General features: G+C 44.6%; 2 protein-coding genes and 3 pseudogenes across 4 annotated transcripts; 2 read left to right on the top strand and 3 right to left on the bottom strand.

Annotated features, from left to right (window-relative positions):
- Positions 1–46,253: 46,253 nt before the first annotated feature.
- Positions 46,254–226,506, bottom strand: LOC147464258 (Mitochondrial inner membrane translocase complex, subunit Tim44-related protein). 3 transcript variants are annotated; one of them, XM_086513784.1, is made up of 11 exons: positions 226,344–226,503; positions 185,765–185,835; positions 145,610–145,687; positions 145,439–145,521; positions 114,794–114,845; positions 72,372–72,464; positions 71,335–71,403; positions 71,121–71,219; positions 70,829–70,897; positions 70,644–70,700; positions 46,254–46,725 (listed from the first exon to the last, which is right to left on the bottom strand). In XM_086513784.1, exons 1-11 carry the CDS (start codon positions 226,432–226,434, stop codon positions 46,639–46,641), a joined length of 849 nt encoding a protein of 282 aa, XP_086369910.1. In that variant the 5' UTR covers positions 226,435–226,503; the 3' UTR covers positions 46,254–46,638. The 3 variants fall into 3 exon arrangements, with proteins under 3 accessions (XP_086369910.1, XP_086369913.1, XP_086369915.1); XM_086513787.1 differs by lacking the exon at positions 46,254–46,725 and adding an exon at positions 70,242–70,557 and having other exon boundaries at positions 226,344–226,506; XM_086513789.1 differs by lacking the exon at positions 46,254–46,725 and adding an exon at positions 70,243–70,515 and having other exon boundaries at positions 226,344–226,505.
- On the top strand, positions 89,434–93,468 carry LOC147464259 (uncharacterized; annotated as a pseudogene).
- LOC147464260 (uncharacterized) lies at positions 96,863–100,202 on the top strand (annotated as a pseudogene).
- Positions 167,701–169,154, bottom strand: LOC147464261 (uncharacterized). The gene has a single exon (XM_086508659.1). It carries the CDS (start codon positions 169,152–169,154, stop codon positions 167,976–167,978), a length of 1,179 nt encoding a protein of 392 aa, XP_086364785.1. The 3' UTR covers positions 167,701–167,975.
- Positions 169,267–171,429, bottom strand: LOC147464262 (uncharacterized; annotated as a pseudogene).
- Positions 226,507–288,358: the final 61,852 nt, after the last annotated feature.

A 288,358-nucleotide genomic window follows, 5' to 3' on the forward strand; every position in this document is an offset into this window, starting at 1 on the left:
CGCTCATAGGAGAAACTTACACAGAAAAACAGCAAAAAAAGAGTGAGGAATTTGGCAAAATGGACAGTGCCATCGCGTTCGGAACGGCCCAAAACCCCAGTCTACAATGTCAAAGTGCTCAAATCCGACCTCGGATGAGCAGTTTACGGCCAAAACAGGCTCCAAAATGAGCAAATACACACCTGCGGCTGTTCCTCCTCTCTTCTCCACGTTTTTTCTGGTTTTCTCTCAGTTTTTTCAGTTCCCACACTTAGCTTTATTACTTGGACACCCTTGGCTTTTTAGATGACCTCAAACGGACCCTGAACAGGCCAAAAACTGACCTCGCAGTGCATAGTTGTCACCTTTTTGCATCATTTGCACACCTGGCACTCAGCTTTTTTCCAATAATGCATCTCGCCACCACATGAAGTGGCCCCAAAAAGTGGTCCTAATGATGACCTTTCTGCATAACTCTCACAAGAAAACACCCACGTTGGGTCCGTACTCATCCGCGTGCAAATATTGACCTCGGTCGCCCTCCTGACGCCACAGATGCCATCTGACGCACCTGCTGACCTCACGTCGTCGGCCCGTGGATAGCTTCCTTGAGAAGTTTTACGCGCTACCAACTCCTCCTTATTGTAGAAAAAACACACTAGTATTGATAATAGTGAAAATCGATGCACTATGTACATGCTGTCCTACCTGTACACATGTGGGCCCCACGTAACCACCTGGCTATGGAAATTGGGTAATCCTTTATTCGATGCACCATGCATGTGTATGTACATATGCGCAATCCCTTGCTCAAAAAAACTCCTGACATAATTTTCCCATCCCCTAGCCTGCTAGATCATTCATGATCAGCAGCAGCAAAGAGAGATATGAGACTCGCCGCATCACAGGTCTCCTCATCCTTCACCAACATTGCTTGCTCCATAGACAGCTCGTATTTCTCCACCATCATAAATCTAGCATGATACAATTTAAGATGCAACCCATTTACCCTTGACTTATGTAGAACACCATCCAGGTTAGCCAGCTGATATGTGCCATTTGGAAAACACTCCACTACCTTGAAAGGGCCTTCCCACTTAATTTGAAACTTCTTTTGGAAGGTGTTGTCCAGCTTACTGTTGTAGCGCAAAACCAAGTCATGTTTCTTGATACCCTTACTTTTGACCTTTTCATTTATCTTTGCCAAAGCCTTATCCTGCATCTGCCCATAATGCTCCAATGCGCTCATCCTATCCAACTGGACCTCTTGTAACTGCAAGAGCCTCTCTTTGAATGCATCACTAGGCGGCCCAAGCAACTTCTCTAACATATTGACCGCAGGCAATTCTACCTCCACAGGCAATAGTGCTTCCTTTCCATACACCAAATGAAATGGAGTAAACCCTGTACCTGTCTTCACCGAAGTACGGTAAGCCCATAATGCACTAAGAAATTCCAAATCCCAATTCTTTCCTTGGTGCTCTGTCACTTTAGAAAGAATTTGTACCAACTCACCATTGAATCTTTCATTTAAGCCATTACACTGTGGGTAATAAGGAGTGGTATGCTGATGCTTAATCTTCATCTTTGTGCATAAGAAGTCTAGCAGTTTAGCTCTAAATCCTGGCCCCTTATCTGAAAGTAGCTCTAATGGCACCCCAAACTTGCAACATATTTCATCATACAAAATTTTTTCCACATCCTTTGCAGTGATCTGTTTTACTGCTATAGCCTCTGCCCATCTAGAAAGATAGTCCACTGCCGTCAAAATATAGCTTTTGCCCCTGCTTGTGATAGGTAACGGGCCTATTGCATCAATCCCCCACTTTTCAAACACATCAAACGCCATAATGGTTTTTCGTAGCTCTGGCTTCAACACTCTCTTCCCAAATGCTTGACACCTATTGCAAGACCTACACCAATGGTGAACATCCTTGTGCAAACTAGGCCATACATACCCCTCTTGCAAAATCTTATGCAAGGTGATCTTTAGAGCAAAATGGCCACCACATGCGCCTTCATGATTCTCTTCCAACACTCTGTAAAGCTCCTCCCGCCAAGGTACACGTCTCAACACGAGATCAGTCCCTTTCATGTATAAGACATCACCAATCAATTTGTACATGTATGCTCTACGCACAAAGCCATACTTCTTAGACTTCTGAATCTCCTTTGGAATGATTCCTGTTAGCAAAAACTCCTCTTCTTGAGCCAAACTTTCCCGGCCATGATAAAGAGGTAAAGTGGTCCTCAACACGAATAGCTCCCCAATCATGCCTTGAGCTGCTTCATGTGCCTCTCCATTTAGAGCACGTTCAATGTGTCTGATGCTCCATGCTTCAAACTTTTTTAACAGGCCTTTAATTCTGAAGCACATTTCCTTCAATGAGGTGTTCTTGCTCTTCCACACACCCAGCACTTGCTTCACCACTAACAAGGCATCACCTTTTATGCTCAACCTTCGAACCCCATGCTTCAAACAAATGTGTAATCCGGCTTCCAATGTAGCATATTCAGCCTCATTGTTACTATGCGCATCCAATTTGAACCCTCTCTTGCATACTAGCTTCCCCTCTGGATCATAAAGTGCTATACCCCCTGAAGCTGCATCGTGGCTCTTTCTGTATGAACCATCAAAGAACAACACATGTGCATTGCTGATCTGTGGCACTTCTTCAACTACCTTTCTCACCACCTCTTCCTTAACAATAAGGGGATTCTCCTTGTAGGTCAACAAATCAGCTAGGGTAGCCCTTGTACTATCTTCCACTAGAAAAGAGAACTCAAACTCTTGCAGCTCAATTACCCATTTCTTCACCACATTTGACATGTTAGTACCGTTAATTAACTGTGGCAAAAAGGCATAACTCGTCAAGAAAACAAAAGGCCGTGGTAGCAAGTAATGACGAAATCGTCAACAAGCAAATATTACACTGGCCATCACTAGCTCTACTTCCGATAACTTTCTCTCCGCTACCAACTTCACTCGGCTTGCACAATACACTGGCCTCATATAATGGCTGCCCTTCCCCTTTTGCAATAGCATGGCTCCAATGGAATCATCCCCTATTGATGGATTTACATAAAAAACTTTCTCCCAATCAGGAGCCTGCATGGCTGACAACCCCCCTAACACCTCTTTCACCTCTTGAAACACTTCTTCACACTTGTCATCCCATTGCAATGGATCATTCTTTGCCACTTGCTGTAATGGATAAAGAAGCTGCGAAGACAATGGAATAAACCGTGCCATGTACTTCACTTTGTGTATAAAGGTTGCCAATTGCTTCGTACTCGTAGGTGATGGAAGAAGAATAACAGACTTAACCTTGTCTGGATCAGCCTCAATGCCATTTTCTGACACCATGTGGCCCAATAACTTCACCCTTGGCTGTGCTAGATGACATTTCTTTGGATTTAGTTGTCCTCCACATTCATCATATCGAGCCAATACCATCTACAGCTTCTCATGGTGTTCAGCCCTACTGCTATAAACACAGAAGTCATCCATAAAAGCTTTAACACAACTACCAATGAATGGTTCCAACACCCAATTTGCTCTCTCTTGATAGAAGGAAGGTCCATTTGACAACCCAAATGGCAATACTGTGTAGCAATAGCAGCCCCATGGCGTAATAAAAGTGGTCTTTGTGCGGTCTGTAAGAGCAATCTTCAATTGAAAGTAGCCTGAAAAACCATCACACACACTGTACCTCTCATAACCTGCCACTGAATCCAAGATTTGATCGATGAATGGAAGAGGATATGGGTTCTTCTTAGTGGCTGCATTTAAGGGCTTAAAATCTACACAAATCCTCCACTTCCCATCCTTCTTTGGACTGACTACTACTGGACTCACCCATTCTGTGGTCTCCACAGGGACTATGAACCCCGCCTTCAACAACTTGTCCACCTCTTCTCGCAAGGCTTCCATTTGCTCTTGACCCATACTTCTTAGCCTTTGCCGCACTGGCTTAGCACCTTCTTTCAGCTCTATATGCATCTCTTCACCCTTGAACCCTCTGATCTCTTCATATGAAGTAATGAACAAATCAGGAAAACTAGCCAGCATATGCAAAAATATATCCTTCTCCATAGCTAAGAGGTCTCCACTAATCATTTGCGTCATTAATTCCTGCTTCTTTGACAACTCAACCTTGGTTTGCATCAGCCCTTCAATCACTTCATAAGGCCCTTCACTTTCATCTTCAAATTCATTCGCAAATGCGACTAAACCACACTCCTGGATTTCTTTATCCATCAAAAGAAATGCAACATAAGCATCCTCATCACTGCTGGTAGTGCTATCACTGTCCTCATCTGTCACCGTGGAAGAGTCTTCATCACTAGACTCATCCTCATCTTCATAAAGCTCCTCTAATCGTTTCCTTGTGTCCATATTATAAAGCTTCTCGGTACCTGTCTTTCCATAGAGGCTAATCGTACCATGTCGCCAATCTTGAACAGCTCCCACTGCACGTAACCATGGTCTACCCAGTATAATAGGATATGCTCCCAACCCTGCTGGCATCACATGAAAATCAACCACTGCCTTTGCATCATATGCCTCCACTTCTAAGCTCTTTACAACACCCAAGCATTTTACTTTTTGATGGTTTGCCAATCTGATCCGAAACCCTGACACCCCAGCCACTGTGAGACCCATCTTCTCAACGCATGAGTGTGTTATGATGCATATTTGGCTCTGCCATCCACATAACCTTGTCCCAAATTTTTCCTTTTATGCCACACATCTACTATTGGACAAATGTCTGGTAGCTCGTCCATTGCCAACACCTTCACTGAACCTCTCTCTGGCTCTTTCTCCATTGGGTTAACCATCCTCTTCCACTGTCGCTTTAGCTTAGGCACCATCTCTATAAGCTGCCCAAAAGTAACATCTGCCTTCCTGCTCGTCAGATCCTCCTTCAAGTCATAGCTTAATTGCCCATCCCCTAGTGGAAAATCTGAAACATGAAACTTTCGACGAGCTCTCCTTTTCCTCTTGGCCTTGACATCCTCGCCTTCATGGCTCTTTCCTTTCTTCTTACTAGGACCTGGGGAACTTCTTACTTCCTTATCCTCTGTGGTCCTCTTCCCAATAGGCATCACTAATGTATCCTCTAGCTTTGATGCCTTCTCCAAGGTGACTACACTTAGCACTTTTGTCTTTCCCTTTTCCTCCTGGGTCAGTCCATTGGTTCGTTCGTCTCCCTTAATTTCGATGCCATAATCATTTGACCTAGTTAGCACCTGTCTTGGCAATGGATACATGTCTCCCCCCCATCCTTGGTGGCTTATCACATTGCGGGTTGATGTGACCCAACTCTCCACAATTATAACATGTGGGCGTCTGCCTCCAAAACCTACCATTGCTTTGTCCAACACCATTTCTAGGCCTTTCTTCACCTCCTGGCTGATTTGCAAACCTCCCTCGACCTCGATTATTTCCCACTTGACCTAGCATGTTTAGGCTGAGATTCTTCATCAAATCTACCATTTGCCTCATGTCTTGCCTTAGCCCATCATCTTGCACTGCTGTAGTGACCACTGTTGGCATAACCTGAGTAGTAATAGGAACCACTGGTTCATGATGAACCCCTGACATGCGCCCTTGTAAAGACTCTATAGGTTGAAATTCAGACCTCATTGGCAAAGACTCCACCCCTAACTGGCTCATTTTCCTCAGCTTCCACTCTTTGTTCCTTGCTACCTCTAGTGCATCCTCATATGTCCTAGGCTTCTTCTTCATCATGTCAGGCGGGGGTACCTGTGGTGCTAAAGCCTTGCACATTCACTCCCATGCCAATGAAAAATTACGTATGTACGCATCTATTGGCTCACCTTCCTTTTGCACCAAAGCCTGTACTTCTTGCCACACTTTGTCAGGATCTTCTATCTTCACAAACTCCACTTCCAACCCATGTCGTAGATTGTCCCAACTCAACCTTACAGGTGGATCAGCCACACGCAACTCCTCTTCAAATGCTTTAGACCAAACTCGTGCATCACTCTTCAAACAAATTTGGAGAAGGCGTAACATTTGCGTAGGGTCATGAATCTGGTTGCTAATGTAGGCAACCTCCATCTTTTCCAAAAATTCTTCCACATCTTCATCACTTCTTCCATGAAACTCCGGATAAGAGAAAGCCATGGCTACAAAAATTATGATGCTTTGAGAACCCCTTCGAACACACGTGCAAGAACCCAAAACTTTTCACTACCCAATCCCCAGAAACTTCAATGGAGCTCAGCTTTAGATAAGGACAAACACATGCACATCAAATGAGTTTTCATAGTTAATCATCGGAATGACAACAGGCAAAGGACATTCCAGGATCTCTCTCAATCTTCTTGGCCCAAACATAAAGACTATGCGCTGCTAGAAAAAGATCTTCCTGGACACATGAACATTAATCTGGATTCTTTGAGTTAAATGAAAAGGAGTGAACTGAGGGCCATTTTGATCATCCATTAAAGCCAACCATGAAGCTCCCAAGAAAGCACACCTGTCTTACCCTCTGATTTGCCAAAATTTCAGCAGCATAACAGCATAAATGGCTCAAAAGACCAAAAAACCAGCCATCATAACTTGGAAAAATTTTGACAGAGTTTCCCCAGAAATAGAGCAGTAGGAACCCAAAATATAGACTGTATATGTATGCATAAACTGTCAACAATAGAACCCGAGCATCAAGTAGGACTCACTAGTACATAGCCTATGGCGAGGTCACAAAAAAGGGTGCTCCAGCTACCTGTATCACCGAAAGGATCTCTACATTTGAGAATCCCCCAGCTCAATAAAAACCTCACGCTATCGACCCTCACACGAAGGCTAATGCAAATCGCGTATAGTCAAGTCTCAAAAATGACTAACGTACAATCTAGCAGACAATGCACTCAAATAGGCGCCAAGTGATGCATACCCACAACAACTGCAAGTGACAACACTGCTAGTATATCACTGTACTCCAGATATCTGTACCTGTGTGAATCACCTGTACCTGTACCTGTACCTGTCCCTGTAACCTGTAATCGGCAACCTGTAATCCCGAATCTCGAAGCAGAAGGTACTCGAAGAAGATCCTCAGTGGGGGCACCAAAAGAATGTGAGCGGGATGAAAACACACACAGCGCCTCTATAATGACCCGACACACACTCCTGGGAAGATACACACACACACACTATGGGGCACCACTTGGCTTACACAACACACCTGGCCAAGACAGGGAACACACCTCTGGAGTGAGAGGAGAGAGACTATCCACTTGCCCACTCCACACAAACACACACACACACACACACACACACACACCCAAAAAAATCAGCTCAAAAGAGGAGAATTTATGATGTTTAGATACAAATGAGCTTGGGCCAACACCAATGGGGCAAATAGCTCACACAATCTGGGTAAAAGATACCAGATACAATCACAAACTGGAGCAGAAACTTCGCTCATAGGAGAAACTTACACAAAAAAACAGCTGAAAAAGAGTGAGGAATTTGGAAAAATGGACAACGCCATCGCGTCCGGAACGGCCCAAAACCCCAATCTACGATGTCAAAGTGCTCAAATCCGACCTCGGATGAGCAGTTTACGGCCAAAACAGGCTCGAAAATGAGCAAAAACACACCTGCGGCTGTTCCTCCTCTCTTCTCCACGTTTTTTCTGGTTTTCTCTCAGTTTTTTCAGTTCCCACACTTAGCTTTATTACTTGGGCACCCTTGGCCTTTTAGATGACCTCAAACGGATCCCGAACAGGCCAAAAACTGACCTCGCAGTGCATAGTTGTCACCTTTTTGCATCATTCGCACACCTGGCACTCAGCTTTTTTCCAATAATGCATCTCGCCACCACGTGAAGTGGCCCCAAAAATTGGTCCTAATGATGACCTTTCTGCATAACTCTCACAAGAAAACACCCACGTTGGGTCCATCCTCATCCGCGTGCAAATATTGACCTCATTCGCCCTCTTGACGCCACTAGATGCCATCTGACGCACCTGCTGACCTCACGTCGTCGGCCCGTGTATAGATTCCTCGAGAAGTTTTACGCGCTACCAACTCCTCCTTATTGTAGAAAAAACACACTAGTATTGATAATAGTGAAAATCGTTGCACTATGTACATGTTGTCCTACCTGTACACATGTGGACCCCACGTAACCACCTGGCTATGGAAATTGGGTAATCCTTTATTCGATGCACCATGCATGTGTATGTACATATGCGCAATCCCTTGCTCAAAAAAACTCATGACAACGTCATTCTAGAATGTATGACTAATCCATTTGGTGCTCGGGAGACTTAGCTACTGTAAGAATCTCTGCTCTTTAGTCTATATCATACTTCCAAAGTACTAAAGTAGAGTGATAAGTTCTACTTGGTGTTTGGGAGACGTCATCACCACAAACATGATCCTAAGCATGCATACTTCTTAAATTTTGTGCACAATAAAAGAAAGAGAATGCATCTTATAAGACAAAAACATTGTACATTTAAAATGCATTTTTATTTGCTTACTCTATTTTAGCATTGTAAGCATTGGCAAGGTTCATATTATCCTTAAGCTAGGTTCCTTGCATCCATCTAGCATCTTTAAAAGGACAATTCTTAAACTTAACAAGATATCATTGGATAATCTTACTGTTTCTTTGTACCTTGTCTTCATATCGAAGAATCGATTCCGGCTGCAACACCTCTTCTTGATCTTCGATCTCTGGCATGTCCTCTATTATTGGTTCTTTTGGTAGCTCTCCTTTGTAAGGCTTGAGTAGGCTCACATGGTTAGCATTGTGAATGAGCCAATGGTTGGGCAAATTTAACTAATAAGCCATCTCATTGATTAGGTTAATACTTTTAAAAGAAAGGACCATAGTATCTTTTTGCTAGTTTAGCATAATACTCTTGGTGGCTCGTAGGATTCTTGCCCATAGTATGCCTTAAACGAGCCTTGAGAAACTTTAGCAAGACCCAATAATGTTCCTTAAAGGCTAAGGCTCTTCTGTGCTTAGCATCCCTTTTTCCTTTGCTTTGAGATGGATATAACCTTTTTAATCTTTGGAAAAAATTCTTGTGAGTTTTCACAATATTCATCAGCATCAAAGATCTTCCCATATACTTTAAGTAGTAAGGGACTTTTGGATCTTCCCTCTTTAACCTTGAAAGATGCTTTCCCCATAGAAGTTTGTACAATGTCATTGTACGCATACTCTATAAGAGGTAGGTACTTCTCTCATTGAGAACGTTGATCTACTTCCATGACATAGATCGTTAGATTAGTTATTATGACATAGATTTTTAGATTAGTTATTTCACTTTGGTCATCCGTTTGTGGATGATAAGCCAAAAGAGAAATTTAATCTACTTCCTAGATTCTTAAAGAGACCCTTCTAGAAATTACTAGTCATTCTAGGATCTTTGTCTGGTGACACTATGGATGTTGGCAAGCTATGATACTTGAAAATTTGAGATCTAAAGAGGGTTGCCGTTTGATATGCCTTAATAGTCTATCTGACAAGCATAGAGTGTGTTTTCTTGCTAAACCTGTTGATGACTGAAAGAATCCAAGTTGCTTCCCTCTATCAAATTTCAATTTTTGGTATACCACGCATTTTGAAACATACTCTTGTATGTTTACTTTTCATGGTAGACCAAAAGAAATACATTTCTACTCCTCGAAGAGTAGATTATGGAATCCCTCTTTGCCCCGCATAAGGAGAAGCATGGGATTCATACATGACTTTCTTATTGTATGGGTGAGTAACACATAGCCTATTGCCATTTGGAAGATAACCATCCAAGGTGAATGATTCTTTTTTCTTCTCTAATTTAAAGGCTGTAATTACCTACTTAAAGTCTTGGTCAGTAGCATACTCATCTATCATAAAAGATAGATCATTGTGAGTTGCTATAGACACCACATTTACCCTTGGCTGTCGTGAAAGTGCATCGACTACTTGATTGTGCTTGCCAGCAATGCCAGCTATATGTAATGTAAATTGCAAAAGAAAATTTGCCCACCTCATTTGTTTGTCAAAAAGGTTGTTTTGCATCATGAAGTTCTTGAGGCTTTGTGATCCATTCGTAGGATGAATGGAGTCCCCAAGAGATAGTGCTTCCATGTGTCTAGGATATGTAGAATAGCTAAAAGCTCTTTTTTTGTATATTCCCAAGACCTGTTCATTGGCATTGAGCCTTAGGATCTCATATGCTATGGCATGCCCTTCTTGAAGCAAAACTGCTCAAGGTAATCACCACAAGCATCACTTTGGACCTCAAATAGCTTTGAGAGACCCGGAAGCATAAGGACTGGTTGGGAGGTAAGCTTCTCTTTGAGCTTGTCAAAAGCATTTTGTTCTTTAGTAGTCCATGATTACTTAATGTTATTTCTTGTTAAGTCATGCAATGGTCTTGCTAATTGAGAGAATCTTGCTATGTAAGCGTCTATAGTATGCACACATACCAATAAAGCTTCTTAGCTCATGCAAATTCCTTGGATTAGGCCATGCTTTTATTACCTCCAACTTTGATGGATTCATACATATACCATCTTGAGAGATAACGTGACCTAAATATTGAATCTCTTGTAGGAAAAATTTACTTTTCTTTTGATTAATGAAAAGCTTATTCTCCCTCACAACTTGAAAGATTACCTAGAGGTGTCACTTGTACTCCTTAAGAGAATTTGAGTGGCCTGAAGATTTTTGTCCATTGTGAGTTTGAATGCGGCTGGAGAATTTTCCAGGCCAAAACTTGTAACTTATCAAATAGATCTTCTACTCGTAGCACAGGAAATCTTTTTTTTTTTAGTGAGCCTATTTAGTGATCTATAGTCGACACACATGTGATATGTGCCATCTTTCTTTTGCACTAAAAATACTGGTGAATAGAATGGAGAGAAGCTAGGCCTCACCATCCCTTTTTCCACCAATTCATGCAATTTCCTCATGATCTCCTCTTGTTGAGCTTGTGAAACTCAATAAGGAGGTTTATGAGGTGGTGAGCTTCCTAGTAGAAGCTCTATTGCATGGTCATCATCCCCTTGTTTTGGAGGTAGCTCACTAGGGATGTCATTAATGAAAACATCTTGGAATCCATTTAGGGAATTAGAAAACTCTAATTCCTCTTGATTCCCTTTATAAACATTAGAATCATCTATAGATTCTCTAACAAAAATCATATACGCAAAAATAGAGCTTTTCATTGACTTATCAAAAGCAAGCGTATTTACCAAGGATATGGTGTTCCCCGCATCATTAGCATCTATGTACATGCTCTTTTCCCTGTAGGTGAAGTAGATTTTCCTTTGAAGGAACTTCATGTTGGTAGCCATGCGGTTGAACCATGATGCCCCTAGGATAACATCCTCATGTTGGAGAGATAAAAAGAAGTCTTCTTTGTTGACATAGCTTTGGACATGAAGCCTCAACTTCCCAATCAAGGGAGTAATGGAGGCTTGCTATCCCTTAAAAGTTGTGTCAGCAATTACAGTATCTCCCATCTCAAAAGCTTGAATGCCCAACTTGGTGGCCAACTTTGTTGATATGAAGTTGTGAGTAGAGCCAAGGTCAAACAAGATGAAGGCATCACGCTCCCTTACTTTTCCCAAGCATAGGAGAGGAATGAGCCTTCGCAATGAGTATCCTCTTTTGGAGCTTCAACCATGGAAGCTCTAGGAGTGTCATTGTGTACATTTCTTTGGGGCAAGAAGGATAACCATGTCCTTTCTCCCCACACTTAAAGCATTTATGGTCTTTATGAAAGGCCTCTAATTCTTTGGGAGAGAGCTTATTTTTACCTTTGTAAGCTCCTTTCTTCTTGGCCTTGTTGTTGTTGGTGTTGGTGTTGCCTTGGGAAGAGTTTTGAGCATTGCTCTTCCCTTTAGCTTTATTTTGATCCTTGTTTTCCATGGGCTTGAAATTTCTTATCGCCCCTTGTTGGAAATTGATTTTTGAAGCAACCAAAGTGTGGTGGATGACTTCGACGATAATGCTAATCCACCATTCTTCCCAATTAGATGCAAAGGATGAGCATACTGTATGCAAATCATCATGGCATCACACCAACTATGTCCTCTTTGTAGATGACTGTACTAGTGCATATGAAGCCTCAAAAATGTTTGAACAAAATTTTAGAGCTAAAACTCAAAAAAAAAGTAATTCTACAAATTATCCATCAAGGGTGATCAAAACATTGCTAGCCTTATCAATAGGCTCAAAAGCAGTGTCACTCAGCTTACTTACAAAAAAATGTGATGTAGCAAATGATGATATGTGTGTTGTACTTCTAAGAGCTCTAACTATTCAATATGATCACAAAGTCACTATACTTGAAGACAAAGAACATGCACCTGATTTGAAAAGTACATCAACTCACTACAAGAAAAAGAAAGAGAGCATAATCCACAAGAAAGGGACGGGTTTACCTAGCGTCATCATCCTCACATATGGTGGAACTAGAGTGCTTCATTAGCCGCATTTGTATTGGATTGAAGTGAGCCCAAGGGTAGGAGAAAACAAGAACCCAGAAGAGAGAAGCTTGTGTGTGTGTGTGTGTGTGTGTGTGTGTGTGTGTGTGTGTGTGTGTGTGTGTGTGTGTGTGTGTGTGTGTGTGTGTGTGTGTGTGTTTGTGTGTGAGAGAGAGAGATTGTGCTTTGTATTCCACAAATCCTATTATTTTAAGTTGACATAATCCTATGTTTGACCCAATAGTTATAAGATGCTCAATTTTGACCCAGAAAATTAATGTACAATGTGCAGCGGCCTGTCGCCGGTAAAAGCGCACACCCAGCACGCTTGTGCCTTATTCTGATTGGAGATGGTGGGAAGATAGCCCCTTAGAACGAGGAAAATCCAGTGGTTGACGTGCAAGTCTGCAGCCCACCAACCGGCACACCATCGTCTAGCATCTGATTCTCCAACCCACTGAGGAGAAAGCAAAGTCCTGACTATGCTTCCGTCCTTCAACTAAGTAAAGTTTGTCACTGCTCTCAAAGTGAAGCTGTTCTCTCTCCTCTTCCTCATCATATTTCTTTTTTGCCCTACTGTAAGTTTCCTTGCAACTCCCTAGTGTAAGTTTCTTTGCAACTCCCTGGTGTAAGGTTCTTTGCAACTCTAGCACCTGCGTAAACGAGTCCATTGGTTAAGGAGAGGAGAAGACCCCAGCGTTCTCTTTTTGAAGCCAACATGAACTAGCATTTGCCATCGCCACTATCGAGTTGTCGAAGCTTGAGATGGATGCACATGGCAAGTGGATATCACGCTTTTGGGTATGCTGCTTTGCCTGCAATGCTTCTGGAGTGAGATGACAGCCTAGAGAGGATACCCATCATAAAATTATCATGCTATCACAATGGCACTACATTTCGCATCTGCTGGAAATAGTCTAGAGATTTTTGGCTCTGTTCTCGTTGCGCACATCCCGCAATCAATGCATTTGAAGAGACGACATTCTAGATAAGAATCTCCTCAAGGACTTTTTGTGCTTTCTCAAGCGCACCACATTTGGCGTACATATCGACCAAGACTGTGCCAAGCACTACATCTTGTTCCAACAGCCTCTGACAACATTTGAAGGGACACTCCGAGATCGCATCCTATAGAAACAATTGAATGTATCCTCATCACCCTCATGTTGAGGGTACCCCACTAAAATAAGAGCATTCCATGCAACTACATTGCATTCTGAAAGCAAATCGAAATACTCTTGTGCCTTGTCAAGAAGGCCACACTTGCAATACATGTCCACCAATGCAGTTCCAACAATGATATTTTGATCGAGCGGTCCCTTATCTACAATCTGAGCATGCAGTTCTTGGCCCTTTTTTGAGTCTCCCAAGCTGCCACAAACTTTCAAAGCAAATACTACTGTGATTGCATTTGGAAAAAAGGCCTCCTAATTGCATCTCTTGAAAATGCATCAAAGCTTCTTGACAATACCCTTGTTCAACATATCCTGCAATTAGGGATGTCTATGAGACCACATATTGAACAGTGAGCTGGCCAAAGGATTCTTGAGCTTTTCCAATCATGTCGCACTTTTCATACATATCTAACAGTGCGGTACCAACAAAATTATCTTGTTTTAAAAGTTATTATTTGATAACTTATGCCTGAAGTTGTTGTCTTTGCCTACTGCTCCAAAGATGCCGCATGCTTTCAAAAGAAAGGTGAAGGTGAGCCCATCTAGAGAGATTCCCTGCCGTTGCATGCCTTCAAAGCAACCAATAGCTTCCTCTCCATGCCCATGTTGGACATAGTCTCCAATCATGGTATTCCATGTCACAAGATGGAATCTCACTACCAACAAAAATGTCCTTCACCAGCAAACTGTGAATTTTTGTGCCCATATCAGTATCTTGTGTAGAGCCACATGCCTTCAAAATGGGTGATTGCATCTTGCGAGAGGCCCTCGCTTCGCATCAGGATTCTGCGTGCGACATTAAAAAAAGCGTGACACAACCGCACGCCTTCAAGATGCCTGCGTAGGTGATTACATTTGGAGAGAGGCTCTCACTGAATTTTGTGCGACATAGCCGCATGCCTTAAAGTAGGTGATTGCATCAAGAGAGAGGCACGAACATCTTTTGGTTTGAGTACCACAGTGCTCAGCTTTTGGTTACATCCAAACTTGATTCCCTCGCATTTTTAGCCAACACACTTTCCTCTCCAAGCCACAATGTAAGCTCTCCATTGTGACTCTCATCACCACAATTCTGAAGCATCGAGAATAACTTATCAACCCCATACATACTACATCACATGTAACTTTGGTCCCATAGGGCATATTTGACCTCCAAGGACGATAATAAAATCAATCTCTCTCTCTCTCTCTCTCTCTCTCTCTCTCTCTCTCTCTCTCTCTCTCTCTCTCTCTCTCTCTCTCTCTCTCTCTCTCTCTCTCTCTCTCTCTCTCTCTCTCTCTCTCTCTCTCTCTCTCTCTCTCGCCACCCATGTTGGAGATGGGCTTGATTTTCTTTGATGAGCAAAAATTGATGAATGATGTTTTTGTCAAATTCGATGATGCAAAAGCGTAGAGCAATGGGCTTGATTTTCTTTGATGAGCAAAAATTGATGAATGATGTTTTTGTCAAATTCGATGATGCAAAAGCGTAGAGCAATGGGGGAATACGCTAGAGAGAGAGAGAGAGAGAGAGAGAGAGAGAGAGAGAGAGAGAGAGAGAGAGAGAGAGAGAGAGAGAGAGAGAGAGAGAGAGAGAGAGAGAGAGAGATTTTATGATCGTCCTCGGAGGTCAAATATGACCTATGGGACCAAAGTTACATGTGATGTAGTATGTGTATGGCTGATGAGTGACTCTCGATGCTCCAAAATTGTGGTGATGAGAGTCGCAATGGAGAACCCACACTTTGGCTGGGAGAGGAAAGTGTGTAGGTCTAAGTTATGGCTGAAAATGTGAGAGAAGCAAGTTTGGATGTGACCAAAAGCTGAGCACTGTAGTAGTGTGTGGTACTCAGACTCTCAAACTTGCAGTGATCATAATGTACACAATCGATTTGACTCTTCTCCATTGCCCCAACGTCCTATCTTGCATCAAAGGAAGTGGGAGCTAAGCCGAATGGCTGCGATAGTGCATATCACCGACAAGGGGATAGGCTCAAGCATGTAAGTGTGAGTACGGTTTCATCTTTCAGCGAAGAACATGGTTTTGTAGTTGGGGGCAATATGGGTGGTGTAATGTATGAAGCGTGACCCACCGGATTTCTCCCAAGCCATAATACATTGGCGTTGTAGAAAAGCTTCATTCACTTGGGAGTCAATTGAAGCATCATGTAGCAAGTGTAATGCATCCCATCTCCCAGACCACTTCTTTATGTCTTGCATCCATCCTGTGCTCAAGATCTTGCTTTTATGCGTCTTTTGAACTTTTTTGCGTGCTTCCCATGCAATTGTAGGAAGTTGATGTGAGGGGTTTTGATGCATCTTTATCATGTACTCCACAACCCTTTCCATGCTCATAACCTCAATTGGAAGACATCCTGACTCAGTAAGTAGGAGCATATATGGTGTTTGTGTCTTCACTTGGAGAAAGTTTGTAAGAAAACGCTTTTGGACATTCTCAAACTCTTTCCAAGTAGACTTTGAGATGCTCCCGCCCCACACTTCAACTCCATAAAGAAGAACCGGTGTCACCAATGCATCTAAAAGATACTTCTTGAGAACCCAACACTTAATGTTTCCCGTATTACACATGTTCTCAAATACATAAAATGCTCTCTTTCCCGCTTCCAAACGATGCATAGCACATTCATGCCACTTGTGATTGGACAGAACCTCAAGGCCAAGGTACTTAAAGCTCTCAACAACTTCAAGTGTCTCATTGTTATACACATGCATGGCTTCTCCTTATCGTTGGTTTTCACAAGCATAACCTTTGTCTTGGATTCGTTCACAATCAGCCCACTATGCAAGCAAAAGTTCTCAAGGACAACCATAAGCTTTTGTGCATCTTCTAAAGTGTGTGCTAGAAGCACTACATCATCCGCATACAACAAAATCATGATTACCACATTGCAAATAGTGACCTCTTCAATGATTTCTTCTTGCATAAAGTCAAGTACCATTTGTTTCAATTGATCGATGCATAGACAAAAGAGAGTTGGTGACAACCGACATCCTTGTTTAACCCCAATAGTGCTTACAATTTTTTTTAAAATTTCTATTGCCATGTGCAATTGACAAATCACCTTCTCATAGATTCGAAAAACCGCAAGCATAAACTCACTTGGCACTTTAAGTTCTTCCATCCTTCTCCACAAATTGTTACATGGAATCATATCAAAGGCTTTCTTAAAGTCCACAAAACAACAATACAAATCGCTTGCCTTTCAACCGACTTTACTCCATGAGAACACGAAGAGTGACAAGATGATCAATGGTGCTATGACATCGACAAAAACCCGCTTGTCCCTTTGCACGCTTGTCATTATCTTCAACCCAATCACTCAATTTCATCTCCATTATGCACCCAAACAACTTTTCCATAAGAGATCCAATCATTATAGTCCGGTAGTTGTTTACATTCTTTACATCCCCTCCTTTGTGCAAAGGCTTAACCCAATTAGTACTCCAATCATAGGGCATATCATGTTGAAGTGCAAGGTTGAACATATCACACATCCGCTCATGGGTAAAATCTCCCGTCCATTTGATCATCTCCGGCTTGATACCTTGAAGATCTCCCGCTTTGCGAGTGGCCAACTTTTCAAGCCCACCGTATACATCTTCAATAGTAAAAAAAGAGGGCATACATGGGAGTGAACCATAAAATGGCATTTTTTCAGCATTTGCTTGCTCATATAATTGCCTACAATGTGTGTACATATCCACAAGACTCAAGTTACCAAAATTCTCAACCCGCTTGCCCCTCAGTTTCTCCAAAATCTTCCACATGCATGTGCCTTTTCTTGGACTTGAAAAAGTTGTTGCTTTACTTACCATCTTCTTCTCTTCTTTTGAATCAATGCCTTGTATGTATGCAAATGACTTTGATAGTTGTCTTTGTCCATAGTTGCATCAAGCTTTATCAAGGACTTTCGAGTATCTTGACATTCTTTATCAAACCACCTTTTGCGTGATCTATCTTTGTTGATACCATGGAGATACTTTATAGCACAAGAACAAATAACTTTCTTGAAAGTTTCCCATTTAGTTTCCAATGGTGCATCATGTTGAAGCTTCTTCATCCATAACTTTTGCTCAACCATTTCAACGTACATTGGTGCCCGTTTAAAATCCATCCATAGTGATAATTTCTCTTTCCTTTGGCTGAGATTATCATGCTTAATTACTTCTCCACATGAAAAATCAATACATAAGGTGCGATGGTCGGATTCCGGGGTCCATTGGCCAAACATAAAACTCTTTATGTGATACATGATGGCTTCGGAGAGTAGCATATAGTCAATCACACTATCCCCATTATGTCTCCTACATGTAAATCCATTGGTTCCACTCCACAAAGATACACCATTGGCAATGAGCATACCCGTGCTATTACACATGTGTAAAAGTAACTTTCCATAGTGATCTGGGTCTTTCTCATCCATTGAAGAACGATCATACAAGTGAACTTCCTTCAAATCCTTTGAAATGTATGACATATCAAATTGTTGAGTATCATGTTGCAATGTTTTTGTGTGAGCATTCATATCCCCAAATACAATAACATCACCTTCACCTTTGAAATAAGCAATGTCCTCTTCTAAATAAAAAAATGACTGATCTCTATCCATGCAAGCATAAAAGGGAGAATCATAATGAGGAATGTAGCAACCGACTACAAAAATGGGTGCTCTTTTTGGTGTCATAAGTTTCAGCCATACATAACGTTTGTACTTGTCATCTTTCACAATTGATACAAAATCTTCCAATCCTTTCTTAACCATACATGCTACCCCTCCTTGTCCTCTTCGTTGCTTAAGATTCTTTGACCACATCAATGAATGTACATTGTAATTCTCTAAGCCGTTAATCCTTTGTGTATCATGCTCCCAAGTTTCAACAAGAAGTACAACATCGACTTTGTTTATTAGTTCATCAATACCAACCCCTGTTGGAATTAGGGTTGCAGAGAAACACACACAGCTTGGAGAAGATGAAGGAAGCTCAAGGCACACAATAGAGAGTGTGTTACTTAGTGTGCAATGAAAAGATAGATAGCCCTAGAGTGATGGGCGTATATACAATGCACAGGGGAAAAAACCTCCTAAAGAGGGAAAAAATGCCCCGGCGGTCCTAGTGTGTTCACACACATCACTACCACATGTATATGGTAACAAATCCCCCCTGGAGTGATGCGGTGAACGAGAGCTGGCACATGAGTAAAGGGAAGTTCCATGCCCTGAGGACACGATCAGTCCACAAAGGGGAGTAAGCCCAAAGCTTTGCGAAAAGCTTCAAGCTTCTCATGAGACAATGCCTTTCTGAAAAGATCTGCAAGGTTGTCTTGTGTTGGCACATAAGCCAAGCTGATCTCTCCTGCTGAGAGCCTCTCCCTGACATAGTGGTAATGCACCTCAATGTGCTTTGTGCGAGCATGAAAAACTGGGTTCCTCGCAACTACCAATGCGCTCTGACTATCAGTGTAGATAGTGTTGGTAGTGTCCTGTCCAACACCCAAATCAGCCATAAGGCGTCTGAGCCATACACACTCAGCCGTAGCTGTGAAGACTGCCCTGTACTCAGCCTCACAACTCGAAGTGGCCACAGTAGGTTGCTTCTTGCTCAACCATGATATACATGAACTGCCAAGCATGAAACAAAAACCACTTGTGGACACTCTCGTGTCAAAACAACCAGCCCAATCTGAGTCCGAAAAAGCATGTAAGTCTGGCGGCAATGATCCCCCCTTGGGAAAAAACAAGCCAAGATGTAAAGTGCCACTAAGGTAGCGGAAAATCCTCTTGACAGCCTGCCAATGCTTAGACCCTGGGCTATGCATAAATTTGCTGACCTGTGAGACTGCAAACTGCATATCCGGCCTCGTGTTGCATACATAAATGAGGCAGCCAACAGCAGTTTGGTAAAGCGTGACATCAACAGGATCGCCAGCATCATGTAGACTCAACTTCAAACCTGTTTCCATGGGAGTGGCAATAGGTTTGCAATCCTCAAGTCCAAACTTACATAGCAATGTCTCTATGTAACTTTTCTAACACAAGGCAATACCACCATCACACTGCTTAAACTGTATGCCCAAATAATGATGCAACAGCCCCAAATCTTTCATCTTGAAAGTAGCATTCAAATCAGCCTTAAATTCAGCAATATGTCTCTCATTTGGTCCAGTGATCAGCAAATCATCAACATAAAGAACCACGATGAGAAATACATCACGCTCACGGTTTACATACAATGTGCTTTCTGTTGGACTGTTACGAAAGCCTCGTTTCACCAAATGAGTGTCAGCTTTCTCATACCAAGCACGAGGAGATTGCTTCAACCCATACAAAGCCTTGTTACATTTGCACACTTTGTCCTCTTGTCCTTTTATGACAAAACCGCGAGGCTGCACTACATAAACTTCCTCAAATATGTCACCATTCAAGAAAGTAGTAACAATGTCTGATTGATGTACATCCCAACCAAAATGAGATGCCAATGCACATAGAAAACGCACAGTAGTCATACCACAAGTGGGAGCAAAAGTCTCTTCATAATCAATGCCTTTTTGTTGTGCATAACCCTTTGCAACAAGTCGAGCCTTACGACGATCAATCTCACCATCCGGCTTTCGTTTCGACTTGTAAACCCACTTCGTACCAATGGCCTTTTTGCCACGAGGAAAATCACATAAAATCCATGTGTCATTTTCTATAAGTGCATCATATTCTGATTGCAAGGCAGCCAACCAATTTTCTGAATTTTGTGCTTCATCAAAAGACAGAGGCTCCTCAACATCATGTAAGTTAGACACAGCCAAAGCATAACAATCTGATGCATAAGATGCATGGCGAGAGCCTGAACGAGTACGACTAGACAAAGGTGCATCCAATTTACTGTCACGCAAAGTGTGCACCAGCCATTTTGGCATACCTCTAGCCTGCTCATTTTCAGCCCTTTCCTCATCAAGTACATCATGTACATCTGCATCAGTAATAGGCTGATCTAAAACATTTTCAGAAACCCCCATAGGCTGTACATTTGCCTCATTGGAACTTACATTCGTATTTCCACCACTGAAAAGAGGCAACAAAGTGTCATAAATGTCATGTGAGCTTACATTACTGTCTCTAGTACATGACAGCAAGGGTTGAACAGAATCTTCCACAAACACTACATCCCGTGAAACCAGAATACGCTTTGTTTGCGGATGATATAACCTGTAACCTTTGCTTTCTGCACTATAACCAACAAAAATACATTTGACAGCCTTATCATCCAATTTTCTACGCTGCACTTGTGGCACCAAAGCATATGCCAAACAGCCAAAAACACGCATGTGCTCAAGAGAATTTTTTCGATCATGCCATGCTTCATATGGAGTAATAGACTACAAAGCTTTCGTAGGACACGTGTTAAGTACATAAGTGGCACACATGATGGCCTCAAGCCAAAAAGAATGCGGCAAAGCTTGACTTTTGACCATACATCGTGCCATTTCCGTCAGTGACCTGTTTTTCCTCTCATCAACACCATTTTCCTGAGGTTTATAAGGTACTGTACATTGGTGTTTTATCCCAAGACTAGCCAGAAATGCATTAAATTCATGAGACATATACTCCCCCCCTCGATCGGAATGGAGGGTGTCCATAGTACATGTCGAGACATTTTCAGCCATAGCCAGAAATTGTTTGAAGCACATAAAAACTTTGGACTTCGCTTTAAGCGGAAATACCCATGCATGCCTGGAGTAATCATCAATGAAAGTCACGAAGTACAGGTAATTACCCAAGGACGGTGTTTGCATGGGCCCACAAACATCACTATGCACAAGCTGCAACCTACATGTGGCCTGAACTGAACCATCCTTTGGAAACTTAGAACACTGTATCTTACCCAAAATACAGCCTTCACAAACATGTTTGACAGGTGCTTCAAGAGGTGGCAAAGAAGCAACCATATCAGATTTTTGCAAATGCAGCAAACTGGCAAAATTCAGATGACCAAAACGTGCATGCCAAAGTTTTGCATCTGAAATAGCCCTTGAATTTGCAACAGCATTTGAAAAAAATTTTCCACACTTGTCATACAAAGTGAGCTTATACAGCCCACGGCACAAAAGCCCAGATGCAACAATTTCATCACCAAAACTGAGATCATGAACTGTACATCTGTCATCCACAAATTTGACTACAAGTCCAAGTCTAGCAAGTGCGGATACAAATAAGAGATTCTTCTTGATCCCAGGTACATAAAGTGCATCAACAAGTGTAAAGGAACTGCCATTAGCAGTAATGAGCACAATCTTTCCAACTCCTTGAACTGGATAAGAGGCGTTGTTGGCACAAGTGACTGAATTCCCATGAGGGACAGACTCAAGAGAGGTAAACAATTCACGATGTGAGGTAATGTGCTTTGTAGCACCACTGTCGAAATACCACACATGTGAATCTACAGCAACTGACAAGCATGCATCATGGACAGCAAGATTTTAAGTGCACTCTGCGCTAAAAGCCCATTCTGCATCAACATCAGCAACACAGTCTCCTTTCACAGAAGACTCAACAATGGCTGCATTTGTAGTGGAACCAGCATTTGCAGTGGAACCACCCTCTTTCTTCTTAGCCTCTTTGGCATTCAACTTAGGACACGACTTGATCAAGTGATCATTAGCTTTACAATAATGGCAACGCATCTTCTTTTTGCCCTTATCACCAGAATTTTCAGACGAATTGCTGCCAGTAGAAGCATTAGGAACAGAATTTCTGCCACTCGCAGCAGAACCATAAGAAGTGACTGGATTCCTGTTACCACCCTTTCTTTGACAAGCAATAAAAGCCTGTTCAATTGCACGCTGCCTAGTCCTGTTTTTTCTAGAAAGTGACTCTTGCAACAGCAATGTGCATAATGCATCAAACTTGACAACTTCTGGATTTCCTTGGGTCATAAGTCTACAAGTACTAGCAAAAGTCTAGTAGGAATCTGGTAAGGCATCAGAACAGTCTGCACAAGGGAACTGTCTGAAATGACTTCACCTGCAGAAATAAGCTGCTCATTGATATCCTTGACACTAGCAAGGAAAGTGTCCCCATCATCCTCCTCATGCATAATCTTCGACTCCAGCTCTTTACGCAGCAAAGCAATTTTAGCCTCATTGCGGCTTGCATAAAGACCTGCTAGAATATCCCAAGCCAGTTTTACAGATTTTGTTGAACGGATGTGAGGAGCAATGGTACGCTTCACAGACAACGCAATCAATGCATGAGCCTGCGCATCCTTAACATCCCAACGAGCTTGTTCTACCGTAGGCAAAACAACTCTAACAGCTGCAATCCTTGCAGCAAGACCTGCAACATCCTCAACATCGCCTACATCCTCAGAACCAGGACGTACATCAATGCCTTGCACAATGTTCCAGACACCCTTTGACACAAGAACATGTTGCATCATATAAGTCCACATAGGGTAGTTGTCCCCATCCAACCTGTCCTCAGCAGCAAACATCTTGAACACATCTGTGTTGTTGTTGTCAGCCATGGTAAATGCTGCACCTGATGTGAAACTGCCCGAAAATAGGAGAAACGGAGCGGGAACAACCTGTGCTATATAGCACAAACCGTAGAAGACTATAAGGCACCTGTTATGCAGAAAACGGCACTGATAGAAATTATGCACAAAATGACGAAATAGCCTGTGCAGACTGCTTGTAGTGGAAACGAAGGCCGAACGCTCCGTAGTGGAAACGAAAACGGAAACCCAAAATTTTGTCGAAACAGAAACGAAAACGGAAACGGAAAATTTTTGTCGACCTACAAACGCTCGCCAAAGCTCACTGAAATCGAAGAAAATGAGCAGGCGTGTGCTGGAGCAGCTGGTGACTAAGCCCGGGAGGACGTGACCTGCTCTGATACCAATTGTTGGAATTAGGGTTGCAGAGAAACACACACAGCTTGGGGAAGACGAAGGAAGCTCAAGGCACACAATAGAGAGTGTGTTACTTAGTGTGCAATGAAAAGATAGATAGCCCTAGAGTGATGGGCGTATATACAATGCACGGGGGGAAAAACCTCCTAAAGAGGGAAAAAATGCCCCGACGGTCCTAGTTGAAGGGGATCGGGGAGCACCACAGATGAAGAGTGAGAGAGAGAGAGAGAAGGAGACACACACACGATGTGGGTGGGGAGACTTTGAAGTGGCAGCTCCCCCTATACAATATACTCACTATAAGTATAGGGTAACAGTGGGCGGGCGTCCATGACCTGGGTGACCAGTCAAGGCACATAGGCCTTAACCCCAACAACCTCCCACTTAAAGGCCAATGTGCCTTTAAGCAAGATCTACTAGTGTACAACTAATAGAAGGTGAGATATTCTCTCAACCTATGCCCACTGACTCTCGATGAGCTAGTGCATCCGGCTCTACTAATAGACAAATATCCCGCTACGAAAGCCACACAGAGCTAGCTCCAAGCTCTGCAAAGAGTCTACAAGAGCTCATGCACTCCTTCAAGTATCGGTCCAATACCTGCAAACCTCCCCTATGCTCTATGCCGAGATCAGTCATCGAACAACTAATCAACCCTGCTGCAAATGCTCTCACTGCAGCTGCTATGTCGGGCCTCGAGATCAGCATCTCGTACATGAGGACACCGAACGTTGATGCAACCCTGGCAACCTCTGCCACCTCCAACTCAGAACTCAACTCATGGCAATCATGTCCCCTATCATAGAGACCATGGCACTCTGACTCCGAGCTCTGGAGTGACTCCTCGTGCCCACCACATATCACATGTGTACCAAGAGTATCCATCTGTCCTGAATCTGCATCAAGCTCTGGCATAATCATATCAAGAAATGACTCCACAATAGCTGACATCTCAGCATCCATGTGAGTCATCTCTGTCATCACCTCTGATGACTTATCCTGTTGTGACTCACTAGAGCTGTCCCACTCTACCTGTGCATCCATAGACGCAACCTGCACAACAAGGTCACTGCACTCCATGCAAAGCATCCTGCAACCTGAAGGAGTACGAGCGGAAGTGCGACTCAAGAGAGAGTGCGAGAAGAAGAGCACAACGATATGGTGAACTCGCTCTTCTATAATGTGTAGAGCATAGTGAGTTCTTATTAGGTTTTTACAAAAGAATATGTGTATATACCTGGCGGCCCGCCCACTTACCTGGGCGACCACATTGGGCTTTATATCCCAACAACCTCCCACTTAAAGTCCAATGTGGTACTTTAATTGTGAGAGAAGCTACTATACAAGCTAATATACAAGAGATGTAGAAAAGTGATGTACTACCCTACACCTATCTGCTTGCAAAAATGCGCAAAGCTCTCTGAGGGAAGTCCTTTTGTAAGTAGATTAGCAGGATTTTCTGTGGTGTGAACTTTGACAAGCTGAAGTTGCTTATCCTCGAGCATTTCCCTAATGAAATGATACTTCACATCCACATGCTTTGTCTTTGAGTGATAAACTGGATTGCGAGCCAATTGTATAGCACTTTGACTATCACGATATAGCACAGGCATCTCTTCTTTGATTCCCAAATCTGTTACTAGTCGATTAAGCTAAATTGATTCTTTGCATGCCTCTGATGCTGCAACATATTCAGCCTCTGTAGTAGACTGAGTAACACAATCTTGTAATCTAGAACGCCATGATACTGCTCCACCAGCCAATGTAAAGACATACTCTGACGTACCCCTTCGGTTGTCCAAGTCACCTGCATAATCTGAGTCTGTAAAACCCTTTACACTTAGCTCCTGACTCCCATAGCATATACGCATACTCTTTGTAGCTTTCAGGTATCTCAATATTCCTTTCACTGCCTCCCAATGTTTCTTGCCTGGGTTTGACATGTATCGACTTACTACTCCCACTGCAAATGCAATGTCTGGGTGAGTAGCAATCATTGCATATATCAAACTACCCACTGCAGACGCACATGGAATCTTATCCATTTCAGCCTGTTCTTCCTCAGACACAGGACAATCTTGTTTGTTAAGTTTCACATATGGTGGCAATGGAACACTCAGTGCCTTTCCCTTCTCCATATTGAAACGTTGCAAAACCTTGTCAATATACTCTGTTTGAGATAACCAAATCAACTTCCTTGATTTGTCTCTCTCAATGCGCATACCAAGTATATGACTTGCCTCACCCATGTCTTTCATGTCAAACGATTTTGCCATCTTTGACTTCAAAGCTGAAATTTCTTCCAAGTGCTTGCCAGCAATCAACATGTCATCCACATACAAAATAAGGATCAGCCAACTGCCATCCTTAGCCTTCTTTGTATATAGACAGTGATCGAACTCACTACGTTTGTAGCCTTGAGAAAGCATAAACTTGTGGAATTTATGGTACCATGCCCTCGGTGATTGTTTTAAGCCATAAAGACTCTTTAACAACTGGCATACCCAATCTTCCTTGCCTTTCTCAACAAACCCTTCTGGCTGCTGCATGTAAATTTCCACATCTAAATCACCATGCAAGAACGCTGTCTTGACATCCATTTGGTGCAACACCAAATCTAATATGGCAACCAATGCAAGAAAGCATCTCAATGTAGTCATCTTGACCACCGGAGAGAAGACTTCATCAAAGTCAATGCCTTGTTCTTGCTTAAAGCCCTTGGCAACAAGCCTTGCTTTGTACTTTGGTTGACTATCATGAGCGGTGATCTTATACCTGTAAACCCATTTACAAGGTAGAGCCTTTTTGCCCCGTGGTAATTTAACTAGCTTCCATGTCTGGTTTTTATGCAGAGCTGTCATCTCTGACTGCATGGGCAATTGCCAATTCCCGGAGTCCTTCATTTGCACTGCTTCCTTGTAACATGAAGGCTCATTGTTGCAACATGACATAGTTCATAGATGGAACAAACCTATCAGGAGGTCGCGTGACACGTCCAGATCTACGCACAATAGGTGGCTCAGGCTCATCCACAACCTGTCGTTCCAATCTATCCTGTCCTTGCTCCTCTTGAGCCCTGACATTTTGTCTTGCACGTGCAGGTCCATCTTCTAGGAAGACAACTCTTCTAATCTCCTCAACCCTCTCTGGTTTAGTATGATATTTGGATTCATTAAAGTGAACATCATTGCTGCGGACAACCTTTCTGGATTCGGGATCCCAAAGTCTGTACCCCATCTCACCAGAATTACCATAGCCTAGAAAGATGCACTTTCTACTCTTTGGCTCAAGTTTGTTCCTAAATTCCTTTCGAACGTGAGTATATGCCTCACAACCAAAGACTCTGAGATGCTTGTATGAGGGCACCTTGCCTGACCATACCATCTCTGGCACTGAATCCTTCTGCAAAACCTTCCTAGGAGATCTATTTACAAGATGAACACCTGTTGATACAGCTTCACCCCAAAACCCATTTGGCAGTTGTGCATTAGACAACATACTTCTGACCTTCTCTTGTATGGTCCTATTCATCCTCTCAGCAACACCATTTTGAGGAGGATTGTAAGCAGCAGTAAGTTCACGTTTTATACCTTTTGACTCACAAAAGTCCTGAAAGGCCTTTGAAACGTACTCTCCACCATTGTCAGTACGTAAGCATTTAAGCTTCTTGCCACTCTGATTCTCCACAAGTGTCACAAACGTTTTGAAAACACTAAACGCTTCATCCTTGTGCTTGAGAAAGTAAACCCATACTTTCCTCGAGTAATCATCTATAAATGTCATAAAGTAAGAAGCTCCCCCTAGAGATAGGTTAGGCATAGGTCCACACAAATCACTATGAACAAGTGCCAACTGTGTATCTCTTCTACTGCTTCTATGCTTATGTGGCTGCTGTGTTTGCTTACCATACAGACAATGTTCACAGAATTCAAAATCATTAAATGAAAAGCCAGGCAAATAACCAGAACGAGACAAGATTTCCATTCCCTTCTTGGACATATGTCCTAACCGGCTATGCCACAAAGAAACGTTCGGCTGCTCGTTACATTGATTACATTTTTAGAGACATTTGATACATAAATCATGTAAAGTCCTCCAGACTTTACTCCATGTGCTACTGTCATAGAACCCTTGGATATCTTCCACATGTTCTGTCCAAAAGTGGTGACGTAGCCAGCATCATCAAGTAAACCTGTGCTGATCAAGCTCTTTGTAATTGCGGGAACATGTCTCACATTCTTCAGCGTGAAAGAAGAGCCATTCTGAAACTTGAATTGAACATCTCCAACACCTAAGATCTCACATGTCTGCCCATTGCCTAGCCGAACATGATCTTTAGTGATCACATAAGAGGTAAACCACTCCTTGTTTGGAGACACATGAAGTGATGCCCCTGAGTCTATAATCCAGTCACTCAGTGCATTTCCATCAGATGCTGTAAGAAGAGCTGAGTCCATTGTATTCTTCAAGAAGTAGATGTCTCCTGACACTAGACTGTCATCCTTTGCAACAGTGTTTGTCACATTTATTTCTTGAATCTTCACTGAGGACTTGTTCTTCTCACCATGGTCTTCAGCTTTCTCTTTTCCATTCTCTGCAGTCTCTTTTCATGTGACCCTTCTTGCCACAATGGTAGCTTTCTATGTCACTCTTGCCTTTAGCACTGCGGGACTTGCTACGAGACTGATCCCTCTTTCCACCTTTGTACTTTTCTTTGGTCCTTCCCCTGACAACTAAGGCTGTTCCTTTGCCTTTGTCCATTGTCTTTCTATTGGTTTCTTCAGTAAGCAGACTTCCTTCTACACCTGCTATGTTCAAACCATCTGGAGGTGCAGAATTACTCAAAGCTGTGCGAAAAGTGTCCCAACTTTTCGGCAATGTGATCAACAGGAACATAGCTCTAACAGGTTCATCAAACTTGACACCTTGAGCTGACAACTGACTGTAGATTGTGTTGAATTCATTCAGATGATTGGACATAGGTGTCCCTTCTTTCATCTTCAAATCAACAAGCTTCTTAAGCCAGTATACCTGTGAAGCTGCACTCTGCTTCTCATAAAGATCACTCAGCTTTAACCATGCTTGATAAGCCGACATCTCGTCTGCTACATTGAAGTAAACGCTTTCTGCCAAAGTTAGCATAATGGTAGAAAGTGCCAATTCATCCATTTCGCTCCATTCATCTTCGTCCATATCTTCTGGTTTTACCCCTTTGAGCTTTATAGGTTTTATCTGCTTCTTTTGTACCAACACGTGCCAAATATGCTTCTTCCACAATGGGAAATTGGTTACATCCAGCTTCTTGATATTGTAAAGAGCAGTGTCCTGTGATCCAGCCATAGCTACGCTTCACAGTGGTTTACTTTCCTGGGAAAAATTCGGCAGATTTTCCCCTGTAAACTGACCTCTGAACCAATATCAACCTGTCAAATGAACCAAAAAAGCTTCAGATTCTGCATAAATTTTGGCAGAGTCTCCTTTGTAAAATGGCTCCGGTGTACTCAAAAAACATACCAAAAACAGCTCAAAAACATTGTCTCTCTGACACTGTAAGTTGCGGGTAAACCTGTCCTGCACCTGCACTGTCTCTCACTGTCATGTCACTGTCCTATAAGCATAGACTGCGACAATGCCTCAACGGCAGTAAAGAAAAGGTGCAATCCCAACTGTCTAACTCACAGTCAATACATCCTAGCTACCTATCTAAGGGTGCTCGAGGGATCGCTCCAAGACCTGTATCACCGAAAGGATCTCAACATTCGAGAATCCCCCAGCTCAATAAAACCTCACTCGACCCTCAACAAAGGCTGCAGTAAATCTGACAGTACATAGACTTCCCACAAAGTCATACATCCACAAATTTCCCACTGTATGCTGTAACCGCTGCGGCGGTTGTTTGCTGCGTGACTCACAGCCAGCAAACCCTCAACAGACATACATCATCTCTGACAATACATCCCATGTGGAAGTACCTACAATGTCAGGATGAAATCTGGAATATCAAGCAGCAAACACAAGCTACCTGATGAACTAGTGGATGTTGCCTACAGTCTGTGTGTAGATGCGCCCGTGTCGTATGTGACACGCCTCCAAGAATTGTGAGCCGTCCTTCGATGTGTAGACAACCACAAATCAACACTTTGGGAGTGTCGATATTCTCAGCACCTGCAGTCGTAGGCCAAAAACCCCAAATTTGCAGAGTCGGACCTGCACCCGCCGAGACCACGTAGTCGAAAATGGCCTGCGGAGACCTTTGTCGAAGCCGAACGGTGACCGAGATGACCTCAGAATGAAATTCTGAGCACACCGAGTCCTTCGGGCTAGCCCACGAGATTTGGGGCCGTGTCTTCGCCTGTCGAATTTCACTCCAATCTGAGCTGGTGACTCTAGCCTCCTGCAGTGCTGCCCCGAGCCTCGATCTGAGCTCTGATACCAGTTGAAGGAGTACGAGCGGAAGTGCGACGCAAGAGAGAGTGCAAGAAGAAGAGCACAACGATATGGTGAACTCGCTCTACTATAATGTGTAGAGCATAGTGAGTTCTTATTAGGTTTTTACAAAAGAATATGTGTACATACCTGGCGGCCCGCCCACTTACCTGGGCGACCACATTGGGCTTTATATCCCAACACAACCCACAAGCAAAAGAGACTCGCCTGCTCTCTCGCTCTCTACCTGGATGCATGATCATAGAGACAACATCGTCTCTCCCGTGATCCACATGCAATGGGTAACTTGTACCACTAATGGCACCTCTCGCAATCACTAGCGAACCCAAATGCATCACAAAATCTCGCTCTTGTAGAAAAATCTGACATCCACAATCTCTAAGGTGACCAATCGAGATCAAACTCACTATCAAATATGGTACATAGCGCACATGTCGTAACAAGTAAGATGCACCACTCGGTAATGACAGTCTCACATCTCCTGCACCTGCTATCGCATGCACTGATCCATCGGTCAAACATACACTGCCAAGCATCCCGCTAGAATAGCTACAAAACCATTCACGATGCGGCGTGACATGAAACATAGCATCTGCGTCTAGCAACCACTGCGAAGGGAGTGCACTATCCACATGTATAGCATCTCGTGCATAGCTCGAGGTAAAAGTGACATCCCCGTCACTAGTATACTTTGACACTACATCTGCCTCAACTGTCAAAGCAACTGAGTCCATGGCATCACAACATACATCTCTGAGACTGCCATGTCTCCTACGATGTCGCATACGACGAAAACAGCGCCGTCTAACGTGTCCAAAATGACCACAATACCAACATAACACCTGTCCGCGTACTCGTGAATGTACATGTCTCACACAAGTCCTTGATGACTCAGATCTATCATACATATCATGTAATCTGCGCCAAAGTGCTCTCGAAGTAGTCTCATACATAACAAGAGCATATACAGATTCCGCAAGGTGCAAAGAGAGCGTAGATAGTGCCATCTCCTCTAGCTCCTGCCACTGATCATCAGACATGTTTGAAGGTCTACCTGCATCACCACTCAATGGTCGATGCAACCCTTGCTGTGTAAGTGCATCAAGCATACAATCTCTCCATGTCGCAAAGTCTGACCCATCAAACATGCGCATCTGTGAGAGGTCACAATCTGATCGATCACCTGTCTCTGCCATGAGCACAAGTAGCAAGCTAGATAGCAAAAACACCTCACCAAAAACACCTGGAAACTGTCTACAAATATGGCTAGAAACACAATGTAAAGCCTGTGAGACACACTCCAAAGTAGAGCGCCCGCAATGTCAATACAAGCCTCGCCTGCTCTAGTATCACACTGCAATCTGTGAGCTAATCACCAAGCCCACACTGTGCGGTATCGATGCATACACACGCACAACTCCCACCTGCAGAGAATACCGCACGTGACCCCTGAGTGCCACCTACAATCACAATCCCGATTCCATCAACTAATGCCTGCTCAAGACCATGTGCATATGTGCATCAAACTGCACTCAAATACATGCATAAAACCTCTGCGAATCTGTGTCCACACTGCACATCAACTTTATGCATAAGTTGCTCTCCTCGAGACAATGTAACCGGAAACCAAGCTCCCACCTGAGCTCAAATTACATGCACATAAACTATGCACAAAACCGATCACAAATAACTCCACACACTGACCGACAACGAGGCATCACATGCACAAATCCACATATGGCATACATAAGCCAAATCTATGGCAATGAAGCTCACTCCCACACGAGGAGCTCTCTCGACACAAAGTCGAAACCTGTATAGCTGTATCCGTAATCAATGCATACATAGCACGTTTGCAACTTGCAGAAGTCCTCTCGCGCATACAAATACATCGTCTTGTCAAGCAATCTCGTCACGGATTTGTTTCCCCTTGTCAACAATGACTTCGGGTGTGGGAATGCATGATCCTTGTGGAACCTTAGGAGGATAAGTTTTCCAATCCTGCAAACCTGCAAAAAGAACGAATGTGTGTGTGTATCTTCCTTGTGCTTATCCTGCAAACAGCACGCTCTGAGCTTGCTTCACATGATCATTTCCCTGCGCAATGTCAGTCTGCAGTAGTTCGCAAAATAGCCCCCTCACTTAGCATACATGCTAACTAGAGCATTGCCCTACGCAATTTCACAGCCCTGACTTGCAACCTTTGCACTCTAGCTGCAGAAGCCCATGAGTGAAATTCGTGCTCAGTAGAACCGCCACACAGTAGCATACATGCCTGTTTCCAGCTGCAACAGCCCGTGAGTGAAATTTGTGCTTCGTAGAACCACCACACAGTAGCATACATGCCTGTTAAAGCATTGCCATGCTCAATGTGTTGGGATTAAATCCCAAGTGGCCTCTTATGCGGATATGGCCGGCCGCCCGCCTAACTCACTTACCTCTAACTCTTTGTATATACTAACATTTTTTTTGTGAATACTAAGGATTTGGGAGATAACCCTTCTAACATCTCTCTGCGTACTGTACTGTGTAAGCTCACTGTGTGTGTGAGTGAGAGAGAGAGTCGACCCACGCTCCGCTCCGCGACTTCAATTGGTATCAGAGCTTTGGTTCAGTGCGGATTTGCGCAATCGCGCGCGCGCGCACTTTTCCGGCAGATTCTGGATCCGGAGTTCGAAAATTCACACTCGGCGTTCCGGGAGCGTTTCCAGTAGGTGACCTGGGGTTTTACCCCCCTTTCGAAGCCGTTTATGCCCTCAGAATTTCGTTCTGAGCACTACAGCAGAAGATAGATTTCAGCCGCAAAGAAATCCGTCTTGTGTAGATTGGCAAGCAGGAGGTGGTCGACATCAATATCGACATCGACATACATCACTTATTCGTCTTCAGAGCATCATCTATAGACCAGGTACACATATATATCATCAGATATATATATTGCAGTCTGCATTGCTACTTCTTGTGCTTGCCAGGTTCCAGGGGAGGTGTGGCCATACGACGGCTTGACACCACTGGCATGTATTGCAGATTGATGTACTGTGATTGTGGGTCTGCTAGTTGTGAGTCACGCTAGCAGACAGACCGCCGCAGCGGTCATAGGACAGTGATTGGTCTATTATAGGATGTATGCTAGTTCTGGGCAGTTTGCTGAGCCATCTGAGAGGGTCGTGTGTGAGGTTTTTTGAAGCCAAGCACTGGGGGCTGGGTTACCCAGTGTGAGGTGGATTAGGTTGCTGGAGTTCCCCTCTACACGCATCCTCTTCGGCGACTTTTATCCCTTAGGATGTATGACTTTGTGTAGACACTGGATTGCATCTTATGCGTCAGGCCGTTGAGGCATTGTTCAGGGTTCAGTCTTGAGACAGATACAGGTTCTGTCATCGCCCAGAGAGGAGACAGTGTATGCTTACAGGACAGCATATTACAGGGATTTTTTAGATTTGTCATTGGTCAGCTATTTATGATTGTTTCTTGAGCTATCTTTTGGTTCCCAGAGCTCAGTTTACAGGGGAGACTCTGTCAAAAATTTTCAAAAATACTGACAGTTCCTGAGGAGAGGTGTTCAGCTTGTTGATTATAGCTTGTTTACTGTGTACAGAGGCCAGTTTACAGGGGAAACTCTGCCGGATTTTTCTCAGGAGTAAACAGTTTGGCAGATATGGCATCTTCTCACAGTGAGACTCTTTACAACATAAAGAAGCTGGATGGCACAAACTTTCCATTCTGGAAGAAGCAGATTTGGCAGGTTTTGGTGCAGAAAAAACAAGTGAAGCCACTGAAGCTCAAAGGGGAGAGACCAGAATTTATGGCTCAAGATGAGTGGGAAGAGCTTGACGAGTTAGCTTGTTCCACAATCATGCTGACACTGGCAGAAAATGTTTACTTCAACGTAGCAGAAGAGACTACAGCGTATGGCGTATGGCAAAAGCTATGTGATATGTACGAGAAACAAAGTGCTGCTTCTCAGATTTACTGGCTCAAGAAATTGGTGGATTTGAAGATGAAGGAAGGGACAGCCATGTCAAATCATCTGAATGAATTTCACTCAATTTTCAGCCAGTTAACAGCACAAGAGATAGTCTTTCCAGATTCAGTGAAGGCTATGTTTCTCTTAATCACTTTGCCAGACAGTTGGGATACTTTTCGTACAGCGTTAAGTAATTCTGTCGCGCCAGAAGGTCTTACAAGTGCCAATGTAGAAGGCAGCTTGCTCACAGAGGAAGTGAACAGGAAGAACATTGACAAAGGCAAAGGCAATAGTGCTTTGGTCGTTCGAGGGAGACAACAGTTTAAAGAGAAGAAGGGTAAGAAGGCACAAAACCGAAGTAAGTCTCGTGATTCGAAGTCAAAGGATGACATAGAATGCTACCATTGTGGCAAGAAGGGTCACATGAAGCGAGACTGTACGAAGTGGAAACAAGAAAAAGGCAAAACAAAGAGTTTTGAGCAAGATGAAAAGAAGAGTTCAGTGAAGATTGAAGAGGTGAATGTCACAGGATCTGGTTCAGACAGTGATTCTGGTATAGCAGCTGGTGACATCTTCCTTACAAGCAATCTTGATTCTGTTTTCTTGACTGCAGAGGATGGACATGCTATGAGTGATTGGATTATCGACTCAGGGGCATCTTTACATGTTTCTCCGCACAAAGAGTGGTTTACATCATATGTGGCTACTAAAGACTATGTCAGACTTGGCAATGAGCAGGTTTGTGACATACTTGGAGTGGGAGATGTGCAGTTGAAGTTTCAGAATGGCTCTTCTTTATGGCTCAAGAATGTCAGACATGTTCCAGCAATCCGAAAGAGCTTGATTAGTACAGGGAAGTTGGATGATGCGGGTTATGTGACAGTTTTTGGGAACAGCGCTTGGAAGATCTCCAAAGGTTCGATGACTGTAGCACATGGCAGCAAGTCAGGAACTCTGTACACTTTACATGTTTCAGAGGTTAAAAACCATGTAATTAATGTGATTGAGCAGCCAAGTGTGTCACTGTGGCATCGTAGGTTGGGACATATGTCAAAAAGAGGAATGGAAATACTTTCTCATTATGGTTATTTGCCTGGCTTTTCATTTCAAGATTTCGAGTTTTGTGAGCATTGTGTTTATGGTAAGCAAACACAGGAACCGCACAGATCAAAGAGGAATCGTAGGGACGAACGGTTAGCTCTTGTACACAGTGACCTATGCGGACCAATGCCTAGTTTGTCACTAGGGGGAGCAACGTACTTTTGTACATTCATAGATGACTATTCTCGCAAAGTATGGGTTTACTTCTTGAAGCACAAGGATGAGGTGCTCAAGGTCTTTAAGAAATTCTTGCAGCTGGTGGAGAATCAGAGTGGTCAGAAGCTGAAGTGCTTGAGAACTGACAATGGTGGAGAGTACGTTTCCAAAGTTTTTCAAGACTTTTGTCAAGAAAAAGGGATTAAGCGGGAACTTACTGCACCATATAATCCTTCACAGAATGGGGTTGCAGAACGTATGAATAGGACCATACAAGAGAAGGTCAGAAGCATGTTGTCAAATGCTGAGTTGCCTGATGGATTTTGGGCGGAAGCAGTGGCTACAGCAGTCCATTTGATCAACAGGTCTCCTAGTAGGGTTCTGGATAAGAGTGCAGTGGCCGAGATGCTATGGACAGGCAAGGCACCTTCGTATAAGCATCTCAGAGTCTTTGGTTGTGAAGCTTATAGCCATATTCCTAAGGAGTTCAGAAATAAGTTAGAACCAAAGAGCAAGAAGTGTATATTTCTTGGCTACGGAGAATCGGGTGAGATGGGTTACCGGCTTTGGGATCCTGAGTCCAGAAAGCTTATTCGTAGCAATGATGTGCATTTCAATGAAGCCAAGTTTCACGCTAAGCCAGAGAAGACAGAGGAGATCAGAAGAGTTGTCTTCAGGGAAGATGGACCTAGTGCTAGCACATCAAGACAGCATGGTCAGGCTCAGGAACAGCCTATAGTGGCTAGAGAGGCAGAATCAGTTGTGGTGAGACGTTCTGAGCGTGTCTCCAAACCACCTGATCGTTATGTGCCATCTCTAAATTATGTCATGCTCACAGATTGCGAAGAACCATCTTGTTACAAGGAAGCATTACAAGTGGTTGACTCGAAAAAATGGCAGTTGGCCATGCAGTCAGAGATGACAGCTCTGCATAAAAACCAGACATGGAAGTTGGTTAAATTACCACAGGGCAAAAAGGCTCTACCTTGTAAATGGGTTTACAGGTATAAGATCACCGCTCATGATAGTCAGCCAAAGTACAAAGCAAGGCTTGTTGCCAAGGGCTTTAAGCAAGAACAAGGCATTGACTTTGATGAAGTCTTCTCTCCAGTGGTCAAGATGACTACATTGAGATGCTTTCTTGCATTGGTTGCTATATTGGATTTGGTGTTGCACCAAATGGATGTCAAGACAGCGTTCTTGCATGGTGATTTAGATGTGGAAATTTACATGCAGCAGCCAGAAGGGTTTGTTGAGAAAGGCATGGAACATTTGGTATGCCAGTTGTTAAAGAGTCTTTATGGCTTAAAACAATCACCGAGGGCATGGTACCATAAGTTCCACCAGTTTATGCTTTCTCAAGGCTACAAACGTAGCGAGTTCGATCACTGTCTATATACAAAGAAGGCTAAGGATGGCAGTTGGCTGATCCTTATTTTGTATGTGGATGACATGTTGATTGCTGGCAAACACTTGGAAGAAATTTCAGCTTTGAAGTCAAAGATGGCAAAATCGTTTGACATGAAAGACATGGGTGAGGCAAGTCATATACTTGGTATGCGCATTGAGAGAGACAGATCAAAGAAGTTGATTTGGTTATCTCAAACAGAGTATATTGACAAGGTTTTGCAACGTTTCAATATGGAGAAGGGAAAGGCATTGAGTGTTCCATTGCCACCATATGTGAAACTTAGCAAACAAGATTGTCCTGTGTCTGAGGAAGAAAAGGCTGAAATGGATAAGATTCCATATGCGTCTGCAGTGGGTAGTTTGATGTATGCAATGATTGCTACACGTCCGGATATTGCATTTGCAGTGGGAGTGGTTAGCAGATATATGTCAAATCCCGGCAAGAAACATTGGGAGGCAGTGAAAGGTATCATGAGATACTTAAAACATACAAAGAGTATGCGCATATGCTATGGTAGTCAGGATTTGAGTGTCAGAGGATACACTGACTCAGATTATGCAGGAGACTTGGATAAGAGGAGATCTACATCAGGCTATGTCTTTACATTGGCTGGAGGTGCCATATCATGGCGATCTCGATTACAAGATTGTGTTACGCAGTCTACTACAGAAGCTGAGTATGTTGCAGCAAATGAGGCATGCAAAGAAGCTATTTGGCTTGGTAGATTGGTTGCAGACTTGGGAATCAATGCAGATATGCCAGAGTTATATTGTGATAGTCAAAGTGCTATACAATTGGCAAAGAATCTAGTGTTCCATTCGAAGACTAAGCATATTGATGTGAAGTATCACTTCATTAGGGAAGTACTTGAAGACAAGCAGATACAACTGCTGAAGATCCACACCAAGGACAATCCTGTTGATCTACTCACAAAGGGACTTCCAGGAGAGGGCTTTGTGCATTGTCGTGAGTTATTGGGCATTGGATAGATGGCAGCCATGTAAATCTTTGTACATTTATGTTCATAGATTTACAGTTACTTAAAGTGCCACATTGGACTTTAAGTGGGAGGTTGTTGGGATTAAAGCCCAAGTGGCCTCTTATGCGGATATGGCCGGCCGCCCGCCTAACTCACTTACCTCTAACTCTTTGTATATACTAACATTTTTTTTGTGAATACTAAGGATTTGGGAGATAACCCTTCTAACATCTCTCTGCGTACTGTACTGTGTAAGCTCACTGTGTGTGTGAGTGAGAGAGAGAGTCGACCCACGCTCCGCTCCGCGACTTCACAATGTCCACTACAACAGCTCAAGGCACACTCAAGCAGCCCGTTATGTAGCCTTGTAGCGCATTGGAGAGAGTGTATGCAGCCCGCCTGTCTTGCTTGCTAGCTGGCCGCTGTTGCTGGCCTCCTGAGAACCACTACTGAGGTTACCCACACCTGGATTCCCATACACCCATATGCGGCACCTGTGGGCTGCCTGTTGGTCACCGCCTTGGGCTGAGCAGGTTGCCGGGTTGTCCAGAGGATGAAGGCATAGTACCTTAGCCTTGCAAGCTCTTCTCACACAAGAGCACCGCCTTACTCTTGCACTCAGATCTGCAGCAAATCAGCAAGCTCATGAGCTCACAAGCTCCATAGCTCGCATCACCATAGCCCAAGCTCCGACGCCACTCCTGCTCTGATACCAATTGAAGGGGATCGGGGAGCACCCAGACGAAGAGTGTGTGAGAGAGAGAGAATGACACACACACACACGATGTGGGTCGGGAAACTTTGAAGTGGTAGCTCCCCCTATACAATATACTCACTATAAATATAGGGTAACAGTGGGCGGGCGTCCATGACCTGGGCGACCGGTCAAGGCACATAGGCCTTAACCCCAACACTAGTGTGTTCACACACATCGCAACCACATGTATATGGTAACAACCCCCGCATTCCATGTGTATTCATTATAAGTCCAAAAGCATATTTTCAATTGTAACTCAGTCTCATAGGTCACGCATCCCTATTTGCTCGAGGGACTTGCCTCCTCCTTGGGCACAATTTCTTCATGAGAGATCTCCTTATTTTTCTTATTCTTTTCCCCATATGCCTTGCGACGCATATTTTGTTGCTTAATAGTGCGATCTTCACATTCAACATTTTGTATCCCTCAAATAGATCGAACTATTATCAAGGATAATCTTTCGCTTGGTCTCATCCGGCATGGTGCATACAATTGGCCGTTCTCCCGAGCGAGGAGCTCCTTGCTTCCCCACTCTATGTGCTCCATAGACCATAACTCCGGACATGCCAAAGTAGGTTTTGAAGAAATCTTCAATAACAATGGCAAGAGAAGGAGATGTCTCTAACTTCTCTTCGGGAATTTCACGAATAACAATGTTCTTGGAACGTCGCTCCTGTTCCTTAAACTCCTCCACATCCACATTCTCAACATTCTTTGTTTGAGCCATATCTTGCATGAGTGAGGAATTAAAAACCACATTGCTACCACATAGATCAGTCCAAGACTTGTTTGTGCATACATTTTTCATGTCGCATACATCCCGGCTCATGGTGTCAAATTTCTCCTATTTCAATACATGGTCATGCTCTACTTTGCTCATCCGCTCCTTCAATGCATTCAAGTCCATAAGAGAGCGTTTACATTCCTTGACTTCCTCTTCAAGTTGCATCAAACGTGTTGTTTGCATCTCAAGTGTCCTCTTGAGATTCTCATTTCAACCACAAGTACCCTTAGTGTGCCATTTTCCATTGTAAGTGCTCGTAAGTCTTCGCCTTGTTTGTTTGCGGTCTCTTGCAATGATACCAAGTATGCTATGATCATGGTTTCCGATGTCGTTGGTTGGGTGATTGTGTTGCTATCTCCACACTTAGGAGATCTTGGATCATTTTCCACAATGGTTGTGGACCTTGTTGAACAAGAAGAATCCTTGCGAGTGCCGGAAGACATTGTATGTAAAATAAGAGATGAGAGTCAATTTTCTTAAACCTGTTCACTTCGAAAATGCTGTTGCATAAATGCCTTCCATAACTCTAACAAATTCTGTCTTTACATCAATGCGTAGAGGGCTTTGTGCTCTTCGATTGAGGCTATAGATCACCCAAATTGAAGTTCGGATAAGGAAGTTATGATCAAAAGAGTGACCTACGTAGAGCAATGGGGGAATACACTAGAGAGAGAGAGAGAGAGAGAGAGAGAGAGAGAGAGAGAGAGAGAGAGAGAGAGAGAGTCTATTAAATCAATCAACTGGCAATGAATTAGTGATTTACAATGGAGGCAAGGTGTAGCTTATATACTAGCTTGGGTGCCCTTAACATTACTCCCTTAGTAATTTTCCCTTTCAAGATCTTGAGCACGGGATGGATGCATAACATAAAGAAGTGGTTTGGGAGAGGGGATGCATTACACTTGCTACATGATGCCTCAATTGACTCCCAAGTGAATGAAGCTTTTCTACAACGCCAATGTATTACAAATAAAGAGAAATATGGTGGGTCACGCTTCATACATTACACCTTGCCCCCAACTACAAAACCATGTTCTTCGTTGAAAGAGGAAATCGTACTCACCCTTACATGCTTGAACCTATCCCCCTGTCATTGATACACACTATCGCAACCATTCTCCTTAGCTCCCACTCCCTTCAATGTGAGACATGGCATTGGGGCAACGGAGAAGAGTCAAATCGATTGTGCGCATTATGCTCACTGCAAGATAGAGAGTCTAAGTATCACACACTACTAGAGTGCTCAGCTTTTGATCACATCGGAACTTGCTTCCCTCACATTTTTAGGCATGATTTAGACCTACACACTTTCCTCTCCGAGTCACAGTGGGGGCTCTCCATTGTGACTCTCATCACCATAATTTTGGAGCATCGAGAGTCACTCATCAGCCATACACATACTACATCACATGTAACTTTGATCCCATAGGTCATATTTGACCTTCGAGAAAGATAAGAAAATCTCTCTCTCTCTCTCTCTCTCTCTCTCTCTCTCTCTCTCTGAGAAAAGGGGTTGTATTCTGTGTACAAAAGAGACGTTTGGAGATGCTCAAAGTCCTATTACACAAAGGAAGTACAAAGAGAGGTAATAATGTGTAGCTATGTAAACATCGAGGTGGTTTGTACGATGAGTGTAAAATGAACCGTTGGGGAGGTGCATAATGCCATGTGATGTGGGCATGATCCCAAGTAAAACAAAACAACGACCTCACCCCTTTCTTTTCTCTTACTTAAAAATTTGACAACAAAGCACAATTACATTGGATTACTATATCATTTTTACCTTTTAAGATGATATTTGTGCCATTCTATTGCGAGGTGTTAGACACTAACAATTGGAGACTCTCCAAATTTATTAAGACCACTCCATAGACACCATGGGAGCGAAAGACCTTGAAGTTTCAATGGCCAAGGCTTCCATACTTGGCAAACAAAAATGAGGGGGTGCTTAAGTTTAAAAAATATATTTGGCCCTTAGTGTAGACATTCCTAAGCAAGCAATGCAAGTTAGAATCTACCAAAAAAAAAAAGCATCTTTATCCACCAATTCTTCCCAATTAGCTGCATAGGATGAGCATACTTTATGCAAATCATCACGGCATCACACCAACTATGTCCTCTTTGTAGATGAGTGTACTAGTGCATATGAGACCTCAAAATTTTTTGAAAAAAATTTTAGAGCTAAAACTCAAAAGAGAAAAGTAATTCTGCAAATTATCCATCAAGGGTGATCGAAACATTGCTAGCCTTATCAATAGGCTCAAAAGCATTGTCACTCAACTTACTTACAAAAAATGTGATGTAGCAAAAGATGATATGTGTGTTGTACTTCTAAGAGCTCTAACTATTCAGTATGATCACAAAGTCACTATACTTGAAGACAAAGAACATGCACCTGATTTGAAAAGTACAGTCAACTCACTACAAGAAAAATAAAGAACATAATCCACAAGAAAGGGAGGGGTTTACCTATTGTCATCATCCAAAACAAAGTGTCACATCTGTGGAGAGCTGGTACATAACAAATGCACCCATTGTGGAATGACAGGTCGCCCACTTGCTAGATATTTCGACAAAAACCAACCAAAGAGAAAGACAATCATCAACAACAACAAACACACAAAGATTCAAGTGACTATTGCAAAAGGATAAGATTAAGAAGATCAAGGGATCACCTATTTTTCTTCCTTTTATATCAACTCTTACATTTTCTAGAGTACATTAATATCCTATATCTCTCTCTTTTGTATCATTTTGAAGATATCCCTCAAAGCGCTTAGTCTCAGCCATAACCATTGTTTTGAGAGGAGGGTTTTGTGAGTCCTCTACCTCTCTTTTGTATCAGTTTGGAGATAGCCTTAGGAGTGACTAGTCATGATTATCGATTTGAGGAAAGGGTTTCATGAGTCATTATAACAACTATAACTATGAGCCATTTTAAACACTTATGAGAAAATTTTAACATAGAAATTATATGTATGAGCCATCTTTGACATGACAACCTATAAGATGAGCCACTTTTGAAGTTTGAGTTTCTCTTTTACGCGTTGTCATAATATAAACCCTAAGGAATGATTTGTTGGGATGGGCTTTGGCTTATGAATATATTCTTACGATATTTTGTAAGATATATAGTAATCCAATGTAATTGTGCTTTGTTGGGATGGGCTTTGGCTTATGAATATATTCTTACAACATATAATCTTACATATAACTTATTTATTTTACGTATTTATTTTACTTATTTGACATGATTCTACGAAAAGCAACTCCCTAAGGAGGGTTATTTATGGAGCCCGAAGTAGTATATAAGAAGCACCCAACCCCCATTGTATTATCATCTAATTCATTTCCCAATTGGTTGGTTCAGCCGAATAGCTCTCTCTCTCTCTCTCTCTCTCTCTCTCTCTCTCTCTACGCTTACACATAGTCGAGTATCAGAGCGCACGGATCCTTTCTCCTGAGAGCAACTGCACACATTCAAGAAAAAAAGAGCATGAAGCAGATAAACTGGGGCATCCAAAGGTGGCAAGGACTGCTCCATCGCTGCCCTGAAGGAGAGGGGTTGTTCTTCCTTCTAGCGTTTCTGAGAGCGATGCTTAGCCTCCACCGACGGTATTTTGAAACGCTAAGAAGTGTTCCTTCCTACGTTTCTTGCCTTAGGCATTGCGTTTTGATATGCACTCAACAATGCTACTCGACTTCGTCGGCTACAGGCAGCATTTTGAAACGGCAGTGCAGCAAGGCAACTCGGTGGAGCTTGAACAGTATGCAACGATGCATCTTGAGATGCGGCTTGGAAGTGTTCACGCTATTGCATTTTGACATGCAGGGGACAGGACCTGCACTAACTAGCGATCACCTACAACCTTTTAGAATGCCAGGTGGCTGGTGGACCCCATTGGCAACCTTTCTTGCAATTAAGGGTGGATCTCTCTCAAGTAGCGTTTTGAAACGCTGGTTAATCCAATCTGTAAATCTAGCACCAACTCTTGGCTATGTAAGGCACTCATTTCATCAACACGGTTAATCCATTGAGCCATTGCGAGCAACAACTTGATTGTGATCACTACTGTGATCCGACTCATGGTATTGATGCATGTGATTCCACTTACGGTGGGCTTATGACAGTGCTAATGGTGGATTCATCAAAAAGGAAGGCGGCTTGTAGCTGGAAGCTATCTTAGTATCCCAAGTAAAGGTTCGAGTTTTAGAAAGTGAGAATGGCAAAGGCAAGCTTGACGAGGGCGGCAATGACAAAGATTTTACCCAGGAAACGAGTATGGCACACGTGGCTGCGCCCAGTGGCCTCGGAGGTAGATTTCTTAGCAGGTGGATGCTACCCCAACATGCTTTAGCCATAGAGAGGCTTGTGAGCGGTACAGAGGGGCAAAGGTAGCTCCCTATATATGATTTGGACCCATGTGTTGGAGTTTTCAAGTTATCGGTGTTTCAACACGTGAGTCAGATTTTAAGGCACATGCATCTAACGAGGAACCAACACATCATACACAAAACACTATGGAAGTCCGCAAAATCCATTGTTGGCTTGATTATGGACATAGTGTGTTCCAAAAGTTCATTGTCTACTAGGAAAGTTTGGACATGATGTGTTCATGATTCACGAATTGGGATTTTTGGACGTAGTGTTGTCTATACTTCAATTTTAAGTGAGGCAACCGATGCTCAAGATGGTAGGCAATCTTTTTAGGTGACAGGCTGGTGGTAGCAAATCCAAGGTCTATCGAGTAGACAGTTGTTGTTGGGGTGTCCAAGGTAGCTTCTTCATCAATTTGGTCCACTATGAACTGCAGCGAGGGTGCTAAAGTTATAGCATCTCAAGTGAATAGTCCATTTTATTTTACTTATTTGACATGATTCTAGGTAGAGCATTCCCAAAGAGGGGTACTTCTAAACCCTAGAGTAGTATATAAGAAGCACCCATCCCCCTTTGTATTATCATTCAATTCATTGCCCAGTTAGTTGGTTAGCAAAATTTGTCTCTCTTTCTTTGTCTAATGCATTCTCTTGGCTCTATGCTTCCGTATCGTCAACTTTGATAGATATGACATGAGATAAAGTAAGATAATCATTCCATGCAAGTACTAGAATCCAAAATCAACTCCTACTTTGAAGAGCCAACCTCACTTCTTAAGGAGGCTTGGAGGATGCATTTACCATCATCTTCATTTGTACTACACACGAGATGTCCACATCAGTGCTATGAAGAGAGCCCACGTACTCATCTTCTCTACTAGTTCAATAATCATCACATTGTCATTTTCATTGTATGTGGGATTATGCTCTGATAGTCATGAATGATCCTTTCCTTTTCCCTCTTTGACCTATCACGTGATGTAAGAAGTCAAGGTGACTTCCATTTTAGATGATAAGGACCAATTGAGCTCCAACTTGTGACCAGTAATCTTCTCAAAGTCATTAGAAGGAAATGATTTATGGCATCAAATTAAACCCTCTAGGAAAAATTGTCGTGACTTGAGGCTAGAATGTTTAATGAATATGCATGAAATACGAACACGTTTTTGTTGAATCAGTTACTAAATCTTCACTCAAGCGAGAGGTAAATCATCCTTTCAAATACTATGAATATGCTGATGTGAATGTCATAGTATCCAGACTTGAGATCGATCTTATCGCAATCTTTATTAGCAATCTTATAGTATTATTCTCCTTATTAGCAATCTTATATTTATTACATGTTTTATCCCCCACGATGAGGCCCTTATCTTTGCCTTGTGACTAATCATAGAAGCTAGTGTACCATATGGACATGAAGCTCTTTATTGCCATTGGAAATTTGCAAACACACAATAACCAACACATCAAATGTAAGCACGTTCAGGCTCCTACTCGTTTAAGGGGCGACTAAAAAAAATTCGGTGAGATTGAAGCATCAAGCTCTTATTTGGTCATGAAGCTCTTCTTGCAAACTTCAACAAGTCGATCAATATAAGCACATCAATATTTCCTCTTATTTATAAAGCAAGGTTGCCAACAAATTAAGCTGATGTCAAGCTAATCATCGCTAACTATGTCAATAATATAATTTCTTGGTTTCTGGAAAGAGACTCTGTGGGCTTGCATAAGTGGACCCATAATGGATAGTTTGTTTAATCCAAAGTAACTCAATAATGAAGATGCAATATTCATACTAACTATTATTGATTGCTGCAAACATCTAAGAGTGGCCTCTACAAAGGCATGCATGTGCAGAATTGCAAATTGGAAAAGGATAAACACAAACATCCACCAACTCGAAGTTCACCTCCCATAATAAACTTGTAAAGGTAGAATCTCCTTAAAATCGACCGCAAAGCAAAATTCCGTAAGATGACAAAGAGGACCATCAAGCAAAAAAATACAAGAAATAGAATTTGAAGAGAACACCATGGCACCAAACGCATCTACACTTAACTTGGTGTTAAAAATTGTCTTCACTACCAAATGAAAAGCACCTCTGAGTGGGTGTTTATAGCAACAAGCAGTCTTTCAAACACCATTTCTAATTGTTTTACTTCCATTGCAGAAGATGACACTCTTCCCTGTTAAAATTCCAAGTTTTCTGTCATAGCACGAGCCTATTCTACCTCTAGAAACCACAACCCATACAGGCTCAGTTCAACACACAGACATTGTTTGTTTTTGCCCTGTATGAATTCATGCTCACACTTATGTCATTGTTTGCTTTTTCACTAGCAATATCTCATGTTCAGTCTTTGCTCATGTGCAAGCTTTTATTTCATATCCAGCAATTTTACCTTTTACCTCTAAACGCTCACAATTCAAATTCAACATAGAAAACTGTTTGGTTTTCACCAGCCTTATCCATGTTCATGTTCAATCTATCCAGGTTGCAAACACTAATGAAAGCTTTATGGATGAACAAGGTTCCAACTCTTCCCTTTCACATGTTATGAAGAATAAATCAATTACTACTGGTGTAGAAAGCAGTTGGCTTCTTATTCTGGTAACCCTTGTTTTGCCATGCCCTTCAGTTTCATCTCATAGGCATAGTATGGCATCACTTTTTCTTTGTAAAAAGAGAGTTCTCGACTCACAAGTAGACATTAAGGCATTGGATACAGGCCTAACAATTCTTACGTCTATTCCCCAACATCCTTCTATTGATTGATCAAACACCCAGAGGGTTACAATCATGTCTGCACACAAGGCATTCTGAACAGCTTTTACTCTCTTAATGAAGCTCACAAAAAGCTAGAATACGCATATAAGGTTTTTACACTCCATTCCTAACAATCCCAGTGATCAGAAGTCTTGCAACATGCAATTACAGTCACCCATAAAATCTCAACTTCACTAACAAAAATTTCTGTACAATTTGATCTCCCCTTTGTCTCCAACTTAAAGATGGCATCAGCGAGCGCACTACCGAATTGCCATCCAGAACTCACAAAGGAGCAAGGCAAATCGCTCTTTAACTGGGATCCTGAGAGACCTTTAGGGCAATAGAGACCAGAGATTCAATGGCTTATAATGTGATGCGTCCACAGAGCCGAAATTTCTTTTGAGGTGAGCCAAGAAAAGTCTCAAAAACCCAGATGTCCTCCACTGAGATCTGAAATTGTGAACATTGAAAGGGTCAAAGATCTGGCTCATTACAACATCAAACCCAAAGGTCTATTAGACCAGCCTCTACAGTCATACATAGCCATAGCCAACCAAATATATCAAGATGAAATTCACAGTTGTACACATCATAGCACAGCTCCCTGTCACTTGTGTATATGTTGTTAAGGATTAGACCATGATGCATTATCTTGTTTTCAGGACCAAGACTTCTTGACTGGTGTTTAAAACTCCCCACTTCGACTTGTTTTTTATGCTTGTCACTCTCAAACAATCATGTTTAGTTAATTCATCAGTGAAGAGAGTTACATGGCAAGTATTCTTATTTTTCTCCGCAAATAAAATTATTCTAATGGTTTTTGAGTCTGCCCAATGGTGGGCTGCGTCACCCCTAGCATGAAGGACAACTGCACAAAGTTGGGAAACTCTCCCAGAATGAAAGACACCAGATTTACCATGGGTACATCAAATAATGGGAGGGGGGAAAGGCCAGAGGTTTAAATGGCCAATGGAGACCATGCCTTACTATAAAGAAAGGTCCTAGCCACCACAAACTAATGAAAGCCTGGCACCCACCCTCAGCCCTTTCAAAGCTGCCCTATATGCTGTCATACAGTCCTCTGAGTTATGTATAAGCAACTGAACCCATGTCACTATCACAAAGTGCACTGCTAAGGGGGCCTGCCTCAAGCTAATGGCTAGACTGTCCTGCTCCATCTTATAGCTAACTGCTGACCCTCAGCTATCTGACAAAGCTGCTGCCCCCCAAGTGAAGACCATGAATGGGAGGATGGAATCCATCACATGAAGAATCCTGAGCCAAATCTACTCTGCCTGAGGGCAGGCGGAATGAGGCTGAGCCTACACAGGATGCCCACACTAAACTGAGGAGCCACCGAAAACCTGTAATCTTGTGAGCCTTAAGACTAGCCTAGAGAGGTGACCAGATATCAGACAAACTACTGTGGTGTTGCCAGTGCTTCGACACTAGAGTGCCATCCCTTCCTAGATACCAATAACTGCAGCCAGGTGTAGCTGGGCTATTGTCACTTGCACTAGACAGCTAGTTACAGTTGGTCTTGGATTCAGGCTTGGGCAAACATTCGACTGATGGACCAGGGCCATCTGGATTGAAAGCGGGGCACAGAGGAGTGGTAGGGAAGTCGACACCGCTGCCAGCCTACCACCACAGTCCAAATAATTTTAGCAGTGACATATGTTATCTATCCTTTGTATATATGATCAGGCTGGAATGAGTTGGGAGAGGAGTTTTTGTCTGGAGTCTTGTCCTACACCCAACACTCTCCCTCATAGTAGCCATGAAGTTTCCAAACATTTCGAAACGGTTTCTCTAGACTATGAAATGCAACTACAGACCATAAACATATAATTGCAGAGCTTACACATAGTACCCATTGGCACACAAACCCACCATGAAAGTAAAAAGGAATTTTGAAGTTCAAAACTTGGACCAAAGTAATATATAAATCATAACATCCTTTGAAATGAAGTTGTCATAAACTGATGACGTGGTATGCCCAACAAATGAGTTGTGCCAACTTATGGACAACTGCCGAGGGGCCAAAGGGACAACTAGGCAGTAAAAACCGCGTAGAAGATTGCTGACGTGGCAGCTGTACGGACGCTGCAAATAGCGCTGACTGCCGATGTGGCTGTACAGATTTCCACAGATTGCACTGACAGCGCTGACATGGCACTATACGAATTTCCACAGGCCGCTCTGACTGCTTTTGGCTGCCGGCTTTTGCTTTTGAGATTACTTGCTTTTGGGTTCTGCTTTCAGCACCCCTTGTAATGTTTATAAGTGACCCAAGGGGGCTCACTTCTCAGAGCATCTGGACGTAGAGTCTGAGAGCGAGCACCCGCGGGAGTTGTACTTTGCTCAAAGGTTAATATAAAAGAAATACCGAAAGGGGCGCCAATCTTTGGGGCCAATCTCTCTCGGCACGGAACTACGCCGGGCCGTGTCGACTCTTGAATTGTGAATTGTTTTCAAGTGAATCTTTATTGTGTCGCGACCGAATCTAGACTTGGGGTGTCCAAGTTTGTTACAATGGTATCAAAGCACGGCCGATTTCTCTTCTATTGGGAATTCCGATCCCTTTTCTCGCGACACTTATGGATTCCCAAAAGAATCAATCGACCTCTTCTGCAACCGCTGAGGCGAGAGGAGGCAATACGGCAGATTCAAGCGACTTAGCAGAAGATAAGTACGGGCCACCTCGGCCCACACAGTATGAACTCTTGGACATGCAACATCGACAGCAGGTTGAAGAGTGCACAAAGCAGATGCTTCAGTTTGCTAAAGATCCCCAATTTGCAAAATTTTTGACCCAGCAATCGATGGCTAAAGTGCATACTCAGTGGCAAAAAGCCACCGTGGGTGTAATTCCAAATTGAGCCACCAAAAAGAGTTGCCCTTGGCTCCTTCGCCAAAGAAAAAGAGGGCTTCCTGATCTTTTACTTTGCCCTAAAAGCGGCAAAGTTTTGTACTTTTATTGAATTGGTTTCGTTCCGGCCCCACGCAATCTGGTACAAGTTCTGCTTTCATTTGCCTTTTCTGTCATGTTCCTTAGCTGCTTTCGAACTCTCTGACCTTTCATCATCCTGTTCATTTGGTGCCTTTTTAGGGCACTTCGCGGAGATGTGCCTAGTTTCCCCGCATCCAAAGCACTTCCCCTCTTTGATATAGTTGACCCTCTCTCGACGAGTTTTTGTTCTGCGCGTCAAAAAGCTGAGAAATCCGTGCATCAACCACCTCTTCTAATTCTTGCTCAGTTAACATCCTTGGAGTAGGAGGTTTCTTGAGTACTGGTTTGGGGCGTGGTTCTGTGGTTTGCTGCCACTGTGCATACACCTTGTCGAAGGAGGTCTGGGTCAGAAATTTTGCAAATTTCAGGTCCTTCGCAAAATTTAACATCATCTTTCCTGCATCGTCGTGTCACAAGACGTGCACTACGTGCCAATAGAAAAGAACAGACTGAACATACTTTTAGCACTTCAATAACAACTGAATTGAGAGAGAGAGATGACATGCGACACGAAGTGGCGGAATTCCACCCCAGAGAGTATTGGCCCCAAACCTTGGTGCCCCTTTCAGTATTTCTTTATATTGTATCAACACAATACAAGCCGGTACTCCTGACTCTGCACCTGCTCCAGGAAGCATGCCAAAGAATGAGCCCTTAGCACATATTTAAAGGCCCTTGGCCTATGAAAAGCAGTTTACATGAAAAGCCTTGAAACTCAAAAGCTCTTGGTCCAAAAGCAATGCCAAAACGCTGCCAGTGTAATTTACGAAAATCCGTACAGCTGCCACGTCATCTACCAATGCAAAACGCGGAAATCCATACAGCCTGCCACGTCATCATGACAGCGCAGTTGTCGAAAATCTGCCACGTCATCAGTAGCTACGAATTTTTGAAAATTTGTTGCTGCGTCTTCTTCCTCTAGGGTTTAGGCCCCTCCGTTGGTAGCTCCGTTCTTCAGTAGGTCGACACGTCAGCAGTTTGTTACACGTCGATCAATCGTCAACGCTCCATCTCTTCAGGCTCCGTCGGAGCAGGTTGAGGCGGGCCGTACTCCTCGTGTGAATCCTCTTTGTGATCTCTTCCCGCATGTCCATATGCATAGGAAGACGACTGATCTCTGTCTGAATCCATAAGTGCCGCGTAAAAAGGATCGGATTTCCCGGTAGGAGAGAAATCGGCCGCCCTCTGATACCACTGTAATAGACTTGACACTTCAAGTCGAGAATCTACCACGACACCACAAGAATTCACTTCAAAACACTTCACAATTCACAATTGACTCGAGACTGGTCCGCCGGCGGAGTCCGTGCCTAGAGATGTTGGCCCCAAAGACTGGCGCTCCTTTCGGTATTTCTTTGTTGTATTAATCTGCAACTCACTCTCATACTCTGCGTCCAGATGCTCTGAGAAGTGGGAAGCCTTCCCACTTATTTATTTATTACAAGGGATGCCAAAAGCAGAGCCCCTAAAAGCTGAAAACTCAAAAGCTTTCAAAAATAAAGCAATCTCCTCTCTCAACCCTCTTTGGAAATTAAAGCAACTCCCAAAAAGCCCAGCGTAAACATTCTTCAGCCCTTGCGTAGAATTAAAGCAAGAACTTCCGTACGTTGCTACCACGTCATCGTCCGTATATAGGCTCCGCATTTTGCGCCGCACAGTGCCAACCATGTCAGCATTCCAACGGGAGTCCGTACACTGCAATTTAGCGGGCTGTTTTCAGCAATAGGGCGGGTGTGTGTGTGTGTACAGGACAACCACATCACCAGTTTGTGACAGTATTTACAATAGAAGCATGAGGCACTATCATCAAGTGGTATTGCCCATGGGCACATCTGCCTCCATACTAGCAATCAATGAAGCGGACTCCATATGCGTTCCTTGGTGAGGATTTCGATGCAGAGGCAACGACCCAGTGTCGGTCCAAGAAGGGCATCTTTATATGAGTGTATCACTCTGTCCACGCTTCAAAGAGTGACTTATGATCATGTGATGTAGATGTGGAAGATCCACCACTTATGGCATCCAAAGCAGGCACATAATTTCTTGCAACAGGCGAAACACGGGGCTTAACTGGCTTCTTTGGAGTTTGCCAACCATCAATAGAATCTGTCATTTTAGCTTTACCCTTGGTATCTGTCTTTGCAGTAAGATGCACATTAGGCATGCATTTTTTTCTATCTTTTCGTTGTTTGGCCTGCATGCTTCCATTAGCATCCCCCATCTTTGGTCTCACAAATGAAGAGAAGGAGGAGGCAACATGGGTTCGAGATGCCGGAACAGTGGAAGGCGGTAGTTTCAACAAAGACTCCTAGCATTCAGATTGCATATGGCCAAATTTTCCACAACTTGAAACATGCACTTGCAAATTTTTCCCATTTGAGTTTAAACGGCCTTTTGCCTACCATCGGATCACTAGAGTCGAACGTTATTCTTGACGGCGTTGGTGTATCCGTATCCCACAACACAAAATCTATTGGAATTAGTATCCAAATTTGGGGGGCATATCACTTTGCCCAACTAAGCAGCTAGGAGAGGCAAAAAATGCTTCCAAGTTCGTGGAAATCCAACTATTTCCACCCAAACTGGGCACCTATGTCGTATCAAGCTCTGATAGTCTTTAGTAAGCGCCCAAGGCAATACATGTGTCATTTGCATATTGAAAAACAAGGGCGACATTTCCAATAATTGCTACCGAGCTTCCATGTCTGCCAGTAACACCTCATAAAAGCCACGGGCACCAAAATACACTCCTCGGACAGCTTGTCTTTTCAACAGGAAATCAACCCATTGACCTCCATCTTGTGCCGAGGGCATCTTTCCATGGAAGAACAAAATGACCGCAATGAACGCAAACTGTGCTACCGGATCCATAAGCTACTGAACCGGAATAACCACTTCAATAGCTGGCTGCAAACCTTCCCAAGCATTCCAAGCATCAACAAAATCCTTTGACAAACACTCTTTGATGATATTTGCAGCAGCCATCCTGGAAAGATCCACCTGTTTCCTACGCTTATATACAGCTTCTTCTGCCATATCTAATCAACACTTCACTTTCTAGAGCACACTCTGGACTAACACCCACTCAATATATTTCTATACTTAAAAATAAAATAAAAAACTTTCGTAGCAAGAACTCTGTTGAACACATCGACAAAAAGAACCTCCTGCTAAAGTAAATACACACACACCCACTGTCACTCACACGAGAATCTGACAGAAAGGCCGCGTGCAGGTGAAAATCATCTTCTACCACCGGCGCGCTGAAAAGGATCTACATAGTGTAGGGGTTGCGCAGGGCAAGGTCGCGCGACAAACAAATGGTAGAAGGATTCACTACACCCGAAACCAACCGTCATTGCTTTACACACACACACACACACACACACGAGATCAATAGAGCGGAGTTAGCAACCCCCCCATGGAGATAGAGGCCCTTATCAAATGAGTCTTCTTTATGCACAGCTTATGGGATACTACCAGAGAGAGATGCCAAATTGGCCCTTGAGTCCTCCAAATAGTTAGCTTTACAGGGGGACACATCATGCTATTATGCACAGATGTCATCATGGTTCTGGATATATGGCTTCAGTATGGACAACTTGCCTCCCTTCCAGTACTTCCTTGATGCACCATGCTGCTCTTACATGGGTGGAGATTACTAGACTCATTTGCGAGGACCTGAGCAAGTTGGACACCAGGAGGATGTGACACGTTAGTGACGTGGCCCAACTGGATGGACGTTCGCGTTTCACGCTGCTGCTAACACGTGGCACTGATGTACGGATATTTCTGCGAATTGCGTTGACATGACACGTGGTAGCTGTACAGATTTTCGCAAATTGCGCTAGCTGATTTTGGGCAGTTTAAGCGCTAGCGTTTTGGAGAAGATACTTTTAGGATTAAGTGCTTTTAAATCAAGTGTTTTTGGGGCTTTGCTTGTAGCATCCCTTGTACTCTTTTTAAGTGCCCAGAGGCCACTCTTTTGAGAGCATTTGGATGCAAAGTCTCGGAGAGAGTTGGACCCTTGGAAGTTGTACCTTCGCAAGTTAATAGTAAAGAAATACACAACTGAGACAGATGTTAGCCCACCGCGTTTGCTTTTCTGAAAACTGCTTTTGTGACAAGAAGTAGGATAGACTCTGATGATCAGTGAAAACACTGAAATCGGCTCCGAATAGATAATGTCGCCACTGAGTAAGAGCATGGATCACTGCCAATAGCTCTTTCTTATAAATCTGTGCTACCAATTCTGGCCTTGAAAACATTCTGCTTTCATAAGCAATCGCATGGCCTTCTTGCATCCAGACCGCTCCCAAACTACGACCACAACCATCACAATAAACTTCGAATGGCTTTGGCAAGTCTGGCAAAGCCAACACTGGTCCAATAGTCAATTTTTCCTTAAGTGTCTGAAAGGCAGTCACCTCCGTCGATCCCCACGAGAAAGGGACTCCTTTCTTAGTCAATAAGTGCAAAGGCGAAGCTCCCTCTTCAAACTTCCGGATGAACTGCCGGTAGTAAGAACACAAGCCCAAAAAGCTTCTAACTTCATGAATATTCTTCAAGCTGGCCAATCGCGATTGTCTCAATTTTGGCCGGGTCCATGTGTACTCTTACTACTGAGAGGATTTGTCCTAGGAAGTGTATCTCTGGCAAGAAAAACTCGCTCTTTTTGGCATTGATAACTAAATTGTGATCACGCAATGCTTGAAAGACCTATAGCAGATGGTGTCGATGCTTTGCTTCATCCTTGGAGAAAATAATAATATCATCAAAGAAAGTGCCCACAAAAGTTCGATGCTCTTGGAAATATTATCCGTCATTCAGTTGAAAGTAGTTGGAGCATTGGTGAGTCTAAAAGGCATCACCAAAGCTTGTCCGAAAGGCTGTCTTGTAGACATCTCTTGGAGCGATTCTGATATGATGATATCCGCTTTTCAAATCAATCCTGTTGAGGGATCCCTGAAGTCGGTCAAGAATATCATTGATCCTTGGAATCCGGAATCTGTTCTTGATAGTGATTTTATTGAGAGCCTATAATCAATGCACATCCTCCAAGATCCGTCTTTCTTTAGTACCAATAAAACCGGAGAATAGTAGGGTGAAGTACTATGCTGGATGAGACCCTTTTTAAGGTCTTTCACTTGGTTCATGATTTCTTCATTCTGGGCTCGGCTAACACGGTAAGGTGGCCGGTTTGGTGGTGTGGTTCCAAAAATCAGATCAATAGTAAGGTCCTCAAGACCAGATGGAGGTAACTCGCTTGGCAGGCCTTCTGAGAAACAATCAGCATATGTGTGCATAATTCTTGTCGTTCTTTACACGTTCATTTGTTGTTCATCATTTAATTCTTTCAAATAGATCGAGTAAACAAAGAGACTGGATTTCATTAATTTTGAAATGGCTGAAGCCGTGTCTTTTTGGGCACTTTGCGAAGATGTGCCCTTGCTCCCCGCAACCAAGACACTTTCCCTCTTTGAGATAGTTATCTCTCTCTCTAATAGTCAATCGGTGTTGTGCATTTTTCTTTCCATGGGGATTCTTTTTCTTTCTATTTTCATTGGTCGAGGTCTGTCTGGTCCTCTGAGTCAAAATTTCATCAGTGGGGTAGGTCAAATTCCCCGAATGTATCGAGAATCCCCGTTTCGCATGTCCCATTAATTGCTGTATAGACTCAGACTTTTGTTCAAGGTTGTAATCTCGGATCTGTGTAGGGAGTTCGCAGCAAAGCTGCTCAATCTGTTCTTTGAAAGTGACCTTAAACGAAGAGGTCGGTAGAAAAGAATCCCAGAACCTCTCATAATATGCATCCAAACTATCGCCCTTGGTCATCCGAAGACGGTTCCAAGCAGTTCTCACATCTTGTTATTGCTCCTGAGTCAAGCAAGAAGAAATAAAGAGTTGTTCCAACCTTAACCGAGGCTTCTTTCCTCGGAAGAAGAGTGGACCACCATGTTCGAGCATTTCCCTTTAAAAACATTACGCCCCTCCTGATCTTGGAGTGCTCCGAGTAATGCCCTCCAGAGAAGGCTATGTAAAACTGCTGAATGAAAGCCAAAGCCCTCGGAGCATCTCGGAATCCAGAAAGGGATTCAAATTTTATTGACTGTCCACCCTCTTTAAATTCCTTCGTCTTCTTGCTTATCCTCGAGGAAATCGTACTGGTTGGCTCTATAAAAGTGCTTCTTCTTCACATAAAACATGTGATCGTCGGAGTCCAAATTGTCAGAGGATGGCTCCTCCGTGGAACTATCAGAAACTGGTCGGAATCTGATCTTCTTTGCCTTTTTCTTGTTCTTGCCAAAGCTTTGCTTTTTGCTTCGCTTCTTGCCCTTTTTGTACTCCTCACTCGAGTCAAAAGAGGAAGAGCTTGAAGAACTATCGGAAGAAGAAGAGGAAAAACTGGGTAGACCTTCAAAAAGCACACGCTTCTTCTGCTTTCTTGCAGATGCAAAAGAGGATTGACGGCCCAAGTAACCGGGGTAGTTAGTCCCCTGCTTACGCTTTTTCAATTGCTTTTTTGATGGCTTCTTCGTGTCCCAAAGATGACGCCACAAGCAGAGGTAGTTTTACGCCGATCATTGGCAAACTTCCTTTGCAATGTCAGGGGTGTTCAGGGCATGAGGATTTCTACGTAATTCCCTTGGGAGGTTGTGACGTCCAACTCGAAATCCCTTGGTACTACAAGAACAACGTCGTGGTTGACTACCGGGCCAAGAAAGCGACTTTGACAAATGAAGGGCACGGACATTTTACGTCATGAAATTCAGTTTCTTTACTTTATAGAAAGGATTGAATCATGATTGAAGGTTGAATATGTTTTGACCTCGAAAAAGAACGCCAAGATTTTCTCCACACTCATGCCGATTGCTTTTCAGAGGGCCTGCCAAGCGAGTTGCCACCAGCTCGTCCTGAGGATCATACCATTGATTTGGTACCTGGAACCACACCGCGAATCGGCCACCTTACCGTGAGCCGAGCCCAGAGATACACTTTTTGGGACACATTGTCTCCGCAGCGCAGGAGTGCAAATGGACCCAGCCAAGATAGAGACTATCCGTGATTGGCCCGATTTGAAGAATGTCCATGAAGTTGGAAGCTTATTGGACTTATGTTCTTACTACTGGCAGTTCATTAGAAAGTTTGCAGAGGTTGCTTACCCCTTTGCATTTGTTGGCATAGAAAGGAGTTCTTTTCTCGTGGGGACCCACAGAGGTGACTGCCTTTCAGAGATTGAAACGGAATTTGACTACAGGACCAGTTTTGACTTTGCCTGATTTGCAGAAGTCGTTTGAAGTATAGTGTGATACTTGTGGTCGTAGTCTGGATGCGGTCTTAATGCATGAAGGCCATGTCATTGCCTATGACAAAATAGATATGTGAGAGAGAGCTTGTCGCGGTTATCCATGCTCTTACTCGGTGGCGCCTCGAGGCCGATTTTATGGTTTTCACAGATGGATGGAGTTACGCTACTTCTTGTCACAGAAACAGCTATCGGAAAAGCTGATGCAGTGGGCAAACATCTTGTCACAATTTTACTTCCAGATTGTCCATGTGCAAGGACAAAAGAAATTGGTGGTAGATACTTTGTCCTGGAAGCCGTTGGTTCTGGCTATTTCCGCGATACATCATAGAGGCTTGGAGGATATGGTCGATCAGTATGCCACATATACAGATTTTGCAGACGTATTTGGTTGAATACAGAATGGGGAGGTAGTTGCAATATTCCTTTTGGGATGGCTACTTGATGAAGAAAACGATGTTGTGCGTTACACAACTGCGACTGTCCACCTTTTACAGGTCACCGCGGCATTGTTACCACCTTGAAAGGGGTGGAGAGATACTTTTGTTTGGCCGAGACTCACGAAGGACGTGGACGATTTTATACACAGTTGCTTGGTATGCAAGAAGGTCAAGTTCTGACAGGCATAAAGCACAAGGATTGTTATAGCCTTTACCCATACCCACCCGCCCTTGGAAAAGTATTGCAATGGATTTCATTTTTATCTCCCGAAAACACAGTGTGGGCACGATTGTTTATTGCCTAGATCTTCAGATTACATGGCATGCCTAAGACAATTGTCTCCGACAGGGACCCCAGGTTCACGAGTTTGTTTTGGACGGTTATTTGGGAGAACATTGGCACGCGGTTGCAGTTCTCGTCATCATTCCACCCGCAGACTGACGGGCAATCAGAGATTGCTAATTCAATGGTACTGGATTTATTGAAGTCTTACATCTCGGGGGAAGGGGCCATTTGAGATTATTGAATTTGCTACGAAGGTTCCACTCTTCCTTGGCACGAAAGATACGATTTTTCTTTAAAGCCGACCAGTTCACGAAGGACTTGGACTTGGTCCGGAAGACTTTGGAGGAATCTCAGAAAAAGGCAACAGATCAACATCGTCGCGATTTGAAATTGAAGGAGAACGATTGGGTGTTCTTACATTTTGGGAAGGCACGCCTGAGAAAGAAAAAGCGAAAGCAGCGCCTTTCTCGAAAGCTTAGTATGAGATACTATGGACCTTTCTAGATTTTCCGAAAAGATAAATGATGTCTCCTTTGAACTGAAGTTGCCCGATACTTGGAGAATTCACAATGTTTTTCATGTGAGTCTCTTGAAGCCTTTTGAAGGCGATGTGCCCGAGGATGGGGAGCCAGATGAGCAACCCGAATTGGAAGAAAACGAGCAGATACTCGTTCCAGAACAAAGATTGGCACAAAAAGATAGAAAGATAAAAGGTAAAGCGATAAGACGGTTCTTGGTTCAATTCCAGATCTACTCCGCATTGGATGCGAAGTGAATGGAGGAGGAGACCTAGCAGATACTCCTCGGATTGTGAATATTTACCCTGAAGCATTTCCTTTAGCATAGTCTATTCTAAATGGAACCCCGAACTCAGCTTGGGCAGAAACTGGTGCAGCAGGTATGCACAAGAGGGGAGTCGCTCCACTCCTTTGTCAACAGATTGCCTCGATTTTTGATTCTAAAGTCACTGATATCTCTTTGAGTTTCACGGATACTGTGAGCTGACAGTATTTTGTTGTAATGACTTTATGAACTCCAATTCCCGAACATGATACTGACTTGTTCTTGACTTTTTTAAGTGCAGGAACTAATAGACGAAATGATTGCAGCATTTTGGTCTGAATAATCTCAATAGACATGGTTGCAATAGGGATTATACAATCGAGCATCTATGAGGTCCTGAGTATATCTAGATGCGATTGCTAATTACGTTGCCTATATATGATGGTCTGAGATCCAAATGAATGTTGAATGTGATCTGTCATGTGATGTCTTGTGATGTCCTGTGATGTGACTGTCGATTGGTACATGTGCTAGATGTGTGTTCCTAATGCGTCAGTACTAACCATCAGTGTCTGTTAAGACAGTTTATGGCTTCTGTCTGTTTTGCAGGCGTAATCGAGGGCAATTACAATGCTTTCAAGAGGGGGGTATGTCACAAATTGGTGACGTGGCTATCTAGTACACACACACACAGACACACACACAGACGTCCTACTGTTGAAAACAGTCCACTGAATTGCAATGTACAAACTCCCGCTAGAATGCTGACGTGGCAGGCAGTTTATGGACATTTCCGGATATTGGGGCGCAAAACGCGTAGCCTGTAGGGACGATGGCGTGGCAGCAGCGTACGAAAGTTCTTGCTTTAGTTCTACGCACACTGGGCTTTTTGAGAGTTGCTTTAATTTCCAAAGAGGGCTTGAGAGAGGAGATTGCTTTATTTTTGAAAGCTTTTGAGTTTTCAACTTTTAGGGGGCTCTGCTTTTGGCATCCCTTGTAATGAATAAATAAGTGGGTAGGCTTCCCACTTCTCAAAGCATCTGGACGCAGAGTCTGAGAGTGAGAGCCTCCCACTCCCTTTTACTTTGAGTTGCAGATTAATACAAAAAGAAATACCGAAAGGGGCGCCAGTCTATGGGGCCAACATCTCTAGGCACGGAACTCCGTCGGCGGGCCAGTGTTGAATCAATTGTGAACTGTGAACTGTTTTGAAGTGAATTCTTGTGGTATTGTGGTAGATTCTTGACTTGGAGTATCCAAGTCTGTTACAAATACTGTACAGATGCATTCCCCTCTTAGATGTTTTACGTATAATGTGCGTGGTTTGTGCAACCACGACAAGTGGAAGTTAATTTGGCATTATGTACATACAAAGAAAGCACATATAGTGGTGTTAGAGGAGAATAATCAGCATGATTTTGTAGGTCAATCTTCATATTATGCAGGATTTTGGATTGCTTATGTTGGTACTGGTTCTTTCTCGGGTGTTTTGATGATGGTGCGTCATGAACTGAAACCGGTTTTAGCCCATAATGATCCGGCAGGGCGTTGGATGGTAGTTCAATGTCTTGTCCAAGGAAACATTCTGGAATTTGCTGGTGTTTATGCTTATACTGCCTCAACACAACGAAGTCGTCTTTGGCAAGAGTCGGTCAAATACCCCTGGCGTTTGCATGCTTTTTGGGGAGGGGATTTTAATAATGCACCCACAAACACGGACAACACAACGGGTCATTCGCATATGTTGAGCTCTGAGTGAATGCTCTTCTTGGGATGCCATGGTCAGTAATACTGGTGTGCTTGATCTATGGGCCAACACGCACTCTTCAGAGCGGGGTTATACTTTCACATTCAACATTTCGAACTTTGATTGAAGCAACGATTCCTCCACTTGTCTCTCAGATGTTTATTGATGTGGATGTGGCCTAGTATCGCTTTGTCATGCGTATCCAGAAAGTCATAAAGGATTATGGTTCGTGGTTGTAGCGGGGCTATAGTCACTTTCACAGAACACACAGTTAGTACAGTTAGTCTGGTCTGGTTCACACTGGACGGACTCTCTGGCTGGACAGTGACACGTGGCAGGGATACGGACGGTGGTCTAGTGGACATCGTGGCCAGGTCACCACCACTCAGTTTCTGGATAGACTTAGATGGCTGACATTTATGAGCCGTTGGTGGCTCTTTATGGTTGTACATATCAGTAGTAGTTGTTGGGTCATCTGTATCATCTTCTTCACACCTAGTCCAGCGTGGTGGGCTAGAGCAGAGAGTCTATACACACAACACGTCTTCACCATCCCTGCACATCTGAGCCTCGACACCCCATTGTACCTGAGAGTCCTGGGCTGGAGCTAAGTGTGCTGCCACGCCAATGTCTGTATCAGTTCTTTGAGATAGTCGAGTCATTTGTTGTGGTCTGCTGCTGTTGTGTCGCTGTGAGCTCAGTTGTTGTCTGTTGTTTCTTGTTTCAGTCTATTTTGAGTGAGATTGTCACGCACATTGTACTCAGGAGCACCCACTGTAGAGAGCACGACACACTATCTACGCTACAGTGGTACATATACCACTTGAGAAATAAAGTGCAGGAAGATAAGGCGATCAATTTACTGGCTCAGAACAAGAGGAATTATGCATAGCTAAAACCTCGTTGATGCATAATGATAAGAGAAAACTTGAAAAATAGAAAATTAGACCTAGGCAATACGCTTTTATGGATAAAGGTTGTTCATCGAAACAATTCTTTAAGCATTTGCATCATTCGAGGACTTCTACCTCTATCAAAAGGGTTAAAGATGAAACTAGGCAATGGACGACCAAGAAAAGTCAATTGGCGGACTCAATGGTGGATCATTTTCAACGTGTTTTTGCCAAGCCCGAAACCTCCTTGACTGAGGTTTTGCAAGCTAGACAGTTACTATTGTCGTTTGTACATCCTATTTTGACAATGAATGATGTAGATACCCTTGAGGCGAGTTTTACTGAGGATAAATTGCACGACAGTTTGTTGCATCTTGGTCACTGGAAATCCCTTGGATGGGACGGGCTTACGGTGGAATTTTTCCTTCGCTTTTGGGAATCCCTTAAGCACCCTCTCCTTTTCATGATAAACCATGCATGAATGTCACGTGACACATCCCAACCCTATGTGTCCGTGGACAAGCTACACCACAGCAGGGTTCAGTCAGTCCGATCAATTTAGATTAGCAGTGATCTGGCACTTTTGTGAGTCTATTCATAGACCGTGCATGCCCAGTCACTTAGCATAGATGCATATCCTCCCGTTGCACACAGCATGATCATCGGAATTCCCATCAGAATCCATTAGCATCAGTTAGGGGAATTTTCCAGTGCATTTAGCCTATTTTTCTATTTATTGGGATTTTCACTTATTATTTTTAAGTGACTTTCCAACAAAAGTAGGTAGGGCAATTTTGTTAAGTTTCTATATAAGCAAACCCCAAGTTAGCACTAAATGGCAGAAGAGGCAGCAGGAGCTTCCCGCTCAACAGGCAACTTCTCAGCAGTACCCCCCCCGCCCCCCCCCCAGAACCCCCCAGCGTTTTTGGACCTCCTTCTTCGCGGGGATTCCCAGCAGAACCATCGCCATACCTCCCACTACCTTGGCGTTTTCACAGATTGCTTGAAGCTTTCCCCTTCTGGCGATAATCCCCCGGCAGATCAGCCCAAGACCTAGCGTTTTTGCTTGCAAAAACACTCCAGATTCAGCCAGCGTTTTCTTCACAAAAACGCCAGCCCACTTTGCAGACTCCAGCGTTTTTGCTTTGCACAGTTGGATCAGCCTCGCATGCACCAGATCCATCAGCGTTTTGTGTTTGCAGATACAATCAGCCTAGCCTTTTTGGTGAAAGCCAGATTCAGCCAGCGATTTGTGTTTTCAGCCCTAAACCGCTTCAAACCACAGGTTTTCAGCAGTTAGCAAAGTAGCCGATTCCCCCCAAGTTGGTTGCAGATGTTCCCCCATTTTCAGCCATAAAAACGCAGCCCAAACAGTCATTTTCAGCCACCAAAACAGTCCCGAAATTCAGCGATTAGAAGATCTCAGATTTCAGCGGTCAAGTCCCCGTCAAGTCGCCGTCGTCGTCATCGGCACTGTCCCATTGCATCAGTCCATTGCATACGCATTGTACACCTTTGTACAATCAAAGTAGACCACTCTCGCCGACGAGAGTGGGGCCTTCGGAGGAGGGTTTTACAACCTCTCGGTGTCGTATCTCTTCTCTCTCCTTCTCTCAGTCTCATTCACTTGCACGCACAATATCCACTCACTTTGTTCGTGATCATAGCACTCTCCATAAGACGGAAAGCTCTCTCTCTTTCCCTAAGAACTAAAAAGAACCTTGAGCAATAAAGATCACTAATATTAAGAAAATACAACATTCATTCCGCTGCACCTAACATTGGTATCAGAGCTTTGGAAGTGTTCTGCATAACTCAAGGGAAGAACCACAAGAATTTTTTTTGCTTGTTGCGGTCGCACGAACCCAAGTTCGCTTGGGCGTGTCGATTCCTAATCGTGTTTTGTTGAAGAGTGACAGGAATCCCAAGAAAGAAGACTTGTCCAGCCTCCCCTTGTGTCTCTTTTCACTCATTGAGAGCGGACCGTGCACTTAGCGGCCGGCCAATCAACGTGAGGTGGGAAAAAGCAACCTTGGTGTGAGCGCAAGGCCGCCAAGGGGTGCGCCCGCAGAAAAGAGTAGAACTCGGGTGAAGAGAAGATCCTTCTCAACGCGATTTGGAAGCGAAAGAAAACCTCAAGAACCCAAGACCCTCAAGACTCAAGAACCTTAAGAACCCTAGATTCTCACGAATCAAGGACCTCAAGAACCCAAGTTCCTCGTGAACTTCAGAACCCAAGACCCTCAAGAACCAAGTTCCTCGTGAACTTAAGAACCCACACGAACCCACGACTTCAGAATGGTCATCACTCGAAGCGAAATGGATACTTCGCTTGGAGGTGATGAGCATGAGAGAGGCGAAGAAGAATTTTCCCCACCAGGAGGTTTTTCTGCTGACCCTTCCCCATCTACGACAAAGATTGCACTAATTCCTATGGAGGAGTTGGACCAAGAAAGAGAAGCAGAAAGAAAAGCCTACGAAGAAGACATGGCAGCCATAGAGCACCGGTACCAAGAAAGAATGGCAGCCATAGCGCGTGAGAGCGAGCAAGCACGCTTGAAAGCCAAAGAAAGACGAGCAGAATTTGATCGTGAGAACAAAGCCCTCAAAGAACACAGCGACCGACAAAACAAAGAGATGTTGCGACTTTTTTCTCAAGTGCAGGCGTACTTTGCACAGAATCACGAAAAGGAGACTCTTTCCATCTCTCCTTCTCCAAAGCAAGATACACAGGATTTGCATGATTGTGTGAAGCATGATGATGATTTGATTGACAATGATTTGCATAATGATTTGGATGACAATGAAAAGCATGATGATTTGCATGATAAAGATGTGATTTCTCACGAGCATGATGAATTGCATGAGGAATATTTGATTGTTCACAAGGATGATGTGTTAGTTGATGCTCTCTCTAGCGAAGCTAACCTCGTTGTAGATCCGATCAATCACCAAGAATCGATCTTGGCTTTCGAGTCGAGGTCCACAGATCCCCCACAAGAAGATTCGATAGATCCCGCAGAAGCGATCTTGGCTCTTGAGCCTTGGTCCAAGGAACCCTCACAGTAAGTATTATGTGTTCGCATGATTGATACGCACGCATTGTTGGAGTGTTTCATTCGTGAAGGTTTCCTGTATTTTAGTCAGCATCGTTATGTAATCCCTTTTCCTAGGCATGACATACTGTATGTTGAGCACGTTTCTCTCATGGATGAGCACGAATGTATGCGGATTGTTCATGAAAAGCTGAAAAGTTTGTATGTCAAGAAGTCGCATTCCATGTCTCTTCCTTGCCATGACACAGTTTCCGAAAGAGCACATGATACTATGAGCACCAAGCATGGGCATTTCCATTGTGATTTGCCACAATTGATTGATTTCGATCAAATAGAAAAGATTCGATCGCATTGTTTGCATGTGTTTGATGAATGGGTTGTCACTCCGTCTCTATGTTCATCTACATTACATACACAGTCTTTAGAGAAGACAAGATTTTTTTCCTTCACTTTACATGGAATGGGTATGTTCATGGTTTTGTGTTGGAGATGGTTTCAGGAATTTTCAGCCATGGAGATTCTTGAAGACGAAAGAAGCAGGTCTCTAGACGAAGTTGAACCAACGAATGAGCCACAGAAGACTGTGTCGGTTTCGGCACGGCCCAAAGAAGCAAGCGTTGCAGACCTTGATGAAGTTCAAGTACCGCATGACTCACACATCCGAGTGGGCCGGCTAAGAGTCCCTTCCAGGATTCCGGATGCTGTTGGCGATCTCCCTCGACGCCATACAGTTCGGTACCAGTACCTCACTTTGAAAAGGAGGGGATGTCACGTGACACATCCCAACCCTATGTGTCCGTGGACAAGCTACACCACAGCAGGGTTCAGTCAGTTCGATCAGTTTAGATTAGCAGTGATCTGGTACTTTTGTGAGTCTATTCGTAGACCATGCATGCCCAGTCAATTAGCATAGATACATATCCTCCCGTTGCACACAGCATGATCATCGGAATTCCCATCAGAATCCATTAGCATCAATTAGGGGAATTTTCTAGTGCATTTAGCCTATTTTCCTATTTATTGGGATTTTCACTTATTATTTTTAAGTGACTTTCCAACAAGAGTAGGTAGAGCAATTTTGCTAAGTTTCTATATAAGCAAACCCAAGTTAGCACTAAATGGCAGAAGAGGCAGCAGGAGCTTCCCGCTCAACAGGCAACTTCTCAGCAGTACCCACCCCCCCCCCCCCCAAGCGTTTTTGGACCTCCTTCTTCGCGGGGATTCCCAGCAGAACCATCGCCATACCTCCCACTACCTTGGCGTTTTCACAGATCAGCCATTGCTTGAAGCTTTCCCCTTCTGGCGATAATCCCCCGGCAGATCAGCCCAAGACCTAGCGTTTTTGCTTGCAAAAACACTACAGATTCAGCCAGCATTTTCTTCACAAAAACGCCAGCCCACTTTGCAGACTCCAGCGTTTTTGCTTTGCAGAGTTGGATCAGCCTCGCATGCACCAAATCCATCAGCGTTTTGTGTTTGCAGATACAATCAGCCTAGCGTTTTTGGTGAAAGCCAGATTCAGCCAGCGTTTTGTGTTTTCAGCCCTAAAGCGCTTCAAACCACAGGTTTTCAGCAGTTAGCAAAGTAGCTGATCCCCCCCAAGTTGGTTGCAGATGTTCCCCCATTTTCAGCCATAAAAACGCAGCCCAAGCAGTCATTTTCAGCCACTGAAACAGTCCCGAAATTCAGCAATTAGAAGATCTCAGATTTCAGCCGTCAAGTTGCCGTCGTCGTCATCGGCACTGTCCCATTGCATCAGTCCATTGCATACGCATTGTACACCTTTGTGCAATCAAAGTAGACCACTCTCGCCGACGAGAGTGGGGCCTTCGGAGGAGGGTTTTACAACCTCTCGGTGTCGTATCTCTTCTCTCTCCTTCTCTCAGTCTCATTCACTTGCACGCACAATATCCACTCACTTTGTTCGTGATCATAGCACTCTCCATAAGACGGAAAGCTCTCTCTCTTTCCTAAGAACTAAAAGGAACCTTGAGCAATAAAGATCACTAATCTTGAGAAAATACAACATTCATTCCGCTGCACCTTACAATGAACCACGCAATCTTTGCTGCAATCGTGTAAAGGACTCGTGAAATTGTTGCTTAAGCAAGCATTGTGTGAATACTTTTCACATTGGCGACCAATAACGCTTATGCCAGTCGTTTACAAATTGTTGTCGAAAATGATAGCCACTCGGGTTGCTGACCATTTGTTTTCCGGCATACATCCGGCTCAGTTTGAATTTATTCCTCGCAGGCAAATTATGGATAATATTGCCAATGCTTTTATTGGAATTGAGTATGCAAAATATACTCGACAAGATGTGCTTATCATGAAGATTGATAAAGAGAAAGCATTTGACACTGTTCACTGGGGCTTCATTGCTCAGATCATGAAGGCTTTGGGCTTTGGGCCCAAGATGCACCAGGTAGTCTATTTTCTTTACGAAAACTGTCAATCTGCCGGAATTCTTAACGGCGAGCTGACTCGGTTAGGGAATCTTGGTCAATTGGTCGGGCAAGAATGCCCTTTGAGCGCTATGTTGTATGCTATTGCTACACATCCTTTGCTATTGTATCTGGACTCCTTAACAGCATCTGGTCGGCTACATGGACTGCAACTGCCAGCTCATAATCATTTTGTGGCACAAGCGTATGCGGATGACTCCATGTTCTGGCCTGGAAATCATCCTGAGGATGTTCGTTGTATAATGGAAGCACTGCATATTTATGGGCTGGCTGCAGGTCTGCAAGTAAATTTCCGAAAATCTAAATTGTTGCGTTGCAGCAAATGGATTGGCATGCTCTGTTATGGCTAGGTGAGATAGTGAAGCTTGATCAAATTGTGAGACATCTTGGTTATCCGTTGGCTTGGTCGGTTAACGATGCAAAATTGTGGCAATGGGTTGAGAATAAACTGAAGTCTACATTGCATTATTGGAAATTGTCTACCTGGCCGCTCCATGTAAGACTCATAATAGTGCAATCCATTTTGGTGCCATACATGCAATTTTTCCTACCACTGTTGGATTGGCCACCCCATCGTCTTCAAGATTTCATGTCTCGGATTCTGGAGCACTTTTGGTCCACTTTCTCTTACAAAAAAGGCTTGCGATTGCTTGCGATGGATAAGCTCTGTACTCCAAAACGTTGTGGTGGTCTGAATATCCTTCATTTGTGTTCTCATGTCACGGCAACGAAGGCTACTTTGTTGTTGGTGTTGGTTGAGCAAAAACAGCATTAGACGTAGATGCTTGCGTTTTTGTGCTCTCATGCGGTTGCTACGCCAGCCTTCGGCCATTGGCAACCATCGTATTGGGATTTGGTTTTTGGTAAGATTGAAGCTACAATTCCACTACGTCCCTTTGCTTCCACTCTAGTGGCGGATTGGAAGGTCGTCACGACAGAACTGTTGTGGAATGGTAGAGATGAGGTCTGTGGAAATTCACTTCGACTGGAGAGTTTGCATTGGAGTAGAGTTTTTGCTCAGACTCTTGTTCAACGCTCTCCTAGACAGGCCTACTTTCTCTCCCACAAAGGTATTGACAGGATAGCAAACGTCATAGACGCTGAAGGACGGGTGCTCTGGTTCAGACATGCTACTCTTACCTTTGGACTTGGGTTACACTACAAACGCATGTGGGACATTATTAAGGAGTTGGTCGATTTTGTATCTCCCATCCCGCCGCTAGTTGAAGACAATCGAATTTGTGATTGGCTCTATGTTGGTTCTTCGATTGGTTCGATATCAACAAAGAAAGTGTACTATCATTTGTAGTCGTCCTCTCCTGGGTCCAAGAACACTGTAACAAGGTATGGAATATGAATAAGAGTGTTACTTGGTGGCGGAGTAAATTTATGAAAGTGTGGCATGCTAAGCTACCTCTCAAGGAGCGATTGTATATGTGGAGATGTATTGTTGGGGTTCTCCCCATTGGCATATTACTACGCTCTAGGAGATTGGCCTCTTCGCGATGCGTTCGCTGTGGTGCAAGCATTGAGATTATATCACATCTTTTGTGGTCCTGTTCTCGTACGCGACAGTTTGTGGATAGCATCTCTTCAGCTCTTCCCTCGCGTTTCCCTGGATCACAATTTGGTAAATTCTTTTGGATCTTTGGAGTGCTTCCGTCTTTACTTCGGCCGTATGCATACTTTTTCCGCTGGGTTAGATTCTGGGACAATGTGGAAAGCACGGAATTCCCTCATGTTTCAACAGATTCAAGTGGAATATGTTTCTTTCTTAAAGATATCTCTTAGACAGTCTCTTCAAGTTGCCTATGACTTGGATGAGCTCCCTATTAGCCATTACCAACTCTACTTTGACTGTTTCTGAGTTACACCTTGTAATACTTTCTATGGGCTTTCTCACTTTGAGATTTCCCATTTGTAATTCAATCTGGCATTACAAAAAGAATGTGTGTGTGTGTGTGTGTGTGTGTGTGTGTGTGTGTGTGTGTGTGTGCACCCAAGATATGCACACTACAACTTTAGGCAAGCGGAAGGTATGTATTACGTCGCTAAAGGGAGAATATGTAATCCAAGAGTTTGCATAGGATTGCTATGAAATTGTGTACAAGAGGCTTGAGATAGAAGCTTCACTATGAGCTACAAGGCTTTACATGAGATAGAGGCTTTTACTTGAGATAGGAGCTCTAACATGAGATGGAATACTCAACTTGAGATACCCCTAAGATGGAAGCTTGAACATGAGATGATTTACAATGAGGCGTGGCCGCCCTTATATAGCGAGGCACGGTGGCTTGAGGAGCAAGCTAATGCCTCAAAGGCAAGGTAGTGGGTGTCACTTTAGAATAGTGGGTATTACTATTATCTTTACAAGGTTGAGAAGTCAAAAGATAATAGTAGGTGGAGAATCTTATCGTGCACTCTTTTTTCTAGTCACATAGCACTAGCACAATCGTGGCGTATGACATAACTGATTATGTGACTTTTAAGATTCCTCTTGCTAGGCTAAGCAATGATGACACTCGACCCCACAGCCGGAATGATACGACTTAAGATATCCGCAAAAACAGTGTTTGAACCGTTGATATGTTCAAATATGTTTTTTGCGCCTATGTCGTCCACCTCTAAAGGTAGGATCACCATTGTTATGCGTCCGAAGGTTGCTCTTTCCTGTTTGGATATTGTTTTTGGAGATTGGGCTACTTTGAGGCAGCTGGATCAACTTGGCTTTTGGGGTGTAGCTTCGTTTTGGATGGCCACATTGGTTGAGTTGAATCCCTTTACATATAATTTGGCCATTCATGTGAAGGAATGGTATACTAAATTTGATGCAAGATAGGGACAAATCTATTTGTTTCCTTCCATCTATGTCGGAAACAATCATAGGCAAATGTAATAGGCTGCAATCTACCTAGATCATTTTCAATGATTAAATCATCGCTTGATTGGGGACATAGGTAGGCGAAAGTAAGTATTCTGGTTTTTCCAAGTAGTAGTCACATTTTAGACCGATATTTTATTGGTTCATTTGTTTTGTTAGCACATTGCATGATAATAGGTTCATCTGGCTTTTCCCAAAAAAAACATTCAGGACACTGAGCATTGACAAGCTCGCTCCTGTATCCAATATGGCATTGAAGGAATTCTATAATTCTTCATTCAAGATTATTGAAATGGAGACTCCTTTTAATGGTGAAAGATGGTGTCTTCATTTATTGTTTCCTGAATTTCTGCAGGCTGTGACGAGATGAATTCCTCTAGACGACTTTCAATCTTCTTGAGGTTTTATGAATTTCTTGTTGTGACATACTCTGTTTCTGATGTCATCTACTTCTTCTAGAAGCCTCTTTATTTTGGCGAGGACCAGGCTTGTATCTTTTTGAATTCTTGATTGGGTATAGAACCTCTCTTCTTCTTGTTGCTTACCTTTCCTTTTGCTTTGTATACATTATCGTCTTTGAACTAGATTCTGGCTGTCACATTCATCTGCAGCTTGGGCAAAGGTTTAAAGGCTTAAGCTCTGTTTAGTCATCAATCTAGTGCTAAACCTCTCTATTGATAGGATTGATCCATGCTTTCTTTAGAGCTTTAAGGGTAATTGGCAGAACCTGTTTCGAATTTAATTGTTGAGGACGGTTTAATTCATCAGAGCTATCTGAGTCTTCATTGGTATCTAGATGCATTCTTGATGGAAGAGTGTACTTTTTCTTCATGAGTTAGAAATGGCACTTTTTCTACACGAATACCATTGATGCTGATAGTTAGAGATTCTAAGATCTCGTCTCTCTGCGTCATTTATCTCTCTTAGTTTTATTGAAACACCATGAGACTTTTACCTTTGCTTTCTGGAGAAGTTTGAAGTAATTCTCTTCATGGAGAAGTTCTGCCAATTACTTCACCGGCAAAAGGATATCAATGTATCTAGACATTAACATGGCAAAAGGGCTTGATGACGAGAACAGTTTTCAGTTATGATAAATCAGAAGTGGTTGCAATCCTGTTTAATTAGTGAAATAGTAGGTGGTTCAATAGTCTTATACAATTGATGGTATACTTCTCAACTAGAAGGCAGTTCAATTGTCTTATTCAATTGATGGAATGCTAATGTGGCTACAAGCCTATAAGGGACAAGACTTTCTATATGAAGATGCACATTCTGAACGAGTGACTGCATCCAGGGTGCAATGTGGAGCGTGAATTCCAGTCTTTCTTGCTGGCTCTGGTCAGCTATTCATCACCTTGAGGTGTCTGTTTAGGATCACAAAATAGCACCAAAATAGTAGCCATCACCTAAATTTTCATTTAGCATTATCCTAATTAGCTTTCCAAGCTACGTTAGAATCACCCCATCAAGTATTAACCAGTTCAAAGAAAACCTGTTTCAATGGATCACCCGCAACCAACTTCCCGTCTTGATCAAAAGCTCCAAAATACTATGCAATCCAAACCAGAGCATCAAATCACAATGAGTGTTATCACACCTAAAAACTTACTGGAAAACTTGCCATTCATTATGACAAAATATAACACAACAATTGGACAATCTTGAGAGAATGCGAACCTGGGTGGACTTTATTCTCACAGTAATTTGAACAAAAGCCTTATCAAGATCCTTTGGATCAATTGCCGCCTGCAAAAAACAGCAAAAAAAAAAACCAAATTCATGTTTGCATTAAATGTTCTGTAAAGTTGCAAGAGCATCATTCAGAATGCAATAAAGAAGTTTTTTGAGATGGTTTAGAAAGCAATTAAATTAATTGTAGTTTCACATTTTCTGATCAAAATGATAAATGTCAAAATGCATCAATCTTGAGATAAGTTTAGAGGCTTTGGCATATAACAAAGGATCAAACCATTCGAGCTTGAAGCGTTGACATATTTAATGGCCCCCCAAGCCTCCATTCCACTCTGTCCCATATACCCTCTCTCTTCTTTATCTCATTCTTCAAGACCTAGAACAAAACCAAATCATTCGTGGATTTCACAACAAAAAACCCAAAAACCAGTTGCATTTACTAAAAGACAAAAATAGGCATTTCAAATCTGCACAAAGTACATATATCTTACGGATAGCATACTCTCTGTCACCAGCTCCTTCAGAGCATTCCGGTTTCCTTCTGCAATTGCTGTATTTATCTGCCAACTGTCATAGCGTCAGAAAAGAGAAGTCAAGAGTGTCATTTTCGTGCAAATTAGCAATGCTAGAGGCAAGCTTTTGGCAAACGCAGATCAAGGTGAGTGATAAACAAGTAGAAGCTGCAGAGTGAACTTATTCAGTCAAAAAAATCAAATCAGAAAACAGATCAAGGTAAGTGGTAAACAAGTAGAAGCTGCAGAGTGAACTCATTCAGTCAGAAAATCCAATCAGAAAATTCCACAAGGATATTTGTATGGATACAGATCAGTTAGAGCAATGGAAGTAACATGCACATCAGCCTTTATTGTTCAAAATCTCCTTGAAGATTGTAGTGGAGGAAATATTCCACAGTTAGGAAAATTGATCCTTGAGCAAGCCCAAATACATTTGGAGTTTATAGTCAATAAAAAGATAAAGCATCAGAGTGCATGTTCCCAACTAAGTCCGTCATTTCTGCATGTGTTAACTTTTAGGAGGACAGGTAAACAACACAAGCCATGCCACCAAAGTTAGTAATGAAATGTTGTTCAAGCCTTCTAAGATAGACAAAAGAAACTGAAAAGAACATGTAATACCACCATTTGAAACAGCGGGATGTCAAGACCTGACTGCAATGCCATTGGAAATAGTGTGAATACATATCTAGTAGATCAACACTTGAAGAATACAAGCCAGCGATTCAGTCACAAACCACTCAAGACTCACACTTACACACCCAGTAAGTTGAGTCCAAAATATTTTGTACAAGAATAGAGACAACAGAAATTATTCTACGTCAAAACACTCACATCAGACTGATCAAGTTCACCAAACCAAGATTAAAAGCTTCTCTTTTTCTACTTTTCTTAATGTGAATTCTGTTTTCAATTTACAAGTCTCTTTGTTTTGCAGAAAACACAATGAATGTTAATATTTCTTGTATGTGCTACAGACCCTTCCTATGTGAGTGCAGCTCTACAGGAGTTACCTCTGTGTAAAGTCTCTCAACATCCGCAACAAATGCTTTTCTCGTCTGTCCTGTCATTTGACGAAGCTTAGCTAGAGCATAACCTGATCTAAGCTGCATACACAGAAGAAGAAAGGACATATTCCTTTGTTATAAAAAAAATGTCACACACAACTGAGTTGTACTCCCTCTGTCTAGTCCTAAAATAACAAGCATGGGTGCAATGCTATTTTATGCATGCCTTCCGGGAAAAGCGTAGGAGTGTGGACAAACAAGCGTAGGTGCAATGCTAATCTACGCATGCCTCCCGGGAAGAAAAAAATGTGTGTGTGTGTGTGTGTGTGTGTGTGTGTGTGTGTTTGGGGGGGGGGGGGGCATGCACATGCAGAAGTGCACAAAAAACATACTACACACTAATATGCATGCATGCAAAGGAACCCGTTGTCAAGCATTTTTTGGATGAGCACAAAGTCATTAAATCATGCCAAAAAGCTTGCTAACTAACCTCATGTATATATGTGTACATAGTGCTTTGAGTTTTGGGAGTGACCATGTAAACTTTATGTACAAAGGTTTGGTTCTGTCGGGCTTGTGTACCAGTGTTTTGGGTTGTTCGAGTTCCCAAAACATGGTTTTCAAATAAGCATTTTCAATCGTGCTTTATAGCTTGTGAATCGGACTTGTACATCATGAGTTATATGCGTCCGAAATGGGCGGTCTCAACTTAGAAAGTGGTTGCAAATGCATGCGACAAAGGCAAGTGGGCCAACTTGATGATCTAAAATTGGAAATGCTGAGATTTTAAATTTCTGGAGATAGCCGAAGAAATGGGCTCCGAGCCGTGCTTTACGGTGTTGCATTTGGTGGCCGGAGCAGTGCACTATGCTCCCGGGAAGTTGGTCCTAAGAAGAGGTCAAGCTGGAAATTTTCGTTGGGAAGGAGGGAGTTGAAGAAGTGTGGGAGGAAGGTGCCATGTGGCAAGAAAATAATCCCACATAGGGGAACTTGGGCTCAAGGCAAAGGGTATAAGAGGGGGAATGGGTACCCATCAGGGGTGTGGTGTATCAAAGGTGAGAAGAGCTCTCTCAAGGCTTGGCTATGGGGGCTCGTGGACACTTGGGGGAGAAGGAGGCGCCATTTTGTGTTCCCACTCCCTCCCTTGGGTCAAGAGTCACCGACACCTCATTTCCTACCCAAAAAAGGCCAAAAATGGACCAATTGAAAGGAGCCTACAACGAGAGTCTTGTCGGCTAAGATGAGAGAGAAAATCTTTGGGGATAAGAGATAAAAAGAGGCCCCATTTTATAGCTACAGCACCTGCAAACTTTCCAAAGAGCTCATTTTTTAGCAAGAGAGAGTACACCTTCAACTTTGAGTGGCCATATCTCTCTCATCTTTTATCTGTTTTTAGCCTATGGATGCTCTACGGACATCTAACTCAAGACAAGCTACGTCTTTATGTCCTTGGTTTCTCTTAATTCCAAGTGTGCTTCATGCTAGAAGGGTTCTTCATAAAGCTTTACAGGTGCTTATCACAGGTGGTTTCGGCGGTGCAATAGTTCTTCCTTCCGATGGTGTGACTCGTGCAAGGCTATAGAAGCACTCGTTTTCCTTCTCGTTTGTACACTAACATCGTTTTGGTGCCCCCACCCGAGGACAAGTGCTCATGTGCTCCAATTCTTGTGAAATATGTTTATTTTGTAAGCAGAGAATGTAAAGCGGATGTGGATCCTTATGGACAACCGCCTATCTATGTGCAAATTGTGGACAGCACTTCAGGCGGTCATGTAATTGGATTACAGCCTTTGGAGGGTCGTGAGGTTTTGTGAACCCAAGCACTGGGGACCGGGTTACCCAGTGTAAGGTGGATTAGGTACCGGAGCGATCCATCGATATCCCTTGAACTTACGACGTCACATTTAAGTGTTTTTGTGGCAATCGAACATGGCGGACCAATTTCCAGAGTTTCATGGATTGCCTAATGAGAGTGCACAGACTTTTATTGAGAGATTAGAAGTTAAGTGCTTACTGCAAAATATACTAGATCAAGCTATATTGTTGCGGTTGCTCCAATACAATTTACAGGATGAGGCAAAAGTTTGGTTACAAAATTATGAAGAGGTTATATAGGCACAAACTCCAAGGGTGGTTTTGGAGCAAGCCTTTTTGGCACAGTACAGATCCATTGAAGTATCTGATGAAGTTTGGTATGAAATTTGCGGGTACACTCAGAAAACTAATCAAAGTGTGGATGATTTTGTCATGCAGTTTACCCGTTTATGGGATGAATGGGCCTGAGCTTTAGGAAATGAAATCTCTCCAACCATGTTAGAGAAGGGACCGTTTTGTGGCAAACTTAAAGGAAAGTCTGAAGTTCAAAATTGAGTTGAAAAGACCTGCTACTTTTGAGGAAGCAGTTCTATCGCCAGGGAGAAAGAATAGAAAGCTCAAAGAATCAATGAGTATAGGAAAGCGGTCCATGTGCAAGGTAATGGTGACCAAAATGAGGGAACTCGAGCAGAGACTGAAGCCCAACCTGCTCAAAGGGTTGCGAACATCAAACAGTTACAACGAAATATGCAAGACATGATGACCATGCATGAATTGCAGCTCAATGTTCTAGGAGGTGGTCGTGGTCGTGGAAGAGGAATGTTCTAGGAGGTGGTTGTGGTCGTGGTCGTGGTCGTGGTTGTGGAAGAGGAATGGCCCAACCATATGAAGCTCAGCCTAATGCTAATGTGGGTCGTGGACAAGGTGTCTTTGAGCCACAAAGGAGGTTCATCCCTACCTGTTATAATTGTAGTGAACTTGATCATATCAATACTTACTGTTCAAAGCCAACAAGGATGGGAGGTAATATGTTTCTACTTCCTCAGCAGATTCCTAACAGGGCTAGTGATTATGCAATGGATATACGGGGAGATCAAGGTGTTGAACATGAAAATCAAGCCTCAACCTCTGGTGGTCATGTGGGTATTGTGCGGGTTGAAAAAAAAAGCAGATATGATGCCCGTAGACAAAAAAGAGAGGGAAGGCTATGCTGCTCCAAGTCCCAGTAAGAAGAAAGGGAAAGAGAAAGAGGGTGGAGATATGAAAGTTAAGAGGAAGAGAAGACCTTATAGACGGTTTGAAGTAGCAGATTAACCTTTGGGAGAAGGCCAAACTGCTTACAGTTTAGAGAAGACCTCATTGGGAGGAAAGTAGATTGTACTTTTGGACAGTTGACGAATATGGTGCCCAAACTTACGAGGCAGTGGAAGTCATTAGTGAATCCAGAGAAAGAGCCGAAGCATGGACAAGTCAGAGTGTTGGTTGTGGGACCCGACATTTGTCCTATGGTGAGCGCTTGGCACAAAGGTGTGGGCATGGGAGAGGCCTACATTGATGGAGGTGCTCAAGTTTGTGTGATCACACAATCATGTGTCGAGAGATTGGGTCTCATTGCATGCAAAAGCTCTCGGTTCAGGATTTGACTAGCAAACCATGCCAGAGTGAAGTGTTTGGGACTGATTTTAAGAATTTGGAAGTTGAAGTCTTTAACGTGAAGGTTATAGTAAACTTTCATGTTATGACAGCTCGCTTGGGAGCTTTTCCTCTCATTTTGGGACAACCTTGGTTGAGAGCTGTTGGTGTTGTGCAAGATTGGGGCAAGGGCACAATCTGTGTGTATGGCAAGAAGGGTGGAAAAGAGGATATTTGATATGACTACCAAGCAACCTTTAACACTAAAATTGTGAGTGAAAATGATGAATCCAAAGTTACCATTGAAGACAGTTTTGAAGATTCGGAGAGTAGCACTGCTTCTTGTTCCAGTGATGAGAGTGAAGTGTCATTCTTGCTGTTGGACAAGGAGAAGAGAGAGATTGGTGAAGTATTGCAAGTGTCAGGGGATATAAATGCTTCGAGTTGTTTAGAGCAACTTGAGGAGTTAATGCAACCCAAACAGGAATTGCCAATGAAGGAGTTGATTCAAAATATGTTGAGTACTGATTTGACACAAACAGAAAGAAGAGAGTGCATAGCAATGTTGGACAGATTTCCAAATCTTTTCATCACTTCATATCAACAAATAAGGGGTTTTATTGGAGATCCTGTGAAGATTGAACTAGTTGAAGGAGCAAAACCTATAAGACAAAAATTAAGAAGGATGAGTAAGGAGCAAATGAATACTTTAGAGGGAAAAGTAGATAAACTTTTGGATGCAGGATGCATTGTGCCAGTTGATAATGCTGAATGGGTGAGCCCTATAGTGGTCAGTCCAAAGAAAGATGGGCGTTGGAGAGTTTGTGTTGATTATAAGCCATTAAATGCAGTGACCAAGAAATATCCTTATCCCTTACCTTTCATTGATCAACTTTTGGATGCAATGGCCGGCTTTGAAAAATACAGTCTTTGCGATGGCTATTCAGGGTATTTCCAACTTATCCTTGCTCCAGAAGGCCAGAAAAAGACTAATTTTATCACCCCATGGGGTTGTTTCTGCTTTTGCTGCCTTCTTTTTGGGTTCAGAGTTGCCTTGAGCATTATGGGCCTATTGAATTGCTATCAAAACGAGCACAGGGTTTTCGTCTTACCACTTGGTTTATGGCAAGGAAGCTTTATTGCCGATTAAAGTGGAGATTCCTGCACTTAATTGGGACATGAAGAGCATGGAGATACTTGGCAGAAAAGACTATTGGATTTATAATGTTTGCAATTGGACAGAGTTTTAGCTTTGAGCTACCATGAGGAAGGTGGTTGCAGATGCATGCGACAAAGGCAACTGGGACAACTTGTCGATCTAAAATTGGAAATGCTAAGATTTTAAATCTAAAGATAGCCGAAGAAATGGGCTCCGAGCCGTGCTTTACGGCGTCGAATTTGGTGGCCGGAGCAGCGCACTATGCTCCTAGGAAGTTGGTCCTGAGAAGGGGTCAAGCTCGAAATTTTCGGTGGGAAGGAGGGAGTTGAAGAAGTGTGGGAGGAAGGTGTCATGTGGCAAGAAAATAATCCCACATAGGGAAACTTGGGCTCAAGGCAAACGGTATAAGAGGGGGAATAGGTGCCCATTAGGGGTGTATCAAAGGTGAGAGGAGCTCTCTCAAGGCTTGGCTATGGGGGCTTGTGGACACTAGGGGGAGAAGGAGGCGCCATTTTGTGTTCCCACTGCCTGCCCAGGCGCCTAGCTCCCTTTTTGGACCCCTAGACACTTGCCACACCCCCCTCCCTTGGGTCAAAAGTCACCAACACCTCATTTCCTGCCCAAAAAAGGCCAAAAATGGACCAATTGAAAGGGGCCTACAAGGAGACTCTTGTCGGCTGAGAAGAGAGAAAATCTTTGGGAATAAGAGATAAAAAGAGGCCCCATTTTATAGCTACAACACCTGCAAACTTTCCGGAGAGCTCATTTTTTAGCAAGAGAGAGTACACCTCCTACTTCAAGTGGCCATATCTCTCTCATCTTTTATCTATTTTTAGCCTATGGATGCTCTACGGACATCTACTCAAGACGAGCTACGTCTTTATGTCCTTGGTTTCTCCTAATTCCATGTGTGCTTCATGCTAGAAGGGTTCTTCATAAAGCTTTACAGGTGCTTATCATAGGTGGTTTCGGCAGTGCAATAGTTCTTCCTTCCGACGGTGTGACTCGTGCAAGGCTATAGAGGCACTCGTTTACCTTGTAGTTTGCACACTGACACCGTGAGCGCACCCACACATGCACAAAGAAATGAAATGCTTATGTATGTCTACAAAAGGCCTAAAAGACCTCTGCGTTCATAAAATGCATCATCATATGATCTTATTTATAAAAGGAGAGCCCACGTCAAAGTTACACGGAATGGGAACGGGGACCTCTAGACCGTTTCCGAAACATGGGACCCTCGGAAAAGCGGAACGGGAACGGGGGCCGGAACGGTAAGCTTAAAATATGCTCAAATTAGGTTGGATTTAACCTATACGTTAGTAGAGAGGAGCCCATTCCGGCCGTTCCCTGTTACACTGTGTGGCCATCTACCATGCATGCATTGCCAATGTGTCAACATGTCATACATGAACTGCATGTATGTCTGAAAATGGGTACAACAGTACAACTTCTTCATACTCCTCTTCCTGATGGTTATTGGTGTACTTGAAGTTCTCCATAGCTCTGAAAATGGCCATAAATCTGGATCAGATTGCCACACAAAAGAGCAATCAGCTAGGCTTGGTACCACTGTAACCGGCTGGGGGCTATTGCCCAAGTGGTGGAAGAGAGAGAGAGAGAGAGAGAGAGAGAGGGGTCAGATTTTTAAATTTGAAACAGGCGTTCCGGTCCTCTTCAGGTTACACTCTGAGCCAGAACACCGTTCCGCTCCCATTCCCGTTCCGAGGCAAAATGCCTGTCTGGAACGTGTTCCGAGAACGGGAGGAGCCCGTTCCGGCCGTTCCCTGTTACTCTAGCCCACATGTCTATTCCATCTGGGCCATCCCAAACCCTTGGCCTCACATTACTCCCCCCTTGGAGAAGTCTTTTTGTCCTCAAAAACAAGAGTGGGATATTTCTACTTAAGATGCCACGTGCACATCTAACCCTATGTGACTCCTATTTCTACGGTTTAAGACAACCTAGGCAGTGTTCCGGTACCCTTGTGAGCCTGTACGTAGGACGTGCATGTCCACGCACTTTAGATTAATTGCATACCATCCGATTGCACATGAGCATAGCCAGTGTCTGCTATGTATAAGCATTGACGAGTGTTCCCATGCATTAGTACCAACCTAGGTATTTATCAACATGTGATTTTTCGAAATCCTCGGATTTTCAGTGGCATTGCCCGACCCAACTTTAATTCCATATGTAACTCACCCTAGGGGTCACTTTTCAAAATAACACCAATACCTGTATTTCAGCCACCAGCAGCACCATGCTCTTGCGTTTTTTATTAACGGTACCACCATCAACATCCATGGCGTTCTTCCATCAGCATAATCAGCACACCAACATTTTTAGTCTACAGTAGCAGATTTGCATCGCCATCAGTTTTCAGCCCTAGCACTTTCAGAAGTTGCAGATTTCAGCCCTATTCCCAGCGTTTCCAGATTAAGCCCTCAAATAAGCCCAATGTTTTCAGATTTCAGCCCATAGCCTCGCTAGCACTTGCTGATTCCATCAGTTCGACCAGCGTTTTTGCCTTTCAGCCCTTAGTCTCACAGGACCAAGCATCTACAGCAAGATTCCATCACCATCTCAACATTTAGGACCATTGTATCAACATTTGTGCAAACTAAAGCAAAGGGGGGCCCTTGGAGGGGGATCAGAGCACAGAGGACAAGGTTCAAGAGGAGTGGCATTCTTATTTAGGGAGGAGTTATAACCTCTGATACAATATAGCATGCTAGGTATATGTGGGTGAGACTGAAGGCAGAGACACGCGATACCTCTACATCGCTATTTGCTATTTCCCACCTAGCACGTTAGTATATGCATGACCCAAAGGACAGTCCCCCTTCTCTAGTTTGGATGATGATATATGGGAGTCTTCTAGGGAAGGCGACATTATTATCTTGGGGGATTTCAATGCTAGGACTGCCCATCACCAGACAGTATTCTATGATACCTCAGAGGAGTTGATGTGGGAGCTTGATATTACAGAAATGGGGTTGTCTACATTGTCACAAGATGAGAAGCACACTGAGTATGGCAGATACTTGATTGATATGGGGGTTGCACATGGATTGGCCATTTTGAATGGCCTACAAAGATTCCCTACAGCAAGTGGTTTTACATGCTTTCCACACCGGCATGGCATTAGTATGGTGGATTATGTTATGGCTTTGCCAAGACTCAGTCCTTCCTTTCAAGATTTCATGGAGGGAACTAGGCCGGTTGAATAGAAGTCGATCATATTGTCTTGTCTTTCACTCTATCGTTCCAGTTCAGCACAACTCCATTGGGAGAGGTCTGCACACATACTCGGTATACTTTCAAGAGGAAGACAGATCGCTCCATGATGCAGCATCAAAGGCATATCCCCACAGCCAACCCACACACAGACAATATGGGAGCATGCCTCAGGACAGTTGGTATGATGAGGAGTGTAGAGAGACGAGGATCAGATTACAAACAAAGGTGCTCATGGATACTACCACACATAGATACTCACGGGATTATCTTTCGCAGCCTAGTGCGACGCGACGAAAGAAGAGGGCTCGCCAATCTCAGTTAGAGCATGATCTGTATCAGCTGTTTATGAGTCAGGACTCTAGTGAGGCATGGACGCTTTTCCATGAGCACTCTCCACCACCAGTCACCACTTCCACATAGATGGGGGAATATGCTATATCTCTCTATACAACATCGGGGCAGCCACCTTTGCCTGACCCTCTCAAAAAGTTCTTCTCCTCAATAGAGGGGAAGCGCAATATGAGAGCTCTTCCTCTCGATGTTTCCCCCGTGCATCCACTTTTCTTACCAACTCTCCATGCTCTTGTGTGCGTCGCTTTTTGCATCCCCATTAGTACCATGAGCTCCTGTACTTCCTCATCAATTTTGTCCCGATCGTTAAGGCCAATAACCCTCACATGCAAAGCCCTCATACGTCTTCGTTGTTCCTCCTCAAGTGTCATGTTGATGATGGTGGGAGTGGGGATTGACACCTCCTTGCCTTTGCCCTTCTTTGCCACCAAAATCCACTTCTTACCATCCGAGCATCACGCGCCCACTTTCCACAGTGGCGACATGGTTTTGACCCGTCTTCGGATGTGCTAGTAGAGGAGGCGGACATCCCCATCTCATTTTGCTTTCCGGGTTTACGGAGGGAGTACCTTCCACTTCTCTCCAGGATTGGCTCCGCCATCGGAACTGTCCTGGAGACACCTCGTACGGCAGCAGCAGTAGCTGCCAAGGCGGCTGGCATCCCTTCAGTTCGAGTTTTGGTCAGAGATACCCACACGCTCCCGAAGGTCATCCTTCTGCCTCGGGTGAGTGGGGGTTGGTTTAGACAGAGTGTGGAGTACTCGGGTCTCCCGAACCAGTGCTTCATTTGCAAACAGATGGGCCACCTAGCGAAGGCTTGTCCACGGAGGAGACCACGACCCGCACCCCGGCCTCAGCCCCAGCCTGCCAAGGCTGGGCCGCAGCCACAGCCAGCGACACAGAGCACAGATTCAGCGCCACCCTCCGAGCCTGGGGCTCCAGCGGAGGAGGGGTGGCAGCAGGCCCGTGGCCGTCGACGCCAGGGGCCACAGTGACAGCCTGGCACTCAGAGTGGCCCCCAGGTGCCTACTCAGCAGCAGTGGGTTCCCACAGGGAACCGCTTTGGTCCTCTTGAGCAGGAGGAGCCCCCAACGCCAGCCACCACCTCCGCTTCACCCTCGCCAGCCGCTCCGCCTTCTGATCCCCCCTCCTCCTCCTCATGCCCTCCCCCGCCCTCTGCTACCGCTCACTCCCCACCACGCCCCCCCCCATGTCTCTGCCGCCCCACCCCGCTTCTCCTCTCCCTCGCCCCCCCCCCCCCCCCCCAGCCCCTTCTCCCCCTCCTCCTGCTTCAGTACCACAGTCGGCTCAGGAGACTGGACCCTTGCCGGCGGCCAGGAGATCTCTTGGCAGCGCCTTCGCCACGAGTCGCCTAGCGAGAGAGGGTCAGCCCTTCATGCGGCCCCCACTGCAAATTCAGACTTCTCCACTTGCAGCTATCCCTCGTGGTTTGACGAGCTTTGACCTCCGACGCCGCTGGGATTTCTTCGATTACGGGTTTACTCGTTTTCTTGGCGATTCCGCAGCAGACCACGAGGCAGCCTGCTTCAGAGTCCACGCTTTGTTCCTCGCCGCTAAGGGGACAGAGGCCTTGGACTCAGCAGTTGGTCTCTCCTTCCCCCTATGTGGCAGGACTGAGACAGAGTGGTCCCTCGACTCAGTGGTGGGATGGTTGCATACACAGGTTCTCGAGTTCTCTCACCACATGGGAGAACTTGGCATTACAGATTTGCTGCAGACTTTGTGGCCACTGGCCAAGTTTGCGGTGACACCCCCAGATTCTACAGGATGTAGACACATTGTGGTGTACTTTTTTGCTGATACGCAGTGTTTGCCTTGCTATGTATTCATTCATGAGGACTCCTGGACAGAGGAGGTTGCTTTACGCACGGCTCGCTCTACTTGGGCTTGGACCAGGCACTCACTGCAGTCTCACCTATCTAGAGGACGCTCGAATGCGGATTACTCCCCATCCAAGCCTACTTCGAAGATAGCTCGTCTTGCTGCTGCGGCAACATCTGTTCTCTCTCGCTCCCCATGAGGATCGTCTCGTGGAACGTGCAGGGACTAGGTGGGCCCCAGTTTCAGCGACAGCGGGGCCGATTGCGTCAGAAGCTTCAGCGTTGCCTTGTGGGAGGAGAGATTGATCTCCTTATGCTTCAGGAGCACCATTTGTCTGAGAGCCGCATTCGGCGATATGGTCAGATTTTGCGTGGACGCTATGATACCTTTTGGTCAGCTGCTTTTGGACCTGGAGGCATCCAGGGTGGGGTATGTATGACTATTGCGGACTCATTACAGCAGGCCATTGTGGGCAGAGGGATTATTGTACCAGGCAGGGCTCAGTGGATTACTATGCAGGTTCAGGGTGGCCTTGTGGGTTTCCTGAACATCTATGCGCCCAATGTGGCGAGTGCTCGTGCAGAGTTTTGGTCACAGATTGTTGAGTCTTTGCCACAGGTTGACCAGTGGTGTGTAGGAGGGGACTTCAACATGTTGGAGGACCCTTCTGACAGGATCGGAGGCAGCCATGCTACTTTGCATGGAGTCGAGTTAGCAGCTTGGGAGAGGTTTTGTATGACGTTGAGGGTCTCGGATACATGGCAGCATTCTGGCTTTGTGAGGCCTCCAGAGAGTCTTGCCTTCTCTAGATCGGACCGCAGAGTGGGAGGAGTGAATCTATCGCGCATAGATCGCTTCTACACTAGTGACCACTTGAGTGACTTGGGGGGATCAGTGGGCATCCTGGCAGGGACATCCTTCTCGGACCATGCACCAGTGATCCTCACAGTGGCAGACAGGCAGAGGAGTGGGAGCACGATGCTTCGCATCCCAGAGCGGGTCTTGTTGGACTCAGCACTCAGAGAGAGGGTCGAGGCTCTATGGACAGAGGGCATGGACAGCCAGGCTCCACCTGCAGACAAAGTGGCCTCAGGCCTATCTCAGCTTGGCCACTTCTTTCTCCAGGAGTCTTTGGCTCGACGGGCTGCAGCGAGAGAGGAGGAGCAGCGTCTCAGACGAGGCATTGCTTCACTACAGAGGATGCAGGAGCAGCATCCAGACAGTCCATGGTTGGAGGAGCAGCTACAGCAGGCTCGACAGGAGCTTGCTTGCACAGAGGAGAGGCGCCATGAGTTTGCCTTCCACCGACAGGCATCTCAGTGGACTCAGGTGGGTGAAAGAGTGACAGGTGTTTTTTTTGAGACAGTGGGACCTCGGCACTCGCATGCCAAGGTCAATCAGTTGAGGAGACCCGATGGGTCAGTTGTCTGTGAGCCAGAGGATATGCGTGCAGTTGCTACTGACTTTTACCGTGAGCTACTGTCAGCTGAGCCCGAGTCAGAGAGACAGGATGCATGCAGGGACCAGGTCTGGGCACAGATGCCTTGTCTTGTGACTAAGGAGATGCGGCAGAGGCTTGAGTTACCTCTTCAACTTGAGGAGCTGCACACGGCCCTTAGGGCCCTCCCTCGTGATAGCTGTCCAGGTGAGGATGGGCTGACTTTCACCTTCTTCTTGGAGTACTGGGACCTGCTTGGCCCAGATCTTTGTAGTGCCTTTCAGTACATTCTACACACAGGAGTGATGCCGGATAGCATGAGTGAGGGCCTGATTTACCTCATTCCAAAGGAGGGTGGCTCCTTGGATGAGATTCGACAGTGGCGTCCCATCACCATTCTCAACTCAGCCTACAAAATTCTTGCCAAGGCTCTGAGTTTGAGGATTCAGCCACTTTTGGAGAGCCTTATACATGGGACTCAGACAGGTTTTGTAAAGGAACGCAGTATCCTTGACAACATCTTCACTTTTTGAGAGGCTTCTGCCCTTGCACGGCTCCGTGGGGAGGACCTTGTGATTCTTCTTCTCGATTTTGAGAAGGCATACGACAGAGTTGACTGGGACTTTCTAGAGGGCACGCTACGTAGGATGGGCTTCTCAGAGGCTTGGATGAGAGGGGTGTCAGCTTTGTACAGGCAGGCCCACAGTCAGGTGCTTTTGGCAGGAGGTAGAGGTGAGCGCTTCATGCTCACACGATCGGTCAGACAGGGTTGTCCTCTTGCCCCCTTTCTCTTTCTGTTCTATGCGGAGGCGATGAGCAGATTTTTGGTGTCACAGCAGGTTGGTTTGAGGGGCTTAGCACTCCCTATACGGGGAGATGAGCTTCTGGACGCTGAGTTTGCCGACGACTCAGCCTTGTACTTAGAGGGCCAAGAGGCCAATTTACACAGATGTGGGCACGCCTTGGAGACCTTCTGCTGTGCATCGGGCGCACTGATCAACTGGGGAAAGACAGTGGCTTTCTCAGTTGGTAGTGCTCCTGTGCCAAATTGGATGCCAGGAGAGGGTTTCAGGTGGATTCCTCCAGGGACTGCAGTTCGGTACTTGGGTTGTCAGGTTGGTTTGGATTTGTCCCCCGAGCAGCAGATTGCTCCTCTTCTCCTGTCCATCAGGAGAAAGCTGTTACATTGGAGCTCAGCACGACTTTCGCTGGCTGGTAGAGTAGTAGTTGCCAACCAGGTGTTGTTGGCGACTATGTGGTACATCACTTCTTGCTGGATCTTCTCGAGTTCTTGCATCAGCCAGGTAGAGAGGTTGATCAGGAACTTCCCTTGGTCTGGTCGCGACACTCAGATTGCCCGAGCCAAGGTGGCTTCGTCGGTCATCACACTTCCTTGTTCTCAGGGAGGGCTTGGGATCATTGATCCAGCACAGCAGAGCAGAGCCCTTCTTGGGAAGTTCGTCGTCAGAGGACTTCTTCCAGGCGAGGAGCCCTGGAAGGAGTTCTTGTTGCAGAGGCTTCGTGCCAGGGTACCTCAGTCAGGAGGCCCTTGGCAACCTTCGACCAGATGGATCTTTACAGAGTTGCGCAGAGTTGCGCCGAGTTGGTTTGAGCAGGAGACTGGAGGACCGATTCGCTCTGAGTTTGCTTCGTTCTTGGGAGCTATTGCGGCGTGGCCTAGAGCAGCGGCAGCCGACGTGCACGGAGGAGCGCCTACGGCAGCCCCTCGTCTGGAACCCCATGGTTAGCACTCAGAGAGGCCACTTGGTTGGGAGTAGGCCTCATGTTTCTTGGGGTCCCATGGCAGCAGGTCCAGCGCGCTCTCTAGGTGACTGGCTAGAGTTCACAGGTTTGTCAGAGGAGGTGCAGGTTGTCCAACTACAAGGCATGAGAGGGGTTCAGAGCATGTGTCAGGACATCTCAGAGTCAGTTCCAGCTGATTGGCTCACGCCTCTCGAGCCAGTAGCACCCCCGTGGATGGGAGCCTTCACACGACTGGAGGTTCTCATTTCAGTCAGGGCTTGCTCAGAGACTGTCCCAGCCCTGTTCTTCGAGCTTCAGGGTGGGGGACGATTACAGAGAGTTGCAGTAGAGGCCCCGCAGGTAGCAGAGTGTTGTTTCCAGAGGATCCGAGTTGTGGGCATCTGTGGGAGGACTTGCGTCATAGACCCTGACCCAGCAGCTCTTGAGACAGAACACTGGAGGCTATGGGCTTGGGAGTGTTGTCCACTGGCACGAGTACAGTGGGATCCTGGTGAGTGGCTATGGAGGGACCCATTCTCTTCTGCAGACCGCCCAGGATTCCCTTTCTTTCAGTACACTGTTCGGCTTGGACGTCATATACTTGCAGCACAGAGAGAGGCCCGCCCCGCTGCAGCACGTCATTGGCAGGAGGAGGGTCTCACAGTTGAGTTCTTGGCAGCTTTTTGGCAGAGGCTGTGGGACTCCAGACAGCCGAGGCGCGTCACCTTGTTCCAGTGGTTGGTTGCACACAGAGCCACAGCAGTAGGGAGCTGGCTTGTACATAGTGGTCTCTCGGCCGCATGTACAGCCTGTGACCAGTTGGTGGAGAGTCAGCGACACTGTCTTTGGGACTGCCCCTCGGCCCAGCAGGTGTGGCTACGAGTTCTTCGGCTGATGCCTGCCCTCTCCACGGCTCGACAGTACACTTGGGGGGCGGCGGCGGCTTGGTCCACCCTCACGGGCCCGGCACTTCAGTTTGAGCTATCTTCCACCAGCAGGATGATAGTGATACAGGGGGGTCGACCTACACTCCAGCCTGCCACAGACCTTACTCCACAAGAGTGGAGCAGTGAGAGAGCGGAGTGTTGGGAGCTCATCAGCGGCCTAGCTCTCTGGTTCATCTGGCGGGCCCGTTGTTTCCGCATCTTTGAGGCTCGCCCTGTACCACCAGCGGAGACTGTTCGTGACTTTTGGCTAGAGCTGATCCACACTCTCAGAGGACAGCTTGAGGGACTATAGGGCAGCTCCGACCGCATGCGGGAGCGCCGCGAGGCTTTCCTTCGTCTCTAGCGCCCTGGGCCGTTTTACTCCATGGTCCAGGGGGTGCTCAGATGGCACTATTGTCCACCTGTGTGGCTTTTCCCTCCTCCCATCTCTTGATTTAGCCCCATTGTATATATGTTGTTTTTTCATTGGGAGAGTCTCCCCATCATGTTTGTTGTAGCCCTCTCTTGCAGAGGTGGATGTAGCCCTATGGGCAGCTTTCATTAACTAATAGAAGGATCTTTTTCTCGGGAAAAAAAAAAAAATCAACTTCTTCGCTTTCTTATGGGTTTTGGTAATCATATCTGCCCATGAAGACGTTTTTGCTTCCTGTTGTTTCTCCTCTTCCTTAATGGCTTGCATTTGCTTATTGATCACCTTAAGTTCTTCTATCACTGAGGGTTGGATTTCTTCCTCTTCTAGTCTACCATTGGCTCTTGCCTCGGCTAGGTCTCTCTTGAGGGCTGAAATCTGATTCTTGAGGTCTTCAATTTCGGCCCGATGCTCCAATTTCTCCACAGTTCGAAGCACGGCCTCGCTGATTTTCCACTGAAGAAAGACTGCCTTCTCCATCGTCCATCTCTGTCTTGTACGCCTTCATCTCCTTTTTCCATGTTTGCTAACCTCTTGCTAGTAGCCAAAAAAGTTGATTTCTTCATTGTTGGTGATGCCATTGCATGCAAATCACTCAAGGGGGAGGGGCTAGAGCTCTCAGAAAGTGATGGGTTTGCGCTCATGACCTCCATCACAAGACGGCCACACTAAACACAGCTGTTTCTAGAACTTTCCACACTTACGCATACATTTTCTCCCCCATCAAGCATACATTTCGCATACAAATTCCCATCCCTGTAGTTTCTGTGAATTTCTGAATTTTCTGCTCTGAATTTTGAATTTCTCAATTTTTTGAATTTCTGAAATTCTCTGCTCTGAATTTTAAATTTTCTGAATGCTCTAAAAACCAGGTCTATAGGTTCTAAAATATGCTCGTTCTGAAATTCTGCAAATTTTTGCTCCAAGGTCTCGGCCGCGAGCCCACGCGTCGGGTCACGTCTATCATGCCCCCTAGTAAGGGTAGCACTGCATTGCGCCCTGCGCGGTCACCTCAAGCCACGAGCCTACCCAATTGCGGGGCCGTGAGCTATTTCGGTATTACACAAGTGCAGGTATTAACACAGGAGCCAGCAGGGCAGCGTCCTTTGCGTTACACGTTCGCACCAGCAGGTAGCGGGCCAATCCCACAGAGGGAGTTGCAGGCAACAGGAAATCATTTCTCGACAGAGTATTGCAGGCCGCGAGCTTCTTCCACATAGGGGGCCGCGTGCAGGATTGAATCAGCGCCCTAAAGGGGCTTATCTCAGTCGCGAGCTGACCCTACTGGGGGCCGCGTACCTTCTCTATCGTGCCCCCAGTAGGGTCAGCTCGCGGCTGAGATAGGCCCCTTCAGGGCACTGATGCAATCCTGCACGTGGCCTCCTCTCTGGGAGAAACTCGCAGCTTGCAATACTCTCTGTCGAGCAACGATCCCCTGCTCCACGCAACTCCCTCTGTGTGACTGGACCGCTACTTGGTGCGAACAACCTGTAACGCAGAGGACGCTGCCGTACTGGCTGCAGTGTTAATACCTGCACCTATGTAATACCGAAATAGCTCACGGCCCCGCAGTCCGGTAGGCTTGTGGCTTGAGGCAACCCCGCAAGGCGCAAGGCAGCGCCACCCTCACTAGGGGATGTGATAGACGTGACCCGACGCGCGAGCTCGCGGCCCAAACCTTGGAGCAAAAATTTGCACATTTTCAGAACCTGCAAACCTGGTTTTTCAGAGCATACAGAAAAATTAAAATTCAGAGTAGAGAATTTCAGAAATTCAAAAAATTCAGAAATTCAAAATTCAGAGCAAAAAATTCAGAAATTCACAGAAATTGCAGCCAGGAAAATTTGTATGCGAAATGTATGCTTGATGCGGGAGAAAATGTATGCATAAGTGTGGAAAGTTCTGGAAACAGCTGTGTGTTTAGTGTGGTCGTCTTGTGATGGAGGTCATGACCGCAAACCCAGCACTTCCCAATAGCTCTAGCCCCTCCCCCTTGAGTGGTTTGCATGCAATGGCATCACCAGCAATGAAGAAATCAACTTTTTTGGCTACCAGCAAGAGGTTAGCAAATATGGAAAAAGGAGATGAAGGCGTGCAAGACAGAGATGGAAGAGTGGAAGATGGAGAAGGCGGTCTTTCTTTAGTGGAAAATCAACAAGGCCGACCTTCGAACTGTGGAGAAATTGAAGTATCGGGCCGAAATTGAAGACCTCAAGAATCAGATTTCAACCCTCAAGAGAGACCTAACCGAGGCAAGAGCCAATGGTGGACTAGCAAAGGAAGAAGTCCAACCCTCAGTGATAGAAGAACTTAAGGTGATAAAAAAGCAAATGCAAGCCATTAAGGAAGAGGAGAAACAACAGGAAGCAAAAACGTCTTCATGGACAGATATGATTACCAAAACCCATAAGAAAGCGAAGAAGTAGATTTTGGTCGCAAAGAAGGGCAAAGGCAAGGAGGTGTCAATCCCCACTCTCACCATCATCAACATGACACTTGAGGAGGAACAACGAAGACGTATAACGGCTTGGCATGTGAGGATTACCGGCCTTAACGATCGGGACAAAATTGATGAGGAAGTACAGGAGCTCATGGTACTAATGGGGATGCAAAAAGCGACACACACAAGAGCATGGAGAGTTGGTAAGAAAAGTGGAGGCGCGGGGGAAACATCGAGAGAAAGAGCTCTCATATTGCGCTTCCCCTCTATTGAGGAGAAGGACTTTTTGAGAAGAAGGCCCACTCTCAAAAAGACTGGTATCTTCCTTGGTGACGATCTCACCCTCTCACAGCTTGCCCACATGCAAGAAGTTATGCCAGAGATTAGGGCCGCAAGAGAAAAAGGGAAGACAGATTTTTACAGAGAAGGAAGAGTAGTCATTATGGAGAGACACCCTACATGACGGTGCAAGACCTATGGGGCCACACTGAAGATGGCTACTTGAAATTGTAATGGATCTATGAGGTTGGATGTCGGGGCCTTTGAGAGCAGTTTCAGAGACAGGGACATTGTATTCTTTTCGGAGACTCACCAGGGGCCTGGACAGGTGATGCCACATGTGGGGGGATATAGATGGGAGACAACCCACAGGACAGTCACGAAATTTGTCCATGGGAGTAGAAGTTCAAGAGGAGTAGCAGTGCCACTACTACATATTGTACGGAGAGATGAGCACGCTAGATACATATAGGTGAGGTTGGGAGCTGACACAGGTCAATTTCTATACATTGCCATATGTTACTTCCCTCCCAGTACGTCAGTATATGCTGGATCCAAAGGGCAGTCGCCTTTCTCTATACTGGACGATGATATATGCGAGTTTTCTAGGGATGGTGATATCATCCTCCTAGGGGACTTCAATGCCCAAACGGGCAACTCTCAGACAGTCTTCTATGACACTTCAGATGAGATGCTTAGAGAGCTGGATGTGGGGGAGTTGGGGCTTGACAAACGCTCACATGACAAAGAGCATACGGAGTATGGGAGATACCTCACAGAGATGACGACTACACATGGGTTAGCCATACTTAACGGCTTACAGCAATTTCATGGAGCAACCGGCTTCACATGTTTTCCACATAGTCATGGGGCCAGTACAATGGACTATGTTATGACACAGCCGAGCTTTATCCCTTGCATTCAGGATTTCACAGTGGGAGATAGGCCAGTGGGCGTAGCAGTAGATCATGCTCTCTTGACACTAGCTGTTTCATCCCAATATAGTACAGCCCAGACATCAGGAGGCAGGTCACACACTCGTTATACATTCACAACAGAGACTCATTCTGTTTATACCGAGGAGATACGGCACCGTATATGGAAAGGCACAGCTGGCACAGCTGGTACAGGCCTCTCAGTGGAGGAGTGCACCACTTTACTGACTAAGACACTGCATGGTGCTGCATCTGTGGCATACCCACACACCCAGCCGGGCAAGAGACCACATTCTAAGAGTTGGCCCCAGAATAGTTCGTATCATGAGGAGTGCAGAGAGATGAGAGCCCAACCTCAAAGGGATCTTCTTTTAGGAGTCATCACTTACAGACAGTCTCGGATTGCTTCCCGACACCTTGTGCGACGAAAGAAGCGAGCTTACCTGGCTCAGATGGAACGAGAATTGTATCAGATGCTCTTGAGAAGGGATTCAGGAGAGGCATGGCGACTCTTTCATGAGCACTCCCCTCCCCCAATGATTACTTCACCTGATGTGTGGAGCCAGCATGCGACATCGTTATATACGGTTCCTGGATAGGAACCCCTTCCAAACCCTACAGAGTCATGCACTTCTACAAGCACCTTCTTTACCACTGGGATAGTACAGAGGGCCATTGATAGAATGAGGACCGGCAGGGCATATGATCATGACGGTCTAGTAGCGAAGCACTTTATACAAGCTAGGGATATGTTGATGGAGGTTCTTGCAGTGTTGTTCAATCGTGCCATGTGTGAGGGGTTACCTGAGACTTCGAGGTTGTCTAGGTTGTCTACTATTGTGCCTATCTTCAAGGTAGGGGATCCTAAGGAGCCTGGGAACTACAGCACTATTATGGTTGGACACACATTGGCACGGTTGTATGCATCCATTCTTGAGCAGCGCTTGAGTATTTGGGCAGAGGATGAGGGGGTACGGGCAAAGGGTCAGGCCGGTTTCAGGAGGGGTTTCTCCACTCTTGATCATATTTTGACACTCACAGCCATCATTGAGGAGGGCAAGTCAATTGGGAAACGGATTTATTGTCGCTTTGTGGATTTCCGCAAAGCATTTGACATGGTACCGAGAGCTCGATTGATGCGCAGACTACAGGAGATGGGGGTGCCCATAGAGTTGATCTGGGGGATTATGGCTTTGTACAAATCAGTGATGGGACATGTACGCACTCCAGAAGGGGTATCTGATTTAGTTCAATCTACTATTGGGGTGAAACAGGGATGCCCATTGTCTCCTACTACTCTATTTGGTAAGTATGTTGATGAGGTGTCTAATTACATTGACAGAGAGGGTGATAGAGGTGCCCAGTTGGCAAGGACGTGGATCCCATTGTTGTTATATGCTGATGATATTGTGTTGATATCTGACTCACCAGCGGGTATGCAACGACATTTGGATGCACTACACAGTTTTCCAGAGGATAGTGCATTGTGTGTAAACCTTGGTAAAACCAAGGTTATGGTGTTTAACACCACACCACAGTGGATCAGGAAATCAGCACCTACTTTCACATATGGTCAGGAGATTGTGGAGTATACACATGCGTACACTTACCTGGGGGCAGTCTTCACTGCACCGAGATTTTCTTTGAGAGGAGTAGCAGAGACTAGATGGACTAGAGCTTATGCGGCTTTGGGAGGACTAGAGAAGTTGTGTTTGCAGGTTCATTTTAGGAACCGAGGACAAAGCTATGGCTCTTTGATACTTTGGTTGCATCTACTTTGGTTTGGGGACCTTCTGTAGGCCAGGATGGTTGGAGACGTATGGAGAGGCCCTTGGTATCTATGATCTCTTGGCTGATTAGAACCAAGGCGTCCGTACCACATGATATCATTGGAGCGGAGTTAGCTGCCCCCCCTATGGAGATTGAGGCACTTACCAGATTAGTCTCCTTTGTACACAGCCTATGGGATACTACCAGAGACAGATATGCCAGGCTAGCCCTAGAGTCCTTCAGACAACTAGCTCTACAGGGGGGATACATCATGTTGGTATGCACAGATGAAATCATGGTTTCAGACACATGGCTTCACCATGGACAAGTTGCCTCCCTTTCAGTACTCTCTACAAGCACCTTTGATGTCTCTCACACGGGTGGAGATTACTAGAGTCATTTGTCGGGATCTGATGCAGCTGGACAGGAGGAGGACATGGATAGAGACGGTACACAGGTTGGGCACAAAGATGGCTTTCTATAGAGAGCCTCTTCTCCACCTCACAAGGGATGGGTTTGTGATTCGACCTAGCTATATGGACACACATCTTTCTCATGGCTTGCGTTGTGCCATGGGCCAGATACGCACATCCTCACATCAGCTCGAGATTGAGACTTGCAGATTTAGAGGGATACCAACAGATAGCAGGATATGCCGCGTTTGTCATCTAGAGCCAGAGACAGAGTTACATTACATATGTCATCGCACAGAGTTCTATGAGATACGAGGCCGTTTTCGTTGTCTATTCAGAGAGGGTTTTGGGCCTCTATCTAGGGTCATCATCTATGAGGATTAGAGATGTCTTGGACGGTATCTACTTGAGTTACACAGGCACAGAGACACTTTACTAAGGAGAGCTGGAGAAAGACGGTCCCAGATACAGATTACGGATTTCTTTACACTAGATATTGGACCCCCAGAGGAGCAGACACCATGGCAAAGCTCTGCTCGCACTCATACTACTACTGGCATTCTCATAGACCGAGCATTGGAGCTAGGGAGATCTAGAGGCCCGCGATTGAGAAGAGGAGCTACACAACATCGACGGAGATTACAGCAGAGGATTCAAGCCATACTCTCTCGACGTCCAGAGTGCAGATGAGGATGGATCTCCATCATATCTTCCCCCCTCCTCCCCCCCCCTTTCTTTCATTGTACTACACATTGTATTTTGTTTCAATTCTTTTTTAATTCCGCACATGGTATCAGATTCACTATGTTGTAACGGCTTGGTCTCATAGGTCATTTTGGCCTTTTGAAGACGTTAATATATCATCTCTCTCTCTCTCTCTCTCTCTCTCTCTCTCTCTCTCTCTCTCTCTCTCTCTCTCTCTCTCTCTCTCTCTCTCTCTCTCTCTCTCTCTCTCTCTCTCTCTCTCTCTCTCTCTCTCTCTCTCTCTCTCTCTCTCTCTCTCTCTGTCATTAGATGAGCTCACTCACATACTGACAGAGATGCTTCACGATGCAACATCGGAGACGTCTCGCCACAGTCAGCCTACACGGAGACGATCTGGGAGCATATCTCAGAATAGCTGGTATGATGATGAGTGTAGAAACGTGGATCCGACTACAAAGAGAGGAGCTCATGGGTATCACCACACATAGACAGTCAAGGACCATCTCTCGCTACCTAGTGCGACAAAAGTAGAGGGCCTACCTATCTCAATTAGAGCGGGATCAATACCAGCTATTTAGTATTTACGAGTCAGGATTCAAGGGAGGCATGGAGATTATTCCATGAGCACTCACCAATGCCCGCGATCACCTCCATAAGGACATGGGGGGAATATGCCACATCTGTATACACAACGTCAGGGCAACCAGCCTTGCCTAGCCCCGAGAGAGAGGCCCAAAGACATGTACTTTCTTTACTGTCGAGAGGGTAAGGAAAGCCAATGAAGACAAAGAGAGCACAAGATCATGACGGTTTGGTAGCAGATCACTTCATTCATGCCAAACATATGCTTGCAAAGCCTCTTGCTATGATGTTTAATCAAACCATGTATGAGGGTTTTCCTAAGACTTGGAGTATGTGTACAATTGTGCCTATCTTCAAGACAGGAGGTCGAATGCTTCCCGGGAATTATCGCACCATCATGGATGGTCACACATTGGCACAGAGAGAGCCTGATGAGAGGAGAGGCTAGCCAGTCTCAGAGACAGATCACAGACTTCTTTAGAGCTGCCACTAGACACCCGGAGGAGTTACTACCACAGCAGACTCGTCGCTTTACACCAGAGGCATACTGATCGACCGAGCAACTGAGCTGGGGAGATCCAAACGCCCACGATTGCGGAGGACTACACAGCATCGACAGAGGCTGCATCAGAGGATTCGGATCACTTTGGCTCGACATGCACGACGCCCGGTCAGACTACTGACCATGGAGGAGATTGATGAGATCCACCAGCAACCGATGCTGGATCTCCTATGATGCTGGATCTCCTGTGATGTAGCTATCCCAGCTAGCTGTTTAGCTGCTTAGTCCACACCTAGCAGGATTCCATAGTATTTTAGTCCACACCTAGCAGTTAAGGATTCCATAGTATTTTATTTTGTCATTTTGTCATTCTGTCATCTTGTTACTCTGACTTTGTATCAGATCCACCACATTGTAACTTTCTGGTCTCATAGGTCACTTTGGCCTTTTGAAGACGTTAATATGACATTTCATTTCATCTCTCTCTCTCTCTCTCTCTCTCTCTCTCTCTCTCTCTCTCTCTCTCTCTCTCTCTCTCTCTCTCTCTCTCTCTCTCTCTCTCTCTCTCTCTCTCTCTCTCTCTCTCTCTCTCTCTCTCTCTCTCTCTCTCTCTCTCTCTCTCTCTCTAAATAAGTAAGTTGAGATTAGGAAGAATATCTGTACGAGCCTGCACCACTAAAGGCTAAGAGCATTGGTACAAGAGAACCATCGGCTTGGTTTTGGTTGATCCTAGAAAGTAACAACCAGCGCTTTCGGAGAGCTTAATCGTAGCTCCAAGGCTACAGAAACACAGAGGGAGTAGAAGCTGGTGGTCAGATACGGAGGCGACAACAATGCAGACAGAGAAATCATACGGGTAGACGGCGGCAAGAGCGCACGGGCGGCATCATCACACGCGTAGGCGGCAACATCATTCACTCAAGATTCAGCAAAAATTCTGAGTTCGAAATGGTAAGTGAGCCCGATACATCTCTTGAACGACAAAACATGGAAGCAATCTCCCCTGCACAAGACCCTGCACAGGACACGGAAGCCGTCAATGTCTCACCTGCTTGCAAGTCACGAGCAAAGGCAACCTTCATGCTCACGAACAAGCGGATGGCGCAAATGGAGAGGGAAATGAAGGAGTGGAAAACAGAGATGGAAGGATGGTGGAAGGAGAAGGCCAACCTCCTTCAGATGGTCTTCAATGAAGGCGCACAGTGAAAGAAGGAGAAAGAGAGCCTTAACGCAGAAATTCAGTCACTCAAAGAAGAAGTCTCAGCCCTCAAACAGAATAACCCAAATGTCGAGATACGGACACTCAAAAATGAAGTCTCTACCCTTAAACAGGAGCTTGCTGATAGAGTAAGCAGTGGGCTAGAGAAAGGGGAATTTCAGCCCTCGGTAATAGATGAAATCAAGGAAATCAAGGAACAAGTAAGGATTATCACAGAGGAAGAGAAACTGAGTGTGGCAAAGACATCTTCATGGGCGGAGATGATAACAAGGACACAAAAAAAGGCGGACGAAGCCAAAAAATGGATTGAGGTCGCCAAGAAAGGGAAAGGTCAAGAAACTCCTTGTACAGCGACGCTTATCAACATGACCCTCGAAGAGGAACAAAGAAGGCGGATGCGAGCACTGCATGTGAGAGTGACCGGGCTTAAGGACATAAATAATGTGGAGAAAGAGGTCACAAGCCTTACATCCATGACGGGGATGGAGAAACCATTGCACACAAAGGCATGGAGGGTAGGTAAGAAAAGTGATGGCGCAGGAGAGTCTTCAAAGGGGAGAGCTCTCATACTACGCTTCCACTCGTTGGAAGAGAAGAAGGAATTCTTGAGGAAGAGGCCTACTCTCAAAAAGACAGGTATTTTCCTCGGGGATGACTTGACTCTCTCACAGCTCACACATATGAGAGAGGTAATGCCAAAGATTACAGCGGCAAGGGAGAAGGGAAAGATAGCCTTTTACAGAGATGGACGGGTGGTGATTTTAGAGCGACGCATTGCATGACGGTGCGAGACCTATGGGACCACACTGAAGATGGCTACATGGAATTGTAATGGGTCTATGAGACTGGACGTGGGTGCATTTGAGGACAGTTTCAAGACAAGGATATTGTATTCTTCTCAGAGACTCATCAAGCCCCTGGAGAGGTAATGCCACAGGTGATGGGTTACAGATGGGAGACAGCTCACAAGACAAATGCGAGATCTGAGCATGGGAGCAGAGGTTCAGGAGGAGTAGCAGTGCTATTTAGAGAGGAACTAAAACCATTACTGCATATTGTACGAAGAGATGATCATGCTAGATATATGTGGGTGAGACTGAGAGCTGACGCAAGTCGATTCCTATATATTGCCATATGTTACTTTCCTCCCAGTACATCCATGTATGCTGCATCCAGAGGGCAGTCACCTTTCTCTATTCTAGATGATGACATATGGGAGTTTTCTAGGGATGGTGATATCATTCTCCTAGGGGACTTTAATGCCCGAACGGGCAACTCGAAGACAGTCTTCTACGACACTTCAGATGAGATGCTCAGAGAGATGGATGTGGGTGAATTGGGACTGGACAGATGCTCAGATGATAGAAAGCAGACGGAATATGGAAGATACCTCATGGGAATGACGACTACACATGGATTAGCCATACTTAATGGCTTACAGAGATTTCCCGAAGCAGCCGGTTTCACATGCTTTCCACACAGACATGGGGCCAGTACAGTGGATTATGTTATGACACAACCAAGCTTTGTCCCCTGCATTCAGGCTTTCACAGTGGGAGCCAAGCTAGTGGGCATAGCAGTAGATCATGCTCTCTTGACACTGTCCGTTAAATTTCAGTATAGTACAACCCAGACACTAGGAGGCGGGTCACACATCCGCTATACATTTACACCAGAGACTGATTTCGTTTATACAGAGGAGATCTGGGACCGTCTATTGGAAGGCACAACTGGCACAAATGGTACAGGCCTCTCAGTGGAGGAGTGCACCAATCTACTGACTGAGACATTGCATGGGGCTGCATCAGTGGCATACCCACACACTCAGCCGGGTAAGAGACGACATTCTGGGAGCATGCCCTAGAATAGTTGGTATGATGAGGAATGCAGAGAGATGAGAGCCCAGCTTCAGAGAGATCTTCTGTTAGGAGTCATCACTTACAGACAGTCTCGGATTGCTTTCCGACGCCTTGTGCGACGGAAGAAGCGAGCTTACCTAGCTCAGATGGAGCGAGACTTATATCAGATGTTCTTGAGTAGGGACTCAGGAGAGGCATGGCGACTCTTCCATGAGCACTCTCCCCCCCCCCCCCCCGTGATTACTTCACCTGATGTGTGGGGCCAATATGCGACATCATTATATACGGTTCCGGGACAGGAACCCCTTCCTGACCCTACCAAGCCTTGCCCAGCTACAAGCACTTTCTTTACACCGGAGATGGTACAAAGGGCCATCGACAGGATGAGGATCGGGAAGGCATATGATCATGACGGTCTACTTTATACATGCCAAGGATATGCTGATGGAGGTTCTCGCAGTGTTGTTCAATCGTGCCATGTGTGAGGGATTACCTGAGACATGGAGGTTGTCTAATATTGTGCCCATCTTCAAGGTTCTCGCAGTGTTGTTCAATCGTGCCATGTGTGAGGGATTACCTGAGACATGGAGGTTGTCTAATATTGTGCCCATCTTCAAGGCTGGTGACCCTGCAGAACATCGGAATTACCGCACTATTATGGTTGGACACACATTGGCACGATTGTATGCATCTATTCTGGAGCAACACTTGAGTAGATGGGCAGAGGGAGAGGGTGTACGAGCAAAGGGTCAGGCCGGCTTCAGGAGGGGTTTCTCCACTCTTGATCATATTCTGACACTCAGGGCCATCATTGAGGAGGGCAGAGCACATGGGAGACGGATCTATTGTAGCTTTGTGGATTTTCGCAAAGCATTTGACATGGTACCAAGGGCTCGATTGATGCTCAGACTGCAAGAGATGGGGGTGCCCATAGAGGTAATTTGGGGGATAATGGCTTTGTACAGATCAGTGGTGGGACGTGTGCGCACTCCGGAAGGGGTATCTGATTTAGTTCACTCTACTATTGGAGTGAAACAGGGTTGCCCATTGTCTCCTACTCTATTTGGTATGTATGTTGATGAGGTGTCTGATTACATTGACAGAAAGAGTGACAGGGGTGCCCAGCTAGCAGGGACGTGGATCCCATTGTTGCTTTATGTTGATGATATTGTGTTGGTATCTGACTCACCAGAAGGTATGCAACAACATTTGGATGCACTACGCAGTTTTGCAGAGGATAGTGGATGGGCGTAAACCTAGGTAAAACAAAGGTTATGGTGTTTAACACCACACCGCAATGGGTCAGGAGATCAGTACCTACTTTCAAATATGGTCAAGAGATTGTGGAGTATACAGATGCATACACTTACCTGAGGGTAGTCTTCACTGGGCCGAGATTTTCTTTGAGAAGAGCAGCAGAGACTAGACTAACTAGAGCCAGTGCGGCTCTGGGAGGAATGGAGAGGATGTGTTCACAGGTTCAGTTCCACTAACCTAGGACAAAGTTATGGCTCTTTGATACTTTGGTTTCCTCTACTATGTTATATGGGGTGCAGGTTTGGGGACCTTCTATAGGCCAGGATGGGTGGAGGCATATGGAGAAGCCCCTAGTATCTATGATCTCTCGGCTGATTAGAGCCAAGGTTTCTGTACCGCATGATATCATTCGAGCGGAATTAGATGCCCCCCCTATGGAGATCAAGGCGCTCACCAGATCAGTCTCCTTTGTACACAGTCTGTGGGATACTACCAGAGACAGATATGCCAGGGTGGCTCTAGAGTCCTCCAGACAATTAGCCCTTAACGGGGATACATCATGCTGGTATGCTCAGATGGCATCATGGTTTCAGACACATGGTTTCACCATGGACAGGTTGCCTCCTTTTCAATACTCTCCTCACGCACCCATGAGGTCTCTGACACGGGTTGAGATTAATAGACTCATCCGTCAAGATTTGATCCAGCTGGACACGAGGAGGACATGGATAGAGCCGTTACAAGAGTCGGGCACAAAGATGGCCTTCTATAGAGAGCATCTTCTCCACCTCACGGGGGATGGGTTTGTGATTCGACCTAGCTATATGGACACGCATCTTTCGCATGGTTGCGTTGTGCCATTGGCCAGATACGCACGTCCTCACATCAGCTCGAGATTGAGACTGGTAGATTCAGAGGGACACCAGCAGATAACAGAATATGCCGCTTATGCCATCTAGAGCCAGAGACAGAAGTACATTACAAATGTCATTGCACGGTGTACTATGAGATACGAGGTCGTTTTCACTGTCTATTCAGAGAAGGCTTCGGGCCTCTATCTAGGGTAATGAGTTATGAGGATCAAAGATGTCTTGGGCTTTATCTACTTGAGATACACAAGCATAGAGAAACCTTACTGAGGAGAGTTGAAGAGAGACATCCCCAGAGACAGATCACAGATTTCTTTACACTAGATATTGTACACCCAGAAGAACAAACAGAGGAGCAACCAGGGACGGTGGAGAGGTCTACCCGTACTACTGGCATTCTCATAGACCGAGCATATTGTAATGCTTAGTTTAGGATCCCGCAGTATTTATATTTTGTTATCCTAGTTTAATTTATTTTGTTAATCTGACTTTGTATCAGATACACCGCATTGTAACTTTCTGGTCTCATAGGTCACTTTGGCCTTTTGAAGACGTTAATATAACATTTCATTTCATTTCTCTCTCTCTCTCTCTCTCTCTCTCTCTCTCTCTCTCTCTCTCTCTCTCTCTCTCTCTCTCTCTCTATATATATATATATATATATATATATATATATATATATATATATATATATATATATATATATATATATATATATATATATACTGTGACGAGCTGCTGTGAAGAGCTGCGTGTTGTTGCCTGCTCATCTGCTGACATGCTGCTCTCACCCAGCATTTAGTAGCAGATCAGCCATTGCCAACCAGCACCTGTGTTTGGGAGCAATTCAGCCCATCACCACCCAGCAAGCAGCAGCGTTTTCGACCAGCCCCAACTTCAGCCTATGTTTTGCACAGGGGCTGTCCACAACTGCGTCTTCCAATCGTCCCTGGGTTTTAATGCAGCTGAACCCTCAGTATTCAGCCTTTTCAGCCATACAAATTCAGCTTCAGCCCACAGTAATTATCAGACAGTAGTACCTCCAGTGTTCAGCACCAATACCTTCAGTTTCGCAGTACCTTCAAGTTCGCACCAGTACCTTCAGTTTCGCAAACAGCCCTCTGCCTATGTGTCCATGGTCTTGCTGGGTATTGCTTCACCCTCACAGAACATGGAAACCATCTCCTTTGCTCCACCTTCAAAGACACGGAAGCCATGAATGTTTCACCTATGTGCAAGCCGCGAGCAAAGGCCACCTTCATGCTCACGAACAAGCGGATGACGCAAATGGAAAGGGAAATGAAGGAATGGAAAATAGAGATGGAAGAATGGTGGAAGGAGAAGGCCAACCTCCTTCAAATGGTCTTCAACGAAGGCGCACAATGGAAGGAGGAGGAAGAGAAACTAAACGCAGAGATACAAGCACTTAAGGCGGACTCACAGACACTCAAAGAAGAAGTCTTAGCCCTCAAACGGGAGCTTGTTGACAGTACAAGCCGTGGACTAGAGGAAGGTGAATTTCAACCCTCTGTGATAGAGAAAATCAAGGTAATCAAGGAACAGGTAAGGATAAATTTCCACAAAGCATTTGATATGGTACCGAGAGCTCGATTGATGGGCAGACTACACAGGATGGGGGTGCCCATAGAGTTGATTTGGGGGATTATGGCTTTGTACAGATTAGTGATGGGACATGTACGCACTCGGGAAGAGGTATCTGATTTAGTTCACTCTTCTATTGGGATGAAACAGGACTGCCCATGTCTCGTACTCTATTTGGTATGTATGTTGATGAGGTGTCTGATTACATTAACAAAGAGGGTGACAGAGGTGCCCAGCTGGCAGGGACATAGATCCCATTGTTGTTATATGCTGATGATATTGTGTTGATATCTGATTCACCAAAGGGTATGCAGCAACATTTGGATGCACTACACAGTTTTGCAGCGGATAGTGGATTATGCGTAAACCTTGGTTTTACCAAGGTTATGGTGTTTAACACCACACCACAGTGGATCAAAAGATCAGCACCTACTTTCACACATGGTCAGGAGATTGTGGAGTATACAGATCCATACACTTACCTAGGGCCCAGGGGTAGTCTTTCCTGGGCCGAGATTTTCTTTGAGAAGAGCAGCAGAGACTAGACTTCCTAGAGCTTATGCGGCTTTGGGAGGATTGGAGAGGATGTGTTCGTAGGTTCAATTCCAGGAACCTAGGACATAGTTATGGCTCTTTGACACTTTGGTTGGGACCTTCTGTAGGCTAGGGTGGTTGGAGACGTATGGAGAGGCCCTTGGTATCTATGATCTCTACGCTAATTGGAGCCAAAGCCTCTGTACCGCATGATATCATTCGAGCGGAGTTCGCTGCCCTCCCTGTGGAGATTGAGGCGCTTACCAGATCAGTCTCCTTTGTACACAGCTTATGGGATACTACCAGAGATAGATATGTCAGGTTGGCCCTAGAGTCCTCCAGACAATTAGCTCTACATGGGGATACATCATGCTAGTATGCACAGATGACAACATGGTTTCAGACAAATGGCTTCACCATGGACAGGCTGCCTCCTTTTCAGTACTCCCTACAGGGACCCCTAATGTCTCTGGCACGGGTGGAGATTACTAGACTCGTTCATCAGGATCTGATCCAGCTAGACACGGGGAGGACATGGACAGAGCCGGTACAAGAGTTGGGCACGAAGATGGCTTTCTATAGAGAGCATCTTCTCCACCTCAAAGGGGATGGGTTTGTGATTCGACCTAGCTATATCGACACACATCTTTCTCATGGTTTGCGTTGTGCCATTGGCCAGATACGCACATCCTCACATCAGCTCGAGATTGAGACTGGCAGATTCAAAGGGATACCAACAGATTGCAGGATATGCCTCTTATGTCATCTAGAGCGAGAGACACAGTTACATTACATATGTCATTGCACGGTGTGTATGAGAAACGAGGCCATCTTACGAGGACTGTTCACAACCTACCTGCCCAGGCATTATGTAATGCACCCTGATTATGGTACTGGATGGAGCTAGAGATAGGATAGCATGTCATCTCATGATTGTATCTACCCCAGCATATAGGATTGCATCTTTTCCTCAGTTTTGGAGCTCCACCCCCACCCTCCTATCACTTTCCTCCCCCAATCATCATACAAGATAGATATTTTTACTTTTGTACCTTTTATCCTTTACGGATACACAAAGGACACCCACCTCATGTACTCTGATTTGTCTGATAGGCTGATTTCGGCCTTTTTACATATGTTAAACAATCTCTCTCTCTCTCTCTCTCTCTCTCTCTCTCTCTCTCTCTCTCTCTCTCTCTCTCTCTAGTACCCTACCCCACATTTGTGGCTCGGGTTCGATGGATCCGCCCACCGAAGGGGAAGGGCCGGGTGTAGATAGCTACACCACCCCAAAAAAAAACAACAACTACATTTAAACGGAGAAACAGAGATACTGTACTATCACCAGGATCCTTACGAGTGGGGAAAACCTCCGGGACACATGATGAACTATGATGGAGAAGGTCCAGGTGATGCTCAAATCATAGCTAAACTATATGAGGGATGACATCAGGAAGGAAATGCACGCGAGTGCTGAGAGCTACAGGAACTCCATGTATGGAGACATGATGAGAGAACTAAGGAGAGAGATCCGGGGGATACAGAATGAGGAGATTTAGATCTTGAAAACGGAATTACGAAACCTAATCAAGGCCGAAGTAAATGTAACAGAATGCGTTATGCAAAAGAAACTCGATGAGGCAGTAGCAAGTTTTGAAGCATGGAGAACAAATATGGAAAAGCACATGGGGGAAAAAGATGCAATAATCGAGGAGCTAAAAGGAGAACTTGCGGCTTGCAAATCTGCAACTAAGGAGAAGGGAGACGACCAACCTTTGGTGCTGAAGGAGCTCGAGGACATGAAGGATCAGATGAAAGCTCTACGGGAAGGAGATGAACAGAAATCGAAAACGGCATCTTCATGGGCAGAACGTCTTTTTAAGACAGAAGAAAAGGTTGATGAAGCAGAGAAATGGATTGAGGATGCGATGAAAGGGAAGGCCCAAATGCTCGAGACCACACCTACTTCTACCATTATTAATATGACCATTGAGGAAGAGCAGAAAAGGAAGAATCGGGCTCTGCATGTGCGGGTCACAGGAGTCAAAGACAAAGAGAATGTAGATGAAGAAGTGAAGGAACTGCTACAACACATGGGCATCACAGAGCCTACTCACACAAGTGCATGGAGAGTGGGCAAGAAAGGAATCGATGAGAAGGGAAACGTAAAGGATAGGGCACTTATTCTCTGCTTCCCGAATATAGAACTAAGGAAAGAATTTCTAAAGAAGAGGCTGACTCTTAAGAAAACCGGTATTTTCCTGGGAGATGACCTTACATTGGCACAAGTGGCACACATGCAAGAGTTGATGCCAGAGATCATGGCAGCAAGAGAAAAGGGGAAATTCGCCCTTTATAGAGGAGGGAAACTAGTGGTTCTAGAAAAGCGCTCAGCATGACGGTGCGAGACCTATGGGGCGACGCTCCGATTACCAGCGTGGAATTGTAATGGATCATATAGGCTAGATGTAGGTGCCTTTGAAGACAGCTTTAGGGACAAAGACATAGTTTTCTACTCAGAGAGACACCAAATACCGGGACAGCGTATGCCACATGTGAAGGGTTATTTATGGGAAACAGCTGGTCAACCAGACAAGAGATCTCTACGGGGTAGCCGGGGTTAAGGAGGAGTAGCAGTCTTATTTAAAGAGGAGCTGAAACCACCACTACAGATTATCAGGAAAGATGAGCAAGCAAGGTATATGTGGGTGAGAATGAGAGCCGAGACAGGTAGATTTCTATATATCGCTATATGCTACTTCCCTCCAAGTACCTCAGTCTCCTCCTCACCTAAAGGACAGTCCCCTTTCTCCATATTGAATAATGACTTATGGGAGTTCTCTAGAGATGGAGACATCGTTCTCTTAGGAGACTTTAATGCTAGAACGCCCAACTCTCAAGCAGTATTCTATGATACTTCTGAGGAAATGCTCAGAGAAGTAGATTTATCACAGAGGGGGCTTTATAGAAACTCACAGGATAAAGAACACACTGAATATGGGAGACATCTCATGGAGATGGCAACTATACATGGTTTGGCCATACTTAATGGTCTAGAGAATTTCCCGTTATCTGGGGGATTCACATGCTTCCCGCACAGGCATGGGGCCAGTACAGTGGATTATGTCATGACTTCACCAAGCTTTATTTCTAGTATCGAGGACTTTAAGGTGGGACCCAGACCGGTTGGGATTGCAGTGGATCATGCTCTCTTGACCTTATCAATCTCCTTCCAATACAATGCCTCTCAAGTACAAAGGAAGAAGACACACACAAGATATACTTTCACGCCAGAGACTGATTCAGTCTATGTGGAAAAGATCTATAATAGGATGTGGGCAGCCGAGCCAGTATATACTGTAGAGGAGATTACTTCTCAGTTAACAAAGATACTACATGGAGCAGCACAAGAGGCATACCCACATACTCAACATGATCAGAAGAGAGGATATGGGAACATGCCTCAAAACAGTTGGTATGACGAGGAATGCAGAGAGACGAGAACCCAGGTCTAGAAAGAGCTTACACTTGGGATCATCACATATAAGCAGTCTCAGATTGCTCTTCGGTGTATAGTACGTCGCAAGAAAAGGGCATTTTTAGCCAAACTGGAGAAGAATTTATATCAGCTCTTCTTGAGTCAGGACTAACATGAGGCCTGGCGCTTATTTCACGAGCACTCACCGCCTCCGACGATTACTTCTCCTGAGATTTGGGGTCAATATGTAACATCATTATATATGGTATCTCGACAGCCTCCATTACCAAATCCGCTAGAGCCATGCCCTGCTACTAGTACTTTCTTTACTACGGAAATGGTGAAAAAATCCATTGATGAGATGAAGACAAGAAGAGCATATGATCATGATGGTTTAGTAGCAGAACATTTGATCCATGTCAGGGATCTACTCTCAAAAGTCCTTGCTCGTCTGTTTAATCGGGTCATGTGTGAAGGATTACCTCAATCTTGGAAATTATCTACTATCGTACCTATTTTCAAGTCAGGGGATCCTATGATACCCGGGAACTACCGTACCATTATGGTAGGTCGAACATTGACCCGACTGTACCCATACATTCTTGAACAAAAATTGAGTAGATTGGCAAAGAATGAGGGCATAAGGGCAACAGGACAAGCTGGATTCAGAAGGGGTTATTCCACTTTAGATCATATTCTTACGCTCAGAGTCATTATTGAGGAGGGAAGAGCAAACGGGAGAAGGATGTATTGTTGCTTTGTGGATTTTCGGAAAGCTTTTGATACAGTACCAAGGGCCAGATTGATGCGCACGATGCAAGAGTTAGGGGTCCCCAAAGAGATTATTTGGGGGATCATGGCCTTATACGGGTCAGTAACTGGTTATGTACGTAGTCCAGAAGGGGATTCCGACATTGTTCATTCCACCGTTGGAATAAAGCAGGGATGCCCACTTTCCCCTACTTTATTTGGTATGTACATAGATGAGGTATCAGATTACATTGATAGAGAGGGTGACAGAGGTGCTCAACTTGCAAGGTCATGGATCCCTTTGTTGTTGTATGCAGATGATATTGTATTGATAGCAGAATCACCAGATGGAATGCAGAGGCAGCTAGATGCATTACATAAATTCGCAGAGCACAGTGGACTGTCGGTAAACTTGGGTAAAACCAAAGTTACGGTGTTTAACACCACACCGCAGTGGGTTAGGAGATTGGCACCTACATTTGCATATGGCCAGGATACAGTAGAGTACACAGACGCATACACATATCTTGGGGTGGTATTTGCAGGACCGAAGTTTACTCTTAAGAAAGCAGCGGATGCTAGATTATCCAGAGCCTCTGCGGTCTTGGGAGGGTTCGAGAGGATGTGTTCACAAGTGCAGTTTCAGGAACCACAAACAAAACTATGGCTCTTTGATACTGTGGTGGCTTCGGCTATGCTTTATGGGGTCCAGATTTTGGGGACCATCTGTGGATCAGGATAATTGGAAGTCAATGGAGAGACCTTCGGTATCTATGATTTCCCGAATGATTAGAGCCAGGGCCTCGGTACCACACGCGATTACCCAAGAGGAACTAGCTGCCCCTCAGATAGCAATTGAAGCTCTTACCAGATCAGTGTCCTTTATACATGGTTTGTGGGATACAAATAATTGCCGATATACTAGACTGGCCCTCGAATCCTCTCGACAATTAGCAATGAAAGGGGATACATCATGCTAGTATGCGCAACTGTCCTCGTGGTTTCAGAGACACGGGTTCAGTATGGAAAGATTGCCCCCCTTCCAATACTCTCTTGAGGCTCCATCACTCGCAATTACACGAACGGAGATTAATAAAATCATCCGTCAGGATCTTATACAGTTGGATACTAGGAGGACATGGATAGACCCTACACAAGAATTGAGCACGAAGATGGCTGACTACAAAGGAAACTTCCTACAGCTATCTGAAGATGGATTTGTGATTCGCCCGAGCTACATGAATACCCACCTGTCTCATGGTTTGAGATGTGCTATTGGTCATATTCGTACATCCTCACACCAGTTGGAAATTGAATTTGGCAGATTAAGGGGAATCCCACCTGAGAGCAGAATTTGCAAGTTATGCGGAATGGAGTTGGAGACAAAATTACACTACATATGCCACTGCACAGTATATTATGAGATACGTGGGCGTTTCCATTGCCTATTTAAAGAAGGCTTTGGACCTCTAGATAGAATCATGCAATACCAAGATCAAAGATGCTTAGGCTTGTACCTAATGGAACTACATCGGCACGGGGATAATCTAATGAGAGGACAAAGAGCACTACAGCCTCAGAGGCAGATCACAGATTTCTTCGGATCGAGAGAAGCAAGAGTGGAAGGAGAAGCAAGAGGCCAGCAGCCAGCACAAAGGAGTACCCACATTCATACCAAAGGCACCCTAATTGACAGAGCGATTGAGCTTAGGAAATCGAGATGACCACGACCAAGATGCAGAAGCACACTTCACCGGAGGAGACTACAACAAAGGATTAGAAGCATTCTAGCCAGACACCCAAAATGCTCCTAAGAAGTTTATTTAATACTTTGTATTTAGTTTTCACATTTATTTTCACACTTTTCACACTTAGTACTTTAGTACTAAGGTACCCAGCATTGTAACAGATTCACCACTTTTGTATCAGTTTGGTCTCATAGGTCATTCTGGCCTTTTGAAGACGTTAATATAACATTTCATTTCATTTCTCCCTCTCTCTCTCTCTCTCTCTCTCTCTCTCTCTCTCTCTCTCTCTCTCTCTCTCTCTCTCTCTCTCTCTCTCTCTCTCTCCAATTGTTTGAAGTGCTAAAGGTCTATTCTAGTCTATTGTTTCACTTGGCATATGGTGCCGTCCGGTTACAATGGTATCAAAGAGCTTCAATCATATGCTTTTCTGAGAGCATACTGGTCTTCCCAAGATTAAACAAAGCAAGATGGCGTTTCTAGATTCCGCAGAGTATCTGCAATTCCTCCTCGATGAACTCGGGAACGTACTCTCAAGGTATCCTCATTAGAATCTCCCGATTTTGTAGAACTTTCAACAATTTTTGAACTACATGTTGCCTCCTCTATTGCCTCAGGCAATTCCTTTTCCGGCACTAGAAAGCACAAGGGCCTCTAACCGACAACCTACTCAATCCTCTATTCTAATTGGAGGAGCTTTCAAAAACATGGTGTAGCTATCTGATGTTGACCTCATGCAACCGCCGTTTCCACCATCTCCCCCACAGCCAGCTGGATATAATGGTTGGAGTCCCTATGCCTACCCCTACTATCCATATCTAGCTTTGCACCACATCAGCCTAAGGACTTCAAGGTTGGGGGATCTAGGGTAAAACTTTTCACCTTTTTAGAGGTGAACTATCCCTGATGGGGGTGTAGAACCTGCAATTACATACATTATGCTTCTCACTCTCAACCTCCCCCTGCTCGTCATCCACCACCTCCCAACATAGTCTACATATCCGCATGTCTCTAGAGAGTCGAGCTACTGCACTTGTCTCTATCTTAAGGTGATGTAATCAAACCCTGCGTTGGCCAATCGTCACCCTAAAACCATGTGGTAAGAAGCCCTGCATGTATCTGGGTTTCTCTTTGAATCCATCCTCCAAAATGCTCATGAAGTGCTCTCTGTAGTATAGCATCTACAGAGGCAGGAGCTGCCTAGGTGATATCAAAGTCTCTCGTATAATATATATATAGTTGCCAAAGGTCCAGGCCATAGGTCTCTAAACCTTGCCCACTCGAACATTACTGCTTGTGTCGCCACATCCCTTTCATTGTCACCCATAGGGGTCCTCCCTTGCTGACGCCTACACAAATGCGACATTCACGCTCACACAGTTACAGCAACACGCTTGAGCTACCGCCCCGCCTGCCCATTCAGCCCACCCCCGCCAACAACATGCAACAACCCACACCTATGTCTGCCATCTGTATCCGCGAACAGAGCACATTAGGTCATGCATGCCAATAGTTCTACAAGCCTGCAAAAAGGGCTAGAAAGGTAGATACTGTGATGGTTGATTCCTCATTGATGGCAAAGTTGTCCCGATTCTCATCCAAAACCCTAATTTACACTATTCCATTCATACAGAAATCTTTTCCATCAACCACTCGTTCTACATTGGAAAACTTGGATGAAGAACCTTTGACTTAATGGCACTCATTTAAGCTTATATTGCTGACTTTCAGCAAATCCAAAGGCTTTTCGGACTACATTTCTAGCACCAAAAGGCTTACTTCAATGTGACAAGTCAATAACGCGGCACCACCAAGTTCCAACCATTGGAGTAGATCCCGACCAAGGGGCCTAAACCCTAGCAGAAGAAGAAGACACAAAAGAATTTGCCAACTTATTAAAGATGGCCGAGAGGCCTTACAGATCAAAAGGGGTTAGGATTGAAATCCTAACCCACCCAACTTACACAACCTTGGCCGAGGGGCCAAAACCATAAATAAAACAGATACTTTTAGACTTCAGTGCTTTTCATGTATAGCTAAGGGCCAAGCCCCAGATACACCGCATTGTAACTTTCTGGTCTCATAGGTCACTTTGGCCTTTTGAAGACGTTAATATAACATTTCATATCATATCTCTCTCTCTCTCTCTCTCTCTCTCTCTCTCTCTCTCTCTCTCTCTCTCTCTCTCTCTCTCTCTCTCTCTCTCTCTCTCTCATTTTCATTTGTCTTTCCGATAGACGGATGACATACACACCATGTACATTTGATTTGTCTCATAGGCCGATTTCGGCCTGACATAGACGTTAAAAATCTTTCTTTCTTTCTCTCTCTCTCTCTCTCTCTCTCTCTCTCTCTCTCTCTCTCTCTCTCTCTCTCTCTCCAGATCCACCACATTGTAACTTTCTGGTCTCATAGGTCACTTTGGCCTTTTGAAGACGTTAATATAACATTTCATTTCATTTCTCTCTTTCTTTCACATAGCTGATTTGAAGTACTAAAAGTGTTGCTAAGTGTGTAGATTGCAATTATCTTTGTGTTTCCATCCGATAACTTGCCGGAAGTGATTAAATTCAAAAGCCTAATGGAAGGAGTTTCTTCATCAGCTATTTGCGTGCATGCCAACAAACTTGTGAAGAAGAATTGGTTGAAGGTTGTGCTTCACCCTTGGTTGTAAAGAGACAATTGTTTGGTATTCATTCCTGATTTTTTGCCTAAATTTTTTGCCAAATCAGGTAAAAAAGTGAGCTTTACTATTTTTTATTCTTATGCCTAGGGCTATGCAAGAAACATCTACAATACAAAAACCATGTTTTTTATTTGGGGTCCCTGAAAAAGACGTCTAGTACACGTATCATAAGTCACGTATTATAGGTACCTGGCTCCAAAGACGCCTCTAAATGGCTTTTAAATTCAAAGCTTTTAAGCCCCCAATCTCACAGGCTTGAGAATCTTGAAATAGCCTGTTTGCACACATTCTCACTCTAGTGGTGGACCGTACCCAATCAAGTAGCTAAACTTCCACTTGCCCTATCTACTCCACAAATATCAAGTTTGGCCTTTTCAGAACTTTGTCAACACCAAGAACCATGTCAATCCCATGCATAATAGCTAGGGCATCTGAACTAATTTCCCAAGTTTCTTCAAATCTTATTTGTGACCCAAGACCCACAAGACATGTTTTTTCAAGGCTTCCGTAAATGAATGTCGATGAAGGAGGGTATCATCCAGATTCATTCATGGGAATACATCAATAACCTAGCACTCTTCAAAGAATCTTTCCTAGCCTACAGGAAAGAAGCCTTAGTCACCTACTATGTGAAGTGTAAACAATGTACCCATGTACTCTCCAATAAGCACCCATGAGCCTAGCATCCATCGCTCATGATATCATCCACCTACCTTTCCCAGCCTCTATCTATACAAGTGCATATTAAAACAAACACATTATAATGATGCATCTACTCTACACTCGCTCAATCCACACAGCCGAAATTAGCATAAATGATAATTATTTTATAAAAACATTGTGTCCTCTTCTTAATCCATATTTACGGATCGTGATCATGCTAATGTCGAGGAATATTCCAGCCTGGGGGAAGTCCAGGCAGTGTGAGACCCATGACTTTGAGGAGTCCGAGACTCCGAGATGCTGCACCCCTTGGACGATGCAAAAATGGAGAGAACAATAGAAGACACCACAAACCCCATGGCATACGGTTGTCTCCCTCTACTTTGGCTGGGGTCACGGCATTGTCTGGCCCATGCAACGGCCTAGCTAAAGAGAATTCACATGTATTCCACCCATTGGTCTCAGAGGGGGTGGTACTATGAACTACACGCATTCAAAGAGGCAACACATCTTATCACCTTCTTCATCATCCCCCCACTACCCATCAATGCCAACCATGCATGTCTATCTCTCCCCTTTGATAGCACACCACCAACAAGCAACCCACAGTACCATATAGTTCACTCATGAGGAAGACTCTTTGACAACTGCCCCTGTTGTCCCTCTTTTGCTGCAGATTTCCAGCCTACTCCCTTGCCCTCGATGTGCTTCCGGAGAAGACATACTCCTAGCGTCACCTAGGCAGTGAGGATCGAAACTATCACAAAGGAGTGCTCCTGGAGACACTTCCATCGGGACAGATTTCTATTTCCTCTGCTTTTAGGTGTTAAAGAGGAGGATGGCTGCTGAATACAGCAGGATAGAGAACTTAGAAACCCTTTATTCTTTGTGGGAGACATGTTGGAGGGACTCTTTGTGCCGACAAGTTCACGTACAAAGTCAGATTCACTCAGTTATACAAACCAAGCTAGTTGTACCACCTATGCTAGTGGAGATCCCTTCCTCGCAGTCTATTTCATCTAGAGGATAAGAGATTCAACCTCAGATATACTCTCATAAGAGCCTTTGAGGTTTGAAGAAAGGTAACAGCCACAAGAGGGAGCAGATCGTCATATGCAGATCAGCTACCACCTTCCCCATATGACTCTGACTCAGCTTCATTCACCTCTCACACAGCAAGAAGAACCCGATCCTGAGACTATCTCTGGCACCATTACATTCGAGAGACATGGATTACAGCTTCTTCCACTGAAAATTCTCTACTAGAGATCACTTCTTGGGAATATTCATACATAGACCAGGCTACATGGATGTATATATGCCACAAAGTGCTGGAGTAGCAATTGGACAGCTCAGAGTATCATCACACAGATTAGAGATCAGGATTGTTGGAGCCACCTGCATCCATAGTGCTGAGAGAGCTTGCAGCTATGTATGACAGAGGTAGGCAGTGGAGAGAATTATGTATGCAGATGCCCAGCTTAGGAGAGCATATGCAGCCGAATCGCCGATACACTACGTTGACCACACTTAGAAAGTTCATTGAGTCAAGAGATCAGAGGCAGATGGGGTGCTTCCTGCTTGACATACCTCTACTCACTCACTGCCTCTAGCAGAGGCCAAGAATTTCAGCTCACAGAATTCCTCCAGCGCACCACCACTGCACCCCGCCTACCACCTAGAGAGGACTGACGCTACTGCAGGCAGAGATGGCACGGTCCAGCAGGTGACCTAAGTACTAGCTACAAGGCTACATCAGAGGTAGATTAGAGAGATCAGGGCATGACACCAGCAGGACAGACAGGGGAGGGTGGAACAGGCTTTCTTAAATCCTGCTGCTATTCTTCGAGGACTCCAATGCATCAAATCCTACACCCTCATTTTGGTACCAGATGAAGCTAGCTACACAAATCTTAGCATTCCCTAGATTTAGAGCTCCATCGCTCCACCACTAACCCGTGCATATTATATAATAGCATCTTTAATTTGCACCTTTTTTCTTTTTTTTTTGGATAAGCGAGGACAAACCGGAGTACAAAACACATCCTGATCTACATTGATAGCAAAATGTTCAAAGCATCAGTGTAGGGAAAAGCTAGAGCAAGCCAAAGCTTCTGCCACATCAGTGGCTACCATGTCATCTCTATGCCGAGTCATCATCTGATAACACCTTCCATAGATTGTGAGGGAAAAACGAGAGGGAGGAGGATCCTTCACGAGAGAGGGGTGGAGGATAGCTCAAGAAAATGCTTTACCCTCACCCAAAGACTCCTCCCTCCTGTGAGACAGATAAGGCACCAGGCAATCTGTTGCAACAGCAGGACCCTCAACCAGGCAAGCACATTCCATATGCTGTCTTCATCTGTAGAGCGAGAAAAATGCCTTATTCCAATGCAAAGGGTTCCGCATAAGATCCTCATCTGCCTGGTCACATGCCAAACTGAACCCAGAAGCGCATCGGAGGCTTGGAGCATAATGCTCTTCTGAAGTTTAAACATGCAGCGATGCAGAGACAGGCTCTCCTAGAGAAGCTTGGAAGCTCCTTATGTGTGCCCTTCATTGGCTATGAAAGTTCCTCTTGCCAGATTGCTTGGAGCTGTCCACTATGAGTGACCATCCTCGATCTTTGGCCACATAAGAGCCACACCAAGTTGTATCCTTGGTTATTCCCTGTTGAGGATCATGTCAGCCTTATGGTAGTCCCTGCCTTGAGCTTCAAGGGGCCCCCACTGCTGGAAATCAAGAACATAGTATATAAGACAGAGCCTAAATGAACTCTTCTTCAGATGCAATCTCGATTAACTGAACTGGAGATGAGATATGGAGCACTATTGGCAGTATTTGCAATTGAGAGACACCCTCCTCAAAGCTTGCATGGCAGCATGTCTTTCCAGGATCATGACAGTGTCCCCCTTGTGATTTGACACTTATTGAGGTTCAGAAGGATCCTGGACCCGATGTAGCACTCTTCTAAAGCTAAGAAAGAGAACAAATCACGAACATAATATAGCCTCATTCCTGGGGACCTGGAGCGACTTGCAGCTTCTTCACCATACAGCAATAGTTATTTCCACACAAGGAGTAAGTATGAATGGCAGTCTCGGGCCGAATCACACGTGATCTATACTAGTTTACACAACATTCAAACATACGTAAAACATTCCCTACTCTTAAAAATACCTTGAACAAATAATGAGAGACCAACAAAACCATCAATAGACCATAGATTTCAGCCACAATTACATACAGCAAATGCAGGATGTACTATGCCCCTTGCAACTCATTAGCAATCATCTTAACCTTACCTCCCTGAGAAACAAGCTATTATATCCCATATTAGCTGGAATTGCCCCTGCTGAAGCACTCAAAGGGTAAATAGCTGGCCTTCACATAAATATGTTTGCAAACAGGAGCTTTCACTTTCTTGCCAAAAAAAAAAGATTGTTTAATGGAGGCCTTGTTGCTATCTATATCCATGCTTTGTCTTTTTTATACAATGACAGCTATTGAAACAGATAACTTGCTGAAAAGGTAAGTCGATGGAGAGGCCAAGGACTTCACCTGATGCATAATGGACTGTTTGATTTCTTGCCAGCCTTTTCTTGTGAACCATCTGAACAATACAAAGAACTTAAAGCATCAAAATTCAAGTTGTATAGTGTCAGCTTCTAGAAAATGTCTAAAGCAGAATTGCACACTATTTGAACCCCTGGAACAGTGAAGTACATCAATCAGTACAGCGGTTATCATTAAAACAAAGATTGTGCCAATGCTTATACAAGCTCTACATCAGTAGATGATGGCCCAGCAATATAACAACAGATAAGTACATCAATCAATGCAGCGTTTATTATAAAGAAAAAGATTGTGCCAATGCTTAAACAAGCTCTACATAAGTGAATGATGGCCCATCAATATATAAACAAATACAGTATCAATCAGAGCTGCAAAATTGAAACACATTGATTAGGTCCAGACAGTGGATGATTGTTGTTACAGAGAACTCTAAATATATAAGCAGAAATCAGATCTCAGACTAAGTCTCAAAGAATACCTTTCTAATGAAAGTTGAAAACAAAGAACAAGACCTAGCGCACTCCCTGCTGCTGCCCATCGACGTCATCACCTCCCCGGTGGCCGCACGCTGTAGCATGCACCCTCCGTCCCCCCACACACATTTGCACATAAATATGCATTCTTGCATGCACACGCCCATACTTGCACGTGCATATCCTGCAGCCTGAGCTATACATCAGGGTGGCTCATGCAATCAATGTGGTAAGAACCACTGAGGTGGAGTATGCTGCCATTGTAACTGTCCTCCAAAGAAAGTGGAAAACATAGCTGATCGCAGGACCGCATGTCCGGGCAAGTCCATTGGATTAGGTTTTCCAGTTTTGGAACCCTCTTGCATAAATGGTTTGTATGTGCATTTCGACAGATGTTAATATCTTACGGTGGGCATCTGGCATGATGTGCATGTAGTTCTAGGTTAGAGGAATCGAACGAGCCATTCCCCACGTCGATGTGCGACAGTTTCACCTTAACACCCTTGACCTAATTTATTAATAAATCAATTTATTGATTTATTTGTTCAGTCTGGCGGTCAGATTTCCCTACCCAGGCCTTACTAAATCTTAAGGCCTATTCCTCACCTAGTAAGGGAGCAAATACTAAATAGATCCCCTCATTTGGCATAAGTTGCAGATTGGAGAAAACGCTAGCTTGAGGAGCAAGATCCAGTCCTAGCGTTTCCGCCAGCAGCAAAAGAGGCTAGCGTTCTGCAAGGCCAAGGCCAGATCAGCCCTAGCGCTGCCTCGTGCTGCAAAATTCAGCCAGCGTTTTGGAGTTCCCAGTCATATCGCTACCATCAGCTTGCAGATCATTCCCTCGCGAAGTGTGTGAGATCTGCTACCGCTAGCTCGTTCCAGATGTGGTCCGGTACTTTGGCAACCTATTGAGCCCTCCCCTCCGCCATTCCCTCGCTGGCATCCATCATCGGCCTCGTTGAAATCTGCATTTTCAGCCCTTCATTCCTCTCACACCGGGAGTGCAATCAGCCCCTTGGTGGCCATCCGCAATCCCACATCGAGAAGGATCCAAAGGTGCATCAAATCAGCCCCGGAGGTGCCTCGCCTTCAGGAGTTACTGAGTTGATTGTCATCATTCGAGTCAGTAGAGTTTGCACTTGAGGTATTTCACTGTTTGTACATTAGATTTAAAGCAAATACCACATCGGCAACGGTGTGGGGGGTTGGTTGGGACCCCATCAGGTGTCACTTTCCTTTTCTCTCTCCCTCTACACATCTCTATTGCATTCTCTATGCCCCTCTCTTCAGGGGAAAGTAAAAGGAACCATCATCTAAGCTTAAAGGAATCACTAACGCAAGGAAAGAAGTCAAGGATTGTGGAAGTGTGCTTGTTTGTCAAGGACTTATTAGCCACCATCGGGCATCAGGCGCGTTCCCGTCTCATCGCTCTGTCTTAAGGGGCATAAGCCATAAAGAACCCCAAGACCACACATGGGTTCTCGTGGAGAATCTCACAAAGATAACACCTCTCAGCCCGAAGGTGGAGAGAAGTTGAAATCCCAGGCAGGAATTGAAGAAAAGAATGAAGTATTGGGCAATTTTTTGGCGGGGAAGTTCGCCAAAGCGGAGTACAAACATCAACTACAGGTTGACACGTGTGTGAAAAGATTACTGAAGTACTTGTAGCAGGGCTACAGTGTCACTAGCATGAGATAAGCAGTTAGTTGCAGTTGGGCTTGAGTTCACATTGGGCGGACTCTCACCTGGGCAGTGACACGTGGCAAGTGTTACAGATGGTCCATTGGACACACTGGCCAGATCACCACCACCTCAGTTAAGAGATAGGCTTAGCTGGATTGGGATATCTGCCAGCTGTTGGTGACTCTTAGTGGTTGGTTCCAATCGTCGGTACGCATCATTATTCACTTTTGTATGGTTTAGCGTCTAGCCTTGGATCCTGAGTCGGGAGCTCTCACGCCATTGGCACTCTCCCTGCACATTGGAGCCTCGACACCCCCATTGTACCTTGAGTCCTGAGCTTGGAGATGTGAGTGTTTCCAGTAAGAGTTGTATGGTTCTTTGAGCTTGTCAAGTTCCATTGAGTTGAGTCTCCAGCTGTGTTTGAGTCATATCGTGTTTTGAGTCATATTTTGCTTCTGTGTTTGAGTCATGTTCCTGTGTGATGTTTCTTTTGTTGGAGTGAGGCTTCATGCATATTGCACTAAGGAGCACCCACTCTAGAGAGCACGACACATTTTCCTCGCTACAGGTGCTCTCATTTTTGGCACGCCCGGTGGGACCTCAACTGAAATCTCACTCCGTATAGGGAGTAGAGTCTAGTCGAGGAGCTGCTAGGTTTCAACTCTCTACTTGTCTTGCTCTATTGGGTTCGACTGGGTAGTCTTAGTTCTAGACCTGCTGGTCTAGTCTCTTGTCTTGGTCTAGTCTCTCTGGTCCAGGTACACCCAAGTGGTCCAGTCACTCGCCTTGGTCTAGTCTAGTCTCGTCCAAGTCTAGCCAAGTAGTCCAGTCTCTCTCTCGCCTTGGTCTAGTGCCGATTGGACCAGTTTTCAGCAAGTTAAAGGTCTTCGTGCCCAAAGCTTGGGTGGGCTTTTGGTTACTACATGACACATACAAGGCAATCAAAAGAGCGACAAAGCCCACTATTGAGTCCTCTGAAGTATTACCATAGGAAGCGTCAACCCTTCGTGCCAAGTAGAAGTCCACTAGCCCCATTACCCCTACCTTTCCTTGCAGCTACCTCCAGTCCCTCAACTAGTTCTACACCTCTCCAATCATCCCCATCAATAAACTTCTCATCCCACAAAGGATGCTGACGCCATGCCCACAGGTTTGTTTCTCTCTGCATAGGTCGTGGCCTTAACCGAGAAGATGCCTACGTAGTACTCTTCCCATCTACCTTGGATGATTTAGCAGACAAGTGGTACAGTCAGTTTGCGGAGAACCACATTGCGACTTGGGCCACTTTACGACAACAATTTTGTGAAGCTTTCAGACCAGGGGACTTCCAGGAGAAGGTCCTAGATGAGTTGGCCAACTTGATGCTCTAGCTAAATGAGACTTTTACAGAGCTCATGACCAGAACAAAGTCTCTGGTGGCCAAGCTTCCTCAGCAACCAGGTGAATTTATGGTTAAAAAGTGAGAGGAGAAGGCTCTTCCCAAAACTTCCCAACAAAACTCCGAGAGACCCTCCAACACGCCACTTTGGAGGAATTTGTCGCGGCTGCTACTAGGATAGAAGGAGCTAGGAAGTTGTTCACCGACTCCGCTCAGGTAGAGACCCCCTCAGTGTTTTTGGAAAGTCCTTCTGATCTGTTAACTTCTTTACGTAGGGAAATGGAAGTCCTAAAGTTACAGCGAGCTCTTCAAGAGGAGAGGTCCTTCTCTCTTAGACAAGAGAAGCCTCCACATCACGAGGCATTGGAATAGATCAAGCGCGAGCTAGACGAGCTCAAGTCTCAGCAGGAGACTAAGGCTATGGTTTGGTGTAGATCATGCCGCTCTCTAGGGCACCCTCCACATGAATGCCCCCTTCGGGTATACTGCCACTTTTGTGAAAAGTCTGGACAAGAGGACAAGGATTGCTACTACCTCAAGGGATTCAGGCAAATACAGCAAAGTCTTGGTCCTACTCTACAACAAGGGCCACCACCTGCATCCAACATGGTTTCCCCCTATGGCCATCCAAACCACATGCCACCTTTGCTGACAGCCCCTCCTATGCAAAGTATGCAGAGCACTTTTCCCTCTCAAAGCTTTTAACATACCCATGCTCCCTTATCACCTCAAAGCTTCTATGCATCCACCACTCCATGCACCAGGAGCAAGGACCACCTCGCCCTTTGACTCGCCCATTAATCGGCCCATTTTGTGCTACAAATGCGGGGAATATGGTCATTACCAAAGCAAATGCCCCCTGCCCGAAGGGTCCCCTCCATGTCGTCATTGCCCTGAAACGAAGGATCACTACAATAAGGATTACCCTAAACTTCGTGCATCCACGGCTTCAAACCCAAGTCAAAGCCAGAATGACTTTACCTTCCCCAGGCTCAATTTGATAGCAGTTAGCTCCATTCCTCAGCCGCCCCCTTTTGCCCATGTGGTTACCCCTCAAGATAAGCTGCAATTGGTAGAGGAGCCAGCGGACGTCCTCACTCGGGCCCAGAGAGCCGCTCTCGGTCTTAGCATTCCAGCACGTTCAACTCCCCCACACATTCTCACAACAGTGGATACCCTGCCGCCAACTGTTGTTGACAAGCCATCACCCAGTGACAAGCAAGAATCCAAATCTTTGCTCTCCGATATTGATGAAGCCTTCTTGGAAGCAGTTTCCGATCTACAGAAGATGAAGGTACCAGAGAAACCATTGGTAGAAAAAGATAAGCTTATAGCAGAGACAATCTTGAAGAACACCTTCTAACAAGTGTCCCTCTATGACATGCTGCGGCTAGATGCGAGTTTTAGGAGTGACACCCTTGCAGTTATTCAATCACTTTAGCCCGGAGCAGGTCCTAGTGGCGGGCACCTCCCAGTGCAACCATCAAAGTCCTATATGATATCCCACCCCGCTACCCCCTCACTGATTATAGAAGCCCTCGTCTCACTGTGTCCATCTTGGGGCAGCAGTTTTCAGGAATAATAGTGGATGGTGGATCTGGCATCAACTTGATGCCCGAGTTCACTATGTTGGCTTTAAATCTACAGCCTACCCCCCCCTGCTCCCTTCACAGTTACATTGGCCGACCAAAGGACAGTCTACCCAATGAGCATAGTGGACAAGGTGCCTGTGCAGGCACAAGACTTCACATTTAACTTATTTTGTTGTGGTTCGTCTTCCCCAGGTTGAGGGCGGATTTCCCTTGCTCATCAGTAGACCATGGCTGCGACACACTAAAGCACTTCATGATTGCGGAAACACCGCCATGTGGATACATACTCCTGGCTCCACAATGCACCCATTCGCCTAGAAGGAGGCATGGATCCCGTTGTACAGCATAGTTCTTTGTCCCTAGAGACCAGCCTTGAATTGGAGCAGCCTACTCCACCTGATGGGTAGGACGAACATCTACTGCAGTGGTTGGATGCTACCACAACTATGCCTTGTTATGGAGTCTCTATTCAATCTTTGCCCGAGGGTACACCCTCTTTCAATGTTTCCACAGTAACTAAACCCAATGAGCCACCTGAGTCTGCTCAAAGGGTGGAAATCATAGCACCTACTGACCATGCGCACTTGGTGGAAGCCTTTGGATGGAGTGAGCCTATAAAGATTCATAGTAGCGGAAACACATCTCCTCTACAGGAGTTCACCCCCCCTCATCATCAGCCCCATTGGTGTCTGCTTCTCCGACCAAGAATAAGCTCTCCTCAGTGTCTAGCAAACTCCCCTTCAACGAGCTTCCTCAAGGCGGGATACAACAACAAAATGTTGATTTCAAGCCTGATGAGTTCCCTGCTCATGATGTCTCTTTGCTCCTTGACGCAGAAACCTCAACTCCAGGGAATTCTCTAGCAGTGTCATCTCCAGATCCAGTAAAAGGAAGACACTTCTACGACTCTTGTAACAAGCTGCAGAGCAGATTGCTATGGTTTGTGTCACAGAAGATGAGGTTAGCCTCATTTAAGGTTACAAAAGCATCTAGTAATACTGATTTTGGAAGAGACTGGTGTGTAAAACTATTCGGAAGACCAGTGAATATACTGCTATGTGGACCTTCTGTCGGGAATCTAACTACAAACTTGGAACAAGTCAACTTCAGCTTTGCTGGGCAGCATCTGTGCCTGTGCATCCAAAAAGACCTTCACCCTCACCAAAGTCCCCTACCCACCCCTTCATCAAACCTCCACACCTGGGCAGTGACACGTGGCAAGTGTTACAGATGGTGGTCCAATGGACACCGTGGCCAGATGACCACCACCTCAGTTAGGAGATAGGCTTAGCTAGCTTGGGATATCTACCAGCTGTTGGTGACCCTTAGGAGATGCATATGAGTGCTTGGTCGGTACGCATCATTATCCACTTTTGTATGGTTTAGCATCTAGCCTTGGGTCCTAAGCCAGGAGTTCTCCTACCACTGGCACTCTCCCTGCACATTGGAGCCTCGACACCCCATTGTACCTTGAGTCCTGAGCTTGGAGTTGTGAGTGCTGCCAGCCAGAGTTGTATGGTTCTTTGAACTTGTCGAGTTCCATTGAGTTGAGTCTGCAATTGTGTTTACGTCGTATCGCGTTTTTGAGTCATATTTCACTTCTCTGTTTGAGTCATGTTCCTGTGTGATGTTTCTTCTGTTGGACTGAGGTTTCATGCATACTGCACTAAGGAGCACCCATTCTAGAGAGCACGACACCTTTTCCTCGCTACAGTACTCCCAGAACCGGACATATGTGAAGCATCTAAAGACTTACAAGATTCACGCAAAATGGCGAGCGGCCATTGATTCTCCTCTCGGGTCGGGAAGAAAGCTAAAAGGATAGACAAGTGCAGAAAAGCGGAAAATGTACTCGCAGAAAGAGCTGTGCAGAACTCGTGACAAGAAGATCAACCAGATAATGAAAGGCTTGCAGCACTCTCGAAAAAAATCTGCAGATTTCCCCGGTTATTTGGACCAGAAGCCTACTTTCGAGGTGGCAAGCAGATCCAACAAGTGTGTTCGTTTTGAGGATGACCCAGATTTTTCTTCGTCTTCAGAGAATTCTGACAATTTGTCGTCCTCTAGTTCTAGTGAGGATGAGAAAAGCGAAGGAAGCAGAGAAAAAGCAAGAAAAGTAATGAAAGTATATTTCTGAAGAAGTCCAGAAGGCATGGGACTCGGGAGGCCATCTAGCAGTTTGGAGGAGGAGAGCTCGTCCTCTTCTGACAATGAGCAGATGCGCAACAAGACCAAGGTGTTCAAGGAGGGGGGTCAGGTCGTCAGGTTTTAGACGCTCTCAAGCTATCATGGCACCCATCGAGCCCTTGAGTTTGTACAGCAGCTTGGCGTTGCCTTCTTTGGAGGTTGGTTCATCAAACACTCCAAGGTGCGAAGAGCGGCATCTTACTTGGAAGGGAACTACACAAACATGGTCTACTCTATTATTACGCAGAGAAGCACCTGCTACGAGGATAAAATTCAAGAAGATTTTGACGTCCACTTGTATAGTAGACAAAAATGAAAGAAATATCATCACAGCTTGGCATCATTTGAGAATGACTAAGAAAGATTCATTGGATGACTACTACCAGAGGTTTTGGGATACTTAATTGCCAATGTCTTCGTTTCGGAAGATTACTTTGAGGAACCAGATTGAGAGGTTTTGTTGTGGTTTGCCAAAAGGAATCGAGATTCAACAGTATTGTCTAGAACAAAAGTCTAACTCTATTCAAAAACTTATGGGACATGCTAAGCAAGGATTTGGAATGCATGCCGGCTCATTGACTTATCCTACTGACAGGATAGTATACACCTCGACAAGGCAAGAATCTTGCAGTGAATGGGAATCGGATGACAGCTCATGACAGGATTCCCGAGCAGTAAGAGAATCAGATGGACGCACATCAAAGGGTTCTAACGAACTAAGGAACCACATGCAAGTTCAGTAGAGGATTCCGGAGAAGAACACGGATCATATGATAGTGCATCTCAAGGTTCCGATGATTGAGACTGACGTGCCAGAGGACAAGGAGGGCTAGCGAGGCTACCCACAGGTCCTAAGGCACAAGGTAAGAAAGGAAAGGGAATCAACTGGTAGATTAGAGAATTCCACACATCCAGATTGAGGTGCCAAGGACAAGGAAGCCAGCAGGGCTACCAACAGGTCACAGTGCATGAGAAAAGAATAGAAAGGTAAGCTAGGTCCATTGGATAATTTGGTCAAGGGTACTTTTTGGCCCTCGATGCAAAGTGGATGGAGGAGGAGAACCTTGCAAATTCTCTTCAGAGAGAGTTGTACCTTGAAAATTTTGGGCTCTTAGCAATGTCTATGCCAAAAGTTAGCTTGGGTTGTGGGTTGGGCAAATATTTACATTTGGAGTTCAGCAATGCTAAACAGAGTGAACAAAATAATCAAGGTAGCTTTTGGGGGGCTTTGTGACTACTTCAACGGATGGGTTGGACAACAGTTCTGTGATATAGCCACATTCAAAATGGTAGGTGGCAAACGAGTCTTTTTCAACAATCTGCGGAATTTTCTAAAGCTGGTTCCACGAGACGGTACGAGAAATGTGCTATTGATCTACAACAGTCCTTATAATGCCATTATAATTCGCCTGGATACATCATTGTACCTGGCCTAGAGGATCGCAAGAGTGAATTCTTGTCCAAGGATGTGCAAGAGGTTCTTGCCAAGTGGCGTGATGCTACGGATCGGTCAACCGAAGCTTTCACCTTCAATGTGAAGCCTACATCAGAAGACGACTATGTTAAAGTTGCAGTCAAGCGAGGTGAAGAGACGACCAGCTATAAAGGATACTCAATGGGGCCACGTTCGATGCCAATGGTCTTTGAGTCCTAGTATCTCATCCTTGTCATGAAGGGATATTTGTAAAAAGCTCATGTAATTTCAGGAAGCTAAGCTTTGTAGCAAACCCTTGTACTGCCAGTTTTGTCATTACAGCTTAACGCTCTTAGTAACCCATGTATATGCCTACTTCACAGGAGGGATGGTTTTTTGGACAACATTTTGAAAACCTCTGTACTGAGTGATTAACATGTAACTCATCGGCAACACGAAAGTTGAATTTATAGTTATTCCATTATGTCAGTTTAACATGCTTTGGACTCTAATTTTTATGCTTTGGACTCAATTTATGTTGTGGGTAGTGTGTGTTTGGTTGTGGCTGTGGATGGTGTCAGACACGTTAGTTAAGGCCTCTAAGACCATGTTGTGTAGTCATTAGAGGCCTCTTGTCATTATAATCATGTTGTGTTTTAGCATTCTAGCACTAGAAAGTAACAATACAGGTACCAATCACGGTACTTGGTGTACTTGATGTGCAGGCAAGTATTTTACCCACAATAGTAGTTTAGGGTATCCTATCTGCAAACAGATACATGTGAAGAATGTTGGGAGACTAACAATAATGGTACTTAAAGTACCTAATTTACATATATGTTCCATGCATGGTACTTTAAGTACCTAATTTGACACTTCTACATTGTAGAACATGCACTAAAACCCTGTCATTGGTAATTTGAGACTACCTAGATACCCAGTCACATGCTTGAAACCTGAACTGTAGTAAGTTTAAAATTACTTTGAAGTACACATGTTGGTACAATAAATGGGAGAAAAGACAGTTTGTTGGCATGTAGGTGAGCCTTTGGTGATTATGCTTCTAGAGTCAGAGTGTCCACAATAGAGACTAACGACACGGCCAAGGCCTCCCCAAGCCACCTCCTGCACAAACACAACCTCCTCTCCTCTGCAATTTTTCAAACAAATGTTTGCACGAGGGCTGAAAAATGCAATCACCTCCAAGGGCTTCACCACATTAAAAACGCAGCCAGGAGTCTCTCGGTCCCTTTTATAAAGAGAGGGTCTCCCACACTTGTCACGTGACACATCCAACCCTATGTGTCCGTGGACAAGGTACAGCATGACCAAGGTTCAGTTCCGTCAAGTCAATCTAGAATAGGAAGTGATCTAAAACTTTTGTGAGTCTGTTCGCAGACCGTACAGGTCCAGACACTTAGATTAGATGCATATCCTCCGGTTGCACACAACATGATCATAAGCATTCCCATCAGAATCCTTCAGGGGAATTTTCCAGTGCATTTAACCTATTTTCCCTATTTTTGACATTTTTCACTTATTAATTTAAGTGACTTTTGTTGGAAAGTAGGTAGGGAAAATTGAGTAAGTTTGTATATAAGCAAACCTAGGCTAGCACTAATTGGTAGAAGAGGCAACAGGAGCACCTTGCTCAACAGGCAACTTCTCAGCAAGATCCCCTTGGTGGCGTTTTCCCTCCAAGGAAGCATCGCCAAGATCCCCCGTCTTCTAGCGTTTCCATCAGCAAGAAGTCTCATCGCCAGCAGTTTCCAGCACTTGGTGTTTTCAGCCACAGCACCATCGCCAAGCATCCTCAGCCCTAGCGTTTTTCATCCAAGCACTTGTCGCCACAAATCTCAGTCCTTGGGCATTTTCAGCAAGCCTTTGTCGCCCTCTTTCCATAGCCATTTCAGCCTCACAACAGCAGCAGAATTTCAGCAATAAAGACCTGCAAATCAGCGTTTTTTTCATAGCGTTTTCAGCAGTAGCAGTTTTCAACCCCTGGCGTTTTTTGGACAGCAGGACAAAAGCATCAGATTTCAGCCCTTAGATCGGTCTCGCCATCCTTGTCGTCGTCATCGATCTAGCCTAGACTTGCATCAGTCACATGCATCCACTTTGTACCAGCTTGTGCAATCAATCGTAGACCACTCTTGCCAACGAGAGTGGGGCCTTCGGAGGAGGGTTTGACAACATCTCTGGTGTCGTATTCTCTTCTCTCTCTATCTCTCAGTCTCATGCACTTTCATTCACAGTGTCCACTCACTTTGTTGTGTCCATTGCACTCTCTCACTAAAGGAACGGAAGGCTCTCCCTTCCGTAAGTAAAAGGAACCTTGAGCACAGTTCGGACCACTCATCTTGAACAAAGTTCAACATTCATTCCGCAGCACCTAACAACACTTTACCAGCATGAAAACACTACTATATCTGACTTGTATGCTCGCTGAAAATCAGCACTCTGACATCATGAGGGAAGTGGCGGTGGAAGAGAGAGACACACCACACATGGACTATAGAAAGAGAAAAGAGAATCAAGAGGCTACATTTGTGATTAGGTGTTTTGGGAGGACTCAGGTACAAAAAAAATAAATGCAGCAAAACAATTGCTTATTAGGCTCAAAGATACAGAGACCTACAACACCGTTGGCATGCTATTGTACACATTTTCGTAAACCTCTAGAGATAATCTAAACTTATGTGGCTCTCCATGCAAGGGTTCCAAAGGTATCTTGATGGATCGAACCAAGTGCGATGCTAGCAACACTTTTGGCTCGTCAGGAGGTATGTAAAAAACATCCTCAGTACCATCAACAAGCTCATAGTAGTAGCCCTCAACCAAATAGGAATTAGGAAAAATGCACTTATCCCAAGAATCTCTTAGAGCTCGTGTTGTTTTGAATTTCTCCTTCGAGCACCTCAAGGATAGAAGTGTGCTCCATCTTCGTTCGTATTCATGGCAAAGTTGTCACCTACACGCAAACCTTCACTAATAGCATCATGATGTCCACCATACATAGGCAAATCTAATCCTTCATTGTCACTTGATTGATCGCTTTCTTCATCATTGCTTTCCAAGGGTTCGATGGCGATATACTGCCAGTTTTCGACATGTGTGTTGTTAAGGCATTGCCTCCAATGTTACGTGTCAAAAATTGGTGACGTGGCAAAGCCACCCGGACAAATGCACACGCAGATGTGGTGACGTGGACAAACAGTACGAACTGTCCTCAAACTACGCTGACAGATGATGACGTGGCAGACTGTATGGCAGCACCGGATTTTACGCTGACAGGTACCACGTGGCAATAGTACGGATTTTCGTAAATTGCACTAACATGTGCCACGTGGCAACAGTACAGATTTTCGTAAATTGCGCTGATTGCTTTTTGGGCAGTTTTGGAGTTAGAAGCTTTTGGGATTGTTTGCTTTTAAGTTTTGAAGCTTTTGGGGCATTGCTTTTGGCATCCTTTGTAAGAATAAAAAAGCCCCAAGGGCCTCACTCTTCAGAGCATCTGGACGTAGAGTCTAAGAGCGGAGGACCCCGCGGGAGTTGTACTTTGCTCAAAGATTAATATAAAAGAAATATTGAAAGGAACGCCAATCTTTGGGGCCAATCTCTCTAGGCACGGCACTACGCCGGGCCGTGTCGACCAAATTGAACTGTGATTTTAAAGTTGTGAAGTATTTTAAATGAATCTCTCTCGTGTCGCGGCACAATCTAGACTTGGGGTGTCCAAGTTTTGTTACATTGTGACATACAAAACTGACAAAAACATGAGAGAGGTTTGTAGCGAAGTGCACACTTGTCATTCCTAGAGTGTCCATTCACACAATGCAAAGAGCGTGACCCTTCCACTCGCTTGCAATTCCATTTCCTCTCCCTCATCTCACATCAACCGCTTCGACGTCTCAAAAAATTCGAGTCACCTCTAACCGGGTGTTTTCATCATGAAATTTATGTTTCCATAAACTAATCACATCCTTTGCACACTTCATGTGCCATGCATCAAGTTTCAATTGCTCATGTGTCAGAGCCTTTTTGACAATTGCACCGGTCCCATCATGCTCTCCTTTACCATGGCTCGATGCAAAGAAACTCCATAGCATCTCAACGCAAGTCAAAGAGTAGTACCTAGATCAATGACACGTCTCAAAGGCTAGGAAAAAATAAGAAACTTGAAATCATGTTCAAGAGATCAGAGAAGCTAAAATATCTTGACACAAAGAAAAATGGCTTGGATGCCTTGAATTGAGCAACACATCCGTCTGACCAGACCCACTACCGCTTTGAGGAGTTGAATCCTTGCTCCTATAGCCACACATTATGCAATTGCATGCAATGCTGCACAAACAATGTGTCATGCTCTTTGTCATCAGAGATGTAAAAATGTATATACTTTAACACCCTGTCAACCTCGTCTCGAACATAGGTGATGTGCACCAAGATTGACTTGTGAAGAGTACCAATGCATTGATTGGATTTCATTTAGCTCCTTGAAAGAGTAAATCTTAGCAAAGTCTATAACAAAGACTACTACGTCTCTAGGAAACCTTTGAATGCAGTCTTTGAATTGCTGAGATTGCGATCTGGCAATAAAATTGTGTCTGATGTAGATGGTTAGATGCTTTTTATGGAAGGATGTAAAATTTGCACATCCCATTTCCTTGACCACTATAACCTTGCGCTTCTTGCCCTCTTGATGGGCTGATGTAGCGTCTTCAAACACCTTTACTCAAATCTGGAATGCATTTTTCAAATTCTTCTTTTGAACAGAGCATTAACCGCTACGATCCATATTGATCACATTCTCCCTTCAAGCAAGAGAGCTTATGAAACGTAGACTCGTCTGGCTTCGGACATAATACCATCTCAGCCAATTTGTTGATGCTATTGTGTGTGTATGCAGTAGCTCCACACTTTCCTAGACCTTGTTCTGTGAAGCATACTTGACACTTGCAGCCACACCCTTCACTGTGCACTCCTGTCTTGCTTTGTCTCACCTGGTTGAATGCATCCTTGAGGTTTCATCTGTATGTGAGCAATGCAACAACAAGAGTACCTATCCTTCAACTTGCGAACAAACCATGGCTTCAATCCCTCAAAACATCTAAGAGAGATCTTGATGTATGAATATTGCATTTGGAATTTGCTATAAAATTCCACATGTCCAATGAAAAGAAAATCTCATCAAAACTTTGAGGCTGTGAAGAAAAGGTTAAAATCATTGCAACTTGAACATGCTATCTAATACGGTACTTTTTTAAACCTTTTGTTAGGTACTAAAGTACCTAAGCCACTGTAAATGGTTTATAAAGTACCAATTTTTGCAAAGTACCTAAGTCCTTGAAATTGATATTTTAATAAGTACCTCAGAGAGTACATCTAAAGTACCTATATACCTAGAGTTTGTATTCCGAAAGTACATGTTGGTGGTCGCATGCTAGCTTCTACCTAATCTCAAGGTACTTTTGAAGCTTTTGAGTAGCCCAAGAGAGCCTATTGGTATGTATTGTCATGGTTGTAAAGGAACTATGAGTATACAAAGGTGGTTTTAAACTACCATTAAATGTACATTTGTTGTCCAAGATAATAGAACTTATGAGTTTACATTGGTGCTTTTGAGCACCAACCCCTTTGACAGTGTAGCATTACTAGAATGGGTTTTAGTGAAGGTGACTAAACCATCCTCCAATACCTGACGTATGAAGTGGTACCACACATCTGTGTGTTAGGTACGCGCATGAAACGTGGCATTTTTGGCTAAATAGACAGCACTCTGGCTATCACAACCCAACATGGGTGTATGAGCAAGCACGCCAAGCTTCTTTTGCAAGTCTACCCAACCAAATGGCCTCCTTTGATGTTAGGTGCAGCGGAATGAATGTTTGCGCTTTGCTCAAGATGAGTGCTCCGAACTGTGCTCAAGGTTCCTTTTGTTCTTATGGAAGGGAGAGCCTTCCGCTCTTAATGAGAGAGTGCAATGATCACAAACAATGAACATTGTTAAGAGCCAAACGCATAGTACCCATTCCCTCAATATTGCAAGCAAAATTATCACCAAGCTACACCTTGCCATAATTGCCTGTCGCATATGTAGCAAAACACTCCAAAGATGGAGTCACATGGAATGAAGCACCAAAATCCACTATCCATAACTGGGATAGGCCATCATTAGCACTGAGCAATGCATCAATGACATCTTTCTTCGAGATAGGCATGTCTTCTGCATTAGCTATCACCAAATCTGAGGGGCATGAAGCCGCAACCAAGATTTCCTCAACGTCTGACAGCTCCTCAATGACCACACTAGAGAATACATTTGCATTTTCAGCATCCCTGGAGGAATCACCTGCTGATTTTCCCCCTTTTTCTCATCTTTCTTCTTCTTATCTTACGTTTTTACTTCCTTTCCTACTCTCTCTTGAAATACCTGCAATCAGGTTTTGTGACCCTTTCTACCACATTGATAACAAGTGACATCCTTATCTTTTGTCTTGCTCTTACTTCTATTTTGAGTCCAGTTGCCCGCATCACGCTTTTGATTTCTACCTCTTGCATTGTAGGCAGAACTGCCACCTTCCCCACTAGACTTGCGTCTATTCTTTTCTTTGAGAATAGACCCTCTCACATAGTCATAAGTGAGGGTGGAACTGTTACTCAAGGAGACAACCAGAGTTTCCCAAGTATCTGGCAATGTCATAAGCAAGAAAATAGCTTTCAATTTATCATCGAATTGCTGAAGCCCACTGTCCTGCAACTGGCCCAACACACCTGTAAAAGCACTCAAATGCTCAGAAGCCGACTTCGAGTCATCAAGCTGCATATTCACCAACTTTCGCATCAAATGCACCTAGTTCACAAGCGTGGTGTTTTCATAATTGGACTTTAGCTTTTGCCATATTGCATAAGCAGAGTCAAAACGCTTGATGTCCATCAAAATGTCATCATTGATAGCCATTTTGATGTAGGCCATAGCCTTCTTATTTAACTTGGCCCACTCCTCGTTAGACAAACCTGGTGGCTTATTCTGTTCCAATGCATCTTCACAATCCTTTAAGAAAAGGATACCTTGCACGCGTTCTTGCCAAAGATCGAAGCCTTGACCATCGAACCGTTTGATTTCCATCAAACTTTTAGTGTCAGATGCGGAAGAGGAAGAAGCCAGCTTAATTCAACCACAAGCCTGTATACAAGAGAGATGCAATACGCTGAAAATTTCAGTAAATAGTAGCAAGCATAAGACTTCGCATACAAGGAGCCACAGTTTCTTTACATGAAACAATCCAAATCTGAAATTTCAGCTGAAATGTGCAATTTCATACACCTGTACTCAGCTTTTCACTCAATTTGTCGCGACAAAGATCAATATATGTGATCCGACAACTTTGGTACACCTGCGTATTGTTGTTTTGACCTGTAATAACCTGTAAATCACCTGTTTTGACCTAAAAACAGCCTGTTTTGGTGACCTTTTCAACCCCGAAAGCAAGGGGCTTCGCGATGGAAACAAATTGATTGCGGGAGAGCAATTTTAACTAGCTGTCCAACAAACTACAAAGGGTTGTTTTTAAACCCTAGGGCTCTGATACCAGTTGAAAGCGCGAAGCAGAAGGTACCGATAGGTGCGCGTTACGATGTAGTGCAAGATTGGGACAAGAAGTAAGAGCCACAGAGCAGTAAAGAGCTAGCGCTAGAGGTCGACGCAGGGAGAGAGAGAGAGAGAGAGAGAGAGAGAGAGAGAGAGAGAGAGAGAGAGAGCTCACGTTGTTGGGGAAAACTCAATAAGTGAATTTTGGGTTTTCCCACTTTTATTATAAGTGACTTTAAAAAAATGTGTCCAGATTCAATGTGATTCTGGACAAAGTATAAAAATGTACAAAAAGGGGTTATTTAGGCCTTTAACCCAACAACATATGCAAGTTACAAGACATAAAAACATAAAGCCGCCAATGAACACTCCTCCCGCATAACCTAACAAGTTCCGGGCCGGGAGATATTCAACGACTCTCTCATCACTCCTCCCGCATAACCTAAAAAGGTCCAGGCCGGGAGATATAGAGGAACCAAATGCCCCCCAGACCGCAGCCTGCGTCGTTTGGAGGTGCTGAGAGTAACCACTGCTCAAAGTTCTTGATAATCCTCCCGCATAACCATCCAGGTCCGGGCCTGGAGTCACAACAACAACAATACTCCCCTCGTAAATAACCACAAGGGTCCGGGCCATGAGTAAAAACAACACTTTTCAATCATTCAATACTCCCCCCACAAATAACCACAAGGGTCCGGGCCATGAGTATGAACAAGCATTCTCAAACATCATTTCTCACTACTCCACCCGGGAGTAAAATCACCAATCATTGAAACCAATATTAAAACCAGAGTCAAACATTTCAAATCAGCACCAAGACAGGTCCAAAACAAATACCATTCATTTCAAACAAATTTCAAACAAGATCACCAAACAAGTTCTGAAACAGAACTCAAACTTTAAAAAAAACAATCTCAACATCAATCGAGCTCAAAAAATCGACTGACTTTCCATCCTGAAACCTGCACCAAAAATTAGGGTTAGGTACTTTCCATAAGGTCATACCTGACCGCACCATGGTCCATAAGCTCTTGGACAGACAGTGTTCCTGTGGCGGTGATGATAGTCCCAAGACATAGCAATCACACCGAACCTCCGAGGTTATCAACAAGAGACATCTACTGAGAGATGTCAAGAAATTTCACTCTTGGACAGACAGTGTTCCTGTGGCGGTGATGATAGTCCCAAGAAATAGCAGTCACACCGAACCTCCGAGGTTATCAACAAGAGACATCTACTGAGAGATGTCAAGAAATTTCAAGTTATAATCTGCTAGGGTTTCAATGGCAAGCATTTCAGGATACCCCACTCTACCAGAAGTTGCACATCGAAGGAAGATGTCAAAAACTATATAACTTCGGGCAAAATTTCTTGAAAGCTTGCCAAGTCCTTGGAAGTGTGCATCAACATCTCCATGGCATTGCTTTTGAGAAAAACAGTGACTCGAAACAAATCTTGGATCCTTCTCTTGCAAGTGATCTTTTTGGCTTATGCCCTGTAAGACATGAGCGGTGAAGACGGGAGCACGTCCGATGCACGATGAAGTAAGGGTGAGAGTGGCTAATAAGTCCGGGGTCGAAGCACGAAGCTAAAATTTCCAATGAACTTTGGAAGTGCGATCTTGCTATGTCTGCTCTTTGTAGGACCGGTATGCTTTCAAAAAAGCACACGCCTGATGCTCCGATACCACTGTCACAAGACGGGCACCACGTGCCAATAAAAAGAACAGACTGAACAAACTTTTAGCACTTCAATAACAACTGAACTGAAAGAGAGAGACGACACACGACACGGAGTGCCGGAATTCCACCCCAAAGAGTATTGGCCCCAAACCTTGGCGCCCCTTTCGGTATTTCTTTATATTGCATCAACACAGTACAAGTCGATACTCCAGACTCCGCACCTTCTCCAGGAAGCATGCCAGAGAATGAGCCCTTAGCACATATTTAAAGGCCCTTGGCCTATGAAAAGCAGTTTACATGAAAAGCCTTCAAACTCAAAAGTTCTAGTCCAAAAGCAATGCTCAAAAGATGTCAACGTAAAATCCGGCATTCCGTACAAACAGTCAGCGCAAAACGCGAAAATCCGTACAGTTTGCCACGTCATTAGTTCATCGTGAAATCTGGAAATCCGTACAATCTGCCGCATCAGTAGGCTAACGGAAATCTACTGCATTTTTCTTCTATTACTTCTTCTAGGGTTTAGGCCCGTAGCTCCGTTCTTCAGTGGGTCAACACATCAACAGTTTGTTACACCTACACTAGAGCATGCAGGAGAACAAAATAATTCAAGCACTTTTAAAGCATACATGTGACTCGTCAACCAAATGTATTGGATGCTTTATGTAAGATTTTCGCCCTAGACACTTCCGGCACACATCCTTTTTGTTTGGGGGCACTTGCGTCCCCTTCGTTATTCACCAAAATCATGCATAAAGCTCTTTTTAGCTTCAGCTCCTCCTCACACAAGGATGCTTTGACTTTGGTGATTGTGCCTTGTATGTTGGAGAGTTCTCTGATCCACAATGCAACCGTCGAAAAGCTAGCTTATCTAGAAGCAATCGAAAGGTGGCTTTCTTAGCTTCGCAATTCATGCCTTTTGTAACTTCTTGCTAGCAAAGCACCATTGTTTGCAAATTGTACTCATATCTTCAGGCGGTGACAAGCATGATGCATCACGTTCTCTTTTTCTTTGACGACTCTCTCGTTTCATCATGGCCCAATACTGTCGCATCCAATGTGTGGCTTTCTGGCGAATCGTGGTTGAGTAATCAGTGCAGCCATGAGGGGACAGCCCATCATTTCTTGGATTATCCTCGACATGATCCTGAGATGAGTGAGACCACTCCATTGGATTTAAAGCTTGTTGATGGTACCCAAAACCATTGTCTGCAATTATTGGCTGCCATCCAATGTGGCAATCATTTGGAGGATGTTGTTGGTGTCCAATTGTTGCTTCCACATACGTGGGCTGCAATCCAAGCTGAAGGAACTGCCAATCTTGTCGGTGTAGCACAACCCCCTCTTCCAAGGTGCTCTCACCCACACAAAAATGTTGATGTTGAATTTCCTCTCCCAACCTGCTGATGCTTCCATCCATGGGTAGCCATCCACCTTGAGAGTAGTGAGAAGGCTGTTGTTGTTGAATGTCCTGTTGCCACATCTGAGCCACACCAACGTGGGCATAATAGACAAGAGCCTTGGCCTTTTGAAGGTTGGAGCATGTTGGTTGCAGTGTTTGAGTGCATTCGCATCAAGCCAGGTAGACATTGAGGCAGATGGATGTGCAAACCATGCTTGCTTACTTCAAGAGAAGGAGAGATGACGGTAGATTGTTGAACAGCATGCGAGTAGAGAGAGAGAGAGAGAGAGAGAGAGAGAGAGAGGCGCTCAGATACAACAACACGCATGAAAGGTAGACGGACAGACAATTCAAGAAATCATTAAAGTGGTTGGAGCCAACGTTTCAAAAAAATAAACATAAAGTGTAGTCTCACAAGAACATCTTCAAGAGTGTGCTAAAGCACCATCCATAAGTGCCTCACAAAGAAGTCTCAAGGACACTACTTTTTGCACCACCTTTTCATGTTATCACCCACATGCCCAACCACATCCTCTAGCATTCTTTCCATCTTGAACAGCAACCTTGTTTAGAGCTCTAAATCTTTTGTTGAATTGCTTTTTGGTAGCAATCACCATAGGGGACCACCACCCGAAATGGCTCCACAAGAACAATAATAGCATCTTACCTAATTCTTGCTTAACTGCGACTAACCTAAGATGAAGTAGCTACTAAAGAGATGTCCTCTAGAGCTAATTGATGCAAAGGGGACGTCTTTTCTAATCTATGATCCTTCATAGGCTCGCCCAGGTCCAAAGCCCCTATTGTAGTGATAATGGCTACTACTTGTGAACGTGCACCGGGGTTAGGGACAACCGGTTTAGGGTCAGGTGGCAAAATTGTACTAGCTATTGCATTGAGGCTATCGAGACTATCTCGAGGTATAGATTGAATAAAAACCACATAGCAAGGCATGGACTCTGTAGTAGCAAACCACTCCAAAAGATCCTCCTGAAGTGCATCTGTGGGAGGTTGATCGAGGAGAGGAGCGGACCCTACAAACAAAGAACTAAAGTGAACAAAAGTGTCCATGCCACCCTCGAGCTTGATAGGTCTCATCAGAGATCTAAGGTGTGGATCCACATGGCATCATTTCCCCAATCATGCAATGCTTTAGTATGTCTGAGCGAAGGTCGGCCAATGAATGGAGGGAACCCTCTTTCCACTTGTGGAAGGCAGACCACCACAAAATCTAGAATGAAGTACCTGCAGAGGCACCTTATCCACAATGCCCATAGGGTAGACAATCATTTGGTCAGCAAGCATGACAAGGGAGGGAGTTGGTCTAGTAGACCGAAGACCCAAACTAGCATGGTGAATTCGAACATTCAGACCAGCTAGCCGCCCACAATCACATCGGAGAGTTGCTTTCCAAAAAAAGATACTGTAAGATACGGGCTCTTGTGATTTGTGAGGAGAGAAAAGGAGATATCATATATGATTCGGATGGTTGCACAAGGAGATGCCTGCCACTAGGACCTATTCATGGGTACAGAGACTAAATAATGACACGACAATCACTGCTGAATTGAAAATTGAGACAAAGCATGTAGTAGAGGGAACCTCGCTGCAATGTATACTCTCCACGTTGGGCTTTTCAAATAACTCAATTGGTGCCTTGAGCTGTTGTAGATCTTCTACTGCTTCCAGGAAGGCACCATCAATGTCAGTGGCTAGAGATTTTGTTCTTCCTTATTAGGAATAAATGGCTTCGAATTGGCGAAGGAGAGTGGTGGCTAGAAAAGACACCCTAGAGCTGCTCTCTGGGTCCATGTGAGAACCCCAACTAGTTCTCTTGTCTATTGCAACTTGTCTTGAGGAGCGACTACATGGGTGGAAGGTGGCCACCGAGGGTTGGAGCTAACAACTATCAAATTGATCTTAGGGAAGGTGCAGACACATTTGCTCTAGCCTTGACTGGACATAGTAGCACGTTGCTTTGGGCAATCATTTTTGTAATGCATAAGATAGGGTGGTTGGGTGGCCATTGTCTTTCCTCAAGGACAACGAACCAGGAAGTGGCCATTCTCTAGATGCTTCAAGGCAACAAACGTGTGTTAGCATGATTAAAGCTTGGAGGTGGAAAAGTACATTGCATACGAGGGGTCGATAGCAAGGGTGGCATGTGACTTGGAAGACCATCAAAAGAGACCATGCAGGAGCCTGTCAAAGGTCGAGTGGAAAAGGTGAATCGGATGATGACCAAGTCTGCTGCCGCAAGCAAACCCCCTCCTAAGACCAAACAGCCACTAGATCTCGGATCTACCGCGACAAATCTCCTCCATATCATCCATTGTGTGTCGACCGCCCATTGTAAGGCCTCAAATGCAACACTTGCAAGCACACAATGCAAAAGAGGGAGGGGGCAAGAGCAAGAGAGTGGAGCACTAGAGAGCGCAAGTGAAAACATTAGGGGGGGGGGGGAGAGAGAGAGAGAGAGAGAGAGAGAGAGCAAGGTACACAAAACGCTAGAGAGAGCATAGAGGAAACACTAGAGTGAGCAATAGACCCAAAACGCTCGTTATGCTAGTAAAGGACACAATAATACAAAAAAAAGGGCTGGGGATCCCTATAACGGGACTCCCCATAGTTGCCCTGTGACAAACTTGGACACTCCAAGTCAAGGTTTTACCGCGACACAACAGAGATTCACTTCAAAACAGCTCACAGTTCACAATTGATTCAACACGGCTCGAGGGAGTTCCGTGCCTAGAGATATTGGCCCCAAAGACTGGCACCCCTTTCGGTATTTCTTTTTATATTAATCTTGGAGCAAGGTACAACTCCCACGAGTGCTCTCTCAGACTCTGCAATCAGATGCTCTGCAGAGGGAGTCCTCTTGGGTTTCTTTTAAAGGTTACAAGGAATGCCCAAAAGCAGAGCAAAAGCTTTCATACTTTTAAAAATAGTTTTTAAAATAAAGCAAAAGCCCAAAAGCTTCTAAAAAATGCCCTTGCGTAGGATTTCTTGCAAAAAGCATCTTCCGTACAATTCCGCAATTCACGGAGATCCGTACGCTGCCTGCAGTCTACTTTTCCGTGAATCCCGTCACAAATCTTGGAAATCCGTACGCTGCTGCCACGTCAACAGGTCAACACATTTTCGGGCCTATTTGCCAGAGAGTGTGTGTGGACGTGTATCTACTGTGACCATGCCACGTCACCAGTTTGTGACATACCCACCTCTTGAAAGCATTGTAATGCCCTCGATTATGCTTGCAAAACAGAGGCCATAAACTGTCTTAACAGACACTGACTGTTAGTACCAACGCACTAGGAACACACATCTAGCACATGTACCAATCGACAGTCACATCACACGACATCACTTGACATCACAGGACATCACATGACAAATCAGATTCAAAATTCATTCGGATCTCAGACCATGATTTATCGGCAACGTATTTAGCAATCACATCTAGATCCACTCGGGGCCTCACAGATGCCCGATTGACTAATCCTTATTGCAACCATGTCTATCGAGATCGTTCAGACCGAAATGCTGCACTCATTTCGTCTATCAGCTCCTGCACTTAAACAAGTCAAGAACAAGTCAGTATCATCGGAAATTCCTATTCATAAGTTCATACAGCAGAATACTGTCAGCTCACAATATCCCTGAAACTCAAAAGAGACATCAATGACTTTAGTATCAAAATCGAAGCAATCTATTGACAAAGGAGCGGAGCGACTCTCCTCTTGTGCATACCTACTGCACCAGATTCCGCCCAAGCTGAGGTCGGGGTTCCATTTAGGATAGACTATGCTAATCCAAATGCTTCAAGGTAAAGATTCACATCTGAGGAGTATCTGCCAGGTCCTCCTCCTCCATTCACTTCGCATCCAATGTGGAGTAGGTCTTGAATTTAACCAAGAACCGTCGTATCGCTTGACCTTCTATCTTTCTGTGCCTATGTCTGTTGTGGAACGAGTATCTGCTCGTTTTACTCCACTTCGGGTTGCTCATCTGGCTCCCCATCATCTGGCACATCGCCTTCAAAAGGCTTCAAGAGACTCGCATGAAAAACATTGTGAATTCTCCAAGAATCGGGCAGGCTTCAGTCCAAAGGAGACATCATTTATCTTTTCGGAAAATCTGGAAAGGTCCATAGTATCTCATGTTAAGCTTTCAAAAAAGCCGCTCCTTTCCCTTTTTCTTTTTCAAGCGGGCCTTCTCAAAACGTGAGAGCACCCCAATCGTTCTCCTTCAATTTCAAATCGCGACGATGTTGATCTGCAACTTTTTCTGAGATTTCTCCAAAGCCTTCCGGACCAAGTCCAAGTCCATGGTGAACTGGTCGGCTTCAAAAGAAAATCGTACCTTTCGTGCTAACGAAGGATGGAACCTTCGTAGCAAATTCAATAATCTCAAATGGCACCTTCCCCATCAAAGAGTTAATCGTGTTATTGTAGGCATATTCCACCAAAGGTAAATAGTCTTCTAATCCAAAGAAGAAGACTTCAACAAATCCAGTACAACTGAATTTGCAATCCCAGATTGCTCATTGTCTACGAGCGGAAAGATGACAAGAACTGCAACCACGAGCCAAAATTCTCCCAAATAGCCTTCTAAAACAAACTCGTAAATCGGGGATCTCTATCAGAGACAATTGTCTCAGGTATGCCATGTAATCTGAAGATCTGGCCCACAAACCTCGCTAAGTGATCCGGCTTGACTGTTTTCTTTACTGGAATGAAATGAGCTTGCTTGCTAAATCTATCAATAACAGTCCAGATACCATCATGCCCACTTAGTGTTCTCGGGAGATCAAAAATGAAATCCATTGCAATACTTTTCCAGGGGCGGGTGGGTATGGGTAAAGGCTGTAACAAACCCTGTGCTTTATGCCTGTCAAACTTGACCTTCTGGAATACCAAGTAACTGCGTACAAAATCAACCACGTCCTTCTTGAGTCCCGGCCAAAAGAAGTATCTCTCCACACCTTTCAAGGTGGTAGCAATACCACGGTGACCTGTAAAGGGTGGACAGTGGCATTCGGTTAGAACCTTTTCCCTTAACGGCTGTGTAACGCACAACATCGTTTTCCTCATCAAGTAGCCATCCCAAATGGAATATCCCGCTACTATCTCCCCATTCCGTATCCGAGTGAAAATATATGCTGCAAAATCTGTATCTGTGGCATACTGATCGACCATATCCTCAAAGCTCCTATGGTGAATCACGGAAATAGCCTCAACCAACGTCTTCCGAGACAAAGCATATGTCACCAAGTTCTTTTGTCCCTGCACATGGACAATTTGGAAGTGAAATTGTGACAACATGTTCGCCCACCACATCTACTTTTCCGATAGCTACTTCTGTAACAAGAAGTAGCGTAAACTCTCATGATCTATGAAGACCGTAAAATAGGTAATGTCGCCACTGAGTAAAAGCATAGATAGCCGCCAAGATCTCTTTCTCATAAATCTGTGCTCTCAATTCCGGCCTTGAAAACAATCGGCTCTCATAGGCAATGACATGGCCTTCTTGCATTAAGACCGCACCGAGACTACGACCACAAGCATCACAATATACTTCCTGACTTCTGTAAGTCCGGTTAAAGTCAAAACTGGTCATGTAGTCAATATCTCTTTGAATGTCTGAAAGGCAGTCACCTCTGTGAATCCCCACGAGAAAGGGACTCCTTTCTGTGTCAACATATGCAAAGGGGAAGCAAGCTCTGCAAACTTTCTAATGAACCGCCCAGTAGTAAGAACATAATGTCGCAAAATGGGGCTGGCAAACCCTCACACACACACAGACACTCTTTGGCAGGGCTGAAATGGTGACATGGCTGCTGGAGTAGCTGATGTGGCTAGCTGTGTATGGTAGCATCCCTTTGTAACCTTTAAATAAGCAGGCAGGGCCTCATAACTCAGAGCATCTCGACGAAGAGGCTGAGTGTGAGCGCCTGCCCGCACTCTTGTACTTTGAGCTTAGATTAATACAAAAAGAAATACCAAAAGGGGAGCGAGTCTTTGGGGCCAATATCTCTAGGCACGGAACTCCACCGGGCCAGTGTTGAATCAATTGTGAACTGTGAACTGTTTTAAAGTGGTTATTTGGTGCTGCCGTGGTAGATTCTTGACTTGGAGTGTCCAAGTCTGTTACACATAAGCCCAAGAAGCTTCTCACTTCATGGACATTCTTCAAATCGGGCCAATCACGGATAGTCTCTATCTTGGCCGGGTCCATCATCACTCTTGCTGCTAAGACAATATGTCCCAAAAAGTGTATCTCGGGTAGAAAAAAAAAATCACTTTTCTTTGCATTAATCACCGACTTGTGATCTCGTAATGCCTGAAAGACCTGCAGCAGACGTTCACTATGTTCTGCCTCATCCTTGGAGAAAACAATGATATCGTCAAAGAAAGTGCCAACCAATAGTCTGTACTCTCAAAAAATCCTGTACATCATCCGGTTAAATGTCGCAGGAGCATCGGTTAGGCCAAAAGGCATCACCAAAAACTCAAATAGCATAAAAGTCGTCCAAAAAGCTGTCTTGTAGACATCTCCCGACGCAATTCGGATATGATGATATCCGCTCTTTAAATCGATCCTGCTAAACCAAGAGGATCCATGTAGTCGGTCTAGAATATCATCGATCCTGGGAATCGAAAACTGTCCTTGATGGTGATTTTATTGAGAGCTCTATAATCGAGGCACATTCTCCAAGATCCGTCTTTCTTCCAAAACAACAACACAGGATAGCAGTACGGCGAAGTACACAATTGGACAAAACCCTTTTTGAAGAGGTCTTTCAGTTGGTTCATAATTTCTTCATTTTGGGGTCGCCACACATGGTAAGGTGGCCGGTTTGGTGGTGTGCTTCTAGGTATCATATCAATGGTATGATCCTCAGGACGAGCTGGTGACAACTCGCCTGGCAAGCCTTCAGAAAAGCAATCGGCATAAGTGTGGAGGAAATTTTGGCATTCTTTTTCTAGGTCAAAACATATTTGACCTTCAATCATCGTTCAGTTCTCTCCAGAAAATCGAGGAAAGAAGCTGAATTTCATCAAGCACAATCTCTGTGCCCTTCATTTGTCAAAGTCGCTTTCTCAGCCCGATAGTCAACCACAGCATTGTTCTTTTGATACCAAGGGATTTCGAGGAGGACGTCACAACCTCCCAAGGGTATTACATAGAAGTTCTCGTGTCCTAAACACCCCTGACATTGCAAACGAAGTTTGCCAATGATCGCTGTAATGGCATCATCCCGTCCGGCTGCCGCTAGAACTACCTCCGCCTGTGGCCTCAACCTGTCGGGCGTAATTCCAAATCGAGCCGCCAATACAAGTGAAAAGAAGTTGGCCTTGGCTCCTCCATCAAAGAAAATGAGGGCTTCCTGTTCTTTCACTTTGCCCTAGGTGCGGCAAAGTTTGTACTTTCGTTCATTTGGTTCGGGCCCCACACAATGTGGTACTAGTTATGTTTTTATCTACCTTTTTTGCTACATTCCTCTGCTGCTCTAGAACTCTCTGGCATGTCATCAATCTGTTCTTGCGGTGCCTTTTTAGGGCACTTCACGGAGATGTGTCCAAATTCCCCGCATAAAAAACACTTCCCCTCTTTGAGATAGATAACCCTTTCTCTAAGAGTCTGTCGGGGACGTGTATTTTTTTTTTCTTTGATCTGGGAACTCTTTCTCTTTCTACTTTCATTATTAGAAGTCTGTTGAGTTCTCTAAGTCAAGATCTCATCAGTGGGATACGTCAAATTGCCCAAGTGTATGGCAAAACCCCGTTTCGCATGACCCATCAATTCTTGAATAGAATTCGACTTTTGTTCCAAGCAGTAGTCTCGCATATCTGTAGAAAGTCCGAAGCAAAACACCTCAATCTGTTCCTTAAGCAAGCCTTCTTAAATGAAGAAGCTGGTAGAAAAGAGCTCCAAAATCTCTCGCCATCGGCGCCCATAGAATCTCCATTGTTCATCTGAAGATGATTCCAAGCGGTTCGTATATCTCGTTCGTACTTCCGAGTCAGCCAAGAAGAAATAAAAAGCCTTTTAACCATTTAATCGAGCTTCCTTTCTCAGTAGAAGAGTGAACCACCACGTTCGAGCATCTCGGAAAGGATTCAATTCGAGTGTCCAACTTCTTAAAATTCTTTTACTTTCTTGCTTTTATCTTCGAGGAAGTCATATTGGTTGGCTTTATAAAAATGTTTCTTCTTTGCGTAAAACATGTGATCATCGGAGTCCGAAGTATCTGAGGGTGAGTCCTCGGTACAACTGTCAGAAACTGGGCAAAATCTAGGGTTCTTTGCCTTTTTCTTGCCCTATCTGAAGCTTTGCTTTTTGCTTCGCTTGTTCATGTCTTTCTACAAGTACAGGTTCTGCTTTTCTGCACTCGTCTGTCTTTTCGGCTTTACTCCCTGCCTGAGAGGAGAAGCAATGGCCACATGCCATCTCGAGTAGATCCTATCAATCAGATAACTCTTCAGGTGTATCACCAATCTCGGGTCGTTGGAGTACTTAATCAATATGTTCACACATATGCCAATCTGTAGTTGAGTTTGTACTCCTTTTCTGGAAAACTTGTCCGAAAAAAAAATTGCCCAATCTTCATTCTTTTCTTCAGTTTCCGCGTCGGATCTTCAACTTTTCTCTGCCTTCCACTGAGAGGAGTCATCTTTGTCAGATTCTTCACCAGAACTCATGTGTAATCTGTAATCTGGGATTTTTAATGGCTTTATGCCCTGTACGACAGTGATAAAGATGGGAGCGCGCCCGATGCACGATGTATGAAGGGTGGGAGTGGCTAACAAGTCCGGGATCAGGGCGCGAAGATTCTTTCCCAAAAGCTGTGTGCGTTGTAAAAGGGATCGGATCCTCCGTAGAAGAAGAATCTTTCTGCGCTCTGATATCACTGTAACAAACTTGGACACTTCAAGTCATGGTTTTACCGCACACAACAAAGATTCACTTCAAAACAGCTCACAATTTACAATTGATTCGACACAGCCCAGCGGAGTTCCGTGCCTAGAGATATTGGCCCCAAAGACTCGCGCTCCTTTCGGTATTTCTTTTTATATTAATCTTCGAGCAAGGTATAACTCCCACGGGTGCTCTCTCTCACACTCTGCGTCCAGATGCTCTGCAGAGGGAGTCCCCTTGGGTTTCTTTTAAACGTTACAAGGGATGCCCAAAAGCAGAGCCCCAAAAGCTTTCATACTTTAAAAAAATAGGTTTTAAAATAAAGCAAAAGCCCAAAAGCTTCTAAAAATTTGGCCTTGCGTAGGATTTCTTGCAAAAAGCATCTTCCGTACAATTCCGCAATTCACGGAGATCCGTACCCTGCCTGCAATCTGCTTTTCCGTGAATCTCGCCGCAAATCTCGGAAATCCGTACGCTTCTGCCACGTCAGTTGCTCAGCGCATTTTCAAGCCTGTTTGCTAGAGTGTGTGTGGGCATGTATCTGCTATGACCATGCCATGTCACCAGTTTGTGACATGCCCTACTCAATATCCTACAAAGTTGCCATGATAAGTAACTCCGGCACCCAATAAATATTATGCCACATCATCTCAACTAATAATAAACCCACCCAAGGGACCAAATCTTGTCCTCGGCCGGGCATATAATGTAATGTGTAGCGAAAGTGATTTACGGAGATAACTCGCGATGAGTGCTCAATGCATACTCGAGGTTCCTTTTCTTCATGAGAGACTATGCAATAGATAAAAGAGAGAGAAGATAGAGAGGAACTTTAAGTGAAGGTTCTGTGAGTGAGAGAGAGAAAGAAGTCTAACACCAGATGGGGTCCCAAAACCCCCTCCAAGGGCCCCCCTTCTATCGCTAGATAGGTATTTGCTCTAGATTGCACAAATGCTCATTCAATGGATCTAGATGCTTGATACAATGGATTTAGATGTTTCTGCTTTGAGGTGGAGGATGAGGTGCCCTCTTTCACGTCTACACTGGGACCCTAGAGAGTGGCTTTGGAGAGACCTTTTTACGCCCCTCCCTCCCTTCACCCATGGGTCCCTTCCTTCCAATATACTACACGACATTGGCCATTGCATTTTGATGGCTAGACGAGATGTTATTCTCATTGCCATCAGCAGCGCCTTACATGGGCTCTTTCTCAAGTTTTTCGACACTGCTCTAGGCAAGCCCTTAGTCCTGCAGGGCCAGCAGTTGGAAGCTAGCTTGCCTACACAGGACATTCACAGCCATGTCCTGGTGTGATGCCTTCTGTAGTCATTCAAAAAAAAATAAACGAAGTGCCACTATACAATATATAATGAATCTTAGGGGGAAAAACCCTTGTGGACATCCAGTGGAGGCCGACAACATTGCTTAAGGAACTGCCTCAGGTGATGCTGTCCATTCTTCTAGACATTGGCTAGACATGGAGGGCAGCAGTTTGGTCAGCCTTATCTAGCCTGGCACTTAGATACCAGATGGAGCCGGGCAATCTGGCTACTCCGCACTTCACACCAGACAGCCTGTTCAGCACCCCATGTCAGACCTTTTGACATAGACATGGATTCAGGATTTCAATGGGAGCTGATCAACAGGTTGGTCATCTAGTTTGTATGGGGGGCTTGGTGTTTTAAAAGTCTTTTGAGGGGCAGCCCGAGCCACCAGCAGTGAACATTCAGGAAATCTGGCTCAACTGATTCATAAAGTTGAAGGATCACTAGGATCCCATTTAGGACAGTTGAAATGGGCTGAGAGGTGATGCCAGGTCTTTATCAGCCTCCTCTGAGAGCCACAACCCTATTTCAAGGTGTCAGGTGGAAATTTGTCTTCACTCATATTGTACGCCATTTGTTTAACTTTCCCACCTCCCTCCTATTTTGTGATGTATCCATCGTATATGTTGTTTCCATCTTGGAAAAATCTCCCCGTCTTCTACACATTTCCTCATGGCAGGGGTTGATGCAGACCTTTGAGTATGAGGGTCTATTTTGCTTTAAAAAAGTAATGAAATGACAACAAACACATCAGCTCCTAATCCATGCAAAAGAGAAGGATGAGGGTTGATGCAGCCCTTTAAGAAGTTCTTTTAATTCATGTGAGGGTCTATTTTGCTAAAAAAATGTAGCAAGAAATGACAACAAACATATCAGCTCCTAATCCATGCAAAAGAGAAGGATGCAGCTAATACTAGAGCACTTTACCTATGTTCTTGTAATCAAACACCAACTAAATTTCTCGTATGATGACTAAAAGCATACCGTTCAAGAAATGGAGAACGAGTTCGCACATGATATGGATCAATAACAGTTCCCGAGCTCCCTCGATACACTTTCAACCCTACCTGCTTAATAACATATTCAAACTTCAATTTAACAGGGCCAAGCAATGTTGAAGAGAAGTTAAATAAGAGTCAAGACACAGAACCATACCTGGCGTTGAAGATGTGGTGGTGCTATTGTTCGAGCAAAGCCATGTCTGTGGAATAAATAAGGTGTTTTCTTCCCAAGCTGCGAGGGTTTGAACAGAAACAAAGCTCAACTCAACAATTAGAATGAAACACCACCATTTGCCTGACTACATATAAAAAGCATCAACATATACAGTGTTGGAGATGGTAAAAGAACTTTTGCGCTCACTCCTGCTGCATCCCACCATCACCTGCCCCCCCCCCCCCCCCCCCCCCCCCCCCCCCCCCCCCGGGCCTCTTGTTGCATGCTCTCTTGTGCTCCCTAGTCTTCCGGGACCCGCAAGAGCCCACGCACGTCACATTCCCACTCTCACCCTTGGTCGTTGCCACCCTGCGGTAGTAGACACAGACAAAGGACTTTTCCATGTCTTAATAGACACACTCTGATGAAGCCCCTCGTCCGACCCCTCACACTCCACCATTAGATTTTCTCTTTCACAGTAGAAAATAGCAAGCTTGGCCTCTCTCTAAGGTCAACCGCCTCTAGGTCACCATAGTCATCCATAAGATTGTCGAGGAACCCGAGCAGAGGAGAAGTTTGAGACTTGGTGCAAGCTCGCCTCCTTGTGGGAGGTCGTAAATATGCACATTCTGTATTGAGGATAGTACCAGCTTAAGTTTGAGAACCCAAGCATGGTGGCCTAGGTGCCACAGATGAGCTCTTTGGCTTTGGTTGCTACATGTGGCGCCATGGTCAATCCTGTCATCAATGTGATGGCTTAGGAAGCAAACTTTCCAACTTTGATATGCTTTCTTGGTCTACGATGAGGGACCCCGGCTTGGAGATCTTATCAACATTGAGTCCTCCCAGATAGCTACTTTAGTGGCTACGAAGGCAACAAGATCCCAACAATCAAAGTTCTTGTAACTGACCCCCACGCTATCTCAAAGGTGACTCTCCTCCCTATGGTGAAACAAGGTGGTAAACCGTAAGGTATGTAGTGTTCGGTCTGTGTTCGGTGCCGCTTGTACGTAGTATTGAACGGATCGGGTATAAAGTACGTAAAATTCGTTCGTTATTTCAAAAAACACCTAAAATCCTATCATATGGCATAAACTATCAACTTTGAGGCGTTCATATGAGTTGGAAACTGTTAGAATTGAACAACAAGTTACAAATGAGCACTTTAATTACCTGTCGAGACCCAAATATACATACATGATGCAACAACATTCAACAAAACACTTTACAAACTTCAACTTAGTCGTTACCCAAGGCAGGACAATCATAACTCAATACAATCACTATAGCAGTCTGTAGCACAATTCTGTTGCACGAAAACCCTCTGAAGCTCATTTTATCAACTCTCTATAATGGGTATCCTTATAATGTGCAAGCGAATATAACCCACAAAACAAGCATTGCCGCTTGGAGGCTAAAATTGCATATTGTAAAAAAATTGTGCCCGTATAGTACGATATGTACGTAAGGTACATTGTACAATACGGCCGTACCGTGCCGTACAATAAGGTACGTACGTATCTATCCAACCTTGTGGACCAGGTGAAAGCTGGACAGGTTAGGGAATGAGTGGAGTACTCACGGATACTAAGTCAGTACTACCCTTAGCCACAAATTCACCCAACACAACCACAGGCAGAATCTTCAGCTATTCTACACGGAATTGATGTACCGACACAAAAGGACAAAGTCCTTGCGATCCATGGCCATGGGTGGCAGCAGGTCCATGGACATCACACGGGCCACCACAGTGCCTTGGGCCTCAAGTGGGCCGACAACCGCCAGACGGTTTCCCGCTATAGGAATCCTTTTGATCCCTTGCAAGGTCAACAGAAATCCATGCAAGAGGGTACCCACCAGCCATATGTACCACCCCCAACTGACTCTTCAAGCAGCTCCTCCCTCTCCTACCCTTTCCAAACCACTCGCCACCTTCAACTCAACCTTCCACCTCATCTTCCTTGCCCTCAAATATCCCTCTATCTTCTCCTTTCCCAAGCCCCGATGCTTCACCCTTACCTCGCGCCTTGCGCCAATGACCAACTCCTCCCCTCTCTACTTCTCAATCGGCACGCACTCGGCTTCCTTGGTCTGTTGCGCGATAATCATTGCGGGCAAGGTGTTCTTGCAAAATGCTTCAGTGCATAATCATGCTCCCTGAGTGACACGAGTACAACTCTACTTCCTCTCAACGGTTGATTCTACTTCCAGGAGACACCTTGGATACACACCTGCCGATGCTCCAGCCTCTTATATAAAAGTCAACGTCTTCCTAGTACCGGCCAAAGAAGACAAGGCTATTGACTCAACCTTGAGTTTTTCATTTTTTGAGATGAAGTAGTAGGAGTGAACAATTGGGAATGTTGGTGGGTGTACACTCAATTCTCAGAGTTCTCATAGTTTGAGCAATTTGGCTGTTACACATTGTAGAAAGAAAACAATGCTCTGTGGGTGCTCTTCCGTGCAGTATGCAAGAAACCTCACTCCATGACACAAACTAAACATCTAAAATGAAACATAAACATAAATATACTCAAGACAGCATGACAGGATAGACTCCAAGCCCACTGTAAGCATTGACTATTGTCAATGTATCGTCTATAGACTCTGGTTGGTAGCACACAGCTGCAATACAAGTGCTCAAGGCGCAATGGGTGTGTCGAGGCTCTAATTGTGTAGAGAGAGTGTTGTGTTAGGTGCAGCGGAATGAATGTTTGCGCTTTGCTCAAGATGAGTGATCCATATTTGCTCAAGGTTCCTTTTAGTTCTTATGGAAGGGAGAGCCTTCCGTTCTTAATGGAAAGTCCTATGATCACAACAAAGTGAATGGACACTGTGCGTGCAAGTGAATGAGACTGAGAGATAGAGAGAGAAGAGAGATACGACACCAGAGACGTTGTAAAACCCTCCTCCAAAGGCCCCACTCTCGTCGGCGAGAGTGGTCTACTTATGATTGCACAATTTGGTATAAATGAATGCAAGTGATTGATGCAAGTCTAGGCTATGTCGACGATGACGACGGTGATGATGAAGTCGACCTAAGGGCTGAAATCTGCAATCTTTCTACTGCTGTCCAAAAACGCTATGGGCTGAAATCTGCAAATCTTTATCTGCTGAATTCTGACTCTATGTCGATGGTGACGATGCGACGATAACGCGCTGAAAACGCAGATGTCAGCATCTGCGTTTTCCGGGCTGAAACTGTAAACCTTGCGGAAACTGACCATGTGGCGAGGAACTGCTACGGGAAGGTGAGATCTACGAGGTTCGGGACTTGATCTGCGGGTACTAACTGCTGAAAACTGAAAACGCTGGTCCTAGGGCTGATTGTGTCGTGATAGATCTGCAAAACGCTGAGGTTGCTGGCAGATGCAAAAACGCTAGGGCTGAAAATGGTGTTTTTGTTGCCGAGGTTCTGCAAATGCAAAAACGCTAGGCTGATCTGCTGTGGTCTTGTCGCCAGGGATCTGCAAGCGCAAAACGTTGGCTGATCTGCTGTGTCTTGTCCAAAAACGCTAGCCAAGTTGCTGTGGAGCAAAAACGCTAGAAGTCCTTGGGGTCCTGCTGAGAAGGTGCCTGTTGAGCATGTGCTCCTGCTGCCTCATTTGTAATTTAGTGCTAACTTTGGTTTGCTTATATACAAACTTAGCAAAATTGCCCTACCTACTTTTGTTGGAAAGTCACTTAAAAATAATAAGTGAAAAATGTCAAAAATAGGGAAAATAGGCTAAGTGCACTGGAAAATTCCCCTAACTAATTCTAATGGATTCTGATGGGAATACTGATGATCATGCTGTGTGCAACCAAAAGATATGCATCTATACCAAGTAACTGGGCATGCACGGTTTACGAATAGACTCACAAAAGTGCCAAATCACTTCTAATCTAGACTGACTGGACTGACTGAACCCTGATCATGTTGTAGCTTGTCCACGGACACATAGGGTTCGGTGTGTCACGTGACATGTTGTGTCCAAAACTCCACCCTCGACCAAAGACTCCTACCAAACTCATACCAGGTTGACCATCATATATACAAAGGCTATACATCATCCATAACTCAAGCAAATATCTCTGAAGAGACGGCTACTAGACTATAGTGGTGGTGGTAGGCTGGCCATGGTCTCCACTTGACTACCACTCCTCAGTGTTCCACCAAGGGCCTTTGGTCCACTTAAACCACCGATATGGCCCTAGTCCATTGTTCTAGAGTGTTCGCCCAAGTGTGGATCCAAAACCAACCGTAACTGTAATTGTAACTGCCTGTCAAGTAACACTATACGTCCCAGTGAGTAAACTGCTAGCCTAAACTAATAACCAAACCCAATTCCCTTGCGTAAGATTGCATACGTGGCCGACGATGCTTCGGAGAAATTGCCAACTTACAAAACGGACAATGGTGGGGTTAAGAGTAATCAACAACAAAGAGACTACCTCTCTCACAACATGAGCATCAATAGTTTGAAATTAACTGCAATCGCTCTGTCACTCCCAAAACACTCAGCACATGGTTTTGTATATGCCAAATTGTCACAAGAACCACACTAGCCACACATTCAATGGTGTCATATGGGAAAGACCACAAGGACAAGAACTACATTGCATACATGTGCTTGCTGCGCCAGTTGTAATACTTGCGGCGAGAAATCGGATGGAAACACAAAGATAACTACAATCTGCAAAACTCTCCGACACTTTATTGCTTCAAAACAACTTGAATAACTAGAAGAGAGAGAGAGAGAGAGAGAGAATCCCAGCGAGATAGAGAGAGACGGAGTGGCAGATAGAGAGAGACGGAGTGGCGGAGTTCCATTCCAAGATGGCAATGGCCCCAACCATCAGCACCACTTTTGATATTTCTTTACTATTGCTTCGTGAAGGTAGAACTCCCTCAGGGTCCAACTCTACGAGACTTTGCGTCCAGATGCCCCAAAAGAGTGGCCATCAAGACACTTATAAACAATGCAAGGGTTGCCTAAATGCAAAGCCCCACCACAACTTGATCCAAAAGCTTCTTTTCCAAAAAGCAACTGCTCCCAAAAGCTAGCACCAAAATCTTCCAGATCAGCCAACTCAAAACGCGGAAATCTGTATAGCATGCCCCATTATCATCTACTACGAAAATTGGTCCTCTGCTTGGTCTTTTAGTGCTTTAGGCCTCCCCGCAAGAATCTGCAAGTTGAGTAGGGTTGGGATTTTAAGTCCTAACCCTCTTTAATCTCTAGGCCCCTCAAGCGGGTGGTGGTGCCACGTCACTAACTTGTCACATACCCCTCTCTTAGAGATGAGTAATCATCCTCGGTTACATCTGCCTACATTGACATAACTCCAATATTAAGTAAAAATTGTTAGCATGCCACAGGCATTCAATGCTTATGCTCCATGCTACGCATCTGTCATGTGACACATCCCAACCCTATGTGTCCATGGACAAGCTACACCACAGCGGGGTTCAGTCAGTCCGATCAGTTTAGAATAGCAGTGATCTGACACTTTTGTGAGTCTATTCGTAGACCGTGCATGCCCAGTCACTTAGCATAGATGCATTTCCTCCGGTTGCACACAGCATGATCATCGGAATTCCCATCAGAATCCATTAGCATCAGTTAGGGGAATTTTCCAGTGCATCTAGCCTATTTTCCTATCTATTGGGATTTTCACTTATTATTTTTAAGTGACTTTCCAACAAAAGTAGGTAGGGAAATTTTGCTAAGTTAATATATAAGCAAACCCATGTTAGCACTTTGTGGCAGAAGAGCCAGCAAGAGCACCTTGCTCAACAGGCAACTTCTCAGCAAGACTAACTCCCGCGACTACTCTGGCATTTTCTCCACAAAAGACCTAGCGTTTTTTGCATCAGATCAGCCTTGGCGATTTGTGCACAGCAGATCAGCCCCGGCGTCATCACGACACAGCAGATCAGCCTAGCGTTTTTGCATTTGCAGAACCCCGACGACAGAAGGACCAATTTCAGCCCCTGGCGTTTTCGGATTTCAGCAGCAAATTAAGACCGGCATTATTCACCTAAAGTGTAGCAGATTCAGCCAGTAAAGACCATCAGTTTTCAGCCCTAAGAAACCTCATCTTTCAGCCAAGAAAACGCAGCCAAAACAATCATTTTCAGCCACTGAAACAGTCCCGAAATTCAGCGATTAGAAGATCTCAGATTTCAGCCATCGTCGTCGTCGTCGTCGTCATCGGCATAGACCAAGTTGCATAGTCCATTGCATACGCATTGTACACCTTTGTGCAATCAAAAAATAGACCACTCTCGCCGACGAGAGTGGGGCCTTCGGAGGAAGGTTTTACAACATCTCGGGTGTCGTATCTCTTCTCTCTCCTCTCGGTCTCATTCACTTGCACGCACAATATCCACTCACTTTGTTCGTGACCACAGCAGTCTACAAGACGGAAATCTCTCTCTTTCCCTAAGAACTAAAAGGAACCTTGAGCAATAAAGATCACTAATCTTGAGAAAATACAACATTCATTCCGCTGCACCTAACATTGGTATCAGAGCTTTGGAAGTGTTCTGCATTACTCAAGGAAAGAACCACAAGAACCACAAGAATTTTTTTTGCTTGTTGCGATCGCACGAACCCAAGTTTACTTGGGCGTGGCGATTCCTAATCGTGTTTTGTTGAAGAGTGACAGGAATCCCAAGAAAGAAGGGCTTGTCCAGCCTCACCTTGTGTCTCTTTTCACTCATTGAGAGCGGACCGTGCACTTGGCGGCCGGCCAATCGACGTCAGGTTGGAAAAAGCAACCTTGGTGTGAGCGCAAGGCGGCCAAGGGGTGCGCCCGCAGAAAAGGGTAGAGCTCGGGTGAAGAGAAGATCCTGTTACCATATACATGTGGTAGTGATGTGTGTGAACACACTAGGACCGCCGGGGCATTTTTTCCCTCTTTAGGAGGTTTTTTCCCCCATGCATTGTATATACGCCCATCACTCTAGGGCTATCTATCTTTCCATTGCACACTAAGTAACACTCTCTATTGTGTGCCTTGAGCTTCCTTCGTCTTCTCCAAGCTGTGTGTGTTTTCTCTGCAACCCTAATTCCAACAATTGGTATCAGAGCAGGTCACGTCCTCCCGGGCTTAGTCGCCAGCACACGCCTGCTCACTTTCTCCGATTTCAGTGAGCTTTGGCGAGCGTTCGCAGGTCGACAAATATTTTGGGCGAGCTCGAAGAGCTCGGTCTGCTCAGAATTTTGATTTGGGCTCATTTCGGCCTCCGTTTCCACTACGGGCAGTACTGCACAGGCTATTTCGTCTTTTGTGCAGATTTTCTGTCAGTGCCGTTTTCTGCATAACAGGTGCCTTATAGTCTTCTACGGTTTGTGCTATATAGCACAAGTTGTTCCCGCTCCATTTCTCCTATTTTCGGGCAGTTTTCACATCAGGTGCAGCATTTACCATGGCTGACAACAACAACACAGATATGTTTGCTGCTGAGGACAGGTTGGATGGGGACAACTACCCTATGTGGGCTTATATGATGCAACATGTTCTTGTGTCAAAAGGTGTCTGGAACATTGTGCAGGGCATTGATGTACGTCCTGGTTCTGAAGATGTAGGCGATGTTGAGGATGTTGCAGGTCTTGCTGCAAGGATTACAGCTGTTAGAGTTGTTTTGCCTACGGCAGAACAAGCTCGTTGGGATATTAAGGATGCGCAGGCTCATGCATTGATTGCGTTGTCTGTGAAGCGCACCATTATTCCTCACATCCGTTCAGCAAAATCTGCAAACCAGGCTTGGGATATTCTAGCAGGTCTTTATGCAAGCCGCAATGAGGCTAAAATTGCTTTGCTGCGTAAAGAGCTAGAGTCGAAGATTATGCATGAGGAAGATGATATGGACACTTTCCTTGCTAGTGTCAAGGATATCAATGAGCAACTCATTTCTGCAAATGAAGTCATTTCGGACAGTTCCCTTGTGCAGACTGTTCTTGATGCCTTACCAGATTCCTACTAGACTTTTGCTAGTACTTGGAGACTGATGACCCAAGGAAATCCTGAAGTTGTCAAGTTTGATGCATTATGCACATTGTTGTTGCAAGAGTCACTTTCTAGAAAAAAACAGGACTAGGCAGCGTGCAGTTGAACAGGCTTTTATTGCTTCTCAAAGAAAGGGTGGTAACAGTAATGCAGCCACTTCTTATGGTTCTGCTGCGAGTGGCAAAAATTCTGTTCCTAATGCTTCTGGTGGCAGCACTTCGTCTGGCAATTCTGGTGATAAGGGCAAAAAGAAGATGCGTTGCCATTATTGTAAAGCCAATGATCACTTGATCAAGTCGTGTCCTAAGTTGAAAGCCAAAGAGGCTAAGAAGAAAGAGGGTGGTTCCACTGCAAATGCTGGTTCCACTACAAATGCAGCCATTGTTGAGTCTTCTGTGAAAGGAGATTGTGATGCTGATGTTGATGCAGAATGGGCTTTTAGCGCAGAGTGCACTTACAATCCTGCTGTCCATGATGCATGCTTGTCAGTTGCTGCAGATTCACATGTGTGGTATTTCGACAGTGGTGCTACAAAGCACATTACCTCACATCGTGAATTGTTTACCTCTCTCGAGTCTGTCCCTCATGGGAATTCAGTCACTTGTGCCAACAACGCCTCTTATCCAGTTCAGGGAGTTGAAAAGATTGTGCTCACTACTGCTAATGGCAGTTCCTTCACACTTGTTGATGCACTTTATGTACCTGGGATCAAGAAGAATCTCTTGTTTGTATCCGCACTTGCTAGACTTGGACTTGTAGTCAAATTTGTGGATGACAGATGTACAGTTCATGATCTCAGTTTTGGTGATGAAATTGTTGCATCTGGGCTTTTGTGCCGTGGGCTGTATAAGCTCACTTTGTAGGACAAGTATGGACAAAATTTTGCAAATGCTGTTGTAGATTCAAGGGCTATTTCAGATGCAAAACTTTGGCATGCACGTTTTGGTCATCTGAATTTTGCCAGTTTACTGCGTTTGCAGAAATCTGATATGGTTGCTTCTTTGCCGCCTCTTGAAGCACCTGTCAAACATGTTTGTGAAGGCTGTATTCTGGGTAAAATGCAGCGTTCTAAGTTTCCACAGGATGGTTCAGTTAGGGCCACATGCAGGTTGCAGCTTGTGCATAGTGATGTTTGTGGGCCCATGCAAACTCCGTCTTTGGGCAATTACCTGTACTTCGTGACTTTCATTGATGATTACAACAGGCATGCATGGGTATTTCCGCTTAAAGCGAAGTCCGAAGTTTTTATGTGCTTCAAACAATTTTTGGCTATGGCTGAAAATGTCTCAAAATGTACTATGGGCACCCTCCGTTCCGATCGAGGGGGGGAGTATATGTCTCATGAATTTAATGCATTTCTGGCTAGTCGTGGGATAAAACACCAATGTACAGTGCCTTATACACCTCAGCAAAATGGTGTTGCTGAGAGGAAAAACAGGTCACTAACGGAAATGGCACGATGTATGGTCAAAAGTCAAGCTTTGCCGCATTCTTTTTGGCTTGAGGCCATCATGTGTGCCACTTATGTACTTAACAGGTGTCCTACGAAAGCCTTGCAGTCTATTACTCCATATGAAGCATGGCATGATAGAAAACCTTCTATTGAGCACATGCGTGTTTTTGGCTGTTTGGCATATGCTTTGGTGCCACAAGTACAGCGCAGAAAATTGGATGATAAGGCTGTCAAATGTATTTTTGTTGGTTATAGTGCTGAAAGCAAAGGTTACAGGTTGTATCATCCGCAAACAAAACGTATTCTGGTTTCACGGGATGTAGTGTTTGTGGAAGACTCTGTTCAGCCCTTGCTGTCATGTACTAGAGACAGTAATGTAAGCTCACAGGACATTTATGACACTTTGTTGCCTCTTTTCAGTGGTGGAAATACGAATGTAAGTTCCAATGAGGCAAATGTACAGCCTATGGGGGTTTTTGAAAATGTTTTAGAACAACCTATTACTGATGCAGATGTACATGATGTACTTAATGAGGAAAGGGCTGAAAATGAGCAGGCTAGAGGTATGTCAAAATGGCTGGTGCACACTTTGCGTGACAGTAAATTGGATGCACCTTTATCTAGTCGTACTCGTTCAGGCTCTCGCCATGCATCTTATGCATCAGATTGTTATGCTTTGGCTGTGTCTAGTTTACATGATGTTGAGGAGCCTCTGTCTTTTGATGAAGCACAGAATTCAGAAAATTGGATTGCTGCCATGAAATCAGAATATGATGCACTTATAGAGAATGACACATGGACTTTATGTGATTTGCCTCCTGGCAAAAAGGCCATTGGTACGAAGTGGGTTTACAAGTTGAAACGCAAGCCGGATGGTGAGATCGATCGCCATAAGGCTCGACTTGTTGCAAAGGGTTATGCACAACAAAAAGGCATAGATTATGAAGAGACTTTTGCTCCCACTTGTCGTATGACTACTGTGCGTTTTCTATGTGCATTGGCAGCTCATTGTGGTTGGGATGTACATCAATCAGACATTGTTACTGCTTTCTTGAATGGTGACATATTTGAGGAAGTTTATGTAACGCAGCCTCGCGGTTTTGTCATAAAAGGACAAGAGGACAAAGTGTGCAAATGTAAGAAGGCTTTGCATGGGTTGAAGCAATCTCCTCGTGCTTGGTATGAGAAAGCTGACACTCATTTGGTTAAACGAGGCTTTCGTAACAGTCCAACAGAAAGCACATTGTATGTAAAGCGTGAGGATGATGTATTTCTCATTGTGGTTCTTTATGTTGATGATTTGCTGATCACTGGACCAAATGAGAGACATATTGCTGAATTTAAGGCTGCTTTGAATGCTACTTTCAAGATGAAAGATTTGGGGCTGTTGCATCATTACTTGGGTATACAGTTTAAGCAGTGTGATGGTGGTATTGCCTTGTGTCAGAAAAGTTACATAGAGACATTGCTATGTAAGTTTGGACTTGAGGATTGCAAACCTATTGCCACTCCCATGGAAACAGGTTTGAAGTTGAGTCTACATGATGCTGGCGATCCTGCTGATGTCACTCTTTACCAAACTGCTGTTGGCTGCCTCATTTATGTATGCAACACGAGGCCAGATATTCAGTTTGCAGTCTCGCAGGTCAGCAGATTTATGCATAGCCCAGGGTCTAAGCATTGGCAGGCTGTCAAGAGGATTTTCCGCTACCTTAGTGGCACTTTACATCTTGGCTTGTTTTATCCCAAGGGGGGATCATTGCCGCCAGACTTACATGCTTTTTCGGACTCAGATTGGGCTGGTTGTTTTGACACGCGAGTGTCCACAAGTGGTTTTTGTTTCATGCTTGGCAGTTCATGTATATCATGGTTGAGCAAGAAGCAACCTACTGTGGCCACTTCGAGTTGTGAAGCTGAGTACAGGGCAGTCTTCACAGCTACGGTTGAGTGTGTATGGCTCAGACGCCTTATGGCTGACTTGGGTGTTGGACAGGACACTGCCAACACTATCTACACTGACAGTCAGAGCGCATTGGCAGTTGCGAGGAACCCAGTTTTTCATGCTTGCACAAAGCACATTGAGGTGCATTACCACTATGTCAGGGAGAGGCTCTCAGCAGGAGAGATCAGCTTGGCTTATGTGCCAACACAGGACAACCTTGCAGATCTTTTCACAAAGGCATTGTCTCGTGAGAAGCTTGAAGCTTTCCGCAAAGCTTTGGGCTTACTCCCCTTTGTGGACCGATCCTGTCCTCAGGGCATGGCACTTCCCTTTACTCATGTGCCAGCTCTCGTTCACCGCATCACTCCAGGGGGGATTTGTTACCATATACATGTGGTAGTGATGTGTGTGAACACACTAGGACCGCCGGGGCATTTTTTCCCTCTTTAGGAGGTTTTTTCCCCCGTGCATTGTATATACGCCCATCACTCTAGGGCTATCTATCTTTCCATCGCACACTAAGTAACACTCTCTATTGTGTGCCTTGAGCTTCCTTCGTCTTCTCCAAGCTGTGTGTGTTTTCTCTGCAATCCTAATTCCAACAGATCCTTCTCCAACGCGATTTGCAAGCGAAAGAAAACCTCAAGACCCCCAAGAACCCAAGTTCCTCATGAACTTCAGAACCCAAGACCCTCAAGAACCCAAGTTCCTCGTGAACTTAAGAACCCAAGACCCCCCAAGAACCCACAAGAACCCACAATTGCAGAATGGTCATCACTCGAAGCGGAATGGATACTTCGCTTGGAAGTGATGAGCATGAGAAAAGCGAAGAAGAATTTTCCCCACCAGGAGGTTATTCCGACCCTTCCCCATCTACGACGAAGATTGCACTAACTCCTATGGAGGCTTTGCAGCAATTTTTTCTGAGACAGAAGTTAGAACGAGAAACAAGAAATGCAAAAAGAAAAGCAGAAAGAGAGCGTGAACACGAAGAAAGAATGGCAGCCATAAAGCATGAGTACAAAGAAAGGAAAGCCGCCTTGTTGCAACTCTTTTCTCTAGTGTTGACACCGATGCAAAAGATTCGGGAAAAGAAGACTCTTTCAGTCTCTTCTTCTCCAAAGCATGATACAGAGGATTTGCACGATTGTGTGAAGCATGATGATGATTTGATTGATAATGATTTGCATGATGATTTGAATGACAATGATAAGCCTGATGATTTGGATGCCAATGATTTGCATAATGATTTGGATGACAATCACAAGCATGATGATTTGCATGATCAAGATGTAATTTCTCACAAGCATGATGAATTGCATGAACAAGATGTGATTGTTCACAATGATGATGTGTTAGTTGATGCTTTTTCTAGAGAAGGTAACCTCGTTGTAGAATCGATCAATCACCAAGAATCGATCTTGGCTTTCGAGTCGAGGTCCACAGATCCCCCACAAGACGACTCGATAGATCCCGAAGAAGCGATCTTGGCTCTCGAGCCTTGGTCCAAAGAGCCATCACAAGAAGTACTATGTGTTCGCATGATTAATACGCACGCATTGTTCGAGTGTTTCATTCGTGAAGGTTTCCTGTACTTTAGTCAGCATCGTTATGTGATCCCTTTTCCTAGGCATGACATATTGTATGTTGAGCACGTTTCTCTCATGGATGAGGCGCGAATGTATGCGGATTGTGCATGAAAAGCTGAAAAGTTTGTATGTCAAGAAGTCACATTCCATGTCTCTTCCTTGGCATGACACAGTTTCCGAAAGATCACATGATAGTATAAGCACCAAGCATGGGCATTTCCATTGTGATTTGCCACAGTTGATTGATTTCGATCAAACAGAAAAGATTCGACCTCATTATTTGCATGTGTTTGATGAACGGGTTGTCACTCCGTCTATTTGTTCATCTACACTGCATACACAGTCTTTAGAGAAGACGGGATTTTTTTCCTTCACTTTACATGGAATGGGTATGTTCATGGTTTTGTGTTGGAGATAGTTTCAGGAATTTTCAGCCATGGAGATTCTTGAACACGACAGGAGCAGGACTCTAGACAAAGTTGAAGCAAGAAAAGAGATTCAGAAGACTTTGAGTCGCTTTCGGCGCGGCCCAAAGAAGCAAGCGTTGCGGACCTTTATGAAGTTCAAGTACCGCACGACCCACACATCAGAGTGGGCCGGCGAAGAGTCCCTTCCAGGATTTCGGATGCTGTTGGAGATCTCCCTCAACACCATACAGTTCGGTACCAATACCTCACTTTGAAAAGGAGGGGATGTCAAGTGACACATCCCAACCCTATGTGTCCGTGGACAAGCTACACCACAGCAGGGTTCAGTCAGTCCGATCAGTTTAGAATAGCAGTGATCTGACACTTTTGTGAGTCTATTCGTAGACCGTGCATGCCCAGTCACTTAGCATAGATGCATTTCCTCCGGTTGTACACAGAATGATCATCGGAATTCCCATCAGAATCCATTAGCATCAGTTAGGGGAATTTTCCAGTGCATTTAGCCTATTTTCCTATTTATTGGGATTTTCACTTATTATTTTTAAGTGACTTTCCAACAAAAGTAGGTAGGGAAATTTTGCTAAGTTAATATATAAGCAAACCCAAGTTAGCACTTTGTGGCAGAAGAGGCAGCAGGAGCACCTTGCTCAACAGGCAACTTCTCAACAAGACTAACTCCCACGACTACTCTGGCGTTTTCTCCACAAAAGACCTAGCGTTTTTTGCATCAGATCAGCCTTGGCGATTTGTGCACAGCAGATCAGCCCCGGCGTCATCACGACACAGCAGATCAGCCTAGCGTTTTTGCATTTGCAAAACGCCAGCGACAGAAGGACCAATTTCAGCCCCTGGCGTTTTTGGATTTCAGCAGCAAATTAAGACCAGCATTATTCACCTAAAGTGTAGCAGATTCAGCCCGTAAAGACCATCAGTTTTCAGCCCTAAGAAACCTCATTTTTCAGCCAAGAAAACGCAGCCGAAACGGTCATTTTCAGCCACCGAAACAGTCCCAAAATTCAGCAATTAGAAGATCTCAGATTTCAGCCATCGTCGTCGTCATCGTCGGCATAGACCAAGTTGCATAGTCCATTGCATACGCATTGTACACCTTTGTGCAATCAAAGAATAGACCACTCTCGCCGACGAGAGTGGGGCCTTCGGAGGAAGGTTTTACAACGTCTCGGGTGTCGTATCTCTTCTCTCTCCTTCTCTCGGTCTCATTCACTTGCACGCACAATATCCACTCACTTTGTTCGTGACCATAGCACTCTACAAGACGGAAAGCTCTCTCTTTCCCTAAGAACTAAAAGAAACCTTGAGCAATAAAGATCACTAATCTTGAGAAAATACAACATTCATTCCGCTGCACCTAACAGCATCACACTCTGCAATGCGATGCAATAAAACCTCAAGTGTTCAAACGCGGTGCGTGAATCCATGGAAATAAAGCTAGCTACAAACACCTCGGAGGCATCTAGAAATCTGTCATTTGGCCAAATTAAAAGCATCATACTCTACCAAACTTGGAGACCCCAAGTTAAGATTCTACCGCGACACATCAGAGATTCACTTCAAAACGGTTCACAATTCACAATTAAGTCGACACGGCCCGGCGTAGTTCCGTGCCTACAGATGTTGGCCCCAAAGACTCGTCCCTCTTTCGGTATTTCTTTTTGTATTAATCTGTGTTCAAAGTACAAGAGAGTGGGTAGGTGCTCACTCTCAGACTCTGTGTCCAGATGCTCTGAGAAGTGAGGCCCTACCCACTATTTTATAGATACAAGGGATGCCCCAAAAGCTGTAATTTTAAAAGCTTCTCAAAATAAAGCAATAAGCCCAAAAGCTGCCAGTGAATTCACTCAACGTAAATCCATCGAAATCGTACGCACTGCCACGTCAGGAGCTCCGCAAAAAGCGTTATTTTTCGTACAACCAATCAGAGAGCGTCCGTACGGGCCTGTCACGTCAGCTTGTCAGCGCGTTTTGCGGGTCCATACCTTGGTGCCTAACTCGGTGAGTGCGTCCAAGGGCCTGCTGCCACGTCACCAGTTTGTGACATACCCCCCTCTTAGAAGTATTGTAATTGCCCTCGATTACGCCTGCCAAAAAGACAGAGGCCATAAACTATCTTTGTAGACACTGACTGTTAGTATCGACGCACTAGGCACAACACATCTAGCACATGTACCAATCGACAGTCACATCACAGGACATGGTCGATCAGTACACCACAAATCCAGATTTTTTAGATGTATTTAGTCGAATACAGAACGGGGAGGTAGTAGCTGGATTTTCCATTTGGGATGGCTTATTGATGAAGAAAACGATGTTGTACGTTACACAGCCGTTGAGGAAAAAGGTTCTAACCGAAAGCCATTGTCCACCATTTACGGGTCACCGCGGCAATGATACCACCTTGAAAGGTGTGGAGAGATACTTCTTTTGACCGAGACTCAAGAAGGATGTGGACGATTTTGTACGCAGTTGCTTGGTATGCCATAAGTTCAAGTTAGACAGGCATACAGCACAGGGATTGTTACAGCCTTTACCCATTCCCACCCGCCCCTCGAAAAGTATTGCTATCGATTTCATTTTTTATCTCCTGAAGACAGAGTGGACATGATGGTATCTAGACTGTTATTAACAGATTTAGCAAGAAAGCTCATTTCATTCCAGTGAAGAAAACAGTCAAGCCGGATCATTTCGCAAGATTGTTCATTGCCCAGATATTCAGATTACATGGCATGCCTGAGACAATAGTCTCTGGCAGAGATCCCCGATTCACGAGTTTCTTTTGAAAGGCTATTTGGGAGAACATTGGCACACGATTGAAGTTCTCGTCGTCCTTCCACCCGCAGACAAGTGGGCAATCTGAGATTGCAAATTCACTCGTACTGGATTTATTGAAGTCTTACATTTCTGATCAGAAGACTCAATTTTTGCCCTTGGTGGAATTTGCCTACAATAACACGATCCACTCTTCGACGGGGAAGGCGCCATTTGAGATTATTGAAGGTGCTACGAAGGTTCCACCCTACCTAAGCACGAAAGATAAGATTTTTAAAGCCGACCAGTACACAAGGGACTTGGACACTGCTTTTGCCAAGCTCCGGGAGGCTTTAGCAAAATCTCAGGAAAGTCACAAACAGGCAGTAGATCGACACTGTCGTGATTTGAAATTAAAGAAAGACAATTGGGTGCTCTTACGTTTTGAGAAGGCACGCCTGAGAAAGAAAAAAGGAAAGGTGCGGCTTTTTCCAAGCTTAGCATGAGATACTATGGACCTTTCCAGATAAAAGAAAAGATAAATGATGTCTCCTTTAGACTGAAGCTGCCTGATACTTGGAGAATTCACAATGCTTTTCATGTGAGTCTCTTGAAGCCTTTTAAAGGCGATGTGCCCGATGATGGGGAGCCAGATGACCAACCCAAAGTAGAGGAAAGCGAGGAGATACTCGTTCCAGAACAGAGACTGGCACATAAAGATAGAAAGATTAAAGGTAAGGTGATTACGCGGTTATTGGTTAAATTTAAGAACTATCCTGCTTTGGATGCGAAGTGGATGGAGGAGTAGGACCTAGCAGATACTCCTCAGATTGTGAAACTTTACCTTGAAGCATTCAGTTTAGCATAGTCTACTCCTATAGAGCCTCGATTTTAGCATGGGCCAATCTAGTGCAACGGGTTTGCACAAGAGGGGAGTCACTCTGCTCCTTTGTCAACAGATTGCCCTGATTTTCGATATAGAGTCATTGATATCCCTTTGGGTTTAAGGGATACTGTTGAGCTGACAGTATTCTGTTGTATGACTTTATGAACTGGAATTCCCGAAAATGAAAATGAAATTGATTGATTTGTACTTGACTTGTTTGAGTGCACGAACTGATAGACGAAATGAGTACAGCATTTCGGTCTCATAAATCTCTATAGACATGATTGCAATATGGATTAGTTAATCGGACATCTGTGAGGTCCCGACTGGATCTAGATGCGATTACTAAATACGTTGTCGATTAATCATGGTCTGAGATTTGGAATGAATTTGAATGTAATTTATCATGTGATGTTGAGTAATGTCCTACGAGTCCCCACGAGAAAGGGACTCCTTTCTGTGTCAAGATATGCAAAGGGGAAGCAGCCTCTTCAAACTTTCTAGAAGTAAGAATATAAGCCCAAGAAGCTTCTGACTTCATGGACATTCTTCAAATCGAGCCAATCACCTATAGTCTCAATCTTGGCCGAGTCCATCTGTACTCCTGCTACTAAGACGATGTGTCCCAAAAAGTGTATCTCCAATAAGAAAAATTCACTCTTATTGGCATTGATCACCAACTTGTGATCTCGCAATCGCAATGCCTGAAAGACCTGTAGCAGATGTCGTCTATGTTCTGCCTCATCCTTGGAGAAGACTAAGTCATCAAAGAAAGTGCCAACAAAAGATCTGTACTCTCTGAAAATCCCGTCCATCATTCGGTTAAAAGTCACTGGAGCATTGGTAAGGCCAAAAGGCATCACAAAAAATTCATATAAACCGAAGCTCGTCCGGAAGCTGTCTTGTAGACATCTCCCGGTGCGATTCGGATTTGATGAGATCCGCTTTTCAAATCGATCTTGCTGAAACAAGAGGATCCCTGTAATCTGTCAAGAATATCATCAATCCTCGGAATCGGAAATCTGTCCTTTATGGTGATTTTATTGAGAACTCTATAATCAATGCACATTCTTGAAGAACCGTCTTTCCTTAAAACCAGTAACACCGAGGAGCAGTAAGGTGAAGTACTCGACTGGATAAGACCCTTTTCCAAGAGGTCTTTCACTTGGTTCATAATCTCTTCATTCTGGGCTCGGCTCACACGGTAAGGTGGCCGGTTTGGTAGTGTGCTTCCAAGTATCAAATCAATAGTATGATCCTCACGACGAGCTAGTGGCAACTCGCCTGGCAGGCCCTCAAGAAAGCAATCAGCATGAGTGTGGAGAATATCCTGAATCAGGGCTTCTTGAGCTTTCACTTTGCCCCAAGCTTGGTCTGTACTTTCATGAATCGTGCTTGGGTCGGTACCCATGCAATCTGGAACCAGTCCTGCTTTCATCTTGCCTTTTCTTCCACGTTCCTCAACTGCTCTCGAACTCTCTAGCCTGTCTTCATTCTGTTCTTGCTGTGCCTTTTTATAGCATTTCGCGGAGACGTGCCCATGTTCCCCGCATCCGAAACACTTCCCCTCTTTGATGTAGTTGGCCCTTTCTCGAAGAGTCAGCCGGGGTCATGAATCCTTGTCTTTCTTTTCCTGGGAACTCTTTTTCTTTCTACTTCCATTATTAGAACTCTGTTGGATTCTCTGATTCAAGATCTCATCATTGGGTAAGTCAGATTGCCTGAATGTATGGCAAAACCCCTTTTCGCATGACCCGTCAATTCTTGAACAGAATTTGACTTTTGTTCTAAGTAGTAGGATCTTTGTAGAAAGTCCGCAGCAAAACCGCTCAATTTGTTCTTTAAACGAGACCTGTAGAAAAGAGCTCCAAAACCTCTCGCAATACGCGTCCACAGAATCTCCCTTGGTCATCCGAAGATGATTCCAAGCAGTTCGTATATCTCGTTCGTACTCTCGAGTCAGCCAAGAAGAAATAAAAAGCCTTTTGAATTTCAACCATTTAGCCGAGGCTTCCTTTCTCAGTAGAAGGGTGGACCACCATGTTCGAGCATTTTCCTTGAAGAAAGATGTAGCCTTCCGAATCTTGGAGTGCTCTGAGTAATGCCCTCCAGATCGAAATCCAAAAAAAGAGTCAAACTTAATTGACTGTCCACCTTCTTTGAATTCTCTTACTTTCTTGCTTTTATCTTCGAGGAAGTCATATTGGTTGGCTTTATAAAACTGCTTCTCCTTTGCATAAAACATGTGATCGTCGGAGTCCGAACTGTCGGAGGATGAGTCCTCAATAGGACTGTCAGAAATTGGGCGAAATTTAGGCTTCTTTGCCTTTTTCTTGCTCTTTCCAAAGCTTTGCTTTTTGCTTTGCTTTTTGCCTTTTATGTCTTCTTCGCTCGAGTCAGAAGAGCTAGAAGAACTGTCAAAAAAAGAAGATGAAGAAGAACTGGGTAGTCCTTCAAATCGTACACGCTTCTGCTGCTTTCTTGCCGATGCAAAAGTAGATTGACAACCCAAATAACCCGGGAAGTCAGTTCCTTTCTTATACTTTTTGTCGTGCTTCTTGGCTTTATTGTTTGCATCCAAAAGCCGGCTAATCTGTGTCTGAACCACCTCTTGTAATTCTTGTTCTATAAACATCCTCGGAGAAGGAGGTTTCTTGAGTGCCGGTTTGATGGGTGGCTCTGTGGCCTTCTGCCATTGGGTGTGCACTTCGGCGAGGGATTGCTGAGACAAAAAATTTGCAAATTTTGGATCCTTCGCAATTTTAATCATCTCCTTTGTTGCCTCGTCAACCAATTGTCGACGTTCCATCTCTTCAATCTCAGATTGAGTAGGCCGAGGTGGGCCGTACTCTTCTGATTGTTCATGAGAATCTTCTCCGCATCTCTTCCCGCATTCGCAGATGCAGAAGAGGCCGATTGATTCTTTTGGAAATCCATAAGTGTTGCGAGAAAAGGATCGGATTTCCCGGTAAAAGAGAAATCGGCCGCGCTCTGATACCACTGTAGCAAACTTGGACACCCCAAGTCAAGATTCTACCGCGACACAGCAGAGATTCACTTCAAAATAGTTCACAATTCACAATTAAGTCGATTCGGCCCAGCGTAGTTCCGTGCCTAGAGATATTGGCCCCAAAGACTAGCGCTCCTTTCGGTATTTCTTTTTGTATTAATCTGTGTTCAAAGTACAAGAGAGTGGGTAGGTGCTCACTCTCAAACTCTGTGTCCAGATGCTCTGAGAAGTGAGGCCCTGCCCACTATTTTATAGATACAAGGGATGCCTCAAAAGCTGTAATTTAAAAGCTTCTCAAAATAAAGCAATAAGCCCAAAAGCTGCCAATGAATTCAGCCAGCGTAAATCCAGGAAAATCCGTACACAATGCCGCGTCAGCAGCTCCGCAAAAAGCGAGACTTTCCGTACAACCAGTCAACAGATTTTACGGAGCGTCCGTACAGGCCTATCACTTCAGCCTGTCAGCGCGTTTTGCGGGTCCGTACCCTGCTGCCTGACTCGGTGAGTGTGTCCAAGGGCCTGTTGCCACGTCACCAGTTTGTGACACATACTCCCAATTAAACATGGAAAGTACGTCACAAGTGTACACCATTCCAATAACATTGGATCTCATCAGAGGGCAAGTTCCTAACTGATGTCTCTTTGGATATGATCATTCATCCAAAGTCTATGGAGAGTCACAAAAGTGAACATCTACATCATGGTATGACGGAAGCATGCCATCGGTTATACCATGTCAAATTCATAATCATCATTCATCATTCCTCATTATCATACAGTCATTCAAATTTCATAAAACAAAACAAATCTCATGGTTCTTATTGTCAATCCAAAAATTATTGGATTCATTCTTAGGTCGCCATCGCTTCCAAATGCTTTGAAATGCATGTTCCTTATCTACTATCTGCACACAAATAAGAAGAGCTTCCAAAAACATTAATTTAATACATGCTGAAATTTTCTGAAGACACCCTAAATTGCTGCTAAAAAACCTAATTTTCAAAAATTGTAAAGATCAAAATCCATTTGCGTCAATACGTAGAGCTCCTCAAGAGGATCAACTTTGACATGTGTTGCATATCCAAATTCTCAACCGTTAAAGAGATTTGTAGAGGCCTCTACAACACAAAACAAACATCAAAAAGCATGTTTTTAAAGCTTTTTAGGGCAAAACGAACTCTGGTTTCGTCGTCTCCTCCTCTTGTCATATCTTCTTTATCTAACTCCTTAGCTTCCATCTATAGGTTCATGTACGACCGGTTACTCATCTGCGCGGCTGCAGGAACTGTAATGATTTCCTTCCATCTTTCTTTCCACGTATTAAGCATGTGTCTCCTCTGAATGCTTCTGAGTCAATGAATTTCCCCTTCTCCGTTATGATCTCCATGTTCTCCATACATGTTGTGAGGATCGTGCTTCGATTTGCAAAGGCCAAGGAAGCTAATCTCTGATACCACTGAATCACTTCCGGTGAGGGATCGAATGGAAACACAAAGATAACTACAGTCTGCAACACTTTAACTTCAAGACAACTTAAATAACTGGAAGAGACAGAGAGAGAGAGAGAGAGAGAGAGAGAGAGAATCCACGCGAGACACGAAGTGGCGGAGTTCCACCCCAAGACAGCAATGGCCGGGGGGGGTTTGGTACCCAAAATTGATAGCCTTGCCGCCTCAATAGATGGCTCAATGTCTGCGCCGAGAGAGAGAGAGAGAGAGAGAGAGAGAGAGAGAGAGAGAGAGAGAGAGAGAGAGAGAGAGAGAGAGAGAGAGAGAGAGAGAGAGAGAGAGAGAGAGAGAGAGAGAGAAAGATTTTTTATGTCTATTAAAAGCCGAAATCGGCCTATGAGACAAATAAATGTACATGGGTGTGTCTTCCGTCAATCGGAAAGACAAAAGTGCTGAAAAAAACAAATCTCCATGATGAGAGTGTGAGTGTGTGGAGCGCTATCGCTATGGTAGCCTATATGCAAGAGGGTAGTACAAGCATGATATGCATCTGAGTGGCTAACTAAACTAGCTCCATCCTGTGCTAATGGGTGGGTGTAAGATGTGGTACATGGGTGGAGCTAGAGCCAGGGCTGCTCGGATGGCTACAGTGGGGTCGGCTATCATCTGGGCTCGTCTTTCCTCAGTGGCTCGAAGATCACGGGTCTGAATCTCCACAATCTGGCATCGATGAAGTCTGGGGGCTCGACAGCCTGTAGCGCGGGGCCGTCTCCTAGCTCTGGAGGTCTCAGCCTGCTGAAGAGTCACCCCTTTGTGTGTGTCGGGTGGTGGGGGGACTGGTAGATGTCATGAGACGAAGAAGTCAATGAGCTGGGTCTGTCTCCCTCCTGTCTGAGCTGTCGTGGGCTCAAGTAAGGCCTCTCTGTGGCTCTGTATCTCTAGTAAGAATCGCCCCATCTGGCGCTGATCTTTGGAGTCCATGATCTCTCGAAGGGTAGGCTTCCCTGTGAATAAACCCTCATATCTGCCTCTGATGTCATCATATGCTCTGCATCTGCATACAAAGTGCTCCTCATCCTCTAGCTCTACTCTGCATACCCGGCATATCCGCTCCTCTCTGGGGGTGTCTGATGCTCTGCTAGTCTCAATCTCTAGTCGATGTGAGGAAACCCTCAGCTGGCCAATAGCTACTCTCGAGCTGTGAGGCATGTAAGTATCCATGTATCGTGGTCGCTGAATGAACCTGTCTGCTAGTATGTCCAGGAACTGATCTCGGTAATGTGACCGTCTAGATGCCACGTCGGGTGTGAGCCATGTCCGACTGGTGTAGAGCTGCCAAAGATCCTGTCTGAGCACAATGTTCCTCTCACTACGTGAGAGGCGGATGTGGGGTGAATCTGGGTCATACTGAAAGGGTGGTAGTCTATCCATGTCTAGGCCCTGTTTGTCAAACCATGCTCTAACCTGAGTGTACCAAGCTCTGTCGTACCCTGTCTCTGAGATCTGTATAGCGGCCTCAAATGCTCTGCGTGTGAGTCTGTCTGCTGGGAGCTCTCTCATCCTCTGAATGAAGGAGACAGTTTGGAACAGTGCCTCTACTATCATGGGAGGTGCCGCTAGCTCTGCTCTGTTGATGTCATGTGGAAGTGTCAACTTCCCACGAAATAATCGCGAGATCATACATACCTGGGGCCTCTCGACCGCACTCCACTGGGTGTCTGTGAGGCCTGGGGCCCAAACTGTCACTGCATACATCATAGCTGGTGTGACTAATATGTCAATTAGCCACCCCTTCGTATGGGGCTCCTGAAAGTGTGCTTGGTGACATCGCCGCTCTAACATGGCCAGCGCTGCATACCCCCATGTCAGTCTGTCTGTAGCTGCCTGTCTCATGGAGAAAAGACCAGGCAAACTCGTGAATGTGACTCCAAGGTAGACATATGAAGTGACGATCTCTATCTGTCCGCTGCCACCGGCTATGAATACTGCTGTAGCTCTCACCATGGGAGAGGTGTGGAAGATCATGGCCTTGGTCTTGCCAAGGTTTACAGTCAAACCCATGTGTGTACAAAACTCATCCAAGGTAGCGAAGTGGTGTTGTAATCCCTCGCGTGACTCTGAAATCAATACAATGTCATCAGCATATAATAAAATGTGTACCCTCTCCTCCAGCTCGTAGAATGTAGTCCTCAATCTCGTCGATGAAGAGTCCGAATAGAGTGGGGGAGAGTGGGCAGCCCTGCTTAACATCAATGGTGCTAGCAACAGCCTCAGACAAACCTCCTGAACAGCGTACCCTCCCAGTCACCTGCTCATAGAGTGCATAGATGGCCCAAATCATATCTAATGGTATCCCCAAGCTCTGGAGATGTCGGAAGAGCCTCTCCCGTGGCACTGTATCAAAAGCTTTACGGAAATCCACAAAGCAACAATATAATCTCTTCTTCCGCACCTTTGCCCCATCAATGAGGCGGCGCAGAATGAAGATGTGATCAATAGCGGAGAAGGCCCGTCGGAAACCTACCTGGCCGCGTTCTCGTAGACCCTCAATCTCTGCATATCAACTGAGCTCTGCCTCAAGTACTGCCCCGTATAGCTTGGCCATGGTGTGGCCAATCATGATGGTCCTGTAGTTCCCTGGGTCCAGGGTATCGCCAGATTTGTGGAGAGGCACAATAGTGTGCCTGGTCCACTTCTCTGGGAAGTCCTCCCCTATAGCCCAGTTGATAACATGTGCAATCAAAGGGGCTATAGTGGAAGCTATGTATCAGATGCTCACTCTGCAATCTTGTATGGTCGGCCGAGCGGCCATGCTGTAGTCAATCTATGGCCCTCTGTACCATCCCTGCTGTGACGAAAGCGGAGCTAGTAGGGCGAGGCTCGGGTGGCGGTGGGATGGGAGGCTGCCCAAGTACCTCGTACAATCTCTCAGCATAGTCATGCCATGTCTGTGTATCTCCATTAGGAGTGGTCGGTCGTGGCTCTCGTAGAGTACGCCATGCTGCAGCACTATCCATGCTCATGAATAGGCGGTATAGCTCAAGCTCCTATGCCTCCTCAAAGGCTCGCCACTTCCGGCATGTGAGGGTCTTCATCTGTCTCTTGGCCTCTCTCTCTCTGTGATCTCTCCAAGTGCTCGTTGAGCTCGTAGTCGACGATAGAGAGCCCTGCACTCGTCATCATACCAGCGGTTTTGTGGCATAGTCCGAGGGGGGGCCAGAGTGGGTGGTGTGTGGAAATGAGCTGATGGTGATGTCTGAAGAACGGATGTGATGTGTGAGGTGAGTAAGGGTAGTGGGGTGTCGGTGAAGCAAAAGAAGATCGTTCTCGACATGGGCGGAGTATATGGGAGCTAGCTCGTGTATGAAGTGGATGGTGGTGTGTGGGGTGCGTGTGGCGGGTGTATGTGTGGGGGTGTCTCCCTTGAGGGAGAGTGCGAGATATGTGTGGTCGGTCCCAATGGGTATGGGTGGGATGGTGAAGGAGCTAGGTGTGTGGGTAGCCTCTCTGGATCCCATGTTGTAGTCTACTGTACTCCCCCCTCCAATTGTGACTGAAAGTGGTGTGCATGTCAATCCTCCTGAATCAGGCCACTGAGCCATCCCGTTATAAATAACGAGACGGTGTCGAGAGCCTAGTCTGAGTAGGTGGGGGCCATAGAGTGTATGTGTAGCATCGGCTAAAACTCGTGTTCTAGCCTCCTCCTGTATGGCGGGTAGTAGCTATGGGTCCTCTATGTCAAAAGCCTCGCATTGATCACTGCCTGTCCTGGCGTTGAAGTCTCCCATAAGGAAGACTTCCCCTAGGGTGGAGTACTCCATGATCCCCTCTAAGAGGCATGTGTATGGTGAGGAGTCCTCTCAATCTATCATAGCGAATCTCGAGCCATGAGGGGCGAAATAGCATAAAGCTATGTAGATGGTCCTCTCCTATGAGAGCTGTAGCCGGATCCAAAGATATCAGGCGTGTGGATCACGTGCGACAATCTGTATTCTGTTCTGAAGCCCATCTCTAAAGAGTATGGGTACTCCTCCTGATCCTCTCGTAGTGTGCTGACGTGTACAATCTCTGTGTGTAGACTCCCAATGGAATCCCTGAACCCGAGGTAGGCTCCTGTCGGGGCTCTCATGTGTCTCTGTCTAGAGAATGATATCCCTGCCTCGACTCACCTCCTTAAGCCTCTCTCGATGTGTCCATAGATCTCCATTCCAGTTCCAAACTGCAAGATGTATCTCCTTTGGTGTCTCATAGGCCGCGAATCCCTATGGGATGGCCTTGCCATCAATGATGACCCGGACATCTCTGTATGAAGCCTTCTTCCCCTCTTTGCGAGCTTGGTGTACTCGCGGCATACATGTCCGGCAATGATCTACCTTCATATCCGTGAGGTCGTCATCAAGGTAGATGGGGGGCCTTCAAGCCCTCTCAAGATCACCCTCTTGTGAAGGAAGGTGGATCGTACCTCTTCGGAGAGAGAGAGAGAGAGAGAGAGAGAGAGAGAGAGAGAGAGAGAGAGAGAGAGATGGACCAATAGCCAAGGGTTTAAAAGATGCGCTAGAGTGGTGGCTTTGTTGCTCTTAATTTTGGTCTCCTGAAATACAAAGGTGGTGTGACGGAATCATCAAGAGAGAGGTCAGACTTGGGGATAATAGAAAGCTTCGGTCAGGTTATGTGATTAGTGGCAAGGAGACATAGGCTAGCAATGTGGCAATGGTGCTGGACTATGGCGTTTGACCTGTTATAGATGGAATTAAAGGCACTTGATTAGAAAACCTTTTATCACTCCTCAGATTGGGAGCCAAAGCGCTCAACAAAAGTGGATTCGAAGAGTTTGGTGTAAGGTGCAACGGAATGAATGTTGAACTTTGCTCAAGATGAGTGCTCCGAACTGTGCTCAAGGGTTTTTTTAATTATGGAAGGGAGAGCCTTCCGTTCCTTTAGTGAGAGAGTGCAATGGACACAAACAAAGTAAACGGACACTGAATGAAGGTACATGAGTCTGAGAGATACTGGACTTGACGAAAACCCTGTTATGGTGTAGCTTGTCCACGGACACATAGGGTTGGATGTGTCACGTGACATCCCCTCCTTTTCAAAGTGAGGTACTGGTACCAAACTGTATCGCGTCGAGGGAGATCGCCAAAAGCATCCGGAATCCTGGAAGGGACTCTTCGCTGGCCCACTCTAATGTGTGGGTCGTGCGGTACTTGAACTTCATAAAGGTCTGCAACGCTTGCTTCTTTGGGCCGCGCCGAAAGCGACACAAAGTCTTTTGTGGCTCCTTCGATGCTTCAACTTCGTCGAGAGTCATGCTTCCTTCTTCTTCAAGAATCTCCATGACTGAAAATTCCTGAACTCATTTCCAACACAAAACCATGAGCATACCTATTCCATGTAAAGTGAGTGGAAAAAATCTTGTCTTCGCTAAAGATTGTGTATGCAATGTAGATGAACATAGAGACGGAGTGACAAACCATTCACCACATACACACAAGCAATGAGATCGAATCTTTTCGTTGTGATCTAAAGCAATCAACTGTGGCAATTCACAATGGAAATGCCTATGCTTGGTGCTCATACTTTCATGTGCTCTTTCTACAACTATGTCATGCCAAGAAAGAGACATGGAATGTGACTTCCTTACATGCATACTATTCAGCTTTTCATGAAAAATCCGCATACATTCGTGCTCATCCATGAGTGAAACGTACTCAACATACAATATGTCATGCCTAGTAAAAGGGATCACATAAAGACGCTGACTAAAATACAGGAAACGATCATGAATGAAACACTTGTACAATGCGTGCGTACTAATCATGAGAACACATAATACTTCCTGTGAGGGTTCTTTGGACCTAGGCTCGAGAGCCAAGATCGGTTCTTCCTGATTGATCGAATCGTCTTGTGGGGTTCTATGAACCTCGACTCGAAAGCCAAGATCGGTTCTTCGTGATTGATCGAATCTACAACGAGGTTAGTTTTGCTAGAAAAAGCATCCACTAACACATCATCCTTGTGAACAATCACACCATCTTCATGCAACTCATCATGCTTGTGAGAAATCACATCTTGATCATGCAAATCATCATGCTTGTGAGAAATCACATGCAAATCATCATGCTTGTCATTGTCATCCAAATCATCATGCTTATCAATATCATTCAAATCATCATCATGCTTCACACAATCATGCAAATCCTATGTGTCATGCTTTGCAGAAGAAGAGACTGAGAGAGTCTCCTTTTCCCGAATCTCTTGCATCGGTGTCTGCACTTGAGAAAAGAGTCGCAACATCTCTTGCATTCTTGCTTTGGTCTCGCGATCAAATTCTGCTTGTCTTGCTTGGTTCTCGCGATCAAATTTGGCTTCTCTTGCTTTGGCTTCCAAGCGTGCTTGCTCGCTCTCATGCGCTATGGCTGCCATTCTTTCTTGGTATTTGTGCTCTATGGCTGCTATTCTTTCTTCGCTTTCTAACTTCCTGTCCATCATCCTCTTGTGAAAGCCTCCATAGGAGTTAGTGCAATCCTTGTCGTAGATGGGGAAGGGGGAGGGTCGGAAAAACCTCCTGGTGGGGAAAATTCTTCTTCGCCTCTCTCATGCTCATCACCTCCAAGCGAAGTATCCATTCCGCTTCGAGTGATGACCATTCTGAAGTCGTGGGTTCTTGTGGGTTCTTAAGTTCACGAGGAACTTGGGTTCTTGAGGGTCTTGGGTTCTTGGGTTCTTGAGGATCTTGAGGTTCTTGAGGTTTTCTTTCGCTTGCAAACCGTGTTTGAAAAGGATCTTCTCTTCACCGAGTTCTACTCCTTTCCGCGGGCGCACCCCTTGGCGGCCTTGCGCTCACACCAAGGTTGCATTTTCCCACCTCACGTCGATTGGCCAGCCGCTAAGTACACGGTCCGCTCTCAATGAGTGAAAAGAGACACAAGGGGAGGCTGGACAAGCCCTTCTTTCTTGGGATTCCTGTCACTCTTCAACAAAACACGATTAGGAATTGACACGCCCAAGCGAACTTGGGTTCGTGCGACCGCAACAAGCAAAAAAATATATATATATATGGTTCTTGTGGTTCTTGTGGTTCTTTCCTTGAGTGATACAGAACACTGCCAAAGCTCTGATACCAATGTTAGGTGCAGCGGAATGATTGTTTGCGCTTTGCTCAAGATGAGTGCTCCGAACTGTGCTCAAGGTTCCTTTTGTTCTTATGGAAGGGAGAGCCTTCCATCCTTAATGAGAGAATGCTATGATCAGAAACAAAGTGAATGGACACCGTGCGTGCAAGTGAATGAGACTGAGAGATAGAGAGAGAAGAGAGATACGACACCAGAGACGTAAAACCCTCCTCCGAAGGCCCGACTCTCGTCGGCGATAGTGGTCTACTTATGATTGCACAATCTGGTACAATGGGAATGCATGAGACTGATGCAAGACTAGGCCATGTCGACGATGACGACGGTGATGACGAAGTCGACCTAAGGGCTGAAATTTGCGATCTTTCTACTGCTGTCCAAAAACGCTATGGGCTGATATCTGCGACTAGTCCAAAAACGCTGATTTGGGGGGCTGTTTCTGTGATTCTTTGATGCTGAAAATCTGCAGATTTAGGGCTGAAAACTGAGGTTCTTCATGGCTGAAAACTGATGATCTTTACGGGGCTGAATCTGGTACTTCTTGTGGGCTGAATCTGCAGGTCTTCTATTGCTGAAATCCAAAACGCTAGAGACTGAGGTTGACCAAAAACGCTAGCTGATCTTGCATCTCCAAAAACGTTGGGCATGTGAAAAACGCCAGGCATGTGATGGTCTTGCTGGCGACGATCTGATGCAAAAACGCCAAGGGTTTGGCTTGCTGGCGATGAAGGCTGTTGAAAACGCTAGGGATAGGAATTTGCTTGGAGAAAACGCCAAGGCTTGGGATCTAGCTTGGAGGGAATCCACCAAGGTTCTGCTGAGAACTTGCCTGCTGAGCTTGGCTCCTGTTGCCTCTTCTACCATTTTGTGCTAACTTGGGTTTGCTTATATATTTTCTTAGCAAAATTGCCCTACCTACTTTTGTTGGAAAGTCACTTAAATTAATAAGTGAAAAATGTCAAAAATAGGGAAAATAGGCTAAAATCAATGGAAAATCCCCCTAACTGATTCTAATGGATTCTGATGGGAATACTGATGATCATGCTGTGTGCAACCAGAGGATATGCATCTATGCTAAGTGACTGGGCATGCACGGTCTACGAATAGACTCACAAAAGTGCCAGATCACTTCTAATCTAGACTGACTAGACTTGACGAAAACCCTGTTATGGTGTAGCTTTTCCACAAACACATAGGGTTGGATGTGTCACATGACAGAGAGAGAGAGAGAGAGAGAGAGAGAGAGAGAGAGAGAGAGAGAGAGAAATGAAATGAAATGAAATGATATATTAACGTCTACAAGAGGCCAAAATGACCTATGAGACCAACTGATTACAATGATGAGTCTAGTACCAAGTCTGGGTACAAACAAGAAAACTACAAACAAAGAACTGATAGGAGTGCTACCGACTCCTATGGGTGGCTGGTAGGCTGAGCAATGGTATCATGCCATAAAGGTACAAAGTGGGGATAAGTGTCACCATGATACAATATAGCAGTAGCATGAAGCCTATCCCGATCGACATTCTGGGTGTCGTGCTAGAATCCTGTGGATCCTCTGCCGCAATCTCCGCCGGTGCTGCGTGGCTCCCCTCCTCACTCGCGGTCGTCTCGATCTCCCTAACTCTATAGCTCGATCAATGAGAGTACCGCTGATGTGTGTATGGGTGGGAACCGAGCTCTCTGGTGGTGGTGTCCCCTCTGACTCTGTGGTACTCAGACTGAAGAAATCTGAGATGCGTCTCTGGGACTGTCTCTGTCTTTGCCCATTCAATAGAGCGTCTCTATGTCTCTGAATCTCAAGTAGGAATAATACGAGACATCTTTGATCCTGATATCTCATGACTCTGTCTAACGAGTCAAAACCATCTCTGAATAGACAATGAAAGCGTCCCCGTATCTCATAGTAGACTGTGCAGCGACATATGTAGTGAAACTCTGTCTCTGGCTCTGCATGGCATAACTGACATATCCTACTGTCTGCTGGTATGCCTCTGAATCTACCTGTCTCAATCCCAAGCTGGTGTGAAGATGTGCGAATCTGGCCAATAGCACATCGTAACCTATGAGATAGATGTGTGTCCATGTAACTGGGCCGTGTGACAAATCCGTCTGTCGTGAGTTGAAGAAGATGTTCTCTATAGAAAACCTTCTTCGTACCCAACTCCCGTGATGGTTCTATCCATGTCCTCTTGCTATCAAGGTGGATAAGATCCTGCCGAATGAGTCTAGTAGTCTCCATCCGTGTAAGAGCCAAGGATGGTGCATCAAGAGAATACTGGAAAGGGGGCAGCCTGTCCATGCTGAAACCATGCCTCTGAAACCATGAGTTCATCTGTGCATACCAACATGATGTATCTCCCTGTAATGCCAGCTGTCTGGATGACTCGAGAGCAAGCCTGGCATACCTGTCCCTGGTGGTGTCCCATAAGCTGTGTACAAATGATACTGATCTGGTGAGTGCCTCAACCTCCATAGGTGGGGCAGCCAGCTCCGCTCGTATGATGTCATGTGGGACTGAGGCCTTGGCTCTAATCAGCCTAGAAATCATAGATATCAGGGGTCTCTCCATATTAGTCCATCCAGCACTGTCAATAGACGGTCCCCAAACCTGAACCGCGTAGTGCATAACTGAAGCGACCAAAGTATCGAAAAGCCAGAGCTTTGTTCGAGGTTCCTGGAACTGAACTTGCGAGCAAATCCTCTCTAAACCACCTAGGGCTGCATAGGCACGAGTCAATCAAGTGTCTGCTGCTACTTTCAGTGTGAACCTCGGTCCACTAAAGACCACCCCAAGATATGTGTATGCATCAGTGTACTCCATACTGTCCTGTCCATATGTGAAAGTAGGTGTTGATCTCCTAACCCACTGTGGCGTGGTATTAAATACCATGACCTTGGTTTTACCAAGGTTGACAGACAATCCACTATCCTCTGCAAAACTATGCAATGCGTCCAAATGTCTCTGCATACCCTCTGGCGATTCTGATATCAACACGATATCGTCAGCATACAATAAAAGAGGGATCCATGTCCCTGCAAGCTGAGCACCTCCATCACCTCCTCTGTCAATATAATCAGAGACCCCATCAACATACATACCAAATAAAGTAGAGGACAGTGGGCATCCCTGTTTCACTCCAATGGTGGAGTGAACTATGTCGGATATCCCCTCTGATGTGCGTACATGACCCATCACTGAACTGTACAATGCCATGATCCCCCACATCAGCTCTGTGGGTACCCCCAATTCCATAAGCCGGTGCATCAATCTGGCCCTCGGCACTGTGTCAAAGGCTTTGCGAAAATCCACAAAGCTGCAGTATATCCGTCTACCATGTGCTCGACCCTCCTCAATGATAGCTCTGAGTGTAAAGACATGATCTAGTGTGGAGAAACCCCTTCTGAAACCAGCCTGCCCAGGTGCTCGTATGCCCATAATCTCTACCCAACTGCTCAGCCTATGCTCGAGGATGGATGCATATAACCGTGCCAATGTGTGTCCTACCATGATAGTACGGTAATTCCCCGGCACTGTGGGGTCACCTGTCTTGAAGATAGGTACAATAGTAGATAATCTCCAAGACTCAGGGAGACCCTCACACATGACACGGTTGAATATCCGTGCAAGCATCTCTGCCAACAAATCCCCAGCATGTATAATGTGCTCTGCTACCAAACCCTCATGATCCTGTGCCCGTCTGGTCTTCATCCTGTCAATGGCCTCCTTTACCATCTCAGTGGTAAAGAAGGTGCTCGTAGCCGGACATGGTTGTGGTGGGTCTGGTAATGGTGGTTGTCCAGGTACAGTGTATAAAGATGTTGCATACTGCCCCCATATCTCTGTAGAAGTAATCACTGGTGGGGGAGACTTCTCATGGAATAGACGCCAAGCCTCTCCTGAATCTCTACTAAGGAAGAGCTGATATAAATCTTGCTCCATCTGGACCAAGAAAGCTCGCTTCTTCCGCCGCACTAGTCGTCGTGTAGCAATGCGAGACTGTCTATAGGTGATCACTCCCAATGTAAGGTCCCGCTGTATCTGAGCTCTCCTCTGTCGACACTCCTCATCATACCATTTGTTCTGAGGCATGTGCCCAGAACGACGTCTCTGCCCAAGCTGAGTGTGTGGATATGCCTCTGTCGCTGCCCCATGTAATGTCACTGTCAGCATAGATGTGATCTCCTCCACTGTGTATACTGGCTGTGATGTGCATAAAAGCCTACGTATCTCCTCTACATAGACTGAGTCAGTCTCTGGTGTAAAAGTATAGCGTGTATGTCCACCATCCCGTGAGGCCTGAGATGTATTGTACTCAAAAGAGACTGATAATGTTAAAAGTGCATGATCTACTGCTATCCCAACTGGCCTGGGCCCCACTGTGAAATCCTGAATGTGAGAGATAAAGCTCGGATGTGTCAGAACATAGTCTACAGTGCTGGACCCATGTCTATGTGGAAAACAAGTAAAACCTGTAGACAATGGGAAAGTCGTTAAGCCATTCAGTATGGCTAAACTGTGAGTAGTCGTCATCTCTCTCAGGTATCTCACATACTCTGTATGCTCTCTGTCGTGTGAGCATCTCTCAAGTCCCAACTCCTCTGGCTCTAGCTCTCTAAGCATCTCCTCTGATGTGTCATAGAAGACTGTCTGTGAGCTGCCTGTACGGGCATTGAAATCCCCCAGGAGTATGATGTCTCCATCTCTGGAGAACTCCCAGATATCATCATCAAGTACAGAGTAAGGAGACTGTCCTCTGGGTGAAGCATATACTCAAGTACTGAGAGAGAGAGAGAGAGAGAGAGAGGTGGTCGGACACGTGTTGTTCATTCCTTGCTCCGGCCAGTGAATTCTACAATTGGGCGACACAGGGAGACTCCACACAGAGTGCGCGAGGTGCCTGCCACTGCCGTTGGTTGCCCTCCTCCTATGTGGCAATGTATAAGGCCAGCCGCCATGAGAGATTGTGCGGCGCACACGCGAGAGAGAGAGAGAGAGAGAGAGAGAGAGAGAGAGAGAGAGAGAGAGAGAGAGAGAGAGAGAGAGAGAGAAATGAAATGAAATGTTATATTAACGTCTTCAAAAGGCCAAAATGACCTATGAGACCAATCAGTTACAAAATAGTGAATCTAATACCATGTCTGGGTACAAAAGAACTAGAAAAGAACTAGAAGTGGAACAAAATACTACTACTACTACTACAATCTAAAACTACGTGGGTGTAGCAGCTGATACAATAGGTACCCGGTAAACTGGATGTAACAGTGTGTGAAACAAAGATGGAAGAAATGGTGAGGATCCATCCTCATCTGCACTCTGGATGTCGAGAGAGTATGGCTCGAATCTTCTGTTGTAGTCTCCGTCGATGCTGTGTAGCTCCTCTCCTCAGTCGTGGTCGTCTGTATCTCTGTAGCTCCAATGCTCGGTCGATGAGAGTGCCAGTAGTGGTCGAATGAGTGTGAGACGAGCTCTGCAGTGGTGGCTGCTCCTCTGGCTGTCCCATATCTAGTGAAAAGAAATCTGTAATGTGTCTCTGGGACTGCCTCTCTCTAGCTCTCCCCAGTAAAGTGTCTCTATACCTGTGTAACTCAAGTAGATATAGTCCAAGACATCTCTGATCCTCATAACTCATGACCCTAGATAGAGGACCAAAACCCTCTCTGAATAAGCAGTGGAAACGCCCCCGTATCTCATAGAACACTGTGCAGTGACATATGTAGTGCAACTCTGTCTCTGGCTCTCTCTGGCATAATCGGCATATCCTGCTGTCTGCTGGTATCCCTCTGAATCTACCAGTCTCAATCTCGAGCTGATGTGAGGATGTGCGTATCTGACCAATGGCACAACGCAAACCATGAGACATATGTGTGTCCATGTAGCTGGGTCGAATCACAAACCCATCTCCTGTGAGGTGGAGAAGATGCTCTCTATAGAAAGCCATCTTCGTGCTCAACTCCTGAGGCGGCTCTATCCATGTCCTCCTAGTGTCGAGCTGGATCAGGTCCTGACGAATGAGTCTAGTGATCTCCACCCGTGTAAGAGACAGCGAGGGTGCCTGAAGAGAATACTGGAAAGGGGGCAACTTGTCCATGGTGAAGCCATGCGTCTGAAACCATGAAGTCATCTGTGCATACCAGCATGAAGTGTCCCCCTGTAGAGCTAACTGTCTGGAAGACTCAAGGGCCAATCTAGCATATCTGTCTCTAGTAGTATCCCATAGGCTGTGCACAAAGGACACTGATCTGGTAAGCGCCTCAATCTCCATGGGGGGGGCAGCTAGCTCTGCTCGAATGATCGCGTGAGGTACGGAGGCCTTGGCTCTAATCAATCGGGAGATCATAGATACCAAGGGCCTCTCCATACGTCTCCAACCATCCTGGCCTACAGAAGGTCCCCATACCTGTACCCCATACATAATAGCTGAGGCTACTAAAGTATCAAAGAGCCATAACTTTGTCCGAGGTTCCTGGAACTGAACCTGCGAACACATCCTCTCCAAGCCTCCCAAGGCCGCATAAGCTCTGGTTAGTCTAGTCTTTGCTGCTCTCCCCAAAGAAAACCTCGGCCCAGTGAAGACTATCCCAAGGTAAGTGTATGCATCTGTATACTCCACAATCTCTTGACCATACGTGAAGGTCGGTGCCGATCTCCTGATCCACTGCGGTGTGGTGTTAAACACCATGACCTTGGTTTTACCAAGGTTTACAGACAATCCACTATCCTCTGCAAAACTGTGTAATGCATCCAACTGTCGCTGCATACCCTCTGGTGAGTCAGAGATCAAGACAATATCATCAGCATATAACAACAATGGGATCCACGTCCCTGCAAGCTGGGCATCTCTATCACCCTCTCTGTCAATGTAATCAGACACCTCATCAACATACATACCAAATAGAGTAGGAGACAATGGGCAACCCTGTTTCACCCCGATAGTGGAGTGAACTAAGTCAGATATCCCCTCTGGGGTGCGTACATGTCCCATCACTGATCTGTATAAAGCCATAATCCCCCAAATCAACACTGTGGGCACCCCCATCTCCTGCAGTCTGCGCATCAGTCGAGCTCTCGGTACCATGTCAAATGCTTTGCGGAAATCCACAAAGCTACAATAAATCCGTCTCCCATGTGACCTGCCCTCCTCAATGATAGCTCTGAGTGTCAGAATATGGTCAAGAGTGGAGAAACCCCTCCTGAAACCTGCCTGTCCCTTTGCCCGTACACCCTCACCCTCTGCCCAGTTACTCAACTGCTGCTCAATAATGGATGCATACAATCGTGCCAGTGTGTGTCCAACCATAATAGTGCGGTAATTTCCAGGCTCTGTAGGATCACCTGCCTTGAATATAGGCACAATAGTAGACAACCTCCAAGTCTCAGGTAATCCCTCACACATGGCACGATTGAACAACACTGCAAGAACCTCCATCAGCATATCCCTAGCATGTATAAAGTGCTCCGCTACTAGACCGTCATGATCGTAAGCCCTCCTGGTCCTCATCCTGTCAATGGCTCTCTTTACCATCTCAGTGGTAAAGAAGGTGCTCGTAGGTGGACATGGCTCTGTAGGATCTGGAAGGGGATCCTGCCCAGGAACCGTATATAACGATGTCGCATACTGGCCCCACACATCAGGAGAAGTAATCACTGGGGGAGGGGAGTGCTCATGGAAGAGTCGCCATGCCTCGCCTGAGTCTCTACTCAAGAACAACTCATACAAGTCTCGCTCCATCTGGGCCAGGTAAGCTCGTTTCTTCTTTCGCACAAGGCGCCGGAAAGCAATCCGCGACTGTCTGTAGGTGATGACTCCTAAATGAAGATCCCTCTGAAGCTGGGCTCTCATCTCTCTGCACTCCTCATCATACCAACTATTCTGGGGCATGCTCCCAGAATGTCGCCTCCGATCCGGTTGAGTGTGTGGGTATGCCTCTAATGCTGCATCATGTAGTGTCTCAGTCAATAAAGTAGTGCACTCCTCTACTGAGAGGCCTGGAGCAACTGTGCATAGACGATCCCAGATCGCCTCTGTATAAACCGAGTCAATCTCTGGTGTAAATGTATAACGGGTGTGTGACCTGCCTCCTGATTTCTGGGCTGTACTAAACTGAAAAGATACGGACAGTGTCAAGAGAGCATGATCCACTGCTACGCCCACTGGTCTGGCTCCCACTGTGAAATCCTGAATACAAGGAATAAAGCTCGGCTGTGTCATAACATAGTCCACTATACTGGCCCCATGTCTGTGTGGAAAGCATGTGAAGCCTGCTGCTCCAAGAAACCGCTGTAAGCCATTAAGTATGGCTAGCCCATGTGTAGTCGTCATCTCCGTGAGGTATCTCCCATACTCAGTCTGCTCTCTGTCATGTGAGCATCTGTCAAACCCCAGCTCACCCACATCCAACTCTCTAAGCATCTCATCTGAGGTGTCGTAGAAGACTGTCTGACAGTTGCCCGTTCGAGCATTGAAGTCTCCTAGGAGGATGATATCACCATCCCTAGAAAACTCCCATATATCATCATCTAGAATTGAGAAAGGCGACTGCCCTTTGGATACAGCATATACTGACGTACTGGGGGGGAAGTAACATATAGCAATATATAGAAATCGACCTGTGTCAGCTCTCAGCCTCACCCACATGTATCTAGCCTGATCATCTCTCCGTACAATATGTAGTAGTGGCTGTAGCTCCTCCCTAAACAACACCGCTACTCCTCCTGAACCTCTACTCCCATGCTCAGATCTCGTGACTGTTCTGTGGGCTGTCTCCCATTTGTATCCCACCACATGTGGCAACAGTTGGCCAGGGGCCTGGTGAGTCTCTGAAAAGAAAACAATGTCCTTGTCTCTGAAACTGTCCTCAAAGGCACCAACATCCAACCTCATAGACCCATTACAATTCCAAGTCGCCATCCTCAATGTGGTCCCATAGGTCTCGCACCGTCATGTAGAGCGCCGCTCTACAATCACCACCCGACCATCTCTGTAAAAGGCCATCTTCCCCTTCTCCCTTGCCGCTTGAATCTCGGGCATTACTTCTCTCATATGCGCAAGTTGTGAGAGAGTGAGGTCATCGCCTAAGAAAATACCTGTCTTCTTGAGAGTAGGTCTCTTCCTCAAGAATTCCTTCTTCTCTTCCAATGAAGGGAAGCGTAGTATGAGAGCTCTTTCCTTTGAAGATTCTCCGGGGCCCTCACTCTTCTTGCCCACTCTCCATGCCTTTGTGTGTGAAGGCTTCTCCACCCCCATCATTGATGTGAGGCTTGTGACCTCTTTTTCCACATTGTTTATGTCCTTGAGGCCGGTTACCCTCACATGTAGAGCCCGCACCCTCCTTCTTTGTTCCTCTTCGAGGGTCATGTTGATAAGAGTGGGTGTACAAGGAGCTTCCTTACCTTTCCCTTTCTTGGCCTCCTCAATTTCTTCCCTCAAAGAGAGAGTCTGATAGTGCTTATGACATGTTGAATAGCCTTTGCTTTTATCTCTGAGATTGAGATTCGCAAGCTGGTGGGTTTAAACTCACATAACAGCTCCTTTGTCTCTCACTCACTCTCTCTGTCAGTCATACCTTCAAACGGCTCTATGGTTCTACCCACTGAGTTAGAAGGTCCTTGCATTGATATGCAAGTTGGGTAGTGAGCCTCAGCGTTGATGATCACTTCCTATGTCTACCAACCCTACTTCTCTAAACATCGGCATCTCGGCAGCATCATGAGCAATGTTCCGGAAATTTGTGAAGAGTGAGGAGCTTGAGGGTAAGAGGGACCATGCCGCCAGCAAAGGCGGGGCCATTTTACTAATATATATATGTATGTGTGTGTATATTCAAATTCAGATGTTGCAGTTTCTGTGCGTGTGTTGCTATTGATTTCTCGCTTAGGTGTCCAAGCCTATTCCGTGCATTGCAAAGCGCCTCCCTGGCAGTTGTATATTCAAGGATCAACAATAACAAAGTATCGCAAAGGGCACCTACCTTAGGGGCCACCACATTTGTGTGGAGAGCTTAATTTCCATTGTGTCTTGTCTACAATTTTTTTCAGTTCTCCAACGAGTTTTAGTGCTTACTGTTCAGTTCAGTCATGGTGTGCCAGTGACTCCCCCCACCATCCACTGCACCAGCCCCATCTCCCCCCACCTTTGTATCCTGTGTGTTGCAGTAATCTTGGAGTTTCAACTTTCCTCACCTATGAGCACTACTCCTTTACCCTTGCCACCACGACCTCCTTATCTCTCACACTTGCTTTAGCAACTGTTTCCACAGGAATCATGAAGCATAGGACCCTTCATGTCACTTTCACAGAGACAAGATGAGTGGTGCTGGTTTGGCTCCTATCCAGGTGTGCATATATTTGTTCCAGTTTAATACCTCAATTTCCCTTTTGGAGAGCCGCCAGTGGCCTATGCTGTCCATTTACCTTTCATACACTTCCATTCACTTGAACTGCTCCTTTCCTTTTTGGAAAGTCACCAATGGCCCATGTTGTCCTTTCACTCTCCATTCCCTAGTGATTAGATATGGACTGATGAGTCATATCTTTCATATGTGCATCACCACACGACCAAGGCTCCTCACATATGAGTTTCTTGCATGTACCCGCTCAATCACATGGGTGCTCCTGTCCGTGGATCCAGCTAGGGAGTACCCACTTGTTACAAGTGAGTAGCTTTACAAGTCAGGACACTGTTCACGCACTGTCATGCATGAGGTGCCACTTAGACCGTTGGCTGCACGGGACCTGCTCTTTTGTGTTTGGCTCTTGAGTCAAGCCTCAACCTCCAGATGACGACTCATTGGCATATTCTGGCCAGCCTCCTCTCAAGGAGGCTAAGCGCAATTGGAGTTGGATACGGTCCACTCTTGAGTCAAGCCTCAACCTCCCGATCAAAACTCATTGGCAGATTCTATAAAGCCTCCTCGCAAGGAGGCTAAGTGAAATTGTAGTTAGATACGCCTGACGCCATATTATATGTAACTAGATATAATACTTTGTGGTATATTACAAAATTACATGCAGTATCTGGGAATACTGATGGGTTCCATATGACTAGTGTCAGTGGTCCTCCCAAGATATTGCAGCAAGATTAGCGCACACACATATGTGGCCCTGTGGATATTTTGCTCGTGCAAGAGCACAAATCTTCTTTAGCCCATACTGGGCGATGTGGAAGCTGCTACTCCCTGATACAAGTCTTCCATACATAAATGGATAAAGAAAAATCTCAAGATATTGCGAATCATAGTCAAAGACAAGTTTCAATTGTACCCCATAGATTAAACGACATTAACGTGGCACAGAAGTTTTTAGTATGACTTTTATAAGTACTCCCAAAAAAAATGCATGTACACCAAAACATCCAAAAATTATGAGATTCAACAAAAAAGGAAACGTACATGGATTATTTGTTAGAGAAGTTGACCAAAATCTTGCTATGCTTGGAGCCTAGTGAATAACGATAAACTACTTAACAAGAGCCAAACAAAGCTTAAACAAGACACACTTACTAGAATGCTTCTCTGATTGGCTAACACATGACCGTCATCTTTCATCAACACTTGTTTATGTAAATCAAAGCCTGCAAGGTAGAATTACAAAGAGCGATAAGACTAAAAGATTTCATATTACTTTAGATTGCAAATGAAATGGTAAAAAACCATTAAGAAGAAAAAGAAGTGCTGAAAATAAATATGCTACAGAATTCTCTGTTACTTCCTCTCCTTTTAAGTCCAATAACTATGTTCTTCTTTTAATGTATGCTTGTCCATTGTGAATTGTATTTGTGCATGAATTAGCAAGAGTCAGAGCAGCAAGAAAGGAAGGGAAGTGGGCAATATACAGGGAAGAAAAACCAGTCATCTGAGAGTTCAAGAAACCCATGCCCAAGGAGGAGATCTGAACCACCTCTTCTTACTTCGTGTAAAATCCTAAGGATGATTTCCATTATTGTAGAATGCGCTTTTATGAGTCATAAAAGCCATTGAAGCTAGCTCTTTTTATTTTTTATTTTACATGATACCTGAAGTGAAATGTACATATGTATGTCTTTGATTGTTTCTATAGGTCAACGTTGGCCACTGCAGGACGTTAATATCTATCTCTCTCTCTCTCTCTCTCTCTCTCTCTCTCTCTCTCTCTCTCTCTCTCTCTCTCTCTCTCTCTCTCTCAGACACCCTTGCTGTCTCTTACACCGGTGGAGATTACTAGACTCATTCGTTAGGACCTGATCCAACTGGATAGCAGGACATGGATAGAGCCGCCACAGGAGTTGGGCACGAAGATGGCTTTCTATAAAGAGCATCATCTTCTCCACCTCACGGGAGATGGGTTTGTGATTCGACCCAGCTACATGGATACACATATGTCTCATGGTTTGCGGTGTGCCATTGGTCAGATACGCACATCTTCACATCAGCTGGAGATTGAGACGGGTAGATTCAGAGGGATAACAGAGCTAGAGCCAGAGACAGAGCTACATCACATATGTCATTGCACAATGTACTATGAGATTCAGGGCCGTTTCCACTGCTTATTCAAAGAGGGTTTCAGTCCTTTCTCTAGGGTCATGAGTTATGAGGATCAGAGATGTCTTGCGCTATATCTACTTGAGTTACACAGATATAGAGACACTTTACTGGGGAGAGCTAGAGAGAGACAGTCCCAGAGACAGATTACAGATTTCTTTTCACTAGATATGGGACAGCCAGAGGAGCAACCATCACTGCAGAGCTCGGTCCCCCACTCATTTGACCACTACCGGCACTCTCATCGACCGAGCATTGGAGCTACAGAGATCCAGACGGCCACGATTGAGGAGAGGGGCTACACAACATCGACGGAGATTACAGCAGAGGATTCGAGGCATACTCTCTCGACATCAAGAGTGCAGATGAGGATGGATTCTAGTAGTAGTAGTATTTTTGTTCTACTCTTTTTGTACCCAAACAATGGTATCACATTCACTATTTTGTATTGGATTGGTCTCATAGGTTATTTTGGCCTTTTGAAGAGTTAATATAGCATTTCATTTCATTTCTCTCTCTCTCTCTCTCTCTCTCTCTCTCTCTCTCTCTCTCTCTCTCTCTCTCTCTCTCTCTCTCTCTCTCTCTCTCTCTCTCTCTCTCTCTCTGACACTTTGGTCATGCTGTACGGAGTGGAGATATGGGGCCCCTCAGTTGATCATCATAGCAAAGCTGGCAAAACTGACGGATGGAGATGTATGGAGAAGCCATTGGTGTCTATGATTTCTCGGATGATTAGGGCCAAGGCCTCAGTACCACATGACATTGTTAGGGCGGAGCTCGCTGCTCCTCAATTGGTGTCTATGATTTCTCGAATGATTAGGGCCAAGGCCTCAGTACCACATGACATTGTTAGGGCGGAGCTCGCTGCTCCTCCATTGGTAGTGGAGGCACTCACTCGATCAATTTCATTTATGCATAGCACTTGGGCTCTCCGTAGAGACAGATATGCTCGATTAGCACTTGAGTCTTCGCAACAGCTGGCATTGCAGGGAGATAGATCATGTTGGTATGCAGAGATGGCATCTTGGTTTCAGTTACATGGCTTTAGTATGGACCGACTACCCCCATTTCAGTGCTTTCTTGATGCAAACTCCATCCCCCTCACAAGGGCAGAGATTACCAGGCTCATCAGACAGGACTTGATTCAGTTGCATACGAACAGGACATGGATACAACCTACACATGAGCTAGGTACGAAGATGACTTTCAATAGAGAGCATCTTCTCCAACTCACGGAGGATGGTTTTGTGATCAAACCAGGATACATGGATACTCATCTATCCCACGGGATACGATGTGCTATTGGTCAGATACGCACATCCTCACATCAGCTAGAGATTGAGACAGGCAAATTTAGAGGAGTACCCGCTAAGTCCAGGATTTGTCAGGTGTGCCAAATAGAGCCAGAGACAGAGCTACATTACATATGTCACTGCCCAGTATACTATGAGATACGAGGCCGCTTTCACTATCTATTCAAAGAGGGTTTTGGGCCACTTTCTATAGTCATGAGATACCAGGATCAGAGATGCCTCGGATTATACTTACTGGAGATTCGCAAATACAGAGAGGACCTCTTGAAGAGGGGCACAATAAGAGAGATCCAGCAACAACGGAAGGTCACAGATTTCTTTCAATCACAGACAGAGGAGTTCGAGCAGCCCCCACAGCATAACAACACCAGAGGTACCAGAGGCATACTGCTTGATCGGGCGATAAGAGTTGGGGCAGTCCCGTTGCCCACAGATGAGAGGGCCCTCTCGATATCGACGCAGACTGCGACAGAGGATCCATACCATACTGGTGCGACATAAGAGCCATCCCGGATACTGATGTATATATACATGATGCCTCGACTATCAGAGAGCTCCATTGTATCAGCTCACCCTTTGTCTTCCCTTTGTATCAGCTTTCGCCCCACCCCTATCCACTATTTTCTTTTCAGTTCTTTATACTTTTTGAACCCAGACCTGGTATTAGATTCACCACATGTAACCTTTTGGTCTCATAGGTCATTTTGGCCTTTTGAAGACGTTAATATTACATTTCATTTCATTACATATCTCTCTCTCTCTCTCTCTCTCTCTCTCTCTCTCTCTCTCTCTCTCTCTCTCTCTCTCTCTCTCTCTCTCTCTCTCTCTCTCTCTCTCTCTCTCTCTCTCTCTCTCTTTTTGAAAAAATTAGTGTTGTATATTACTGAGTACAAGATAATCCCCAACGGATGCCAAAATAGCCTATCACGTGGGGTGTACAAGCTGATGTAAGGTTGAGAGCCACTATAGTGACAACTCGACTAGAACAATCTCATGGTGGTCTGTATGATGAGTGGAGGAGAAACCACTGAGGGGGTGCATAATGCCATGTAATCTGTCCACCTGTAAGTGTGAAGAAGAGTGGAGATCGGGCCCAGCGCCGAAGGAAGTCAAATCGACGAGCTTCGGCTGCTCTAGATGTACCTGAGGAAGAATCCCACTGCCAAATGAGGGTGTGAATGATGTCCAGCCAAATGGCAGTGAGGGTATCCGGAAGGAGCTATGGAGCCGCACTGAGAATATGAAGACAACGAGCTCTCCAAACATTCCAGAGTGCAATGCTAGTGATGACTGAGAAGATTTCATCACGTGTCTGAGGATCCCCCTGCCAAGCAATCTGTGGTAACATAACCAAAGTCCCTCGCCGGTAACCAGTCGAGGTAAGCATAAGAGCTGGATCTGTGTCTGAGCCCTCGTAGAAAAGATGCGGTCCGGGCATCGGCATCAACCAGGAGACGGATCCCCAAGTGAGAAATCCATGCTGAACACCAGCTCTGCTAAGTAAAAAGCAAACTGCTAGCCACACTGCATGAGAAGACGAGCATGACCAAAGGCAGTGTGCAGGTGACTCAGGTAGGCACAAAGAGCAGCGAGTACATAACGGATCATGACCCATAGAAGCTAACCAAGTCCCAACTGGAAGTCCTGCATGTGCAATCATCCACACGACGAGCCACATGTAAATCCCAGATGGCTGACCAGAACTGTTGTAGATAGGCATGGGAGAGACCTAAATGTAACCAAAAACGCATACGAGTGGGCTGCTCTGTGTGCTGTCTCATCAATGCAAATCTTCCAATTCTGACTGTGTACTCAAAGAATGATACATGTGCACCCGTGGGGTTAGAGTGGGGCCAATGCCACTCTCTTGGGTCCCAATAAAGCTGAGATAGGGCACGACCCTCCCACACCCAAAGCCTCCAAAGAGCAGCATCAGCGGGAGCGAAACGGGGGTCAACACAACGACGCTTCCCGCGGGAGCCAACTACTCGTATGGCCTCCCATCGAGCGCCGGGGTAGACAAGGTGCGGAGAGGTAGTAGCATATGTCAGCCTAGCATGCATCCCCAAAGAGTAGTCAGTATCAACTGTGAACAGCATGGTGTCGAAACGAACTAATAAGAGAGTGCTCTGAGTAAAGAGGCCTTCCCAGCCACAATGTGGAGGCAGCTGAACCGTGCCTCGCATGACTGCGTCCCAATGTGAAGGAATGGCAGAGCCAATCTCAAGCAGTCTGTCTGTTACCCCGCGACCAATGTCATAATGTTCTGCCACAAAATCCGCATCCAGCATACGTGTCTCATGAAACAACCGCATAGAGGTAGCAGGGCCAGTGTCCCAAGCAGCACAATCAATGTGGGTCCTCTCTCCAAGCTGACGGGGTGGATTAACCGAAGAATCAAGAACTGCATCATTCCAAATGAGAGGCTGGCGCTCAATCTCCTCACGGCATGAGGGAGGTGAGCGTTTGATAGCTCATCGCATGGATACCCAAATCTGAAGGAGCGAGCGGATGAAGGGTGAGAGAGTACCGGTGCACAAGGGGGCATCCGTAAAGAGAAAACGATACCCTGTTTGCCAAGTATGGCCATCTCTAGTGCCGAGGCGCGGAGTCGCTGTGGAAAGAGCGGCTTGAAGAAGCATCTTCCAAGGTTCTTGGTCGGGAAAAAGACCCCGAACAATAAGCTTGGTAAGAAGGGCGCGGCTCTGTAATTCTGGATCAATAATGCCAAGGCCACCCTCTGATCTAGGACGAATAATCGTGGACCAACGGACTCGAGCACGAGTATCAGTAGTCCCATCTGTGCCACTCCATAAAAAGTTCCGCACGAGTATGCGGAGCAGAGCTATCACACCAGAATGTAGCATCCAACAGGAGGCCGTATACCATACTGTAGCCAGAATGACCTGGTTGGCGACCAATGCACGGCCAGCCAACGACAGATGACGTGAAGACCAATGACAGAGCTTCCTGCGAATAGACTGAAGTACGGGTGCAAACTGCTACTGTGAGGAAACGTCAAATCCAACCTGAAAACCCAGATATCTGCATGTGTGACCTAGCTGTAGCCATGTGAAACCATCAATTACCCCCCAGGTAGGTATGTCATCACTGCCAACCAATAACCCATAGGATTTATGCCAGTTAATGCGTGCACCACTGGCAAGGCAAAAAACCTCCAGGGCTCCCCGCATGGCATCAAGAGCTGCTATCAAATAACGCAACATCAGCATAGTGTCATCAGCAAACTCCTGATCGATAAGGTCCAGAGCTGTAGGTACTGGCATGGTCAAGCCACGAAATGCATGACTCTGAGCACGAAGAAAGTCGGACATAGTCTCTCCCACAAACAAATACAGGTATGCTGCTAAAGGGCATCCCTGACGGACAGATTGAGAGAGCTCAAAACTGCGACTGACACGACCACCAATAGTAATAGCACTGCTAGCAGTCCTGAAGAGAGCGGAAATGCCTGAGATCCATCTCGAAGGGAAACCCATCCTGACTAATGATCCTTCAAGGAACTCCCACTCAACACGATCGTATGCTTTCTCAAAGTCAAGGATGAAAAAAGCGAGAGGTTCAGAAGATGATCTGGCCCACTCTACTGCCTCATAAAAAGTGAAGATATTATCCAGTATGCATCGATCCATGACAAAGCCTGTCTGAGAAGTGTGAATAATATCTGGTAAGAACGGTCGCAAGCGATGGCTGATCAGTAACGCTAATATCTTGTAGACCGAAGGGAGTAGGGTAATAGGTCTCCACTGGCGAAGCTGAGTGGTGTCACCTCCTTTCGGAATAAGAGATATGAGACCTGAACAAAGATCTGGATGCATATATCCTAATGCAAAGATATCCTGACAACCACGAAGCAGTGGTATATCCAATACATCCCAATAGGTCAAAAAGAAAGCTCTAGTGAGGCCATCCTCGCCTGGACAGGAAGATGGATCTAGACTCTCGATAACAGCATGAAGCTCTGCAAGTGTGAATGGAGCCAACAAGATCTCTGCCATAGTGTCTGTAGAACGACGTCGGGTGTGATGCCAGATCTGCTCACGGGCAAGTAAAACCTCAGTAGTGCATACATCAACAGTGAACAATGCCTCAAAATAATCTGCAGACATATCAAGAATAACATCAGGATGCATATGAAGGTTTCCTTGAGCATCGCACAAAGTCCTGAGGGTGGTGCCAGGAGGGCGCTCTTTACGCGCAGCGAAGAAGTCCTTATTCATTCGATCAGCTTTAGCTATCTAATGAGATACTGAAGCATGATGAGTGAACTCAGACCTAGCCTCCTGTACGCGACGAATTTTCTGTGTGAGCTCTGTCTGTCTAGCAGCGAGATAAGCATCCTGAGGCCATTCCTCAAGCAAGCGCTGTGTGGAACCAAGAGGAATGTGTAGGTCAGACTCGCGTACTCTCAACTGACGATGAATACTAGCAGTTTGATCACGGCAGTAAATACTAGACTGAGTAATGCAATGAGCAAAGAACTCTCCAGGGGGACCACAATAAGAAGCACCCGTGGACCACAAGTCACGAATCTGCTGCTGTAAAACTTCAGTGTTGAGAACACTGTCAGGGATGCGACAGCCTTGTCTCTGTGCAGCGGATCTAGTGAAAGAGATAAACAATGAGATGGGAAAATGATCTAAGAGACTGGTCCCTCGCCAAATAGTAGTTAAACCACCTAGAGCTGCTGCCCAAGGGCCAATGTAAAAACGATCAAGTCGCTCTAATAATCTTCCCCGCTGTCTCTGAAACCCCCACGAGTAATGAAGTGTAGCAGGGTGGTGACCAAAAGAGGGTATGTGCCAGGCGTCAACACCTTGAATAGCTAGAAGAAATCGATCCCAAGCTGACTGCTCATCTGGAGAAATGGATGATAGAACTGGAGGAGTGATCGATCGCTAGTCGGAGTCGCTCTCGACGTTGTTGAAGTCACCTCCAACAACCCAAGAGTCTACAACAGGTAGAGCAGCAGCCAAGGAGGACCAAAAATGAGCTCTCTCCCGAGGAGTAGTGGGTGCATATACTGACATAAAACCAATGATAGAGTCCCGAATCCGAATAGAAACATAGATTGCTCTGCCAGCGACAAGGGTGCCATGCTGCTGAACTGATGCCAAGTATCGTGGCCCCACTGAAATGCATACACCGCAACTCTGTCCATGAATGCCTAGAGCAAGCTCCCAAAAAGTGTGAGCGCCCGAGGGCATGAGATTACCAAAGGGAGTGGCAATCTTATGCTCCTGTACTAGTAATATATCCACAGTGCCTACTACATGAGCGTGTAAATCTCTGCGAAGTAAAAGCTTACGGGAACCTCTTACCCGAGAAGTCTGTAAACCATTAGTATTCCAAGAAACTACATGTAAATCCATAGTCTGCATGAAAGAATTGGTAAAGCATCTGACTAACTGCGCATCTTCTTGGAGGCAGTTGGGCCATCCAAGGGATGAGCTTCTGGCGAGAGGAAAGCAACCCGCAAGCCCTCTCTAAAATATGGTGTCTCATTGCACCAACTGCGAACCTCAGCTTGTTTACATTGCATGACCGATGCGGCAGCTTTGACACCCCAAATGCGCATAGACATAGGAAGCACCACATCTGAGGATACATGAATGATCATAGGCAATGAATAGCAAGCATAAACATCACTCCATTCCATTGCACCAATACATGAAGGGAAGTGTGGAGACAATACATCTGGAGCGGAAGTAGACAACCATAAATGAAGCTGAGCCATAGTTTGTGCATGCACAAAATGCAAAACCTGATCCTCGGACCATTCCTGAGCTACATGGAATGGAAGGAAAAAGGAATGGGTAGGCTGAGAGCGACTGCCTATTAAAGAGGGAACACAACCTGGTTTGTGATGCATAAGGTATAGCTGCACCCGCAATGGTCCTTCTAAGTCACCGCACATTTCAGCCCGATGAGTGCCCCAGGAAAGAGGGCAAGAGCTGAGAAAACTGCGTGGGACGTAAGTATGAGCGGCTGAAGGAGGGGGTGGACCAGAAGGTGGAGGGGGGGGAGTAAGGGCGAGAGGGAGAGGAGGAAAAGGGAGAGGTAGTAACGGTGAATGATCCATCTGCATGGGAATAGGGACCTCGGGAGTAGGGGAAGGAGCGGGCAGGGGAATGGCAAGTGAAGGAGGAGTTGGTAGCAGAGGTAAGTCATCCTGGGCTGAAGAAGAAGAATGGCGAGGAGAAGGTGGGGGTAAGGGAGTGGCGGAAACTTGAGAGGGAGCAAGAGAGTTAACACTGGGGGTTGCATGCGGGGTGGGTTGTTGACGAGGACGGAAGGAATGGTTACGAAGGAATGGTTACGACCTACTGTCTGCCATGCAGTCTCAATAGGAACTGAAGCAAAGGGAGGAACATGGAGGGTTGAAGCTCTGGGAACACCCTTAGGCTGCTAAGGTGCTCGAGTAGTAGTAGTAGGAACCGACTGTGGATGCTGACCACGTGGCTGGGCGTGGGTGCCACGAGCTGGCTGCTGTTGTCGCCGATGGCGTGGCTAAGTAGGGCAATCGCGAGCCAAGTGTCCCATCTCGTGACAACGTAAATATTGTCCTGGGCGGCCAATGACTACCATTCGGCAAGAGTAGTCTCGATCACGCACAGCCACAGTAACTGTATCTGGTAATGAAGTATCCCCAAACACCAGGACCTGAATGCGAGGTGGACCAGATGAGAAGATGCAGGATCCTGGAACTACCATGCTAAAATGAGCAACAATCATCTGAAGAAGATGCTCATCAATAAAATGGAGAGGCATATCCAGGAAGGAAAGTGTTAGAGGAAATCTGGGAATAAGATGTCTACTGTCAAACTCCTCAGTAGTAAACTCGGGATACCACCTCACCAAGTATATCATTCTGCGATCAGAGAGTATCGGAGAGCGAGCCAAGAGAGCTGAGGCAGTGGCGGGATCTGAAAGACGTACCATGAATATGCCTCTGCCAAGTAATGTAAGTTCCGAGACCCGTCCCTGAGTAGTGCCCAATGCAATATGGCACCAATCACGTATAGAAGAGCGAGGTGGAGACTGTCCAATCATCCGGCCAACCAAGGCATGTTGTGCCAAGTGTTGAATTTTGGAGTCAATGTGTGTCAACAGGTCACCGGTACAATCCACGCGACAGGCAAGTGGTGATGGAGCGCCGTGTGTAGCACTCAAGACCGGCAAAGCCGCCATGAAGAATGGGCGAGACTGGCAAACGGGAAAAGCAAGACCCGGAGTAAAGCTTGGATTATTTCTCTCTCGCTCTTTCGCTCGTTCTCTCCTTCCCTTGTAAGTAGTAGAAGGATGCTTACAGTGAAGGTTGAAACAGGTAGGGTTGTGGGCTGTTAGGGTTTCGGGAAGTTAGGGTTTCTCGGAATTAGGGGTGCTCGGAATTAGGATTTGCAGGTGGGGGTTGTTAGGGTTAGGGTTCCACGGAAGTAGGGGTTTGAAGAGGCGAGCTATGACGCGCTGTGCAGGCAGGCTGTGACGCGAAGTGTAGGCAGGCTGTGACGCGAAGGCAGGAGAGCGCGCGGCAGCAGGCAGGCTGCAGGTAGGAATTACGCGACAGGCTGCAGGCCAAGCAGGAGGGTGCGCGACGACGGCAGGTTGCAGGCCAGGCAGGAACGCCGCGGCAGGCCAGGCAGGATGGCGCAGGTCGTAGAGCTCACGCAGGGTGCAGGGTGCAGGGCGCTCTCTCTCTCTCTCTCTCTCTCTCTCTCTCTCTCTCTCTCTCTCTCTCTCTCTCTCTCTCTCTCTCTCTCTCTCTCTCTCTCTCTCTCTCTCTCTCTCTCTGCCCTAGCTGCACTGGCCGCCCTGGCTTTGCGTGCACCGACAAGCTCGAGCTCGCCCTGGCCGAAACCTGCTGCAGGTCGACAGTCTCACAGCCCCGACGGAGTTCTCTGCACGACGGGCTTGGCTGCACGAGCTGCCTCTGCACGAAATCTTTTCGGTTGCACGAGGGCCTTGCCTGCAGGAGCTGCCTCTTCAAGAAACCATTTCGGCTGCCCGAACCTCTGGCTTTTTGTTTTGAGAGCACTAAGCCTAACCCAACAAACTCCCTACCTAGGGTTTGTTCCCACGGTAGCCGACCCTCTCCCAGAATGAACACCCCTAAGCCTGCAGCAAAGAGCCGACCAAGCTTTGCAACAATCGTTGCAGCCCCAAGCAAGCTCACACAGATTGCACAACTCCAAGCAGCCCTCGACCAGGTAATGGAGGAGAACCGTGACCTCAAAGCTCGCCTTGGCAAGCTTGAGACACGCTTCGACTCCATGGTCGAGCTTGCCACCGACAAAGCAAAAGAAGTCGAATCAAAGGTCACTCAAGCCCAATCGATCACCTTTGCCAAAGTTCAAACATGCCTGACAGCAGAGCTTCGCGAACAAAAACTTCAAGAAGAAAATGCCCTCAAGGTTCGCATTGGTGGGCTCCCCTCGCCATGGTGTAACATTGAGGACACCCTCGAGGAAGCGATCACCAAGCTCAACGACATCCTTCTACCAATTAACATCAAGCCTGAAAAGGTTTCTTGGATCAACGATACACACAGGCAAGTACCACCCGAACACTGCCTTCTTACTTTCAAAGATAGAGAGGATAAGCTGCAATTACTACGACAAGCCCGACTCCTCAAAGAGACAAAGATTTGGTTCAACGAGGAGCTGACCACAACTCAATTGAAGATAAAAAAGAGCGAGCTCAAGAAAATGCACGAAGCCCGCAAGCAAGGTAAATGGGCAGTCTATCGAGGTGGTAAAGCCATCATTCAAGAATTTCGAGCCTCCAAAAAGGCTCTGTCCAACCCTCCCTAGATCTTGTTTCCTTTTTTCCCTTATCCCAATGATTGGACCCTCAGTCCTTAACTAATATGTATCCGACCCAGAAGCAACAAGTCGATGTAATGCCTTTTGTGACGGTCCCATGGGTCATATATGACCTACGTGGACGATAAATCAATCTCTCTCTCTCTCTCTCTCTCTCTCTCTCTCTCTCTCTCTCTCTCTCTCTCTCTCTCTCTCTCTCTCTCTCTCTCTCTCTCTCTCTCTCTCTCTCGCGCGCGCGTCCGTTATACTATGAGATACCAGGCCGCTTTCATTGTCTATTCAGAGACGGCTATGGACCGTTGGCTAGAGTCATGAGATATCAGGATCAGAGATGCCTCGGGTTGTTTTTGGTGGAGCTGCGCAGACATAGGGAGAGGTCTCTTGAGGATATTAAGCAGTGGGAGACATTCACAAGGGGAGATTGTTGCTAAATTAGGTTTATCTGACAGAAAAATAATTGGGTTTATCTGACAGAAATATAATTTTGAATGAATTATTGGATTTATAAGTGAGAGGGTTTTCTCGCTTGGAACACGAGGAAAAATAATTCTAAATGACTTATTGGAATTTTAAGTGAGAGGGTTTTTCTCACTGGAGACATTCGAGCACAAAGTATTCCTAGTGCGTCATTCAGAGTAATGACGGGACCACTATGAAAGGGAATATCTGTAAGGCCACCAGGAACGGGTACTTCTGATGCGTCACATCGGATGGGTGACACGGAGCATCGGGAAGAAGTATCCGACCATCCGGGAACGGACATCTCTGATGCGTCATAGGATGGGTGACATAGAGCATTGCGAAGGAGATTGTACCGTAAGTTCGGTATGAAAGGACTAGGTAATGGGTATTCGTGATGCGTCACAAGGTGGGTGACATGTACATCGGAAAAGGAATATCTATAGTCAAAAGGAAATTCCGAACTGTGTTAGAATTGTGCACAAGGAAAAGCAAGCACTTGAATGAAGATGGGTTCATAGGAAACTTTGAGGAAAAAACGGATGCTTTTTGAGAAAGCGGGTTACTTTTCGGGAAAGCAAATGCTTTCCAACGAGGAAGTCTATTTCTGCATTGCAACTGTGCATGTGATTGCATTCAGGGACGCCTGGGAAGTGTTGTGAAAGCATTGTTTTTAACTTACAAAGTTTTATTGAGTTTTTGGGCAGATTCAGACCATTTTTAAAAGTGACTGGCCGGCCACTTAATAAGTGGGCAGCCACCTGGAAAATAAAGCAGCAAAAACTAGCCAGCGAATTGTCTCTCTCTCTCTGGCAGAAGAGCAACAAGATTTTATTTTTTATTTTTTTTAAACGGCTACGAACTCTATGCGGGCAGCCAGTGCTCAGCTATTCTTGCCGTGGCCAGGGAGATATAAAAGCATCACATGCCCTCTCTCAAAGAAGGAGTTGCCAACGTCAACAAGAGAAGACTCTCGCCCCAGAAGACGCAAGAGATCGCGAGACTACGAAGCACGGAGGTTGCTTTTCCCACGAAAAGAGCAACAGATATCAATTGTGGATTCGCCATACGAATTGTTGTCCCGTGTTTGTGTGTTTACAGGTGTGCTACCTCTTCACGAGGGAGTAGGAGCAGAGGAAGGCATGAGCCTCTGCAGAAGAAAAGCACTCTGAGGAACTAGAGCCACATCAGCCCAAGGGTTCCGTACCCGAGTTTGGGAAGTAGATCCACGGATCGCAGAGAGGTAGTCTCTCAAGATGTGATCCGGAAGTTGAGATTTCCTAGTAAGAACTTCATGTCCGGGAAAGCAGAGTTGTTCTGCAAGACTCTGGGAATCTTTGGGAACAGAGTCGGAAAAGAGTTGCAGGAATACCATACCCTGCATCTGGAAGGTGAGATCCAGAGGCGAGAACCTTGATTCTCGAGGATTCGGAATAAGGAACGGAAGTTCCTTGGAATAGGGTTTTGCCCTAGGAATAGGGAGCCGAGGCTTCCAGGAACCATCAAGTCGTATTCTAGAACGAACGTGGTAATACGTTCGGTTCAAGTGCTTGTATTGACTTCCCCTTAGTAATAAAGATACTATTACGAGGGGGGACCAGTCCATCTTTTGGTCCCCAGTACTATGTCGATCTTCTCTCTCTCTCTCTCTCTCTCTCTCTCTCTCTCTCTCTCTCTCTCTCTCTCTATATATATATATATATATATATATATATATATATATATATATATATATCCTCTGGCTTCAGTATTAGGTGACAAATTCTACTTATCCGAGTATAATTTATATTGCTATGTGCTCCCGTTTGTGACAAAGATCACTAATTTCTTTAGAGTTGAGACTCAGCAATCAGATGAGCAACCTTCACAGCAAACTACAGAGCCACCTATACCAGAGGTATATTAGTTGACAGAGCCATTGAGCTCAGAAGAGCTAGACCCCCACGTCTACGACGGCGACCACGACATCAATGGAGACTCCATCAGAAGATCAAGACTATTCTAGCACGACATGGGAGATGTCCAGTACGACTATTTACAGAGGCGGACATTGACGATTCTTCAGCGACCAATGCAATACTTTCTCGAACAACGCCCGATGCAGGGCATCCTTGGGCATCGATGATGATGATGATTTTAATTTTTCACTTTACTTCATTTTTATTTTGTACCCAGACATTGTATTAGATCCACCAAGATTGTATCGGTTTGGTTTCATAGGTCATTTTGGTTTTTTGAAGACGTTTAATATAACATTTCTTTTTGTTTCCTTCATGCATAATTTATGGGACCTTCCCAGAGACAGATATGCTCGGCTAGCCCTTGAGTCATCCCGACAACTAGCGCTACAAGGGGACACAACATGTTGGTATGGGCAGATGACATCATGGTTTTCGTCACATGGCTTCAACATGGACAGACTGCCTCCATTCCAGTACACCTTGGATGCACCCTCGCTTTCTCTCACATGGACAGAGATCACTACGTCAGGATAACTGGATACCAAAAGCACATGGATACAGCTGGTACAAAAGTTGCACACGGAAATGGCTTTCTATAGAGAGCATCTCCTCCAACTAACAGAGGATGGATATGTGATCAGTCGGGCCTATATGTTTACTCATTTATCCTATGGGATACGATGTGCTATTGGTCAGATGCACACATCATCGCATCAGCTAGAGATTAAGACTGGCAGATTCAGGAGGGTACCAGCAGAAGCCAGGATATGTCAGTTGTGTCATATAGAGCCAGAGACAGAGTTACATCACATTTGTCATTGTCCGGTATATTATGAGATACGAGGCCGCTTTCACTGTCTATTCAGAGAGCGCTTTGGACTGTTGGCTAGAGTCATGAGATATCAGGATCAGAGATGCCTCGGGTTGAGAGTTGCGCAGACACACGGAGAGTCACTTGAGGAGACCAGTAATCGGAGACATTCACAGAGGGAGATCGCTGACTTCTTTAGAGCAGGAACTCAGCAGTCGGATGAGCATGCTTCACAGCAAACTTTAGAGCCCATTGCTACCAAAGGTATATTAGTGGACAGAGCCATTGAGCTCGAGAGAGCTAGGCACCCACGTCTAGGGGGGGCGACCACCACATCGACGGAGGCTCTACCAAAAAAACAAGACTATTCTAGTACGACATGGGAGACGCCCAGTACGACTATTTACAAAGGCAAACATTGACAAAGCCCTTCAATGCCCGATGCAATACTTTCTTGGACAACACCCGATGTCGGGCATGGATGATGATGATGATGATTTTCAGTTTGACAATTTTAGCCTTTTAGTTTTGGTCTTTCACTTTACTTCATTTTATTTTTGTACCCAGACATTGGATTAGATCCACAAGGATTGTATCAATTTGGTCTCATAGGCCATTTTGGCATTTTGAAGACATTTAATATAACATTTCATTTCTCTCTGAATGGTTCCCTACGACGTTAAAATTCTCTTCTTCTTCTCCGCTGCTTTACTCCAGGCCCCATCAGACGGGAACCTTAAGTTGGTCGGATCTTCTTCTGCTGCTTCTGTTGCTTCTCTTAGGGTTTAGGCCCCTCGGTCAGGATCTGCAAGTCGGCTCCGTTCTTCAATGACTTGACACGTCAGCAATTTGTGACAGGAACAACCTATAAAATTGATGACCTTTAATTTTAGGCCTCTTAAATAGGCTCTGCAAGTTGGTAAAAACTTCTTCTGCATCTTTCGGTAGGGTTTTGACTCCTCTTTGTCCGGAGTCCGTCTTTTAAGTCATTCCACATCATCGCTTTGTGACATTGTGTGTGCCTACAAGTCATTGTCGAGCCCGTTCGGTGGGCAGTACGTGCTAGGAGCTTGTGTACGAGGAGATCTATCGCGATAGATCTGATATCTATTGGTTGCCCGGTCCCAAGAGGAGATTTTGAACTTTGCTCGCAGTTGCAAGCGAGATGGTCACCCGATTCACCCTTTTCCATTGCACCTTTGACAGCTATGCCCGGCCTGTATGAGGCAGTTTTTTCCAGCCATGTATAGCTCAAGGTTTTGGCTCTTTTACTAGGCCATACACGCTCTTGCTTGCCTAGGGTATTTTTCCCCAACCAAGTTCTTGCTTTCTCACGACCCTAGGGGCCCATAGGTTCCTTTCACTCTTGAGGATGCACTGCACCGTGGAGATGATCTTCAAGCAATGCCACTGCTGCCCATGAAAAATGTTGGGACTGATCTGCTCAGCAAAAATGCTTGGCTGATCTGCAGCAAAAATGTCAGGTTGCCCTCCATGGCTCCTCCTACAAGCGCCCGCTAGGGCACCCAAGGGAGAGGTACCCCCCCTAGGGTCTCCACCAAGCTTCCCGACCCAGAACCTTAAGCTCCACGACCCTAGAATAAAGGGGAAAAATAGGAGGAAAATAGGGAAAGGGCACCAGATGCCCATAGGGGCAAGGACGAGAGACTGGGATAAAATATCCCAGTCCTCCAGGAGCCTATATGGCCATGGAACCAAGCCAAAACCCAAGGCTAAACATGGCTAGACATATCCCGACATGAGAAAACAAACTCACACTGCCAGGCACAGCCACAAAATAGCCCTCACTCCCTAGCACTTGTCCCTGGGAGAGAATGGGACCGGCTCGATGAATCCAGAGAGATGCCTGATTCTTAACACCTTCCTGTATGACCAGGATTCATCCTTCATCTAGGCTTCCCGCTCACACAATGAGAGGCACACAATATCCAAACACCATCTATGGCTATCACGTGCACATCTAACCCTGTGTGCACATGGACAAGCTACTTCATGACAAGGGTTCAATTAGCCTAGCTTAGGAAGTGTTCTGACACTTTTGTGAGTCTGTTCGCAGACCGTGCATGCCCAGGCACTTAGAGTAGATGCATATCCTCTGGTTGCATACAGCATGATCATCAGCATTACCATCAAAATCCATCAGGAGCATTTTCCAGTGCACAGAACCTATTTTTTCTATTTTAGCCATTTTTCACTTATATTTTTAAGTGACTTTTGTGGGGAACTAGGTAGGGCAAATGAGCCAAGGCAATATAAAAGAAAACCTAGCGCTAGTGAAATCTGGCAGAAGAGGAAGATGTGCACAGGCAAGTTACCTTGCAACAGGCATCTCTCTCTCTGTCTCTCAAGCCAGAACCCTATAAAGCCTGGCGTTTTTCAGCAATTAAGCCAGCGTTTTTGAAGGCCTTATCTCAGCATTTTGAAGCCAGCATCTCAACGTTTTTGAAGCCCTCAAACCAGCGTTTTTGCAAACCTCAGATCAGCGTTTTTCATGACAGCAAATTCAGCGTTTGGACAGCAGTAGGTTCAGCATGAACCAGCGTTTTTATACAGCATGAAATCAGCGTTTTCAGCAGCATAAACAACAACAGATCCCGCACTTTCAGCAGTTAGCATTTCAGCCTCGTCGCCGCCGTAGTCGACAACCTTGATAAACATTGCATCATAGCCTCTCGACTTGCATCAGCATCTTGTACCAGATTTGTGCAATTAATAGCATAGACCTCTCTCGCCATCGAGAGAGGGGCCCTTGGGGGAGGGTTTGACAACTTGTCTGGTGTCGTATTCTTCTCGCTCTCTCTCTCAGTCTCAGCACCTTCATTCACAGTGTTTATCCACTTTGTTTGTGATCACTTGCATTCTCTCATTAAAGGCACGGAAGGCTCTCCCTTCCGTAAGTAAAAGGAACCTTGAGCACAGTTCGGAGCACTCATCTTGAGCAAAGTTCTACATTCACTTCTGCTGCACCTTACATTGGTATCAGAGCTTTGGCAGTGTTTTGTATCACTCAAGGAAAGAACCACAGAAATTTTTTTGCTTGTTGCGGTCGCATGTAACCCAAGTTCTCTTGGGCGTGTCGATTCCTAATCGTGTTTTTGAAGAGTGACAGGAAACCCAAGAAAGAAGGGCTTGTCCACCCTCCCCTTTAGCCTCTTTTCACTCATTGAGAGTGGACCGTGCACTTAGCGGCCGGCCAATCGACGTGAGGTGGGAAAAACCAACCTCGGTGTGAGCGCAAGGCCGCCAAGGGGTGCGCCCGCGGAAAAGAGCAGAACTCGGGTGAAGAGAAGATCCTTCTCTAACACAGATTGCAAGCTAAAGAAGAACCTCAAGAACTCAAGAACCAAGACCCACAAGAACCCAAGTTCCTCGTGAACTTAAGAACCCACGACTTCAGTGTATGGTCATCACCCGAAGAGGAATGGATACTTCGCATGGAGGTGATGGGCATGAAAGTAGCGAAGAAGAATCTCACCACCAAGGAGATTTTTCTGACCCTCCTCCTTCCCCATCTACACCACGGATTGTACCAAATCCTATAGAGGCTTTGGTCAAGTCAATGATGGACATGATGACACAACAACAAGAAGCGAATCGCGTTGCGATGGCACAACAAGAAGCACAACGCGTTACCTTGGAGCGTGAGCGCCAAGAAAGACAGGCATCCTCAGAGGAACGGATGATTCGCGAGCGTGAACAAGCGCGCTTGGCGAACAAGGAACAAAAAGAAAGAAAAGCAGAAAGAAAGGCAGCTTTGGAGCTGAGCGCGATCAAGCGCACTTGGCGGCCGAAGCAAGACAGGCAGCTATTGAGCGTGAGCGTGAGCAAGCGTGCTTGGCGGCCGAAGCAAGACAGGCAATTATTGAGAGTGAGCGTGAGCAAGCGCGCAACTAAAGAAAGACGAGTGACCTTGGAGGCGGAGCGTGAGGTGCAGAGAGACATACGCATGCAAGAGTTGGTCCGACAGGTTCTCACCTCGAAACCCAAGCCGGCCAAAATGTTGGTGGTTCATCGAGTGGCGCAAGCCGAGATTCGGACTCCAACAACCCCGTCACCGAGAAGTTGACTTTCAGTAAGTATGATGGTAAGATGGATGCTACTGTTTTGCATCAATTTAATGCTTGTTTTGTGACAACTAAGAAGACCAGCAATAGCAAGGTTTTGACGGCAACCATGTACCTTGTCGGCGATGCCATTAATTGGTACCATGCATGGCAAGAGGCACCCTTGGCCGCGCACCTAGAGAAAGCCGACGAAGACGCGCCCCTTTCCTTCAATTGGGCCGACTTCCAAGACAAGCTCAAGGCGCGGTTTCTGCAACCACAATACCTAGCGCGGTTGAAAGAGGATTGGCGCAATCTCAAGCAGAATGGTATGCCAGTCATGTCTTTTTCTAGCCGTGTTTTACAGCTCGGCACCCAATTACGCAAATCGGATGATGAGCGCAAAGAGGCTTTCCGTTTTGGGTTGGACAAATATATCAAGTTTGATGTAGAAGTCTTCGACCCCACGGATCTCAACAAGGCGGTAGCAATTGCTCTCTCCCAAGAGATGAAGCACAACAAGGGAAAGCCTAAGGAGAACAAGTCGTCTCAAAGTATCTCTCAGAACCCTCAGAACAGTAAGAATGGTAAGAATGGTAACTCTTCTAGTCAATCTTCCTCTAGTCCTTCAGAAAAGAACTCTCAAAATGAATCTAAGGGTAAAGCTAAAACACCTGCAAAACCTAAGCTAACCCCGGATAAAAAAGCCGCACAAGGAATTATAGGAGAATACATAACGGCTGAAGAACAAGTGTATACCTTCATAAGTTCAGAATACTCTGAACTCACGAATTATAAGAGGGAATAAAGCACTTATAAAACTATAAAAGCAAGGGACACAAGAAAAGAAAAGAAACGAAAAACAAACAAACAAACAAACTAAATCACTTTGTTTGTTACGAAACAAAATCAGATAAAACAAAACAGTATTAACTTAAAAATGTTTTTAGAAAAGGCATGTGTAAAATAAGATGACGCAACTTACTTGGCTTAAAACAAGTCTTCAACTCTAAGCAAAAAAGGATTAGACATCTTAAAAACTTAATCCTAGAAATCAAACTTCACACAACAACGTCTAACGGAACACATTCTTAAGTCCTCAGTTAAGCTAAATACGAAATCGAAAAATGAATATTACTACAAACCTACGACTGAAGAACAAGTGATTTATGCTAAGGAAGGTAGATGTTATCAATGTCACGTCAAGGGTCACATTAAGAAGGCTTGTCCTAAGACAGCCCCACCTAAAGAACCTAAGGCAACCACGGCAACCACAAGCACTTTAATGCACCAAACTGAATCTTCTCATGTCTCTGACACACACATTAATGAGTCTCTCATGAAGTGTTATGGTCATGTAGAGGGTCAACGTTTTGTCATATTGTTTGATCCAGGCAATATGCATGATGTGATTAGTACCTCTCTTGTAGAGAGAGCCCGCCTAGAGGTTAGTCCGACATCTCCTCTCGTGGTGTCTGGCTTCGCTCCTAGTATGGACTCTCTCATCACGCAAGAGTGCCTTGATGTGTTGTTTACAGTTCAACAAGCTGCTTTCCGTAGAAAATTTGTCGTGTCTCCTCTCTCAAGATGTGATATGCTTTTGGGCATTAGATGGTTTCGTGAGCATAACCCTCTCATTGATTGGGAGGACAACACTCTCACATTAAATGCCAAGAATGACTCTCCCATGATCATTCGTGTTGTGGAAGGTTTGTACTCTTTGCCTCTCATTTCGCATGTGCAGGTAAAGCGTGAATTACGACGAGGAGCACAAGCGGCATTCATCTATGCTGCTCCAGTTACCCACAGCATTTAGGCTCCAGGCAGGTATTCAACTTTGTTTACCAAGTTTAAGCATCTCTTTTTGCAAGATGATCTTCCACCCCGTCTCCCACCGAGCGGCCGGAGGGCCATCGCATCGAGCTTACGGGGGGGGGCACAGTCTGTCAATAAGGCTCCTTACCGTTTGAACAAGACACATGAGGAAGAGTTAGAGCGGCAACTCACGAAGTTGGTGGCTAGAGGATTCATACGTCCCAGTGTAAGTCCTTTTGTTGCTCCTATTTTGTTTGTCCGCAAGAAGGATGGTTCATCTCGTTTGTGTGTTGATTACAGGGCATTGAACAAGATGACCGTCGAGAACAAATTTCCGATGCCTCGCATTGAGTATATCCTTGATCGGCTCAATGGGGCAAAGGTTTTCAGTAAGGTCAATCTCAAAAGTGGATACCATCAGGTAAGATATTCAAAGGCGACATCTTCAAGACCGCTTTTCGCATAGAGCGAGGGCAATGGGAGTATGTGGTTATGCCTTTTGGATTGACAGGTGCCGTGGATACATTTAACCGTCTCATGGTAGGCTGCTTTGGCGATATGGTTGGTGTATGTGTGTTCATCTTTCTAGATGATATTCTCATTTTTTCTACATCGTGGGAACAACATGAAAGAGATGTGGGAAGGGTATTGACCCGTTTGGATGGGTGTGAGTTGTACATTGCAGCTAAGAAATTTGAGTTTTTTCTCACTGAAGTTACTTATCTGGGTTATATCAATTTTGCAAAAGGCGTCAAGCTAAACTCCGCAAAGGTGGAACAGGTACGTAATTGGGATTTGCCCAAAACTGCATATGATGTGCGTTCTTTTCTTGGTTTATATCAACTACATAGTTCGCACATAGAGAATTTTGCACGCATTGCCGCACCTATGACTAATGTTTTGAAAGAGGTAAAGACTCGCCGTCAGTGCGTAGACTTGCTCGAGGCAGCCATTGAGGCTTTTGCAGCTCTCAAGGTTGCGGTGACAGAAGCACCGTGTCTTATCCTTGCCTCTTGGGATGACCCCTTCGAGGTATGGACGGATGCGAGCAATGTTGCCATCGGCGCTGTGCTTCAGCAGGATGGTCATCCAGTAGCTTTCCTTAGCCGGAAGCTCAATAGTGCAAAAAAGAACTATTCAGTTTATGATAAAGAACTTTTGTCTGACATTCACTCTCTTAAGCATTGGAAGCATTTTCTTTATGATAGAGTTCACAGTTCGCACAAATCACCAAGCCCTCAAGTGGCTCCAGTCTATGCCTAGTGCACATCGGAGTGATCGCCAAGAACGGTGGTCACAATTTTTTGAGCAATTTGGAGGTTTGATTGAGTATGTGCCTGGAAAAGCTAACCCTGTTGCAGATGCGTTGAGTCGCAAAGGACAGATTTTGGCTCTTGAGTCAAGATCCATAGTTCCTATACAGGGGGTGTCTTTTGACAGCATGAAGAACCAATATGCGGATTTCAAGTTTGGTAAGCAGTGGTTGCAGGCTCTTGCTTTCCAAGGGCCAAGCAACTATCTCATTCGTGATGGTTTGTTGAATTTTCGTCAACGTCTATGTGTGTTGCCCTCTCTCAAGCCAACTATATTGCATGATACACATGATTCTCTCACGGGTGGGCACAAGGGAATGAACACCACTTTGGAAAAAAATGGAAAGATTCTTTTATTGGCCTAAAATGCGAAAAGATGTGTTTCGCTATGTCACACAGTGCACTATATGTCAAAAGGTAAAAGCTCCTCAGGGTAAGCAACAAGGCCTCTTGCTTCCGTTGCCTATTCTCAATGGACCTTTTCAAGATATTTCCATGGATTTTGTGACTAACCTTTCACCTAGTTTGCAATCAAGAAACACTCAATGTTTGACAATTGTTGATCGTTTCAGCAAGTTTTGCATGTTGATTCCTTGTAAGGCCACAGTCACTGCACAAGATGTGGCACAGTTGTTCATAAAGCATTAATACTCCCTCTGTAGTTTGCCAAAATCGATTGTTTCAGATAGAGATGTTAAGTTCACGTCCAATTTTTGGCGCGCACTCTTTGAAAATTCTGGCACTAAGTTGAAATTTTCATTAGCTTTTCATCAAGAATCAAATGGTCAGACAAAGATAGACAAAGATTTACAATCAGTTGGCTTTTGATGTTTTAAAGTCATATGTGCGCGATCACGTCTCATTCGGAGCTCTATCTCCCATTGGTTCAAGCTATTTTGAATGACTCTTTTCCCTCTACCATTGGTCGAACTCCGTATGAGGCAGATTTTGGCCGTCCGTTCCAGTCACTTTTGACTCGCTCGGTCAGTCAAATGCTTGATGCCAATGCTGAAAGTCAGTCATTGGATGAGATTTCTGAGAGTGTAAAGCTTCGGCTAGGCAAGGCTCAGGAATCTTATTCACGGCAGGCTAATAAGCATCGTCAGGATGTTTCGATCAAGGAAGGGGATTGGGTGTATTTAAAAATCATGAAGCAACGTCTTAAGCAAGTTGGAAAGAAGTGTCCATAGGTGTCTTTTCGAAATGTATGGTCCATTTCCTGTCATTAAAAAGATAAATGAGGTTTCAATGAAATTGCAATTGCCTAACTCATGGTCCATGTACAACGTTTTCCATGTTTCTTGGTTGAAAGTGTTTCAGGGAACGCTTCCAAAGGACATTTTGGAAGAAGAAGAACCGGAGATCATCGATGAAGCTGAAGTCATGGAGCCGGAGCAAGTGTTGTTGCATCAATTTCGACATAGTTCAAAGAAGCAAGTGAGACGATACTTTTTGAAGTTCAAAGATCAAGGAACCCACGAAGCAGTGTGGGTCGACAAAGAGTTTTTCAAAGATTACCCAGAGTTGTTGGCAGACTACAAGGCAGCCATGCAGCTCGGTAACAGTACCTCGCTTTATAAAGGAGGGGATGTCACGTGCACATCTAACCCTATGTGCATGTGGACAAGCTACTTCATGACAAGGGTTCAATTAGCCTGGCTTCGGAGGTGTTCTGGCACTTTTGTGAGTCTGTTCGCAAACTGTGCATGCCCAGGCACTTAGAGTAGATGCATATCCTCTGGTTGCACACAACATGATCATCAGTATTACCATCAGGAGCAATTTCCAGTGCACAAAACCTATTTTCCCTGTTTTAGTCATTTTTCACTTATATTTTAAAGTGACTTTTGTGGGGAATTGGGTAGGGCAAATGAGCCAAGGCAATATAAAAGAAAACCTAGCGCTAGTGAAATTTGGCAAAAGAGGAAGAAGTGCACAGGCAAGTTACCTTCTCTCTCTCTCAAGCAAGAACCCTATAAAGCCGAGAGAGAGAGAAGAGAATATGACTCCAGAGACGTAAAACCCTCCTCCGAAGGCCCCACTCTCTATGGCGAGAGCACTCTACTTATGATTGCGTAAATCTCTACAATGCTTGGACTTGCCGACGATGAGCACGACGACGAGAAGGGCTGAAATCTGAAAATGCTAATGGCTGAAATCTGCAAATCTTTATCTGCTGAATTCTAACTCTATGTCGATGACAATGTCGATGGCGACGATGCGGAAATCTCTACAATGCTGGGACTTGCCGACGATGAGGACGACAACGAGAAGGGCTAAAATCTGAAAATGCTAATGGCTGAAATCTGCAAATCTTTATTTGCTGAATTCTGACTCTGTGTCGATGACGATGTCGATGGCGACGATGCGACTATGCGATGAAAACGCAGATGCTGAAATCTGCGTTTTCCGGGCTGAAACTGCAAACTTCGATGGATCCCACCGTGCGGCGAGGAACTGCTGCGGGAAGGTGAGATCTGCGAGATTCGGGACTTGTTCTGCGAGTGCTAAAGGCTGAAAACTGAAAACGCTGAGGTTTCTTGATGTTCCGTCGCGGAAAATCTGCAAAACGCTGGGTTATGATGCAGATGTAAAAACGATAGGGCTGAAAATGGTTCTGCTGTCGCCGGATGTCCTGCAAATGCAAAACGCTAGGCTGATCTGCTGTGTCGTGATGTCGTCGGGCTGATCTGTTGTGCACAAATCGCCAAGGCTGGTCTTGTAGATGAAAAACGCTAGGGTTGTCCTGTTAATGCAAAAAACGCTAGGCCTCTTGGGTTCTGCTGAGAAGTTGCTTGTTGAGCGAGTGCTCCTGTTGCCTCTTTTGCCAATTAGTACTAGTCTAGGTTTGCTTATATACAAACTTACTCAATTTGCCCTACCTACTTTCCAACAAAAGTCACTTAAAAATAACAAGTGAAAAATGTCAAAAATATGGAAAATAGGGTAAATGCACTAGAAAATTCCCCCGAAGGACTCTGATGGATTCTGATGAGAATGCTTATGATCATGCTGTGTGCAACCAACGGATATGCATCTACTCTAAGTGTCTGGACATGCAAGATCTGCGAACAGACTCATAAAAGTGCCAGATCACTTCCTATTTTAGACTGACGTGACTGACTGAACCCTTGTCATGTTGTAGCTTGTCCACAGACACATAGGGTTGGATGTGTCACGTGACACACTTCCGTAAGTAAAAGGAACCTTGAGCACAGTTCGGAGCACTCATCTTGAGCAAAGTTCAACATTCACTTCCGCTGCACCTTACATTGTGTTTTGTATCACTCAAGGAAAGAACCACAGAAATTTTTTTGCTTCTTGTGGTCGCACGTAATCCAAGTTCTCTTGGGCGTGTCGATTCCTAATCGTGTTTTTGAAGAGTGACAGGAAACCCAAAAAAAGAAGGGCTTGTCCAGCCTCCCCTTGTGCCTCTTTTCACTCATTGAGAGCGGACCGTGCACTTAGCAGCCGGCCAATCGACGTGAGGTGGGAAAAACCAACCTCGGTGTGAGCGCAAGACCGCCAAGGGGTGCGCCCGCGGAAAAGAGCAGAACTCGGGTGAAGAGAAGATCCTTCTCTAACACAGATTGCAAGCTAAAGAAGAACCTCAAGAACTCAAGAACCAAGACCCACAAGAACCCAAGTTCCTCGTGAACTTAAGAACCCATGTCACAGAGTGATGACGTGGCTACCGACAACAGAAACCCTAAAATTCTTGCAAACCCTAATTTCTGCCAAAAACCCTAATTTTTGAAAATCACGGAGGTGAAAAAAAATAATTATAAAATAATAATTTTTTGAGCGATGCAAATCCCAGCTTTTGGGCTACGCTTTGCTTTATTTTGCTCTCATTGAGAGAGAGAGAGAGAGAGAGAGAGAAACTACTTTTGAACTGAAAGCTTTTGGGACTCTGCTTTTGGGCATCCCTTGTAATCTTTATCTACACCGTTTAGGGCTCACTCTGGAGAGCATCTGGACGCAGAGTCTGAGAGTAAAACCCTAACCGCTCTTTGTACTTTGACATTGATTTAATACATAAAGAAATACCGAAAGGGACGCCAGTCTTGGGGACCAATATCTCTAGGCACGGAACTCTGCCGGGCCAGTGCTAATCTATTGTGATCTGTGAATTGTCTTGAAGTGGTTATTTGGTGCTGTCGCAATTGATTCTTGACTTGGAGTGTCCAAGTCTGTTACAATGGTATCAAAGCACGGCCGATTTCTCTTCTACGAGAAATCCGATCCCCAATTTTTTTTTCCGCGGCACCTATGGCTTCACGCAAGGATCAGCCGACTCCCTCTGCATCTGGAGATGTAGGCAGGGATCACAAAGAAGATTCCGGCAGAGAGTATGGCCCGCCTCGGCCTACTCAGGCGGAGCAAAGAGAGATAAAGCGTCGTCAATTGATCGGCGATGCAACAAAGATGATGCTCAGTTTTGCAAACGATCCGAAATTGGCAAAACATATGAGCGAGACTTCTTTTCAGGAAGTGCATGCGTAGTGGCAGAAAACCACTACACCACCCCTGAAACCCGCTCTCAAGAAACCTTCTAACCACAAACAATATTCAGAGAAGGAATTACAAGAGGTAGTTGATGCACGGATTGCTCAGCTTTTTGACACGCAAAAGAAAGCCAAATAGCACGGCAAAAAGCAGAAGAAAGGCACTGACTTCCCGGGATATTTGGGTCGTCAGTCGACATTTGACAAAGCAAAGAAACAAAAGAAGTGTGTTCGATTTGAAGGAGTACCCAGTTCTTCTTCTTCTTCTTCTGACAGTTCTTCTAGCTCTTCAGATTCGAGTGAAGACAGAAAAGGTAAAAAGCAAAGCAAGAAACAAAGCTTCGGAAAGGGCAAGAAAAAGGCAAAGAAGGCTAAATCTCGCCCAGAGACTGACAGTTGTACTGAAGACTCGTCTACAGACAGCTCAGATTCCTATGACAAAAAAAAATTATGCGAACAAGAAGAATTTTTACGAAGCCAACCAGTATGACTTTCTCGAAGATAAAAGCAAGAAAGTCCGGTTGCTTAAGGAAGGTGGCCACTCGATCAAGTTTGATACTTTTTCAGGATACTTAGATGCTTCGAAGGCTTTATCTTTTATACAGCAGTTTGACATCGCTTTCGCGGAAGGACGCTATTCAAAGCACTCCAAGATTCGAAGAGCTGCCTCTTACTTTAAGGGGAATGCTCGCACTTGGTGGTCCACGCTTCTTTTAAACAAGACTGCGCCAGTTAAATGGCTGAAATTTAAGAAGCTTTTTATTTCTTCTTGGTTGACGCAAGAGTATGAACGAGATATACGAGCTGCTTGGAACAATCTTCGGATGACCAAGAAAGATACAATCAATGTTTACTGTGAAGATTCTGGAGCTCTTTTCTACCCGCCTCTTCATTCAAGAAGATCTTGTTCAGAGAACAGATTGAGCGGTTCACCTTGGGTCTACCTACAGAGATCCAAGATCACTGCTTGGAACAAAAGTCAGCTTCTATTCAGGAGTTGATGAGTCATGCGAAGCGGGGCTTTGCCATTCACTCTGGCAGTCTGACCTACCCCACAGATGAGGTCATGACACAACGAGCCGAACAGACTTCTGGGAATGAAAGTAGAAAGAAAAAGAGCAATCCAGAGAAAAAGGATGCACGACCCAAGCTTACTCCTGAGGAGAGAGCTCGCTTCATCAGAGAGGGGAAGTGCTTTGGATGCGGGGAACGTGGACATATCTCCACGAAGTGCCCTAAAAAGGCACAGAAAGAACAGAATGATAAAGACGACGACAGCCTGAGAGTTCGAGAGCAACTGAGGAACGTGGCAGAAAAGGCAGATAGAAAAGCAGAACTGGTACCACATGGCGTGGGACTTGCACCGAATCTAATGAATGAAAGTACAAACTTTGCCGCTTTTGGGGCAAAGTGAAGGATCAGGGAGCTCTTTTGAAGGAGCCAAGGACGACTTCCTTTCACTGGGAATTGGCGGCTCGATTCCCTCCTCCTATTTCTACAAGCATTTTATTTAATAAAATTGGAATTACGCCCGACAGACTGACACCACAGGCGGAGGTAGTTCGGACTGGCATCCGGATGGGATGTTGCCATTACACCGAGCATTGGCAAACTTCGTTTGCAATGACAAGGGTGTTCAGGGCACGCGAGTGACGTTCTACTCAGGATCCCTTGGTACCACAAGAACTACGCCGTGGTTGACTACCAGGCCAAGAAAGCGACTTTGATAAATGAAGGGCTCAGAGAATTGTACTTGATAAACTTTAGTTTCTTTAATCATTCTTTTGGCAGAGAACTGAACGATGGATAAAGGTTGAATATGTTTTGACATGATCAAAAGGATGCCGAGATTTTTCTCCGCACTCATGCCGATTGCTTTTTAGAGGGCCTGAAGATCAGACCATTGACCTGATACCTGGAAGCACGTCACCGAATTGGCCACCTTACCATGTGAGCCGAGGACAGACTGAAAAAGATTATGAACCAAGTGAAAGACCTCTTGGAAAAGGGTCTTGTCCAGCCTAGTACTTCACCATACTGCTCTCCACTGTTGCTGGATTTGAAGAAAGACGGATCTTGGAGAATGTGCATCGATTATAGAGCTCTCAACAAAATCACCATCAAGAACATATTTCCGATTCCTAGGATCAATGATGTACTCGACAAGTTACAGGGATCCTCGTGCTTTAGCAGGATTGATCTGAAGAGTGGATACCATCAGATCCGAATCGCGACGGGAGACGTCTACAAGACAGCCTTCCAGACTACTTTTTGAATTATTTGAGTTTTTGGTGATGCCTTTTGGCTTAACCAATGCTCCTGCAACATTTAACCGGATGATCGACGGGATTTTTCGAGAGTATATATACCTAGATGAATCCAGGATAAGCCCAGATTCACCCTTGAAGGAAAGTGCAAGGTATAGACCCATGGTAGTCACCCACAAGACAATATAACCATCAGCTCCATCATGCATAGTATTGACTAAATACCACGACATCCCCACTAACGTCGTCGGTGCCCAATAGTGGGTGTAGAACTAGGTACTAACATATGCTCCCCAACACAACACACACCACACGCACACACACACATGAGCATACATCAACACAAAGTTCACCGTGTTGAGTTTCTGTCATGACTCCGGAGATCAAGGGCAGACTCAGCCATAATGAAGCATAGCACTAAAAGAAGCATTAAATCAGAAAAATTAGCACAAAAATGAGGTAGTTGATAGGGCATACGCACCACAAAAGATAGAAAGAATTAGCACAATATCAACTGGTCGTAACTTGGACGAAAACTTCACAATGTGAAGTCTGCATATCCGCAATACGACGAAAAAATATACCTAGATGAATCAAGGATAAGCCCAAATTCACCCTTGAAGGAAAGTGCAAGGTATAGATCCACGGTAGTCACCCACAAGACAATATAACCATCAGCTCCATCATGCATAGTATTGACTAAATACCACGACATCCCCACTAACGTCGTCGGTGCCCAATAGTGGGTGTAGAACTAGGTACTACCATATGCTCCCCAACACAACACACACCACACGCGCACACACATGAGCATACATCAACACAAAGTTCACCGTGCTGAGTTTCTGTCATGACTCCGTGTGACGCCCCAGAATCTGGGCGCGTCAGGTTGAGGTGCGTGGTGGGCGCGTTTGCTTTCAAAGGGCCCGGCTCGGACGGGACCGGCTCGGGCGAAGGGGGGTTTTATCTTCAAGGGCCTGGCTCGGACAAGACCGGCTCAGGGTGGGCCCGGCTCGGACGGTACCGGCTCGGGTCGAGGTGTTGTCTTCCAGGGGGCCTGGCTCGGACGGGACCGGCTCTGGTGGGCCCGGCTCGGGTCGAGGTGTTTCTTCAAGGGGTCCTGGCTCGGACGGCACCGGCTCAGGAGGGCCCGGCTCGGACGGGACCGGCTCGGGTCGAGTTGCCTTCACGGGGGCGCGGCTCAGACGGGACCGGCTCGGGCGTGGTTGCGTTCCATGGGTCGACGGCCGTTTTGCGTTTCGCGGGTCTTGCGTTCCGGGTCCCTAGCCCCACGTAGCCTCAGGCTCCGCCGCACTCACGCAGGGTCATAGCGTGCCCTGGGGAACCTTGCGTGGAGTCCCCACGGTGCACGAGTGCGTGGAGTGAGGCTAGCGTGTCTAGGTGGGGGGTCCCCTCCCGTGGCCGTTTTCGGGAGGCTCATACCCCTTATATACACCCCCGGTTGAAGAGAGTTCGACGCCCTCGTCGAACGAAGGGAAAAGAGAGCTTGGCTATGCATGAGGCCAAGGGACTAAGGGGTGCATATAAGTGCAAAGTGAGCAAAAACTGTTCCCAAATGCAAGTAGGTAGAATGCTTTGTTTTTGGAATTTTTGAAAATGAGGTCTGTATTTTTGGATTTTTGGCAGAAGGCTGAAAATATGTATGCTTTGAACACCCAAGTAGAATTCCCCATACTTGAGCATTCCCCGAATAGGTAACCCAGTGTGCGCGGAGCCACCTGCTGCGTTGGCCCGTGCGGAGACTTCTTGAAAGTCGAGTTGGAAGGAGAGTCCGTCGCAATGCAGCACTTGCGGAGTTGCAAGGAAGCTTACCGTCATTTTGACGCGCGTTGTAGACTTAGGCTGACACCAGCTTTGGTTTCCAATCGCCGAATCTTGAATCGGGCAAGGTTTCTTGGTTAGATGCAGTCTTCGGGTCGAAGTAGCTTTGGCGCGTCATGACACCATGAGGGCTTTGGCTGATTCTTCAATCTTCAACTGATCCCTGTGTGTCCCTGTGTGGACGTCATTTGGAGGGCTAGCTCGGGGCCCTGTGGTCTCTTGTAGACTTGAGTGGGTCTTCAGCTCAGCATGGGCCACAAAAGTGGCCGGGGCGCGACGAACACAGTTGGGTTGGTCCGTCGCGTTTTTGGTGGTTCTGCTTTTTGTTATGAAGAGCCCTGTCTAGCTCACATCTTTCCTTTTTGTGTTGGAGGTGCCCGGCTCGGATCGGGGCCGGCGCGGGTCACGGGTGACGGCCTGGGGTTTGGACGCGTCACGGGGACGGGGGGCGTGGAGCTCTTTCCTGCAGCTCTGATACCAAGTGTGATGCCCCAGAATCTGGGCGCGTCAGGTTGAGGTGCGTGGTGGGCGCGTTTGCTTTCAAAGGGCCCGGCTCGGACGGGACCGGCTCGGGCGGAGGGGGGTTTTATCTTCAAGGGCCTGGCTCGGACGGGACCGGCTTAGGGTGTGCCCGGCTCGGACAGTACCGGCTCAGGTCGAGGTGTTGTCTTCCAGGGGGCCTGGCTCGGACGGGACCGGCTCAGGTGGGCCCGGCTCGGACGGGACCGGCTCGGGTCGAGGTGTTTCTTCAAGGGGTCCTGGCTCGGACGGCACCGGCTCAGGAGGGCCCGGCTCGGACGGGACCGGCTCGGGTCGAGTTGCCTTCACGGGGGCCCGGCTCGGACGGGACCGGCTCGGCCGTGGTTGCGTTCCATGGGTCGACGGCCGTTTTGCGTTTCGCGGGTCTTGCGTTCCGGGTCCCTAGCCCCACGTAGCCTCAGGCTCCGCCGCACTCACGGAGGGTCATAGCGTGCCCTGGGGAACCTTGCGTGGAGTCCCCACGGTGCACGAGTGCGTGGAGTAAGGCTAGCGTGTCTAGGTGGGGGGTCCCCTCCCGTGGCCGTTTTCGGGAGACTCATACCCCTTATACTCCGGAGATCAAGGGCAGACTCAGCCATAATGAAGCCTAGCACTAAAAGAAGCATTAAATCGGAAAAATTAGCACAAAAATGAGGTAGTTGATAGGGCATACGCACCACAAAAGATAGAAAGAATTAGCACAATATCAACTGGTCGTAACTCGGACGAAAACTTCACAATGTGAAGTCTGCATGTCCGCAATACGACGAAAAAATATACCTAGATGAATCAAGGATAAGCCCAGATTCACCCTTGAAGGAAAGTGCAAGGTATAGACCCATGGTAGTCACCCACAAGACAATATAACCATCAGCTCCATCATGCATAGTATTGACTAGATACCACGACATCCCCACTAACGTCGTCGGTGCCCAATAGTGGGTGTAGAACTAGGTACTAACATATGCTCCCCAACACAACACACCACACGCACACACACACATGAGCATACATCAACACAAAGTTCACCGTGCTGAGTTTCTGTCATGACTCCGGAGATCAAGGGCAGACTCAGCCATAATGAAGCCTAGCACTAAAAGAAGCATTAAATCGAGAGTATAGGCTATTTGTTGGCACTTTCTTTGATGATATCATTGTTTCTCCAAGAATGAGGCAAAACACAGACATCATCTGCTCCAGAGACTTTTTGGGACACTTGGTCTCAGCAGCAGGAGTGCCAGTGGATTCGGCCAAGATAGACACTATCCGTGATTGGCCCGATTTGAAGAATGTCCATGAAGTTGGAAGCTTCTTGGGACTCTGTTCGTACTACAGACGGTTCATTTGAAAGTTTGCAGAGGTTGCTTCCCCTTTGCATATCTTGATACAGAAAGGAGTCCCTTTCTCGTGGGGATCCACAGAGGTGACTGCCTTTCAGACATTGAAAGAGAAATTGACTACGGGACCAGTTTTGACTTTGCCGGACTTGCAGAAGTCATTTGAAGTATATTGTGATGCTTGTGGTCGTAGTCTGGGTGCGGTCTTGATGCAAGAAGGCCATGTCATTGCTTACGAGCGCCGATTGTTCTCTAGGCCGAAGATGACAGCACAGATATATGAGAAAGAGCTTTTGGCGGTTATCCATGCTCTTACTCAGTGGCGGCATTACCTACTCGGAGCGGATTTTACTGTCTTTACAGACCATCAGAGTTTGCGCTACTTCTTGTCATAGAAGCAGCTTTTGGAAAAGCAGATGCGGTGGGCGAACATCTTGTCACAGTTTCCCTTCCAAATTGTCCACGTGCAGGGACAGAAGAATGTGGTGGCAAATGCTTTGTCTCGGAAGCCGCTGGTTCTGGCTTTTTCCGCGATACATCGCAAGAGCTTCGAGGATATGGTCGACCAGTATGCCACAGATACAGATTTTGCAAATATTTCACACGGATACGGGATGGGGAGATAGTAGCAGGATACTCCCTTCAGGAAGGCTACTTGATGAGAAAAACCATGTTGTGCGTTACACAGCCGTTGAGGGAAAAGGTTATGACTGAATGCCACTATCCACCTTTTTACATGTCACCGCGACATTGCTACCACCATGAAAGGGGTAGAGAGAGACTTCTTTTGGCCGAGACTCAAAAAAGGATGTGGAAGAGTTTGTGTGCAGTATGCCAGAAGGTCAAGTTTGACAGGCATAAGGCACAGGGATTGTTACAGCCTTTACCCACCCACCCCTGGGAAAGTATTGCAATGGATTTCATTTTTGATCTCTCGAGAACACAGAATGATCATGATGATTTTCCGATTACATGGCACGTCTGAGACGACTGTCTCCGACAGAGGCCCCAGATTTACGAGTTTGTTTTGAAAGGCAATTTGGGAGAACATGGGCACGCGGTTGCAGTTCTCGTCATCGTTCCACTTGCAGACTGATGGGCAATCTGAGATTCAGTGGTTTTAGATTTATTGAAGTCTTATATCTCGGATCAGAAGACTCAATGGGAAAAGAACTTACCTTTGGTGGAATTTGCCTACAATAACAAGATACACTCTTCGACGAGGAAGACGCCATTTGAGATTGTCGAAAGTGTTGCGAAGGTTCTATCCTTCCTGAGCACGAAAGATTAGATATTTGAAGCGGACGAATATTCGCGAGATTTGGATACGGCTTTTGCCAAGGTTCGCGAGACTTTGCAAAAGTCTCAAGAACGACAGAAAAAGGCAACAGATCGCCATCGTCGCGACTTGAAATTGAAGGAGGATGATTGGGTGCTCTTACGTTTTGAGAAGGCACGCCTATCAAAGAAAAAGGGAAAGGAGAGGCTTTTTCCGAAGCTTAGTATGCGATACTACGGACCTTTCCAGATCACTGAAAAGATAAATGATGTCTCCTTCCAATTGAAACTGCCAGATACTTGGAGGATCACAATGCATTGCATGTGAGTCTCTTGAAACCTATTAAGGGTGATGTGCCTGATGATGGGGAGCTTGATGAGCAACCCGAAGTGGAAGAAAACAAGGAGATCCTTGTTCCTGAACAGATTTGGCACATAAGGGTACGAAGACTAAAGGTAAATTCCAAAGGCAATTCTTGGTTAAGTTCAAGAACTATCCTGCATTGGATGCGAAGTGGATGGAGGAGGAGGACCTAGCAGATACTCCTCAGATTGTGAAACTTTACCTCGATACTTTGGTTTAGCATAGTCTACTCCAAACGGAACCCGGAAATTCAGCTTGGCCGAAGATCTGGTGCAGTGGAATGCACAAGAGGGGAGTTACTCTGCTCCTTTGTCAAACAGATGCCTTGATTTTGATACTAAAGTCACTGATGTCTCTTTGAGCTTCAGGGATACTGAGAGCTGACAGTATTCTGCTGGATGACTTTATGAAATGGAATTCTTGATTATGATACTGATTTCTTCTTGACTTCTCTTAAGTGCAGGAACTGATAGACGAAATGACTGCAGCATTTTGGTCTGATTGATCTCGAATAGACATGGTTACAATAGGGGTTAGTTAATCGGACATCGATGAGGTCCCGATTGGACCTAGATGTGATTGCTAGCTACATTGCCGATAAATCATGGTCTACGATCCGAATGAATGTTGAATGTCATGTGATGTCCAGTGATGTCGTATGATGTGACGGTCGATTTGGTACATGTGCTAGATGTGTGTTCCTAGTACGTTGGTACTAACAGTCGGTGTCTACTAAGACGGTTTATGGCTTTTGTCGGTTTTGCAGGCGTAATCGAGGTCGATTACAATGCTTTCAAGAGGGGGTATGTCACAAAGTGATGATGTGGCTACCGACAGCAGAAACCCTAATTTCTGCCAGAAACCCTAAAATTCCTACAAACCCTAATTTCTGCCAAAAACCCTAATTTTGCGGAAACCCTAATTTTCGGAAATCACGGAGGTGAAAAAAAAAATGAGCGACACAAATCCCAACTTTTGGGCTACGCTTTGCTTTATTTTGCTCTCATTGAGAGAGAGAGAGAGAGAGAGAGAGAGAGAGAGAGAGAGAGAGAGAGAGAGAGAGAGAGAGAGAGAGAGAAACTGCTTTTGAACTGAAAACTTTTGGGGCTCTGCTTTTGGGCATCCCTTGTAATCTTTATATACACGGTTTAGGGCTCATGAAACCAGCCTGTTCAATCCGAAAAGGGCGGTAGACTTTACTTTAAACCTTGATTTAGCTTTCACCCATTATTAGTCGTCTATTTTACCTGTACTTTCAAGACACAACAAAGGGGAGAGGGATACAGGCTGCTAGATTGCACCTGTATGAGTAGACGGACACCAGATTGGCCCCTAACTTAGGTGCCCCTTTCGGTATTTCTTTATTGTTCAAAAGAGGGAATAAACGCTGTGGTTCCCTACAAGCTGCCCTGCACAAACTCGGCTGAATTTCCACTGTTCCAGCCCGATTTCGGCAGCATAACTGTACTAGAACCCTTCACAGTCAGTATTCCCACGCATTGACTGACTTTCCCGACGCATACGGGCACTTTGCAAAACCTGGCGAGAATCTGCAACACGCTGAATTCTCTGTTTTCAGCCCCGAAAATGCGCCAGATCACTTGTACAACGGTCCCCTTGCGTCCCCGAACCTCCTGGGGGTATTAGGGTCCGTTTAGGGCCAAAACCCTAAACCTGCAAAAATACACAACAGGCTGTAATTTACTGCTTTGGGCTCCGTTTCGCGTGCCGGTCGCATCCGTAGCAAGTCCTCGAGCTCCCGCACTTGTAGGGCTACTTGCCCTTTGAATCGGACGAGATTTCTAGCGTGAAACCTCTCCGAATTCACCTATACCTGCGGGGGGATTAGCCGCTAGCTAATCCAGTACCTGTGCAAGAGGCTCTTGCCTCGGCAATCGCGCATGAACCCACACAACTGTACATTGGTCAAATGAAGAGCCCACTAGAGGGGCATAACATACTGCCAAAGAGGAGAGAGAGGGCAGTGTGTAGCGTGCAGGGCATCACTCCTAGCACCGCACTATGCATAAGAGGGAAAGCAAGCACTCCATAGCTCTTAACCTGTGACAAAAACTGAAAATGAGGCTCTCCCCCTCCTAAATTCAACGCCACTTCTTGTTGCATAAGGCAAGTGCACCAGAAGGTGCCACTTGGCACATTTATAAGCATTTTCCCGTTTCGGGGTTGCCGTCTAAAAATATCCCAACCGGTTGCCCAATTGACTTCACGGCAGAGTAAGAAAATGTTCCCCTTGTCATTCCGGAGATAATGACGTCAACACATTTTCAGGTCCCAAAATAGCAGTTCCCTAAATTTTAGGAGATGCTGCCATTGCATCTTTCTAGGTCATCCGACCCTCTTTGTACACTGCGGCCACATCCAGAACTGAAATGTAGCCTCTGTAGCAAAGGATTCCACTTTGGCTAGTCAATGACCCCACTTGCCTAACCATAGTCCTTGTCCAACCTTAGTGCTCTCTTGCCCTCAGGCCTGGACTCCCTCTGGACAGTTCCACACTAGCTATGCAATGCACGGCAGTTAGATTTCCCGAGGGGTGTTTCCAAAAAGTGAAAGTAAATAGATAATAAGAAAGAAATCAACAAAAAGGATAGATAGTAGTCACACGCTGGTGACAGCTCACTCTGGATAGCATCTAGACGCAGAGTCTGAGAGTGAAACCCTAACTGCTCTTTGTACTTTAACGTTGATTTAATACATAAAGAAATACCGAAAGGGATGTCAGTCTTGGGGACCAATATCTCAAGGAACGAAACTCTGCCAGGCCAATGCAAATCTATTGTGATCTGTGAATTGTTTTAAAGTGGTTATTTGGTCTATCGCGATTGATTCTTGACTTGGAGCGTCCAAGTCTGTTACAACCCACAACTTCAGTGTATGGTCATCACCCGAAGAGAAATGGATACTTCACATGGAGGTGATGGGCATGAAAGTAGCGAAGAAGAATCTCACCACCAAGGAGGTTTTTCTGACCCTCCTCCTTCCCCATCTACGCCACGGATTGTACCGAATCCTATGGAGGCTTTGGTCAAGTCAATGATGGACATGATGGCACAACAACAAGAAGCGAATCGCGTTGCGATGGCACAACAAGAAGCGCAACGCATTACCTTGGAGCATGAGTGCCAAGAAAGACAGGCATCCTCAGAGGAACGGATGATTCACCACCGTGAACAAGCGCGCTTGGCGGACAAGGAACGAAAAGAAAGAAAAGCAGAAAGAAAAGCAGCTTTGGAGCGTGAGCACGATCATCGTGAGCATGAGCGAGCGTGCTTGGCGGTCGAAGCAAGACAGGCAATTATTGAGAGTGAGCGTGAGCAAGCACGCTTGGCGGCCGAAGAAAGATGAGTCACCTTGGAGACGGAGCGTGAGGTGCAGAGAGACCTACGCATGCAAGAGTTGGTCCAACAGGTTCTCACCTCGAAACCCGAGCCAGCCAAAGATGTTGGTGGTTCATCGAGTGGCGCAAGCCGAGATTCGGACTCCAACAACCCCATCACCGAGAAGTTGACTTTCAGTAGATATGATGCTAAGATGGATGCTACTGTTTTGCATCAATTTAATGCTTATTTTGCGACAACTAAGAAGACAGGCAATAGGAAGGTTTTGACGGCAACCATGTACATTGCCAGTATGCCATTAATTGGTACTACGCATGGCAAGAGGCACAGTTGGCCACGCACTTAGAGTAAGTCGACGAAGACGCACCCCTTTCCTTCACTTGGACCGACTTCCAAGACAAGGTCAAGGCGCGGTTTATGCCACCACAATACCTAGCGCGGTTGAAAGAGGATTGGCGCAAGCAAGAACCCTATAAAGCCTGGCGTTTTTCAGCAGTAAAGCCCAACGTTTTTCAGCAGTTAAGCCAGTGTTTTTGAAGGCCTTATCTCAGTATTTTGAAGCCAGTATCTCAACGTTTTTGAAGACAGCATTTTCCAATGCACAGAATCTATTTTCCCTATTTTAGTCATTTTTCACTTATATTTTAAGGTGACTTTTGTGGGGAACTGGGTAGGATAAATGAGCCAAGGCAATATAAAAGAAAACCTAGCGCTAGTGAAATCTGGCAGAAGAGGAAGAAGTGCACAAGCAAGTTACCTTGCAGTAGGTATCTCTCTCTCTCTCTCTCTCTCTCTCTCTCTCTCTCTCTCTCTCTCTCTCTCTCTCGCAAGAACCATATAAAGCCTGGCGTTTTTCAGCAGTAAAGCCCAGCGTTTTTCAACAATTAAGCTAGCGTTTTTGAAGGCCTTATCTCAGCATTTTAAAGCCAGCATCTCAACGTTTTTGAAGCCCTCAAACCAACGTTTTTGCAAACCTCAGATCAGTGTTTTTCAGGACAGCAAATTCAACATTTGGACAGCAGTAGGTTCAGTATGAACCAGCGTTTTTATACAGCATGAAATCAGTGTTTTCAGCAGCAGATCCCGCACTCTCAGCAGTTAGCATTTCAGCCTCGTCGCCGCCGTAGTCGAAAACCTTGATACACATTGCATCATAGCCTCTCGACTTGCATCAGCATCTTGTACCAGATTTGTGCAATCAATAGCATAGACCTCTCTCGCCATCGAGAGAGGGGCCATTGGAGGAGGGTTTGACAACTTGTCTGGTGTCGTATTCTCTCTATCTCTCAGTCTTAGCACCGTCATTCACAGTGTTTATCGACTTTGTTTGTGATCACTTACACTCTCTCATTAAAGGCACAAAAGGCTCTCCCTTCCGTAAGTAAAAGGAACCTTGAGCAGAGTTCGGAGCACTCATCTTGAGCAAAGTTCAACATTCAATTCCGTTGCACCTTACAATGGCAGCTCTACATCAGGAGACATGGATCGCACATAGATAGCCTCTTCCTTGGAAGAGGTGATATTATAGTGAGCACTTCTTGACCATGCTAGACAAGGGGTTCATCCAGAGACCACGCTACATGGACACATACATGCCAACTCTGAGTATCATCACATCGGCTAGAGATAGAGATAGGAAGAGTTGCCCTTACTCCCCGAGCTGAGAGGTTATGTTAGCTTTGCATAGAGAGCTCAGAGGTCGATTGAAGACGAGGAGCACTTTGTCTGCAGATGTAAAGCATATGAGACTATTATAGACAAATATAAGGCTCTTTTCCCAAGACATCCCACCCTATGAGCTATCATGGAGTCCAAAGATTAGCGCCAGTTTGGCCATTTTAGAGGAGATACACATAAGGAGACATTGTTGGCACTGTAGCGGCACCAAAAGGTGGCAGACAGCCACAGCTTACTAAGTTCTTCCAAAGGACCACAACCCTAACGCCACCTATCACATAGACACACAAAGAAGTCATCCTAAAGTAAGCTAAGATAGTCAGAGCTAGGAGATGCCTCCGAGCTCCGCGATACACGGCTCCAAGACTCCTTCGTATGCAGATCCAAGAGACCAAGACTCGCCACCACCAGGCAACCCAAGAGAGCTTTGCTCTGATGCTGGTAGACCGAGCCGTGATCATACACGTAGCCCTTACACCACACCCACCCATCTACTAGATCTTACACCACAATTTTGATATAAAATGGCTTGATGCACTTCATGATTGTACTTCCTTGAGCTCCACCCCCCCCCCCCCCCCCCCAACCCCCCATTTCCCATGTACTTGCATCCTAGCCTCTCGTGAATCACCTGCTCCCCTTACCACAGGACCACATTTTGTTACTTTGTACCTTTGTCCTATCCTGATAGATAGTGAACACACACACATGTACATTTGATGTTTCATAGGCTGACTCCAGCCTCTAATAGACGTTCGAATCTCTCTCTCTCTCTTCTCTCTCTCTCTCTCTCTCTCTCTTCTCTCTCTCTCTCTCTCTCTTCTCTCTCTCTCTCTCTGTGTGTGTGTGTGTGTGTGTGTGTGGAGAAAAGGGGCTATATTCTATGTACATAAGAGACCTCGGGAGATGCTCGATGGCCTATCTCCCAAAGGAAGTACAAAAGAGGAGGCACAATGTGTAGGCTATATAAACATCAAGGTGGTCTGTACGATGAATGTCGAATGAACCACTGTGGGGGCGCATAATCTCGTTGCAAATCCTTCCAAGTCCTCAACAAGCAGCACATAAGGGGTGACAAATGAGACATATCGACAAACACATGCAGTTAGCATGAGTGATGAAACGAGATGCCTGAAGAGACAGCGAAAGTCTAGTAAGTTATTGTGTATTGTAAACTAAAAAGGTTTCCCCCTTCCTCAAATGGGGAATGCCATATTGAGTCATGTGTTGAATCCTTGCTTAAAGCCTAGAGATCAGATTCACAAAGATTGTTATCAAAAACTGATTTGCTATGAGCATAGCCCAGCTTCCACCCTTCTTGAGTTCCATCTAATTTGGATGTGCAACTCCTACATCTTCAAAGTTCAAACTAGCAACCCATCTCCATGTAGGAAGGGAACTAACAGTCTTTTGTCGTTACAACTTGCTTATGTGACAATGTTCAAGCACAATGTGGAACACCAGACCGCATAGAGTTGTCGTCCCTTGACTGTGAATTTAGGCGGTCTCCTATTTTTTTGCATTGTCCTCTGTCTATTATAGGTGCAAAAGATCCTCTGTAGGCTTGACCCTCCTTCCCAGCATACCAGTTTCAAGATCTTCTAAGCATTCTTCTGTTAGCCAAACCATGAAGAGACCTGTTCTCACTCACAATCTACAAAAGTCTTTTACTACTCTTTTGCTGATGAGGGTAGGTGTGTTTGAATCTGCATGAAGGATAGTCTTATCAGGGGAAGCCGCCGTCATCCAGTGTGGCCATATTTTAATACATTCCCTCCCAAAGCTGGGAGACCGGAGACGTGGGTCTTCCACGTGCAGTTGCAGAGACTTACTTGGTACAAGACTCTTGTAGCCTGCGTTCTGAGAAGCTAGGCCCCCACGCACTTGATTTGCTGATGTTCGAGCCCATCGCATAAATGCCATCGTCTGTCACTCTGCTCGGGTTTATCACAGGGTTTAAGACATCAGGGCAGCGACGTCATTTTTGAAGCATTTGAATGACCTACCTTTTTATTGGGCATTATATCTACTAGCTTGCGTCCTGCTCGCTCTTACTATGATACAAATTAAATAAATTTAATGATACTTGTTTACATGATGTCAAATGCCGAATTATTCCACTCCATATTGGGTGGGAGAGAGAGAGGGAGAGATCGAGTTTGGAGGGAGAAGATTATCGTGCGAGTTATTGTGCATTTTCACTTATGCTTGCAAATATTTCATACGGATAGTCCTTTCTCTCTCTACCTTCAATGAGAGAGAGAGACCTCTCTCTCTCTCTCTCTCTCTCTCTCTCTCTCTCAATGCAGTCGTTTTTTTTACCTAGTAGACAGCAGTCCACTCTTTTGATCATAACTTCTTCATCCGAACTCCGATTTGGGTGATCTATAGCCTCAATCGAAGAGCACGAAGTCTTCTACGCATTGATGTAAAGACAAAAATTTTCAGAGTTATGGAAGGCATTTCTGTAGCAGCATTTTCGAAGTGAACAGGTTCAACAAAATTGATTCTCATCTCCTATTTTACATACAATGTCTTCCGGCACTCGCAAGGGTTCTTCTTCTTCAACAAGGTCCACAACCATTGTGGAAAATGATCCAAAATCTCCTAAGTGTGGAGATAGCAACACAACCACCCAACCAACGACATCGAAAACCATGATCATGGCGTACTTGGTATCATTGCAAGAGACCGTAAACAAACAAGGCGAAGACTTACGAGCACTTGCAATGGAGAATGGCACACCAAGGGTACTTGTGGTTGAGAATGAGAATCTCAAGAGGACACTTGAGATGCAAACAACACGTTTGATGCAACTTGAAGAGGAAGTCAAGGAATGTAAACGCTCTCTTGTGGACTTGAATGCTTTGAAGGAGCGGATGAGCAAAGTAGAGCATGACCATGTATAGAAAGAGGAGAAATTTGACACTATGAGCCGTGATGTATGCGACATGAAAAATGTATGCACAAACAAGTCTTGGGCTGATGTATGTGGTAGCAATGTGGTTTCTAATTCCTCACTCATGCAAGCTATGGTTCAAACAAAGAATGTTGAGAATATGGATGTGGAGGAGTTGAAGGAACGGGAGCGACGTTCCAAGAACATTGTTATTCGTGGAATTCCCAAAGAGAAGTTAGAGACACCTCCTTCTCTTGCCATTGTTATTGAAGATTTCTTCAAAAACCCACTTTGGCATGTCGGAGTTATGGTTATGGAGCACATAGAGTGGGGAAGCAAGGAGCTCTCGCTCGGGGAGAACGGCCAATTGTATGCACCATGCCGGATGAGACCAAGCGAAAGATTATCCTTGATAATAGCTGGATCTATTTGAGGGATACAAAATATTTTGTATATGAAGATCGCACTATTAAGCAACAAAATATGCGTCGCAAGGCATATGAGGAAAAGAATAAGAAAAACAAGGAGATCTCTCATGAAGAAAATGTGCCCAAGGAGGAGGCAGTTCTCAAGCAAATAGGGATGCGTGACCTATGAGACCCGAGTTACAATTGAAAATATTCTTTTGGAATTGTAATGGATACCATGGAATGCGGGGTTGCATTGATGAACTAACAAGCAAAGCCGATGTTGTACTTCTTGTTGAACTTGGGAGCATGATACACAAAGGATTAACGGCTTGGAGGTTTACAATGTACATTCATTGATGTGGTCAAAGAATCTCAAGCAACGAAGAGGACAAGGAGGGTTAGCATGTATGGTTAAGAAAGGATTGGAAGATTTTGTATCAATTGTGAAAGATGACAAGTACAACGTTATGTATGGCTGAAAATTATGACACCAAAAAGAGCACCCATTTTTGTAGCGGTTGCTACATTCCTCATCATGATTCTCCCTTTTATGCTTGCATGGATAGAGATCAACCATTTTCTGATTTGGAAGAGGACATTGCTTATTTCAAAGGTGAAGGTGATGTTATTGTATTTGGGGATATGAATGCTCGCACAAAAACATTGCAACATGATACTCAACAATTTGATATGCCATACATTTTCAAAGGAGTTGGAGGAAGTTCACTTGTATGATCGTACTTCAATGGATGAGAAAGAGCCGGATCACTATGGAAAGTTACTTTTACACATGTGTAATAGCACGGGTATGCTCATTGCCAATGGTGTATCTTTGTGGAGTGGAACCAATGGATTTACATGTAGAAGACATAATGGGGATAGTGTGATTGACTATATGCTACTCTCTGAAGCCATCATGTATGTATGCATAAGAGTTTTATGTTTGGTCAATGGACCCGGAATCCGACCATCGCACCTTATGTATTGACCTTTCATGTGGAGAAGCAACTAAGCATGATAATCTCAGCCAAAGGAAAAGAGAAGTTATCACTATGTATGGATTTCAAACGGGCACCAATGTACATTGAAATGGTTGAGCAAAAATTATGGATGACAAAGCTTCAATGTGATGCACCATTGGAAACTAAATGGGAAGCTTTCAAGAAAGCTATTTGTTCTTGTGCGGAAGAATGCTTTGCCATAAAGCATCTCCATGGTATAACAAAGATAGATCACGCAAAAGGTGGTTTGATAAAGAATGTCAAGATGCTCGAAAGTCCTTGATAAAGCTTGATGCAACTATGGACAAAGACAACTATCAAAGTCATTTGCATACATACAAGGCATTGATTCAAAAGAAGAGAAGAGATGGGAAGTAAAGCAACAAGAATTTCAAGTCCAAGAAAAGGCACATGCATGTGGAAGATTTTGGAGAAACTTGAGAGGCAAGCGGGTTGAGAATTTTGGTAACTTGAGTCTAGTGGATATGTACACACATTGTAGGCAATTTATATGAGCAAGAAAATACTGAAAAATGCCATTTTATGGTTCACTCCCATGTTTGCCGTCTTTTTTTACTATTGAGGATGTATGCGGTGGGCTTGAAAAGTTGGCCCACTCGCAAAGCGGGAGATCTTCAGGTATCAAACCGGAGATGATCAAATGGACGGGAGATTTTACCATGAGTGGATGTGTGATATGTTCAACCTTGCACTTCAACATGTATGCCTTATGATTGGAGTACTAATTGGGTTAAGCCTTTGCATAAAGGAGGGGATGTAAAGAATGTAAGCAACTACCGGACTATAATGATTGGGTCTCTTATGGCAAAGTTGTTTGGGTGCATAATGGAGATGAAATTGAGTGATTGGGCTGAAGAGAATGACAAGCGTGCAAAGGGACAAGCGGGTTTTCGTCGATGCCATAGCACCATTGATCATCTTGTCACTCTTCGTGTTCTCATGGAGGAAAGTCGGTTGAAAGGCAAGCGATTGTATTGTTGTTTTGTGGACTTTAAGAAAGCCTTTGATATGATTCCACGTAACAATTTGTGGAGAAGGATGGAAGAACTCCAAGTGCCAAGTGAGTTTATGCTTGCGGTTTCTCGAATCTATGAGAAGGTGATTTGTCAATTGCGCATGGGAAGAGAAATTTCAGAAATTTTTGTAAAGCACTATTGGGGTTATAACAAGGATGTCCATTGTCACCAACTCTCTTTGGTCTATGCATTGATCAATTGGAACAAATGGTACTTGACTTTATGCAAGAAGAAGGCATTGAAGAGGTCACTATTTGCAATGCGGTAATCATGCTTTTGTTGTATGCGGATGATGTAGTGCTTCTAGCACACACTTTAGAAGATGCACAAAAGCTTATGGTTGTCCTTGAGAACTTTTGCTTGCATAGTGGGCTGATTGTAAATGAATCCAAAACAAAGGTTATGCTTGTGAAAACCAACCATAAGGAGAAAGCCATGCATTGTGTACAACAACGAGACACTTGAAGTTGTTGAGAGCTTTAAGTACCTTGGCCTTGAGGTTCCATCAATCACAAGTGGCATGAATGTGCTATGCGTTGTTTGGAAGCGGGAAAGAGAGCATATTATGCATTTGAGAACATGTGTAATGCGGGAAACATCAAGTGTTGGGTTCTCAAGAAGTATCTTTTTGATGCATTGGTGACACCCGGTTCTTCTTTATGGAGTTGAATGAAGTGTGGGGCGGGAGCATCTCAAAGTCTACTTGGAAAGAGTTTGAAAATGTTCAAAAGCGTTTTCTTACAAACTTTCTCCAAGTTAAGACACAAACACCATATATGCTCCTACTTCTTGAGTCGAGATCTCTTCCAATTGAGGTTATGGGCATGGAAAGGGTTGTGGAGTACATGATAAAGATGCGTCAAAACCCCTCACATCGACTTCCTACAATTGCATGGGAAGCAAGCAAAAAAAGTTCAAAAGATGCATAAAAGCAAGATCTTGAGCACGGGATGGATGCAAGACATAAAGAAGTGGTTTGGGAGATGGGATGCATTACACTTGCTACATGATGCTTCAATTGACTCTCAAGTGAATGAAGCTTTTCTACAACGCCAATGTATTACGGCTTGGGAGAAATCCGGTGGGTCATGCTTCATACATTACACCACCTATATTGCCCCCAACTACAAAACCATGTTCTTCGCTGAGAGAGGAAACCGTACTCAAACTTACATGCTTGAGCCTATTCCCTTGTCCGCGATACGCACTATCGCAGCAATTCGGCTTAGCTCCCATTTCCTTCGATGCGAGATAGGGCGTTGGGGCAATGGAGAGAAGAGTCAAATCGATTGTGCACATTATGCTCACTGCAAGTTCGAGAGTCTGAGTACCACACACTACTAGAGTGCTCAGCTTTTGATCACATCCGAACTTGCTTCTCTCACATTTTCAGCCATAACTTAGACCTACACACTTTCCTCTCCCAGCCAAAGTGTGGGCTCTCCATTGCGACTCTCATCACTACAATTTTGGAGCATCGAGAGTCACTCATCAGCCATACACATACTACATCACATGTAACTTTGGTCCCATAGGTCATATTTGACCTCCGAGGACGATAATAAAATCTATCTATCTATCTCTCTCTCTCTCTCATCTGATTCACTAGATTGTGTCTTGAAATTTTGCTCCAAAATAGAGAGAAATAGTGTAAAACCCCAAAAAACAATGTAATTTTTAAAAAAATCTGCTTGGCAAATTCAAGGAAAGGAATTCTGCGAGGAATTGTGTATGTCTGGAAAAATTCAAGGAAGCGAGGAATAGCGTGGGTAGCAGGCTACATAGCTCTCTCTCTCTCTCTCTCTCTCTCTCTCTCTCTCTCTCTCTCTCTCTCTCTCTTCTCTCTCTCTCTCTCTCTCGCGTTCTTCTCTCACTTTTGGCATTTAGCCTTCATCTCGCAAATAGAGACACATGCAAAGGGTTACTACCTCCGCCATATTATGTTAGTAGATAATAGTATAGATCTACCGGCATAGCCATGGCCCAATAGCCTATATTGTTTGCTATGCTGAGCTAGAACCAAAAAACCTGGCTCCTAAAGCGTCTTTGGACAGAAACTTAGCTAAGCATAGCAAAATTCTAAACCAATGGGTGATTGCCATTGGCTAAAGTATGATTGAGCACGTGGAATTATTCAACTCTTTGGGGCTTTGCAATAGTTGGGTCCTCATCTGCATCATCATCACCAGCATCGTCATCTTCCTCATCATTGCCCTCGTCACTTAAAGGATGTTGACCTCGGGCAGGATGCTGACCTCATAGCAGCTTTCACATTGAAAGACGGGACGTTGTCTGATGCAAGGTTTGATGAGAGCAGCCTTTCCACTGAAAGACAGGACCTCTATGGTCATGCTCGAGTCGCACTGACCTCAATTATCCTCCTCGAGTCCTAAGTTTTCTTCCCTGGAGTCGCCTCCCCCGCTCCACTATTGAATGCAAGGCATCCCACCTAATTACTGCAATACAGTGTTCAGGAAAAATGTGTCAAAGCTTAATATCGTGCCGTTTTCAATTTCAAAAATGTCGGTTGAAGACAAGCATAAAGGAGAATTCCGCCTCAGAATAGAGAAAAAAGTGTAAAAATTTGAAAATTTGACCTTACTTTTAAATTTTTCCTCTTGACAAATTTAAGAAAAGGAATTTTATATGTTTGGGAAAATGGTTTTTGCGATATCAATGGTCATCATCAATTCCTTTCCATGGGGAACAATCTCTCTCTCTCTCTCTCTCTCTCTCTCTCTCTCTCTCTCTCTCTCTCTCTCTCTCTCTTTGTAACAATGTCATTGACAGTGTAGAGGAAAAGTGTGCCTCAACTTAGCGTTGAGCCGGTTGAAAAAATAAAACAACCTATTGAAGGGAGGCAATGTTCGGGAAAAAATGTGTCTCAACTTAATATCGTGTCGTTTTCAACTTCAAAAATGATGGTGGCGGGCAAGCAGAAAAGGAGAAATTCCGCTCCAAAATAGAGAAAAATAGTGTAAGACCCCAAAAAACAATGTGATTTTTAAAAAATTCATGGAAAAATTACCAAAATACCCCTCTAATTTGTGGAAATTCCCAAAATACCCCTCAAATTTTTTAATTTTCCAAAATAGCCCTGTATCTATTTTGGTTGAATTATTCAAGCTTATCATTCCTTTATTCCTTTCTGACAATCAAGATCAGTTTTTGATTGCTTAGCATGTAATTTCTCACAAATTACCTCGCAAAAAAGGGCAATTATATCTAAAAATAATGAAGCAATTCCTCTCCAAAGCCTACATAACCTACTCAAATTCTAGTTTTAGTATCTTGTATTGATAGACAATCAGTCTTCTTATGAAAGGTACAAATTTTTAATCTCACAACCACGGATATTTGGGAAATTTTGGAAAATTTGAGGGGTATTTTGGGAAATTATGACAAAATATCAGGGGTATTTTGGGAATTTTTGAAATTTGAGGGGTATTTTGGGAATTTCCACAAATTAGAGGGGTATTTTGGTAATTTTCCCAAAATTCTTCTTGGCAAATTCAAGGAAAGGAATTCTGTATGTTTGGAAAAATTCAAAGGAATTTTGCGTCTCTCTCTCTCTCTCTCTCTCTCTCTCTCTCTCTCTCTCTCTCTCTCTCTCTCTCTCTCTCTCTCTCCGCGTCAAAGCGCTGGCCTGAGTCCTGACTATCACGATTCTCTTGATTCTCTCTCTCTCTCTCATACGCACACAGATGACACTGGTCTTAGCACCTCTCTCTCACACACACAAATGTTGTGGCAATTGCCTTAATTTCCAATAGCCTCTCTCTCGATGATCTCTCTCAAGCTATGATCTCTCTCTAGCCTAGCTTATTGAGGATACCGTTTCAGCTTCTCCCCAGCTATTCAACTCTCATAGAGTGGCCTTCTGATCACCACTTTCCATGAAGTCTCCTATGTCTGGCTCGCCTCATTTTGGGAATTTTGAAGATAGTGAAGGGCATTTTGGGATTTTTTGGTCAAATATGAGGAGTAAATTGGGAATTTTTGAAATTTGAGGGGTATTTTGGGAATTTCGAAAAATGAACGATGTGGAAAGCGCCAACAGCCTGCAATAGGGCTATAAAAATACATTTTCTCTAACCAGTAAAAATAAGGGCAAACTTGAAATTCTCCCAATTTTTAGGTCAAGATTTGAAGCTTTCGTAGGTAATTACACTAAAATTTGTGTAAATTTTCCGATTTTCTTAAAGGCAAGCTCGAAATCTAACAGGGATTACATAATTTCAATCGGTTAAAATATACTGGACCCTAATTTTTTTTAAGGGAAAATTACTAAAATACCCCACTAATTTGTGGAAATTCCCAAATTACCCTTCAAATTTTAAAAATTCCCAAAATACTCTTGTATTTTGGGAATTTTTGGGAATACCCTTCCAATCACCAATTTTTGTGGCGTCTCCTATCCTTGGCTTGGCTCATTTCTTGAATTTTGAAGATAGTGAAGGGAATTTTGGGAATTTTTTTGTCAAATATGAGGAGTAAATTGGGAATTTTTGAAATTTGAGGGATATTTTGGGAATTTCCACAAACTGTAGAGGTACTTTGGAATTTTTCCTGAAATAAAATATAGGAAGAGCTTGATGGCTTGCCATCTAACATGGGAAGAGAACAATAAATGAACGATGTGGGAAGCGACAACAGCCTGCAACATGGCTAGAAAAATACATTTTCCCTAACCGGTAAAATAAGGGCAAACTTGAAATTCTTCCATTTTGAAGGTCAAAATTTGAAGCTTTCGTCAGTAATCTCTCTCTCTCTCTCTCTCTCTCTCTCTCTCTCTCTCTCTCTCTCTCTCTCTATGTGTGTGTGTGTGTGTGTGTGTGCGCGCGCGCGCGTTGTGTGTGCAGGGCAACACCACACCATGCCGGCAATGGTGCTTTGGCTCTTGAGAATGGTTGTAGGGGGGTGGGGTGACCAATTAAGCGGCAATGTTGGCTCATTATTGGAAGGAAGGAAGACAGCAATATGGACAAAGCCTTGAGGTTTGGAATACAGCCAGGCAATAGGGTAGCTCTTCTCTCTCTCTCTCTCTCTCTCTCTAATGTTGCCGCAATTGCCTTAATTTCCAATAGCCTCTCTCTTGATGATCTCTCTCAACCTGTGATCTCTCTCTAGCCTCGCTTATTCGAGACGCCACTTTAGCTTCCCCCCAGCTACTCAACTCCCGTAGAGAGGTCTCCTGATCACCAATTTCTATGGCATCTCCTATCTCTAGCTCGACTCATTTTGGAAAGTTTGAAGATAGTGAAGGGCATTTTGGGGATTTCTGGTCAAATATGAGGAGTAAATTGGGATTTTTTGAAATTTGAGGGGTAGCCTCGCTTATTCAGGACGCCACTTCAGCTTCCCCCCAGCTGCTCAACTTCCACAGAGCGGTCTTTTGATCACCAATTTCTATGGCGTCTCCTATCTCTAGCTTGCCTCATTTTGGAAAGTTTGAAGATAGTGAACGGCATTTTGGGGATTTCTGGTCAAGTATGAGGAGTAAATCGGGATTTTTTGGGCTCATTGTGCCCTTTTGTGTGCGCATTCACAAATCGTTTTCAGGAGTTGCGCCTTGTGGCAATGAAGCCTTGCAAGAAATCCATCTTCGATTCACTCTGTTTCACAACAAACATGAGAGAGAGAGAGAGAGAGAGAGAGAGAGAGAGAGAGAGAGAGAGAGAGAGAGAGAGAGAGAGAGGTGAAATAGCAATGAAAAGGGCTGGAGAGAAGGGCTTGCTTGCCGGCATGTTGTTGCACGACAGAGGATTCGATGAAGGTCGCAATAGTTCTAAACCAAGCAGGGTTTGGTCGCCCATGTGTTTGTGTGTGTATGTGTGTGTGTGTGTGTGGGGGGGGGGGGAATCTTGGAAGGAGAATTAACAGAATCTTGGCCTCTTGGTTGTTCGTTCAGGTAGGGTTGCCCCCTTAGTGCATTGTTGTATGCTATAGCCACTCACCCACTGTTGATTTATCTTGATCACTTGACCTCGGTTGAGCATCTTCATGGCTTGCAGTTACCTTTGGGTCGTACCTTTCTTGGCCAGGCTTACACAAATGATTCGTTGTTTATACCTCGTAATCAGAAGGCTGATGTCAAAGTGATTATGGAAGCATTGGAACTTTTTGGCATTGCGGCTGGACTTAAAGTCAACTTTTGTAAATCGAAGCTTCTGTCTCTTCGTTCTTGTGATTGGCACAGTCTATTGTGGCCAGGTGAGATTATTTCTCCAAACGTGATTACTAGGCATTTGGGTTATCCAATTGGATGGAATGTCACTCATTCTCGGAAAGTGGATTGGGTTATGCAACGATTGAAAGTCAAATTGCACTACTGTAAGTTATCCACTTGGCCATTGCATGTTCGTCTGCGAATTGTTCAGAGTATCCTATTGGCTTATGTTCAGTTCTTTTTGCCACTAATGCATTGGCCTTGCCGTTGCCTTGATTCTCTTATGTCGGACATTATGTCCCATTTGTGGTGGACCCATGCACAGAAAAAAGACCTGCGCTTGATGTCTACGGGAAAGCTTTGCACTCCTAAATGCATGGGTGGCCTTAACATTTTGGATTTGCGTAGGCATGTTCTTGCTCAGAAAGCTATGTTGTTGCCTACACTTGCGCGGCAAATTCAGACTTGGACTCTTATGTTTGCACACCTTGGTTAGCATGTTGTTACTTCCTCTTTTGGCCATTGGCAACCATCTATCTGGGAGGTGGTTTTCGGCAAGATGGAAGGGTGCATTCCTGGATGTCCTCTTGCTTCCACTTTAGTGTGTGCTTGGAAAAAGGTTACGATTCATCTTTCATGGAATCCTCGGCAGGAAGGTGATTCAATTCGTTTGGAGAGTCTCCATTGGAGCCGAGCATTTTCTCTTACTTTGGTCGACCGCTCCCCTCGCCAGGCTTATTTTCTCTCAGGCCGTGGCATTCGTGTGGTTGAGGATGTCGTCGATGAGGCTGGATATACTTTTGAGTTCCCCTTTGCCGCTCTCTGTTTTGGATTGGGCATGCATTACCGTCAGTTTTGGAGAGAATTTCAAAGTATTGCATGACTTTTTGCCAGTTTCACCTTTACGTGTGGTGATCGCATGTTTGATTGGGCTCTTCGGGATACGCCTTTTCGGGATATTTATGCGGGTCGAATTTATGCTCTTCTGCTACCACTATCTTGGCTTGCTGATCATTGCAATGCCCTTTGGCACATGCACAAATCTGATCTTTGGTGGAGGAAGCTTCTCTCTGCCTTGTGGAAAAGTCACTTGCCACTGAAAGGGTGACTCTTTCTTTGGCGTTGTTTTCTTGGAGTGCTTCCTGTTGGTAGTTTTCTTAGGGCACGTCATATTTGCTTCTCCTCTTGCATTCGTTGCTCCACTGCAGAAGAGGATATTTATCATTTGTTGTGGGATTGCTGCATTACTAGAGACTTCCTTCGTCGCGTATCGGCCTGTATGCTGCTCTGCTTTCCTGGGGTTGTTTTTCACAAAAGGTTCTGGGTATTTGGTATTTTCTCACTGATACTACAGTGTTTTGCGGTCTTCTTTATGTGGGTCAGATACTGGGCTTATTGGACCCTGTAGAGTCAGCATAATGCTTACATGTTTCATCATGCTCATGTAGACCCGTTTCCACTCTTCAAGCTTTCCCTTAGGCAATCGTTACAATTTGCCTTGGAAGTTAGTGATATCACTGCAGAGATACATCGGCTTTCCTATGAATGTTTCTAGCTACTCTGTACAGCTGAGTAGTTCTATGTTCTTCCCCTTGTATATTACCCTTTTGGTGGGTTTTCCTCGCTTTGAGGTTTCCCACTGGTAAATTAATCAAATAGATTTACAAAAAAGTGTGTGTGTGTGTGTGTGTGTTGTTGTATTAAACCTATACTTATACACAAAAGGACTTAACAGTTCAAAAGACAACTAGCTTTAGACCAAGAACAGAAATTAGCACAAAAATGACTTAGTCTTAGATTCATTTTTGTGCATCAAAGCAAAATGAAATATCATTCTTTTGATTTTGTACATGAGATAGTCAAAAAGAACTTTTTGATTTAAAGTACAAGAGACCAAGTTCTTCAATGATGGACAACAACAAAGCCAAAAAGATCCTAATTAAAGATAAAATGCTCACTTGCATCCATATAAACAAGACAACATATTTGTTAGCTTTGAATACATATTACAGGTGTCAAAGAACCCTATCAGTTGTCATCCATGTCCTATTTTAAAACTTTTTAACTTATACCAAACATTCATAGAGTGTCGAGTATCAATACTCTACAAAAGTGGTTTGAAGCTAGATTTGAGATCTGAAGGCCATCACCCCTTCAAATCCAAGTGTAAAAAAAAGCTTTTTTGTTCATTTTAATTCCTAAATGAAATATGAAGTACCAAGATGTTTTCCAAAGTTTATCCCATATTTTATTTTTTATTTTTTTTAAAGAAATATATGTAAACATTTATATATATAATAGTTTATATTGTGATAAGAAGGCCATCACCCCTTCTGATCCAAATGTTTTTCCCATTTTTTTGAAGTGTGAAGTAATCGAAACATGAAGACTCTTGCCACACCATTTCAAGATGTATTTCGAATCAACTTTTAATCCTTTTGAAGCAGGTGTTTAAAATAAGAAAAAAATAAATCCACCATTTAATACATTCATCCCGAGCTAGTTCAATAGCCAGTCAACCCCTGATTCCATTGGCAGCTTGTATCAGACTAGTATACAAATTCCAAAATGATCTAAGCATTATGTCATAGTTCAGAAACAATACCCACAATGCCTATTTATATGAGTGTGTTAGGAAATAAGACGTAGCTAAATAGATAATTGAGTAGATTACTTAATGGAGAGAGACAGATTTACATACTCGAGATTATAGAGTAGAGAGAGAGAGAGAGAGAGAGAGAGAGAGAGAGAGAGAGAGAGAGAGAGAGAGAGAGTACACACGATATACGTGGTTCACCCAATGTGGGCTACGTCCACGGGAAAGCAGCCACTCAATGGCTTTAGTACTTCAAAACAAGAAGTAGTTTACAAAGGGATTATACCCTTAATGGAACTCCCGCCTTGCTTCACTCTCACCACCTCACACTCACCTTGTTGCATCAACTTCACACTATGAAATGTGTGTAGAAATGGCCTTCTTTTATAGGCCAAAAGGGCTGCCCTCTCTTATGAGAGGCAGCCATGTGTAGCTGCCCTTGTGTAGATAAGTCCAAATCGGACCCTCCAATCCGCCCATGTGTGGCCGCCCTTGAGAAGACAAGTCTGCTTTTGAATTGCCACCACCAGCCATTGAATTCGGCCACCAGCCATTGACTTCCGACCATCGGCCACCGGCCAACCGACGGTTGTTTTTCGACCACTTTTCTGCCGCCGTCCGGCCATAATATTCCGGCGAGGGGAAAAAAAAGTCTCGAGGGCTTCCACCCCCGAGGCCCCTAAAGTTGCCCCTGATTTTTTGCCGTGAAAATTTTGGTTTTCGGCGAGTGATTTTCCTTCACGCACAATGGCTTCTCCTCATAATGGGGGCCTTACAAATGTGCGCTTTTACCATAGAAAATTACAAGGGTAAATCAGGCTCCATACTTAACAATCTCCCACTTGGAGACTGATCTCCAAACCAAACATGTGACTGCTTTCCATTCTGGCTTCTTATCCTTGGATGCCAATTGAAGATGAGCAAAAGCTCAACTTCTCCTTGTTGACCACCTTTGTAAACATGTCTGCAGGATTTTCACTTGTATGCACCTTTCCTAGCTTTAGTTGTCCCTCTTCCAAAAGAGTGCGTATGAAGTGATATCTCACCTCAATGTGCTTTGTCCTTGAACGAAAGGCTGAGTTCTTCGCAAGATGGATAGCGCTTTGGCTATCACTGTACAAGACACAATTGTCTTGTTTGAATCCAAGCTCTTCTAAGAATCTGTGAAGCCATAGAATTTCTTTGCTTGCCTCCGTCATTGCTACATACTCTGCTTCCGTGGTAGAAAGTGAAACCACTTTCTGCAGCTTTGAAGCCCAGCTTACTGATGTGCCTCCAACCGTGAACACATAGCCAGTAGTGCTCCTTCGAGTATCTTTGTCACCTGCCATATCTGCATCAGCATACCCTTCTAGAAAAATATCAGTTCCTCCAAAATACAAAGCATTTGTTGTTGTCCCTTTTAGATACCTAAGTATCCACTTCACAGCTTGCCAATGCTCTTTACCTGGGTTGTCCATGAACCTGCTCACAACTCCAACTGCATGTGCAATGTCTGGCCTTGTCTAGACCATAACATACATTAGAGAACCTACCGCTGCAGCATATGGAACTTTAGACATATAGGCTATCTCCTCTTGTGTCTTTGGACACATATCCTTCGTTAGTTTAAAATGACCAGCCAAAGGTGTAGAAACTGGTTTTGCATTTTGCATTGCAAACCTTTCTAGTACCTTCTTGATGTAATCTTCTTGAGATAGCTTTATTGTCTTCTTTATCCTGTCCCTTGATATTTTCATACCAAGTATCCTCTTTGCAGCACCTAAATCTTTCATTGAAAAAGATTTAGACAGCTCCTCTTTTAGGTCTTTGATGTCCTGCATGTTAGCACTTGCAATCAACATGTCATCAACATATAACATTAGGATGATGAATTTCCCATTTCCCAAATTCTTCGTGTAGACGCAGTGGTCCGAGTTGCATCTTGTGAATCCATGATCCAACATCCATCGATCAAACTTCAAGTACCATTGTCTTGATGCTTGCTTAAACCATACAAGCTCTTCTTTAATCTGCAAACCATTTTCTCCTTACCTTTTACTTCATACCCCTTTGGTTGAAGCATGTAGATTTCCTCCTCTAAGTCACCATGAGGGAATGCCGTATTTACATCCATTTGCTCGAGATTTAGATCATGAGAAGCCACAAGGCTTAAGACAAGCCTAATTGAGTTCATTTTTACAACAAGAGAAAATATTTCATTGAAGTCAATACCTTTCTTTTGAGAAAAACCTTTTACCACAAGCCTAGACTTGTACCTTTTCTTCCCACCTTCTTCTTCCTTCACCTTGTACACCCATTTGTTTTGAAGTGCCCGCTTACCTTTAGGCAACTCAACCAATTCCCATGTTTGGTTGCGCTGTAGTGAGTCCATCTCCACTTGCATGCTCTTCGTCCATTCTTCTTTGGATTCATGTTGCATAGCTTCTTCGTATGATTCCGGCTCTCCATAATCTGAGATCAAGAGATGGTTGAAGGAAGGAACAAACCTTTCTGGAGGTCTACTTGCTCTTGTAGATCTTTGGGGAATAGGTTGAGGCTCCTCATTTGGTTGACGTTGTTGCACATTGTCACCGTTTGCAGTCCTTGAGTCTTCACCGTCCTCAAGCTCCATGTACTCATCACCTGTTTCTTTTGTTTGATTTCTTTCCAAGTAATCTTTGTACATATTTTGTTCGTTAAAAATTACATCCCTACTCCTTAAGATTTTACCATCTTCAGGATTCCATAGGCGATACCCAAAGTCACATTCTCCATAGCCAATGAAGAAACACTTTTTAGACTTTGCATCTAGCTTTGATCTTAGGCTTCTATCTATGTGCATAAAAGCCTCACACCCAAACACTTTGAGAAATGCATAATTCACCGGTTTACCTGTCCATGCCTCTTCTGGAACTCCCCTATCCAATGCCGTTGAGGGTGACCGATTGATTAAGTACACAGACGTACTTACAGCTTCCGCCCAAAGCTCAAGCGGTAGGCCTGCATGTAGCCGCATGCTTCGTGTTCGCTCCATGGTTGTCCTGTTCATCCTTTCCGAAATACCATTTTGTTGAGGTGTCCTTGGGGTTGTCCTTTGCCTCCGAATGCCATTGCTAGAACAAAAGCTTTCAAAAGCTTGGCTGCAATATTCACCTCCATTGTCGGATCTGAGGCATTTAATCTTGGTACCTGTTTCATTCTCCACAAAGGCTTTCTGCCTTTGAAATATGGAAAATACATCGGATTTATTCTTCATGACATAAACCCATGTTTTTCTAGTCACATCGTCTATGAATGTTACATAGTACAATGAGCCACCAAGTGATGGTGTACTTGCAGGACCCCAAACATCAAAATGAACCAACTCAAGTTTTTTATTTTTCCTTTCATTTCTTGATTTTTGAAATTTTACCCTCTTTTGTTTACCATAAACACAATCTTCACAGAACTCTAAGTCCACTTCTTTCAAACCTGGTAGAAGCTTCTTTGTTTGAAGGATTTGCATTCCTTTGGCACTCATATGCCCAAGTCGGTAGTGCCACACCCCACTGTCAACTTCTGTAGTTGCTGCACAAGCTGAAGGTTGCGTGCTAACAGTACACAAGTAAAGTGTACCGACTTTTTCTCCCTTGGCAACCACCAAAGATCCCTTTGAGATCTTCCACCGTTTGTTTCCGAATGCAATGTTGTGACCTTCATCGTCCAATTGTCCTGTAGAGATCAAATTTTTGCGAAGAGAAGGAACATGCCTAACATCTTTAAGCTTCCATTCATTTCCGTTAGTAGTTTTGATAGAAACTGTACCTTTGCCGACAATCTCACAAGCTTCATCATCTCCCAAGTATACATACCCAAAATTACCTTTGGTGTAGTCTTGGAAATGTTGCTTGTGTGGTGTCGCATGGAATGAAGCCACGGAATCTACTATCCAGGAATTAGACACATTGTCTAATGAGAGAATTAGAGCATCTTGCTCTACTTTACCTGCCACATTGGCCTCCGATTTTGGCTTGTTGTCTTGAGACTCTGTCTCCTTCTTCTTCTTGGACCAGCAATCCTTCTTGATGTGGCCCTTCTTGCCGCAGTTCCAACATTCAAGAACTGACTTTGTGCGTGACTTTCTCCGCCTTGAGCGATCATGACCCATTTGGTTTTTGAACCTCTCCTTAGGCCTTCCTCTTGTTTCCACTGACAGTGCAGCACTTGATGATTCTCCTGTGCTTCTCCTTCATATTTCCTCGCTTAGGAGAACACCCACAACATCATCAAACTTAAGAGTATTTGTGCCAGAAATAGAATTACTTACAGCCATCACAAGGCTGTCCCAACTATCCGGTAGAGATGATAGTATAAGGAGAGCTCGCACTTCATCATCGAAATTGATTTTCACCGATCAAAGTTGACTTATGTTTGTGTTAAAGTCATTTAGGTGTTCTGCAACTGAACCATTCTCTGCCATCTTTAGATTGAACAAGCGCTTCATAAGAAATACCTTATAGGATGTCGATGGTTTCTCGTAGAAGTCATCAAGTGACTTCATCAAGTCCTCCGTGGTCTTCATCTCTGAAACGTTGAAGGCCACCGTTGACGCCAAGCTTAACCGGATTGTTCCCAGTGCCTTTAGATCAAGGACAATCCATGCTTCATATGCCATTGTTGCGGGCTTCTTCGCAAGACCGCCTAGTGGAAAATAGAGGTCCTTCTGGTAGAGATAGTCTTCAATTTGCATCTTCCAATGTTGGTAGTTTTTGCCGTTGAACTTCTTAATCTTGAGCTTCCCTTCCTCCGCCATAACTCCCACTCAATTCAAGGAATCCTTTCCTTGAGATAATTTAGGTACGAGCAAACCTTGCTCTAATACCAGTTGTTAGGAAATAAGACGTAGCTAAATAGATAATTGAATAGATTACTTAATGGACAGAGACAGATTTACATACACGAGATTATAGAGTAGAGAGAGAGAGAGAGAGAGAGAGAGAGAGAGAGAGAGAGAGAGAGAGAGAGAGAGAGAGAGAGAGAGAGAGAGTACACACGATATACGTGGTTCCCAATGTGGGCTACGTCCACGGGAAAGCAGCCACTCAATGGATTTAGTACTTCAAAACAAGAAGTAGTTTACAAAGGGATTATACCCTTAATGGAACTCCCGCCTTGCTTCACTCTCACCACCTCACACTCACCTTCTTGCATCAACTTCACACTATGAAATGTGTGTAGAAATGGCCTTCTTTTATAGGCCAAAAGGGTTGTCCTCTCTTATGAGAGGCAGCCATGTGTAGCCGCCCTTGTGTAGATAAGTCCAAATCAGACCCTCCAATCCGCCCATGTGTGGCCGCCCTTGAGAAGACAAGTCTGCTTTTGAATTCGGCCACCGGCCACCACCGGCCATTGACTTCCGACCACCGGCCACCGGCCACCGGCCAACTGACGGTTGTTTTTCGACCACTTTCCGACCGCCGTCCGGCCATAATATTCTGGCGAAAAGGAATATTCCGGCAAGGGGAAAAAAAGACCTAAAGTTGCCCCTGATTTTTGGCCGTGAAAATTTTGGTTTCCGGCGAGTGATTTTCCTTCACGCACGATGGCTTCTCCTCATAATGGGGGCCTTACAAATGTGCGCTTTTACCACAGAAAATTACAAGGGTAAATCAGGCTCCATACTTAACAGAGTGATCAGTACAAGCCAAAAGTCCTAACTCTAAGTGACCGTTTCAGCTAATTCCCATTATAGCCATATTGAATTCCATTAGTATCTACCATACTTGTAGACAACATATTTTACAATTGTGAGAGTTCTCAAGCTTGAAATATAGTTAGTACAAAAACTCCTAGTAGCCAACAAAATTTCCTTGATATCTCGAGAAACCAGTATAAAAACACCCAGTAGTAGTACAAAAGCTCTCAATAAAATAGTACAAAAACTCCCATATGCCAGTAGTAATAGAAACGTGTACTATTTCCCCATTTTAGATCATATTCAACACAGATGTGATCTACTTTATACATGCAATCCATAGATTGAATTGGGTAGTTAGAAACTGTATCAACACTATACCATAATGTTTTACACTAAATGCCAATTGTAAGTGCTATTGTACTCTATATATGCCCAAGTCAGGATTCTAATATATGCCAGGCTCCTCATGCAACACCAGGGTATTCTAATAGTAGTAGAAAAATCTCAGTAATTTCTTTTCTACATGAGTAAAAGACATCTACCACCCGATTTTCAAGTTATATAGGTTATGACCTAACCACATACGAAACAACAACTATTAAGTAAAATTCCAACAAGAGTTAAAGCTAGTACAACCTTTCAACAATCAGAAAAAGTAAGGCAACGTCATAGTAAATATAGAGTTCATTTATAACCAAAAAGATGATATCCCTATATTTGGTCAAATCTACTTCATTGAGCATAAATAACCAGCCAGAAATGAGTTCATTTACCAATGAGTGAAGACCACAACCTACATACAATCATAGCTTTGATCATTATAGTGAAAGGGCACAAGAGAAAGAGCCAATAGCTCAATCAATTTCTCGGTGTCCAAGATTACATATCAAGCTGCATTACGTATAGCAACAGAAACACACAAAAGCGAAGTGAATTGGCGGACAGCCTTATGCTAGGCTCATCATGCTATATTCCCTTGGTTTAAAAAATAATTGACTTTTCCCATGCGACTCAAATCTTTTAGAGTATTCTTATCACATCAGGTAATCAAGAATTTGCCAAAGATTGTTGCAATAAAACAATCATAATTATAACACCAGACGCTCCATTAAAGAATAACAGGTTAAGTCAATTAAAAAATTATTTACATGCGATATGTGCACTGGTTTACAACAAAAAAAATCAACAGTTTGGTATCAGCCTATGTGGCTAATTTCCACCATCAGATGTTAGGCCATTGAGGGAAACAACTCTGATTAGCCGTTAAATAACCAAAATTTTGCCAAATAAAAAATAGTCACAGCTTTTGTTTAAAAAATCAATAGTACGGTCTATTTTCGGCACCAGCCTCTGAATCTTCATCCTTCTCTATGATTTCCATGTTGTAGACAGTAAGCCAATAAGCAAACCACGACACAAAAAATGAAAGAGAAAACAAGATTCAAGACTAAGTGAGGGGAAATCAACCCTCACCTTGTTTAAATAGAAGCAGGTAGCACCCATCACCATCCACCACCTATAAAGCATTCAGCCAAGAATCCAAAGGAGATATGAGGTTTCAAGAGCTAGAGAGTGTAGAGCTACAGTCTATCCCAGTTGATGCTACAAGGGAGCAGCAGAGAGAGATGTCGAGTAAGCAAAGCCTATGCGAAGTCTAGGGGAAGAGAGGGTGTAAGAAACTAGGCAACTAGGCTCTACTGGATCCTCCTCCCAACCTCCCTTTATAGGTGGGCTCCTAGCCCCTTGCCCTAGACGGATCCCCTGTCCACACTGCCTAGCCCGGCCCTTGGCCGTAGTCCTTGCCTAGCCTAGTTCTTAGGGTACAGGACCCGTGTCCTGACATTACTCCCCCCTTGAAGAAGAGTTTTTGTCCTCGAAAACAAAAGTGGAAAACTTCTTCTTAAGAACACTAATGTTTTCCCAAGTGGCACCTTCTTCAGGTCGGTCTTTCCACTTGATTAAGGCTTGTTTTCGTACATGATGGTGTGTATGTAACTCATGATAATCCATAACACGTTCAGGTTCATACGGTAACGTAGGAGGTTCAATGTAGTCGACCAAAACTTGTTGATCGATGACGTTGTCGTCCCCATGTAATCGCTTGCGTATACGGCTTACATGAAACACCGGATGAATGCGAGAGTGTGATGGTAGTAGTAGTTTGTAGGCACGATCACCAACTTGCTTGAGTATTTTGAAAGGCCCACAATATCGGGGAGATAATTTAGGTGTCAGTCCAGTTTTCAGACTTTCTGAATTTTCTGGCACACGTTAAAATACTTCCTCCCCTTCTTCGAAGGTAACTTGCCAACGTTTCTCATCAGCGTATTTCTTATACCGATCCTATGCTTGTTGGACATTCTGACGAGCAAGTTTCAGCATATCCATGTGGTCTTGGAGGAAATCCTTAACCTGTTGGAGTTTTTCGGTTGCCAACCCCACCGTAACTGGTGACCTAGGTTGAAACCCGTACATGAGCATGAAAGGACTAAAGCCTGTTGTGACATGCTTAGAACTGTTGTAGGCAAACTCGAGAATAGGTAAGTATTCTTCCCAGTCTGTCTGTTTTTTGCTGACGTATGCTCTTAGCATATCCTCTAGCACCTGGTTAACCCGTTCTGTTTCACCATCTGTTTCTGGATGGTCAGCTGTACTGAGGTTGAGTTGTGTACCCAAGCGTTTAAATACAGCTCTCCAGAAGTGGCTGTTAAACTTTGGGTCACGGTCACTAACAATATTACTTGGCAACCCATACAATTTGTATAGATTGTCCACAAATAATTTTGCTAGTTCTGGTGTCTTAATCGTTGATTTGGTTGGAATAAACTTACATAGTTTAGTCAACCTATCTACGACCACCCATACTGAGTCATGACCTCGTATAGTGGTTGGTAAATCTACTATGAAATCCATGGAGATACTTTCCCATTTTCCATTGGGAATTTCCAAGGGATGTAAGAGTCCTGCTTTCAGGCGCTCTGCTTTGTTTACTTGACATTTTTGGCAATGCAAGACATAAGCTTGAACAAAGCCACGGAGACCTGGCCAGTAAAATTGCTGTCGTACGAGAGAGTAAGTTTTTCTAATCCCCGGGTGCCCTACACTTGGACTATCATGACATTTATAAAGAATTTGGCGCTGAATGTCTGTGTCCGTCGGTACACAAACTCTCCCCTTGTGGAGTAGGTACCCATTGTCGATGGTGAAATGCTTCCATCGCTGTAGTTCATCACTTGATAAAGGAGAACTAGGTGTGGAGGTTAGCTGCGCACTACCTGCGTTGGAGTGAGAAGGATCCCTCTTTTGAACATGGCTCCACACTTTGGAATATGTTTCATCTTGCTCATATTTGCCCTTGAGAGAATCTAAAAATTCACTACGAAGTTCCGTGAACAATATTGAATTGATCTCTGGCATTCGACTGAGAGCGTCTGCCACTATATTTTATCGGCCTTTCCGATACCTTAACTTGGCGTCATATTCCTGAAGGATCTCGGCCCACCTGGCCTTTCGACCCTTTAAATCTGTTTGTTGTGTAAACCATTTGATGCTTTCATGGTCAAACACAATCTCGAACTGAGCACCATACAAATAGTGACGCCACGTCTTTAAGACAGACACTATTGCATAGAGTTCACGTTCGTAAGCAGAGTAATTCTGTTGAACTGCATCCAGCTTCTTACTTTCAAATGCAATTGGCCGTCCGTCTTGTAACAGGACTACTCTAATAGCACGGTAACTAGCATCCGTTTCCAAAACGAATGGTTTCAAAGGATCGACAATAGCTAGTATAGGAGCTATAGCTAATGCATCCTTGAGTGTTTCAAAACTGTGCTGTTGAGCGGAACCCCACTTAAAAGACTTACCTTTTCCTTTTAGTTGGTCCGTCATAGGTACAGAAAGGTGAGCATAGTTTTTAACGAACCTTCGGTAAAAACCTGCGAAGCCTAAAAAGATCTGTAATTCTTCCAAATTTTTAGGAGGTGGCCATTTCCGGATGGTATCCACTTTGGATTGATCCATGTATAGGCCATTTGCTGAAATGACATGCCCTAAATAATGAATTTCTTCCTTTAGAAAATCACATTTAGATTCCTTGGCATATAACTTGTTTGCACGTAACAACTCAAACACCTGCCTGCGATGTTGTAAGTGCTCTTCTTCAGAAGCACTGTAAACTAGAATGTCATCGAGGAACACAATGAAAAATTTGCCCAAATATGGTTTCAAGACACTATCCATAAGTGTCATGAAAGTTGCGGGTGCATTGGTTAACCCGAAGGGCATAACCAAAAACTCGCAATGTCCAAACCGTGTTCGGAATGCAGTCTTAGGTATATCAGCAAGCCGGATACGGACTTGGTGATATCCTGACTGCAAGTCAATTTTTGAAAAAAATTGTTTGTGAGTTAGCTTATCAAATAACTCATTGACCCTTGGCAATGGGTATTTGTTCTTAACGGTAACCGAATTTAAGCCCCGGTAGTCTACGGACATGCGCATACTTCCGTCCTTTTTCTTCACCAAAAGTTTAGGTGAAGCCCATGGTGAAGAGCTGGGTCGTATAAACCCTCTGCTAAGGTAGTCAGCAAGCTGACGTTCCACTTCAATAGCCTCTGAGTAACTCATACGGTATGGTGGTTTACTAACAGGCTTACAGCCTGCAGCCACGTCAATGCCATGTTGCACTGAACGTGTCAGCGGTAAACGTGATGGTAAATCATTAGGAAAAACATCTTGAAATTCCTTTAACAATTTTTGTAACTGATTAGCAACTTTTGCTTGTGTAGAATTAGAAATTGGTGGAATAGAGGAGAGAGAAGCATGCGGCATTGAGGAATGTTCAATAGACTCAAGATTGGAAAGGAAATGAGACAGTGAGTAACACAATAAAACCTGTTCTATTTCATTATCAGAAACGAGCTGCATCAGCTTGGCATTATAAATCAGTGGTGATGATGGTATATCCTTTTCTCCTAACAACAACACATGTGTGCCATGGGAATCAAACATCAAACTGTTGTGCTCATAGCTACGCTTCAGTGATGGTCCTAGGCTATGGAACCACTCCCTACCAAGAACCACATCAGCCCTTTTCATGTTCATAACTTGAAAATCCAAACAAGTAGAGTACCCTTGTACTTCCAATGGAATAGATCTGCATTGAGTATCCCATACTTCACTGTCATGTCCATTCATCATTGCTACCTTGTAGCGGTGGGTACTCGGAGCATAACTTGAAAATCCAAACAAGTAGAGTACCCTTGTAATTCCAATGGAATAGCTCTGCATTGAGTATCCCATACTTCACTGTCATGTCCATTCATCATTGCTACCTTGTAGCGGTGGGTACTCGGAGTTTGAGGCAGTTTGAGTTTTTTCATCAATCCATAATTGATGAAATTGTGCGTAGCACCGTCATCTACCAAGATGTGCACCTTGTGCCCTTGCAGATATCCGTGCATATGTACTAACTCATGTGGTCCAAAGGTCTGTTGCCACATGGAAGCTGTGAGACAGCATTCATGCACCACCTCAGTGTGTGTTACTTCCACTGTAGAAAACTTGGAGGAAGACTCGAGAGGCAGTAGTTGCACCGTGTGCACTGCTTTCTCCTTCCCCTGGGCAGCAGATTTCCCCTTGGGACAATCCTTTTTGCCATGGCCTCTTCCTAAGCATTGAAAACATAGCTTCTCTTTCTTTGCCTTATCAAAATCCTGAGGAGAGAGAGGACCCCTGGACCCCTTGGGTTTTTTAGATGCATCTGAATTAGCAACTATAAATTTTCGTTTATTGTGCCCGTACTGAGTGCGTGTATTATTATGTGTACTAGCAGGCATGTGACTGTTATGTGTTTTCTTATCATCAGGGTCATCATGAATATGTGCTTTCACTATAGCTTCCTCAAGTGTTTTAGGGTCCTGAGATTTGACGTACTTCTTAAGTTCTGGAGTCAGACCTCGTATGAACCCTCGTACTTGCTAAAAGGTATCCAAGCCTTCACTTGAGGATGATGTCCCGATAGTGAGAGATATATTCAAGGAGTGATGGATATTGGCACATGGAACATGTGTCCCAGTCGGTCCAATTCCGATCTGCCTCATTTGTAGGAAAAAACTCCTTGCTGAACATTGTTTCAAAGGCTGCCCAACTCTGCGGTATGATGTTCTTCTCCTTGAGATACATCCACCATTTGTAGGCCTTGCCTTCCAGAGTTAAGCTCGTTTGCAGAGCTCTTACTGCATCCGGAGTGTGCCGTAAGGCGTGAATTCCATCCCATTTACTGAGAAAGATGTTCACTGCATTCTTATTGCGGTCCGGATCTTCGCCTTTGAAAACTGGTGGTTTGAAATTCTTCAACAAATCATCTACCTCTTTGGCAGTGAGAGTATGCAGTGTTTCATTAATTGGGCCTTGCCCTTGTGTTCCAACGTGCTCATGCATGTGAGTGTTAGCCTCTTAGTCTGCTGTTGCATCAATTGAATGACTAAAGTAGAAAGTTTAGTAACATTTTCATTTAAAGCCTTAAAATTTTCGTCCATGATTGTCATGCGTGTCTGAAGTGCATGAAATTCCTGAATATCGAGCAATTCGTAAGTATCTTCTTCTGCCGTAGCGTCGCGGGTACTCTCCTTGAGAGTATCCGGCCGCGAGCCATCATTGGCAGGAGTGGGAATACTTTGCTCAAAATCGAAATTCATGTTGATATCCGAATCCATGGCTACACAGTGCAGTGTAAGAAGTACTCAGAAAAAATACCTGATGTCGGTCGCCCTTGCAAAGTATAGCTACTTCGTGTCGTAGCAGTGAATTGTCGTGCTAACTCCGCCTTGATATCCAACCAAGAGCAGCTTGAAAATAATGAGCAAATCGAAGTCGATGATTTACTCGAAAGCACGGAGCAAAGTCGAGTTGCCAATAATCTGGTTTGCGTCGTATGCTATACACCAATTAATTTTGGCACTGGTTGACGAAGGTTTCAGCCGTCAAGAAGCTGAAATATGTGAATCAAACTGCAGATGCGTGCGATGCGGTTTGCATCGTATGCAATCGCCAAATCGGTAGAAAATTGGCCAATTGATGGCTTGTCGTAACTTAAAAAAACTGTGTGCCGCAAGGTCGAACTGCTGGATTGACTATAAATCCAAAAATTTACTGTGATGATGCCCACCGTATCGAAGAGGAGAGCCGTAGAACAACGGGTTCCGTGAACCGTATAAGTCCCTTGGTGGGAAGACTCATGGGAAGGGCCGCTGAGAGTGGCCAAGGATCAATTCAATGACCCAAGGCCCTTTTAAATGTGAATCCTCAAGTGTTTCAAGCGCAGGCAGCGAGCAGGCTTCAACGATGATGATGATGATGACTTGGTGGCTTGCACAGGCCGGCTATGGCCGCGACCTCGTATATCTTCCCCCTCCTCCAAAGGGCGCTCCCTTCAAGCTTAACTCCCCCCGATTGCATGCACCACACAGTGGTTTCCAAAACGGGAAGAACTGCCCGATTTGGCAAGGAGCCCGGCTAAAATTGGAAAAGGGCTTAAAAAGCAGCGGTTCTCACAAAAGGGGCATGCTTTTAGGGGCCAAAGATGACCACGCCTAGAGAGAGAGTGGAAGAGAGTCCCAAGCTCTGATACCAGTGTAAGAAACTAGGCAACTAGGCTCTACTGGATCCTCCTCCCAACCTACCTTTATAGGTGGGCTCCTAGCCCCTTGCCCTAGACGGATCCCCTGTCCACACTGCCTAGCCCGGCCCTTGGCCGTAGTCCTTGCATAGCCTAGTTCTTAGGGTACAGGACCCGTGTCCTGACAGAGGGGTTTTTTTTTTTGAAGATTTGTAGAGCAGGTCGACAGACCGATAGCAATACGAATGGCAAAAAACCTCGACTACAGACGTGCATGAATGAATGCCATGCCATGTAGAGTTCAAAAGGTTGTATAATCACCTTGGGGAGTTATATTAGGAATACGAGAAGAGTCCCACTTTAAGGCACCCAAAGAGTATAGGGAGGAGGGCCTGAGCCAAAAGATGTAGGCCATTAAAATATCGTAGGGGAGGGTCACACGCTAAGGGGGAGAGAAAATGATTAGGAGACAAGCACTACCGAGATCATCAATTATTCAGGCACTAGGGTATTAGCCCAAGAGAAGCTACAAAAAGAGGTGTGCACCTAGTAGGTGGCAATTTAAAAAGGTGATGGTTAAGACACCGTGATGGTGCAACAGAGTCACAAGAGTGTTACACCATATAGGGGTTCACTATGTATAAATCGTGTATATCGCATGTGTTCAATTACTATTTTTAAAACTCCTTATCTGTGAATTTTTTACAAATAAAATACACCCTTATCGTACACAATCTGTAATTTTTTCTCTGAATTCCATTTTACGATACCCCCACGATACCCTTCTATATGTGAAAATGTGAGAAAAAATGAAATTTAGTAACCCCTTCTACTAATCTCACGTGATAGTCACAAAATTATTAAATGACCCCCCCCGAGGTACATGAGTAGTCGAGGAAAGTACTCTGCTAGTAAGCCACTGAAAAAGCAATGTGTGTGTGTGTGTGTGTGTGTGTGTGTGTGTGAGAGAGAGAGAGAGAGAGAGAGAGAGAGAGAGAGAGAGAGAGAGAGAGAGAGAGAGAGAGAGAGAGAGAGAGAGAGAGAGAGAGAGAGAGAGAGAGAGAGAGAGAGTCAAGCCTGACAATAGACACCTTCCAAAAATAACTCTCCCTATGTAAAGGTCCTCCAAATGCATACTTTTTCTTGTCAGACGGTGATCCCTCCAACTAGCCTCCATGCCATCAAGATATCCCAAATTGGAAAGAGAAAAGCATCCTCCCTTCTCACTCTCCTTTGAATTTTTGGGGCATCATCAAAATATTCCCTCTACTAAAGCATTAAAAATCAGCTGGTACTCCCTACTCAAGATTTTTCAAAATCTCACCCGTCATTCGAATAGTAATCATTTCTATTGTGACAATTTTTATTAAGTTCATCCAAATCCTTTTTGGAAATGCATGTGCTAGACTATAAATGGGGAGCTAACTGATGTTTTCCCCTGAGAAGGTCAGTCTGACAGGGTTGTCCCATTGCCCCTCTTGTTTATGATATTTACTCTGATGCTTTGGGGTGGCTTATTCAAGATGCAATGGACAAGGGTCACATAAGGGTCATTAAGATTCCTCGCTTTGTTAAGGACTTAGTTTTGGAGCAATTTGCGGATGACACTAACTCTTTATTGTCTAATGATGTTATGTATGTTAAACATTTTTGGGCCTGTTTGGAAACCTTTTGCTTGGCCAGTGAATCTGTGATCAATCATGCCAAGACTGGGTACAAAATCTCAAGTGGGCAAGTACCACAAATCATAATTGAATTAGGATGTATGTCTATTGTGGATGGTCAAATTTTCAAACTACTAGGCATACCTATGGGCTTGCTTTGGGCAGAGATAGGATTGGTGGGTTACAAAATCCTGACAAAAGATTATTAAGTGGCAGTCCTATCAGTCATCTATCTCTACAAGAGCCTTTGTTCTTAACCATTACATTCTCCCTTCTTTAATTTATTTCATGTCTTGTTGTTGCCGTGCTGTATAAGTTGAGACAAATCACATCCTTGGCTAGGAAATTTCTGTGGGGAGGGGATGTTGATCACCCAAAAATTTATAAGGTTGCATGGGACACATGTTGTCTACTAAAGTGAAGGGAGTTCTTGGGCTCCTCAACCTTGACCTAATGTCAACTAGTATGGACCCTCATAGTTGCTAATTCGAATGATTACTGGGAAACACTTCTTAAAAGGGGCATTCCAAAGTTCAAACTTCAAAATTACAAGGCTTGGATCAGAATGCAAATCAAAGACATCCTACTATCTCCTATCCCTTTTATCCTAGTTGGCTCTAAGCTTGTATGCATGACATGGAAAGCATGGAATATCATCATCCAAGGGGATTTTGTCTAATCATTTGTCTTTCTTAGTTGACTCTTTCTGGTTTGGCTTTTTTGCAGTAAAAGATAAAGTGGGCATATATAGGAAAGCCCACGAGTGTTTCAAAGCACGATTTAAGTACTAGAATGATCTAATTTACAATGGTCAGTTGAAAACAACTCACTCTCTTCAAAATGAGTTCTCCATTACCTTACCTGATGTTAGATGGTGCTTGGAAAGAGCAAAAGACTATATGGCCAAGATTAGAGTACCTGCCAAAGCAGTCCCAACAACCAGTCATACCAAACATGTAGCTTCTGATATCTTCAACCAATTCAAACCTAAGGGGGGAGTAAAGCCGATTTAAAGCAAAAACTCAAAAGAAAATGGAATTTTTTTTGAAGCTTCAAACAATGCACTTACATGTTTAGGTGTCTATGGGCCTACCCCAAGGCCAACAAGTACAACACCCTCTTATGCCTGATCATTCATCAAGGAGTGTGGAGAGGGGACAAAGCTCTTAAACCTAGAGTAAGTAATGAAAATTCCACTACATTCAAAATACAGCTTGAAGACTGTTCTCACATTTCTTATAACTACAAGGATAATTGTTACAAAATTGGGCACTCTCCTTTTGTATGTGGTTAACTACAATTGGGATAGCTGACATGCAATGGTTGATTATTGTGTTGTCTTTTTATTTTTACTATTAGTGAGTTGATGCTTTGTAGATTGGAACTCTTGGAGTTGAGGAGAAGGCGCCTGCAATAAATAATTATCTTGGCCATTTTCAGTTGCATAGTGTTATAGTTAAATTTTCCAATAAGCCACTATGGTTCCCTTGTAAATAATTAGTGGAATCACCCTATAGAGGGTCATGCAAAATGTGGTAGCTACCACTCATAAACTAAAGTGGAACTAAGTGTAAATAGGGGATTCCAATTCTTGGCACCAATAAGACAATAATAAAAATTAAATACCAAACTCCACAAGAGGTGTCGTGGAGTTTGGGGCTACAATCTTTAAGCCATTCATGTGCAAGATTCCTCTCTCTCCACTCTTATGCTATGTTGTGTATTCACAAATCATGTCTACATCTCCTTCCCTTACAATCTTTCACTATCAAGTTTATTCTATGTGTGTGTGTGTGTGTGTATGTATGATGTCCTAATCTAGGTGTGTGTACTTGGATTTTGGGAGAGATGGCGAGAGGTTGATGGGTATGTGTGAGAAAATTAGAATTGTTCAAGCAACCGTTCTTCCGAAATTCTCCTTTTTTGTATCATAGATTCTAGTTTGAGGTAATCAGCAAATGATTTCAAATTTTAAGGATCAATTATTGAATTTGCAGCATCGACTTTGCAAATCAAGGCTTAATCGACAAATCGACCAATTAATCTAGCTTATCGACCATCAAGATTTGGTATGTCAAGGTTTAAATTAAATTTAATGGTTACATCTTGTGTATTGTGAAGGCGGGAGAGCTAAATCGAAGAAGCAAAATATTTTGAAGATATTGAAGAAGCAATGATTAAGAATCCAAAATCAAATTACTCCGAAGGGAATTTTGAAGGCGAAATCGGCGTAGGTAAAGAATAACAAGAAGAAGCAAATCTGAAGGAATTTATGAGTTCGCCTATCAATTCAGTGGAGATATGAAGCGGGGATAAGTCAAGACGGCTTTTGAAAGCTTTCAAGGCTTATAAGAGAAATTGAAGCTGATGGCAGACAATGTGGAGTCCATCAAGATTTTTCAAAATTTGTAGTGGACTCCAAGCTTTCCAAAATTTGAAGTTCCACTACTACCTTGTACCCGAAGCAAAGCTTACCGGGCAAGGAGCAATTGAGAGAGAGAGAGAGAGAGAGAGAGAGAGAGAGAGAGAGAGAGAGAGAGAGAGAGAGAGAGAGAGAGAGAGAGAGAGAGAGAGAGAGAGAATTATCTAGTCTATTTCCTTGCAAATTGATTCTAAACGGCAGGAAATGTAGCTTATACCCATATTAAGCTAGAGGTCGACCTGCACCAATCTCTGCAAAAGCTACATCAACAAAATTGCCCCAACCTTCCCACCAATGTCCATTCACTTTCCGTTCTTGTGCACGGCTTGAATCTCCCTCTGCAGCTCTCCATATTCCCAAAACCCACACCCACTATCGCTTTCCCTATGTTGCTCGCTATTAGTTCACACCCTTTTAACTTAAAAGGTGTGGCCCCTATTGGACATAAAAGAGGATTTGGCCGGCCGCTCAAGTTACCAAGTGCTTATTATTACCCAATTGTTTAGCCTTCCAATTTAAATTCTTCCGGCCGCCTACTAAACCCACAACCACTTCTCTTGGCTACCCAAGGTAAGGTAAAGGTGGCTATCTAACTTTCTAACCGATTGCCCATAAACCTCACCCCACATCTTTACCTTGGTTTGGTCATCCTTAGAGCCGTACTTACAAGGATTAGTTTTTCCCTGGGATGTTACCATCGACCACACAGCTAAGCATAAATTATTTCGTTTATTTTTTGTTTTCTCATGATTTTGCATACTAATCATATACATTGATATAAATATCTATTATATATATATATATATATATATATATATATATATATATATATATATATATATATATATATATATATATATATATATATATATATATAAAAGAAAAAAAGAAAGAAAAGTACGCCATCACGGCCCATCTTCCCCAGCCACCCTGTATTACTGAAAAACTTGCAAATTTGCAACAGTCACTTGCATATCAGTGCATGCAAAGGCAAGAACTAGAAGATAAGCTATTGCAGGCTGCACAACACCAAAACTTCACCTCCTCCAAAGAAAATCAAAATTAGCAGAAAAGCTTTCACATTCAAGTATTTTGATGGTACTAAAGAAGCCAGCACGGTACTGGCATGCATCAGTCAATTAGATGACTATTTTCATGATGAAGACTTCCCCGAGCGTGACATGGTCAAGTGTGCACCAAATCACCTCATTGGTAGCGATGCACAATGGTGAAATGCCACTAAACATCACGTTAGAAGACCTTGCACGTGGCATGCATTCAAAATTTATTTCTACCCCATTTCTTACCCACAAAATACAAAGCTAAAGCACGTCGCCAGCGGGATTTAATTCGCCAAGGTAGAAATGAAGATGTACATGCTTACATTGATTGCCAAAATGTCTCATTCACCTTCAAGCCGTTGAACATGTCAGTCATAGGAAACTAAAGCATAAGTATATATCTGGGTTAGCACCGTAAATTGGTGTTGAAGTAGACATGTTTGAGCCATATTCCTATCAAAAGCCATTAATTTGACACTCAATGCAGAGAAAAAGAAAGGTGGACATCAACTCCATTCTGATCAACCAACTAATACTAACCCTAACAAGAGAGTTCCTTTCTCTCCTAACTGTGACAAGAACAAACATCAGAGTTGTAAATTCTTCAAGAGATGTAGATTTAACAGCTTTGCTATATCCTCTCAACCTCATGGCAACAACAATAACCACGAGTTGAGATTTTGAGGGAGCTTTTTCCAGATTTTTGCTCAACCGAGCAAAGGATGAATTCCCGACGCTTCATTTTCGTTTTTATTTTCTTGTGAACCTAGTCAAAGGAAGTCTTGTGAGTAATTCCTTCCCCTACAGGCACCCCAAGGTGGCAAAAGATGTTGCCTCTCTTCACAACCTCTCCAGCCCAACCTGCAACATCAAAGTTGTCACCTTCTATCAAAGAAATAAGCCTTGATTTATCTATGCTGCATTGAGACCCTGACGCTGTAGCAAACACCTGGACGATCCTCAAAGATTTCCTAACACTGTTTTTATCCGCTTGGAGGAAGAGTAGCGAGTCATCTGCAAACATTTTGACCTCTTATTGCCGCTTATTCCAACATAGCAATAAGAGGGTGGGTGCATGCAACAAACCAAAGAGGATACAAGGGGCAACCTTGCCGAATAGATCTCTTGACTTAAAAATAGCCAACTATTCTTGAGTTGAATAGCAGTCCTGAAGAGCTCCCTTCTCCAAGAGTACTAACAGCTTGAAAAATTCATGGACCAAATACTGAAGTCCGTAGTGTTTCTTGCACAAGAGACCGGGTTAACTTAGCATATGCCTTATCAAGGTCCAATTGGAGTAGTACACATTCTTGTTCTTGAACCTGGTATATTCCATACCAATCATGGCCACCAGAATATTGTCATAAATTGATCTTCCTTTAATAAACCCATGCCGATGAGGAGAGATAGCATCAGCCAACACAAGGGGACATTGTTTCAGCAATAAGTTTAACTAACACCTTGTAGACCTCAATCATCATTGTTGTTGGTCTCCAGTGTTTGAGTTGAGAGCAGACAAGTTGTTTGGGAATGAGTTTAATCAACCCTTTCTTCACCCCTGATTCAAGTGATCCATTTGTAAAGGCTCTATGAACCATATGCAAGAAAGACGGCCCCAGAACGTCCCAAAATTCTTGACAAAATTCAACAATGATCCCATCCCACCCTTGCAATTTCTCTTTACCCAAGTTTTTGAGAGTCCTCCAACATTCATCTAGGGTAAATGGCCTTTCCATATAGTTTGCTCTATCACGCTGAGGTGGTTGAGAAAATCTTTGCTATAGCTTCTCTGATTATGGGAGAGGGAGAGTCTTCCTTTCTGATGATTTGACTGAGAGGTTCTAACATGACTTTAAACAACTGATTAGGGTTGTTGATTCGGGCTCCTTGGCAGTCGATCAAGGAGGAGATGGTCATCTGACGTTTTCTTACCTTGATCGCTCTGAGCAAGGTGTTTTTGTCGACATCCTCAGTTTTGATGTGACTTTCCTTCGCTTGAAGTTTGAAAAAATTCTTCACCTCCAGATCCCTTTCATGTAGGGTCTGCTTGAGTTCCAGCCATTCAGTGTGCTTTGACTTGAGGCCCTTCCTTGCATTTTCTTCAGGCCTAGCTCTTCCAACCTCGAATTGCACATTGATATCGTGGGGTTATTACCCCTTTTTAGCAAAGGACCCACTCTCTTGATTCTTGATTGGATTTTTTTACTAAATCTCTTCCATGGGTCTGACCTTTCCTTGATTGTGTCCTGGTTAAGCTCTTCCGCAGCGGGAGAAACCAAAGCCTTAAAGTGAGCATTCTTAAACAGATTAGGGTAGGTGATAGGAAGGAAACTTCAAGGTTCCAAGTAGAGGGAAATGATATGAGAGATTTTCACTCACTAGGACTTGCATAAGTAAAGAGGAAGGCACCCAATCTCCACTGTGAGAAAAATATAGTCTTTCAAGTTTGGGGGCTGATTGGGTGGGTAGATTGGAGACAATGGTACATGAATCCCCCATCATCCTTCCAAGGGCCAGTCTGCCAAGCATCCACCAAAGCCCATTTTTATTTCAGGGAAGACCACTTCCCAGCAAGAATGCTAGGAACCTGTCTATCTTGTCTGGAACAAACCATATTAAAATCCCCCACCAAGCAAAACTCTCTTTTTATTTGTAGTTGGGTCATATCATAACATTTTCGTACCCTTGGAGTCATTAGGCGCATAAATGTTGACAATAGTGAGGAAGTTATTATGTACCCTAATAGATACAACAAGAGCCCTTCCGGATGGATGCTGAAACACAAATTTAGGATCTAGATCTCTGTGGACACCTGTCATCACTCCACTAGAGCCGTCAAGAGTGATGTCGTAGAAGAAAAGAAGTTTTCCAAGCGTTTGTTTTCTTGTCACATAGGCATCAAGGTGGTGTTCCTATAAACATTAGCAATTGACATCATTTCTCTCTTCATGCATTGCCAGAGCTTTTCTTGCTTAACTTTAGTTCTTATGGCCTTCACATTCTAGGACAATAGCTTAAGTGCGGGGTTCATTGGGGGAGAGGGATGAATTCTTCAGCATCCCCCAACCCCTGTCCAATCTTCATACCCCTAGTACCAAGAGAATCCGGGGGATCCAAATCAGGGGCTTTCTTTTCTTGTAGCATTGCGAAGAGATTGTGAAGCGGAATGACACACGTCGCCTCTTTTAGTTGGGCAAGAGGTGGGGTGGAGCCTCTCCCTTTCCAAGATTTTGTAGTTTCAAGAGCCATAAAGTCCCTTGCCATTGCCTTTACCCTTTTGGCCCTCTTCAGGCACATTGAAATTTGCACCGCTGACATAGTTGTCACTGTTGTAAACTTAAGTGGAGGAGCAGGAAAAACAAACGCATTTGCATTGCTTGGTCCTTCGAGGACTTGGAGTGTGGGGTTCCGCTTCTCCAAAGTCTTCTCCTTCAGCTTGGTGTCCACCTTGTTGCAAGTCGTAGCCACTTTTTCCTCTCCTACACTTATCCCTTCATTATTCTTTAGTTGTTTCTCACTCCCTTCCACCGCGACTTCCTTAATAAACACTTGGTTAACATCCTCTTCACTGGAGACTTGAGTTGTAGGATCGATACTCGCTTTAGCCTTCACGGGGCAATCCTTGGCAAAGTGTTCGAATTTGTTACACTCAAAACATGCCCCAAAGTAAGTTCAAAATTGAGTGGAATAGTTACCATCCCAACTCCAACATTGATGCCCATGCTCTTACGTGGTGTCTTGGATACATTTCAACCTATACAAACTCGGTTAGAATACTTGCCTAGACCTCTCTTATTGCGAATGAACAAGGGGGTGCCCAATTGCCTGGCAAGCATCCTGATGTTATCCGCTCCCAAGGCACCACATAAACAGTAGTCCTGTTAAATACAAGGGGTCCTTTATCTAGTATCTTTGCCACGTCGGAGACCTCTTTGAATCTAACCGAACAGATCCCCTTGGCCAGGCAAGATGTATTTTCAAATGCTCCTCCATTACCCAAAATTTGCGGTCCCTGTAGCCATTGAATCAGCTCATACCTATTCGGGACTCTCCCATTGAAACCGAACACAAGCATTAGCTTGGCTTGCAAAGCTAGCTGCTTTTTTATTAGAGCTGGTGGGATAGCCACAGTAATAGCCTCTGCAATCTCCACCTACTGCGGTAGAGACTTCTTTAGAGCACTAAAGGCCCAATCTTCCAACCCGTCTTTGAATAATCCACTACATTCTGCTTGTGAACAGGTTCTTTTGTTATCGTTTGAGTCGAGCTCCATCTGTCCGTTGACTTCTTTGAGCCCATGTTCGAGCCAAGCCTTTACATTCTTTAGTTTTTCACGGATTTCATCACCTGATGCTTCATATGTGACTTTAGCTCAGTCCTTAGAGACAAGACCCTTCAGAATGCTTGCGAATGAGCGATGTAGAGCGGATGGCCACCTTGTTTACATTTGCACAGATTGTTCCGTGATGCTCACCGGGCTTGAGGTCTTTACTTCAAAGTTAGTTCCTTGTGCCATGTTGAGCCAGCAGAGGATCACACCCACATTTTTGCTCACACCCATCATTTTGTAACCATTGATTGTAATAAATGTCTTTCCGACATTAATTTTGATTTGAGCCATTCATTAAGTAACGGGACTCAATTGAGTTTCCAGCTTGTAATCCCGAAGTAATTTCACCTGTTGATGTAAATAATTAGAGATGTTCTCACCTCCAAGGCTGAGGTATATAAGCCAAAGTTTTGTAACCTAAAGGAGATTCAATTATTAATCAAAGGAGTTTTTGAGCGCCATGACTGTGTCTGAGAGAGAGAGAGAGAGAGAGTCTAATCTTCTTGCTACGCGAGCTACGGGGCCGCCATTGGAGAAGCGTCACCGCCATTGTGTTAGCAACGGTGAGAGCTACGCACAGATACCAAGAGTGCGCGCTATCGGCTTCTACGTGTGGTAAGTTCCTACGAGCTTCGGTGTGAGTTTTCTTCCAACTCGTGTGTTGGAATAGAGCGTGCAGCATATCTATAGAACCACAACGAGTAGAGCTACACATTAGTACCATCGGGGTCAAGTTTCGGTCACCTGTATTTTTCGGCCTGTCTTCATACGCGTTTGCCGCACGGAGTGGTTATAGGTTGATTTTGCAGTTCAAGTCTTTAGGGTGTTGTTCTTACCTAGTGTCTAGACTTCTCCTTGAGTTTGAGATCGATTCAATGATTCTAGATCCTGTTTCGTATAGCATTCGTTCGTAGTACGGATTTCAGTCACTTGCGTATTCTAGAACTTAGATTTGATTTCCTTAGTAGTGATTGTCATTAGAAGGTCGAGTAGGTGATTTGACACCCACCTAGTTGTTTCCATGCGCCTGCGGGTCAAGCTCCGTCCTCGTCTGACAAATTCTGTTGTTGGTTGAGTTCTCGCTATTTAGCTTCCGCTAGCGGCGTAACCGCCTTAACATTTGGAGCCGCTGCTGGGGACGAGAGCCCTAAGTAGGTGACCTTAGACTAATCCTACGAGGTGAGTCGTATAAACTACTTTGTATACTTTAGTTAGAAAAGATCTAGGAGTGGTGGGCTCCGAAGGTCTCGAGAGATACTAGGAAGTGGGGTATTCCTGGGTCTTCCGTGTTGACAGTATTTTTAGTTTAGCTTAGATTAGATTGTTTTTGATGGTGTTTAAGTGGTTGTTGACATAAAAAGCATTTGCTACTCCTTGTGTGGTAGTAAATCTCTTTATATTTTCAATTGCAAAAAATCCATTTTATGATTAGAAGTAGCTTAGGTAGGGCCTCATTTGATCCTGATCTAGAGCTATCAATTGGTGTTCTATTTGCTTGATGTGTTTGATTGCATGTTAGATCACTGAAAAAGTCGCTTTGGTAGTGAAATATGCAATAAACAATGTTCAGAAAAATTTTCTGTGTAACTGATTGTTGCTGAGCACTTAAAAGAGCTATTGGAAGAGTTCTGTGCTGAAAAACTGGAAATCTGCAACTTTAGACATCATACGCGTATGATGTCTTAGGACCTAAACAGAGACTAAAATGGAAAATTTGACATTGCCAGAGTGTTTAGAAGGGGGGTTTTACCCTAAGATCAACTTAAAACAAGAGCATTAACACTCAAAGAAACCCAAAAAGACAAGTCGGAGTCCAAGAAACGCAAAGAATAGGAAATTTTGGATCCAAATCTTGTTTTTACATTCAAACCTGACAAAAACACTTGAAACTCAATTATAAACATTGTAGAAGGCTTAAAACCAAAAATAGTCAAAATCTGGGACAAAAGACATCATACGCGTATAATGTCTTTTGGCACTTCCACTGCTTATTTTTGAAATCTGACCTGACAAGATCGTTACAAACATTGTAGAAAGCATAAATATCAAGTTTGGACCCAAATTGATGAAAAAGACATCATACGCGTATGATGTCTTTGACCTAATTTTGGACATATTTTGATACTTTGCCAACACAGATCCATTGTAATAGCTGTCTAGAGGTTATATTTCAAGTTTCATCCCATTTGGATCACACTTGACCCAAAACAAGTCAAAAGCGGAAAATTGCCAAGAAAAGCCTAAATTAGCCATAACTTGCTCAAACAGAGTTCAAACTGAATTTTATGAGTGAACAGAGCATAAAGGGGCCACTGAGAGTGAGCATAACCAAAATAGTCAAAATCTGTGAAAAAAGACATCATACGCGTATAATGCCTTTTTCAGCATAACTGCGACAAAATTCTCACTTGATGAAACAGAAGTTGTCCAACTGACAAGATTAAACAGTTGACCAAGTATCAATCAGTTTGGATCAATTCTGACCACAAAAACTTGGGGAAAACAAATTGCCGAGACGGAAAAGTTAAAGTCCTTCAAGGGAATTGATGAATTTGAGATCGGGCAGGAATCTCCGGAATAATCAACCAAAACAAGGGGAACCAGCAAGTGTCATATCAACCGAGGGAAGTGTAAACCAAAGTTGGGTGCAACCATTAGAGCCGATCTTTGAAGGAAGTGTCTCTGATACTTCTTCGGAGAGATCTTACGAGATTTTCACCGAAAACTTGGAACACTTGAACCTGAACAACAGAGAAAATATGGCAGCAGGATCATCAAACCCTTCCGCCACAATGAAGCTATTGTTCATAAAATACCAGTACGACAATGAGCAAGGTGCCAAGATCTACAAAGATGGAATGGACCGCTATTGTGTAAAGATAGAAGAGAGACCTAGTGAGTTCAAGGACTTAGTGCCTGTGAGCTATAGCGGAGATAGATATCTAGATGACGAGGGTACCATGTACTTGGTAGTCCGAAACCCTAACATTGTGGACAAGTGGGGATTGATGGGCACCAAAGCCAAAATAGATGAAGAACTCGAGGAGAAAGCACCAATAATGAACTTCCCTAATGCGAGGTTAAGAAGAGAGAATGAAACTACAAGGATCAACACTGATAACATCTATGTGGGGCTATACAAATATAATAATGGGGAGCAAGATCTCTATTATAGATGTGAAGAACCCTACACCGGAGAGTTGACAGACAAAAAAAGACTGTATGTCTTTACCTACACAGAGGGATCGGAAGTGAAAATTGCCGCTTACGATAAGTATGGCAGGCAATACTCAACAATGGGCAAGAAAGAATTAGAAGGATATACATACTTTGGGGGACCACTACATCAGTATTATGTTACTTCTAGCTCACATAGACCAGCACCAACAACTGGAGTGCAAAACTCAATGACAACAGGAGGACAAAGAACTCAGGTTGCTGACTCTTTCAGTCAACCTTGGGACTCGAAGCTCGGACCAATGGGATCATTACATTCCAGGGAGTCAATGGAGACGAATCGAGGTAGTGCAGTTCCAATCCCCACCTATACCACTCCAGGTCCAAGGTTTGAAGCGGAACCATCACATTTACCTCCCAGTAGTAGATTCAGGGCAGAGGAACCGACAAGGGTAACCCATGAAGTCCATGATGCTAGAGAAAGCTTTAGCCTAGACACAGGAGCAATGAGATTGGTAGCAGATCATAGACGTATGAGACCATCTCAAGTAGCCAAGTGTATGCCAAAGAAGTATGGTGGTTGAGGAGATCCGTATGCACATGTGTCACTCTTTAAGCAAGTCTTAAGAGCTGAGCAGATAACAGATTTCCATACACAATACGAGGGATTTGGTCTTATTCTAGAAGGTACTGCATTGACATGGTTTCAACCAATGAACATAGGGGGATTCCATGACATTGACCATTTGCTAAGAGAGTTTGCTGAGGAATTCTCAAAACGAGGGATTAAGCACAATACGGTCTCACAAATATATGCTTCTAAACAGAGAGAACACGAAAAAGTGAAGGAAGCTTCACTTCGCTTCAAACAATACATTGAGAGATGTCCAGTACGTGAACGACCACAAGATGACAGACTATCTGTTCTCTTTATTGAGGGACTGAGGAACGACACTCTCAAGAAGGACTTGCACTTGAAAGCTTGTACAAGTTTCGAGCAAGTAACGAGAGAAGCATTGTACTTAGTGGATAACTGTACGGTTTATGGAGAGGTGTCAGCGGATACAGATTTTGCATCCAGTAGCTCCTCCTCCGTAGTGAGCGAGACTACCACTAAAAAGAATGTTCAAACAACAACCATGCCAAATGTAGAGCAAATGATAGAAGATGCTCTAAAAAGGATGGCACCATACCAAAAACCATTGCCAAAAACACTGAAATGGTGTGCTATTGAACAAAAATGGACAAATCATCCAACAGAGGAGTGTTATTACAACAAAGGGTATGTAAGGGAGTGCCATTATGCACCTCCTGCTCAATTAGCACCACCTCAGATACATCCAGTACCTCGATACCCAACGGGAAGTGTACCAGGACCTATGGGGATAGAAAGACCGCAACCGGTATTGGGACAACAACCACCTTTACCAGGAGCAAGACCAGTGGGCATTAGATATGCATCAACCTTAGAGAATCAGGAAGAACAAGCCTTAGTGCCTGTTCAAGCCTATTATGAAGAATCTGGTGCACACATGTCTCCGACTATGTATTACCCACTAGAAGAACCCAAACAACGAGAACCATGGGGCATGATTGGGAATGTTGGAATACCAACAATTACAAGTGCTTCTGATGAAGAGAGATACAATTTGGACGCAAGAACATTGATGTTCATAGCTCATGGAGGGTTAACAGGACAAAGACCATCCTATCCACAAAGGACGAATCAAATGGGACCAAGACCAGCACTAGGACCCTGTTACAAGTGTGGAGGTGACCATCTGATGAATGTTTGCCCACATACGGAAATCATTAGAATCAACGCTTATTGCACTGAGTGTGGGGTTACTCACTTCATTGAGGATTGTTCAAAGAATCCAAACAAAGTGCAAAAGACGACATTGAATATACTAGAAACTATTCCTACCAGCAGTGGGTCTGAAAATGAAACTCTGATACCAACGCAAGTTGTTACTAGAGCTCAAGCTAAGAAAACCACTAGAGAACCTGAGAATGGAAAGTTAGCGACTGAAGTGGTTAGTCAAGGACCGCGGAGTCAGAAAAACACATGGAAAGCTAGAAAAGCACGCATGAAGTTGAGAAAAGAACGTGAAGACGCTATTCTAGTTGAGGAACTAAAGCAAACTAAAGCTAGATTAGAAAAACTTGAGAGTCAAAACGGGAAACGAGAGATGACCGGAAAGAACGAAACAAAAGAGTATCAAAGAAACAACGAGCTTAAGCTCAGGGGGATCAGTGCTAGTCGACAAAGTACACGAACCATTGGACGCACTGATGAGAGCTTACGAAGCTAGGTTAAAGAACAACCAAACACAAGAACAGAGGTGGATGACATACCCAAACGCGGAATTGGAAAAGCAGAGACTTGAAATGTGCCAGAGAATGATCGGGACTGCACAAGCCTTATTAGAACCACCAAAAGAAACAATGAATTGTGGAAAGGAAAACCCAATTCAGCAAGAGACTATCGTTTCACGGGTAGCTGAAAAGACTCCCAGTGCACAAAAGCCTGAAAATACACAAAAGGATGACCGCATAGTGTTGAACACAACCGATCAGGAGGTAGAGAGTTTTCATCCAGTCATACAGAGGTCTTACGGAAGAGATGAGGATTACAATGAATTTTGGAAACAAGTGAGAGAGGCAAACTTTGCAAACGAGCTAAGTTGCCAAGCTAATCAGACAAATTGGGAAAAGGACATCAGGAATCCTCCCATAGTGGAATTTGAGGCAGGATCTCAAGTGGACTTGGATCTGCAATCTTACTGGGGAGATGGGGGCTCTGTTAGAACAATGGAGAGCAAACCTCATTCACTGAAAACCTTACCTTCATACTTAGGAGAGTATGAAGCAAAATCCGAGATTAGAGCACTTCCCTCACGAAGAATCTCATCAGAAAAAGTCATTGACTCGCAAGGATTGATAGAGATTTTGTCAACACCAGTGACATGCACTATCACTCTAGCTGAGCTTTTGAGGCTAAGACCACATATGTGGACCACTGTAGGAAAATGCTTGGAGAAATTCGGGATAAAAGATCCAACATCGAGATTGCAAGAGAGCATAGAGGAGTTGAGCAAGCCACAAAAGAACGCTAAGCCTGTACCCTTAAACAAGGTCGGAGAGTATTGCGAAGGTGAAGAGGGGAATACAACCTTACCAGTTGAATTCCAAGGAGTAAACACGATGGCAATACTAGACAGCGGAGCAGGGGTAGCCATTGCTACAAAAGAAATCTGAAAAAAATGGGGGAAACCAGCAATAAGGAAGACTAAGTTGAAACTCCAATTAGCAGATGGACACATGGAGAAACCTATGGGGTTATTAGAGAAAGTTGTAGTGACTTCCTGCGGTATTGAATATGAACATACTTTTGCTATTGTCGATTTTGGCAAGGAGAATAACTATGATATCATACTGGGAAGACCATTCATGAGACAGTTGAAAATGGTCCAAGATTGGGGCTACGATCACATATACTTGAGAAATATGGAAACCACTACACGTGTGAACCTGAAAGACCATAGCTACAAAGATGTGAACCGAACACCGGTAGAGGAGTTTGATTCAGCTACTTTGGCGGGATCCGAATTTCCAGCTTGGTTAGGTAAACCCAAGGAGTTATGGATGTGTGGAGCTTCGAAATGTGGAAGTCTGAAACGAGAAGAATGTGTTTTACAAAGGGCTATCGAAGACGAAACTTATGTAGGAGAACCCTTTCCAGAGGATACGTTTGAACCATTAGAGTGGACACACATTCTAGCAACCCTAGATGTTTGTGCAATTCCGGATGGTCCCACAACGAAATTTTGCGACAAGGACGGGTACGACGTGGTTCCGTATTTCATGTTGCGAACTATACTCGAAAAAGAAACTGAAAAGAACGATACACTGGGAAAGGAAGATGAAGAAGAGGTGTTTCACGACATTCCCAATCATCCAGAGTGGGGAAATGAAGCAGACAATGAGTCAACGGACAATTCAAGCGGAAACGAAGAAACTATAATGGATATCCGATTTTATGATTTTCCGAACCAAAGTAAACAACGCCAGAAACACTATAGAGCAAAGAAAAAAACAAAAGGGGTTAGAACCAATCCGATGCTTAGAATAAGAGGAAAAAATCAATTCCTAATGCTAGTAAAGGCTGAAGATTGTGTTAAGGATAAGATTTCTGGAAGAATGAGAGGCAGTGATCAAAAGAGATTATGAAAAGACAAAAGAGGCTCAAGAAATCAAGTTCAAAAGAATGGAACGAAAACTGAAAAAGAAAAATCAGAAAAGAACAAGCGCAACAGAGAATACACGGAGTCCAAGTTAGAACGTAGAAACAAGTATAGAGAGCTCAAGAAAACTCTGAAGGAAGTTTGGACGACAGAAATTGAGAGTGGAGAGGACGAAAACGTCAAAATCAAGGAAAACATGGATGTTCCCTCTCAATATAGGAAATTCACAATAGAGGATAGGAAGGTGATATTAACCCCACCTATTCGAGAGAGGAAGGAGAACGAATCTTATGACGGACCGGAGGATGCAAAAAAAGTTGATTTAGCAGCTCCAGGTGAGCCACCTAGACCGGTCTACATAGCCACAGATTTGTCTCCAGGCGAGGAAGAGAGACTTTTGAGTCTTCTCAGAGAGTATAGGGACGTGTTTGCATGGTCTTATAAGGACTTAAAGGGAGTTGACCCATCGATATGTCAACACACAATCCCACTAAAACAAAACACAAAGCCTAGCAGACAGAGACCATACACGTATAATGATACGTTTGCTAAGCGAATCAAGGAAGAGATAGATAAGCTAATGGAAGCTGAATTCATATACGAGATTGAACACACCGATTGGGTATCTCCGATTGTGGTAGTACCTAAGAAGAATGGAAAACTCCGAGTGTGTGTCAACTTAAAGAAAGTGAATGCTGCAACAATCAGGGACAATTATCCCCTGCCGATAACTGATCATGTTCTAGAGCGTGTATCAGGGAAAACAACATACTCCTTTCTTGATGGTTTTTCAGGATATAACCAGCTAGCCATAGCACTAGAAGAGCAGCATAAAACAGCTTTTGCAACGGAGTGGGAAATTTATGCTTATCGAGTTATGCCTTTTGGTCTAACCAATGCTCCTGCAACCTTCCAGAGGCTGATGACGCATGCTTTCAAAGAATACTTAAGGTTGTTTCTAGATATATACATGGATGACTTATGTGTACATTCTCTTCTGAGAGATGAGCATCTAGAACACCTAAGAAAAGTATTTGAGAAATGTAGGACATATCGCATTTGTCTCAATCCTGAGAAATGTGTGTTTATGGTCCGACAGGGCAGAATTCTGGGACATATTGTCTCACAAAACGGAATATCCACGGATTTAGAAAAGATAAAAGTTATAGTGGATATGCCTAGACCAACCAATGCGAAACAAGTACAGAGCCTTATGGGACATTGTGGATATTATAGACGATTCATTGACATGTACGCTATAATAGGCCAACCACTTTACAGGCTAATAGTGAACTTTGAATGGACAGAGGAGTGTGAGGAATCGTTCAAAAAATTGAAAGAGGCACTCATTACTGATCCAGTCTTGAAATCACCAGATTGGGAAAAGATATTCCATGTGCATATAGATGCTTCGGCATATGCAATAGGATGTATTCTGGCTCAGCCAGAAGAAGGAAACATGGATTTTCCTATCTGTTACGCCAGTCGACAGCTCAACAATGCAGAGAAGAATTACACCACAACAGAGCGAGAAGGATTAGGAATGATCTATGCTGTGAAGAAATTTCGGCATTATCTTCTAGCCAACGAGTTTGTGTTTTTTACGGATCACCAAGCCTTGCTCTACCTAGTGAATAAATCATGCAATACCGGGAGAATAGTGAGATGGTTCATTATCTTACTGGAATTCGACTTCACGGTAGTAGTAAAGAAAGGAAAAACACATCTTAGAGCTGATCATCTTTCGCGATTGACGAATGGAGAAGACCCTATAGGAGTAGATGACGACATGCCAGACGCGTACTTGTTCAACATAGAAATGATACCGAAGTGGTCTCAAAATGTCGTTAACCTATTAACCTATGGAGGAGAGTTCGATAGAAGAGAATACAACCTGAAACATATTGCTATTCAGCAATCCAAGAATCTTCAATTGGTTGCAGGAAGGTTGTATCAATTGGGAAATGATCATGTTTTACGACTATGCATCAATCCTGAGGAATATAGTATATATCTGCGCGAAGCACATGTTCAGGAATGTGCATTTCATTGTTCAAGAAGGAACACATATAGGAATTTGTTACAATTGGGAGTCTATTGGCCAGGAATGAAAGAAAGCGTACATGAATATGTCACTGTATGTATTGTATGTTCATCAAAACCGCCAGCCGAGTATTCGACATTATATCAGATAATGATCGCTCCAGAATGGAGTCAGTATATTGTTGAATATCTCACAAATAGAACTTTCCTGGAAGGAACGTCAAAAGCTTGTCAGAAATCTGTAGAGACAGAAGCTAGAGAGTATGCTTTAATAGGAGATCAACTCTATAAGAGAGGTAAAGACAACCAGCTTAGGATTTGCGCATCAGAGTCTGAGTATGTGATAATCCTGGAGCAAGCTCATGGAGGAGTAGGTGGAGGCCATTTCTGAGGTGATAAGACAGCAAAACTTGTCTTAGCCGCAGGAATATGGTGGCCAACATTACATATGGACGCTGAGGAATACGTTAAACGGTGTGATGACTGTCAGCGGACCAAAGTACCACTTAAAAGAGATGATATGCCTCTTAGACCAATGATGGGGGCAAGAGCTTTTGCAAAATGGGGGATTGATTATGTCGGACCCATTTCACCTCCTGCATATAAGACTCATGCACAATACATCATTGTGGCTACAGACTATCTAACAAAGTGGGTCGAAGCAAAGGCAACTCAAAAAGCAGATGCCAGGACCACGGCACAATTTCTGTATGAATACGTCTTTGTACGATATGGATTGCCAATAGAAATTGTGAGCGATCGAGGCACACATTTTATAAATGAAGTGATAAAGATCCTTCTAGATGAATTCATGGTAATCCATAGGAAATCAGCCCCGTATCATCCACAAGCAAACGGACAAGCTGAAGCAACAAACAAAACCATATGCACGGTCCTTACGAAGATTGTATCTGAGTCGAGAACTGACTGGGACCTGAAGTTGCATTCAACATTATGGGCATATAGGGTAGCATATAAAACATCAATAGGAACGACCCCATATAACATGGTTTTTGGGCTAAATGCTATCTTACCAATAGAATTCTTGATTTCAACCTTAAGGGTGGCTAAGGATCTAGAGTGGACAGGGCACGAGCTCTCTGATAGAATAGATGACCTGGAAAAGCTAGATGAGCTTCGCCTAAAAGCAGTAGCTTCCATCTACGCTCAAAAAAGGCGACAAAAGGAATTTTTTGATAAGCATGTGCGGACTAAAGAGTTTAAAGTTGGGGACTATGTCCTAGTTTACACTCTGAAACAGCATGCTAAGAAGCTTAAAAAGCGAGGGATGGGACCTCTGGTGATTAAAGATCTATCACCAAGTGGAGCCGTCAAGCTTGCTACATTAGACGGAGAAGAAATGCCAAATTGGATTAGTGGATGCAGAGTGAAAAAGTATCTGTTGCCGCTAACACAAGACATGCTTCTCAAAATACATCAAGAAAAGCTGCGTGTCCAGAAAAAGAAAAAGATTGAGGAGGAAGCGCAAGCCGAGGCGAAGGAAAGAATGGAGAAAAGAAGACTACTGCGTCAGAAACAGCGCAATGAAGGAGCAATACGAATAAACGCAGTCAGTATAACAGAAATGGATGATGACAAAGAAGAACCCATCGTTGAATGCAAAGTAGGAACCAACCAAATCAAAGCCAGAGCACTATTGGATTCATGAGCTCAAGCTAACCTACTTTCACTCAGTTTGTATAGACAATTGACAAATGACACTAAACTACAAACTGCCAAGCAAGAGTTAAAGAGTTACTCTGAGAATTCAATTAAAACTGTCGGATGCACAGTTTTACATATACAGATTAACCAATATGTGTATCCTCATATGTTTTACGTGGTTGAAGACCAAGCTACACAACATCCATTATTGCTAGGACAACTATGGCAGAAGCAATACAATGCAATGATTGACTGGAGTTCTAAATCAGTGCTTATCAAATACGAAGGTGAAAGTCAATCAGTTAAGTTCACCAAAGGAGAAGAGCCAACTCCAAAGGACGAATCCAAAGACAAAGATAAACAACAACCAGAGAAAAAGAAGAAGGCTGAGGTATATAAGCCAAAGTTTTGTAACCTAAAGGAGATTCAATTATTAATCAAAGGAGTTTTTGAGCGCCATGACTGTGTCTGAGAGAGAGAGAGAGAGAGAGAGAGAGAGAGAGAGAGAGAGAGAGAGAGAGTCTAATCTTCTTGCTACGCGAGCTACGGGGCCGCCATTGGAGAAGCGTCACCGCCATTGTGTTAACAACGGTGAGAGCTACGCACAGATACCAAGAGTGCGCGCTATCGGCTTCTACGTGTGGTAAGTTCCTACAAGCTTCGGTGTGAGTTTTCTTCCAACTCGTGTGTCGGAATAGAGCGTGCAGCATATCTATAGAACCACAACGAGTAGAGCTACACATTAGTACCATCGGGGTCAAGTTTCGGTCACCTGTATTTTTCGGCCTGTCTTCATACGCGTTTGCCGCACGGAGTGGTTATAGGTTGATTTTGCAGTTCAAGTCTTTAGGGTGTTGTTCTTACCTAGTGTCTAGACTTCCCCTTGAGTTTGAGATCGATTCAATGATTCTAGATCCTGTTTCGTATAGCATTCGTTCGTAGTACGGATTTCAGTCACTTGCGTATTCTAGAACTTAGATTTGATTTCCTTAGTAGTGATTGTCATTAGAAGGTCGAGTAGGTGATTTGACACCCACCTAGTTGTTTCCATGCGCCTGCGGGTCAAGCTCCGTCCTCGTCTGACAAATTCTGTTGTTGGTTGAGTTCTCGCTATTTAGCTTCCGCTAGCGGCGTAACCGCCTTAACATGCCACATGGTCGATCAATTTTTCTTTTTTCTCAGCAAAGGTGATCTTTTCAGACGACAAAGCTTTGTCAACGCCCATGGTCGAGCCCATTGATGAGGCAACACTAGTCATTTTTGTATCGGCCGGTGGTTGCAAGGCCGACCCATCTCCTTCTTCCATGGGCACATACCCTTTCACTTAACACCATTTTTCTATCCGCAAGAATTTGCCAGAGTGTCTTCATTGTTAGCACAATTGTAGTTATGATTAGTAACATTAGTATGTACTTTGCTCTTTCGTCTAGAGCATGAGCCGGATATGTTTTTAAGTTGTTATTGGTGGGAAGATCTAGTAGCATTCTCATCTATTATTGCCCGGAATCTCCATAGATGCTTTTACTTCATCCTTTGCCTTGGTAGGGGAGTAAAACTCCAATACGTGCATTGCAGGATTTGAACTCTCACGAGCCAGCACAAGAGTCATGCCAACGTTTCCCTAACCAACTTTGCACCCAAGCAATTGGTTCTCTGAAGATGTCCTTAATTTTAAAAAATACTTCTTTCCTCAACTACATGCTGCGTTGTCGTTGCCTTCATGGCTCGTGTTCCAACCTGGCCAACTATCTGCCCCGTTCGTCGTATGCCACCCGATTTTCGCTGCTAAGAAGAATCATGTCAGATTCCGTTTTCTTTTGGATTTTTCCCAGCTGGGTATCCTCTACTCTACTGGCTCCACGTTTATTTTATTCATTCATTAACGAGATGCTTCCGCTTCTAGCTTTAGTCGAAGGCCTCTTCACCTTCTAAAAGCCTTGATGAGGTTTTGAACGCAGTGCGTGTGTCGTCAGACATTACGACGATGAGCTAAACCAACAAGTTGTAGGCCCATGCTGTCTGACACAATACCTCACAATTATTAAAAAATGACAGTCCCACGTCTCTCCCGTCGCCTACCTGCCATTCGCCCATCTCCTTGCTGTGCTGCCATCCAGCCACCACTTCTGGATGTTGTCCCCTACCACCTGCAATGCTAGCTATCAGCTCCGATGACTTGCTGCCGTGATCCGTCGTCGTCCACCCCCCTTCTCTCACTCCCTGAGTCCACATGGCTCGCATGTCCCGTGGCCTCCTTATTTTTTCTTTCCTTGCTTAATCCTCAAAGGATCTCCCAAGATTCGCCCTATGTTTTCCTTTTGAAAATGCGTACCACCTACTAGTAGCATTCTCAAAAAGCTTTGGAAGGTGTAAGTGCGCAACAGAGAAGCCAAGAAGATAGAAGATGGTCAAGGTGAAGGCAACAGGCCGGGGATCGCGTGGTGCCAGGTGGTCGTGCTACAACATGTGGTAGGGATTGACAAAGAGAGGGGTATATACATAGCCAATTAGCATAGTTGGTGCACCTGTAAGGCAACACAACACGAGCAAGGCGATGGTATTTATGAAGGATGTTCAGAAACGCGCCGGTGTCAGGGGCTCCAACATTAGCACACGAAGGGCAGCTAGGCATTGGAGGCTGTAGTAGAGTAGGATGTAAGAGACAGAGAAGCATTCAGTGGGCAAGTTGAGCTCGCCATGACCATGCATAGACCTGTGAGCAAGAGAAAGTGAACAAAGTCCTGTTTGCATCATCTTGCAGCCTTTCTAATCTCTTCGCGTACAGTTGACCTTTTTTCTTGCTGCCTTCACAACACGTAGGCCCCTTTCTTGATTTTTCTTAAAAAATAAAACCTATTCCCTTTCCTTTCCTCTCACCATCTCCTTAAAGAGTGTAGCAGGGCTACAATGTCACTTACACAAGACATGCAATTACTTGTAGAGTTCACACTGGACAGACTCTCGCTTGGGCAATGACACGTGGTAGTGATACATGTGATGGCCTAGTCGACACTGTGTCCTGATCACTACCACCACAATTTGAAGATAAACTTAGTTTGACTGGATATTTTGCTAGCCAGTGGTGGCTCTTTATGATTGTATACATGTGTGAGTTGGTTCTAGTGTGGGGTACCACATCATTATCTACTTTCTATGGTCTAGCGTGTCGTGAGTCTTGAGTCTTGAGTCTTGGGTTCAACACTAAACATTTACACCCTCCCTGCACATTGGAGCCTCGACACGCCCATTGTACCTGTGAGTCATGGGCTTGGAGCTGAGTTTGTTGCTAGCCAGAGTCTATATGGTTCTATCAGCTAGTCGAGTTCCATGGTGTTTTGAGTCTATTATGTGTCTTTTGAGTTGCTGGTTCCATTGTTGTGTGGTGTTTTCTTTCTATCAAAGTGAGATTTCATGCCTATTGCACTGAGGAGCATCCACTGTAGAGAGCATGATACACTTTTCCTACTACATGTTCTCTCATTTTTGGCATGCCCAATGGGACCTCATCGGAAGTCTCACTCCATTGAGTGTACATGTCGAGGAGCTAGCTGATTGAAGCCCCTCGCCTGTGCTAGTCTGTTGGTCTAGACTGGTCTGGTCCAGCTTGGTCTAGTCTAGATTCACCTCGACCAGCTAGACTAGTTAGTCTAGCCTCTCATCTTGGTCTAGCTAGTTCTCTAGTCACTCATCCTGGTCTAGTCACTCACCCATGGTCTAGCCTTTCTAGCTAGTGGTTTAGTGTTGGGATTAAAGCCCAAGTGGCCTCTTATGCGGATATGGCCGGCCGCCCGCCTAACTCACTTACCTCTAACTCTTTGTATATACTAACATATTCTTTGTGAATACTAAGGATTTGGGAGATAACCCTTCTAACAGATCTCTGTGTACTGTGTACTGTGTAAGCTGTGTGTGTGTGTGAGAGAGAGAGTCGACCCACGCTCCGCTCCGCGACTTCAATTGGTATCAGAGCCTTGGTTCAGTGCGGATTTGCGCAATCGCGCGCGCGCGCACTTTTCCGGCAGATTCTGGATCCGGAGTTCGAAAATTCACACTCGGCGTTCCGGGAGCGTTTCCATCAAGCGACCTGGGGTTTTACCCCCCTTTCGAAGCCGTTTATGCCCTCAGAATTTCGTTCTGAGCACTACAGCAGAAGATAGATTTCAGCCGCAAAGAAATCCGTCTTGTGTAGATTGGCAAGCAGGAGGTGGTCGACATCAATATCGACATCGACATACATCACTTATTCGTCTTCAGAGCATCATCTATAGACCAGGTACACATATATATCATCAGATATATATATTGCAGTCTGCATTGCTACTTCTTGTGCTTGCCAGGTTCCAGGGGAGGTGTGGCCATACGACGGCTTGACACCACTGGCATGTATTGCAGATTGATGTACTGTGATTGTGGGTCTGCTAGTTGTGAGTCACGCTAGCAGACAGACCGCCGCAGCGGTCATAGGACAGTGATTGGTCTATTATAGGATGTATGCTAGTTCTGGGCAGTTTGCTGAGCCATCTGAGAGGGTCGTGTGTGAGGTTTTTTGAAGCCAAGCACTGGGGGCTGGGTTACCCAGTGTGAGGTGGATTAGGTTGCTGGAGTTCCCCTCTACACGCATCTTCTTCGGCGACTTTTATCCCTTAGGATGTATGACTTTGTGTAGACACTGGATTGCATCTTATGCGTCAGGCCGTTGAGGCATTGTTCAGAGTTCAGTCTTGAGACAGATACAGGTTCTGTCATCGCCCAGAGAGGAGACAGTGTATGCTTACAGGACAGCATATTACAGGGATTTTTTAGATTTGTCACTGGTCAGCTATTTATGATTGTTTTTTGAGCTATCTTTTGGTTCCCAGAGCTCAGTTTACAGGGGAGACTCTGTCAAAAATTTTCAAAATACTGACAGTTCCTGAGGAGAGGTGTTCAGCTTGTTGATTATAGCTTGTTTACTGTGTACAGAGGCCAGTTTACAGGGGAAACTCTGCCGGATTTTTCTCAGGAGTAAACAGTTTGGCAGATATGGCATCTTCTCACAGTGAGACTCTTTACAACATAAAGAAGCTGGATGGCACAAACTTTCCATTCTGGAAGAAGCAGATTTGGCAGGTTTTGGTGCAGAAAAAACAAGTGAAGCCATTGAAGCTCAAAGGGGAGAGACCAGAATTTATGGCTCAAGATGAGTGGGAAGAGCTTGACGAGTTAGCTTGTTCCACAATCATGCTTACACTGGCAGAAAATGTTTACTTCAACGTAGCAGAAGAGACTACAGCGTATGGCGTATGGCAAAAGCTATGTGATATGTACGAGAAACAAAGTGCTGCTTCTCAGATTTACTGGCTCAAGAAATTGGTGGATTTGAAGATGAAGGAAGGGACAGCCATGTCAAATCATCTGAATGAATTTCACTCAATTTTCAGCCAGTTAACAGCACAAGAGATAGTCTTTCCAGATTCAGTGAAGGCTATGTTTCTCTTAATCACTTTGCCAGACAGTTGGGATACTTTTCGTACAGCGTTAAGTAATTCTGTCGCGCCAGAAGGTCTTACAAGTGCCAATGTAGAAGGCAGCTTGCTCACAGAGGAAGTGAACAGGAAGAACATTGACAAAGGCAAAGGCAATAGTGCTTTGGTCGTTCGAGGGAGACAACAGTTTAAAGAGAAGAAGGGTAACAAGGCACAAAACCGAAGTAAGTCTCGTGATTCGAAGTCAAAGGATGACATAGAATGCTACCATTGTGGCAAGAAGGGTCACATGAAGCGAGATTGTACGAAGTGGAAACAAGAAAAAGGCAAAACAAAGAGTTCTGAGCAAGATGAAAAGAAGAGTTCAGTGAAGATTGAAGAGGTGAATGTCACAGGATCTGGTTCAGACAGTGATTCTGGTATAGCAGCTGGTGACATCTTCCTTACAAGCAATCTTGATTCTGTTTTCTTGACTGCAGAGGATGGACATGCTATGAGTGATTGGATTATCGACTCAGGGGCATCTTTACATGTTTCTCCGCACAAAGAGTGGTTTACATCATATGTGGCTACTAAAGATTATGTCAGACTTGGCAATGAGCAGGTTTGTGACATACTTGGAGTGGGAGATGTGCAGTTGAAGTTTCAGAATGGCTCTTCTTTATGGCTCAAGAATGTCAGACATGTTCCAGCAATCCGAAAGAGCTTGATTAGTACAGGGAAGTTGGATGATGCGGGTTATGTGACAGTTTTTGGGAACAGCGCTTGGAAGATCTCCAAAGGTTCGATGACTGTAGCACATGGCAGCAAGTCAGGAACTCTGTACACTTTACATGTTTCAGAGGTTAAAAACCATGTAATTAATGTGATTGAGCAGCCAAGTGTGTCACTGTGGCATCGTAGGTTGGGACATATGTCAAAAAGAGGAATGGAAATACTTTCTCATTATGGTTATTTGCCTGGCTTTTCATTTCAAGATTTCGAGTTTTGTGAGCATTGTGTTTATGGTAAGCAAACACAGGAACCGCACAGATCAAAGAGGAATCGTAGGGACGAACGGTTAGCTCTTGTACACAGTGACCTATGCGGACCAATGCCTAGTTTGTCACTAGGGGGAGCAGCGTACTTTTGTACATTCATAGATGACTATTCTCGCAAAGTATGGGTTTACTTCTTGAAGCACAAGGATGAGGTGCTCAAGGTCTTTAAGACATTCTTGCAGCTGGTGGAGAATCAGAGTGGTCAGAAGCTGAAGTGCTTGAGAACTGACAATGGTGGAGAGTACGTTTCCAAAGCTTTTCAAGACTTTTGTGAAGCAAAAGGGATTAAGCGGGAACTTACTGCACCATATAATCCTTCACAGAATGGGGTTGCAGAACGTATGAATAGGACCATACAAGAGAAGGTCAGAAGCATGTTGTCAAATGCTGAGTTGCCTAATGGATTTTGGGCGGAAGCAGTGGCTACAGCAGTCCATTTGATCAACAGGTCTCCTAGTAGGGTTCTGGATAAGAGTGCAGTGGCCGAGATGCTATGGACAGGCAAGGCACCTTCGTATAAGCATCTCAGAGTCTTTGGTTGTGAAGCTTATAGCCATATTCCTAAGGAGTTCAGAAATAAGTTAGAACCAAAGAGCAAGAAGTGTATATTTCTTGGCTACGGAGAATCGGGCGAGATGGGTTACCGGCTTTGGGATCCTGAGTCCAGAAAGCTTATTCGTAGCAATGATGTGCATTTCAATGAAGCCAAGTTTCACGCTAAGCCAGAGAAGACAGAGGAGATCAGAAGAGTTGTCTTCAGGGAAGATGGACCTAGTGCTAGCACATCAAGACAGCATGGTCAGGCTCAAGAACAGCCTATAGTGGCTAGAGAGGCAGAATCAGTTGTGGTGAGACGTTCTGAGCGTGTCTCCAAACCACCTCATCGTTATGTGCCATCTCTAAATTATGTCATGCTCATAGATTGCGGAGAACCATCTTGTTACAAGGAAGCATTACAAGTGGTTGACTCAAAAAAATGGCAGTTCGCCATGCAGTCAGAGATGACAGCTCTGCATAAAAACCAGACATGGAAGTTGGTTAAATTACCACAGGGCAAAAAGGCTCTACCTTGTAAATGGGTTTACAGGTATAAGATCACCGCTCATGATAGTCAGCCAAAGTACAAAGCAAGGCTTGTTGCCAAGGGCTTTAAGCAAGAACAAGGCATTGACTTTGATGAAGTCTTCTCTCCAGTGGTCAAGATGACTACATTGAGATGCTTTCTTGCATTGGTTGCTATATTGGATTTGGTGTTGCACCAAATGGATGTCAAGACAGCGTTCTTGCATGGTGATTTAGATGTGGAAATTTACATGCAGCAGCCAGAAGGGTTTGTTGAGAAAGGCATGGAACATTTGGTATGCCAGTTGTTAAAGAGTCTTTATGGCTTAAAACAATCACCGAGGGCATGGTACCATAAGTTCCACCAGTTTATGCTTTCTCAAGGCTACAAACGTAGCGAGTTCGATCACTGTCTATATACAAAGAAGGCTAAGGATGGCAGTTGGCTGATCCTTATTTTGTATGTGGATGACATGTTGATTGCTGGCAAACACTTGGAAGAAATTTCAGCTTTGAAGTCAAAGATGGCAAAATCGTTTGACATGAAAGACATGGGTGAGGCAAGTCATATACTTGGTATGCGCATTGAGAGAGACAGATCAAAGAAGTTGATTTGGTTATCTCAAACAGAGTATATTGACAAGGTTTTGCAACGTTTCAATATGGAGAAGGGAAAGGCATTGAGTGTTCCATTGCCACCATATGTGAAACTTAGCAAACAAGATTGTCCTGTGTCTGAGGAAGAAAAGGCTGAAATGGATAAGATTCCATATGCGTCTGCAGTGGGTAGTTTGATGTATGCAATGATTGCTACAGATATATGTCAAATCCTGGCAAGAAACATTGGGAGGCAGTGAAAGGTATCATGAGATACTTAAAACATACAAAGAGTATGCGCATATGCTATGGTAGTCAGGATTTGAGTGTCAGAGGATACACTGACTCAGATTATGCAGGAGACTTGGATAAGAGGAGATCTACATCATGGCGATCTCGATTACAAGATTGTGTTACGCAGTCTACTACAGAAGCTGAGTATGTTGCAGCAAATGAGGCATGCAAAGAAGCTATTTGGCTTGGTAGATTGGTTGCAGACTTGGGAATCAATGCAGATATGCCAGAGTTATATTGTGATAGTCAAAGTGCTATACAATTGGCAAAGAATCCAGTGTTCCATTCGAAGACTAAGCATATTGATGTGAAGTATCACTTCATTAGGGAAGTACTTGAAGACAAGCAGATACAACTGCTGAAGATCCACACCAAGGACAATCCTGCTGATCTACTCACAAAGGGACTTCCAGGAGAGGGCTTTGTGCATTGTCGTGAGTTATTGGGCATTGGATAGATGGCAGCCATGTAAATCTTTGTACATTTACGTTCATAGATTTACAGTTACTTAAAGTGCCACATTGGACTTTAAGTGGGAGGTTGTTGGGATTAAAGCCCAAGTGGCCTCTTATGCGGATATGGCCGGCCGCCCGCCTAACTCACTTACCTCTAACTCTTTGTATATACTAACATATTCTTTGTGAATACTAAGGATTTGGGAGATAACCCTTCTAACAGATCTCTGTGTACTGTGTACTGTGTAAGCTGTGTGTGTGTGTGAGAGAGAGAGTCGACCCACGCTCCGCTCCGCGACTTCATTTAGTACTCGACTAGTCTAACTAGGTGGTCTAGTCACTTGCCCCGGTCTAGTAGGAGTGGTCTAGCTTGGTCCAGTCGGGTCTATTCCAATGGGCCTAGACCGTCCAACAAGTCCAAGGGTCTCCGTTCCCAGAGCTTGGGTGGGGTTGACACATACAGATAGTCTAAAGATTGACAAAGCCCACTTCTAAGCCCCCTGAAGTACTACCACAGGAAGCACCAACCTTTCGTGCCGAGTCAAAGTCCACCAGCCTCGCTGCTCCTACCCTCCCATGCATCTACCTCTACTCCCTCAACCAATTCTTCACCTCCCGTGTTGCCTTTCCCAGTACACTTCTAACCAGTCGTGTTACAACAAGCCCTTGAGTAAAAGGATCCTGAACAGGCAACCGTGGAGGAGTTAACCAACATTTTGGCTAAGGTGAATATAAAGTTGTTTACTTTCAAAGTACTCTCCACAGAGGATGGAGATGACCAATGTTCTGGCTAAGGTGAATATAAAATTTTTGACTTTCAAAGGACTCTCCATAGAGGATGGAGATGACAATGATAGGAGATTTGTCTCCCTCTGTAGGGGTCGTGGCCTTAACAGAGAAGATGTAACGGAATTAAGCTAATAACATTGATTGTAGTGGAATCAAAGTGATAGTAGTGAGCATTTTATCAAGAGAATTCCTAATGAAGATAGATAGATAGATAGATAGAGAGAGAGAGAGAGAGAGAGAGAGAGAGAGAGAGAGAGAGAGAGCGAGAGAGCTTGATTGAGGATAGCAACACAAACATTACACCTAGTTAGCTTGGCATGAACAATACTTGTAAAAGAGAGAGAAATAGAGAAATTGACAACAACGGATTTATTTGAAGCTGGTCCCCCTCTCCAAAAGGCTTTTGTATTATATGTTCTCCCATAAAGAGATACTTGGTACACTACAATCTTTGTGTTTCTTAAGACCTTTTTGATGCCATGAAGATGGAAAGCTTCATGCACCAATATTATGTCCAAAACAACAAACAACTTACTTGCAATAGACAAGAACTTGTCCCCGGCCTCAATCCCAATACCTCAAACACCTTCAAAGGTGGAGAGAGCTGGCAGGGAGTGAGGGACTTGAAGAGGAAGAAGATGTAGCATACAAGAAAGAAGTATTCTCCTCACATATCATCACTCTTAGAGCATAGCTTAACAATTAACTTACTTGCAATAGACAAGAACTTGTCCCCGGCCTCAATCCCAATACCTCAAACACCTTCAAAGGTGGAGAGAGCTGGCAGGGAGTGAGGGAAGTGAAGAGGAAGAAGATGTAGCATACAAGAAAGAAGTATTCTCCTCACATATCATCACTCTTAGAGCATAGCTTAGCATAGTAATGAAGAGGGAGAAGATGATAAGCATGCTCTTGCTTGGCTCTTGCTTGGATTTGTATTCCAAAGCCAAGAGTTGTTTCTCCATGCAACAACAACAAAGACCACCTCGTCCTCGGACTCGCCCATCAAATTGGCCCATTTTGGGCATTACAAAAGCAAATGTCCTCTGCTAGAAGGGTTTCCTCCTTGCCAACATTGTCTTAAGGCTCAAGATCACTATAGTAAGGATTGTCCAAAATAACGCGCATCTACATCTTCGAGCCCAAGTCAAAGCCAACCAAAATTCACCTTTCCCAAAATCAATTTGATAGCAGTTAGCAACCTCCCCCACCGTCACCTTTCACTCATGTGGTGGCTCCTAGTGACAAGTTCTAGCAGGTAGAGGAGCCCAATGGTGTCCTCACTCAGGTCCATAGGGCATCCCTGGGTCTCAGCCTTCCAACAAGTTCTCCTCTTCCACCCACTATCTCACTAGCGAGTATCTTGCTTCCAGCAACAATCGACAAGCCATTCCCTAGTTCCAAGAGAGGTTCTTCATCTCTTCTCTCTGATATTGATGGGGATTTCTTGGAAGCAGTAGCTGACCTACAACATATCAAGGTACCAAAGAAAACACTAATAGAACAAGAAAAGCTTAAAACAGAGACTATCTTGAAGAACGCATTCCAACAAGTGTCGCTCTAGGACATGCTTTGGCTAGATGCAGGTTTTTGAAGTGACACCCTTGACATTATTCAATCAATTTACCCTAGAGTAGATCCTAGTGGCTGGAACCTTCCGGTGCAACCATCAGAGTCCTTTATGATATCCTACCCCATTGCTCTCCTCACTGATTATAGAAGCCCTCATCTCACTGTGTCCATCTTGAGACAACAATTCTCAAGAGTGATAGTGGATGGTGGATTTGGCATCAACCTGATGCCTGAGCACACCATGTTTTCATTTGGTCAATACCCTACCCGACCCGCCCCCTTCATAGTTACTTTGACTTACCATAGCATAGTCTACCCATTGGGCATAGTGGACAAGGTGCCTCTGCATGTACAAGAATTCACCTTTAGTTTGGATTTTGTTGTGATTCGTCTTCCCCAGATTGAGGGAGGATTTTCCTTGCTCATCGGTAGACCATGGGTGTGGCACACTAAAGCACTACATGACTGGGGAAATGACACAATGTGGATACATACTCTTGGCTCCATAATGAAACCCATTTGACTTCAAGGAGGCACGGATCCAATGGTGAAACATAGTTTTTTGTCAATGGAGTCGAACCGTGAACTGGAACAACCTACTCCACCTGACAGGTCAGAAGAAGACCTATTCGAGTGGTTGAAAGCTACCAAGACTATGCCTTGTTATGGGGTCTCTATTCATCTTTGCCTTCAAATACACCCTCCTCCAATGTTTCTACAGTAGTTGATCCCAATGAGCCACCTCAGCTAGCAGCAAGTGTGGAGGTCACATATGCTAATAACTCAGCTTCTCCCTTAGTGAAAGCCTTTGGGCTTTGAGAGCCTATACATTACCAAAGCCCTACTTACAAGATCTTTCTTCATGTGGTCTCCCTTGAGAAGCGTTCACTTGCATTCCAAAAGTGAGTTTCCTATAAAACCATTATTTGCTCCTCATTGGGAACACATCTCTTGATAATCCGATCTATGCCTTTTCTATAATGTGATCCTATTATAATCTATAATGGCTCGTTCTTCATTACAAACTTCCTTCTCTGAGCTATGGTAAATGACTCATGCATCAAACCATCATTTAAAATAATCAGCACTTGATCATACCTCAAATGAGATATTAGCCATTTAATAGCAAAAAGATCAACATTAGGGACATGATCCTGAATTCCGAATGCATGCTCTCCTAACTCCAATCTACTTAGGAATTGGAAATTTTCAAATGTCTTCATTTTGATCAATGGATAACCCCTCGTCTGAAATTATAAACCCTATAAGATTTTCCCTTTTTATAGTTATGGTTGATTTGTAAGAGATTCACAGACATTCATAATTTCTTTCATCTTCCCAAACATTTTTTGAGATGTTCTAAATGTTTTGTCTTCTTGCCAAAGACAATGAAATCATCAAGGAAAACTCTCATAAATGAAGTTAGAAAGGGCTCAAAACCTTCGCTAATGTTTTTGAAAAGGATGAAGGTCCATTTTCACGGTAAATTTCATCACTAGAGTCGAGTTTTCGAGAGAGATTTTGGAGGAAGGTTTGGAGGGATTTTTTTCCAGATTTTTGCTCAACTGAGCAATAAAAAAAAAAAATCGCTTTGCTCCAAAATCAATTTTTGGAGCGAGCTTTTTTTCTTAATATCATTCTCTCTCTCCCTCCCCCCACCTCTCTCTCTATCTATCTCTTTCTCTCTCTCTCTCTCTCTCTCTCTCTCTCTCTCTCTCTATATATATATATATATATATATATATATATATATATATATATATATATATATATATATATATATATATATGTGTGTGTGTGTGTGTGTGTATATATTCACAAATATATATTCCTTTCTCTACCCACTCTCTCCCTCCCCCCCCCCTCCCATTTTACTACCCTCCCACCCCTCCCCACAGACAAAAGTTACCTAGTAAAATGCCACCGCCCTTCACTTGTATTCAAATGCCAGTCAAGCATTCACTCCGAATCTAGAGATTCCATTTGTTTCCTCATTGAACCTTTGAGTTCAATTGATTCTTTCTCTGCTTTGAGGGCATGCTCAATCATTTTACGGCTTATTCTCTGCACGTGCGGTGGAAATTCATCTCTAGTTGTGTCTAGTTCACCAATTAGCACCACATTCTCTCTGCGAATTATGTAAAGCCCAAGAGAAACATCACAATACTGGTCCCCAACAATGATCCTCTCTACTGCACCTTCAATGACAACATTTGTTTTTGAATTACGAGCCTTTCCAAATATCTACATTCCCTAAGGCTCATTTAGAGTCTACCATATTCACCTTCTACACTACCAACGTGAGGATTTGGTGCAAGATATGTAGAAGTTGGTGCAATCATGCCACCAATGATTGCTACTTTAGAACAAGACCTCCTAGAGACCCAAGTGGCTATCAGCCTTACGTTTTTCCACATTGTATGTGTAATTTGGCCCTATGCTATGTGACACCCCAACATGGGAACCATTGTTATGGATGATAACCTAAGCTAGTGGGGTTAAGCATGCATTGGTAAGAGTCTAACCATCGCTCACTTTCACTAATTGTTTACTAATGACGATGGATTTGAGCATGTGGAACTTAGTTTTGGTTGGATGTTCTATGAATGTGCAATGATTGCTTATTAATTGAGTCATATTACCCCAAAATGCCCTAATTTCACTCTAATTTTTACTAATGTTTGACTAGCCATTAGCTAGTTCCCTTTAACATTTGACAAATTTTCACTTCCCTTTAACGATGCATTTGAGCATGTGGAACTTAGTTTTGGCTCAATGTTATATGAGTGTGCAATGATTGCTTATTAATTGAGTCATATTACCCCAAAATTCCCTAATTTCACTCTAATTTTTACTAATGTTTGACTAGCCATTAGCTGGTTCCCTTTAACATTTGATAAATTTTCAATTATCATTCACTAATATTGACTAACAACTAGCCAAAGGGAAGGACAAATACAACATTGTGTGTGTGTGTGTGTGTGTGTGAGAGAGAGAGAGAGAGAGAGAGAGAGAGAGAGAGAGGACACTTTAAAGAGAAGAAAACGTTAAAGGGAAAATAAACGAGAAGAGAACAAAAATATACCAATGTGAAGTTGACCACCTCTTTATATGGACACAAAAGGTCTTTTGACTTTCCACCTTCATATGTCTTTTGACTTTCCACCTTCATCTATCTTTTCATTTTCTAAACTCTCCCTTCACTTACGCACTTAATATGTTGTGAAATAATTTTTATTTTTATGAGATTGGGGAGACCTAATCGCTAAGTTCCACCTAACATTTTACCAATTTTTAATTTTGCTAACAATTTGCTAGCCCATTCACCATTATTGATGTTTTTTGCGAGTCTTATCTCTTAATTAAAGGAGTTTGCACCACTCTACTCAAGTGAATTTGTGCTAACTGATGCCTAATCTTATGGTTCGAGTGTGAGTGCGTGGTGTGGGAGAAGGAGACACTTTCTTGGTGGAGTCACTGTAGCATGAATTAGATGCAATTATATCCAAAGAATAAGGTTAATGAGTGAGAGATGAGTGCTGTGTTGTTAGGATGACTGACATGGCCTTTACCCCAACATGGAGTGTTTAATTTTTATGGCCAAATTGGTCAACCTTGGAGCCAAATTGGAGGGGCACTCTTTTTCTGTGCATTGATGTCTACTTGTATACCAAGGATGTGGTGGAAAGCATTTACACATGAGTGATATTATTTGCCTACATTGGTTTATGGTTGTTCATTTAGCTTCCATGATGCTTTCAAAATTGGGCATTATAATCATGTATGTGTGTGAAGAATGATCTACACTATGGACAAAATATTTGAGTGGATTTGTGGTCCAACAGTGCTCATTAATGTCATGCTAATATCAGTACTGAACAAAGTCTTATGTGCAAGCCTTATTATCAATGCCAAGTTGCATTGTCAATCGACTCAAACATGTGCCCATAATTGTGTGCATTGCATAATTTGATGGAATTGGAGTCAATTTTGACGTGAAATCTATCCTTTGTGCAAGCATGCATTCAAAACACATACATATGTCCAAAGAAACATAAAATTAAATCAAGGAGATTGATATATTGAATGGCATTGTGCATGAGTCTTTGGCCTATTTTGGGTATATGTACCTCATTGTATCTAGCATGTACACACATTAGGTTCGTTATGACAATGTGCTTGAAAATTGCAAATACATGTAGTACAACATGACTTATAATGATTTTTGAAGGGGAGGAGCTTGGGGGAGCACAGCGGAAGAGGAATATGCATGCACACACTCACACACACACACACCACCATAGCCACACACACAGGTTGAAGGGAGAGAGCCAAAGTACTGTATGCCCCCTTTCTTTCTTCTCTTATCTTATGCACTAAGGCACAATACATATTGTACTTAGTATTAGTGGCTCACACAAGTGTATAGCTGTACACTTAGGGTTAGTGGCAGTTAGTGATGGGCGGTCGGCCACATGGCAATTAAACCTAACATTCTCCCACTTGATGGCCAATGTGGGAGACTGTAAGAATGGAAGAGAACCACTCTTCACCCAATGCCCATCAACTCAC

Source organism: Adiantum capillus-veneris, chromosome 1, assembly GCF_014529385.1.
Source record: "Adiantum capillus-veneris isolate H3 chromosome 1, ASM1452938v2, whole genome shotgun sequence".
Taxonomy (NCBI): domain Eukaryota; kingdom Viridiplantae; phylum Streptophyta; class Polypodiopsida; order Polypodiales; family Pteridaceae; genus Adiantum; species Adiantum capillus-veneris.

Excerpts from the sequence above, each read along its gene's own strand:
- LOC147464261 (XM_086508659.1), bottom strand. The coding sequence starts at position 169,154 with ATGATCTTCCACACCTCTCCCATGGTGAGAGCTACAGCAGTATTCATA.
- LOC147464258 (XM_086513784.1), bottom strand. The coding sequence starts at position 226,434 with ATGGCATTTATGCGATGGGCTCGAACATCAGCAAATCAAGTGCGTGGG. Across the intron at positions 145,522-145,609 it reads CACCACATCTTCAACGCCAG|GTAGGGTTGAAAGTGTATCG; the intron begins GTATGGTTCTGT and ends GTTATTAAGCAG. Across the intron at positions 70,898-71,120 it reads CAACGCTTCAAGCTCGAATG|GCGGCAATTGATCCAAAGGA; the intron begins GTTTGATCCTTT and ends TGTTTTTTGCAG.